The sequence below is a fragment of the Sarcophilus harrisii genome, chromosome 2, assembly GCF_902635505.1.
Source record: "Sarcophilus harrisii chromosome 2, mSarHar1.11, whole genome shotgun sequence".
Taxonomy (NCBI): domain Eukaryota; kingdom Metazoa; phylum Chordata; class Mammalia; order Dasyuromorphia; family Dasyuridae; genus Sarcophilus; species Sarcophilus harrisii.
Genome location: NC_045427.1, coordinates 216649591 through 216858271, shown reverse-complemented (window position 1 = coordinate 216858271; position 208681 = coordinate 216649591). Strand labels below are relative to the sequence as shown.

The 208681-nt window shown below is 36.9% G+C and overlaps 2 protein-coding genes across 5 annotated transcripts; one reads left to right on the top strand and one right to left on the bottom strand.

The window, feature by feature from the left end:
- The first annotated feature begins 64811 nt into the window (after positions 1-64811).
- Positions 64812-186059, top strand: EFR3B (EFR3 homolog B). Of its 3 annotated transcripts, XM_031951443.1 has the most exons (24): positions 64812-65114; positions 127729-127820; positions 130377-130453; positions 132076-132203; positions 137225-137375; positions 147333-147454; positions 153340-153489; positions 159040-159174; positions 159857-159935; positions 160624-160759; positions 161744-161905; positions 162764-162875; positions 163653-163704; positions 164768-164940; positions 166482-166557; positions 167166-167327; positions 169905-170036; positions 171844-171911; positions 172567-172694; positions 173309-173400; positions 175130-175178; positions 176491-176597; positions 178990-179039; positions 179697-186059. In XM_031951443.1, the coding sequence occupies exons 4-24, from the start codon at positions 132097-132099 to the stop codon at positions 179800-179802; spliced, it is 2349 nt and encodes a 782-aa protein (XP_031807303.1). In that variant the 5' UTR covers positions 64812-65114; positions 127729-127820; positions 130377-130453; positions 132076-132096; the 3' UTR covers positions 179803-186059. The 3 variants fall into 3 exon arrangements, with proteins under 3 accessions (XP_031807303.1, XP_023350355.2, XP_031807304.1); XM_023494587.2 differs by lacking the exon at positions 127729-127820; XM_031951444.1 differs by lacking the exons at positions 127729-127820; positions 137225-137375; positions 147333-147454.
- A 5736-nt stretch (positions 186060-191795) lies between these two features.
- Positions 191796-201495, bottom strand: POMC (proopiomelanocortin). 2 transcript variants are annotated; one of them, XM_012539834.3, is made up of 3 exons: positions 201345-201495; positions 195087-195231; positions 191796-193008 (listed from the first exon to the last, which is right to left on the bottom strand). In XM_012539834.3, exons 2-3 carry the CDS (start codon positions 195213-195215, stop codon positions 191995-191997), a joined length of 1143 nt encoding a protein of 380 aa, XP_012395288.1. In that variant the 5' UTR covers positions 195216-195231; positions 201345-201495; the 3' UTR covers positions 191796-191994. The 2 variants fall into 2 exon arrangements, with proteins under 2 accessions (XP_012395288.1, XP_031807302.1); XM_031951442.1 differs by lacking the exon at positions 201345-201495 and having other exon boundaries at positions 195087-195590.
- Positions 201496-208681: the final 7186 nt, after the last annotated feature.

The following is a 208681-nucleotide window of genomic DNA, read 5'->3' as shown; positions in this document are numbered from 1 at the left end:
AGCATTCCCTCCTCTCACACATATGAAAGCCACCCACAAAAGTCCAATTATGCCTCATTTCCCCCCATCTTTATACTGGGAAATAGGAAGTAGAAATATAGGCATGAAGAAAATGGGGTAGCTAAGTGGCACAGTAGCTAGAGCACCAGCCCTGAAATCAGGAGGACCCGAGTTCAAATCTGGCCTCAGACACTTAACACTTCCTAGTTGGGTGACCCTGGGTAAATCACTTAACCCCAATTGCCTCAGCAAAATAAAAAGAAAAAGAAAAAAAATTAATGGAACACAGGGTAGTATATAGTAGGGAGTAGAAATATAGGCATATTTCTCTTGTTTTAAGAAAATAATGGCACTTTATTTTCTCCACCACAACATGTTCCAATTCAATTGATGCCCTTATTAATTTACTAATAGAGTTGGAAGTACAAAAAGGTAGGTCATTTGGCCAATCATCAGATGCCTAAGACTAAGGCACATAGTATGAAAACTATATTGAAGAAACCTCAGGTGACATAACTCTTCAAGGAAAATAATACTCCAGCCTAGGATTTATAGAATGGTCAAATGTCCTTAAAAAGACTTTGTTATCTCAACAGACACTACAACTTTTTCCTATTTTCTCTACCCAAGATTTTTAGATGACAATCTCTCCAACATTTTGATATTGTGCTGCCTTAAAATCATCAGGTTCTATATATTTTATGATTAACTGTGGTCATGTTAATGTATTTTGATTGCTCTTCCAAAATATTCTGTACCAACAGATCAAGAAACAAACCAAATCTTAAATTTTTTCATTAGAACAGAATCACAAAACAAATTTAAAAAGTAAAAACCAGAAGTAGAATTGATTTATGATTTTCTCATTATTTTATATCATACTTAAACTGGACTCTTTGCTATTCCCTGTATGTGACATCCCATCTCTTGCCTTCATGATTTTATACAAATAGTCTCCCATACCCTAAATTCTCTCCTTACTCCGTTTTTCTTAGAACCCCCTTCCAAAAGTGAGCTCAAGACTCACCTCTTAGAACTTTACTGATTCTCCCAGTATTAGTCTATGTGTTCCCTATTCTCTATCACATAATCACAAAATTTGAGATTTGGAAGGGTTCTCAGTGACCCAACATACCTATCAAGTGGTCCTCCAGTATCTAATTGAAGACTTTCAAAGAGGAAATACATAGACTTTGTGAAATGTAGTCCATTTCCACTTCTAGACAGCTCTAATTGTTAAGGGAGTTTTCCCCTTGCCATTAAGCCTAAATTAATTTCTTTGAAACTTCCACCCATTACCTTTGGTTTTGTCCCTCTGAGGTAAAAAAGAACAAATCTAATCCTTCCTTCAAATATTTGAAGACAATTATCATATTCATCCCAAAACTGTTCTTCCCCAGGCTAAACATGCCCAATTTCAATTTATTTCATCTTGGTGGACCACCTCTGAATGTTTTCTAGTTTATCAGTTCTCTCAGACAATGGTACCCAAACTAAATCTAGATAAATTCTAATGAGGACAAAGTGCAGAGGGAAATTCCAGAAACTGGGCTACTTTTAATGTAATACAAAATTATATTACCTTTTTTCCTGCCATATCACACTGTTGATTCATATTGAAATTGCAATCCATTGACATTGCCAGATCTTTTTCAGAACAACTGCTCTCCATGCTTCTCCCATTTTAGATTTGTGAAATCGTTTTTTTATACCTAAGTGCAATACTTACACCTTGTTCCCCAACATATACTTTTCAATTCAGTGACACTGGAATCCTGGCCATCCACAAACAAGACACTCAATCTCTTAGCTCCAGACATTTTTTTCTGGCTATCCACCAATCCTGGAACACTTTCCCTCCTCTGCTCTGACTATTGGCCTCTCTGACTTCCTTACCTCCAGGAAGCCTTCCTTAACGCCTCTTAATTCCAATGCTTTTCCTCTCAAATATTTTCTAATTATCCTGCATATAGCTTGCTTTATATATATTTGTTTGCATATGCCCCCCATTAGATTGTAATCTCCATGAGGTCAGGAACTGTCATTTGCTTTTTTTGTACAGTTCCTGACCTCATGGAGATTACAGTCTAATGGGGGGCATATGCAAACAAATATATATATTATATATATATATATATATTTTTTTTTCCGACACTTCCTAGCTGTGTGACCCTGGGCAAATCACTTAACCCCAATTTAAAAAAAAAGTTTGGTGATTGATTCTTTTGAATTTCATCTTATTTAATTTGTTCCACTGTCTTATAGCCTGTCAATATCTTTATCTAATTCTGTCATATAATGTGTTACTTCTCAGTGTTTTATTATCTGCACATTTGACAGGTGTGCCATCTATATCTTTATTCAAGTCATTGATAAAAATGTTATATCATACAAGATCAAGCACCAAACCTGAGGTCCTCCAATGGAGACAATCTGCCACATGTACATTAAACCACCAGCAAATGTCCTTTGAGCCTAGCCATCTAATCAGTTCTAAATCTATATGATAGTATTGCACAATCCATATTTTCCATCTTATTAGAGAAATATTATGAGATACTTTATGAAAAGCTTTGCTGAAATCCAGACAAATCACTATGTATTTAGTTTGTACATATTTTGTTTTTACTAATAGATATACATGATATTATAGATTTTTACTAATAGATATACATGATATTATAAATATACATGATATTTCCCCTTTTAAGTTACCCAAAGGAATATTTCATTTTTATCTTTAATTTCCACCACTATCACAATGCCTAGCAGACAGAAGAAGCATCAGTGAATTGTCCTGAATCTTTTTTGGCTCCTATCAAACAAAGGAGTAAAGTCTTCCAGCTCCTGGGCTGGAGAGAAAAAAGCCACTGGGACAACACCGGCATGGTGTTTGCAACCCCTTTTACTTCTTCCTTTCTGAGGAGCTTACTGTGTCTCACTGCTGCCCTTGTTACTCCATCCCCAAAGCTATGGTTCTTCTTTGCTTCTGAAATGACTGCAGCCATTATCTGCTGCTATTGTTTCTTTTTCCTTAGAGAGAATGTTCTTGTTATTTTTTGAGACTCTCCAGCCAACATGCAGGGGGATAATCAACATATTTCTAGCTCTTTTGTTAGCTTCATGGTCCTGCCAGGCCTCATACAAAATGATTTCTAAAAAATTGTGTAGACTCACTTTCCCCCCACTAATTAGCTTCCCCACTTCTTCCTATCTAAACATGCCCATCACGGTCTCTATAGGAAGTCCCTCATGTCTCCCTGATAGGTTAAGACAAGTTAAATCGTCTCAACTCTCATAATGTTCCTTGCACTTTGACATCAATAAGCCACAAGGAGGCCACTTGGTAATGCTGAATGGAGTAAGGAACCTTGGCCCTGCATTCCTGCCACTAAAACAAAATCCCAATCCCCTTTACAAGACTTATGCTCTTTTTTGGCTGCTCAGCACATCACATTTTTTTGCTTGCTTCCTGGTTCTCTGCTATGATCTAGATATCTGAATCCAGGGAGGTGAGGCATTAATTATTTTATTAGGTTAACATAGGTATAATCTCTTCATTTGCTATGGATGGATCCTAGATATTAGTTGCTTTGTTAGGACTTTTAATATTCTATAACAAAAGTCAAAAACAAAACTTAGCAGCCCAATATTCATTCATGCCTAGGGTCAGGAAGGTTTAGTTTAGTCTGATTTTTTTTTTAAATTTTTCAGATTTCCTGATGCTATTGCTGTGATAGTTCCTGGTATCCATGGAAACCGCACAGAAAATGTGGGAATGAAGAGCAAGGAAGAAGAAAGCAGACAGCAGCCTAAGGAAAGAGCATCTGTGATTTTGTACAGGATGCCTCCCCCTCTCGGTACCTTTAACCAGTTCCTTGCTGCCTCATCCACTCACCTGCTTTCTACCTGCCACAAATAACAATGATTCTTTATCCTCTCCCTCACCCATGTCCAAGTTATCTTAACTCAGCAGTTGGAAGTTTGGCATAGATACAAAAACAAAAGGGCTTCTGATGAATCTGGAATAGTCCACATTCATGTACCTAGAAGTCACTTCTTTATTGAACAGGAAAAATGGATGTCACAAAATCCATGCTTAAAGTTTATTCACTTTACTCATGGGAACATCCTCTAGACTCTCCCTCAGAGCATAATTATTGTTACTTTAGTTATAATTTTAACAAACTGGTGATGTGAGAGTGAGTATATCAGACACAAAGATAATATATGTGCATTTATATATATATACCCATATATGAATATATGGGTACATGTCTGTGTATACACACATACACATAATACACATGAAAGATGCAAGGTGCATAGTAGTGCAAATGGAGAGAGCTGTCTTTAAAGTCAGGAAGACCTAACCTCAAATCTCACCTCTGAATATACTAAATGTTTGACTCTGAGCCAGTCACTTACCTTCTCATTGCTCCACACACTCTCTAAGACCATAAATTGCAGAGTGCTTGCTATCTTACCTTGTTAAAGGTAACTTTCTCAATAGAAATTTCTTATACTAATAAAATGACAGGTATGGACCAAGAAAATATTGTACTAAAAATATTAGAAGCAACAAATTTGAGAGGATGCATATGTGTGCCTGACTATATTATGTCTGAGAACCATTCTGGGTCTGTCTGTCGGCCTGAATCTGTGTTTGAATAGCCATGTGGAAGTCTGCAAGTACATCAAAGTATGTGATGATAGTAAGTGAGAAAGAGAGCATGTGTAAGTTTTAATTTTGTGTCTCTGTTTGTATGTATATTTATTATGTGTATGGTTATATGAGGGCATCTGTGAATAAGTTTTCCGTCTTTTTACATGCTTTGGTGTGAATGGGTGTGGAATGTGTGAATGTGTCTATGAACTTGTAATCTGTGAGTGTGCATTTCTGTGACTATTGAATGTGTCACAGTGTCCATGATAGAATTTGAATTTCTGGATTAATCTATGCATTTAAAGATATATTTCCTAGTCCTAAAGGTCAACTATGTTTTTGTCTTTGGGTCTTCCTGTATCTCATAATTTCCTTCCTTCTTCCTACTTTGTTGCATCCAATTTTCCCTATCCTAAGTTCCCTATATACAGCTCTGCTCTTAGCTTATTGCTATTTCCTACTAAGATATCAATTAATAGTTGCTAAATGCATCACTCCTATAAGGAATAAGAATTTTAATTCCTTTTAAGGCCAGTTTCTCCCAGAAACAAAGGCCTAGTTTTTTTAATACCAATATTCTATCAATGTAGCATGTTGGCTAGCCGTTCCTCTCTAAAAAGTTATAAATGAGCATTACCCAGAGGATAATGGCAAGATGTGTGATAGAGGTGAACAGCTGCAACATACAACAAATAAAGATCTATAGGGAAGAACCGGAGTAAAGACTGTCATCAAAGACATCTGATCAGAAAAGAAGATAGGTTGGTCATTTAGAAAGAGCAAAAGGTAATTGATGTAATAGCCCTGGTGTTTCATTGACCCCTTCATGATGTCCAGAAAATGTAAAAATGCCTTCAGTATGTTAGCTGGTGTCTCTATGGTGAACGTCTCTGTGATAGGACATGGACAAAAGTAACTCCTGATAGACAGGTAAGGATGGGCTGAGAGGTTTATTGTAGAAAGAAACATTCATGAGGATAGAACCATATATGTATTTGAGAGTAAGGGATCCTGGGAGTCCAGAAACTTTCAAGACTCTAAGAATGAATCCATAACAAGAAATTTCAAAGGGGAGTGGAACGTCAAGAGAGCCTATCTGCTAGTTTCCATATTCTACCATGTAGGTAGTTATCTATTTTGTCAACTTAGAAGGCTTATATGTGTTATCTGCTTATGTGAATACATTCATATAATTGCTTTATCAGCAACTATGGCCTTCTAGTTTATATATATATACACTTACACGCATATACCTATAGATGCACATGTGACTCTTTTTACAAACATCCATTTCTTTTCCATTGTGATTTTTAAAAAAAAGATAGTTTTTATTGCAAATTGTGCACATAGTAGTAAATCAAAAAAAACATGCACATACTATGTTTCTAGCATTGTTATATGCACTGAGGATACAAAGAAAGCCAAAATCAGGGTCTCTGACATCAAAGAACTTGAAGTCTAATGGGGAAACCAACATACAAGTAATTCTGTACATTTAATAGAAAATAATCTCAGAGGGAAGGCTCTGGGAGGAACCCAGAAAGGTTTCCTGTAGAAAGCAGGATTTGAGCTGAGTCATGAGGGAAGTCAGGGAAGTTAGAAGATGGAGGCCAGGAGATAAAACATTACAGACCTGGGGCACTGCCAGTGGAAAGGTAGAGGGCTGGGAAATACAATGTTAGATGTGGAAAATTGCTAGTAGAACAGTGTAGTTGGATTGTAGAGTTCTTAGAGGAGTATAAAGAATAAAACACTGCAAAAGTAGGAAGAGACCAGGTTGTGAAATGTCTTAAATACAAAATAACATTTTGTATTTGGTGGGGAAGGGAGAGAAGCCATTGGAATTTTTTCGACTGGATAATGGACATGGTCTGATGTATCCTTTAGGAAAATCACTTTGTAAGCTAAGTGGAGAAGATAGATTAGTGTGGTAAGAGACTTGAGGTGAAGAGACCAACCAGATTTATTGTAACACTCTAGGTATGAGGAGGCAAGGGTCTGCACCAAGGAAGTGGCTATGTAATAACAACTACATTTCTGCTTCCTCAGGCCTCTAAGGGAAGCTGTCTGGCTCTCTGGTCTTGGGCACAGTGCTTCAAGTTCCAAATCCTAAGGACTGTTACTCTATCATCCTGAGGGCAACAAGGTTAGGAAGAAGCTTAAATTATTTTATGGTCATTGCCTTTGCTGATCCTTATTTAATGGAATTGTGGAGTTTTAAAGCTGAAGTGAACCTGAGAAACTATCTGGCCCAATCTTTTCATTTTATAGCTGAGAACACATAGCTAGCTCTCTATCCACAATACCAAATTGTCTCTTGTGAACATTAAATAAGAAAAAAGGTTTTTTGGTAATTATGAAGTACTACATTGATGTAAGTTTCTATTTTCTATACCATTCCTTTGGCAACTTAATCATATATCTGACATGAACCTGTCTTTATGGTAGATACTCTCATACACAGAACCAGAGAGAAGATTAAAAAAAAATATATATATATATGTGTGTGTGTGTGTGTGTATGTATGTATGTATCAGATCTATCATACACTTGGAAGAGAGAGGGTGATAGGGAAACAAGGGTGGCCAAATGAAAAACTGAAAGCTAATGAGGAGGCGTGTTGTCTTTCTTGAGCATGTATCTGACACATGCCTGCAAAGACTCATCAAACCCACTAAGTTCTGCCCACTTCTGCTGATTCATATAGGAGCAAATAATAGATGAAACCTGAGATGTGTCTGTAATGACTTTTTAAGTCTTAGGTGTTTTAAGGGCACAGGTGGTATCTTCTCCTCTTTTTTCAATTAAAAGTCCTGACTTTGGAGGGGAAAAAAGCTGAATAAATAGTGTTTCCTAATTCAGATAATAAAGCTGGTCCAAGAATTATAGGGGATTTCAACTATCCAGAAATTAAATGGAAACCTAATGTTTCTGAAAGAAGTTGTTATCTTTCAGTCATTTCAATCATGTCTGAGTCTTCATGACCCCATTTGGGGTTTTCTTGGCAGAGATATGGGCGTAGTTTACCATTTCTTATTTTACAGGTGAGGAAACTGAGGGACAAGTGTTTTGTCAGGATATACAGCTAGTAAGTGTTTAAGGCCAAACTTGAATTAAGATCTTCTTGACTCTAGGCCTGGCACTCTATCTATTATACCACTTAGCCGTCCCAGCTCAAAAAAGAATAATAAATTCTTGACATCTTATTAGTAATTTTGTTTTTCAAAAGGGAAAGAAATCAATAGAGACCTACTCTAGATGTGATTATGACTGGCTTTGGATGTGAGACATATCAAAATCATGCCATCTTGGAATTTATAATAGCAAAGGAAATGAATATTGAGCATAGTCAGATATGTATCCTAGAATTTAGGAAATTAGATTTTAAATGTAGCACAGCTCAAAGGCTGAAAACTTTTATATGGAAAAAGGAAAAAAGTTGGTTCAGAAGAGTAGAGAACAATGATCTTTTCTTCTAACCTTAACCTTTCACTTGTCCAGATTAATTTATACTGCAATCATAAGATATTTTGCAAGTGAAATGAACTCTGTGAGACAGCTTCCACCATATCTTCTTTATCATTCATTTATCAGATTCCCATTAAATAAAAATTTTTGGGGGGGTGCACAGGATATAAATAAGGAGTTAAATTATAATTACAACAATTTTCTAAGTCAGATAGAAATTTGAGGCAGGAGCTTTAATTCTACTAGAAGTAGGAAGCAGATCAAAGAAGGATTAAGATGCTTGTGGACTCTACCTACTTGAACAGTCTATCTTCCAAAACAGTTTAGACCCTATCAGTTAAGACACTGAGAACTGTCTGATTTCTTTCCCTATAAAGAATAAGATTCACAAAACTGAAGCCTGTGAAGGCTTTTCTTTCTCACTAAATTTTAAATTTATATAACATGATGTGTCTGTCCCTCTTTCCCCCTATTTCTAGATTATTAAAAAAAATAGCAAAACCAAATCTTCCTCTTTGGGGGATAAGATAGGAGGTTTCCCCTCCTTAGCCTTGTGAGGTGGAAAGAACTCTAGATCTGGAGTCGGAGGACTTGAGTTTAAAACATAGTTCAGAACTTACCATTTTTGTAATCTTATGTAAATCACTGAATCTCTTTTGGTCTTGTTTTCCTCAACTGCAAAATGAGGAATTTGGACCAAATGACTTTGAAAGAGCTTTCCATCCCAAATCTATACTCTTCATAGATAGGTAAACAGGATTGTGTCCAAAGGAAAACAATTAAGATGGTAAAGGCCTTTAGTTCCTGTTGGATTGATTGAATTGAGTATGATTATCATGAAAGACAAGATAACACAAGTGAAAATTGAAAAGAGGTCCATTTAGATTCAATGTCAGAAAAAAAAATTCCTAATAACCATTTCTGCTTAAGAATAGAATGGACTACTTTTCAAGGTGGTAGGCTCTGCCTCCTGGAAGTTGAAATGATCATTTATCATGTATATATATTACTGAATATCGTATAGACATCTTATATATGTCCAAAATTGAACTCTTTATCTTTCCCCAAAAATCTTCCCTTCTTGCTAAGGTCCCCATTATTATGGAGGACTCCACTATCTTCCCATTTACCCATATCCAATCTGTCTTCAAGACCTGTTGATTTTACTTTCATAACATCACTCACATACTTAGTTCTCTCTTCCCTGAAACTACCACTACTAAAGGCAACAGCTTATTAGTGAGTCTGCTTGCTACAAACATCACCCCCAATCTATCCTCTCCTCCAATGCCAAAGTGATCTTCCTAAAGTGCAGATAGAACCAGGTTTCCCCCTCACTCTATAAATTGCTTTGATTGGCATTCAGAAAACTTCATGAAAAGCTCCCTGCCGCCTTTCTAGTTTTCTTATCTACTTTTGCCTTTTATACTCAGGGATCAAATAACTTTAGCCTCTCAAATGACTCTGGCCTCCTTGTTTCTTTTAGTTAGTTCAAATCACTTCATCTTTCACTTTGGACTATTTTCACTGGCTCTTCCCCATGTCTGAATTTCTCTCTTTCTCTCCTTACCTCTATTTCCTGACTTCTCTTACTTTCTTCAAGAACCCATTAAAATCTCACCTTTTACAGGAAGCCTTTACCAATCCCCCTTAATTTTAGTGCCTTCCCTATTAATTGTATATTGTCTGCATTTTAATATGTATTGTCTGTATTTTGTATAATTGTTTGCATCTTTTCTTCCCTATTTGATTGTAAGCTTCTTAAAGGCAATGGCTGTCTTTTGCCTTTCTTTGTATCCCCCATACTTAGCACAGTGCCTGGCACATTGTAGTCATTTTATAAATGCCTATGGACTAATTAATTGACTAAATGAGAGTAGGGTTCCCGTTTGTGTATGGGTTGGGCTACTGACTAACTGACTGACTACATAAGAGTAGGGTTGGACTAACTGGTCACTGATGTCCCTTCCCATTCTCAAATTCTCTAATTAATTTGATTCTATGATTCTGTTATTTACAGGAAAGGCCCAGTAGGTGGCAGTAGTAACAAAAACCCAATAGAGAAAAAGAATATTGGATATTAATAGGTGGCTGCCAGTAGGGAGCAGGTTGAGTTAAATAACATCATCAAAAAGAATTGGTGGCCCTGTAGCATCAGAGACATGAGCATCCCAAATAACTGGACATGTGTGTTCACTGAATACGTGATCTCTATATGTGATCATTCTATGTTTCCACTCTTCCCCTGATGGTATTTAAGAGAAAGTATATCCCAGGTTTATGGAGGGGATGCTCTTTTGCTACTTTTCTTATTATGCTATATCAGTAAATGTCTTTGAACTCATCATGTCTTCAGGCTGATTAGTATCAGTAAACTATCAGTGAGGACTCTTGACTATGATTTTGAATGGAGATAAATAGATTCACAGAATCAGGTTACAGAACCTGAAGCTAGGGTAGTTTTTCTAGTGGTTTATATGTCATAGAGATTTTCCCAGGTGAAACAAAAAATTTGGAGATGGGTTAGATGTGATATCCTCATTAGAAATAAAAAAGTATGTAGCCAAAGGTTAATGGGAAACTATCAAAGGCAACATTTAAACTATGCAACTTCAGGTAATCTTGACAACAAAGAAAAGAAAGCATTTAAGAAACTCATGAATTCATAGAGAGCGCTTTTATGTGTTCAGATTTTTAAAAGACACATTCAAAAGAGGATATATAATACAAAAGAAGAACAGTAGCCTGCAAGAAGAGTACTACAAAGTTGAAGTTGAAAGCCTAGAATGAGAGGAAAATTCTCAAAATATGGACAAGAAAAGGTTTTTAAAGTTAAAATTTGACACAAGGAAAAGACCAAAGAAATGATAGGCCCACTGTTGACAGATGGCATAATAAAGAATAAAATTATTCTCTCCTAATTTTCCTCTCTAATTAAGCAAGAAATTTCATCTTCAAAAAAGGAAGAACAGAAAAATTATACAAAGGAAAATGGAGCCCAAAATAGGTGAAGAGATATATTAAGAAAGTATCTTTTCTGTTTCTTTTAAATGAGTTAACATCTCTGGGAGCAGACAAATTATATCTTAAGATTTTGAAAGAGCTTTCAGATGTGATTAAAAAACAACAACAACCCAGACTGTAATTTAAAAAAAAATGGAGAATGGAAAAAGTGCCAAAGGACAAGATTTGAACAAGTATTGTTCTTATTGTGAAAAGAGATGAAGCAGACACGATAGAGAAATAAGCTTGTAGTCAATATCTGGCAGAACTAAATTTTCAGGGCAAAATATTAACAATGATTGGTGAAATCTTGAAAAAAGGAGTGCAACTATTGTTAGGCATATACCCCGAGAAGATAAAAATGAGAAGGTATTTGTTTTTTTTGTTTTGTTTTGTTTTGTTTTGTTTTTTACAGATTTTATTTCATTTTATCTTACAATAAAACTTTGTAAATTAAGTGTTTTAATAATTTCTATTGTACACATTAAAACCTGAGCAAACATAGATTAAGGTCACACATCTAGTAAATATCTGAGTCAGAATTTTAATTCAAGTTTTCCTGTCTTAAGATAGTCTGTACCATCTAGAGATCTGGATCTTACATACTCATAGTCCTTTGGTTTTGCAAAGAGCAGAGGTTGGTATGAGGTGCAGTATTTCTCTTTTCTTTGAAATGAGACTTGATCATTATAGTTACCCAGGATTTGGTTTCATATTTTTCCTTTTGCTGTTTTCCATTTATTTTAAAAGTTAATATTTTTCTCTCTGTTTGTGTCTCTCTGTCTCTCTCTCTCTTTCTTTTTCTATCTACAACAGATAGATTTTTTTTTGGTTGTCAAGTCATTTCAGTCTTGTCTGATTGTTTGTGATTCCATTTTTTTTTTGCCAAAGACACTGGAGTGTCCAGCTTATTTTACAGGTGAGGAAACTGAAGTAAATAGGGTTTTGGCCAGGGTCACACAGCCTGTCAGTGTCTGAGGCCAGATTTGAACTCAGAAAGATCAGTCTTCTTGACTCCAGGCCTGGTCCTCTATCCACTTCACTACCTAGTTTCCCTATAAGCATAGGGAAACATACATATATATGTATATTTCTTATTTATTTATTTATTTGTGTTTTGACTTTTTTTTTTAATAACTTTTTATTGCCAGAACCCATGCCAGGGTAAGAGAAGGTATTTGTAAAAATATTTATAGCACTTTTTGTAAAAGTAAAGGATTAGAAACAAAGTGAATACTCTGCAAATGAGAAATTGTTAAATATGTGATATATTGCTGTGTATCATAAGAAACTGAAAAAAGAATTTAGAGAAACATGGGAACTTACTGAAACTGATCCAGAATAATGTAAATAGAACCAAGAAAACAATATGCATAATGACTACAACAATATAAATGGAAAGAACCAAAAAAAAGATGGTGAAAGCTCTACAGTTATAAAGAATAACTCTTTCCATCTGCCCACATGAGTGCAAAGGAGCAAGAAATGAATGAAGTGGCAGCAAGGCTGATATCCAAACAGAGTGTGCCCACCAGAAGTGGCCCACAATATACAATAAGAAGTGTGTCTGGTGTGAGAATCCAGTCAAAGAAAAGCCATCAAGATACTAAAAGAACATCAAACTCAGCTACAAAACATCTGAAAAAGCCATCAAAGACACCTAAATTGATAAGAAGTATCCCTTAAAGAGGAAGGACCTTTTTTTGAATAAGGATATTGTCTAACGTGGTAATTAAGATGAAAAAGCAAAGGGTAAGTGTCACCCATTATGAGTACCTGAATTATATCTGTAAATACAATTGATTCAAGTACCACAAGGACATGTCATGTACTTAACGCTCTGTTCCTGACATATCTAAATTAGGAGCAGCAGCATAAAGAGTGGTGATAGCCAGCCCTTGAGCAAGATGGTGAAGTTAATTGTGCTATAGTAGGTCACTAAGGTAGCTAAGACCAAGATGCAGTTTTGAGCCCTTCTCGTGTGTGTGTGTGTGTGTGTGTGTGTGTGTGTGTACTGAGCACCTTAAGTAAAACAAAAATAAGCTAGACATATATCTCCTGCCTTCTATGACTTTATGGCTTATAACACAACATAACTAAGTTCTTATAAGAAAAGCACAAAGTTCTATGGGAACACAGAATAGCAAAATCTGCCCTTTCATTTTAGAGTTGAGGCCCAGGGAGGTTAAGCGATTGGCTGAAATTAAGTGGAGTGGCAGAACTGGGATTTGAATCCACAACTTCTGATTCTGTAGTTATTTTCAGTTTTTGCTTCATTTTATCTCCTAATGATAATTTTCCCCCCTATAAAAGCATAACTGCTTAATTGGCAAGCATATGCAAATTACAATTATGTCACAAATCATGGCAATATCACTTGTGGGAATATTTCTATTCACCTGGGTGCATTCATTTTGTACTTTATCTCTATTAAGATGTCTATTTGAAAATGGATAAGAATGTGAGCAATCACAAACAGCATTGATCAGACAGTTACTTTTCTACTAACCAAGACCAATGAGAAATTGACAGAGGAATTCCATCAATTCTAATTTTTAGCCAGATTAGATGCTATGGTGACAGGTTTAAGAGCATGTTACAGAGACAAGAGGACTTTATTGGAGTCTTGGCTATGACAACCATCTTGATCCTCAGTTTCTTTAACTCTAAAATGAGTTTAGACTAAAGGAATCAAGTCAACAATTTGAAATCTATGAGAATTTATTAAGCATCCATCATAGTAGTCCCAGGCACTATAATAAATGCTGAAGATTCAAAGAAAGGTAAAAAACAATCCCTGTTCTCAAGTACCTAACAGTCAAATGAGGGAAAGAATGTGTAAACAACCATGTGCAATCAAGATCTATACTTTAGATCCATACAAGACCCATAAATTAGAGATAATCAACAGAGGGAAGTCATGAAGATTAAGGAGACTTTGAAAAGGCTTCTTGAAATTTAGCTGAGAACCCAAGAGACTAAGATGAGGAAGGAGAGCATTCCAGATATAAAGGAGAGTGGAAAAAATGCTTTGACTTGGGATATGGGAATAGTTCTATATGTGGAGCAACAATGAGGTCAGTGTTCCTGGATCACAAAATGTGTGGAGGGGAGTAAAATGTAAGAAGATAAAAAGGTAGGAAGAGGTTAAGTTGTGAAGATTTTTGAATGCCAGAGGATTTTATATCTGGTTCTGAAGGTGATAGCTACTGAAGTTTATTGAATAGGGAAGAGACTTCTAAGGGCATTTCCAGATCAAAATCTACTATTTTATATCTTAAATGAAACACAGACTTTGGAAATAACCTGCTCACTCAAATTCACAAACGAATTTATGGTTTATTAATGTATATGTCCCCTCCAATAACACATCCAAGTGCTCCTCTTGTCCACTATACTCCACATCTGCAATTCTGCCTAGTTTCAACTCCAGGACACAAGATGTTCTTCCCAGGTTGAGCTCATCACTTCTAATCTAATGACCATGCAACTAACTCAAGTCTTCACTGAAACCACTTTCCTGAGCTTCTTCTTCCCTCTGACTAGAAAGCTGGAGAGTGGAATACCAAATTTCTCCAAATGCCTTCCTTGGAGGGCAGAAATTGGATTTTTGCTCAATATGTTCTGTATCTGCTTCTTTTCCTGGTTTCAGCTCTAGAGACAAGATAACCTTGCTCTAATCAGATATCCTTTTCACATGTTGTCCTTTTATATGTTGTCTTCCCTTCCCCTATTAAAGTGTAAGCTCTTTGAGGGCAAGAACTATCTTTCTTTTTAATACCTAGCATAGTGCCTGGAGATCTTAAGGCACTTAATAAATGTTTATTAGATTGGATTGAATTGTCCACCTCCTCACAAGGGACCATCCAATATGCCTTCTTTGCTTTATCTTGATATGCTGATGGAGCAGATGAGTAGCCCATCAGTTAACTTTGATCTTGTTACATTACCAAGACATCTTTTTCACTCAAACATTATTATATAATTTACCTTTTTCTTCATAGTTGCCTATTTGTTATAAGTCACAGTCTACTCACATGCACCATTTATTCCCCTCTAAATACTAAGATACCAAAATGAAGTAAAGAAATCTTCTTATAAAGTGTTCTGACTTGTTTAGGAATTAGGAAGGTTATGTTCCTTCATTACATAGAGATCGCCTCTATTATACTTTAAATCATATAATAACTAAAACCAAATCTTAATATTCATAATTTACATTTCCATGTGGCTTTACCATTTCCAGTTCTTCTTCCCTCACAATAATTTGGAGCAGGAGTGAAAATATTCCTACTCTCATTTACAGATGAGGAAACTGGGTGGACTCAAGGAAAGAAGTAGTATAGGTTGTCTGGAACCTAGTTTGTGAAGGAGTGTGAGGATCCAAAGAAAATTGGGGTCAGTGGATAGAAGCCCTTGCATCGCCATAGATTTTATTCTGTAGCTGAAGGGGGAATAGCTGAAGGGGAACCATGGAAAGTTTTTGAAAAAAGAAGTGATAGGAAATGTACTTTAGGTAGATGATTTTTGTAGTGGCTAACTAGAGTAGTGACCATGAAAACAGAAGGGAAATGAATGTGAAGACCCAGACATGAGAGAGATAGAATAAATAGGTCATGAGAACTAATGTGAGAATGAAGGGATAAATATATGTGTATATCTATGTTGATAGTTATAGAATAAAACCAGTTCCTTCTGGCAATTTTTTTTATTAAAAAGACAGCTGGCTAAGCTGAGTAGCATCACTACTTTAAGAAGTAATTCTCACCTCTTAAATCAAAGGACAGCAGCAAACAGAAGACTTTATGTCCATAGAGATTAGGGTATCTATTAGACCTAAATTTTTCCATAGTATCTGAGTCAAAGCATATTATCATAAAACATATCCTGAAAAAAGATATAAACTTATGGATTACCTAATGGTCACTTAAATTAGATTGGTTTTAACAACTAAACATCTTCCTAAGCAAGGGAATATGAAGTTTAAGAAAAAAGAAAGTAAATGTAGTGTTTTATGACAGTTTTAAAATATGTACTTAAACCAAGCTGGTTTTTACTCTATAGGCATTTAAATAAACACATATGTATGTAGAAATATCCCTCTATTTATATAAGAATACATTTCTATATGATCCATGATCAAGAACCCAAAGTTCTTGGCTTATATAAATGAGATTCAATTTGGGGTACTTCTTATACAAATTTCATGCTCCCAACCAGAGCTTTTCCTTAAAATCAGTCAATCAAAATTTATTAAGTACTTACTCGATACCACATTGTGCTAAGCACTAAGATACAAAAAAGACAAATGACAAGAAGCTCACAATCTAATAGATGACAAAAGAAGTGAATAAGAATTTTGCATAATTGCAAACAACTATGGACATACAAGCTATAGTCCGAATAAACTGGAAATCATAAACAAAGATAAGACACTAGAATTAAATGGGGGGAGGGGTTGAGAAAGGCTTCTTATAGAATGACATTTTAGTTGGAATCAGAAGGAAACTAGTCTTTTAGTGTCCCACTTTTTATGAGTCAATGAACCATAGCACATCAGGCCCTTTTGTCCTCCAATGTCACTTGAAGTCTATCCAAACTCATGTTCATTGCTTCCATGACACTATATATCCATCTCATCCACTTGCCTTCTGCTTTTGCCTTCAATCCTTCTCATCATCAGGGTCTTTTCCAATGTTTTCACAATATGTGGTCAAAGTATTTAAGCTTCGATTTTAGTATTTGACGTTCCACTAAGTAGCCTGAGTTATTTTCTTTAAGTATTGACTGATTTGATCTTCTCAGTGTTCAAAGGACTCTAAAAAGTTTCACCACAATTTAAAAAGGACAATTCTGTGGCACTTAGCTTTACTTATAGTTCAACTTTCACTGTCATGCATTATTACTAGAAAAATCATACCTTTGACTATATGGACCTTTGTCAGCAAAGCAACATTTCTGCTTCTTAGTATGCTGTCCAGATTTGCCATAGCTTTCCTTCCAAGGAGAAAGTATCTTTTAATTTCATGTCTGCATTTGCCTTCTGCAGCTATCTTTGAGCCCAAGAATATAAAATCCAACACTTTTTCCATTTCATCTCCCTCTATTTGGCAAGAAGTAATGGAAATAATTGACAAGATCTTAGTTTTTTTTTTTTTTAATATTAAGCTTCAAGTCATCTTTTACACTCTTTTGCCCTCATCAAGAGGCTTCTTAATCCTTCTTCATTTTCTGCTTGTCAGCTTGGTCCCACCTACATAGGTGAGATTGTTGATGTTTCTCCATGCAACCTTAATTCTGGCTTACATGCCAATATCAATACTGATGATTCTCAAATACACAACCTGTCTGCCACAACCTCTCTACTGATTCCAATCTCACATCTCTCACTACCTTTCAGACATTTCAAAATGGATGTCCAGTAACATCTTAAATATAACATATCCAAAACAGACCTCATTAATTTTTTTCCTATAAATTCCCGACTTCCTGCCTTCTCTTTTCTTGTAGAGGGCAACACCATCCTCTGAGTCCCTCAGGCTTGAACTAGTAGTCATCTTTAATTCATTATCTCCCACTCCCCAATATCTAATCTATTGCTAAAGCCATTGATTTCACCTTTGCAACATCTCCCCAGTATGCTCCCTTCTCTCCTATGACACTACCACTGCTTTAATGCTTTTATTACCTCATGCTTAGACTATTGCAATAGCCTACTGGTGGGTCAGCCAGTTTCAAGTCTCTCACCACTCCAATCCATCCTTTATTGATCTACCAGAATGATATTTCTAAATCACAAATCCAATCATATTGTCCACCTCCCTATTCAATAAACTCCAGTGGTTATAACCTCTGTGATCAAATACAAAAAGCTTTCTTTCACATTCAAAATCCTTCATAACTTAGTTCCTCCTTCTACCTTTCCAGTTTTCTTACATCTTATTACCTGCTGTGTACTCTCAGATCTAGTGACATTCATCTTCTGTTTTATGACCAAGATGCTCCATCTGTTTACTCTGGGCACTTTCCTCTGGGTGTCTCCGCGCCTGGAATACTGTCCCTCCTCAACTCTGCCTCCTTACTTTAATCCCCCACTTTAAGCCTCCTGATTTTTACAAGTAGCTTTTCCTACCCCCTCTTAATTCTAGTGCCTTCCCTCTTTTAATTATTTTCTACTTATCCTGTACATAGCTTATTTGTATATACCTACTTGTACATATCTCCTGTTTGCATGTAAATTCCTTGACAGCAGGAACTGTCTTTTGTGTCCTCGATGTTTAGCACAGTGCCTGGCACATAGCAGCAGTTTAATAAATGTTGATTGATTGATTTAAGGACTTTGAAAGCCAAACATGGATTTTATATTTGATGCTGGAGGTGATAGGGAGCAACTGAAGTTTATTGATTAGATGGTGACCTGATTAGACTTGTGTTTTTACAAATGGTTGCTTTGACAGCTAAGTAGAGGATAAACTGAACTAGGAAGGGACTTGTGGCAGGCAGACCCATCATCAGGCTGTTACAATAGTTCAGACATGAAGTGATAACAGTCTACAATAGAGTTGTGGCAGAGGGGAGAAGGGGGAGTATATGAGAGATGTCATAAAGGTAAAATAAACAACTTATGTGATATGGGTGAGGGGAGAGAGTCAAGACATTGCTTCCTGCACAGAATAACCTTTCCATTAAACATTTGACAATGGCTTTTGCCTTTCTTGTCTATAAAAATTGCCAGTTATAATTCAAAATGAACAAGCCTTGAGGCATTTAGTACTTTGCTTATTCAGGAGAAATCATGATCCTAGTCCTTAGGAATTTACAATCCACATAATAGAGAGTTTCTTTTCTGTAATGAGCTGTTCTGTAATGAAGGGTTCGGACTAGCTGACCTCGGATGTCCTTTTCTAGCTCTCGAGCCTGTGATATAGTAATTGCAATGTAGCCTCTCTCTGCAATAGTTATTGACAATTAATTCTGTCCCACAACAATATTAGCAGCCTGGCCCTTGGAGTTCTGGAGTCTTAGTCTCATTCTAAGTCTTGCTCTATAATGAAGTTCATATCATTAGATGAATAAGCAATTGAGAATGTGGGGAAAAGAAGGAAGGAATTTTTTTTATTAAAGCTTTTTATTTTTCAAAACATAAGAATGGACAATTCTTCAACATTAGCTCTTGCAAATCCCTGTGTTCCAATTTTCCTCCCCTTTCCTCCCCCTTTCCTCCCCTTGCCCCAAATGGCAAGTTGTCCAATATATGTTAAACATGGTTAGAAATATATGTTAAATCCAATATATGTATACATATTTATACAATTATCATGCTGCACAAGAAAAAAAGAAGCAAAATAAAATGCAAGAAAACAACAAGAAAAAGAGTGAAAAGACTATGTTGTGAACCACACTCAGGGAGTGGAGCAATTTTTAAGCGTGCCAAACATAGAAATACAAACTGATAGTCATGCTAGACTGTAAATTGGATGATCTCATGCCTCCTTGTCAGAGGCATACAATGGAAAGGAGTAAATCATGACTTATTGTATATAAACCCTTATTGTTCACCCATAACATTCCTCCTTTTTTTTCTTCTATCTTTCTTCCTTTGTCTTTCTCTCATTTCTTCACTCACTCTCACTCTCTCCCTCTTCCTCCTTGTCTCTTATCCTTAGGTATTCTAATTGCATAATACAATGTCTATCTATTGTCTCCCTCTCTGTCTCTCTGCCTTTCTCTTCCCCCTTTCTTCTTCTCTCTCTTCCTCCTTTTTCTTCTATTTCTCTCACCCACACAGTTTGAGTCACAATGTTGGGTGAGGTTTCCATCTCAATGGCAAGATGCTTAGTCAGAGCTCTCTGAGAACTTCTCCTTGCTCATTAAGTTGCTCCCTGACTTTCCCTGCCTGTTAAGAAAAGTGTATAATCAGTCCTTGCTTCCTGTTGACATCTGGACCTTTGAAGAAGGCTGCTGGGGATTTTTTGGCTCATTTTGTTGAAACAGTTTATACCTTTCCTAGGTTAGTGAAAGGTGGGAATTCAAGTAAGGCCAAGAACCAGTAGCACTGACAGACAGCCATAATGAAAGGCAGGGACAGCCAAGGACAGAATAGGGAGTAACTAGCAGTACCAAAACTGTAACTTTAAGAGGTAATACTATTGTAATGGAAGGAGCAATTTAGAGTGTTAAGTAAAGAATCAGCAGCTGCAAAGAAGCTCTGGTACTCAATAACATTTAGCAGTTTAAGGTTAGGAAAGTTCATTTTTCACAACAATAACAAAAGGTAAATAGTTCAGTCTTGTAACTGATGATCATAGATGCAGAGCTGAAAAGGATCTCTTATCTTATCTAATTCCTTCAATTTGTGACCCAGAAGAATGATATATTTACCACAGGAAGCTGATGACAGAACTGAGTTTTGAACCAAAGTCTAAATAACAATTTTAGGTTTCCCACTCTTTCCCATTCTCATGGGTCTTTGCTTTAAATATGAATAAATTATCCCGATATAGACTTGTATTTAAATAAATTATTTCAGTAATTAAATTAGCTGCTAATTTTTCTGAGAGTGTGTCACTGCAGTTTTTATGCAGACACATATTAGATCTGGATTAGCCTGTTTGACCTTTTCTCTTTTTTTTTTCTTTTTTCCTTTTTTTTGAGTTGTTGTTGTATTTTTATATATTTTGATAAATCTTTTTCTGTTTCCAGAGGTCTTTTTTAATGAATATTTTAATTTTTCCCCAGTTACATTTTAAAACAATTTTAACATTTGTTTTTAAAAATCTGAGTTCTAGATTCTTTCCCTTATCTCCATCTCCAACTCCCATTAAGAAAATACATGTGAAGTTATGCAAAACATTTCCATAAGTCATGTTGTAAAAGAAAATATAGCTTTCTCCTCCCTCCAAAAAAAAAAAAACTTCAAGAAAAATAAAGTTAAAAAAGAGAGGAAGACACAGAGAGAAAAAGAATATGCTTCAATCTGTATTCAAACATAATCAGTTCTTTCTCAGCATGTGGATAAGATTTTTCATCACAAGTCCTTCAGTGTAGGATCATTGTATTGCTGAGAATAGCAGTCATTCATAGCTGATCATCTTACAACATTGCTATTACTTTGATACAGTACATTTTTTTTCTGAGAGTATCTTGCTCATCATTTCCCACAAAACAGTAACATTACATCATAATCACATACTATAATTTATCCAGCCATTTCCCTATTTATGGGCATCCCCCAGTTTCCTTTTTTTTCCCCTGAGAAGAGAGTTGTTATAAATGCATATTGTCCTTTTCCTTTTTAAAAATTGCTTTGGAGAGTCATACCTAGTAGTAGTATTGATATATCCAAGGATATGCATGATTTTGAAGCCCTTTAAGCATAGTTTATATATATATATATATATTTTAATCATTTATTAATTGATGTATGGCTCTTATTTTTTATAAATTTGACTCAGGGGATGTGGGAAAACTGGAACACTAATACATTATTGGTGGAGTTGTGAACTGATCCAACCATTCTGAAGAACAATTTGGAACTATGCTCAAAATGATCCAGCAGTGTTTCTGCTGGGCTTATATCCCAAAGAGATCATAAAGGAGGGAAAGAGACCCATATTTGCAAAAATGTTTGTAGCAGCCCTCTTTGTAGTGGCAAGAAATTGGAAACTGAGTAGATGTCCATCAGTTGAAGAATGGTTGAATAATTTATAATACATGAATATTATTGAATATTATTTTTCTGTAAGAAATGATCAGCAAGATGATTTCAGAAAGGCCTGAACTGATGCTGAATAAAATGAGCAGAACCAGGAGATCATTGTACATGGCAACAACAAGATTATAAGATGTTCAATTTTGATGGACAAGGCTCTTTCCAACAATGAGATGATTCAGGCCAGTTCCAATGATCTTGTGATGAAGAGAGCCATCTACACCCAGAGAGAGGACCATGGGAAGTGAGTGTGGAGCATAACATAGCATTTTCACTCTTTTTGTTGTTGTTTGCTTGCATTTTGTTTTCTTTCTCTTTTTTTTCCTTTTTGACCTGATTTTTCCTCTATAGCAAGATAATTGTAAAAACATGCATACATATATTAGATTTAACATATATTTTAACATGTTTAACATGTATTGAATTACCTGCCAACTAAGGGAGGGGATGAAAACAAGGGGGGAGGGAAATTTGGAACACAAGAATTTGGAATTCTGCAAGGGTCAGTGGTTAAAAAGTATCCATGCATATGTTTTGAAAATAAAAAAAACTATAATTAAAAAAAGAAAAGTAAATGTGAAAAAATTAAATTTCATGCAGTCCCTTCTGTGTTTGAGAAATGAGGCCTTAGCAGAGAAATTTGCTTCAAAATTCCTTTTTACAATTATTATTGCTAACTGTATTTTCCCCCATTTATTCTATTCCCTGTCCCTCCTCAAAAGTATTTTGCTACTGACCACTCTTTCTTTCAGTATGTTCTCTTTTCTATCACCCTCCCCTCTTCTCATATCCCATTTCCCTCCTACTTTTCTGAAGGGTAAGATAGATTTCTATACTTGTATTGAGTGTATATGTTATTTCCTCTTTGAGCAAATTTTAATGAGAGTAAGGTACACTCACTACCCTCTCCTCCCTTCTTCCCCTTCACTGTAAAAGTTTCTTATAAAGAAAAAGGTTTTGACACTTTTCTGGCAGATAATTTACAGCATTCCACGTCTCTCTTTCTCTTTCTCCCAGTACACTCCTCTCTCATCCCTTAATTTATTTTTTAAAAGATATTAACCCTTCATATTCAACTCACACCTGTGCCCTTTTTTATATATACTCCTTCCAACTGCCATCAGGAGAAAGTTCTAAAAAGTTACAGATAGCAATGTAAACAGACAAAATTTTATTAAGTCCCTTATGACACCACTTTCCTGATTACCTCCTTATGCTTCTCTTAAGTCCTGTATTTGAAAATCAAATTTTATATTCAGCTCCTGTATTTTTCATCATGAATGCTTGAAAACCCTTTATTTCATTGAATTTCCATCTTTTCCCCTAAAGAATTATGCTCAGTTTTGCTGGATTGTTGATTCTTGGTTGGTGATCCTAGTTTTCTTGTTCTCCAGAATATAATATTTCAAGCCCTCCAGTTCTTTAATGTAGAAATTGTTAAATCTTGTGTTATCCTGACTGTGGCTCCACTAAACTTGAATTGTTTCTTTCTGGATGTTTGCAATGTTTTCTCTTTGACCTAGGAGTTTCAGGATTTGGCTATAATATTCCTGAGCGTTTTCATTTTAGGATTTCTTTCAGGAAGTGATTGGTGAATTCTTTCAACTTCTATTTTACTCACTGATTCTAGAATATCAGGATAGTTTCCCTTGATAATTTCTTGAAAAATGATGTTCAGCTCTTTTTTTGATCATAACTTTCAGGTAAACCAATAATTTTTAAATTATCTCTCCTAGATCTATTTCTAGGTTAATTGTTTTTACAATGAGATATTTCACATTTTTTCTATTTTTTCATTCTTTTGGTTTTGCTTTATTGTATTTTGATTTCTCATAAAGTCATTAGCTTCTATTTGCTCAATTCTAATTTTTAAGGAATTATTTTCCTCAGTGACTTTTGAATCTCCTTTTCCAATCAGCCAATTTCACTTTTTAAGGCGTTTTTCTCATTAGCTTTTTGTATTTCCTTTTGTACTACTCTCAATTTCATTCCTATTTTTTCCTCTATCTTATTTGATTTTCAAAATCCTTTATGTGCTCTTCTATAACCTTAGCCCAATTCTTATTTTTCTTGGAGGCTCTGGAAGAAGCTTTACCTTTGTTATCTTCTTCTTAATATGTGATTTGATCTTCCTTGTCACTCTAGTAACTTTCTATGGTCAGAATCTTTTCTGACATAATTCTGTTTTCTGCTCATTTTCCTAGCCTATTACTTGGCTTTTAATTCTTTGTTAAATTAGGGCTCTGTTTCCAGAGGAGAGGATGAACTGTCTCAAGCTTCAGGGGTTTTGTGCAGCTGTTTTCAGAGATCCTTCAAGAGACCTGACCATAAGCATTTTTTTCTACTCTGAAACTGTTAGAAGTGTCTCTCACTCCATAGTAATTGTAAAATCTAGTGTGCTACTCTTTCTGTTGTTGTTTGCTTACATTTTTGTTTTTATTCCTAGGTTATTTTTACCTTCTTTCTAAATCTGTTTTTTCTTGTGCAACAAGATAACTATATATATATATATATATATATATATATATATATATATATATTGTATTTAACATATACTTTAATATATTTAACATGTATGGGACTGCCTGCCATCTAGGGGAGGGAGTGGAGGGAAGAAGGGGAAAAGTTGGAACAGAAGTTTTTGCAAGAGTCAATGTTGAAAAATTACCCATGCATATGTTTTGTCAATAAAAAGCTATAATGATAAAAAAATTAATTTAATTTTAAAAAAATCTGTTGTGCTAGTAACAGTCCTTTCTCAGTACTAATAAAGAGATCTCTTGTGAGCTAAGGATTTTTGAAGCAGCCACCACCATCATTTCCCAATGCATACTTCTGATGTGCTGATTTTCCAAGACCCTCTCACTTTACTGACACATTCCTAGTGAACTTCCAAATAGTCTTTGATGTCTCTGGGTTGAAAGATCTAGAAATATCCATTGCTGTTGCTGATTCAAAGGTCCCTAAGCCTATTGCTGCTTTCTGGCACTAGGGCTGGGCCTTGATCCAGGATCAGGGGTTGCCGGTGCTTCCTATAACTGGGCTCCCACCCTGCTGCTACAAACCTTTCCTACTGATCTTATGAGTTGTCATTGGCTGAAAAATTGTTCTACTCTGCCTTTTTGTATGTTCTGATACTGATTTTCTTAGAGTCATTATTTAAAGGAATTTGGAGTGTTTGGGGGAAAGCACAGTTCTTGCCTTTATTCCACCATTTTGGTTCCACCTGATCTAATTTCTTTCCAGTTTGATGCCTTATTTATTATTTTTTTTATTTGTCAACTTGAGTATTTTACCAATTACATGTAAAGATAGTTTTCAGCATTCATTTTAATAAGATTTTGAGTTCTAAATTTTTCTCCCTTCCTCCCTTCACCCCTCTCCAAGACAATCAGCAATCTGATATAGATTATACATGTACAATCATGCTAAAATATTTCTATTTTAGGCATTTTGTAAAAGAAGAATCAGAACAAAAGGGAAAATTTACAAGAAAGGAAAAAGAAACAAAGGTGAAATTAGTATGCTTCCATCCCCATTCACACTACATAATTTTTCTCTGGATGTGAATAGCATCTTTTGGAATTGAATCTTTTGGAATGCTTTGGATCATTGTGTTTCTGAGAAGAGCTAAATATATCATAATTGATCATCACATAATGTTGCTATTAGCATATATAATGTTCTACTCACTTCATTCAGGATAATTTCATATAAGTCTTTTCAGGTTTTTCTGAAATCTAACTGCTCATCATTTCTTCTAGCACAATAGTATTCTATTACATTCATATACGATAACTTGTTCAACCATTACGCAATTGATGGACATCCCTGCAATTTCCAATTCTTTGCTTCCACAAAAAGAATTATTATAAATATTTTTGCCCATGTGTGTCCTTTTTGATCTCTCTCTCTCTCTTTTTTTTTTTTGGCACTTAGTAGTGATATTGCTGAATAAAAGGGTGTATACAACATGCTCAGCCCTTTGGGCATAGTTCCAAAATGCTCTCAAAAATGGTTGAAACAGTTCACAACTCCATCAACAATGTATTAGTGTTGGAATCCTTACAAAGTGTTAAGTCATTAGAATTGATAGAGACAATAATTATCTAATTTAGCATGGTTCAATATGATTGATCTGATCTTAGAAGGAGATGTTATGGGCCAGAACTTGAAACTTGACTAAGTGGAATTAAGGAGACAGTGGTTAAATCTAGTTTAGCATTGATTTAATCCTACAACAAATAATGGTTTCTCAGTGATATAATGATTGGTGTGTACTCAGTGTACAGCATACAAGCAAGAAGCTCTCAGGGCCAAAGAGCACTCTGGGAGATTGAGAAGCCACGAGTCAGAGTTGAGCTAGAGACAGAAGCTGGAAGAGCTAAAAGACAAGCTGCAAGAGTTCTTGGAATCAAGGAGTGAGATAGGCTTCTAAGAAAATTAACTGGGCTATATTGAAGGGGACAATAAAAGATTTGAACTTTTAACACCTGGCTGCATTTGGAATGATTATTACTCTAAACCAAAACTAAGGCTGCCTCCAGAAAACCTCCCCAAGAAACCTGCTCCCAGAGAACCATCATATTATAAAAAAAGAGAACATCACATATTAATGATCCAATTTTCCTACATCTCCAAAATATATTTTCCTGTTTGGTCAGTCTGAGAGGTATAAGGTGTAAAGTTGGTAAACCAACCTCAGAGTTGGTTTAATTTGCATTTCTCTAGTCAATAGTGATTTAGAGCATTTTTCCAGTATGACTACAAATAGCTTTAATTTCTTCATTTGAAAATTGCCTCTTCATTTTCTTTGACTATTTATCAATTGAAGAATGACTTTTATTCTTACAAACTTGACTCAGATCTCTATATATTTGAAAAACTGGGTCTTTATCAGAAACATTAGCTATAAAATTATGTCCCAAATTTCTGCTTTCCCTCTACTCTTGGTTACATTGGTTTTGTTTATGAAAAACCTTTTTAATTTAACATAATAAAAATTATCCATTTTTGTATTAATAATGTTCTTTGTTTCTTATGTGGCCATAAGTTCTTTCCTTAACTATAGATTTAACAGATAAACTATTTCTTGATCTCCTAATTTGTTTATAGTATCACCTTTATGTCTAAATCATGAATTCATTTCAATCTTATCTTAGTATGGTGTGAGACGTTGGTCTATACCTAGTTTTCCCAGAAATTTTTGTCAAATAGTGAATCTTTATCCGGGAAGCTGGAGTCTTTGGGTTTATTAAACAATAGATTACAATAGTCATGTATTACTGTGTTTTCTACAGCTAACCTTTTCCACTGCTCTACCACTTAGTTTCTTAGCCTGTACCAAATAGTGTTGATGATTGCTACTTTATAATATAGTTTTAGATCTGATAGGGACTAGGTCATGTTCCTTTTAATTTTTTCCTTATTAATTCCTTTGACATTCTTGATCTTTTGTTCTTTCAGGTAAATTTTGTTATTTTTTTCTAGTTCTATAAAATAATTTTTGGTAGTTTGATTTGTATGGATGATTAATTAATTAATTTTTTAAAGCCTTGAATTTTATTTTTATTTTTTCTATTTTTTGTTTTCTTCAATGAATTTTATTTTAAATAATAGCCTTTTATTTTCAAAATATATGTAAAGAAAGTTTTCAAGATTCATCCTTGCAAAAACTTGTGTTCCAAATTTTTCTCCTTCATCTCCCCCACTATCTCCCCTACACAGCAAATAATCCAATATATGTTAAATATGTACAATTCAAGATGATTAATTTAGAGAGAATTGTAATTTTTATTATATTGACAATCTATCCATGAGCAATTAATAATATTTTTTCAATTGTTTAGCTCTGCATTTTTTTTTTTGTAATTGTGTTTATAGAGTTCCTGGGTTTGCTTTGGCAGATAGACTCCCAATTATTTTATATTGTCTACAATTACTTTTGGTGGAATTTCTTTTTCTAATCTTGCTGGATTTTGTTGGTAACACATAGAAATGGTGATGATTTATGTGGGTTTATTTTATATACATCAATTTGTTAATTGTTTTAAGTAGTAGGATTCTCCAAGGATACCATTATATCATCTGCAAGACTGATAGTTTTATTCCTTTATTGCCTATTCCAATTCATTCTATTTCTCTTTTTCTCATCACTAAAGCTAATATTTCTGATATAATATTGAATAATAGTGGTGACAATGGATATCCTTGTTTCACTCCTGATCTTATTGGAAAAGCTTCTAGCTTATCCTCATTACATAAAATGCTTGCTGATGGTTTTAGATAAAATACCACTTATTAAGGAGTTTTAATGGAAACTCCATTTGTTTTTATGCTCTCTAGTGTTTGTAATGGGAATAGATGCTGTATTTTGTTGAAAGCTTTTTCTGTATCTATTGAGGGAGTAATATGATTTCTATTAGTTTTAGTATTTGTATGGTCCATTATGCTGATAGTTTTCCTAATATTGAACCAGCAATGCATTCCTAGTATAAATATCACCTGGTCATAGTGTATTATCCTCATGATAAATTGCTATGATCTCTTTGCTAATAGGTTATTTTTGCATCATGTTATGATACAGGAGTCACCTGCCAGTAATTGCTGGAGGTCTAACTCAGACCTGTAGAATGGATCTCTTCATGTGAGAGGATGATGATGATAAAATGTAATATCTTTCTGGAGGTCTCTGTTCAGGTGCCAAAATGTAGTGTCCAGATTAGCTCTCGGGAGGATCTTGGGGCCAGCCCAAGTCTTTGGTCTTAATGAAGTGGTGAAGTAGGCAGAAGAGCCACAAGGTTGGTCAAGGATGGAGTGTGTGTGTCTTTTCCAGTCCTCTTAGCCCTTAAATACTTCAGTATGATTACATCATGATGTTCAGACAGGCGTAGCCCCGGGAGGAACCCGGGGCCGCAAGTGCGTTCGAAGTGTCGATGATCAATGTGTCCTGCAATTCACATTAATTCTCGCAGCTGTTGAAGGGCTGCCAATACTCTCATCTGTTCCCATTCAATGGAAAACTGATACACCAGTGTAGGTAGAACAGTGGCCCTTAACAAGTGAAAACATTTAGGCCTTATTAGATATAGTACAGGAGCAACTCGACCAAGGACATTTATAACCTTTTCTAAGTCCTTGGAATTCTGCTGTATTTGCTATAAAAAAATCTGGAAAATGGAGGGTGTTGACTGATTTGAGAAAAGTAAATGGACAGATGGAAACTATAGGAACTCTTCAGCCTGAACTTCCATCTCCTACTCAATTGCCTAGAGAATGGCCTCTTTAGGTTATAGACATTTGGGGGTGGTTATAGACATTAAGCATTATTTCTATTCTATCCTTCTGGATAAGGAGGATATGAAAAGATTTGCCTTTTCAGTGCCCAGCGTTAATTTAACTGAGCCTTATAAAAGATTTGAATGGATAGTTTTGCCACAAGGAATGAAAAATAGCCCTACTATGTGTCAAATGTATGTGACTGCTGCTCTTACTCTTGTAAGAAAAGCATTTCCAAAAGTTATATTATTATATTACATGGATGATATCTTGGGATGTACACCTGAGGAGCTTATGTTAGAAGCATGTCTGCAAAAGACCATAGAAGCACTAAGGAACTACAATTCGCATATAGCTCCAGAAAAAAATTTAAAGGCATGCTCCTTTTCAATATTTAGGATATGAAGTATATCCTAAGGTGCTTACAGTACAAAAGCTTTCTTTAAGAACAGAGCAGTTAAATGACTTTCAGAAATTGAGAGGAGATATCCAATGAATGCGTCCAGTGTTAGGCTTAACTACCTATCAATTACAACCATTATATGACATTTTAAGGGGAGACACTGCTTTAGACTCACTATGCCAGCTTACAAAAGAAGCTCAAGAGGCTTTAAGAGAAGTTGAACTGGTTTTATCCAATGTGGTTGAAAGAGTTACTCAGAAACCCTTGCAAATATCAGTTTTTTTGTTACAAAAGAGGCACTTACATCAGTCCTTTATCAAGGACAGAATGTGATAGACTTAGGAAACATCTGGTGGTTCTATCTCTGACTACATGTGACCCTCCCAGCACAACCAGACCAAAGCCTTACTCCTTACCCAGTGCTTGTGGCCAAAATCTTATTAAAAGCCATTGAGCGAGCAATACAATTATCTGGGATAAGACCTGACAAGATATACACCTTTTATACCAATGCAGAAATTAAGGTATGCTGTGAAACTATCCCAGAGTGGCAAATTTTATTGGCCATAGCTTTCCATTAAAGATAACCCAGCTATTACATAATTGGTGATGGATTCTTGAAGAAAAGATTTCTAAGGTTCCTCTTAAAAGACCAACCATCATTACAGATGCATCCACACATTGTGAAGTCCAGCTTAGCACCCTGAATGCATTAGAATCAATCAGAGTCAGGATAAGCAAAAGTCCTTGGTCTTTATTCTTGGTCTTTAGGGGGAGAAGTGAAGGGAATGGACGCAAGCTCTCCACGACCTCCCTTCTCCTCATCCACAGCCAAAGTGACCCTGGCTTGTCTTACTTCATTCATCCCCAATCCCTCCTACAATTCTCTGTATACACCAAAAAGATTGAGCCAGCACAGAATTAGTGGGAAGGGCCATTTTCCAAGCATATACTAATAGAGTATTGTCCAATAAGTAATTAGCCTTAAGTGCTCAGTTGTTTGATTCCAGTGCACCTACTCAGAGTTTCAGCCCTTTATAACACATAATATTTGTGCTGTATACTCTTGTGACTTAACTATAAAGATAGTAGTAGGATCTCCTTTTCAGTCCACTCCACAGAATGAATTGTATGTAATCATGCTAGCTCTTACTTATTATCCAGGAGATGTAAATTTAATATCTGATTCAGCTTATTCAATAGGTGTGGTACATAGAGTTGCCACAGTCCAAATAAAATTGTAGCTTCTAATATATATCAGTTCTTTGAGAAACTTCAAGAACAAGTGAGAAAGCATCCAGGTAAGATTTATATCTTGCATGTCCACTCTCATACTGGATTTCCAGGTCCTATTTTTAAGGGAAATTCAAAGGCAATAGCCTTCTAAATCATGTTAGACAAAACTCCTTTGTTTCAGGCAGCCCAAGAATCTCATTCTAAATATCATCAGGCTGTTTGAGCTTTATGTTTGCAATTTGGGATAACAATAGAGGAAGCCAGGAGCATAGTAAAAGTCTGTACAGCTTGCCTTCCTTTCTATGTTTCTACGCTCCCTCCAGGAAAGAACCTTGTGGTTTGAGACCCAATGAAATTTGGCAAATAGATGTGACCCATTATAAATCTTTTGGTTGTCTGTCTTTTATCCACATTGTAGTAGACACCTTTTCAGGATTTACTTTTGCAATACCAGCAGCAAAAGAGACTGCCCAAGTGGTCACTGAATTCCTTATACAAACTTTTGCAATTATAGGTGTGCCACAAGCAATAAAAACAGATAATGGATCTGCATATACTTCTAAGCATTTTGCACAGTATCATATTTTACATACCACTGACATACCTTTTAATCCTCAAGAACAGACAATAGTAAGAGAAGAAACAGAAATATCAATATGCTCCTCCAAAAACAAAAGAAAGGGGAAGCCATAGTTAACCCTTGAGAACTTTTAAATTTAGCTTTTTATACTATTAATTTTTTGATTTTTGATGGAGATGCACTGGTTCTGGCAGATGGGTTTCATAACCCATCAAGAGAACAGTGTCCAGTGCGAGCAGCTCCACTATCTTTAGATAATCACCAGGCTACAAAAGACCATAGAAACACTAGGGAACTACCAATAGCATTTAGCTCCAGAAAAAATTCAAAGGCATCTCCAGGTGATGTGGAGAGATCCAGAAAGTGGTGATTGGAAGGAACCAGAGAGGTTAACTGCTTAGGGGAGAGAGTTTGCTTGTATTTCTACAGATGGGTGCCAATGAGCCATATCAACCTTGTCCATCTGGAGAGAGAAGAAAAAAGAAAAAACCTTGAAACAAAGGAGAAGACTTAGATAGCATCTGGTGGTTCCATTTCTGACTACATGTACCATTGAAAGAGCATGGCTGTTAACCCAATGTGTATGGCAATTGACTCATGAACATCGAAAATTGTTAATAAGACTGCTGTGGGACTTCAAAATCTACAGGAATCATTAGATTCCCTGACACACAAAGTGATGGACAATAGATTGGTTTTGGACTACCTCTTAGCTGCTAAAGGAGGTGTGTGATTGTTATTTATATACCTTCCTTCTAGGACTTATGGGCATGTATAATTGCTCATGTTGATTCCTGTTATTTGTTACATCATTACTAAAGTCAAGAAAGAAACAAAATTCAAGCAAACACCAACAGAAAGAGTAAAAATGCTATGTTGTTGTCCATATTCACTTCCCACAATCCTCTCTCTGAGTGTAGATGGCTCTCTTCATCACAATATCATTGGAACTGATCTGAATTATCTCATTGTTGGAAAGAGCCTTGTCCATCAGAATTGATCATCTTATAATATAACAAGATTAGAAGGCAAACAATAAATTGGGGAAATATTTTTTACATTTAAGGGTTCTGATAAAGGCCTCATTTCTAAAATATATAGAGAATTGACTCAAATTTGTAAGAATTCAAGTCATTCTCCAAATGATAAATGGTCAAAGGATATGAACAGACAATTTCAGATGAAGAAATTGAAACCATTTCTAGTCATACAAAAAAGTGCTCTAAATCACTATTGATCAGACAAATGCAAATTAAGACAACTTTGAGGTATCACTATACACCTCTTGGATTGGCTAAGATGACAGGAAAAGATAATAATGATGAATGTTGGAGGGGATGTGGGAAAACTGGGACACTATTACATTGTTGGTGGAGTTGTGAACTCATCCAACCATTCTGGAGATCAGTTTGGAACCATGCCCAAAGGGCTATCAAAATGTGCATACCCTTTGATCCAGCAGTGTTTCTATTGGACTTGTATCCCAAAGAGATTTTAAAGGAGGGAAAGGGGACCCACATGTGCAAAAATGTTTGTGGCAGCCATTTTTGTAGTGGCAAGAAACTGGAAACTGAGTGGATGCACATCAGTTGGAGAATGGCTGAATAAGTTATAGTATGTGAATGGTATTGAATATTATTGTTCTCTAAGAGATAATAAGCAAGATGATTTCAGAGGGGCCTGGAAAGAGTTACATGAACTGATGCTGAGTAAAATGTGCAGAACCAGGAGATCATTATGCATGGCAACAACAAGATATATAAGATGATCAATTGTTATGGACATGGCTTTTTTCAACAATGAGATGATTCAGGCCAGTCCCAATGATCTTGTAATAAAGAGAGCCATCTACACTCAGAGAGAGGCCTGTGAGAACTGGGTATGGATCACAACACAGCATATTCACTCTTTTTGTTGTTGTTTGCTTGCATTTTATTTTCTTTCTTATTTTTTTCCTTTTCGATCTGGTTTTTCTTGTGCAGCAAGATAACTATATAAATATGTATACCTATATTGGATTTAACATATATTTTAACATGTTTAACATATATTGGATTGCTTGCTGTCTAGGGGAAAGGATGAAGAGAAGAGAGGGAAATTTGGAACACAAGGTTTTGCAGGGATCAATGTTGAAAAATTATCCATACTTTATATAGAGAATATATGGGTAGACATGCATAACAAGTTGCACAATATGAGAAGGTATCGCTTGTGAGAGAAGGAGAAAATTCAAATTCTTTTGAATTGAAGATAGAGGTTAATTTGCTTAGGCAGAGGAAGTACCTATCTGATGAACTCATGGATGTACATTAAAAAATACACATTTATTTTCAGTGAATGACATCTAATAAGAGGCAATATGGTGCAATAGAAGAAGGATGGAACCTGAATCCAACATGCCTTTAAGAGCTTCAAACTCAGATCTGACATATCCTTGTGAAGTGAGGAATAATATTTCTTGCACTGTTTCACAGGGTAGTGGTAAGGAATGACAAGAGCTAAGTAACTTGGATTTATTGTGAAACAAGAGGTAAATGTTTTCATTGGTATTTCTCAATTCCTTCCTTCGTGTATAGATGTTTTTTCCTAAACTTACATGACAATTGTTGCCATGCACTGACTTATTGGGAATTACAAGTTCCCTTTTTCTTGATTAATGTCCTAATTCATTTAAGGCTCATAAGTCTCATATCCTATCCCCCATCCCCAAGTATGGCTTTTTCTTGGGCATTATTTATGTGTGTATGTGTAAAATACATGTGTGTGTTCAAGAATTGCACTGCTGATTCTAATTCTGTAATTGGAATAGGAATGGAGGAGTATACAAAGAGACTCTCAATATTGCTCAAAAATATTCCCTCAAAATATAATTGGGATTATAAATGGAATCCCACTAATGTTGAAAATACATTGCCTAAACAATTTGACTATCTCATTGTCCACAACATTGTTAATGCCAGTAGGACAATGGGACCAGCACCAGGAATTAATAGTCTTTCTTCTCAGAGACCAACTTTGTTTCCCAATTCTCAATTATAACATCTTTTCTATATCCATAATAATTATAATAGCACAAAGCTGTTTACACCATCAGCAACAGTGTGGGGTCAATACTGGCTTCAGAGGAGAGTAGACAAGGGATGCTTTGTGAAGGACAAATGCAAATAGTTCCTATAACAGAAAGAATGGAGAAGCAGGATCCATCTCTACTCTTTACCTCAAGTCTCACAATTTAATTATGCCATTTGGCTTCTTTCAAAGGAGTAGAAACAGAGATGATAGAGTTACATATTATAATTATTTTTCTACATGATAGTCCCCATAAAAGTTTACTCTAGGTGACTGACAAGGAATAAGCAAAGTATTGAAAGAAAGAAAGAAGAAAAAGAAAGAAAGAAAAAGAGAAAGAAAAGAAAAAAGAAAAAGAAAGAAAGAAAGAAAGAAAGAAAGAAAGAAAGAAAGAAAGAAAGAAAGAAAGAAAGAAAGAAAGAAAGGAAGGAAGGAAGGAAGGAAGGAAGGAAGGAAGGAAGGAAGGAAAGGAAAGAAAGAAAAAGAAAGAAAGAAAGAAAGAAAAAGAAAGAAAGAAAGAAAGAAAGAAAGAAGGAAGAAAGGAAGGAAGGAAGGAAGGAAGGAAGGAAGGAAGGAGGAAGGAGGGAAGGAAGGAAGGAAAGAAAAGAAAAGAAAGGAAGGAAGGAAAGAAAAGGAAAGAAAAAAGGAAGGAAGGAAGGAAAGAAAAGAAAAGAAAAAAGAAAGGAAGGAAGGAAAAAAGAAAGGAAGGGAGGAAGGAAGGAAGGAAGGAAAAAATGAAGGGAAAAAAGAAAGAAAGGAAGGAAATAGGGAGAGAGGGAAAGGAAGAAAAAAAGACCTTTTATACATTAAAATATTTATAGCAACATTTTTGTGTAGCAACAAAGAAACTAGAATTAAAGGAAATGCTCATGAACTTGGGGACTGACTAAATAAGTTATGGCACCTAAATGTAATGAAATATTACTGTGCTGTGGAAAAAATGACAATTAGAATGACAACAGAGAAGCCTAGGAAGACATAAAGTGATGCAAAGTAAAATAAGATGACCTAAGAAAATAATGTACACAATAACTATAACAGTGTAAATAGAAGGAAGTCAACAAAACAACTGAAACTGAGCACAGTGATGTTTCAGTGACCGATTTTGACTCACAAAGAAAGGGTATGAGAAGGCATCTCTTCCCTTCTAGGTAGAGGTATGTATATGTAGGGACAAAATAACACCTTTTAGATATGTTTCTCAGTTTTTCTGGACTAATTTTTTTCATTTTTTTCTATCTTTTATTATTATGTATGATTCCCTGGGAGAGAGAAGGAAGATATCTACTGAAAAATGTAGGTGTTTGTGATGACCACGTATTTTGAAATCAGCCGGAGTCAGGAATTCAGGTTAAGGGAAAATCTTCAATCTTTATTCTCAGTAGAGGTGAAGAAGGATCGGAGGTGAAGGGGATCAGAGGTGAAGGGGGGTTCACGATCTCAATGTGTGCAGCTGAGTCAAGAAGCCAGCCAGACCAGAAGCCAGACAAACCAGAAGCCAGCCAGCCTTTTCTCCCCGTCTCTCTTCCTGCCCCTCTGCCTCCACCCACCAAAATTGTCATTTCGTATACAACACATCAGGACTTACACAAAGAGTGGGAGGGGGCCATTCTTTCTCTAATCATATATATGAATACAGTATGGTCCAATTACTATTTAGCCTCACGTGCTTGGGACCTCAGTGCATCAACTCAAGCTTCAGCCCATTACAGGTGTTGTAAAAAACAAAAGATGTCAGTAAAATTTTAGTTTTGAAAAATCCTTCTAACCACATTTCAGCTACTGGACCAATTAAAAAAAACACACCTAAATTTCATGAAATGTTTTGTTTGTTAAGTATTTAATTTAAGAAAAGAAAATTTTTCTGAAGAGCTTACATGTATATGTCATCAGTCTTGCCTACATCCCCTAGCCCTTTAAACTTTTAGACTTGCAAGAGAAAAAAAGGCAATAGAAGAAATAATCCTACCTGAAGATTAAAATCAAAGGCTGAAATATTCTGACAATTAGTCCTCTCCAGATTGGGTACTAAATCATCCCTTTGGTTAATGACTTCAATCTGAAGGCATAAATAGCCTGCTGGTTAATCTGCAGAAGACAAAAACCTAGGAGGAACAATAACTATTGTCTGGCTTAAAAAGAGAGTCAAAATTGCATTGTTGGTGGAGTTGTGAACGAATCCAACCATTTTGGAGGGTAGTTTGGAACTATGCTCAAAAAGTTATCAAACTGTGCATACCCTTTGATCCAGCAGTGTTACTACTGGGCTTATATCCCAAAGAGATTATAAAGAAGGGAAAGGGACCTGTATGTGCACGAATGTTTGTGGCAGCCCTTTTGTAGTGGCTAAAAACTGGAAACTGAATGGATGTCCATCAGTTGGAGAATGGCTGAATAAATTGTGGTATATGAATATTATGGAATATTACTGTTCTGTAAGAAATGACCAACAGGATAATTTCAGAAAGGCCTGGAGAGACTTACACGAACTAATGCTGAGTGAAATGAGCAGGACCAGGAGATCATTATATACTTCAACAACAATACTATATGATGACCAGTTCTGATGGACCAGGCCATCCTCAGCAACGAGATCAACCAAATCATTTCCAATGGAGCAGTAATGAACTGAACCAGCTATGCCCAGAAAAAGAACTCTGGGAGATGACTAAAAACCATTACATTGAATTCCCAATCCCTATATTTATGCACACCTGCATTTTTGATTTCCTTCACAAGCTAATTGTACAATATTTCAGAGTCTGATTCTTTTTGTACAGCAAAATAACGTTTTGGTCATGTATACTTATTGTGTATCTAATTTATATTTTAATATATTTAACATCTACTGGTCATCCTGCCATCTAGAGGAGGGGGGGGGGGGGTAAGAGGTGAAAAATTGGAACAAGAGGTTTGGCAATTGTTAATGCTGTAAAGTTACCCATGCATATATCCTGTAAATAAAAGGCTATGAAATTAAAAAAAAAAAAAGAGTCAAATTGAATAAGATAAAATGTAATGGAGATGAATATAAAATCCTAAACTTGTCTTTAAAAGTTGAAATTCAGGGAAGGATTCTGGAAAGATGGCATAGTAGATTGGTAAATTTCAAGCTCCCTAGATTTCCCCCACAAATAGAAAAAATTTATGCTTCAGGGCAAACATAAAATGGTGAAAAATCAAGAAGACTTGAGGCAGAACAGGGGTCTTCCTAGTACAACTCAAGAAGATCTGAAGAAAGACCCTGGGGTTGGGGATTAATCCATGTGAAGTGTAAACACCTTCAGGTTAGCTCCACAGAAACAACAAATGGGGAGCTCTGGGGTGATCTGGTCCTGGGTGAGAAGAAACCAGCATCTGGTGAGTGCAGTAGCAGTGGTACTGGAATGCTACTGGCTGCAGGCACTTGTAGGAGAGGGGAGCTCTTGGTTTGGGGTTCCTAATCAGAGGAGAGAGCCGAGTGAAGCCAGAAGTACTATTCTACCACCCCATAATTATAGGTGCTTACAGTAATACCTCTTATTTTTAGAAAAAAGAATCCAAACACAGAAATTTACTATAGGAACAGAGAAGACTGGAGTACATCTTCAGAGGAGGACACTGATATAAAAAAAGCTTCTACACCAAAGAATAACATGAAATGGCTCCCTGCCCAGAGAGAATTTATAGAAGAACTCAAAAAAGAATTTAAAAATCAACTAGGAGACACTGAGGAAAAACTAATATATATATATATATATATATACATACATACATACACAAAATCTCAAAGATGAAAATAATTCTTTGAAAATTAGAATTGGGCAAGGGGAAGCCCGTGAGGCTATAAGAGAATAAGAAATAAAGAATGAAAAAAAAAAGAACAGAATGTGAAGCATAAACAAAGGATCTGGAGAACAGAACAAGAATAGAAAATATAAGAATAATTGGACTGCCTGAACACTATGACCAAAAAAAGAACCTTAACCAATAAGGCAAGAAATAATCCAAGAAAAATGCCCTGGAGTGATAGAACATAAAGGGAAGTAGAAATAGAAAAAAATCCACTGATTACCATCTCAAGGAGATCCTTTGTAGAAAACACATAGGAATATTATTGTCAAATTTTGAAACCCTCAGATCAAAAAGAAATTTTTGCAAGAAACAAGAAAAAAAATTCAAATTGAAATTGTACAGGACTTATCAAAAACTACAATAAAAGACCATACAATAAAAGTCCTAGAATCAAATTTACCAACAATTAAAAGAACTAAGCCTGTGGCCAAAAATATCATATCCAGCAACATTATTTATAATATTGAGAAAAATGGACATTCAACAAACTTGCAGATTTTCAGGACTTTCTATCAACCAAACCCAAACATAACAGAAAATCAATATATAAAAACCAGTATCAAAGATTAATTTCAAGGAACTTAAGATGAAGACTTTTTTTTTATTATGGCAAATTCATATCATATGTTGAAGATTGACATTAACAATAGGGTAGCTCAAAAGAAAGATTGGGGCAGAGTTAAGGTAAAAATAGTAATTATGTTATACAAATGAGGTACAGAGGAAGAATAGACACAGAGGCATTAGAGGAAAAAGGAGGGCTCATGGTTCTGAAAACCTACTCACATCAGGAATGAATTAAACAGGCAATACTACATATATACCACGAAGGGTATAGCAACCTCCAAAATATATTAAGAAATAAGGGGGAAGGGATAGGCAGACGGAGAGGCTAAGGATTAGGGAAGAAGACAAAAGAGGGATCCATAGGTGGAGGGAGTTAAGTAATAGCAAAGCAAGTTAAGGAGCAGAATCAAAGCAAAGAGTTAGCAGGGATAGGAAAGATGTGAAGGTGAGAGGGGAGGGATGTGTGTGTGTGTGTGTATGTGTGTGTATATTTATATATCTACATGTGTGTACATAAATATATATTTTCTTAACTATAGTTTGCTTGGGGGTGAGGAAGGAATGAAAGGGGGGAAAAGAATAAAGTAAAAAAGTACACAGCAGAAAACAAAAGCACAGTTTACAAGGAAGTAAAGAAAAGATGGACATTTATGAATATAATTTCTTCTACTAATATATATGTGTATATATATGTATATATACACACACACTATCTTGAACTAGTAATTTATTTTTATATATTTTGAATCCTGATGTTCTGCTGGGCACATAACCATGTTCTCTTTTGTTTTGTTTTATTTTACTTTGTATTCCTTTTCTGTTTTTCTTATTTTTTTTAAATAAAATTAAAAAACAACAAAAAGTTGAAATTCAGAAGCATAGGATAGGGAAAGTGGCTAGATAATATTTTAAAATCATATGGAGATTTTATTGTTTAATCATTTTTTAGTTATGGCCTGAGTCTTCATGATCCTTTTTAGGGTATTCTTGGTAAAGCTCTTAGATTGCAATTTTCTTCTCCATTCTTCATTTTACAGATGAGGAAACTGAGGGAAACAAGGTTAAGTGACTTACCCAGGGTCACACAGCTAATAAGTATCTGAGGTCAGATTTGAACTCAGGAAGTTAAGTCTTCCTGAATCCAGAACTGGCACTCTATCCACTATAACCTTTAGTTTCCCTAGTTGTTACAGATTTTAGGGAACTATAGCTTGGAATTTTAGAGGACTTCAATGGTATAACATAGCTAAAACAAAACAAAACTCAGTATGAGCACAAGTTGCACTAAGAGACTTAGGGATTAAGATGGGCAATAGTTGTGCAATACCCTGATCACACCCCCTTTGGAATATATAGCATTGTGTTCACTTTTGAGATTCATGTTCAAGGGATGACAGACAAATTGACTAAAAGTGTGCACCTAGGATAGTGAGAGTATCAGGTTCCTGTTCTTTGAAGATGAGTTAAAGATGGAGATGGTTAGCTTGGTGAAAATCTAGGATCTACATATGGGAATGACAGCTGTGTTAAAGTATTTGAAGAGTTGTGGAGTTGTAGTATTAAACATACTCATTTTGGCCCCCTGTGAAGTGATGGGTAGAACTTAGAAAGTCAGATTTAGATTTGATGTCAGTGGAATCATCAGGCTTAGCAATGGGGAATGGAGGTTGAAGGAGGAGAAGTTTCCCTTTCCCCTTTTTAAATTTGGGAGTTTATGACTACGTCTATTCTCTTTCCAACCAGGTAGCTTCTATGTCTTAATTGTCACCTTTGACTCAACTTTTGAAGAGAGCAGGGGAGAATAGAGGAAAGATTAGATTAAGGACAAATGAAGTGAGCCCCACTCTTGCACCAACCAGGGAAAAAAAGATGCTCTGATATGCTTTCATTTTAGGATTAAAATACTCCCACCTTCACATGGATGGCCTATCACTGTTATTTAGGAGCTTGTAAAAATTTTTTTTAACAAATATCACAATCACCAAATTCTCTGTTTCCGCTCAGAGTCTCTAAGTTAGGAAGGATCCAAATATTCTGGAACAAGTTGAAGCTCTCTGTCTTGGCTAAATTCTGTTTTTTTCCCCAGCCATTCATTAATAACCTTCACTGAGTTCCTTCTGCAAGCAATTATTACACAGACATGCATCACTAAGGATTTAAGGCTGATCACAGTTTTTATATGAAAAAACTAGCAAATAGAAAGAGCTTAAAGAAATAGAGACAAATATATAGGAAGCACCTGCTAGGGACAGGCCCAAGGAGGGAGCAATGGAAGACAAAACCTTCTGCAACTTTCTCTTTATTTTCCTTTTTAAAATCAAAATGTTTTCCAGTCAACAAAAAATCTGCTTTTCTTTCCTCCACTCCCCAACTGAGAAAGAAAGAATTATACAGTTCTTGCAATTAACACATATTCAAGGGGAATCTAGATGGTGTAGTGGATAGAGCACCAGCCCTAGAGTCAAGACGACCTGAGATTAGACATCTAATATTTAAAACTTGGGGTAATGCAAAATAAATTCCTGAATTATCTAAGTCTATCTCTATGCTTTTGAGTCCTTCATCTTGATGACTCTTAGGAAACTCCTATGGAGAATGAAGCAATTTTTGAGAAATCCTGAGGCTACCCATCTTTGGGAGTGCTATAAACAATGCTGGCTCTCAGAGAACAATGTTAGTTGGTAAGCCATAGAATTCAAAGATGGGAGCTGCTCTATCTTGATCCAATACTCTTCTCAAAAGATATATATACTCTTTATCATTTCTCATAGCACAATAGTATCCTATCAAATTTATAATTTAATAACAATGGCTAGCATTTTAAAGTTTACAAAGTGTTTTATATATGGTATCTCATTCAATTCTCATAGCAATTCTGTAAGGTAGATACTGTTATCCAAATTTTACAAATAAAGAAACTGAGACTGAGAGAAGTTAAGTATCTGAGGTAGAATTCAAACTCAGTTCTTCTTTCCTCCAAGTCTAGCATTGTAGCCATTGTGCTGGAATATATAACTTGGCTGCCTGAGTTACATACTACATGTACAGACAGCCATTCATTCCTCAATTCATGCACCCCCTCCATTTCCAATTTTTTTGTGTGTGTGCAGCTTTCTCAAAAGATTTAATCAATCAGCAATCTTTAGTTTCTGGATCCACCACCCAAAATACACGTAGAGACTTCTCTGTCCTTCTCCACCACATCTTTTACATCACTATCACTGTTGCTGCTAACCATTGACCACGCCCTAACATTTGCCCACTCTCTTTTGCTGTGATCTTTTTTCTTCCTTTTCTGTTGCACTTTCTGTTTTGAACCTCCCCTTGAGTCTGAGTTTGCAATAGTTTCTGTCTCTCCCCAGAGTAGAAGAGAATGCTCTCTGTGTGGAATACAATTCCCAGAATATGCATTTGAATTTTAGAGTTATTTTTTCCCCCAGTTATTGTGAGGCCAGGACTGGGAGGAAAAGCAACCTGTCCCTTCAACATATTGTTCCCTATTGTTTTTTTTTCCTGGTGCAAATTAAAGAGGTCATATTTGATCTTCAGGCTTCCTTCCAGGTATGTATTTCTCTTCATCAGAGAAGTAATAATAAAGGTAGTATTTGGGTGACATCAGGAAAGGCTTCCTAAGAATGAGTCATCCAGGAGTAGAATGTGCTGTCACAGGAGGTGCTGAATTACTCTTCATTAGAGTCATAGGATCACAGGATTATAGATTTAGAGTTGGTAGGGTCAAAAGACCCTCTTCTTTTATAGATGAGGAAACTGAGACACAGAGTCGTTGACTCACTTGCAAAAAGATAAAAGAGGAAATGTCATAGAAACCCAATAGTTCCCCTTCCTTAATACTTTTGGGCTGTCATTATGAGATCTAGGAGTATTTTTTGTGGCTTAATCTGTAGCTTTGTCTTTAGGATCACCTTTATGGAGACTGAAGCTACTTATTCCTGGAGCGTATTCCTGAAGTGGGAGTGTTTGGGCAGGAAGAGAGAGAGACTGGGACAGTTTGCTCCCTTGAGTCAGACTTGCTTTATAAATTAACAGAAGTTCCAGACCTCCTCCATGCTGTCATGATTACAGAGCTGTCTCCTTTCCCAATCTGAGCCCAGATCAAACACAGCACATAATCCTTGGTGTGTGGCAAGAGGTATGAGATGCATTTTTGGCTCCAGGGAGAAGGCTATTTTTATTACTCTTTAGAATGGGGAAATTGCTTTCTATGTGTCTGTTGGCTTGTCTGTACACTGTGTTTGTGTGTACTGAATTCTGTATTTGTATGAACCAGTAAGTGGTTTGTGGACAAGTGCTTATGCCCAGGTCTACCACTGGGTTGGAATAATTTGTCCCAGAGGTCGTGGCATAAAAAAGAATTCCAAAGAGTTGGTCATTACACTCCACTGCTCATAAACAACTTGGACAGAGTAGCCTATTGCTGCTAAAATAAGGAATAGAGTGTGAACTCTGCCAGCCTAATTCTGCTGGTATGGACACAATGCTAGCTGGGATGGAAAAGTACTGGAAAGGATGATGAAAATGAATATGATGTGGAGAGGAGAAATATTGTGGCATGGGGAGGAAGGAAAAACAGAAATGAGCAGATGATTAGTAAATGGCATTTTCTGAAAAGAATAAACTTTTTTACAAAAAAGGAAAAAGAAGAAACTAGGTAATATGGGGGACAGAGCACTACCCCTAGAGTCAGGAGGACTTGAGTTCAAATATAACCTCAGATACTTAGAGATGAAGTTCTGAATGATGTTTTGGACCAAGAGAAATTAAAGACTTGATCCTTCAGGCAAGCAGGCAGAAAGCTCTAATAGAGATCAATTTAGGTCCATGGTCCCACACTTTGGGGGAGGTGGTCCAGTCTGAAATCCAAGTTATGTTAAAGGTATGAGATCTACCCTCTGCAGAAATTCCAATCATGTCCCTGAGGTTAAATTTTCCCTATGAAATCTACTTATGGATCATTCCATGGTTGTTACACTCCTTTGAGTCACTCCACCATTCTTTACCTCTCCTTCTCCATGCCACATGGTATCTCCCCTAACTCTACTATACTTACCAACCCCACTTCTTCTTACAGATAATTAACTCTTTTAAGTTGCTAAGTCTCTTTCAGGATTTAGCCTGCCTGCTAAGGGCATGACTCAATCACATGGGGGTACTTCCTTTCTACTGGTACGTATGAGTTCCACTGAGGAATTTGTCTTTCATATACTCTCCGTCTCTATTTCATATTTACCATTCCCCTCATTTTGTTTGTAATCTAGTCCCCTCAATAAATTTACTTTTTGCCAAAGAGAATAGCCATTGTGAATTCTTCCCATGACCAAACCCCAACTTTTTATCATCATCTGATGTCTATATCACCTACATCATCTTGGTCCTTGAACCACATCACTTAATGTCAAACCTCACATCACAAATTACATCACTTAGTAGTTTGTGACCCTGGGCAAAACACTTAATGAGGAGAAGAATGGAGAGATACCATCCTCTAGTCTTTCTCATAGTACTCCCCTCTGCTCTCCTATCAAAAACTGTTTTGGATTAGCAGGCGAGCTAGAAAGTACTATATATTACAAATCATGTACAGCTGTGAATAGTTGGTAACAGTTTAATGCATTTTGGGGGGGATTTTAATAGGAAACTTGCAATGATAGAATTTCATGCAATATCAACAGATATTTCTGGTGGGGCTCCTTCCCAGAGTCCTTTAACTCTCACCACTCTGAAGGAGATGGACCATTAATTTTACCCTCCTTCCAGGGGAATGAGGCTCTAAGTAAGAATAGCTGCAGGATTCTCCCTTGGTTTCTTATTGCAGCAGTATCCAGTGGATTACTAGGAAGCTACTGTTACAGGTCAGTGCCTGAAGGAATTGGTATCCTCAGGCCAAGACTGAGAGAAAATAAAGGCAATCATAAACCCTAGAAGGGGAAAAAGTAGGAGAGAATTTTTTTTTCTACCTCTTCCCTACTGATGCTCTATTCCCTCTGAACACAATATAAAGCAGTGGAAATATTGGGAAATTTTAATTTCTTGACTGACTTGTGTCTCATCATTCATTTGGATTATAAAATAGTCCCAAATAATTGTTTATATATGTGTGTATATGTATATATGTGTGTGTATTTAAATTAACATAGTAGTCCTGATACAGGGATGTTCTAAAGCTGATCAAGTGTGAATAGAATTTTCACTTAGAGCTAAAAGGGACTTTAGAAGCTATCTAATCTAACCCTCTTAATTTAAAGATAAGCAAACTAAGATCCTAAAAGGTGATTTGTCCAATTTCACGCAGGTAGTAAGTGGCAAAGTTAGGATTCAAACCAAGATTCTCCAATTCTGGAGTCAACATGTTTTCCTAAGTTCCATTCAACCTCAAAGAAGGAAGTATCAATAATTGAGATAGACATCATTTTAAGCAAACTTCATAAAGAGATGTAAAATTATAGTTTTGTAAAAGTTATTATAGGCATTAGTTCCTGCTGAGAATGAATGAAAGTGAATTAAAGATTCTTATTTAAATTATATTAATATTAAAATATATCTGTCTTAGATAAAATTCTATTTCTTCTAAGATTCCAAGGTTATCAATAGGTAATTTGATAAACTAATACATTCATAATAGATATTTTTTTTCCCTGAGTGTGAGTATCATTCTCCATCGATGACAATTGCAACCCATTCTAGTCTTCTCATTCTCCATTGCCAATGAACTTCTTTAGATCTTCCCTGGATGATCTACTCAACATGTTATAGGCTTTCCTTTAGGGCTTTAATATTTTGGGGAAACTACTACAACACTGGGATTGTGCAGCCCACCTCCTTTTCTAATTATAAATTGGACAATACTTGTTAATATCTTTTTTTTAGCCAGTTTTTTCTCATAAGTCAAACTCTTTAATATGCTGCATCCTTCTTCCTTCCACCACACTCATTTCCATTGCTCTTTGGGTCTTCTGAAATCTGATCATTCCAAGATTATGTAATTGCATGGTTTACACTCAAGTAGAACCAATAGGAGAACATTCATGTTAAAAAAAAAAAAAGTAGATATTGGTGGAAGGGAGTTGACTGGGATTGGTTTGTTTTTTTCTCTATTTGAAAAAAAATTAATATATTTTATTAAATATTTTCTGATTACCTATAAATTTTTTTAAAAAATATTTTTAGTATTCTTTTCTTTTTAAATTTTCAGTTCCACTATGCCCAAAGGGCTATAAAACTATGCATACCCTTTAATCCAACATTACCACTAATATATCCCAAAGTAATCATAAAATGGGGAAAGGACCAAAAGGAATACAAAAATATTCATAACAGCTCTTTTTGTGGTAGCAAAGAACTGGGAATTGAGGGGATGCTCATCAACTGGGAAATGGTCAGACAAGTTACAATATATAAATGTAATGAAATACTATTGTGCTATAAGAAATGATGAGCACGCAGATTTCAGAAAAACCTGGAAAGATGTATATGAATTGATTCTGAGTGAAGTGAGCAGAACCAGGAAAACATTATACACACTAACAGCTGCATTGTGCAAGAATCAACTATTGTAGACTTAGCTTTTCTCAATAGTGCAATGATCCAAGACATCTTATTTCAAAAGACTCATGATGGAAAAGGCTATCCACATCCAAAGAACTAAGTGGTCTAAATGGGAATTGAATCATACTATTTTCATTTTTGGGGTTTTTTTCTTTCTCATGATTTTCCCTTTTGTTATGATTCTTGCTTGCCAAGATGACTAATGTGGAAATATGATTAATATGATTGTGCATGTATAATCAAATCAGATTGCTTGTTTTCTTGGGGAGGGAGGGAGAAAATTTGGAATTCAAGAATCTCATAAAAGTGGGATTATTTCTTTTTATTAAATCTATTTTTGTTTTTGCTTCATCTGAAAAGGCAACTAGGTGGTGCAGTGGATAAGAGCCCTGGGCCTAGAGTAAGGAAGACCTAAGTTTAAATCCAACCTCTGGCACTTACTAGCTGTGTGGTCCTGGGCAAATCATTTAGCTTCTATCTGCCTTAGTTTCCTCATCTTTAAAATAAGCTGGAGAAGGAAATGTCAAACTACTTCAGTGTCTTTGCCAAGAAAAACCCAAATGGGGTCATAAGAGTAGGACACGATTGAAACAAATGAACAACATTGCTTTGTCAGGTCATGATTGCTGCTCCTGACTTTTAAAATTTAGTTGAAATATATTAGTTCTGCTCCAGTGCTTTAATTTAACTCTGTATGTGTTTTTTTTTTTTGTTTCAAGTATGTTTCTTATAAACAACATATTGTTGGATTCTACTGTTTAAACCATTCTGCTAGTGGCTTCTGCTTTAAGGGTGCATCCCATTTTCCTGTACAATTATAATTATTAATTGTGTTTTTTCCTCTCTAACCCATTTTATTATTGCTCTTCTCTCTCTTTTTATTCTACTCCCATCTATCCTCCTTTTAATTATAACCTCCCACTCCCCTTATTCCTTTCCCTTCCCTACATTTCCCTTCCCTTATATTTCTGAATATTCTGAATACAACTGAATGTATGTATATTTTTCTCTTTGAGCTAATTCTAATGTGAGTGAGGTTCAAGCATTGCCTGCCATCTTACCACCCACATTATCCCCTTCTCTATAAAAACTCTTGCTTGTATATCACTGTCATTGAGAGAAAATTTTCCCTATTCTATCTCTCCCTTCTACCAGTGCAAACCTCTTTTTTCTCCCCTTTATTTTTTGGGGGAAGATCATTTTTATATAATTGACTCATATCCATGCCCTAGGTCTATATAAATTCCTTTTAACTGTCCCTAATAATGATAAAGGTCTTAGAAGTTACATGTATTATCTTCCCAAATAAGAATGTAAACAGATTAACATTTTGAGACCCTTTTAATTATGCTTCCATATTTACTCTTTTTACTCTTTTATGTAAGAGAGCCTTGTGTTTGTCAAATTTTCTATTCAACTCTAGTCTAGTGCTGAATAGCATTCTTAAAGATATCATCAGGGAAAACTGCCCTGAAATGCTAGAAACAGAGGGGGAACTAGTCATTGAAAAAATCCATCAATTACCTTTGGAAAGAGATTCCACAATAAAAACCCTAAGGAACATTGCTGGGAAACTTTAGAACTATACTCTCAAGGACAAATTACTGCCAGCTGCCAGATAAAAGCAATTCAGGTATCAAAGAGCAACAGTCAGAATTACTCCGGCTCTGTCAGTATCTACAATAAAGTATTGGAGGACCTGGAATATATAATCTGGAAGGCAAAGGACCTAGGATTACAACCAAGAATTAACTACCCAGCAAGACTGAGCATCATCTTTCAAAGGAAAAGATGGGTCTTCATATGAAGTAACAGTCTTTCAATCATTTGTATTAAAAAACAGAACTAAACAGAAAATTTAATCTTCAAACATAGGACTCAGAAGAAGTATAGAAAGGTAAACAAGGGGAAAATATATATTATTTAAAGGTTAAATTGTTTATATCTCTAGATGGGAAAAATATCTGTAACTCTTAAGAACTGTATATGTTACTGGGGAAATGATTATAGTGGGAGAAGAGGAAAGGGGAGGTATAATGGGACAAATAGGATCACATGAAGAGGCACAAAACACCTATTATAATTGAGGGAAAGAAGTGAGGGGGAAGATTCAATGGGTAAAATAGAAATTAAAAAAAAATCCACTAAACATCTATTGAAAGAGCTCCCTAAATGAAAACTCTCAGGAATATTATAGACAAAATTCCAGAGGTTGTAGGCCAAAGAGAAAATACTCTAAATAGCCAGAAAGAAACAATTCAAATATTGTGGAGTCAAAGTTAAGTTCATACAATATATTGTGGCTTCTATATTAAAGAAGTCGTGGACTTAGAAATAATATTCCGGAAAGCAACGGATTTATGTTTATAACCAAGAATAACCTATCCAGCAAAACTGAGTATAATCCTTCAAGGGGAAAAAGTGGATATTTAATGAAATAAAGAGCAATTTCCCTTGATAATTTCTTGAAATATTATGTTCATGCTCTTTCTCGGATCATGGTCCATGATCAGGCAGTCCATAATTCTTTTTTTTTAATAGCTTTTTATTTACAAGTTATATGTATGGGTAATTTTACAGCATTGACCATTGCCAAACCTTTTGTTCCAATTTTTCCCCTCCTTCCCCCCAACCCCTCCCTAGATGGTGGGATGACCAATACATGATAAATATATTAAAGTATAAATTAAATACAAAATAAGTATATATCAGTCCATAATTCTTAAATTATCCTTCTTTGATCTATTTTCTAGATCAAGTGTTTTTCTGATGAAATATTTCACATTTGCTATTTTAAAATCATTTTTGACTTTATTTTATTGTTTCTTAATGTTGTATGGAGTCAATAGCTTCCAATTACCCAATTCTCATTTTTAAGAAATTATTTTTTTTCAGTGAGATTTTGTACCTTTTCTTCCATTTGGTCAGTTTTGGTTTTTTAAGTAGTTCTTTTCTCCAATATTAAGTAGTTCTTTTCTTCAATATTGTTGTGCCTCTTTTACCAAGCTGTTAATTCTATTTACATACTTTTCTTGCATCATTATTTTTTCCATTTTTTTCTTATAGCACTCTTCTATCTTTCTTTAACTCTTCCAGGAATTATTATTGGACTTAGATTCAATTAGCATTTTTTGTTGAGTCTTTATTTGTATCTACCATAGTAGCTTTTTTATGCTTAAATTATTTTTTGCTGTTTGATCATTTTCTTAAACTCTATGTCAAAGTTGAACTCTCCTCACTGTGGAACGGGGAGGAACTATGCCAAAATTCAGGCTTTTTGTGTGCTAATGTTTTCAAAGCTAGTTCTGAGAGTGTACAAATTTTTGGTGCTTCCAAGGTGGTGTGATCCTGGGAAAGATGTGGTCACTACTCTCCTGATCTGCACTTTGGTCTTTACCCAGGAAAGGTTCCCTGGTTTACTGCAGTCACAAACTGCATTCTCTTTGTCTTAGAACTACAACAAGGACCTTTACTTTCTTCAACAGCCAATACTTGCCCCTCCCCTACCATCCTCAAACTGCAACCCTGAACTGCATATGGAGAATAAAGTTGCAAATCAGTGCCAGTTGTACCCTGTGACAGCAAAGGGTCCCTTGTATTCTTTTTCTGGACAGTTGTCTGATTCTCTGTTTCTGGGCTGAGAGCTTCTGAAGCTGCTATTGAAGTCACTGTTGCTGTCAATGCAAATGTGAACTCTAGATAAGCCTCTACCTTGGTGTCACACATGTATGCTGATCTCCTAAATTTTCTAGGCTGGAAAAATGTCTCTCTCTGATCTTTTGTTGACTCTGCTCACCAAAATTTGAATCAATGCATGATTTTAATGTTGTTTGAAATGGAATGTTGAGAAAGTTCAGTCAGGTTTCTTCTAATTTACTATCATGGCTCCACATGGGATTGTTAAAAACATTGTTCAGTTTCCCAAATAGGAATCTAGCCTTCTATTTTCCTATTTACTGCTGAGCACAGCTCAATGCCTATCTAAAATATATGTTACAATGAACTGCCTGAATAGGTTTTCCATCTAATTGAATGTTATAATCTAAGTAATATATTTATCAGCAGCTCACAAAAGTTCACATTTATATAAAGTTTCAAGGCTGATAAAGCACTTTCCTTATAACACCCTATGAAGTAAGCAGCACAAATATTGTGTTGTCTCTATTGTAGTGATGTAGAAACTATAGTTCAAAGAAATCAATGATTTGACTGTCATAAAACTAGGTAAGAGTAGGAGTTAGTATCTAAACTTGGTATTCTAAGACAAATAGTAGGCACATTCTAACATGTAGTTCTCCCATACATTTTCCATATATATTTGATTATTTGTTTCTTTCCAGTATAGACTGTTAGACAAATCTTTTTTGAATGGATTACATAAAGGAGATTCTTCTGGGTTTTTTGGTTGTGAAATAAGCAACATGAAGTTATCTGAAAATAGGAACATCTAGGAACCTTTCAATCTCAGGGGAATTTCTCATCTATTTATCTATTTGGAACTGTCCATTCTTTTTTTCCCCCAAAAATAGGTAATAGGTATTAAGTGACTTGCTCAGGGTTATATAGGTAGTAAGTGTCTGAGACTGGATTTGAACTCATTTCCTCTGACTACAGGGTCAGTACTATATACACTGTGTCATGTAACTAGACATTCTTACTGATTTTTGATGAAAACTTTTTGGTGACTGTATATCTCCCTGTTTTGTCCCTCGTTCAATTAATATTTTTAATCAGAGAAGCCAGGAATAAAGTTGTTTTTGTGGTTGTATGTTATCTACTATAAAGAACCACTTGTGAAAATTTACCTGTTTTCTTGTTATCAAGAATACCTTTAATAGGTGTACAGATTATTTTCATAAAGATTTTACAGAGGCAAAAAGTAGAACTATGGTTCAGTAGTTTTTGGCGGTCACTTTTTTGGATAATAATGTCATCTTTTTCCTTTTCTTCCTTAATCATTTTGATCTTTGATGCAGTATTTAAAAAAAAATCTTTCCATCATTGTAAATTGGAGTAGTCATGGAAAGCATTCTCATATAAGAAAGAAATCTTCATTTTTCTTAGAGGTGTTTTCTCTTTGAGGCAACTGCTTATTACCAGAGGAACTTCCTTTTTGAGCAATGAAAAGGAGTGGGAAAAGAAGGAAAGAAAGAGAACATGAAAAAAGAGAAGAGTAAGGAAAAAAGAGATGTTACCAGGGAATATCTAATGTATAATAGATTTCTCTTTTGAAAGTTGCCTCAAAATTATATCTTTACTGAAGACTTTTAAAACTCCATTCTCATATTAACACAATTAAAAATAAATAATCTTCATAATTTAACCTGTGAATATACTCCATGCAAATTGTGTAAGTATTTTTTTAATCAGGCTTCAATAAGATCTTTCTTCCTACTTCAATTCTTAAGCAGTCCTATATAGAATCATAGATTTAGAAATGAAAGAGGCCTTAAAGGGCCATTGTGTTCTATATTACAGATGACAACTGGCAGTATTTTTTTAATCTGATACTTTTGTTTCATTAATCCCAATAATAATTTTTACAAAGTAACTGCAAGAAAATCTTTTTAAGGTATTGAGTAATAACAGATAAAAGAGTTTTTTACTTTGACAAAGCCTATGATAATCCTAACTAATGATAAAATGCACTTCATATCTCTCTGTAGAGAGTGATGCCAGAAGTGATTTTTGCCATTCCATTTTATTTAACTATTTGTGGTATATCAGGAAATGATTTGTGTAAGAACAAAAAGTCATCAATAAAACATCTTTCAAATAAAAAAAAATCTTTCCATCCCTGACCCATTAAAATTTTGTTTCCTTTAGCCCTGCATTTCAAATCCAAACACTCTTCTTCACTTCATTTTTTTGACTGTTATTTCCTCTGCCTCCTATAGTTATTAAAATGATAGAACATAAAAGTGATAAATACAAATTATTACAGAAATGCTGGTGTATCTTTCCATTTCACATTCATTTGTCTTTAGTTTCCTCTATAAATACTTTGGGGATAATCTGGCTTAGTTGTGTCTCTCCCCAAGCTTGTAAACTTATTTCTCCTTCTACTGTTTTTCACTGTTCTGTCACGTAATACTACTTATAATCTTCCATTATTTTCTAGAACATCAAATGAATATAATTTGTATTATAAGCTGATGCTGTCCTTTGCTACCTTGTCTCTGTTTTCTGCATGGCAAAGAGATAAGTGTTAATGGAGAAGGTGGTTTTCTGATTTTTCTGAGCTTTCTTTTGGTGATTATTTCATGGGGTCAGTGAAGATTTCTCAGAGACTATAGGATATAGTAGGTCAGACCTTAGGCCTAAATTTCAGGAAGTCATGTGATCCCTATTCTCAGAGGACAGTAGATGGAAGAGGTCAAATCCTAGATCTAAGCTTCAGGAGGTTAAGTGACCCCCAGGAAGTAGATAGCGTTGTTGACCATTGGGTTAATGGTTACTTCCTTTTCAATCCATCCAGTGAATTTAAAAATCAACAGGAAGGTGGGTATAGCCTGCATATTTTCTGCTATATAATCTATTCTCTGCTTCTGCCATGTGTCACATGCCATGATGGACTGTCCAGGAGCTGCGCTTGGATCTCTTCTTGCAAGGATCGAATAAATGTTGAATCATCAGTTTAGGTGAGAGGGGTCTTAGCACTCTGTTCCACGAAAAAAAAAAGAAGATAATTTCATGTTGTTGCTAGTTTTATCTATTTCCTGCATGTAAGACTCAATAGCTTGTTTGTAAGATTGTGTTGGAACTGTTGTGAATGCATTTGCCCTTTGGGAACGGAACGGGACTGAGTGTATATGCAAAAATGAATGAATTGTGTGGGATGCAAAGATTCCAACTGGAATTGACTACTCAAAGACATGGTACAAAACAGAAAATTTCTCTATTTCAATTCTCAGGAGAAGCGGGGCAGTCCCTTCACCAGAAAGTCTGGAGCAAGGAAAGCCAATTTTACAGAAGTAATGAGGATAGTTATATAGTCAAGGTTTAGAGAAACTCTATTTGTCCACCCATCTCATGTTAATCCTTTTAAAATCATCGGCCAACTTGATCTTTATTCCTTATTTGTCTTTGGAATACAGGTGGGCTTTTTGTGGTATCAGGATCTTGGTTAAGCAATAAATGTTTCAAAAATGTTATTAAGAAAAAATGGTCTGTCTTGCTTCAAAGGTAAATAATTAATCAAGAGGAGTTTAAGGTTTCTAAATTACTAAGCTAGTAACTAAGGGGATTTGGTCTGTTTCAGGCTTTTCTTAGTTAATCAGATAGGGATGGCGAGCTTGGAGACTTCTTGTGTATCTCCAAGTAATTAAACAATTAGTCAGGTTTTTCTCTAAGCAGTTGAGTAAAGGTCAAAGGGTTATCTCTTAAATGTTTTCTGCTGAAAGAGCAAGTCTTTGCTCTTCTCCCAGAACCTAATAATTAAACAGATCCTTGGTGCTGAGTCTTCAATTACCCAAGGTTGTTATTTTGAGAAGTCCTCAGTTTCCCCTTTCACTCAGAATGAAAAGGCATTTATTAAGCAATTCTATACACCAAATACTATGTTAAGTGCTGGGGATACAAACACAAAAATCAAGACAATCCTTGCTTTCAGGAATCTTATATTCTAATAGGGAGAAACAACACATATAGTGACCATGGACTCATATTTTGATTTAGACAGTGTATTCACCTCATTAACAAATTGTTGGTGTTTGTCCTTCAATCTTGTTGAAGACCCTGACAATAGGGAGGTAATGTCAAAACATAGTGAATTGGATTTACATGAGGGAGGGCTCTGAAAAGTCATCCACTTTACTTTCTCCTCCAGAATCATTTGGGTCCAGTGAGAAGATTTAGATCAGGAGGAGTAGAGATGGCCCTGGATGCAATGGGAGACTTTGGCCTTTTTAAGCTAAGATCTTTAACAGGTCTCAGTTTTGACTGAGGCAATGCCCATTCAGTGATTAAGGCTAGGTAAGAATTGAGGCAAAGAATGACCTCTTTTACCTAATCAAAAAAAAAACACAACACAACAAAGATCTGGGAGAGGAAAACCCTAAAGATTTTAGGCCAAAATAGAAAGAATTACTATTTAAGGCCCAAACAATGATCGATTAGGGCCTATTGTTGGCCAATCAATGAGAACAGAGTGATTTGGGTTTCTTTTCCCAAAAAAGAAATTTGAGATTTCTTTGATACTTAAACTTTGGGTTTAAGTAGAAAAAACTACTTCTCAAGATCAAAGATCTTGAGGATCTTTCATGATCCTCAAGAAAGAAATCTAGCTCCTAATCCTGTTTTAGCCCCTGTTTTAGGTATAAAAAAAAATTCACATTCCTTTGGACAGAGCTTCTGCAGATAAGAGTATGATAAGGAAGAAAGATTGGAAGGGAGGAAGGGAAAAAAGAAGGAAGTGAGAGAATGAGGGAAGGAGGAAAAGAGGAGGGGAGGAAGAGCTGTGTTGCCCAATTGATCAGTTCAGTTGGATCCTCAGTGAGGCAGGTCTATTCATAGAGATTGTTATTTGTCCTTCATTTTCAAAGAGGACCATAATACCAGGAAAGTGATGCTATGACATGCAAGTGAGTTGAATTTAATTGTGGGTGAGCTGTGCAAAGTCACCAATCTCACTTTCTCTTCCAGAGCTATCTGGGTCCAGGGGCAAGATCACAAGATCAAGATGACTGGAGATGGCCCTGCATCAACAAAATTAGAGAACAAGGAAGGAAATATTTTCACAACTATGCATAGGAGAACACTTCTTAATCAAAAGGGATAAAGAAGATCATAGGAAAATAAAAAGATCATAGGAATAAATTTTTATATGAAATTGGAAAGGTTTTGCTCAAATAAAAACAACGTATTTAGAAATAGAAGGAAAATATTAACTGTAAAAAACATCTTTACAGCCAGTCCAGAGTTTCATAAGGATATTGTGGAAAAAGAAAGTTTATCAAGAATCTGTAGTACTAGGAGTTGTGAGTTGCCTTTGCTCCATATTCTGAACTTGAGTTTCACTACCACTATACTTTAAGTTTGAGCCTACTTTTCAAATGGATTGTGTATATTTACAGTGTGAATATGTATCCCCAACCTGGGACAGAGGGAGTGTTTTATAAAGAATCTTTTTGCTATGTTACTTGAAAAAATACTTTTGCACAGAGCTAATTGAATTTATTGGCTGATTGCTAATGGAAAGCATACTGGAGGAGGCTTGAGCAACAGTGTAAGGCTATAGTCCCAAAGGGTTACCAGAGAACTTAAGGTAAGAGCCATTTTAGGTGACTTAATTTTCAAGGAAACTTCACCTCTAGTGAGTGTGCAGGATGGTGACCAGTAGATTGACATACTCTTTGAGGAGTAGCACAAGTACTGATTTAATTGTGGTTCCAAAACTAGAAAGGAAGTGGGCAAGGTTTCAAAATAAATTCAGTGGATGCCCATCAATTGGAGAATGGTTGAGTAAATTGTGGTATATGAATGTTATGGAATGTTATTGTTCTGTAAGAAATGACCAACAGGAAGAATACAGAGAGGATTGGCGAGACTTGCATGAACTGATGCTGAGCGAAATGAGCAGAACCAGGAAATCATTATATACCTCAACAGCGATACTGTATGAGGATGTATTCTGATGGAAGTGGATTTCTTCAACAAAGACAAGATCTAACTCAGTTTCAATTGATCAAGGATGGACAGAAGCAGCTACACCCAAAGAAAGAACACTAGGAAATGAATGTAAACTGCTTGCATTTTTGTTCTTCTTCCCAGGTTATTTATACCTTCTAAATCCAATTCTCCTTGAGCAACAAGAAAACTGTTTGGTTCTGCACACATATATTATATCCAAGATCCACTGCAATCTATTTAACATGTATAGGACTGCTTGCCATCTTTGGGGAGAGGGCGGAGGGAGGGAGGGGGAAAATCGGAACAGAAGTGAGTGCAAGGGATAATGTTGTAAAAAACTACCCTGGCATAGGTTCTGTCAATAAAAAGTTATTTAAAAAAAAATAAAAATCCCAAAAAAATAAAAAATAAAAAATAAATTCAGGAGCAAAGTATTTAACAAGAAGACAGTAAGGAGGATAGAGAAAAATGAAGCATGGTTTGGATTTCCTTAGTGGACCTATGGAGTGGGGGAAAAGGGGAGAAAAACAGGGCCAGAATTCTAGAGCCAAATAGGTTAAGATTTCAAAGGCCTGGCTTTAAAGTGACAGTAAAAGATAAAATGAAGGCAGAACTATAATGTCCTGGTTTGCTTTCTGGAGGTCTTGGGACCAGCATTTGTTACAGCAGAGCAATCACCACAAGAATAGTCAGGGATAAAGTCCAAATTCTTTATTATCTCCCTCACAGTCTGTCTCCTTCACCTGGGACCTGGTTAGCTTTCTGGAGGTCTGACAGACGGGCCTAGGTCTCTGTGGAGGAAATGCAGGAAAGCCACCACAAGGCTGATGTAAATGAAATGTCTCTCATCCAGTCCTTGTTGGCTCTTATATACTTTATTATAATTATGTCATCGTAGGTGTCAATCTTGTAGAACTATATTAAGTACTAAGTTAATGTAAAACTAGATAACCATTGTCTTATTAATTCCACTGAGTTAACACCTTAACACTAAATCAATCATACTGAGCCTTAAGTATATTTCTCCAAAGTTCCTGCCCTTTACATAGAACTATTAAATTCTTATATTTCTTCTCTTTTCTCTGCCAAGGAGAATTATCTTTGGACCTGAAAAGACCGAATAAAAATGTCTAATAGGAAATAAAAACCCAAGATTAAGTAGGGAGATAAGAGTTGCCACCTGAATTTAATGAGTTCTAGTAATCTGGTCCAGATAAACTACTTCCCAGAACAGGTGTATGTCCTTGTAAGGGATGCTTTAAGGGATCTTTAAAGGACTGTGGAGAATAGGGAGGGACTACAGGACTAGGGCAAATGTTCTGATTTTTTTAAGTGGAAAAGAGTGTATTCTGTGGATTATATATATTGTTTATATTGTTCTGAGACTGCCAACTAAACTAAGAATACTTATTTAATCTTGACTGTGGAATTTTGCCTATTTTTTGAAAATATTATAAATTGTAACTGCAAAATAGCTTATGGGAAAGTGCTTTTTTTCCTTTTCTTTTTTTCCTAACATTTCCATAAAAGTAATGTTATGAATGAAATCATAGATCTCTTTCCATCCCAAAAAAATCCTCAGAAGAAATAAAGTAAAAAAAAAAAGTATATTGCAATTTATATTCAGATATAATCAGTTCTTTCTCTGGATATTGATAGCATTTTCATCATAAGTCCTTCAGAATAGTTTTGGATCATTGTATTAGTGAGAATAGCAAAGTCATTCACAGCTGATCATCCCAGGACATTGTTATCACTTTGTACACATTCCACTTTCTTGAATTTGTGGAGGACTTTCCAGGCCTTTCTTTTGAAAGAGATTTTCAAAGGAGTGGGGAAATCCTGCCCACTTAATCAGAAGTGCTTGAAATTAGTTTGATGTAATTAATTGTTTCTGACAAAATTATACCTAAAACACAGAATATAGTTGTTGTTGCTGTCATTAATGGTTTGATTTCAATTTGGAAGGAAGTCTCCACTGAAGTGTTGACTTTGTGTTGTTTACAAATGAGCTGAAAAGGTGTCTCCATCAAATTTGCAGAAGGCCTAAGCTAAGAGAGATAGCTGACATGTTAGATGACAGAATCAAGATCCAAAAAGATCTTAACAGGCTTGACATTAGGTATGGAGCTTGAACTTATTTCTTTGATACTAAAAATTCCCAGATGAAGAAGTTCCCACTCCAATGCAGAATCTCTGTTGTTCTTCTTAATATTATTATAGCATTATATGTAGTGATAATAATAATATGCCAATCTATTGCTTAGGCTGACACTAAGCTAAAATTTCAAAGGAATAATACATGTAGAATCTTATTCTTGGGCTCAAAAACAATTGTGTATCTGTATCAAGTCCCCAGACTGGACCTGGTCTATATGAACCTACAATCTTGGGTAGCTCTGGGACATGGGTAATATAAGTAAATACACTGTAACTACAATATCATATCAAGAGGCAAAGAGAGGACTAACAACTGGGAGAATCAGGGAGAGTTTCATGTAGGAGATTGTACCTGAGCTGTGCTTTAGAGGAAGCTAGCAATCTTCTGAGAGTTGATAAAGGAGTACATTCCAAAGAACAGGGACCATGTATGTAAAGCTGTTTGCTCATTGATTTTCAAGTCCACAAAACCTCCCCAGATCTTTTTCAGAAGATTTATTGTCTACCTATACCTCCTCCACTAAAGCATCCTGGTATAAACCACTGATTCTGAAACCTTTTGGTCTCAGGACTACTTTATACTCTTAGAAATTATTGAGGATCCCAAAGGGCTTTTGTTTATGTGGACTATATCAATATTTGTCACATTAAAAATTAAAGTGAATAAAATTTTAAAATATTTATTTATAAATTCATTTCTGAATAATAAACTATTATATTACCCCAAATGACATTTTCATAAAAAATAACTATATTTTCCAAAACAACAGCAGCAAAAAAACAGGGAAAAGAAAGAGGGGCATTGTTTTCCATATTTTTGCAGATTTCTTTAATGTCTGGCTTAATGGAAGACAGTTGGATTCTCATATCTTCTATATTCAATCTGTTGCAATATGCTGTTTTAGTTGAAGGATGTGAAGAAAATCCAGCCTTACCAGATAAGTAATTCGAAAAGGGAAGTATATTTTAAGTAATTTTAGTTTCACATCTTAGATTATTATGAAAATAGTTTTGATCTTGAGGAACCCCTGAAAGGCTCTTGGGGGAATTCTGGGAGTATGTGAACCCCACTTTGAAAACATCTGCTGTACTGGATAGAGTCCTGTGCTTGGAAATACACCAAAACATAGATAACATTTGTTGTTGTTCAGTTATTTTTTAGTCATGTCAACTTTGTGACCCTATTTGGGGTTTTCTGGCAAAGATACTAAAGTGATTTGCCATTTCTTTCTCCAGCTCATTTTACAGATGAATAAACTGAGGCAAACAAGGCCAAGTGACTTATCCAACTATTAAATAGCTGAAGTTGCATTTGAACTCAGCAAGATCAGTCCTCCTGACTCTAGACCCAACATCCTGTGCACATGGAACCACCTAGATGACTAGAAAACATTTTAAAATTAAACCAATATGTAGATAGTAGGGATCTTTATATTACATTAATGGCTGTCCTTTCTATTTGAGCTGGATAACATTGCTCTAGGATAATGAAATTAGAGGTCTGGACCAAAACTAAATGAAAAATTCACAAGCAAAAGCCTTTGATAATTCCATCTGAAATGCATGCATGTACAAGACCATCAAATCCAACCAATCCTTTCATTTTACAGATAAGTGATGTGTCCAAGGTCACGCTAGTGATACCTACAAGTGGAAAAAATCAAGCCCAGATGCTGTAACACAAAGTTTCAGGGTTCATTGTACTACACTGTCTTATCCCACTTTCCCCTCAATTGAAGAGGAAAAAAAGTCAATGGCCTGAGATTGAATTTCACCACAAGAAGAAAGAGCCAGGGGAGAATTATCACAATCCTTTCAATCAATCAGCCTGTGAACTGTTGGGCCAGGGTAGTATTTAGGGGAGGGGAGGGAAGCTAGTTTAGACGCATGTTGACAAGTAAATCAGCCCTTAAGTCAAAGGCAGCCTGTTTTATGCAACTATTCTTGGAAAGATATCAATATAGCCTCTTGTGGCAGTGCCAGGCCAGAGCAAGGAGGTGGGGCAACTGTGGCTCTGAGCCTATGTTCCCTGGTACCTAGGAGAAACTACTCTATAAGCATTACCTTTGAACAAAAAAAAACCACTCCCAACAGGTCCAATCAATATGTTAGCTCCATTGTGGTCACAGTTGGAGATGGAAGGATGGGGAGACATTCCATCTGTCCTAGTACTTGGATACCTGCCTATGTGCTTTAGTATAATTTTATGGGATGTTGCTCCCCGTGGCATCTGAAAAATAGGTCATGGTAGTTCATTTGTTTTAAGGGAGAGTCTTGGGGTTAAAGCCACTGAGTTTATAGTTGGGAATCTTGGCTCTGGTTCCATGAGTAATAGAATATCTGAAAGGGTCTTTTCACTATGCCCAAATATGTTTTATCTGAAGCTATCTCCATTGCCATATTACCCACCTCCATTACCAGGGGTGGAAGTAGGAAGAGAAGGAAGTTAACTCTGAAGTCATTTTGCCAGATTAGTGCCCATAGCACATCAGAGGAGAACAGTGGGTTGAGTTGGGGAACCTAAGAGTATGAATTCTCAGCTGATGGAGCAATATGAAACCAGTGGATCAGAATAAACCAGTGGGTTTTTTAACCATAGGACAAAAACATTTGAGTTAAGTAACAGTTTAACAAGAATTTATTAAAGGCTCACTCTGTGCCAGGTACTAGTATACTAGTAATTTTGTGTGTGTGTGTGTGTGTGTGTGTGTGTGTGTGAGAGAGAGAGAGAGAGAGAGAGAGAGAGAGAGAGAAATTCTTTGGTGTAGTAAACTACCGATGAAGAAGTTTTCTCTACTGATGGTTAGCACTTGTCCTGCAACTCACAATCTCATAGAGTAGGGGGAAGGAAACTGGTTTGGATGGAAAGCTGAAGGGATTTGCTCAGTGTAGCATGATGGCAACAGTCCTAGGTCTCAGAGTCCAGAAAAATCTGGGATTCAAGTTTTACCACCTCTAACATCTTCCTAGCATCTGAAGCCTAAGGCTATCTCCATTATACTACACTGTTCCTCAGCTGGGTTTAGAAATGCAAAAAGGAAAAAGTTCCTGTTTTCAAAGCTTCCATTCTAGTGTGTGTGTACTGTGTAGACACACATCTAAGTGGGAAATTTACACAAAAACAAAATAGCTACTGGGGAAGAAGATACTAATAGCTAGGGGTATCAGAAAAGGCTTGTAGTATAGATGGCTGTTAATTAAGCTGAGCTTTGAAACAATTCCAAGGTTACAGATAAGAAAAGAATCAGCATTCTGAGCATGTTGCCTTGCCTACAAAAGCTCAGAGACTGTGAGAATGTAGACTGAGGATTAAAATGGGAGGCAGGAATTCTGAAGGCTGGGGAACCACAAATGGGTAGTTTCATTTAGACCTGTAAATAAATGTCTTCATAGTTTCCTTGAGTGGCTCCTTTTTTCTGTCACTTACAAGTTTATGTTGTTTAACCTGTTAACATTTTCAGTCTATATCTCATCTTGGGTCAAAGAATTGCTAAAATTTCTTACCTCTATATAAAATGGTCACACAGTTACTACCAGAATGGAATGGAATGAGTTTATAAAGCACCTACAATGTGCAAAGTGTTTTATTATCTCATTTGATCCTGACAACAAATGTAAGAGGTAAGTGCTATTATCTCCATTTTATCATTGAGGAGACTGAGACACAGATTAAATGATTTGTCCCAGGTCACACAGCTCGGAAGTGTCTGAGGCAAAATTTGAATTCAGATCTTCCTGCTTCCAGATGCCACATTACATTTACTGAGCTATCTGAATGTTTTCCATCAAAGCTAATCCCCTCAGCCTAGAAGAATTACACATTCCTATGTGTTGTTCATGGTGACTAAAACAGACCAAAAAAGTTGCAAGACTTAAATTTAAAACAATGTTGTAAAATTAACCAAACAAAATTTGAGTCAGAAAATACCTCATTGATTTCAGTCTGATAGAGTCCGAGTTAGAAATCTAACAAATTTGGGAAAGCAGAAGGTGGAATTGACTTTGCTTTGACTTGGTCCTTGGAGGTAGACATGCTTCTAGTTTATCCCTTCTTAAAAGGTCTTTCTTGAGGCAGTTGATTGGCACAAAACTAATAATTACTTGAGGCAGGAATCGAACCCACATCTACTAATTTCAAGTCCATACCCTTTCTTTATGTTTTACAACATGCCTCGATTAGGTCAAAATAGATATGCAAAAGGTCACACTATAAAAACTTTAAAAGAGAACAGGATTTGATACCTATCACATCTGTACTTAGAGGGAACATGTAAATTAAACAAGGTCAAGGGAAAATCATAATAGATAAAACAGACAATTTGACTGCATAAAATTAAACAACTTTATTTTTGTAAGAATAAAGTAAATGAAAATATAAGTAGAAGATATATGGAAATACATTTGCATAAAATATCGCCAATAAAAATAAGATCCAATATAAAAAAGGAAGTGAAATAAAAACATATCAAAAATGCTTCCCCTGCACATAAGCTGCCAAAATATAAAAATAGTTTTCAAAAGAAAAATTGCAACCTATAAATGACAATATGAAAACCAATCACTAATAGTAAGAAAAAAAACTCAAAATAAAACAACTCTGAGGTTCACCTCACACCATAAAAGTGAGCAAAGATGAATCATAAAGGGACTCTCAATGAAGAATCTCTGAACAGATGGGCACACTAATGTACTGTTCATGAGGCTGTAGAATAGTGTCTAAAGTTATATTTGAACTCCTATCTTTCAGATTCTGAGGCTAGTGCGCTATCTGCTGTACCACATAGCAGCTTCATGCTCCATCTAGCTGTAGTCCTTTGATAACAAAGAGCTGGAAACAAGCTAAGTGCTCATTGATAGGGGAATAGCTAGGAAAAAAAAAGATGGCACAGGAATGTACTGGAAAATTACTTAGCATGAAGAAATGGATTCAGAGAAATGTGGGAAGATTTGCATGAAGTGACATAGAGCAAAGTAAAGTTATATACCAAGAGAAAGCAATATGCATAATGACTACAATCCAAATTTAAAAAAACAAAACACTAAAAGGAAATGGAATTCTGAGAGACTGAAAAACTGACAGTGAAATCAAGAACAGAAAAAGAAGCATCTCTCCCCTCTCATAGTAAGAGAAAGGCAGAAGATTAACAGGACAGAATATGGACTATATTTCACATGCCTTCATTATAATGATGGTTTTTTTTAGTTGTTTTTGGGGAGTGGGTGGGGGAGGGGATGAGAGATACCCTTGAAATTAATGATGGTGGAGCAAAAAGTGGTAAAACTTTTGTTTATTTTTTTAAAGAAGAGGATTGGACAAGATGGTCTCCAAAGTCCCTCCCTACTGATATTACTCTGGCTATGCTTGTTGAAATTCTTCATTTACTATAAAATGGAGCTCTTGTGTCATCTCTTCCATGAATTTTCCCTTGATTCCCCCTGCCAGAAGTAATCTTTCCCTTCTTCAGTCTCTCATAATACTTTGGATCTCTCCTTTGCAATTATTACATCCTCATTTATATTATGGTTCTAAAGAGTTCATCTTCATTAGATGCACTAAAAGTCAGGAATGATGTGATTCCATCTTTGAAAGGTGTTGCTGAGGACTCAGAAATACACGGAAGCGCTGAGCAAATACTTGCTGAATTGGATTTATTGATACTATTAATAATAATAGTTCACCTTTAAATAGTGCCCTACATATATTTTCATATTTGACTTCCAGATTTTCCTCTCCTGATCTGTAAAACAAAGAGGTTGAACTAAATGACCTTTAAAGATCCTTCTATCTCAGAACTTGTAAGAGTAGATTACCAGGAGCAGAAGGAGCTGTTACTTCCTCCACCATGGGGTAGAAGGGCCATCTTCAGAATTTCGAAGGACGATGGCAAAATTTCCAGCAATTGTTGGTGCAGTGAAGGAGGATTTTCTGCAGTATTTGGTGCAGTGAGCATGGAAGATTTTTGGTGGCACCCAGAGCAGCGAAGAGTTTGCAAGAATTAGCACCTGGAGATACAGCTGGGTTTTTGAGTGAGGGAGGGGATTAGTCAGTAGTTTGGATATCCCAATGCAGCAATGCTCAGCTTGATCAGGCAGAAGGGCTGGTGCAATGATTTGGAAGAGAGTCTGGTTGAGAGCAGTCCTTCCTATTCTATTCTCACTGCCCAGCTGGCACAGTCTTCCCTACCCCTGGGGTTGCTTTCTCGTGGGGCAGACTTCATGAACCACACCTCGGTTTCCCCCTTTTCCCCTCCTATTCCTCACTGACACATGGTGGGAGGGAGGACGCGCGAGCGCCCGGGCTTGCATGTGTTGGGGGCTTGGGAGTGCGGGGGAGAGTACATGTTCTGTCTGGGGCTCCTGACCTTGCTAAGAGCCTGAACACCCCAGTGGGGAAGAAGGCAATTCAAGGGCGATGCCCAAAGCTGGCATCAGGGCACCGAGGAAAGAGCCTCTCTTTCTGGCACTTTCCACTTGGCAAACTCACTCTGACGTCTGGAGAAGAACCTGCAGCCTGCCGACCTCAGAGTACCAGCCTTAGATAAAAGGGAAATCTTGGGGGCTTTGGTTTCCAGGCAAGAGCCTGGGGGTGAGCAAGAAGGGGGTGGGGTGGGAATTGGAGACGTCTCCCAGAGGCTGAGCCGGGAGAAGGGGTGGTTCCAGATTAGCATAGCCTCCTCCCTTTCTCCACCTCCTTCTCCTCCAGCCCTTTCCTGAAAGAGGCTGGGGGGGAGTGGTGGGGAGTCTGCTGAATGGCCTCTCGCTTCCCTATTCATTTCTTCTCCCGCTGCTGCCTCCTGCGCTCCTTGGCCGCTGCCGCCGCCATCCCTCCGTTGCTCCGTGAATGAAAGGCTGAGGCTGCGGGAGGCGCTGGCTTGAGAACTGCCCTGCAGACACTGCCGGACCGCCCGGGAGGGAACGAGCCGGAGCCGGGAACTGGAGATGTATGGTAAGAACTGGCCAAGCGGAGCCCGAGAGCGGGGAGTGGGAAGCTCAGCCGCCAGACCCTCAGGGTCGGCACCCCAGACCACCCCCAGCCTCTACCAGCTAGAGTCTTAGCAAACTTCCAGCAGCCGAGGACCGCGTGGGGGGAAGTGAATGAATCACTCTTTCCCCCCACTAGCTAAACCCTGAAGGAAATGGGCGAGGGCTCGCCGGCCAGCTTAGAATCCTGTTTGTGTTTGTCGGTGATGCTGTGTAGGGGCGCCCCTAAGGATCTGGAAACAAAGCTAGCGAAGAGAGGGGGAAGGGGGAAGGTACGGACACTTCGAGGGGCGTCTCTGGGTCCCTCTGTCGTGGGCGCGGTTGCCTATTGTTTGGAGATGCTCTCGGGGGTGGGCCAGCTGAGAAGGACCTCGTTGGCCCTGACCTCTGAAGGTAGCCTCGTCTAGTTGGTTCCATTGTTAAGGGCTGGAATTTCGTGTGTAGCCAGTTTCTATGGGGTAGTGGTTAGACCCTGGTCCTCGACTTGGACCTAGGAAACCTAGGCTTCAAATGGCCCTTTTGACACTTACGATCGATCCAGAACTATGCGATGGAAGGAATACTGCATCTGGGGTTAAAGGATCTGGGTGCGAATTCTGACTCTGTCACTTTTGCCGTCCTAGGTGACCTTGGGCAAATTGACTAACCTCTCTGGGTCTGTTTTCCTCAACTGCCAAATGGGGGCGGAGGCAAACCTAAATGAAACTAGAAGGTCCTATCTCTCTTAAATCTAGTTGAGCCTCAGTTTCCTCTTCCAAAAAATGGGATTCATAGTGAATGTTTGCCTTACGGGATGTAAGAAGTATCAAAGAACATGATATATGTAAAGCACTTTGGATGAGACTGGAGAATGTCTATAAATCACTTCGCAAACCTTAAAACACTCTATAAATGCCAGCTATTATTAGGAAAGCTGAACCGAGAGGAAATGCCTTGTATAGGTAGTAGTGTGACCGAATTTGCAGCGTCTGGGCTGACTGAAGCAAGGCTAGGAATTAGTGGAGGCTATTATTATCCCTCTGGAAAGAGGGTCATGACTATCTGTCCCTTTCCTTACTGCCTTGGTAACCGAAGACCAGGAAGTAGAAGCTGGGCTCTGGCAAGAGTTATGATGCTGAGGTCTGATGAATAGACTAGGACTTGGAACTTATTTTACTGCTGGCTTTATCTGTACATGGGTTCAAGACCTCATGTCTTTTTAGATTTTCCATGATGTTTCCGAAGAATCACTTTAGAGAGAGGACCTGGGTTCAAATATTAGTTTTACTGTTGTGACCTTGAAAAATCCATGTCCTTTTCCCGGCCTCACTTTCTTCATCTGTAAAATGAAGGGGTTAGAGAACTTTTAAGGTTCCTTCCTAAAAATCTATCATTGGCTGGTAAAAGTGGGGGAAGAAGCTAAAGGGAGGATTGGCTCTAGTGATGAGCTCCATCCTATTGCTTATTTGACCCAGCTCTTAGCCTGAGCTTCCCAAACCCTCCCCACCCCCACAACTTATGTTCAACAGCTGAATTCACACCTGCCATTGCTCAGCTTTGTAGCCTACCAGCAGGTCCTCTGGCTTTGCTGGAGATCCCGCTTGTCAAGAAAACAAACCTCTCTGGATGATGAGATGCTCTTCGAAGTAGAGGGCAATAGGGTTTTGGAGAAAGAGTCCTGGATTAGAGATCGGAAGAATGGAGAGATTAGAATCTCACTTTTGACACTGAGGCACCATGTAACCATGGCAAAATCACTGAACCTCAATTACTTTATCTGTAAAACAGGTACAATCACAGCAACTACTTTGTAGGGTTGTTATGAAGACCAAAAATTAGGGAACTATAGGTAAAGCACTTTTGCAAACCTTAAAAGAGATGTATTTATTAATGTTAGTTGCTGTTTTTGTTATGAGTAGCCTTCAGAGATCCAGGACAACCTAAGGACCAGGCTCCTTGCAGAAAATAGGCATTATTAGGTATTAGGAAAATCACCCTTTGGCTAAGAGCTGCCTGAGGAGATTGAGATGACTAGTAGCTTTCAGATATGGGAGGGAGGGGAAATGGTTTTCTCATTCGTTATCTTTCTCTGGAAGTAGAAACTCTGAGCCTAGGGACTGGATCCTTGGAGAAGAGCAGATTTCTCTTTTAATTGATCTCCAAGGTGTCACTGTCGATTCTGCTTTCTTTTCCGCTGGGAACTGGCAGTGAGATATAAATTTAGTTGGGGACCTCAGGCTGTACCAAGATAGTATAGTATATACAATGGAAAGTGTGATCTGAGGCAGGAGATGTGAGTTCAAATCTTGGCTGTTGTGATGTGACCTTGAGCTAGTTACTTTCCAAACTTAGAAAATGGGGAAGGGGTATGGGATAAGATGGCTTCTGAGATTCCCTTTGGGCCTAATTGCATATTTGTAGTAACCCGATAGAATGTCCTGACAGCTTCTGAGGTGTTGTAGCCAAGGTTAAGCGTCCAAACTGTCAGTGTCAAGAGCAGACTCCATTTAGAAGCTAACCTGGGTTTTCCCCCAGCTTTAGCACACTTCTCTTTCTTACCTGCATTTCTGAGCTCGGACCAAATCCTAGAAGGTTCCTCTCCACCATTTCCTCCACCCACCCCCTGCTATTTTGGTCTTGGATGACCTAAGCTGGGTTATTTGACCTCTGACATACTAGATTTTTCTGAGCTGCTAATCAGTGAAGAGATCCTGGAAGGTGAACAACAGCTGTTGTGTGGTCTAACAAGCCGAATGTTTTCTTTCAATGAGTCTCTCTCCCTTCTTTCCCTTCTATCCCCTAGTTGTTCTGCAGAGTAGCTTGAAACCGCAGCTTCTTTGAGGGAGGACATGTGACTGCAGGACACCTGCATTGGGAAGAGCTAGGGCAAGGTCCCATTAGAGCAAGTTTGGGGGACCAGGAGAAAGGAAACCTGAATAAAGTCCCTTTGCTCAGCCCAGAGAAGAGGATTACTGAGCTAGGGGTGATTGGAACCTAGGTCTTATGGGTTTCCTTTTGCATCTTTACAGCTTGAAGCAAGGCAGGAGATGAGAGTAAGAGACCAGAGAAAAAGGGAGAACTCTGGAACTGAGATGTCTGGGTTCTATTTTGGGAGCTGCTACAGTCTCTCATCTCCCTGCTATTTAGCCTGTTTCCCCAGCTGCAAACAGAAATGATATTTGAACCCAAAAAGTATTTGTTAAACGATAAGAATGAAAAAAGGCTTGAGAGGACCATCTTATGGCCATCTTAATGGGGAAGGAGTCAGACTAGCAAAACTCCTACTTGCACATCTTTTTTTTTTTTTTTTTTTTTTTTTTTTTTTTTTTTTTTGAGGGGAATGCTGTGTGCATCTTGTTTGAATTTCAGATTTAGAATAGTTTTATGGAAAAGGTACTGGACCAGGGAACACGACATCCAGGTCTAATAATGACTTTACTTCTAAGGAATTATATGACCTTAAATCACTAAATCTGAGCCTCAGTCTCCTTAACTATAAAAGGAGGGGCTTGGATTAGGTGACTTTTAAGGCCCCTTCTGATTCCAAATCAAGACCCTTTTTGATCTACAAAATGAAAGAGCTAGAGTAAAATGATCTTCAAGATCTCTTCAACTCTAATTCATGAGGAGTTAATCTTATGCCCAAAGTACATTCTTCTAGATTTCTAATATTTTCTTTAAAAGAAAATCATTTGATAATTTAGGCTCTTGGGGATGTCTGTGATTGGCAGAAAGTGGCAGTGGAGGATGGGGAAGGGGTTATACAAGGCATGGTAGAAATAGAATCTTAGAGTTAATGGGAACTCTAGTCTGGTCTATTCTAACTTTCTTATTTTACAGATGGGGAAATTGAGGCCCAGAGAAGTTGTGACTTGCCTCATATCAGGCAGCTCTCAGAGCCAGGTCTCCTAAGTTCCTGTTTGCTGTTCTTTAAAATAGGTTCTGCTGCCTTTTGCAAGAAGAGAGGTTTGTAGATTTCCATCAGGGATGGCCTATTGAGCTGTGGATATACCCTACAGGGTATTCTTAGCACTAGTCAGAGATGATTTAATGAAACACTTAGTAGAGGCAAAAGTTTCAGGGCATTTTTGCCACAAGATGAAGTGACAATGATTATGAAAAAGATGCCAGATCAATGTCCTCAAAAATCTGACCTTGAACCTGGTTTTTTTTACTCTCCTATGGAGTACTTTGGTACTGATTGTCTGAATGCCTAAGATTACAATTCTTCCTCAGCTGAAGAGCTTCATGAAGCTTTTTCTGATTTTTTTCCTTCCCACTCTCCCAGTTACTAGGACCTTCCTCACAAAATTATTTTACATCCATTGTGTGTACATTCTCTATATACTTGTACACATGTACCTTTAGAAGGCGCTAAAGTACTAGACCTGAAGTCAGGAAGACTCATCTTTTTGAGTTCAAATTCAGCATCAGACATTTAAGTAGCTGTGTGACCCTGGATATGTCACCTAACCCTATCAAATGAACAAAGAAGAAAATGGCAAACCACTCTAGTGGTTTCTAGTTTCCAAGAAAACCCCAAATGGGGTCACAAAAAAATTGGACATGACTGAAAATGACTGAATAATTACATGCATACATACATATTGTCTTTGATAAATTTTAAGTCCCTTAAGAGCAGGGACTATTTCAGTTATTTTGCCTTGATGTCCTCAACACCTAGGAAGCACAATTTCCAGCAATATGCTGGGACCTTTAGAAATGCTTGTTGATTGAGATACTTGGCAAATTCATTTTCTCCTAAGGACTCAAATTATTCTCTGTTCATTTAACTCTCATATCTAATAGCATCAGCCCTGACTTCTCTTTTGTTCTCTACTCATATCTCACAGTTGCTTACCAGCATTTCCAATTCAATGTGTTTAAAAATCAAACTCATTATTTTTCTTAAATCTGCTCTTCCAACTTTCACTCTTTTAATTGCCTCACTATTCATCTTTAAAAAACAAAAAAAAAAAAAAATTGGAGTTAGCTTTGATTCTTCCCACTTTCTCACTGCCCATACTATTCAACTTATCTATCATCTATCCACTATATTACTTTATTCCCTCTTCTCTATTCTGAATTTTTCCTTCCTGATACAGATTCTTTTTACTTGCTATCTACCAGGATGATTGCAATAGCCCCAGTTCATCCCCCTCTGTTCTTTCCTTTCCCTAGTGCATTCTTTATTGTGCTGCCAGATTAATCTTCCTTGTGAATAGATCTAAGGATGGCATAGATTCTATGACATAGAGTCATAGATATAGAGCTTGAAGGATCTTGAGAGACCACTGCATCCAAACCCTTTCATTTTATTAAAGAAGCCCATGGCCAAGGTTGTTTTTCACATTTTATAGATGCATGAATTTAGAAAGGACATGAAACCAAGAGAATGTTGTGCACAGTAATAGCAATAGTGTTTGAAGAATGACTGTGAACAAATAAGCTATTCTAAGTATTATAAATATTCAAATCAAGTACAAAGAACCACTGAAGGAAGATACTATCCACTTCCAGAGAAAGAACTGATAATAGAAATACGCAGAGTATGTTTTTATGTATATTTACTATATAGTGTGTATATATGCATATATACATGTATATACACATGTCTAGTGAGAGGTGGGAAGAGAGGGAAACAGTTTAGAACTTAACATAACAAAAAAATAAAATTCTGCAAAGGAAAAAATAAAAGATGCAATGCCCCCAAAAAGAGAGGAAGAAAGCAAGGAGGAAGGGAAAGAAGAAAAAAGAAAGGAGGAAAGAAGGAAGTAAAGAAATTAAAAAGGAAGGAAGAAAGGAAAAATGAAGGACAGAAGAAAGGAAAAAGGAAAGAAAGAAAGAAAAAAGAAGGAAGGAAAGGAACAGGAGAGATGATCTAGTTTAATTTCCTTATTTTATAGTTAAAGAAACTGAGGTCCAGAAAAGTGAAGAAGTGATTTTTTCCAACATCATATAAAGAGAAAGGGGCAGAACCAGGATTTGAATACAGGTTCCTTGACTTTAAATGCAGGATTTTCTCCCACTGCTCCATGATGCCTCCCAAACTTTATTTTCCCATTTTTCTTGAAGGCAGGATTTTCTGTCCATAATGCCCCAAGCCTTCCTCTTTACTGTTATCTCCACCTGACTTCTGTCTTTCCTTTTGTCTTTCATTGTACAGACACCTCTTGATCTCTCTGCTCTCATTCTGCTGCTGTTACTGTGCTTGGGTGCTGCATTTGTTCACCCCTTCTTTTCAATTTTGGGTGTCCAAATTATGGAGACAGTTGAAGTTTCTTTGCATTTGGTGCATAATTTCTGTTTTGGAGAGAGTTGAGAGATTGAGAGGATCAGAGAAACTGATTTATCCTTCATGTCAGATGTGTTGATCACATTTTACAGATAATGATATGGAGGCTTAAGGTCATAGAGTTGGTATGCATTTTTGGTGGGATTTGAACCAACCAGGTAAGAGAATCATGGAATTTGAGAATTGATAGGGCTTTAATGTTCATCTAGTCCAACCCATACATGAAAGGAGCTCTTTCTACACAAATGGTCATCTAACCTCTGCTTGAAAATCTCTAAGGATGGGGAGCCTCCTACTTCCTGAAGCAGCCTGTTTCATTTTTGAACAGCTCTAATTGTTAGGAAGTTGTTTTTTTTTTTCTCCTGATGCTAAGCCTAAACTTGGCCTGCTCTTTGCAGCTTCCACCATTTCCTGGTTCTGCCCTCTAAAGTCAAACAAAGGGAAGTAGAATCCCTTTTCCTCTGACTCTAAAGCTCTTCCCACTCTTCTGCTAAAAAGTCTCCTTATCTTCCAGTTGCTCACTGAATTGCAAAATTCAAAAGTGCTTATATGGCATTCAAGGATCTTAGTAATATAGAACCACCTTCCTTAGTCTTTTCAAATTCATCTTGTTTGTCTGTTCCATTAACTCTGAGGCTCAGATGAACTTGCTTATATCTGCCTCCTGAACTCAGTTGTGCATGACCATGCCCATACTTTAGCTCATAATATTTCCTATGAAATATCCCTTACTTTGTCTTTCCCTGTTGACTTCTTACTCATTCAGTAAAGCCGAACTCAATTGTTACTTCTTCCATGGAGTCCTTATTTTCCACTGTTGGGAGCAGCCTCTCTGTGGAACTTATATAATATTATATCACTTCTTTGATATTCATAATGTTGAATAATCTGTGTTTGTGTCTGATCCCCAAGAAAATGTAACCTTCATGAGGGCTGGTACCTGTGTCTTATTTGAACTCAATCTCTCTTAGAGCCTTACATAGTACTTTGCAGAAAGCTACCTTCACTTGATAATTAATGCCTGTTGAATTTTGGAACATTATATTTTTCAAGGTATATCACTGATATCCTTCCATTATTCTGAACATACAATACTCTCTGTGCTAGCAGGGGTACTGAATGATATGTGAGTGGAGAAAGAGAGACTGGGGAAGAGTAGAAAAAATTGAACTATTTCAGTATCTGAATTGGGGTGGAAGAGGTCAAGGGCGGTAAGAGAATAGGATATATATTACTGTATTGTTTCTGCTTCTCTCCTCCCCCAATCACTTTAAAAATCTTCCAATATGCTTTTGTGTTCTATGTATTTATCATTCTTTATGTGCCTTCATATGGCACAACTGATTTAGCCATTCCCAAGAACTGGGCACATAGGTTGTTTTGAATTTTCTCTTTGCTATTACCAATAATGATTTATGAGTATTCTTGTACAGATGTGTCCTATCTTTTTTGATAACTTCCTTAAGATAGAAACTTTAAAAATGGAAGTCCTGGATCAAAGGATATGAACATTTTTATAACATCACATAATTCCATATTGTTTTCTAAAATAATTGAATCAATTCATAGCTACACTAGTAATGAGTCATCATGCCTCTTTCCCCACATTTCTGCTAGCACTGAATTCTGTCCTCTATTATATTTTGATAAGATACTTAAACCTATTTGAATGCATTTAAATAAAATATTTTTGATATTACCATATTTTGCTATTTTGATTAAGTATAAGGAGGCACCTCAAAGTTGTTTTAATTAATATTTCTGATTAATAAAGATTTTAAGTATTTTTTTCTCATGATTATTGGTGATTTGGGATCCTTTCAAGAACTGTTTATTCATATCCTTTGGCTAATTTAGGAACGGCATTTATTATTATAGATTTGTGTCATGTCAGAGTCTTGTGATCTTTTGTGTTATGTTTAACTTATTTAAGTTTTTACTTGACTGTCTGACCAACTAGATTATAAGCTCTTAGAGGACAGGGAATTGTACTTTTTTGAATATAGCACCTAGCTCAGGATATTGCATATAGTAGATAGATATTCAGTCCCATTTGTTCATGGATTGTTGATTCAGTAATGATTTATTGATTGAGAATTTGTATAATTACTCTTCAAAATTTATTTGAATGGATTTTATTGTAGGGGGAGATGCAAAAGACATTCTGGAACCTCCCTTCCCCATTTCTATCTATTGAAATCCTTCTCTTTCTTAAAAGCCCACCTAGATATTACCTTTTGAAGTTTGTCTTGACCCCTAAGTGAAAGTTACTTCCTCAGACTAAGTGAAAGTTACTTCCTCAGACTTCTAATAGCACTTTTCTTTAGGCTAGAAGCTATGGGATACAGAAGAAGGAAGGTTAAATTAGGAAAGACCTAAGTTCAAATACTAGTTTTGCTATTCACTATATAACTTTGGACATAGATATAAGGATTTTCTCTTCTATGGACTCTGGATTTTCTCATCTTTAAATCTCATCTTCTAAAATAGTTTGAAGTAAATGTCCTTTTTTGTTCCTTCTTGCTCAAAATTTATGATCTCTAACTTATCTCATTCTCCTTTGTTTCATAGTTATTATTTTTAATTGTACACATACACATTACCTAATTTTTAAAAAAAAGCTTCTGGAGAATAAGTTCTATGTTGTAGGTATTTTCATATCTATAGCACCTAACATTAATGTCTTTTTCAAATTATAGATAAAGGCCACTCTTTTGCTCAAATTCTCTCAGTAGCTCCTTATTGCTTGTGGGATAAAACACAAATCCCTCAGCTTGGCAGTTATGGCTCTCTGGAAGGGTGTACTGGATTACAAAGCCTTATTTCATACTATTCCCTTTTGTGAACTCTATGCTGCAGCCAAATTTGACTACTGGCCATTCCTCAAATTTGATACTCTTAGCTCTCATCTCTTCCCATTTGCACAAAGCAGTTTTCATGTCTGCAACATTTTTCCATCTTCTTTGCCTCTAGAGTCCTTTTCTCTTTTAGGCTTAACTCAAGGGCTATTTCTCCATGAAACTTTTTTCAATCTTCTTCTCTTCCTATTACTGCTATGTGTCTCTGCCATTTTTTTTTGTACTTTTTTATGTATACATTGTTTCTTTCCAGTAGAATGTGGGTTCCTTGAGGGAAAGGACTACTTGATTCCTCCTATATAATAGTGTTTAATTGAATTGATTAAATGGAACAAATTAAGAATCAAAGTGTTATCAGATGCTCTGTTCGTGCAAAACATTATCGTGATATAATACCTACTATGTTCCAGGCACTATGCTAAACACTTTACAATTATCTCATCTGATTCTCATGGCAATTTTGGGAATTAGATGCTATTATTATTTCCATTTTACAGATGAGGATTTGACCTGTCCAGTACAAAGTTAGTAAGTCTCTAAGTTCGGATTTGGTAGCAGTCTTAAGTTCTATAAACTGCACCACCTAGCTGTTCAGATAAACTCTTCAAGGATACTCATCATGGAGACTACCTCAGCTTTGCCTCTTATACTACATCAGTACCTTCAATTGCTTCTACTTCTGATTGGAAGTCTGGAGATTAGAGCAAAAAATTGTTCCTATAGCCTCCTTTTTTTAGAAGTCTCAAAATGTCAGCCATCTCTTCATTTGCCACCTTCTGCTCTGCTTGATTTCTACTCAATTATTATCCACCATGCCCCTGGTACAACATCCTTTGGCACCATCACTCCCTTTCAGCTTCCTTTTGTTTATTGTCTTTGCCCTAGATGATAATTCCTTAAGAACAAGGACTGTATTTCCTTTTTCTTATTTGAACCCCCATTACTCATCACAGTTGCTGACACAAAGTAGGGGCACTTAATAAGTGTTTATCATATGCCATGGTATTGTAGTGCTAACTGGAGAAAGAAATAATTAGATTGTTGTCCTGGAAAACAATTTATTTTTTTTTATTTAATAGCCTTTTATTTACAGGATATATGCATGGGTAACTTTACAGCATTAACAATTGCCAAACCTCTTGTTCCAATTTTTCACCTCTTACCCCCCCCCCCCCTCCCCTAGATGGCAGGATGACCAGTAGATGTTAAATATATTAAAATATAAATTAGATACACAATAAGTATACATGACCAAAACGTTATTTTGCTGTACAAAAAGAATCAGACTCTGAAATATTGTACAATTAGCTTGTGAAGGAAATCAAAAATGCAGGTGGGCATAAATATAGGGATTGGGAATTCAATGTAATGGTTTTTAGTCATCTCCCAGAGTTCTTTCTCTGGGCATAGCTGGTTCAGTTCATTACTGCTCCATTGGAAATGATTTGGTTGATCTCGTTGCTGAGGATGGCCAGGTCCATCAGAACTGGTCATCATATAGTATTGTTGTTGAAGTATATAATGATCTCCTGGTCCTACTCATTTCACTCAGCATCAGTTCGTGTAAGTCTCTCCAGGCCTTTCTGAAATCATCCTGTTGGTCATTTCTTACAGAACAGTAATATTCCATAATATTCATATACCACAATTTATTCAGCCATTCTCCAACTGATGGACATCCATTCAGTTCCTGGAAAACAATTTAACAAAGAAAGAGGGGATAACAGTCAATCCCCTGGGACACAATGGAAGATTCATCATACTTTTTTTTTAAGATAGGAGGGATTTACACGTGATTGAAGAAGGGAGGGAAGAATTGAAGATATTGGAGATATTTGGAAAAATTGAAGGAGGATATTATAGAGGAGGCAGGAAGGAGGTGTTAAGCTTGGGGTGAAAAAAGGAGAGACACCTATTTCTTTGAGACAGAAGGAAAAGAAGAGGAAAAAATGGTATCAGAGACATATTTAAGGCCAGAGGGAACTTTAGAGACAATCAGAAAAAATCCTTATATTATAGTGAGGATACTCAAATCCCAGGGAAGTTAAGCCATCCACCCAGAATCACAAAGCTAATAGCAAAGCTGGAATTTGAATCCAGGTTCTCTCTGACTTTCAAATCTAATACATTTCCCATTGAATCATGATATCTCCTACTGTGCTTTAAATAAAAAGATGGACATTAAGGTGATGCAGTAGAGTTCAGGATCTGAAGTTGGGAAGACTTCAAGTCCAGCTTCAGAGCCTTCATAGCTACATGACCCTGGATAGATCACTTCATCTCTATTTACCTCAGTTTCCTCATAAGTAAAATGGGAATAATAATAGCATCCACCATCCCAGAATTGTTATGAGTATGAATTGAATTAATATTTGCAAAGCGCTTAGCATAGTGTCTAGCATGTTGTAGGTACTACATAAATGTTAGCTACTACAATCCTTTTGATGTAAGTAGAGTGAGGGAGCCTTGGGAGAACTGGGATTGGAGGCCAATAAAGAGTTTTTTTTTTGTTTATTTGTTTTGGTTTTGGTTTTTTTGGTTTTTTTTTTTGGAGGCCAATAAAGAGTGAAGAAGATTAATAATTACTACTCTGGGCAGTTTGTAAGGGAATATACAAGAGACAAATGATTTCAGAATAATGGTGAGGAGCTGATTGAAATTATATAGTATGAATTTATGATGTGATAAGTCAGCATGGTTATATAGTTGTTGTACAGTCTGGATGTAGGAACAGAGAAAGAAAATTGGCGGGGGTGGGGGAGAAGGGAAGGGGGAAAGGCAGTTAGATGGCTCAGTGGATAGAGCACCAATCCTGAAGTCAGGAATACCTGCGTTTAAATCCAGCCTCAGACACTTAACATTCACTAGTTATGTGACTAGGCGAGTCACTTACCCAATTATCTCCCCTCCCCCCCAATATATACATACATATATATAAAGGAATTTTAAGCAATTCAGGCTTCTAGGGGATTAGTAGATTTAGTGTACAAAGGACAAACTCTGTGAGTAGGAGTTGGAGCTGTCCCACTGGGCACCCATCTGGAACTGGCCATTGGGCAACTTGGCTCCTTTGCTTTCTTCTTCTTTTCCTTCCCTTCTTTCTGTCCACCCTTACTTGCAGGTGATCTTTCCTAAGGAATGTAAATTTTGATTACTGAAATCTGCAAAATATCTCAAGGTTTATGGGCAAGGTTCATGTCTTAAAAACCAAATCACTCTGGCTGTCATTGATTGACCAACAACAGGTTCAGGTCAAGCCCCATTGGGTCATTGTTTGGGCCCTGATTAGCTCAGGATGAATGTAAATAGCAATTGTTTCTGTTTGGCCAGGAACCCTGAGGATCTTTCCCATACATACACATACATATATGTATGCATGTATATGTATTATGTGTGTATATGTGTGTATGTATCTTTAGATAGGTGGATGGATTTTCTTTTTCACTAGGTAAAAAAGCCCGTTTTCTGCCTCATGTCTTACCTAGCCTGAGTATTTCCTCAGTCAAACTGAGATCTGTTAAAGATCTTAGCTTAAAAAGATCAAGGTCTCCCAGTGTTTCCATAGTCATTTCCAGTTGTCTTAATCTATATTATATTATATTATATATAATCGTGCCACTGGACACAAATGGCTCTGGAGGGAAAGTGAGGCAGGTGAATTTGCATGGCTTTCCCTCACTTAAATACAATTCACTTGTATGTCATGACATCTCCTCCCTGATATCATGGTCCTCTTCAAAAATGAAGGACAAACAGCAGATGTAATGGGCATTTAAATGATTGAGGATATGTTTATGATGCTAATGAGTGTCTTTTGGAAGAAGCTATGATCATGAAACCTTTATTAGTAAAAAATCCAAGTGCAGCCAGAAGGAAATTGAGGGACTGGGAAGCAAAGAATGATTATAAAGCCTAGTGATAGTGAGGTAATTCTGTGGGTGAGGTTTGAGGGTGGAAGAAGGAAGGAAAAGGGGAAACTCTTAAGTTGAAGGTAGAACAAATGTATGATATGAGAATTGTAAAGGAAATTTTCCCCTGGTGCTACAAGGTGCGGATTTGAACTGAAAGTGGGGCTGGAGGTCAAGTCCAAATTTTTCATTTTATAGATGAAGTTACTGAGGCACTGATGTAAAATAACTTAACACAAAGTTACACAGATAATAAGGAACAGAGTTCACATTTGAACCCAGTTTCCTGACTCTTTTTCCTCTGAAGCATGCTACAGCATTTTACAAGGCACAGAGGCAGGATGGACTAAGTGGGAAACAAAGGAGAGTATCCCAAGACAGGGAGAAGATAGGCCCACTAACGGTAAGGCATCCATGCCTAGAGTATCAGGTCTGGTTTGGATAGTAAAATGTAAGAAAGTAAGCTTCTTGGGAGCAGGGACTCTTTTCTTTTTGTCTTCCTAAACCCAATGCCTGCCACATAACAGACAATTAATTATTTCAGTGCATAGCACATAACAGGTGCTGCTTAGTTCTGTATTCTCTAAATTAAATTGGTTTCATTTGAGTGTCTTGGGAAATATGTTTGGGCTAGGCCCAAGAGTAAGTTGGTCTTCACGGAGAATTTCTAGTATCAATGAGACATCTTTAGAAAACCTCAACCTTGGGTTAGATATAATTAAACATAAATATCGGTAACCTTCATAAAACCTTTCTCTGAAGTTCCCCACAGCTCCCTGAAGAATCTACCTGAAAGCTTCCATCTATCTCATTTACCTTTAAATCCATTTTTCCTTAAGCACCAGCATTAAAAATAAACAAAAACCTTCATATTTGATTTTTGTGTTCATTTTCCATAACATAGCAACTAGCATAGCAACAGTGTTGCTTTTTACTCTTTTTGATTGCAAATGCACAGAATTTCAGGTGCTTTGTGGGTTAAATTGACTGTTGTGAGTTAGCTTGGAAGCATAACCACCATTTATAATGTCTTAGCTGCTGGAAGATGCATTCTGTGTTCCACCAACTAATTGAATTGGAGACGCCTGTATAGCTCCATTTCAAGTCCTAGTTGTATTTGTTTAAATGTTTTAAAGTGCTCAGAAAGAAAATAATCTAGCTCTTTTAAATAACAAGAGGAAAATATGGAAATGAGAATAGCAAATGGAGAATGTTTTAATATTAGAGGTAAATTGGAAATATATGTGGGTTTATGACTTCAAAGGACAGGGAATTAAGTAAGGGAAGAAAAGTAAGGTGAGAATAATCTGCTGATGGAAAAAGACCTTAAATTAGTTTTATCAAGTCGTGGGAAGTCATCTGTGGCATATTTTCTCTTGTCTCTTTTTGTCTTTGCTTTGAGTAAGGAAAAATAAAGAAATGAGGAAAGATCTTTATCCAGATGCATGTGTTGGGGGTGGGGTGAGGTAAGGTAGAGTCCAGCAGGTTCAAGTTCAGAGAACAAGATGTATATAGAAAAAACTTACTGAAAGAAGTTTTGTTGAGGGAAGTTAGGTAATAATATAATGCACAAAACACTGGGCTTGGAATCAGGAAAACTCCTCTGAGGTCAAATCTAGCCTCAGACACTTACCAGTTCTGGAACCTACTTGATCCAGATTCAGTCACTTCACCCTGTTTGCCTCCTTTGTTCATCTGTCAAATGAGGTATAGGAAAAAAAAAGGCAAATGACTCCAGTATCTTTGGCAAGAAAACTTCACAGTCAGATAATGACTGAAAAACAACTAAACGGTAACTTTTAATTCAAGAGCTAGTGTTCTCTCCACCATACCAACTATTTGTTGTGTGTGTTGTCGAAGGGACTCCTGAGTCTGAAGTTGCTTCCAACTCTGAGATTCCAACTTTGTGTGAACAAAGTTTTGGGGTTTTTTGTTTTGTTTGTTTTTAATTTTTAAATGGTATATTGGGTAGAAATGCGTGCAATTCTCTCCCCCTTGACTTCTTCTCTTCCCCAGTTACTTGTTCTGCAGTATAGAAAGTCACTACTTTTCACATATAGCAACTATTTCAATTACAGATCATGATGCCTTAAAAGATCAAAACAAGTTTTGAAGGTTTGACCCTATGACCCAAGTCTATAAAATAATAATAGCCAACCTTCTAAGGGAAGCCTTTCCTGATCCCCACATTCCTGGGCTTGCTTCCTCTCAAATTATCTTGAACTTAACCATTTACATAATTTATCTTCCCAGTAGAATATAACCTCTTTGAAGGTCCGGGATTGTCATTCATTTTTTGTCCTTACATTTCCAGCAACTCTATAATGTTTTATATTATTTTGAAAAATGCTTATTTAATTAAACTGATAAATGGGGTGATTGACATTCTCTCCCTTGAACCTCACAAAACACGATGCAATGAAACCTTTTATCATTCTTTTATCATTTATACCCACTTTACAGTTGGGTTTGCAAAGCCTGATTTCAAATCCAACCTCAGACACTTAGATGTATGACTTTAGGCATTTCATTTAATTTCTCTCAGCCTCAGTTTCCTCATAATAAGAAAAGTAACTGCCTCCCAGGGTTTTTGAGAGTACAAAATATGTTTGTAAAATGGTGTGCAAATCTTAAGGCACTGTATATAAATGCTATTATTGTTGTTATTACTACTACTACTACTACTACTATAACCATCACCACCACCATTCTTGTTACTGTTACTACAACTTCCACTCTCACTATCCCTGCTACTACTACCAATACCACTACCCCTGCTACCACCACCGCTACCATTGCTGCTCCCACTGCTATTATTGCTACTGCAACTACAGATTGGGGAACTAATGCTTGTATCATTACTCAGTTTTCCTAGCATAACTAGTATTCCTAGAATAACAAATTCGAAACTGGAAGGAATCTCTCAAGCTTTTTATGCCCATCCCCTCATTTTATAAAGGAAGAAATTAAAGGTCAAAGAAGTTCACGACTTTCCATAGATCCCACTGGTAGTAGTTATTCCTAAGAGTTAGGATTTGAGTCCAGGACTTCTGACTCCAGAACCAGTGTCCTTTCACTCTCTCTAGCTGCTAAAATGCTGACTGTATCATTGCTGTGGATAGTTGCTGCTGGAAGTAATCTAGTAAATTCTTGTTGCTCTGGGGTGATTCAATCCAGCTAACAAATAAATACTACTTTGAATAACACAGTCCATTACACTTGAAGAACTTGCTATACTTTATAGATTTTCTCTTGATAATTCTTTTATCAATCCTGAAGTGAGGGAGAAGATAGCAATGGCAGCACTCATTTGTATACCATGTCAGAGTTTACAGAGTACTTAGCAACCTTGTGGAGGAACAAGTATTATTTTTCCCATTTCTCCTCAAGAAATTGAGATTTAGACAGATTAAGCCTATGGTTGTACAGCTAGTGTCAGAGAGAGGATGAATGAAGAATGGGTGAAAATGCATTTACTAAGTATTTACTTTGGGTCAAATACTGTGCTTATCCCCACTGGAGAATCAAATAGAAAACTGAGCTGGTCCTTATTTTCAAGAAGCTCATGTTTTAATTGGAGGAGATAAGGAAGATTAAGTTGCAGGAAGGAGAAGCCTAGTGGTCTGTAACCATCAGCAGCAGTGCAGATGGTAAGGCCCACTGGTTTAGAGGGTTCAAATGCAGGCAAGGCAGATGGCAAAGCTCAGAAATTTGAGGGCAAAATGGTGGAGCAGATGGTAAAGTATGCTTTATTTTCTACGGCAAGCACATCTCTTAAACAGGGATGGGGATATAGCTGAGGGGCAAACTGGGTGGTATTGTGACTGTTGAGTTCTGAGCTGAAGACAAACCTTCATTTATTTGGTTTTTTCTCCCATACCACATGTTTCCCATCATGGAACAAAACCTAGATTGTGATGTAGAGAGAAGAGAAGTAATAATGTCCCTGAGGCCTCATAGAGAATTGCCAATGAAAGTGGGACCTCATCCAGATTTTGAGTCTACTTCTCAAATTTTGACCTCATTGCCCCTCCTGCCATTTATGTCATTTTCATCCTTCTTTTTCCTTGTATTCTGTCACTATTGCATTAAACTATGATTCTGAATGAGAGGGAATGTGGTATAGTAAACAGACTTCTAATATTGATGTTAGTAAGAATTGAGTTGAAGTCTCACCTTTGACATATACTATCTGTGTGACTACAGGAAAGTCACTTAACTTTTCAGTGTCCCAATCACCTACAACACTGAATTATAGATGGATCAGAGATTTGTATTAGTGAAGGGAGCTCCCTACCTGGTTGTAATCATAAGTCTGAACAACAACCAAAATAAAAATCTGAATTTAGGCCATAATCGCTAAATTTAGACTTCTTTAAAAGGAGAAAGAATATGAATATATCCTGAAAAAAATACTAATTATAGACTATCCTCAGGTTTTCAGTGTAGAGGGGAATAAAGCCTATATTTAGACCAATATGAGAGTATTTTCAGTTCTTCTTTCCTTTGCCAGTCTATTCTGACATTTCTACACTGTTGAGAACTGTTTTTTTGTTGCTTCCTAAAATGAGTCATGAGCAAAGATATACATGCATCTGAATACTTTGGCTCTCTCTCAGACTGAGACAAAGTCATTCTTTACAGCTGACCCAAAGGTGGGATGAGGTGCCACACACAGTGCCTAACTGCCTTCTTCTCTTGGCTCAGCCAATTTATATCCTGTCTTGCGAAGTTCACCTCTTGTCTGAAGCTTTCTTCTACTACATTGGTCCTCTTGAATTTTCTTCAGCTCAGAACTCAATAGCTATAATATCACCCAATTTGGTTCTTACCATGTGCTATCCCTCTCTGAGAAACATGTCTGCTGTTGGGGAATAAAAGCATTAGATTCGTCATCAAGAAATCCAATCTAATATTGCTAGCCAATTATGTGACTGTGATTTCTTCCCTTCTCTGTGTCTCTGTTTTTTCATCTGGAAAAATGTGAAGGAATTGAACTAAATCAAGGATTATTAACCATTTTTTGACGTGGACCACTTTGTCAGCCTCATTGAGAGATTCTAAACTCTCGACTGACTCCTCATGAAAACATTTCAGAAGAATATTTTTAAATGCATAAAATAAAAGATATTTTGATTACAAAGAAAAAGAAATATTGAAATACAATTGTCAAAATATATATTTAAAATAAATTTCATAAATTTCAAGCTAGAAATTTTTGAACTAGCTGATCTCTGGGGGCATTTTCCAGTTCTGAATTCTATGATAGCATAAGCTTTCAATAAAAATTAATTTAAATCTAGTAATAGCTATTAAATGCCTGCTATAATACATGTCATATGATAAATACATTAACAGAATGTAAAAGTGCTACATGAAGTGGAAGTAGTGATTGGGGAGCTAGAGAAGGCTTTCTGGGGATAGATAGCATTAAAGATGAGTCCACATCACCTACACCCACAGCTGCCATAATGATGGTCCTAAAAATAGGTGAAATTTGAAAATAGGTCTTTTGATTTCAAGTCCATGTTGCTTCTCTAAAAGAGAAATTACTTAAATTGTTTTTAATAATAAATTTTATTAATTCCTTTTGTTTTTTATGTCATATGTATTTTTGGTAATACCTCAACCCCCTCCAAATTGAATTCCTGATTATAACCAAGAAAAATATAGTAACTGCTAGAGAACCAAATTTGTCACAATTCTGCCCTAATAGGCTTCTACTATTTTTGCTAGGAGGAGTAAAATAAGTTTCATTAGTTGTTCTTTGGGACAATTCCCAGATCCGTTTATTCAACTTGAGTCTCTTTGCCGAGCTACCTCCTCATTCCCAACTGCATCATAAATGTGGTAAGTTGGATGTCCTGTAAGTATCTCAAATTCATCATGTGCAAAGTGGAACTTATCTTTTCTCCCAAACTTCCCTTCTGAATTTCCTATCATTTTTTGAGGGTACCACCATCCTCATAGTTACTCAGGCTTGTTATCTTAACTCCTTCTCACATACCCCACATGTCCAATCTTTTGTCAAATTTTGTGATTTCTACTTGCCCAAAATTTGGAGTATAAGTTCCCTTCTCTCCGCTCTAACAACCCCAGCTGTAGTTCATAAGCAGCCAGATGGTGCAGTGATTTGGAGTTAGGAAGTTGTGTTGCTTTTGTTCATTCTTTTCAGTCGTGTCCAAAACTCTGCAATTCCATTTGGGGTTTTCATGGCAAAGCAACTGGAATAATTTGCTATTTCCTTCTTCAGCTCATTTTGAAAACGAGTTAATTATAACAGAGTTAAATGACTTGCCCAGGATCACACAGCTCTAAGTGTTTGAGCTCAGACCTAGAACTCTAGCCATTGTACCACTTAGTTACCCCTGCTTTGCTTATGGTGTTTAAGAAAGCCTAATTGATTGACTTTGCTGACTGATTAGGGCTTTTCTATCTTGAGATTTCAATTTCTCCATTTTCTTTTATCTTTTTAGACTACAACCTGGCAGTCATATTGCTTAGTCAAAATTGTATGCACAGTTTTATAGCCCTTTGGGCATAGCTCCTAATTACTCTTTTTTTTTTCTCCTGAGGCAATTGGGATTAAGTGACTTGCCTAGGATCACACAACTAAGTAATGACTTCAGGGCAGATATTCTATCCACTACACCATCTAGCTGCCTCCTAATTATATTTTAGAATGGTTGGATCAGATCACAACTCCACCAATGCATTAATGTCTCCATTTTTCCAAATCCCCTTGAGCACTTGTCATTTTCATTTTTTGTCATATTAGCCAATCCCATAGGTGTGAGATAGTACCTAAACATTGTTTTAATTTTCAATTCTCTAATCAATAATTATTTAGAGCATTTTTATGTGAGAGTTTTGATTTCTTTCTTCTGAAAATTTTTTGTATCCTTTGACCATTTATCAACTGGGAAATGACTCATTTTAAAAAAAAATTAGCTTAGCTCCCTGTGTTCAAGAATTGAGACTTTTATCAAAGAAACTTGCTATTAAAAATTTCCTCCATTTTCCTGCTTTCTTTTTAATTTAGGCTGCATTGCTTTTGTTTGTACAAAGCCCTTTTAATTTCATGTAATCAAAATTATCCATTTTACTTCCCTTGATCTTTTTTGCCTCTTATTTAGACATAAACTCTTCTCTTATCTATATATCTGACAGGCAAAATTGTTCATGCTACCCTAATTTTCTTATGATATCATCTTTTATGTTTAAATCACATACCCATTTTGAGAGAAACTGGTCTATAATTTCTGCTGTACTAATTTTTAGTTTTTCCAGATATTTTTGTCAAATGGTAAGAGTGATGGGATTCTAGTGGCAATCAGAGTTGTGGGAATCCTCTTTTGGTGGGAGGTACAGGTTCTTCATGAAAGAATTCATGAACCCGAAGAGTTTTAGATGGCAAAAATGGAAGTTTATTGTTGGATGAGAAGTCAGTTTTGCTAGAAAAACTGATTTCTTCAGTGGCAAAGTCCTATTAGGGAAATGGAGGCTGGCACTGAGAAGAGAATTTCTTCTCAGTGGACAAGGTCCTTGTAGCTATACCAAAGAGGCAGAGCATGCTACTTTTGACCTTCTGCATAGAAATGAGTAAACAGAAACCTACTTTATAAGCAGATCTTAGGGGGAAGGGGAGGCTAGGGGAGTTTGAGCTTATCAGATCAGGATCTCCCAAATGAAATTGCTTTGAAGGCTTTTTCAGCCTGAATTTGAATGGAGAGCCACCTATCAATGGTGGTGATTTGCTTTAGAAATGACCCAGTTGGATGATGCCACTTAACTTGTCTGGGGAGATATATTTCTCAGGAGGGCCTGAGACTCAAATCTCCCTTCTTTACCAATCAAAGGGTACACTATTCTAGAGTGTTAATTTTACAAATCAAAAAGGAAACACAGTTTCACACCCCCATCAAGAGTACTTGCTTCCAAGGTTTGGAGCTTTCAGTTTACCAAATAATAGATTACCATAGCTACTTACTTACTGCTGTGTATTGTGTACTTGATCTGGTTCTACTGTATTTCTATCACTCTTTTTTAGCCAATACTAGATTATTTTGGTAATTATTGCTCTGTAATATAGCCTAAAATTTAGTAGGCTTCTTTCTTTACTTTTTTTCATTGATTTCTTTGATATTCTTGACATTTTGTGAAATGGCATTTCCTAAGTGCTAAGAATACAGATGGGAAAGTGGAGTCATTCCCTGCTCTCAAGAAATTCATATTCTAATGAGGGAGACAATTTGTATAAGAAGTTTTAGCTATGAGTCAGATGAAAAAGTCCCATAATCCTGGGGGTGAGGTGACAAAGCAAGTGGTAATTCACCTTCTAAACTAGGGTGATAACTATGTGAATAGAGAAGAGTTATTGGATATAAGAAGTTTTATGAAGATAAAATTGACAGGATTTGGCAGATAATTGGAAGTGGGGAACAAGGGAAAAGAGTCAGAAATGGTTCCAGTTTCAAGCCTAGATGACTTGGAATAAAGGGGTATCATTGACAAAAATAGGTGGTGGGAGAGATATGATAGGAAATGTAGATATTGTAAAAAAATAAGCTATCAATAAAATAGTAATAAAAACATATAAATAAAAATTGGGAAGATGAAAGAATGGCAGGGAAAAAATGAATTTAGTCATTTCACTTTGTAATATCAAGTAGAGCGGTGTAGCAGGCCCTTGGAATGTGAAGATGACTTTCAGGGAAGATTCTAGATTGGAGTTATCATTTATCTAGGTTTGAATCTTGGCTTTGCCACTTAATTCTCTCCTTCCCTCCCTTTTTCTTTCCTCCCTGCCTCGTTCCCCCCTCCCCTCAAGTTACTTAATCTCAGTTCTTTACTTGTAAAAATAGGGATTGTCCGATTCTTCTTGTGCAACAAGAGAACTGTATGGTTCTGCACACATATATTGTATCTAGCTTATATTATAATATATTTAACATGTATAAGACTGACTGCCATCTAGGGGAGGGGGCGGAAGGAGGGAAGGGAAAAGTTAGAACAGAAATGAGTGCAAGGAATAATGTTGCAAAAAATGTATCCCAATCCCTCTATTTTTGTCCGCCTGCATTTTTTATTTCCTTCACAGGTTAATTGTACATTTCAAAGTCTGATTCTTTTTGTGCAGCAAAATAACTGTATGGACATGTATACATATATTGTATTTAACATATACTTTAACATATTTAACATGTATTGGTCTACCTGCCATCTGGGGGAAAGGGTGAGGGGAAGGAGGGGAAAAGTTGGAACAGAAGGTTTTGCAATTGTTAATGCTGAAAAATTACCCATGCATATATCTTGTAAATAAAAAGCTATAATTAAAAAAATACCCATGCATATGTTCTGTCAATAAAAAGTTACAATTACTTTTAAAAAATAGGGATTGAACTGGATGATGTCTAAGGCCCCATTCAACTATTCTTAGAGTCTTCTTCACTGAAATGATGGTTGCCATGAAGGTAGAGAAAATTGTCAAGTAAGCAGAAAAGGCTGATAACAGATCCTTGGAGGATACCCACTTTATTTTAAATGTTTTAATATTTTATTTTTTCCATTTAAATGTAAAAACAATTTTAGCCTTCACTTTTGCAATTTTAAGTAAAAAAAATCTTTCCTTCCCCCTCATTGAGAAGGCAAGCAATTTGATAAAAGTTACACATGTACAGTCATGTAAAACATATTTCCATATTAGTCATGTTGTGAAGAAAACAGATTAAAAAAAAAGAAAATTAAAAAAAAACAGTATGCTTAAGTCTGCATTCAGATTCCATCATTTCTTTCTCTAGAATTACATAGCATTTTCATAGGTCCTTTGGAATTGTCTTGAATCTTTATATTATTGAGAATCAGTAAGTCATTCACGATTGATCATCATATGATATACTGTATATAATGTTCTCTCAGTTCTGTTCACTTCACTCAGCATTAGTTCATGTAAGTGTCTCCAGGTTTTTCTGAAAGCATCCTGCTTGTCATTTCTTGTAGCACAGTAGTGTTCTATCACAATCATATACCATGACTTGTTCAAATATTCCCCAATTGATGGGCATCCCCTCCATTTCCAATTCTTTTTCAAGCAAAGAGCTGCTTGAAAAAAGTGTGTGTGTGTGTGTGTGTGTGTGTGTGTGTGTGTGTGTGTGTGTCTGTCTGTCTTCCATTTTAAAAAATCTTGTTGGGATTTAGTAGTGCTATTTCTAGGTTAAAAGGTAGACACAAGTTTTGAAGTCCTTTGGGTATAGTTCCAAATTGTTCTCCAGAGTGTTTGGATCAATTTACAATTCCACCAACAATATATTAGAAGATACCTATCTTTAAGGGGTAAAAGGAAGAAGAGCCAATGAAGGAAACTGAGAAACTGACTGAGACCAGACAGAATAGAGGTTGTACAGAGTGTCAAGGCTTCAGAATAGCCCAAGATGATGAGGACTAAGGAAGGAAAAAGCCTAACAGCAGTTAAGAGGGCAGGAATGTTATATTCAGACATTGGAGTGAAGTGGAGAGACTGTTAGACTTGAATCAATCAGTAAAAATTTATTTAGCATCTGCTATATGCCAAATCTGTACTAAATGCTGGGGCTACAAAAAGAGGCAAAAGTCAGTCCCAGCCCTCAAGGAGATTACAATCCTATGGGGGAGATAACATTCAAAAATATATATACAAATCAAGCTATATCCAGGATTGACAGGAAGTAATTAAGAGAGAGAAGGCACTAGAATTAAGAGGGGTTGAAAAAGGCTGTCAGTGGACTTTTAGTTGGATTTAAAGGAAGTGAGGGAGATCAGTAGGTACAATAGAAAATGTGCCCAGAATTAACATGGAGTTGCAAAGATTTAAGTTCAAATTCTGATTAATCTCCTATTTGACTGTTGGTATGTCACTTAAAATCTTTGGGCCTCAGTTTCTTCAGCAATAAAATAGGATTAATAATGCTTTCAGTACCTACCTCACAGGGTTATTGAGTTCAAAGGAGATTATATTCATAAAATCCTTTGCAAACCTGAAGGTGGTACGCCGTCAATTATTATATATCAGTATTATGATGCCTAAAATATGATTGTGAATTTAATGAAAAAGAAGTAGGAAGATACTGACAGGAGAACTCTGAAACTGTCTCTGACTTTGAGGGGAACATTTGAGAAACTCCTTGAACACTAGGAGAAGCTCTCCCCTGAGAAAGATCTGCCCTAGGGAATCAAGATAAGTAGCTTCATTCTGTTATCCTGGAGAAGACTTGCACATCCCCAGTGAAAATACTCACTACTGATTACACCCTTTATTGAGTTGAAGATTAGTCTGGGGACACTCATTCAATTGAAAATCTTCTATTCGGTGGGAAGAGTTTGGTCTGATTTCAACTCAAACTGCATCCAGCCCCTAACCAAAGTTTCAAATGATGAAAAGGGGCAACTTTGGGGCACTTCCTGGTAGAGACCCAAAGCAGGAATCATGCTTGGCATAGCTACCTGTAAGGATCCTCTGCCCACTGAGAAGGCATTCTCTTCTTAGTGTCATCCCCTCTTTATCTTTCTCACCTGTTTCCCTAACAGGACTACATCCCTCTTTACTTCTGTCAAGATTTCTCTGCTAGGAACTTTACCTTGCCATTGAGGAAGTCAGTCTTCCTAGCAAAGGTTGACTTCTCAGTTCCAACAATAAACTTCTTTTTGTCACTCTAACTTTTTGGGTTCATAAATTCTTTTACAAAGGACCTGCGCTGACCAGAAGGGATTTCCACAACTCTGCCCTATGCCAAACCTCATCAATACTACATACATGTATACTGAGACGTGAAAAAGCACAAACAAGTAGGAAGAATCAATCTTCAGATAGAAGGAATTGAAGGCCATTTATTTCCCTAGGATATTATAGAAGAAATTCAGTTAACCAACATGCATTTATTAAGTGCTCACTATGTGCCAGTCACTGTGCACAAATGAAACTGTCTCTCCCTTTAAGATGCTGACAATCTAACTGGGAGGAGACAAGAGGTACATATAGAGATAGTTAGGTAGCAGAGTGGTTGGAGTGCTGGGCCTGTGGTCAAGAAAACAAGTTCAAATAAGGCATCAGATACCTACTAGCTGTGTGACCTTGGATATACAGTAACATCTGTTTCTCTTTGGACACAAGTAACCTCTATTTGCTACAATTTCCTCATATGTAAATAAAAAATCATAATAGTACCTACCTCTTGGGATTATGATGAACAAATGAAATATTTGTAAAGCATTTAGCACAATACATGATACATAGTAGGTGCATTTATATTATGTATAAATGCACCTACTATATATACTATGTATAGTATAGATACATACACTATGTATACTACACACACACACATATGCTAGCTCTAATTATTAATAGGTATATATGAAAAAAGGTAATTTGGGGAAAGGGAGATACTTAATCTGAGCCTTGAAGGAAATTAGAGATTTTAAATGGCAGATGTGGGTGGAAAGTGTATTCAAAGCATGAGGGACAGCCTGGGCAAAGGTCCAGAGACCGGAAATGGAATTCCATGTATGAGGAACAGAAAGAAGGCCAGTGGAGTACATGAAAGGGATTAGTGTGAAACAAAGTTGGACAGGTGGGTTGGAGCTGGATGGTGAAAGACTTTAAAAGTCAAACACATTTGCTTCATGATACTTATTTGTTACAAAGTAATTTTTGCTTTTTTTTTTTATTTGGGAATATGGTGGGAGAAAATGAGATGAGCAAGCTATAATGATGCTTGAAAAGGAGAAAATAAAGCACTGAAAAGAACAGAAAGACATTGAGAAGTAAATAAACCAGCAAGACAATTTTTTTTTATTTAATAGCCTTTTATTTACAGGATATATGCATGGGTAACTTTACAGCATTAACAATTGCCAAACCTCTTGTTCCAATTTTTCACCTCTTACCCCCCCCAACCCCTCCCCCAGATGTCAGAATGACCAGTAGATGTTAAATATATTAAAATATAAACCAGATACACAATAAGTATACATGACCAAAACGTTATTTTGCTGTACAAAAAGAATCAGACTCTGAAATATTGTACAATTAGCTTGTGAAGGAAATCAAAAATGCAGGTGTGCACAAATATAGGGATTGGGAATTCAATGTAATGGTTTCTAGTAGCAGGACAATTTTGAAAGCAGCATGTGGAATTTCTTATGTGCTCATGTACACTGAGCTATTTTGTAGACTTCATATATCCTCATTTTCTGTCCTGCTTCATATATGTTCCTTTTTAGGAGGGTGTTCATTAAATTCAGAATAAAAAAGAATTTTAAAGGCCAAACAGAAAGTTATATTTCAATCATCGATAATAGGGAGCCACAGTAGTTCATTCTTCATTCTGGAAGAGGACCAATGACTTCAGGAGAGCAATGTCTTGATTTGCAAGTGAATTGGATTTAAGCAGCAAGACTGTACTACCATGATCTGCAAGTGAGTTGGATTTGAGTGAGAAAGGGCTTTGCAAGGGCACCTGACTCACTTTCTCCTCCAGAGCCATCTGGGTCCAGTGGCAGGCTATAGATCAAGAGAACTGAAGATGCTCCTGGAGGCAGTGGGAGACCTTGGCCTTTTTAAGCTAAAATCTTCTAGAGGTCTCAGTTTGATTGAGGCTGCACACATTCATTGATTAAGGTGAGGAAGCAATTGAGACCAAGAATCAAAAAAGAAAGAAAGAAAGAGAAAAGAAGGAAGGAAGCCATCAAGGAATGGGAAGGAGGGAGATGGGCACCAAGAAATGGGGGGCAGGTGGGCATCAAGGAATTGGGGGGGAGACAGGTAGGTAGGCATCAAGGAATTGAGGGGCAGGCAAGAGGGCATCAACAAATGGGGGTCAGGCAGACATCAAGGAATGGGGGAAGGCAGGTAGGCATCAAGGAATGGGGGAAGCAGGTGGGCATCAAGGAATGGGAGGGAGGCAAGCAGGCAGGCATCAAGGAATGGGGGAGACATGCGGGCAGGCATCAAGGAATGGGGGAGACAGGTGGGCAGGCATCAAGGAATGGAGGGGAGGCAGGAGGGCATCAAGGAATGGAGGAGAAGAAAACTCAAGAGTTTTTGGTCCAAGCAGAAATGACTGCTGTTTACTTTCAATCTGAGTCAATCAGGACCCAAACAATGACCAAATGGGGCTTGGTTTAGGACCTATTGATGGCCAATGAGAATCAGATTGATGCACAATAGGAGAATTACATGGTCAGATCTTCACTTAGGAAATGACTAGTATATGGATTGGAGTGAGGAATGACAAAGTTAAAAAAAAACCATTTTATTAAAGGATTAATATGTGCCATAAATTCTGCTTAGCCACCACTGTCTTCCCCAAATATGGAGATTTCATTCTTAAGAACTGGGTTAGACTCAGTGACCTGAGGTCCTTTCCAAATCTGAGAGGCCATTCTCTGCTACCAGTTGCTCTTTCATCTTGATTTAAAGAACACTAGCTTGGCTCTCAGTAACTAATCCTAACTGCACCAAAAATCCAAATAGAGCTCAGAGACCTTTTAAATGTCTATGAAAAGTGAACAGTTGGCAATATGGGTGTGTTGACTTGTTTTATTGTTAGGATTTAACAGTGCTCCATGAAAGATTTAATAAGAGTTGTTTTGCATGTAGTGATTGTTAAAGAGTACTTCTTGCCAAAAAATAAAATTTGATAGATGTGTAGGGACATCCTGGCACAGAGAAATTAATGTTGGATTTGGACTTGGAGGACCTGGCTTCAAATCTCAAGCCTAACAGCACCTCTCTAGGGACCTCATTTGTAAAATAAGAAAGTTAGACCTCCAAGGTCCTGGTGGAAGAGGAGAAATAAGACTCTATTTTTCTTTTGGTGTTCTCAAGAATTTTTTAAAATTAAAATAATTTTTTCAATTAATGAAAATCCATTTTTTCTCCTTCCTACTTCTACCCCAAGCACAACCCATTGAAAAAGAAAAAAAAAATGCCTGAATACTTGTAATAAATATCCATAAATATTCACATTGATCATTTGATCCTAGGAATTTATACCTATCAATTAATGTTTGACTATTTATTTCTCAAACACTGAAGGGGTTAGGTGATGGAAATGCAAAGACATAAGAGATAAAAGCTACAGAGTGAAAATCTTTACCCTCAAGGAGCTTACTTTCTGTTGAAGTGTGTGTGTGTGTGTGTGTGTGTGTGTGTGTGTGTGTAGACAGAGGTGGAGAGATGCACACACAGAGAGAAGTAGAGAGACAGAGGTGGAGAGAGGCACACAAAGGCTGAGAGACACACCGCGGTGGAGGGGGGGGGAGGGGCGGGAGAGAGGGTGGGCAGAGAGAGACAGAATAAATGAGAAAGTGAGAATATATTTTGGACCAGATATATGATTTCATTGAAATAGGGAACAGTTCTGAATGACTCTTCATGACCCCATTTGGCAAAAATACTGGATTGGTTTGCCATTTCTTTCTCCTGCTCATGTTATGGATGAGGAAACTGAGGCAAACAGGATGAAATGACTTGCTCAGAACCACACAGCTAGGAAGTGTTTGAGGCCAAATTTGAACTCCGGTCTTCCTGACTGCATGTCAGACACTCTATCCACTGCACCATATATCTGCTAATGCATATTAGCACTTCCTCTGCAGTTTATAGTCTTGAGAGTTGAATATTAGCATTGAGAGGGTAAGTAACTTGCTCAGGATCACACAGCCAGCATATCAGAAGCATGTTGGAACAGCTCTCTATGCATAATGACAAACTGCCTCTCCTATATATGTTAGTGTAGTCATATCGCCACTATAGCTTGTCTGTAGCTCTACCTTTCAATAAAAACCAGCATGTGTGGTCTTTTCAAAGCCCAGCTGGATGAGTAATAATGACTATTTAAATTTACATAGAATTTTAAGATTTGCACATCACTTTGAACTCAGGCAAATTGGACTCTTGAGTCTCAGCACTGGTTTTGTTATTGTCCAGTCATGGGACACAAAGAACCCCAAGCTCTAGAAACCCATATTTTTGTCTTGACCCTGATCTTTTCCATGAAGTGATTTGTATTCAGCCAATTTTTGCTCTTTTTGTCCCAGGTTTTTTGTCTGCAAAGTAAATACTAATGGAGGAAATGCAATAATATTTACAAAGTGCCTTGGATAATAATGATAGAAATAAGCTAAGATTACCAGGGCTCTGGTCTGAAAAACTCTTTCTCTTATTTTTAATGAGTCCCATGGTAATTGTTGTTGTTGCAGAGACTGATTCTGTAATCAAAAAGATTTTTACTAATTGTGAGTTATTGTGTGGCTGTGGAGAATGAAACATTAGAAATCTAGAAAATATGTTTTTGAATACTAGCTCTGCTACTTACTTGTGTGATTTAGGATGAGTCACAACTTCAATTTTTATGTGTGAAATGAAGGAACTTAGTCTAGTTCTTCTCTAATATCCATTTCAGCTCTGAATCTTACAAGTCTGTGATCTTTTGATGCTTCAGGGTTCTTACCTTGGAATCCATGAACTTGTTTTTTAAATTAAGGGTTCTCTTTGTTTTTTGGGTAGTTGGGATTAAGTGACTTGCCTAGGGTCACATAGCTAGCAAATATTTGAGACTGGATTTGAACTCAGGTTCTCATGACTCCAGGGTCTATCCACTGCATCACCTAGCTGTCTCTTAAATTAAGCTTTATTTTATGTTTAGATCCCATAAACTTGTTGTTAAAACATTTTTGTTAACTGTAATTCAGAATAATTGGTTTCCTTGGGACCTATGTATTTTATTTGTGTGTCTAAAACTATATACTTCTTTACCAGACTGATACCAAAGGGATTAATAACCAAGATAAGGTTATGAATCTCTAATCTAGAAGCTTGTGAATGGAAATTGATGTTGCAGAATCTTGAAGTCCAAAAGAACTCAAAGGTTGCCTGCTGGTCAAGAGTAACTTTCTACAGCATTTCCAATTTGGGGTCACACAGCCTTTACCTGAAGACTTAAATGATGGGGAAATCCATTACTCTTCAAGGTCTATTCTATTTCTGGAGAGTTCTAATTGTTAGGAGATTTTTGTTCTGTTTTGTTTTTTTCCTCCTAACCCCAAGCCTAAAGTTGTTTCTTGGCATTTTCCACCAATATTTCCTAGCTCTTCACTTCAGTTCCAAATAGAGCAAGACAAAACTCTCTTCAACAGGATGCCTCTTCAATGAATCCCCAAAGATAACTGTTATGTCCTCCTTAAGCCTTCCTTTTTCTAGGCTAAGCATCTCCCAGTTTTCTAAACTAATCTGGTTTCCCATCTCTAAATGCTCTTTATTTTTTTAATGTCTTATAATATGGTACTTGCCACAGAACATAATTCTCCAGATGTGAAAGACCAGAGGAAAAGAGTGGGACTATCACCTTCTGGACACAATTCTGGGCACAAATTGAATGCCTCTTTCCTTAACATCTTTTAGTGTCTTACTGTCCTTTAGAATTTCATTGAATTTATTGTTCACTGAGAACCCCTAGCTTTTTCTCCCCTACATGAACTAGACAAATGGTTGACATCTGGTACTTGTGAAGTTGTTTTTTTAAACTCCAGGTTCAGGACTTTATCTTTTTCTGAAAAGTCATTTTATTCCATTTGGTCCAATGTTCTTGTCTGTCACAATCCTTCTGAATTCTGACTCTTCCACCCACCATATTGGCTATCCTTCCCAGCTCTTGTGTTACTTACAAACCTGATAAGTTTGCCTTCATTAAAGTCATTGATAAAAAGTCTTACGTAGCCTGGAATCTAGGATAGATCAGCTCTACAGAAAACTCTGGTCCAGATGATATAACACTAGGGTGACATATAGGAAGATGGTTAGATGTAGTGATACCAGTGCTACCAGTGTTTAGTATAGTGCCTGGCACATAGTAGGTGCTTAATAAATGTTTATTAATTATTAAATGTATGTTAATAACATTAATAAATGTTATTGATTGATTAGTTGGGAGGAATTATGAAGCTAAAAGACCAGGTGGAAAGCCTGCTGGGACCTGTCATCAGAGAGAGAAGATGTTTGCTAGGTCTTTCCTCAATAGAAGAAACCGAGAAGTATAATGGATAGAGTGCTGAACCTGGAGATAGAAGGTTCAAATCTCACCTTTAACATAAGCCCTGAGTCTCAGATAAAGCCCTAAGTTAGAGTTATAAGTGAAGAGTTGGTCACCACCTTGGGAGGAGAGGGTGCCCACAGGATAGGTTCCCACAGGAATGACATCACAGATGTTTGATGAAGTGACAGCTTCTCCAACATGGGGAGTAAAGTGGAGAAGAAAAGAGCATTTGAATTTAGATACCTCATGAAAATTAAACTTTCTATGGCAACTGTGTTGCTGTCTCCTCTGTTCTCAGTTGCTAGCAAAATCCTGGCCTTGATACTCGGGGCTTTGTGGCAGGACAGAGGGCCAGCTTCTAAGCACTCCTTGAATTGAAATGCCACGCCACATTGCAATAGAGCAGATGTGATCTTTGCTGCTTGTCAAATACAAGCAGAGTCCGGGGGAGTAGTCACACCCGCTCTTTATATTGTTTCCATCGATCTCCTGAGTGTTTTGATTCCATTAGGGGACCTGGGCTGTGGCAGCTGGCAAACAAATTTACCTGGAGAAGTTCAACAACTGCCTAAGGCTAAGTCAACATAGTGGGATGACTTGGCACAACATCCTGGCCTTAGCTGGTTGCCTGGAGATTTGGGTTCTAGTCCCAGCACTGTCACTACTTATTAGTCACTTGATCTTTCTTTGTAATTCAGCTCTTTCTGTACCTCTTTTTCAAATTTCTTAATCTAGAAAAACAGAACTTGAAGTATCTGCTTGGTGTAGGGTTATTGTGAAGCTCAAATTTAATGAGTTGTCATTGTGTGGAGTGGAAAGAGCTACTTTGTCAAATGGACGATATTCTGGCACATCTTTGGCTTCATGATCCTCAAGCAAGTCAGTTAACCACCTCTCAGTGCCTGCTCCAGGTAACAGAGCCAAGGCCCATCTCCATTGGGATGCTTCTCATACCACTGAGATCACAGATCTGTATGGAAAAAAATTAGTATTGAAGAGAATTTAGCAGTCACCAAATCCAACCCCTTCTTTGTATAGATAATGAAACCAGGACCCAGAAAGGTAAATGGGTTTCTCAAGATTTTGTGAATATTAAATAGAAGAACCAAGATGTGAAGTCATATTCTCTTGACTCCAGATATTTCTCCTTTATCAAGCTGATTCAGTGTTTCTTTGTTACAAAAGAAGATTCAGTTCTCAGGAGAGGGGGGAGGGTTATATATAACACTGACTGTGTTTCAAAAGCAAAATTTGATAATAAAACTTATTAGAAACAGAAAGACAGGCAAACCTACCTTCCGGTTTACAAATTCTTGCTTCTAGACTTTTGTTCATGCTACATAGCTGCCCAGAATGCTCTCTGGACCTTTTCTACTTTCACAGTCCTACCTTATTTTTTAAGACCCTGCTCAAATACTGCCAAACACTCAATATATATATATATATATATATATATATATATATTGAATAAATGCATTTGTCAGGAGACAGTGAGCTCAGAATGGCATTTCATTTATAAGAGTTAACTAATCTTAATAGAAAATTTCTCTCTCTTAAATAAATGTGAAAACCCAAATCCCAAGAGTATATTAAAATAGACCTTTTCTTATGCATTACTATAAGAGGATATCACAAAATTATAATCCATTTAATACAGATGTACCCACTTAAGGAGATCCAGAATAGCAAAATACAGATTTCTTCACTAATTCTCTCCCATTATGAGGTTGGAAATTTGGGAGTGAGAACCAAAGGACACTTGGTGTTCTTTTAAAAAATGAGCTTCTATGGTGTATTTAAATGGAGATTGATTTATAAAAGGAAAAAAAAAGGGATTTGTACAGTAACTCATCTCATCCATTGCCTAAAGTGACCTGTCAAAATTTGCATATTAAAGGTCCTTCAAAATATAGGCTCACCATCCTACCTAATCAGACTTATGCCATCTGACTCTACCTTACATGCAGCATAGCACTTAGCAAAGTGCCAGAAACTAAACAGATGCTTAATAAAGGTCTGTTGATTGATTAATTGATAGTTGTTGTTGAGTAGTTTATCCTTTTCTTTTTGACCCCATTTGGGGTTTTCTTGAAAATATCAGAGTGCTTTGCTATTTTCTTCTGCAGTTCATTTCACAGATAAAGAAACTGAGGGAAACAGGTTTAAGTTACTTGGTTCATTCAACTAGTAAGTATCTGAGACTAAATTTAAACTCAGGTCCTATGTCCACGGCTCTACCTAACTGACTGATTGATAGTAGGTGCACAATAGATACTCACAGATCATGAATTTTGAGCAAGAAAGGACCTTAGAGGTCTCTCATCTTCATAAATGAGAAAACCAAGGTTTAAAGGTAAGTTAAGTGACTTAAGAACATATTGGTACCTACAATCAAAACTTAGATTTAAACTCAGCACCCCTGATGCCCAGCATCTTTTTTTGTACAGTTATACTGCTTCTTTTAATCAGTCAGTTAGTATTCACGATGTGCTTGCTGTGTGCCAGGCCTTGTGCCAGATACTGAAGATTCAAAGACAGAAAAGAAATAACCTTGTCTTTGAGGAGGTGACATTCACCCAGGAGAGCTCATATATAAGAATATACAAAATAGATAATGAATTAAGTACGAGGTAATTGGGAGGGAGAAGCGCCAGCATCTGGGGGTGGGGGAGCAAAGGTCTCCTGTAGGAGGGGAGCTTGGAATAAAACTAGGAAACACCATGAGGATATGCAGCCAGTGGCAACCACTGAAAGAGCCAGGTTTTTATTTTAGGATTCATGTTTGCAAGGTCCCCTTCCATCCTCTGGGCAGGGTGCACCTTCTAATGAGAAGGGTCAGGGACACAGGGCTGATAACAACATAGTACTAGCTAAGTTGAGTCAGAGCCTTGTTGTGTGTTATGTAAGAGACTTCAGAGCCAAAAAGTAGAGCAGAAATGGAGTGCTCGGCCTCACATCTGATATGCTCTCAGTGAACCTTTTCTTTGTCCTGAGAAGTTGGCAGCTCTGTTTCTTGCCCTAATCCCTGTTTTCACTCCCCCACACAGAGAGCTTGAAACCGGGCTCTCATCCAGCAGGCCTTGTTTGATAGGCTCTGAGAACATAGAGGCACTAATAGCAATTTGAATATGGCAGACACAGAGACCTTTCATTAGCTGAGGCTTCTTGAGTCGAGTTAAATAAATGAAGCATCCAAAAAATAAATAAATAAATTTAGGAATGCTCAGGGCCTTTGTTTCTGTTTGGGTTTCTCCAACGGGGCCTATTATAGCTATAACAATAGATCACATTTTAATCTACAGCTTGATGTTCATTAGTACAAGTATTTTTCCCATTTTACAATTAAGCAAAGAGGCTTAGAAAGGTGAAATGACACAGATAGGAAAGGCAGACCTTTAGATCTCGGATTTCTGCTCTGACTCCAAATTGCTCATTCTTACTACTATATGTCTTGCCTTCTATTTAAGGGAATATTAAAAAAAAACTTTTTTTAAGATTAATTGGCACAAAATATTAATCAGTCAACATTTATTAAGCACTTGCTATGTATCAAACAATGCTGGGAGCCCAATGGTAAAATTTAAACAGTTCCTGCCTTTTAAGGAGCATTCTAAAGGGAGAGATGTATATAAAGTGAGTTAATCTTCAACATTCATGGGATTAACTTCTCCTGGCTTCAAATATTCAAATGATTTTATTAGTAACCATATCTTCAATTTCACTTTGGCAACTTTGAATGTGCAGCTATATACAATAGAGGAAACAGATGAGAAGGGGATATGTGGCAAGTTCATATCCACAAAAAGGAGAAAAGTATTCCTAAGTGTTGATGCATCCACTCCAGAAAATGCTCAAGTAATGTCTCAAATAGATGATGAGGGAATGAAAATCATAGAAAAGCATCAGCTTTGTAGGTAAATGATTGTCACCCCAGCCCTCTTGCCAAGCATACTGCTTCATCTGCTGCCCATGCTCCTGGGCTCCCAAGGTCCCAAGCTCTGCCTAGGAAGTTCCAAATTCTGACAGTGGGCTGAGTACTCATCCTACAGTTTCATTTGGCAATAGTTTGAACAAAGGGAGCTGAGAGATGGCAGGTTGTCCCTTTCCCCTTTTTACCTTGAGTTCCTCTAACATCATTGCTGCTCTCTCTATGCAGAAAAGATTATTTTTGGGAATAGGGAAAAATACAGATTTTGGTGGTCACAGAAATCTAGCCCCCTATTTCCCACAGGTTCAATGTATCAACATTTGTGTTTCTATCTTCATCATTTTCCAGGAAGTGAAAGTTGATGAATGACTGCATAAGAAAATGTAAAATATAGGAATAATGATTAGACCTTGATTTTATTGGCATAGAAGACTGAAAATTTGCTTTATTGTTGCATGTTATTCTTTGCAATTTAGTCTTTTTTTTATTTAATAGCCTTTTATTTACAGGATATATGCATGGGTAACTTTACAGCATTAACATGCAATTTAGTCTTAAAGAGTTACCTAGAACACAGAGATATTAAGTGACATTCTTATAGTCACAGAACCATGTCTCAGAAATCAGGCTTGAACCCAGGCCTTCCTTTTAATGAAGCCAGCTCTGTAGCTCCTGCGCCATGTATACTGCTTCTCTCTCTCTCTCTTTTTTTAAATTAAAGTTTTTTATTTTCAAAACACATATGTTTTGGATATGGATGGATAATTTTCAACATTCACCCTTACAAAACCTTGTATTCTAAATTTTTTACTTCTCTTCTCCCCACCCTCTCCCCTAGATGTCAAGTGATCCAACATATGCTAAATATGTGCAATTCTTCTATACATATTTCCATAGTTATCATGCTGCACAAGAAAAATCAAATCAAAAGGAAAAAAATGAGAAGGAAAATGAAATGCAGGCAAACAACAACAAAAAGAGTGAAAATGCTATGTTGTGATCCACACTCAGTTCCCAGAGTCTTCTCTCTGGATGTAGATGGTTATCATCATCACAAGCTCATTGGAACTGGCCTGAATCATCTCATTGTTGAGACGAGTCACGTCCATCAGAATTGATCATCATATAATTTTGCCTTTGCCATGTATAATGAAATCCAGGTTCTGCTCATTTCACTTAGCATCTGTTCATGTAAGTCTCTCCAGGTCTCTCTAAAACCATCCTGCTGATGTTTTATTATAGAACAATAATATTCCATAACCTTCATATACCATAACTTATTCAACCATTCTCCAACTGATGGGTATCCACTCAGTTTCCAGTTCATTGCCACTACAAAGAGGGCTGCCACAACCATTTTTGCTCATACAGGTCCCTTTCCTTTTTGAGCTCTTTGGAATACACTACTTCTCTTTTTAGTAAATATATGTACATGTCAGTGAATTAAATGAAAAAGTTTTTATTAAGCATTTTCTGTTTTCAAAGTGTTGTGCTAAGTGGGCATTGAATACAAATAGAAAAGCAAGACAAATGGAGGAGGCAATACATGAAAAGGTCCACAAGTCAGGTAAAAGGCCTTGTGGTCTTTAGGGCAGAGTGGCAAACCAGAGAGCAATGCATTTTCTTCAATGTCATTTTATAGATAAAACGATATCTATTTCTGATGATGACCCATTTGATAGAGCCAAAGACTTTGTTGGAATTAATTTTCTTTTTTGGGTCTTCAGTAACTAAGGTAGGGTCTGTAGCACCTGCAGAAACATTTGACAGATTAAACCTTCATAAGAGTTCTTCACTTGGAAGATGATTGCAGAGTTTGGCCTGGTAGCAGGGTTGGTGTTCTAGGGGTACTGCAAGTCTTAGGGTTCTTGGGCTTATTCAGTAGTCAATGCTTAATGACAGGGCAGGAAGAATGGGTTTGGTTGCCTCAATAATGGACACATACACAACAAATATGTAAACACAATATCATTTTTTCTGTATCAATTATTCTGGTTTTATTCATTTTGCTTGACATAAATTTATACATAATTTCTCAGAGTTCTCTGAAATTGTCCCTTTCATAATTTCTTCTTCTTTTTTATTTATTTATTTAATAGCCTTTTATTTACAGGTTATATGCATGGGTAACTTTACAGCATTAACAATTGCCAAACCTCTTGTTCCAATTTTTCACTTCTTACCCCCCACCCCCTCTCCCAGATGGCAGGATGACCAGTAGATGTTAAATATATTAAAATATAAATTAGATACACAATAAGTATACATGACCAAACCGTTATTTTGCTGTACAAAAAGAATCAGACTCTGAAATATTGTATAATTAGCTTGTGAAGGAAATCAAAAATGCAGGTGGGCATAAATACAGGGATTGGGAGTTCAATGTAATGGCTTTTAGTCATCACCCAGAGTTCTTTCTCTGGGCATAGCTGGTTCAGTTCATTACTGCTCCATTGGAAATGATTTGGTTGATCTCGTTGTTGAGGATGGCCAGGTCCATCAGAACTGGTCATCATATAGTATTGTTGTTGAAGTATATAATGATCTCCTGGTCCTGCTCATTTCACTCAGCATCAGTTAGATGTAAGTCTCTCAGGCCTTTCTGAAATCATCCTGTTGGTCATTTCTTACAGAACAATAATATTCCATAATATTCATATACCACAATTTATTCAGCCATTCTCCAACTGATGGGCATCCATTCAGTTTCCAGTTTCTAGCCACTACAAAAAGGGCTGCCACAAACATTCGTGCACATACAGGTCCCTTTCCCTTCTTTATAATCTCTTTGGGATATAATCCAGTAGTAACACTACTGGATCAAAGGGTATGCACAGTTTGATAACTTTTTGAGCATAGTTCAAACTACTCTCAGAATGGATGGATTAGATTCACAACTCCACCAACAATGCATCAATGTCCCAGTTTTCCGCTTCCCTCCAACAATCATCATTATTTTTTCCTGTCATCTTAGCCAATCTGACAGGTGTGTAGTGGTATCTTAGAGTTGTCTTAATTTGCATTTCTCTGATTAATAATGACTTGGAGAATCTTTTCATATGACTAGAAATAGTTTCAATTTCTTCATCTGAGAATTGTCTGTTCATATCCTTTGACCAATTTTCAATTGGAGAATGGTTTGATTTTTTATAAATTAAGAGTTAATTCTCTATATATTTTGGAAATGAGGCCTTTATCAGAACCTTTGACTGTAAAAATATTTTCCCAGTTTATTGCTTCCCTTCTAATCTTGTCTGCATTAGTTTAACACAATATCATTTTGGGAAGGAGTGTATGTCTATTTCCTTCCTTTTTCCTATCAACAACTGTTGGTTGAGGGGTGAAACTGAGAAAGATCTCATGTTAAAGGTAGCATTTTAGTTAAAATTTCCAGGAAACTAGAGAACATTATTAGAATGTCCAATCAACCAAGTATTTATATTATAAACATTTTAAATGTCATTAATATTAACAAATAAGAATTTATAAATGACATTAATAAAACAAATATTTAAATATTATTAATAAATCATTATTGTTTAATGTAGCATTTATTTATCCATAAATTATTTAATACTAGTAAATAATATTAACCATTGTAATATTTTCATGACTGGACTGGAAGAACTACCACCAAGGACACCCTTTCTTCTTTCATCTTTGTCCTACCATGGACTGGCTGAATCTGCTTCTTTTACATCTTTTTCTTTTTTTCTTTTTTCTTTTTTTTTATTTTTTTATTTTTATTTAATAGCCTTTTATTTACAGGATATATACATGGGTAACTTTACAGCATTAACAATTGCCAACCCTCTTGTTCCAATTTTTCACCTCTTACCCCCCACCCTCTAAATGGCAGGATGACCAGTAGATGTTAAATATATTAAAAATATAACTTAGATACACAATAAGTATACATGACCAAAACATTATTTTGCTGTACAAAAAGAATCAGACTCTGAATTATTGTACAATTAAGCTATGAAGGAAATCAAAAATGCAGGTGTGCATAAATATAGGGATTAGAATTCAATGTAATGGTTTTAGTCATCTCATAGTTCTTTTTCTAGGGTATACTTCTAGTTCAGTTCATTACTGCTCCATTAGAAATGATTTGGTTGATCTCGTTGCTGAGGATGGCCTGATCCATCAGAACTGGTCATCATCTGTATTATTGTTGAAGTATATAATGATCTCCTGGTCCTGCTCATTTCACTCAGCATCAGTTCAGTGTAAGTCTCTCCAGGCCTTTCTGAAATCATCCTGTTGGTCATTTCTTACAGAACAGTAATATTCCATAATTTTCATATACCATAATTTATTCAAGCCATTCTCAACTGATGGACATCCATTCAGTTTCCAGTTTCTAGCCACTACAAAAGGGCTGCCACAAACATTCGTGCACATACAGGTCCCTTTCCCTTCTTTATAATCTCTTTGGGATATAATCCCAGTAGTAACACTGCTGGATCAAAGGGTATGCACAGTTTGATAACTTTTTGAGCATAGTTCAAACTACTCTCCAAAATGGTTGGATTCGATTCACAACTCCACCAAGAATGAATCAATGTCCCAGTTTTCCCACATCCCCTCAACAATCATCATTATTTTTCCTGTCATCTTAGCCAATCTGACAGGTGTGTAGTGGTATCTTAGAGTAGTCTTAATTTGCATTTCTCTGATTAATAATGACTTGGAGCATCTTTTCATATGACTAGAAATAGTTTCAATTTCTTCATCTGAGAATTGTCTGTTCATATCCTTTGACCATTTTCAATTGGAGAATGAGCTTGATTTTTATAAATTAGAGTTAATTCTCTATATATTTTGGAAATGAGGCCTTTATCAGAACCTTTGACTGTAAAAATATTTTCCCAGTTTATTGCTTCCCTTCTAATCTTGTCTGCATTAGTTTAACACAATATCATTTTGGGAAGGAGTGTATGTCTATTTCCTTCCTTTTTCCTATCAACAACTGTTGGTTGAGGGGTGAAACTGAGAAAGATCTCATGTTAAAGGTAGCATTTTAGTTAAAATTTCCAGGAAACTAGAGAACATTATTAGAATGTCCAATCAACCAAGTATTTATATTATAAATATTTTAAATGTCATTAATATTAACAAATAAGAATTTATAAATGACATTAATAAAACAAATATTTAAATATTATTAATAAATCATTATTGTTTAATGTAGCATTTATTTATCCATAAATTATTTAATACTAGTAAATAATATTAACCATTGTAATATTTTCATGACTGGACTGGAAGAACTACCACCAAGGACACCCTTTCTTCTTTCATCTTTGTCCTACCATGGACTGGCTGAATCTGCTTCTTTTACATCTTTTTCTTCCCTCCTCTCTCCCCTTTACTTCCCCTTCCCCTCCCTTTCTTTGAAGTTTAATTGGGATGACATTGAATAGATTAATTAGGTAAAATTGTCATTTAAAAATTATATTGGTCTTACCTACACATGAACAATGAATATTATTTCATTTATTTAGATCTGAGTTTATTTGTATAAAAAGTGCATTATGTTTATATTTATATAGTTTCTGTCTCTTTTTTGGCAGGTATATGCCCAATTATTTTATAGTGCATATTTTAAGTGGTTTAAAACAATATTGAATGATATTGCTGATACAGTATAGTTTCTTTATTTTTTACTTTTGATTAAATATATTTTAACTTTAACTTTGAGTTTGTGATTATCATTTGTCCTTTTCTACATATTAAGTTCTACTCCTGCCCTTTATCTTATTTTTGTGTGTTCTCTCTCATTTTTATAACCTTTCCTGAAAGCCACATATTGTTGAATTCACATTTTTAATCTGCTATCCATTTCCATTTTATGAGTAAGTTTATCCCATTTACATTCGAAGCTACAATTACTCTTTATGTATTCCTTCTTCCTACTTTTCTTCACGATTCTTCTTAATCTTATTTACTCTATTCCTCCTCATTCCTCTGCTTTACTTCTACCCACTACTTTATCCTCTTATTCCTTAACCTACCCACCTACCCCCCAAGTCCCTTATCCTCTCCTCCCATCCTAGCACCTAGCTCTCTTATTTCTTTCTGAAGTTGGGAGACTTTTATACACTTCTAGATATATATGTTGTTCCTTCTTTAACCCATTTCTGATAAAAGTTTGCATAATCAAATTAATTCTGAGGTATGGCAAATGTTGCCCCAGTTTCCCCAAATCTTAAGTTCTTATTTTTTGTTATTTTTTGAGGACTTCTTGGGGCCCAACCATGGGCTCTCCGCTCTATTCCTAAGCTCTCCTAAGCTAGGCCCCCAGCCACATTCTCCTGCAAATGACCTTGCTCCCTGTGATCCCTCAGCAGGCTGCAAATTATAAGTGTCCTTTTTGCCTTGCAATTGAAACCAGCAACTCTTCCCTCCTGTAAGTGCACATAGTCAACAGGGTCCTAGACCCTCACTAGTACACTCACCAGGTATGTGCTAGTTCCTCCTCCCTATCCACAGCCTGGGATGTGTCTGGTCAGCACAGCTATATTGTCATCTCTCAACAGCTGAAGATCCTTCAGTCTTCTCCTACTTAGCCAGCAGACTCCTATACTGTCTGCAAAATAAAAATTTTGAGTTTACCTCCTAACCCAGGTACTCCCAGGACTTGTTTGTTGATTCTGCAAAGTTAGACCGGAGATGTTTGCCTTTTACTTTGACTGAAACTTAGTCCCTAGAGGGCAGGTCTTTCCTGGGGTCTTCTCAAATTGTCTTAGGAGGATAACTACTTTACCCTGTATTTATTTCTGCTACTCTGGGGTGAGGTTTTATCTTTTTTTGTGGAAGAAATTTAGAGAGCTGGAAGATTTCTGACCTACTCCATCATCTCCCTAGAATCCTTGAAAATATATTAAACAAAAACAAAAACTAAGGGGATTGACAATTCCAAAGGTCTCAGGATGAAAAATGCTATCTACCTCCAGTGAGAGGTGTGAAGTGAACTCTTGAGTGTGAATTGGAAAGCATGTTATTTTTCACTTTTTAGATTTGTCTCTCATAGCATGACTAATATAGAAATACATTTCACATGATTTTGTGTGTATGTGTATATGCATATATATTATATAATGATTATTGTATTTCTTGTCTTTTCAATGAGTGTGGGAGGAGATGGAGAGGGAGAGAAAATTTGGAGTTGAAAATTTTAAAAAACCAACAACAATTAAGGAGATCCAAGATATCAATAGCCAGATTAAAAATAATCCTCTAAATCAGAGCTTCTTAAACTTTTTCCACTCCCCTTTTCACCCAAGAAATTTTTACATGAACCCAGGTATATAGGTAAATAAAATAGTCATAATAAATAACAATTTCAAGACCTCCCTCACATTTAGTTACATGATTACCATATGAGATCTGGACTCACAGTTCAAGAAGCTTTGCTCTGTGTCCCTAATAATTAGAGAAATACAAAGTAAAACCACTCAGATACCATGTCACATTTATCAAATTGGGTAAGATGATGAAAAAAGAAAATGAAAATGCTGGTGAAAAAAATGGGAAAATAATACACTAATGTACTGTTGGTGGAGCTTCCAGTCCTTCTGGAAAGCAATTTGGAAATATGCCCAAAAGGCTATCAAACATTGCATACAACTTTGACCTAGAAATATAACCTTTAGGGCTCTACTCCCAAGGAGATCAAAAAAGGATTGGTATGTACAAAAATATTTATAGCAGCTCTTTTTGTGGTGGCAAAGAATTGGAAACTGAGGGTTTGTCTATTAATTGGAGAATGATTTAACAAGTTAGATGTGTGTGTGTGTGTGTGTGTGTGTGTGTGTGTGTGTGTATGATAGAATACTACTGTATGGTAAGAAATAAAGAGGTTGATTTCAGAGAAACCTAGGAAGACTTGTATGAACTGATGCAAAGTGAAGTGAGCCCAAAGAAGAGAACAATTACATGGAAACAACAAAAATATAAACAACTTGGAGGAAATGGAGTGTGATGTGGACCAGGAGGGTCAAATTCAAATAGAAATGTAGTTCACTAAACCATGCATGAGCAGCTATAAAGGCTGAATATTGACTTACTTTTAAAATGTATGTTTTATTGTATTTTTATTTATTTTATTAAATATTTCACAATTACATTTTAATCCAATTTGGGGGCATTCTGAACTGTGTAGTTGGGGTTGTGTGTTTGATACCTCTGATATGTATGATTGAGAATAATTGAGAAAAAAAAACCTGGACTTCAACAGAATCTCTGACATACTGTGGCTGAATAACTCTGGGTGAGTCACTTAACCTTTTAATGCCTAGGTAATTCTAAATATAAAATGCATTTAGTCAACAAATATTGAATAAGCACTTACTATGTGCCAGACACTGTACTAAGAGCTGGTGATGCAAAGAAAGGCAAAAGTATGATTCTGCCTTCTAGGACCCCACATCCTAATAAGGAAGACGATAGACAAATAATAATGTCCTTATAAAATATATACAATGTAAATGGAAGGTAATTTCAGAGGGGGAATACATTTGGATTTGGGAGAAGGAAGGGAATAGCTAGGAAAATCTTCAAATGGATAAAGAATGTATATTGTTTATCCTTGAATGGACCCACACATGGCTAGTTCTTGAGGATGTAGATCTGAGACCCTATCAAGGAAAGGGAGAAGAGGGAGAAAATATTCTTACCCCCAAACTCCTTGGTACTGTTAAAGGCTTCAACAGCAAAAGAGAACATTTTCCCCCAGTGGAAATAACATTAAACAAAAGTATTATCATTCATTTGGCTGCTATATCCTAAGGACCATTGGATCATTCCATGTATTTTGTCTCTCTTAGTAGAATGGTGAGCTCCTCGAGAATAGGAAGTGTCTTGCCTTTCAGTTTGTATGCTCAGTGCTCATCACAGTGTTTTATAATCAGCAAGTGCTTTAAAATATATACATATATATTTTTATTTATATATATATATGTATAATATTTCATTCTTGGACAGTGAATCTGGCCTAGAAATACAGCAGCAGATTGGCAGGCTGCATTGCTTTTGAGAAACTGTTCATTGCTTTTAATGACTCCAAGCTTTTCTCTGAAACAATGACCCACTTTTTAAAACAAGTGTTTCCAGAGATGTTGTATATATTCCAGTCTCTGAAGAATTAAACTTAAGGGACACCCAAAGGATAAATGCATGATGGAGATAAGTAGACTGTAACCTATTCCTAATAATGAATCATGCCAGAGGAGGGGGCCTAAAAGAAATAATCCAAGAAGGTGGAGGTTCAAAGAAGATGGTGCCCTGGCCATGTGTTGAGAGTGAGTAATGACTGGTAAACTTATATAATCCGTTGGTATCAAAAGATTTAGAAGATTTATTGGGGAGCACAGATCAGAATTATAGAAAATGAGGTGGGGTATGGATGGGTTGCAAGTTGCAACAATAGAAGGAGTACCAATAGTGATCAATTGTGATCAATAAGTGACTTGATCAGGATTATAAAGCTACTAAATGTCTGAGGCAGGATTTGAACTTGGGTGGATGAATCTTCCTGACTCTACCTGGCTCTTTACGTACTATGCAACCTAGCTTTCCAGGAAACTGATAGTCAAGAATAACATATAATCATCCATAATGCTCTACCTATACCTATTAAATATGAAGAAATAAAGGAAGGAAGGTCCCCAGTACATGGAGTAGTAGAGATAGCCAGATATAGCAAAAAGAACACTGACTCTGGAGTTAGGGGACCTGAATTCACCTCTGATGCTTACCATCAGTGTGACTTTGATCAAGTCACTTCATTCACTACACTTCAGTTTCCTTCTTTGTAAAATGAAGGAATTGGAATTTGAGGTTCCTTCCAGCTTTTGAGATCTACCATCCTTTGACATGGAAAGTCATGTAGGTGAGAAGTCAAGAATAGAGTGGTTGGGCAGGGCTGGGAGGACTACTCCATGGGTTCACTCACAGCTCCACTGAAGTATTCCTTTGCTATATTTACCATCTGACATATGAGGGAATTGAGGGGATTAGGACAGCAAGTGGGTAATTGTGGAAATTAAATGAATCACACTGACTCCATCTTGTGATTCAATTCTAGAACTAACAGCGTCCTTTCTATTCAATTATGGGTCTAGTCCAAATTCTGTCTTGTGACAAAATATTCAAGTGTGGGAATGAGGAGAAGACCTTAATACATTGTTTGAACCTAGCTTTGTGAGGCTGGGAAGCTTTGACAACCCCTTCTTGCTGCTTAGAGAACCTTAGTTGAGAACCTAGATTGTGCTAAACAGAAACCTAGCCAAATCCAAAGATTGATTGAAGGAGTTTTCTCACAATTATACATCTCAAGCAATCCATGTGTCTTATCTGAAAACTGACTTCATACTGGTCAATTATTGTTTCCATGTGCCTGTTATTGTTTACAGACACTTGGGAGGATTTTCTGAATTCAGGGAATTGCACCTGTTCTCTCTTTCCCTTCCAACTTGGAAAGTCCCAAATCTTTCATTCAATTAGAAATCAGATTGTCTAATGTTGTATTGTTACCTTTTAATTAATTGATCTTATTTGATTTACTGTTTTTAATATATAAAAAGTCTTTCTCCCCCTCTATATGGGATCCAGCCTTAAACTGAGTGACCTGGTCCCAGTTTGTAAGGCAATTAGTATGCATTGTTTAATTCATTAAAATGCTCATAAGATTGTACCTTTGTTTTCTCAATCATTTCATTTTTTACCTGCTACACAGCGAGTGTTTAGTAATTGCTGAGCAACTGACATTTGAAGGGCAGGCACTTCGATTCTGTTCAGATTTAGTATTCAGTTTCCAAGTGTTGGAAGGGACCCCAGAGATCACTGCCTAAAGCTCTTCCTACCTCTGTAAAATGAAATGGAAAGATCTCTTTTTCCTCTCTTTTCTCTCTGTCTCTGTTTCTCTCTCTCTTTGCTTCTCTTATTCTCTCTCCCCATCTCCTCTGTCCCTTCTTTATTTCTCTTTCTGTTCTTCCCTCTCTTTCCTTCCCTTTTCTCTTTTGTTTTCGTTCTCTTTTTTCTCATCTTTTTATTCTTTCCATCTCTATCTCCCTGACTTTTCTCCCCCTTTCCTATCTCTCCTCTCTTTCTTTCATCTATTTATCTCTGCCCTTATTTATCTCCCCATCTCTTCTGCCTCTATCTTTTTCCTTCTCTGTACTCTCTTTTTCTCCTCTCTCCCCATTGCTTCTGCTTCCTGTCTCTGTTTCCAACTCTCATTAAATAATTTTGATAAATTCCCAGGACATTCTATCTGGTTTTTCATTTCCTGATATCTGTGGTCTTAGGAGAAAGACTAGGGGAGGATCAGATGTTCTGGTCTGTTATTTGCTAAGAAGAGTAACATTCTGAATGAGCAGAGGCCTGAATTTCACATTTAAAGAAATGAATTGGTGATGTTTGGGTGAATTGGATTTTTCCTTCCCCCACTCCAATCCCCTTGATAAAGGCAGTGAGCAGATTAATGGAGGTTTGTAGGAAAGGAGGCAAAATGTATTGAAAATAAAGGAAACTTGGAAAGGCCAGAGATAGAGGTTAATTGCAGCTAACAGTTTGCTTGTGGATTTAAGCAAAGCTTCCTTCTCCCTAGGGAGGACTGCACTGATGTTTAATCCCTCTCAAGCCTAGAGTCAGCAGGGAGCACACATTCTGCTTTCTTTCCGGTATTCATCTTCCTCTTCAATCTCTGCTTATATTTTCACTATGTCCCTCATCTCTTATGGTGATTTTAAAAATTTCAATAAGGGACTAGAATCTTCAGAAACCGTGCTACCCTCTAAGTACTACCTCTATGCAAATGTAGTTAGATGACTCTCTACAGTAGCCCTGACCTTAAGCAGAATAAAGGAAGTTGGAAATAATCTCAAATGGAAGGCATTAGTATTAAAGGGATGGAGAAAGGCTTCTTGCAGAACGTGAGGTTTGAGCCGAGACCTGAGGAAAGCTATCAAGTGGAGACAAGGAGGCAGAGAATTCTAGATGTAGAAGATATCTGGAGATGGAGTATCTTGTGGAAGGAACAGGAATAGCAGGAGACCAAAGTTACTGAACTGTAAAAGTACATGGAAAAGAATAAGCTATAAGAGATTGAAAAAGTAAAAGGGGACATGGATAGTGTTACCCAGGCTGATTTCAGAAAAGCTTGGAAAGACTTCCATGGATTGATGGGACGTGGATAGTGTTGGTAGATTTGAAGTCAGAAGACCCGAGTCTGAATCCATGTTTGGATTGGTCTCTTTCCTAATCAATCTAACCCATAGTGGTCTCTCCCACCCTTGAAATCCTATTATTTGTTTGTTTCTGCCCCCCACTCCTCATTACCCTCTTCAGACTTTTACTCATATACTGTCTCAAGGCAGGTATTGTAGTCTTCTGTAATAAATTTCTATAACTGCATGTTTGGGGCAGCTAGGTGGTGCCATAGTGCACAGAGTGCTGGTCCTGGAGTCAGGAAGATTCATCATTCTCAATTCAAATCTGACTTCAGACACTTACTACCTGTGTGACCCTCATTTGCCTCAGTTTCCACATCTGCAAAATGAGTTGCAGAAGGAAAGACAGACTACTCCTGTATCTTTTCCAAGAAAACTTTCAAATTGTCATGAAAAGTCAGATGCACCTGTCTTGTGTCTCTGATTAAATAATAAACTCTTTGGGAGCTTTCCCTATATCACGTACAACAGTGCTAATCTAGCTTAGATACTTTAATTCTTTGTGAATCTGTGTTTTTTCCAATATGGGCACTCCCTTTATCCATGCAAATTATAGCTGATACTGTCCATCCTGTGGCCATCCTGGTGGTTTCCAAACTAAATTTGCCAAGGCTGGTTTTCAGACAAGGGACATGGAGTTCTATCATAAAGCCTGTATGTGAAGCCTTTAAAATTTAGTAGTATAGGGTTTTTCTAGGGCTTGTACTCAGCTAGTACAGCCTTAGTTTACTGACTTAGTCAATAAGCATTTATTAAGAACCTACTGTGTGCCAGGCACTGTTAAGTATTGTAGATACAAAGAAATGTAAAAGATATTCCATACACTCAAGGAGCTAACAGCCTCATCAGAGAGAAAGCATGCAAACTACTATGGACAAACATAAAGCATTTATATAGCATAAATTGAAGATCATTTATAAAGGATGGAACTAGCCTTAAGGGAGACTGGAAAGACTTCCTATAGAATTTGGGACTTGAAGGGAGGGTAAGGAAGCCAGGAGGTGGAAAAAGGAGGGAGATCCTTCTAGGTATGGAGTACAGCCATAAAAATGCCTTGAACCTGAGTTACTTCCATACCATGAGGAAGCAACAAAAGGACCTTACTGGAAGATAAGCATATAATCTCAAAATATTTGTTGAATAATGAATGAATATACTGTAGGGTCAGTTTTGAATTCAGTCACATAGTCAAGGAACAAACATTTATAAAGTGCTGTCTATATGCCAGGCACTGTACTAAATGTTGCAGATACAGAGACAAAAATGAAATGAGCTCTGTCATCAAGAAGCTTAAAATTAAGCCAAAGGAGGTGTGTGTATGTATATACATATATAAATATTATATATATATAGAGTATGTGTATTATATTTAAAGTATATGGTATATATTTTCATGGTAATTTAATATATAACTTCTATGAATATATTATAATAGATGTCATTACATATATCTACAATTATGACACATATGTACATATGTGTGTATATATATATATATATATGTATACACATACACAATCATGATAACTTGGGGGTTGGGGGAAGACATCTAGCATCTGAAGGACTTTTTGGTTGATATTTGTTTCCATTCTCTTAAAGGACTATAATAATCTCTAAAAAGATATGTTATTGGAGATTTCTACAATAGGATTATTATAACTAAAATAAAGGCTCTCTTCTCTTTCTTCCTTCCTGACAGTCCTTTGTTTGATTTTTCTCTAGTTCATTTTAATAGGATGCTGGCATGGGTAACAATGATGAAATATTATTGCAGATTTTAAAGAAATTAATTGATTTTGTTGAAGGGGGCTGGTCTAAATCCTATTCCTGATGTTTGAGAGGAAAGCTATTGCAGAGATCAGAAAACAAAGCATTTTGAATTCCTTACAAGAAATGCATTTTTCTTAATGAATGATGGTGATATTTATCACTAATGAGAAAATGAAAGGCTAGAGAGAGGAAATGACTTCTCTATAATCTTCTAGTGATCAAAGGCAAAGATGATGCACTCAGTTATTCAAACTTTAATTCAGTGCCTTCAGGGAATGAAGCAATGTACTGGGCACTGTAGGAATCCAGGAGAAAATAAGACTCAGCTTCCCTCCTTCAAAGAACATATTTATTTGAGGAATGAAAGCATACATAAATTCATTGGTTTGACATTACCAGGCAATAATGTCAGAAAAAAACAAGATAGCTGAATGTTGTCTCACATAGTTCTGCATTAATAAAGTAAAGTGATGGAGCAGAATAGAATGGGAGGCGTTGGGTTACTGACAGGATTCCCCAAACTAATATTGTCTTTTGCATGATAGCCGCCTTTGATCTTCAAGCTTGGTTCTTATCACAACTCTAGAAAGCTAGTCATTAGTCCTTGATACTGAAGAAAGCATATCTTGTCCCTGGGATATTGTATCTTCTTTTGTTTCCCCTATTGCTTGCCAAATTCTGACCTATGATTCTTATTTTGACCTCTGGCTACTGTCTCCTGGCTGGGCTTTGACTTACTTCCCTACCTTAATCTTGAGAGTTTTTTGTTTGTTTTTGTGATTTCTGGTTCCTGCTCTACCTTTTTGCTCTGTGATCTTGCACTTCTATTCCATTATGGGGGTTTGAGAATTCTCTTAAGTCCAGACTGTCTTCTGACTTCTCAATATCTATAATGTTTATCTTGGTTCCCTTGGTCCAGGTGGAGGACAAGAAATTGGCAAAGGAGGCAGACAAGGAGTAGTTAGGAACAAGAGAACTGAGCCTGTGATAAACAAACAAAGAAAAAGTACAAAAAAAAGAAAAAAGTACAGGATACTTTCAAAGTACAAGAGGGTATGGGGTAGTGGTCTAGTTAACTTTCAAAATCTACATGCTGTTGAGAAAGAGGACTTTAAAAGTCCATTGGATTTGGAACTAAAAGGTCATTGGTGACCTTTGAGAAAAGTTTCTATTGTGTAGTAGAAACAGAAAATAAAGTGGGGACATTGGATGTTAACTTTTTTTTCTAAAAAGTTTGGTGATAGAGAAATGAGATAATTGGTGGATCAAAGGGAAAATGTGATTGTTTTAGAATTGGGAAGACATTTGGGGGGAAATATTTGTAGTCAAAAGAGAAGGAACCAGCAGAGAGGGAGAAATTGATGACACGTGAGAGAGGGAGAATAAGTGGTAGGTCAAGGTTCTGAAAGATTCAGAAGGAAATAGGTATAGGTAGAAGGATTAGCTTTAGAAAGGAGTAGTCATTGTTGGTGGAATTGTATACTGACATCCATTCTGGAGAGCAATTTGGAACTATGCCCATAGGGGTATCAAACTGTGCATACTCTTTGATCCAACAGTGTCTCTACTGGACTTGTACCCCAAAGAGATCATAAAAAAGGGAAAGGGACCTGTATGTGCAAAAATGTTTGTAGGAGCCCTTTTTGTAGTGTCAAGAAATTGGAAACTGAGTGGATGCCCATCAGCTAAAGAATGGCTGAATTAAGTTATGGTATACGAATATTATGGAATATTATTGCTTTTATGAGAAATGATCAGCAGGACAATTTCAAAGAGGCTTGGAGAAACTTACATGAACTGATACTAAGTGAAGTGAGCAGAACCAGGAGATCCTTATACACAGCCATAGCAAGGTTATATGATGATCAATTCTGATGGACGTGCCTCTCTTCAACCATGGGATGATTCAGGCCAGTTCCAATTGTTCAGTGATGAAGAGAACCATCTACACCTAGAGAGAGGACTGTGGAACTGAGTGTGGATCACAACATAGTATTTTCATTTTTGTTGTTGTTATTTGCTTGCATTTTGGTTTTTCTCATTTTTTCCTTTTTGATCTAATTTTTGGGGGGCAACATGATATTTGTAAAAATATGTATCGACGAATTGCACATGTTTAACATATAATGAATTACTTGCCTGTAGGGGCGGATAAAGAAGGAAAAAAATTGGAACACAAGGTTTTGCGGGGGTGAATGTTGAAAATTATCCATGTATATGCTTTGAAAATAAAAAACTTTAATAAAAATAAAAAGAGTAGGCATAGACTTCATCTTCTGGATGCTAAGAAGCTATGAGAAATCAAGGAGGGGACCTTAAAGGAATTTACTTCAAATGATCTCAGGGTTATCAGAGAGGCATAAGGCTAGATCATCTATTTATTGCATTGGAGTTTCAGGTGACATTGGGAGAGAAAAGAGAGAAGAAAAATTTTGGAACAGTTTCTATAAGTGTTCTGTGTTAGCCATTTCCCCAATAGTTTATGTTCAATATTCAAACTGAGATTCACAGGTGACTTAACACTTAGCAAAATATTTAACTTCATTGTAACAAGAGAATATGCAACAAGTTTACATAGTATGAGTTAATTTGTCTGAAAGAAACATTCTTGCCTTTCATTGCCCATCATGATCTGCCAAGTAGCAGAGCACACCTGGAGCTCTTTTTGCTTGTTTTTGATGACCAGGAAGTGATGTCAATACCAAAGGTTTTTTAATCTCCATAGTCAATATCAAAGACAGACTAGTTTTCTCCTACAAAGTATTAAAACTAACTTACATGAGGCTTGGACATTAATATGTTGCTCATATCATAGTGGGGAATGAGATAGGGAGTCAACAGGGATAGAATGGAAGTTGGTGAAAAGCAGTGAGAGCCCAGCTAAGGATAGGATTGTTTAAAAAATAATCCATGGATTTGGAATCAAGCCCCAAATTCAGAGACTTACTTTGTCCTTAGTACTTGTTTGAACAAGTCATTTATTTTTCTGGGTCTCAGTTTCCTAAAAAGTAAAATGAATAGCTTAGTTTAGATGATCTTAAATCTTTTAAGTTCCAAATCCTATATTTCTGCTATAAATTTGAAATAGGTAAAATCAATTTATATTTATTTATTTTGCTGAGGCAGTTGGGATTAAGTGACTTGCCCAGGGTCACACAGCAAAGAAGTGTTAAGTGTCTGAGGACAGATTTGAATTCAGGCTCTCCTGACTTCAGGGCTTGTGCCCTATCCACCGCGCCACCTACCTGTCCCAATCAGTTTGGTTTTTATAATTTTCTTCAGCAGTCCTTGGAAAAGGAAGGGAGAAATTGAATTGAGACTGAACTTCAACAGAGGAAGTTCATTAGAGTATATGTCTTAACTAGTGAAGTACCAGTGTCATTAATGGTAATGGGGAAGTGTTTGTTTAGAAGAGTTAATTTTTGTTCCTTTAAATTCCAGATCTAGTCATGGGCAAATAACCAGAGGTGAGAAGGGTAGATGGAAAGCTAAAACAAAGGTAGCATGTAGAAGATAGAGCGGTAGTGAGTTTAAAAGCTAGCAAAGAAACCAAGAGAATATAAAGATTAAGGTATCATTCCTGAAGTCAAGAGGATGAGAGAGAGGCAGACAAGCAGACAGAGACAGACAGGCAGACAGAGAGACAGAGACAGATTAAATTAAGACAAGAGAAAGCAAAGGACTAGGACTCACATGTCAACTTGTCTATGACATATTAGTAAATAATTGACTTTTAAAAGTTACATCATTCCAATTAGAGAAAAACAGAAGAAAGTACCTCTTACAACAAATAATAAAAAACAGGAGTATTTTCTAACTGAACAAACAGCAAAAGGTGAAATAGTTTAGATTACATAAAATTAAAAAAAGCAGTTGCATAAACATAAACAATGCAACTGAAATAATAAAGAGAAACTGTTGGTAGGAAGAACAGATCTCTTCCTATCTTTCCTTCCATCAGATATTAATTTAATCCACAAGCATTTATCAAATTCCTCTTCTGTGCCAGATGACATGTGGGCTGGTGGAGCAGTAGGAGGAAGACAAAGCTATAGATGATTCTCTGAAAAAAGTCAGCTAACCAAGATACAGATGGTAATGACAAAATTATGTATGACCAAGGGTGAATCCCCAATAGCTAATTGGTTAGATACTAGGTATCCAAAAGAAGAGCTGCACATTATCAATGATTCCATGAAAGATTGATTCAATTAATTGAGAGAAATGTGAATTAAAACAACTGTGAGCTTTCATTTCTTAAATTGACAAACATGACAGAAGAAATAGTTAATGATGAAAAGGTTGCAGGAAGATAAGAAAATGGGGGGGGGGAGAATTCATTATGAAGTAGGTCATAATTGCCAAGTCTTTGGGGTTCCAGAACAGGGAAAGAATTGTGTGCATCCTGTAAACTCAGTTGACATTTCAAAAAAGGAAGGTTGGAAATGAGCATTTACTAAATATACAAGGCCCTGTGTTAAGTGCTTTGTAAGTATAAATATAAATACAACAATTATTGCCATTTGATTCTCACAACCACCCTGAGAAGTAGGTGCTGTTATTACCCCAATTTGGAAATGAGGCAAAGATTAAGTGACTTGCCCAGTGTAATACAGCTATTCAGTTGGCTGAGGCTGGATTTGAATTTAAGTTCCTGACTCCAGGCCCAATGCTCTCTATACACTGCACCACGTATCTGGAGAAAAGACTACAATTCACTGGTTAGGAGCTGGTTGTCATTTGCATAGGGGCTATTTGTCAAGGAAGTTATCAGCAGAATTTACCTTATTAGTAAAGAGTGATTTATTGGTAAAAATTAATTCTGAGATTCTTTTCTGCTCTAAGATGCTCTATGATCTTCTAATATCTGAGAATTGTTCCCGATTGTCTGAATTTTACCAACTTTGAATGCAATTTGCTAATTGACTTTTTCAATTGTACATCATAGATTTTTAGAGCTAGTAGAAACTAGGTAACTAGGTGCCATAGGGAATAGAGGGCTGGATGTGGTTTTAGGAATACCTGAGTTTAAATATTATTTCAGAGACTGAACTCTGAACAAATCACTCATCCCTTCACGGCCTGTTTCCTCATTTCCCCTATCTTTCAGAATTATCATGAAAATTAAATGAGATCATATATGAAAAGCACTTTGTTGTTGTTCAGCCATATTCAGTCATGTTTAATTCTTCATGATCCCATTTGGAATTTTCTTAGCAGATACAGGAGTGGTTTTCTATTTCCTTCTCTAACTCCTTTTACAGATGAGAAAACTGAGGCAATCAGGATTAAGTGACTTGACCAGGGTCCCACAGTTAGTAAATGTCTGAGGCCAGATTTGAACTCAGGAAGATGAGTCTTCCTGACTACAGACCTGTATTCTATCTAGCACACTACCTAGATACTCCATGAAAAGCACTTTGCAAATTTTATTTTTTAATAATAGCTTTTTCTTTTCTTTTTTTTTCTTTTCTTTTTTTATTTAATAGCCTTTTATTTACAGGATATATGCATGGGTAATTTTACAGCATTAACAATTGCCAAACCTCTTGTTCCAATTTTTCACCTCTTACCCTCCACCCCCTCCCCCAGATGGCAGGATGACCAGTAGATGTTAAGTACATTAAAATATAAATTAGATACACAATAAGTATACATGACCAAAATGTTATTTTGCTGTACAAAAAGAATCAGACTCTGAAATATTGTATAATTAGCTTGTGAAGGAAATCAAAAATGCATGTGGGCATAAATATAGGGATTGGGAATTCAATGTAATGGTTTTAGTCATCTCCCAGAGTTCTTTTCTGGGTAGCTGGTTCAGTTCATTACTGCTCCATTGGAAATGATTTGTTGATCTCTGTTGAGGATGGCCAGGTCCATCAGAACTGGTCATCATATAGTATTGTTGTTGAAGTATATAATGATCTCTTGGTCCTGCTATTTCACTCAGCATCAGTTCATGTAAGTCTCTCCAGGCCTTCTGAAATCATCCTGTTGGTCATTTCTTACAGAACAGTAATATTCCATAATATTCATATACCACAATTTATTCAGCCATTCTCCAATTGATGGACATCCATTCATTTTCCAGTTTTTATAGCTTTTTATTTTCAAGATATATGCAAAGATAGTTTTTAACATTCACCCTTAGAAAACCTTGTGTTCCAAAATTTTTCTCCCTCTTTTCCCTTATCCTCTCCCTTAGATAACAAGTAATCCAATATATGTTAAAAAGTGTAATTCTTCTATACATATTTCCACATTTATCATGCTATACAAGAAAAAATGAGAAAAAAACACAAGCAAACAACAGTAAAAAAAAAAAAAAGGTGAAAAAAACTATGTTGTGATCCACATTCAGTCCCCATGGTCCTCTTTCTGGATACAGATGGCTCTCTCCATCACAAGTCTGTTGAAATTGGCCTGAATCATTGTTGAACTTTGCAAACTTTTTTTTTATTATCATAACTTTTTATTGACAGAACCCATGCCAGAATAATTTTTTACAACATTATCTCTTGCACTCACTTCTGTTCCGAATTATCATGAAATTATCCCTCCCTTCACCCCCTCCCCTAGATGGCAAGCAGTCCTATACATATTAAATAGGTCACGGCATATCCTAGATACAATATATGTGTGCAGAACCAAACAGTTCTCTTGTTGCACAGGGAGAATTGGATTCAGAAGGTAAAAATAACCCGGGAAGAAAAACAAAAATGCAAACAGTTTACATTCATTTCCCAGTGTTCTTTCTTTGGGTGTAGCTGCTTCATTGATCAACTGAAACTGAAGTAGGTCTCTTTGTCAAAGAAATCTACTTCCATCAGAATACATCTTCATACAGTATCATTGTTGAAGTATATAATGATCTCCTGGTTCTGCTCATTTCACTTAGCATCAGTTCATGTAAGTCTCTCCAAGCCTCTCTGTATTCATCCTGCTGGTCATTTCTTACAGAACAATAATATTCCATAACATTCATACACCACAATTTACCCAACAATTCTCCAATTGATGAGCATCCACTCATTTTCCAGTTTCTAGCCACTACAAACAGGGCTGCCACAAACATTTTGGCACACACAGGTCCCTTTCCCATCTTTAGTATCTCCTTGGGGTATAAGTCCAGTAGTAGCACTCCTGGGTCAAAGGGTATGCACAGTATGATAACTTTTTGGGCATAATTCCAGATTGCTCTCCAGAATGGTTGGATTCGTTTACAACTCCACCAACAATGCATCAGCGTCCCAGTTTTCCCGCATCCCCTCCAAATATCTGATTATTATTTTTCCTGTCATCTTAGCCAATCTGACAGGTGTGTAGAGGTATCTCAGAGTTGTCTTAATTTGCATTTCTCTAATTAATAGTGATTTGGAACACTCTTTCATATGAGTGATAATAGTTTCAATTTCATCATCTGAAGATTGTCTTGAACTTTGCAAACTTAAAAGCTACATATAAATGTTAACTATTGTTTTTAGTACTTTCCCCTCCCAATTTTACAGATAAGAAAACTGAGGTCTAGATGTAGATAGTCCTTAAATTCTAAATCCTAGTTATAACTCTTAGACCCATGGTGTCCTCCCCCTAAAAAAAAAAAAAAAAACAAACCTCACTTAAAATAATAATTGAAAAAAAAAATAATGACAGGCAAGGGACAGCCAAGTGGCACAGTGGAAAGAGCACTAGTCCTGGAATTAGGAGGACCTGACTTCAAATGTGATCTCAGACACTTGACTCTTACTAGTAATGTAATCCTGGGTTAGTCATTTAATCCTGATTGCCTGACCAAAAACAAAGAAAAAAAAATAATGACAGGCAAAGATCTTCCCACTGAGGAAAACTTATTCCCACTAGATTGGCTTTTTCCTCTTTGAGTTAGTATTGGGAAAACTTCAGTTTCATCATATGTTGTCCCTTTAGGTTTATTATAACCTTTAATTAATGTTGATCCTAGTGCTGTTGAGAAACCTCAGTGATGTTTGCCACCAATGAACTTTCTTTGAATTTGTTAGGGATAATCCCCTTGAGAGTATAGTTGTTCCTCTGAACTCACTGGGCTCACAATTTTGTTAGTTGCCACCTGGGCCAAATATGTAATACACATATAATTTTGTTAAAATTGATTAGTTACTTTACATATTAGCTTTAAGAAAATTATTATTTGAAACAAGATTTGAAGATAAATGATACTTAAGTACAGATTACCTTGTTGCTTTTATCAGCTCTGTTCAATCTCTGCTTGAAACTGAACGTGAGATTGAAATAATAGAGTAAACTCTATTATTGAGCAAAATTTCCAGAATCCAATGCTGACAATTCACTTTAATTTTTTTTCTTTTTTGATATTGTCAGAAACCTTCTGAGGCACAAGAAAGTTCATTGGTGTTTTGGACTAAAAAGAAGTTTGGCTTAATGCCAGAATTTTTCTAAATATTTGCTTTGTCACATAGAAGATTTCATATATATATTTGCTTCATGACCTCCTGCTGCTCACTCTGATTACACCTAGCCACGAAATCTGTTTGGCAATAGATGGCTTTATATATCTTGTGTAAGCTTCCAAAGATGTCTCTTTAGCCATTTCTTTTCCTCTACCAAATTAGACCCAAAAAATGGCAAAAAAAAAAAAGTCAGGTTTTCTTCCACCTTGGCTAAGAAAATCTGCAAATCCAGTAATTATTTCCTCACTCAGTATAGTTACCTGGGTGACCCTGCTATCAATTATCCATTGATTTTTCTTTGAAGCTCACCCTAGTATGAAAGCTTTTTGTACAAAATACAAAGAATTAATGCCAATTAGCTCACTTTTGTATTTTCTTTTGAAATCTATATTTATAAAAGGGCTTTGTCCTTTCTCCACATAACCTTTATAATGAATAGAATAGCTATGAAATCAGGAATTTAAGCAGTGATCAGTTAGGATAAAACACCAAGAACTCAAAGCAATGTGTTGGAGGGAAAGAGAAAGAGTACTAGATTTGGAAGCAGAGGACCCTAGTGGAAATTACACACTTAATATTTATTCATTGTTTGATCTTGGGCAAATTACTTCAGTTTTTTTCAGCCACCAGTTCTTCAAAATTGAGCCAAATAACCTGTGAATTGCCTTCAGCTCTTCAAAACAAAATACAACTAAAACTTGAGTGACCTTGGGTGTCATGCTATACTTCCTGGCTCTAGTTTCCTCTTCTATAACATAATTTTGGGAAGATTGGACTAAGTGAGCTGTAATTCCCTTGCAAATCTTAAAACAATAATTTATGATCCATGTGACCTTGGGCAAATAATTTGCCATTTCTGGCATATTGCAGGTGCTTTATTAATGATGAATGAATGCAAGAATTAGAGACTAACTAGTTAATGAATTGCTCAGGAAACGAAGGTGGGCCAGACATAATAGTCCTTGGGCAGTACTGCCCCTTTCCAGATATGCAACCATGTAGAAAGAAGTCTAGAGTCTCCAGATATTATATGATGCCAGGAAAATTGGATCCAAAAACTTTGCAAATCGAGATTTTATAGCCCTCAGACTCTAAATATATCTTTCAATGTTGCTGGAGCTTCAGGGGTCTGACACAACTGGAGTTACTGCTCTATGGGCTCTGTTGCTCTCTGCTGGGAATTGGTAAGGTGGCATGCAACTTTGCCATGATTAGGGTTAGGCTGTTTGGGAGCTAGTCAGACCATACTGTTTTGGTGCCAAACCAAGATAGACATGTACTAGTGATTAAGGAAAATGCCACATGAAGAGGTGATCACTTCTCTTCATTCTCTCTAGGAAGCTGGGCTAAAAAGAAAGCAAAACAAAACCAGTTGTTATAATGGATAAAATGACTGTAGTTGGAGTTATGACCTGGGGGCAAATCCTAACTCAGATACTGATTACACCCAGGGACTATGGGCAAGTTGTCTAACCTGCCAGGTGCTGTTTCTTCATCCAGAAAATAAGAATAATAAAATCTAGAATCTTCTTAGAGAGTTTGTCAAGAGGCTCAAGTAAGTAGACTACTATATAAATCTCAAATTGTCATTAGCAGAATGTAAGCTCCCTAAGGACAGGAACATATAATTTTTGTCTTCCAGTACCTAAAGTCTCATATATAATGTCTTAGTTAATGCTGCTAAATAAAATTGAACCTATAATAATGTTATCTCTTCTCTCATCCACCCACCCACTCTTTTTTAAAAAGTAATTTGGAGCATTTTTTCATTTAATTGTTGATTATTCTCATTCTCATAACTTCCTGTTCATATCCTTTGATCTTTATTAGAAAAGGGCTCTTGTTATATATTTGAATTAATTGCCTATATATCTTGATTACTGAACCTTCATCAGCTAAATTTACTGCAAAGATTTTTTTCCCCAATTAAGTCTTTCTCTTCTGATTTTAACTGCATTCATTTTGCTTGTCTAAAAACATTTAAAATTTCTGTAATCAAATTGTCCATTTTATCTTTTTTTAATTTCTCTCCTTTATTTGGTCAACTTTCCCTCTATTCATACTTGTGAAAGGTTTATTTCCTCTTCTAATTTATTCATAATCTGACCTTTCATATCTCATTCATGTATCTAGAGCTTACTGTGGTATGTTGTGTGTGATATTTTAAACATGATTTTTGTTGGATGACTTTGTCTTCAAGTTTTCCCATCAGTTTTTGTCAGATAGTAAGTTTTTCCTCCAGTAATCAACGCCCTTTGGTTTATCCAAGTTTAAGAAACACAAATATATGGAGTGACTGGGAATAAATTATGTAGAGTTGTGCTGAAAAATTCACCTGTCCCAAGGGTGGAGGGAGGAGATAGACTACACCTGAAGTAAGCTTCCTCTAAGAGGAAAAGGTACACTCTAGCACAGAGTTGTATGTCAAATTCCAAGTGACAACTATTGACAAAATTCTGGAGTACTACCAGAAGCAAATTATAATTGGGAAATGTGTGATGAAATGAAGGGCAGCTAGGTGGCACAGTGGATAAAGCACTGGGCTTGAATTAAGGAAAACTCGTCTTCTGAGTTGAAATGTAGTTTCAGATGCTTTACTAGCTGGGTGATCCTGGGCAAGTGATTTAATCCTGTTTGCCTCAGTTTTCTCATCTGTAAAAATAAGCTGTAGAATGAAATGGTAAATCACTTCTGTATCTTTGTTTAAAAAAAAATCCAAATCAGGTCCCAAACAATCAGACATGACCGAAAAACAACTGAACAAATAAAGAGTATAACAAAATAAATAAAAATATAACATAATATTAATTTGTGATTTTCTAAGTCCATATGTAACTGACAGGAATCCATTTCTATTTGAGTCTTTCACCATTGCATTGGATACATCTGTCAGTTGTCTGGGGAACAGAGCTGAAAAGGGAGTATCTGGAGCAGATGGACAAGGGTGAGGGGGGAAGGTACACTTCCACTTCAGCTGGGGAGGAAGAGCACAGGTGAGTGAGGACAGCTGTTGCCTTTGTCACTAAGGAACATCTATCATGGGCTAGCCAGTTTAGTGGTTAAACTACTGATCTAGCAGTCAAGAAAACTAACTTTCAAGTCCTATCTCTAAAATATAATCTGGGCAGCATAATCTTGGACAGATCACTTAAGAAACCACTTAAACAGCCAACTCAATAAACTATGTCTAGAGATTAAAATTAAATGAAGGGATTAAAACTAGTTCATAGATTTAAAGCTAGAAGGTGCCTCAGAAGTCCTGTAGTCCAATCCCTTCACTTTATAGAAGAGGAAACTGAGCTCTAGATAACTTGCCCAGGGTTGTAACAGGTGAGATATGAACCCACTGTGCCAGCTATGGTCCTTCATTGAACCAAATTGTGCATTTACATCTATTCCCTAGACAGCAAGGCTGGGGGCCTTTGGCTGCAGCAGGATTGGCAAGAATGACTGTGTTTGTAGGATGAATGAATTGCTGCCACGTTAGTTATTTGACAGTGCAAATAAAGGTGAGAGTTAACAAACAACAGATTTAAATTTAAAGGTGTACTGATGCATTTTTCAGGAAGTAAATTTCAGTATAATAGTGCATTGGAAAGAAAGAAGGATTTTGAAATAGGATTTGAGTTCAAATCCTTCTTTATATATAATTATTACATATATGTTTATATTATATATTAAATATATGATGTATAATATATAAGTAATTATATATACCATAAACATATACTAAATGTATTATACATAAGTAATCTCTATTATATGTGTATATATTACTTTATATATATATATATAAATAAATAAAACAAGACCTTTGACTTCATCCATGGAAGGGAATGCCCCGTTAGAAAATTCCTTTACTAATGTGTGTCTGTCCCTTCTCAGAACTTATAATTTTTAAAGCAGAAATCTTTAACATGGAGTCCTCTGACCATGAACTTGTATCAAAAAACAATTTACATCTTTAATTCAACATAATTGGTTTCCCTGTATATTGGCAAACATTTTGAAAAAGTTTCACCAGATGGCCAAAGGAGACCATGACAACCAAAAAGAAAAGAGTTTAAAAACCACCATGAAAGTTGTCTGGAAACACTGAGAGATAAATTAACTTGCCTAAGATCATATAGCCAAGTGGAATTAAATTGAGGTCTTCCTGATTAACTACAAGACTAGTTTTCTATCCATTGACTATGCTACCTGCATGATGCACTGCCTCAAGAATAGAAAAAGAGTTCTTCAGACATCCTTGATGATCTGATTGGCTCTTTTTGATGACAGCCCTTGATAGAGAAGTGAACAAACATGGAGATTAGGAGCTGTCTTGACATGACTAGCTACCACTTTCACTTCCTTTTAGCCCATTGGATTTAATGTTGTCTCTAAGAAATTCCAGTTCTTGACATAGCTTGGCTTCTGACTCATGCTTTCACTTGGATCCCAGTTGGAATGCCACCTTTTCCAGGAAGCGTCAATGCTCAAGCCCACAAAATTTGCCTCAACCACTAGTCTGTGGCAACTTTCAAGAGGGAAAATCTGTCCTAGATCAGTATTTGTTGAATGATTGGTTACTGAGGGAATATTTACTAAGTCATAAATGATCTGAAAAGATGAATGAAGCTCTCATGCTCAGGGCTTGTGCTCAGTGAGATGAAGGATACAAAAGGATAAAACGCAGCCCTGCTGAAGGTCTAATGGGAAGATGAAGCTAAACAGTATAAAGCAATAGAAAGGAGACCCCTGACACTCACAAAGGATTAACAATACAGAATAACTCACTGGGGCTATTGAGCCACATAAAGCAAACTCTTCACATTCATAGGTAAGATCAAACAGTACAAAATAATAGAGTAAACTCTGAGTCCTCAGGAGGATGGCTATATCAGTCTCTGTCCCTGAGAGTAAGGAAATCAGTGACTACTGAAATGACAAAGAATAAAGCAGACAGTGGGAGAAGGGGGCAGAGCAGAGAGCTTGCTCTTATATTTTCTTTTTTTCCTTCCTTTTTCCCTTTAGCTTTTCTTTCTTTTCTCAGCTTATTCCTAGCTTTTCTTTCTTTTTTCCTTCCTTTTTCCCTTTAGGTTTTCTTTCTCCTCCCAGCTTATGAGACAGAGAATGATAGGGTGGGAGAGCCATAGAAGAGGCTAGACTCATCCAGAGAGGAGAAATTGAGGTTTGTAGACTTTCAAATTAGTCCTGATATTTCAACCCTATGGCATGAATAGTGAAAATAATATCATGGAAGGTTTTTAAGGACTCCATAGCTGCTATAGTGAAATTGTCCTATATTGTCTGGGAAATAGTGTCTCCCTTTCTGGAATTGGCACCTGCCTCTTCTTCCATCCATCATAAGTAGCCTCTGCTACTTCCATGCATCTATTCATACTGTCTTCTGATTGTCCAAAATCTCCCATTCTACCTGAGCCTGCCTTCCTTTTCCAATAACTTTGATGCTGGTGACAGAAAAAATTGTTAATATAATGATAGAAAGATGTTACATGAAGTGTAACGTCACCTATTACCCGCTTCTTCCTCTGAGCAATCCTAATAATCTCAGATGTCCTACTCTTGGAAGCATTTATTCTCAATTAAGTTGAACTAAGCCCATACTGTAGGATCTACCTATAAAGAAAGCCAGCTTGAGTCAGAGCAGCTGCCAAATGGCTTTTGATGTCTTAGTGTCCCTCATTGATATTTATGGTATTAGATCCTAAGAAATAAAAAAGCAAAATAAAAACAACAGAATAAAGTGGTTTTCCTAGCCTGGATTACTAAAAATGGCTGGGGTCTTATGACCACACCTCACTACCTAATATGACCCCCTTCCCTTTTTCTCCTAAAAGTATAGAAATCCTCCTGTCAGTCTCCTGATGGGACATCCCCAGACAGGCAGGTTGTGCCCTAGCATCTCAATTAAAGACATCTTATTTCTTCACTGTGACTTTGATTTATTTCAGGACTCCATAATAGGATCATAGATTTAGAACTGAATAATATTCTTCAGAGGTCATATTCTGATAAGAAACTGAACACATCAAGGATGATTTTTCAAAAGTTCCACACATAGTTAAAAATGGAACATGAGCCCAATAAAACCCCATCTTTCAACCCAAACTTCTGGTTCTCAATTATCCTTGATCTTAGCTATTCATTTGATTATTAAGTAACATTATCATAATATGACATTCCTTGTATTATCAGCTATTTTCAATTCAATGGATAGAACTCTGAACCTATAGTTGTGAAAACCTGAGAAATTTGACTTTAAATATTTCTTAGCTATATAATCTTGGGCAAACCACTTAACCTCTGTTTTCCTCATTTTCCTCAACTGCAAAATGTACATAATATCAGCAACTACCTCTTTGGGCTGTTGAAGGATCAAATGAGATAATATTTGTAAAATATTGATATTAGTGCTTGGCATATAATAGGAACTAAATATAGTTCTTACTATTGTAAGCATGATGATTCTCAAACACAAAAGCAATTTATATTAATGTGTGAGTGGAAACTAAGTTTAATCATTGTGTTGAGTTTTAAAAAGGAGCTTTTTAACCTAAATTAATCTTTAATTAGTTGACCAGTATGTAGCTTCAGGCAAGTCTCTTAATCTCTGTGGTCCTCAGTTTCCTTCCTGAAAGGATTGGGCAAGATGACCTCTGAAATAATTTTTAGTGTTTAGTCTATAAATTCTACAAGGTAAGTTTTTTTTAATTATGAAACTTGTTTATTAGAACAGCAATAAATAATACCAAAAATGAGGTCAGGCCAACTTTCATTAGGATTTAGATTTTATTTAGCCTCTTTTTTAAAAATGTTAGTGATACTTGTTAATCAAAAATAGACCTAAGCTTTCCCTTCTAATTTTACTCCCTTGTGAAAAATCATTTTGGTGAATTTAACTCAACACACATTTATAGAGTAATTTTCTTTTTTTTTTTCAAAGTAATTTTCTTAATGAGAATGGTCTAATAAATGTAGTTTGAAAAGGGAGGAAGCTGTTGTGGGAGAGAAGAGAGGAAAAGTTAAGGCAAAAAAGAATATGAAGAAATGGTGAATTAATGTCTTAAAGAAGCAAGTAGTTGGGCAGCCTTCCAACGTAAACCCTTATTGTCTAAGAGAAATAAAAATTTTGTAGGATTTTTTTTTCTTCATCCACTCAGTTTTTTTCTGTGTAGATGGTCAAATGTCAAAAGAAAGTGAAGAAAGCCTGTACCATATGATATGCTGAAACTATGGAAGGATTTAGACAGATTCATAGAGAATGGGCAAAGAATCTAGGTTGCTGTCTTTTTCCTTGAAGGGAACTTCTAAACTCATTGAGACCACAGATTCATTGAGAACTGAGAGGATGGAATAGTTTGTCTTAAAACCCTCTCCCAGAACTGGGGCATGTTTTGGTACGATATTTTCAGGTGGTGTTTGAGAAAGATCTCACTTGTAGGATCCCAGCCACATTAGAACTCTGCTTAGAGGCCTAGGTTGCCTGGAGATTCTGTTCATCTCACCTTGTTGCAGGTATTTTTTCTTGTCTTATAAAAAGGGGAAGTGAATGCCAGAATAAGAAATAGCTTGACATCGTGCAAAATTCAGGAAATACTTGGTCCAGGGTAAATTATATGAAAAGCTATGTGAGAAAGCATCGATTTTAATCATGTACTTCTCTGTTCTCCTACTTGGTGTATCTGGAAAGCATTTCTTAAAGGTTCTTTTGTTCTCATTCCAGGTGTCTGTGGCTGCTGTGGTGCCCTTCGTCCCCGATACAAGAGATTGGTTGACAACATCTTCCCTGAGGACCCAGAGGTAGGTTGTCTTCCCCTCTTATCAGAGAAGCATAGAATCTCAAAGCTAGAAAGGATCTCAGAAGTCATGTTGTCCAGAAGTCATGTGGGCTGCCCAAGGCAGAGGAAGGGGATTCCCTCAAATCAGAGGTCTTGAACCAAAGGATGATGACTCCATGTCAACATATTATAATGAGAATTCCATTTAGGAATGGGTTGGGCTAAATAGCAACTTAAATCCCTTCAAAGACTAAAATTTCTGTGATTTCCGTAATTCATCTAGTCTTGTCTTCCTACATGAATCTACCTCTCCAATATCCCTGAAAAGTTGTAATCTATCTCAGATTATCGGCCTTCCATGATAGGTAGAACATTTGAACTGATGTCATTGCTAGATTTTCCATTTATTAAGGCAAAATCTGCTTCCAAATTCTAATTTCCTAGTTCTGCTTTCTGGGGCCAAGTGAAAAACATCTGTCCCTCTGATCTGTGTTACTAGTTTCTCAATAATGCTCACATCTGGCATTGTTACATACTACTATGATAGCTCCCCTCATCCTTCTGGAATAATAGAACAAGCCTGAGTCTGGGACAACTCCTTGGTGGAGATCTCTATTTTTGCCAGCATGTCTCCTTAGGGCTCCAGACAAATCACTGGCCTGTAAGGAGTAGGGCTGTTTTTGTGAACTTTATCACATTGAGTTATTCTCATTTTTGAGTAGTGGAATCCCCTGTCTCTACTACTTTCCTTGTTTTTCTTTGTTTGGAAGGAGGGAAATAGTTTCTTTGCTAACTACATAGTAATAACATTAGAGAACCAATAACAATAATGAATGATATTTGTAGAATACTTTATATTATCCCATTTGAATCTCACAACAACCATACAAGGTCAATCCTACAGGTATTTTTAATCTCTATTTTACAGATGAGGAAACAGACTCTGAGAGCTTAAGTTAGCCTGATGCCTGATACATAATAAGCATTTAAATACATTGTATGTTATCTTAGGTCCCAGACATAATAAATGTTAGAGATAGGATTTGAACCTGAGTATTTCCCAGTTCCAAATCCAGCACTGTTTTTAAAATCTACCATTCAAGCAAGAGGCTTCCTAACTGAAAGAATTGAAAGAAAGCCAAGAATTGTATGATAGGCAAAGGAACTAAATCCAGCTTTTTGTGGGTAAAGGGGTAGGGATAGGAGATAAATTCTGCCCGCCTTTGCTTTAAAACTGTCTTCTATTAGATATTTAGTACCCTTCATAGTCCATCTTTCATCTGCTTCTAGACCTACAACTTTGATCATGAAATTATGTATAAATGGATAGGTGGATGGATAAGTAATATATGTATATATTCAGAAACAGAAAATAAAAGTTCCTGTTGTAAGAATGGGTAGGGGGTTAGAGCTTCTAGTTTCATTGTTATGCATTTCAGTGTTGACTCCGAGAATTATGACATTCTCTTTATACTCCTTCAGTGCAGACCCAATTTTGTAGGTCATTGCTAGGTGGTAAGATGTTCTGTCATCCAGTGAATGATATGCTCCATGAATCTAGGTCCTTATTATTTCTATTTTGATTTAAAAACCTTTCTAATTGTAGACATGGGAGGTATGATCATGTACTGTCTGAATTTACAGGATGGCCTCGTGAAAACTAACATGGAGAAGCTGACCTTCTATGCTCTCTCAGCTCCAGAGAAGCTGGACAGGATTGGTGCTTACCTCTCTGAAAGGCTGATCCGTGATGTGGGTCGCCATCGATATGGGTAAGCAGTGAGAGGAGGTGGGGCACTGATTTCTTAATAGTTGATGGAGTATAGTTGGAACCACAATTTGAGGATATTATGAAAATCCAGATATTGTAATACAAAGTAATAGCAATGTTCTGGAATGACCAGCTGTAAATGACTTTGCTATTCTCAGTAATATAATCATCCATGACTGCTCTGAAGGACTTATGAAAAATGCTATCCATACCCAGAGAAGGAACTGATTGTGTCTACAGAATGAAGCATTCTCTTCATCTTTCTCTCTTTTTTTAAACTTAATTTTCCTTGGGGGGGGGTTATTTTCATTAGGGTGAGAGATCTATGTTTTCCTTCACAACTTGACTTTTATGGAAATGTACATAACTTCACGTGTGGTTTTTTTAAATATGGGGATAAGGGAGAAAACCTAGAATTCAAAAAAATTTAAAAACAAATGTAAAAAAAATTATTTTGAGTGTTACTAGGGAAAATACTAAAAAAAGGAAGAAAAATTTTAAAATTAACAAATACTTATCAATTATTCATTGATGTGATACCAGAAAGGCCTGAACTGGGATTTAAGTGGCTTGTTAGCTATCTCTTAAGTGAAATATGGGTTTGGGTTTGTTTCCATCACCAGATTTTAAGTGTAAAGATAAATTGGTTATCTGTTGATTGCATCTTTTAGTATTCTTCCTTTCCCATGTATGTAGCTCTCATTGAAAGTACCTGTGGCCCATTCAGACCCACATTTGCTATTGTCTCCTTCAAACCTGTTTCATCTTTAACTAACTGTCTTGGAAGTTCAGTCAATTTGTCTTTATCTTAGCAAGAAGCATGGACAAAGTGATTTTAAATTGAAAAAAAAATAAAATTTAATTTTAAAAACCTGTTGATTGCTGTTACTGCCTTGTTATAACACAAGGGGCTCAAGGTTGCACATAAAGGAGTGACTATATATCCCAATCAACATTGCTGATAGATGGAGGAAATTGAAAAGATAAAAAGAAGTAAGATTGAAGCTGAACTAGCTTGACAAGATTGGTAAAACTGAGAATTGGGGTATAGGAAGAGACGGGTATACTTGAAGTTGCAGTTCTTAGGGGAGATGCCCCTCTTTAAGTGAGTTATCAATGTAATGGTTGTTTCATGAATGGGGAGCAGTTCCTGAAATGAAAATCAGTCTTCTTTTTTTCTATATTCTGCCTATTCTTTCTCTCTGAATTTCTGACCCTACACCTGTTCCCAGATCTTGGTGCCTATCTCGCCTCTCTTTCCCCCACCTTATATTCTGGGGCCTGCACAAGTAATTCCCATCTTGTTCCAATGTGGGTTCCTAGAAAGTAAAATATAAATCAAACCTTATTTCTCCACAGGAACATTATTATAATTGGAGGTTGCATTCATGACTAAGGCTTTTGCATCAAATAAATCATGAATAGAATGAACATAAATGCAAAGATACCGCAACTATAAACCCCAATTATCATTTAAAAGAGTACATTTGTACTCCCAGTCTAATAAAATAGGCATAAATGTAGATATGTATTGATTATATGAGAGACCCTAATGTGTTGTAAAGTGTACTTAGAACACATAAAGAAAAGTGACAGCATGCTAGCTAGTGTACACATTCAACATTTAATTAACAATAATTTTTCTTGCCTTCTTGAAATTTATAAGGACTCTGGGGGATGATTCAGATAGCTCAGATCTCTTAAAAAAGAAAAAAAGAAACTTAGCCAGGGAATTTTGAACCAATGCCATTGCATGCCTTCTTGTTGTTCTTCTTGTTTTTCCTTCTTCTCCTTCTTCTCTTTTTTCCTTCTTCCTTCCTTCCTTCCTTTTTCCTTTTTTACTGCTATTTGTAAGGGGGTGTATGTGTTTTTGTGTGTGTGACAAAAATTTCTTCTAGTACTCTTTACCCTTCTTTCCATGTAACAAATAATATTTTAGAGGGAAAAATTGATTAGTTCATAAGAAAAAATATGAAAATATATACAAAATGTGCCACTCTCATGTACCACCCCATCTCTGCAAAAGAATGGAGTAGAGTTGTCCTTGAAGGCTATTATTATTCTTTATGATCTACATCATTTACTTTTTTAAAATAATAGTTTTCTCTTTTTCAAAATACATTCAAAGATAGTTTTCAACATTCACAAATCTTGTGTTCCATTTTTCTCCTTTCCTCCCCCTCTCTACGTTCTCCTAAACAGCAAGTAATCCAATACAAGTTAAACATATATAATTCTTCTAAACATATTTTCACATTATTATGCTGCACAAGAAAAATCAGATTAAAAAGGAAAAAAAATAAGCAAGGAAACAGCAGCAAAAAAGGTGAAAATATTATGTGATCATGAATCTTTTGGAATTGTCTTAAATCATTATATTGATCAGAGTAGCTAAGGCTTTCACAATTGATTATCATTATAGGATTGCTGTTATTGTGTACAATATTCTGCTCACTTCACTTTGCACCAGCACATTCAGTTCCCATAGTCTTTTTTCTGGATGCAGATTGCTCTCTCCATTGCAAGTTGGAATTGACCTCATTTCCAACATTTACTTTTGATTATTTTATGACTGTGATTCCCACTTATATTATTATAGTTATTATGTATATCATTTGCTTGATTCTGCTTATTTCACTTTATACTAGTTCATGGTTGCATGATTCTCTGTATTCATATTTGTCATTTCTAATAGCATAGTAATATTCCATTATGTTCAAGTACCATAACTTGTTTAACCAAACTCAGTTTTATAGGTATCTCCTTTGCTTTTACTTCTTTGCAGACACAAAGAAGTGTTACTCTGCAGTTCTTGAGGAATACCTATCAAGTGGGGCATGGCTGCATAAATGATAGTATATGATGTATGAAATATTGTTATGCTACAAGAAAAGACGAGCAGGATAATTTCTGAAAAACCCAGAAAGATTTATGAATTGAAGCAAAGTGAAGTGAGCAGAACCAGGAGATCATTGTACACAGTAAGAGTTATATTGTAAGATGATCAGCTGTGAATGACTTAGCTATTCTCAGCAATACAATGATCCAAGACAATTCCAAAGGACTCATGGTGAAAAATGCTTTCCATCTCCCAAGAAATAATTGATAGAATCTATTTACTCTAATAGCATACTATTTTTCACTTTATTTTTTTGAGGGGGGGGTCTGTGTTTTCTTTTGCAATATGACTAATATGGAAATATGTTTTGTATGATTGTACAAGTATAACCTAAGTTAATTTGCTTACGGTCTTAGGGAGGAAGGAGAGAGAAGAAAAGAATTTGGAAGTTTTTTAAAAATAATAAAATTGGTTTCTATAGGTAATTGTGGGAGAAAAGCAAAATATTATTCAAAAAAATTGCTACTATGAATATTTTGTTGCATTATAGGGACTTCTAATCAAGTAGTGCATTACCAGGAGTTCATAAATATATATTTTAAAAGAATATTTTGATAAACATATTACAATATAACTTATTTCCTTTGTGATCTCATGTATTCATATATTTATTTTTCCAGAAAATCTTCCATTTCAGATTTCCTTTCTTCATCCACTCTTCCCCCATCCATTGAGAAGGCAAGAAATACAATATTTGTTTTACAAATGAAGTCATGTAAAACATTTTCATCTTAGTTATGCTATGAAAAAAAACACAAAAAAATAAAGAAGGAAAAATATATGCTTCAGTTTACATTCAGAGTTCATCAGTTTTTTGTCTGGAAGTGGATAGTATTTTTCATCATGAATCTTTTGGAATTGTCTTGAATCATTATATTGATAGAGGAGCTAAGTTTTTCACAGTTGATGATCATTACAGGATTGCTGTTGTTGTGTACAATATTCTGCTCACTTCACTTTACATCAGCTCATGTAAATCTTTCATTGTTTTTCTGAAATCATCCTGTTCATCATTTTTTATAGAGCAGTAGTATTCTGTTATAATCATATATTACAACTGATTTAGCTATTCCCCAATTGATGTGAATCCCCTTCATTTTCAATTCTTTGCCATCACACACAAAAAAATCTACTATAAATATTTTTGTGTATAATGGGTAATTTTCTTTTTAAAAAAAATCTCTTTGATGTACATACCTAGTAGAAATATTGCTGATCCAAGTTATATGCACAATTTTATAGCCCCTCAGGCACAGTTCCAAATTGTTCTCTAAAATAGTTAGACCAGTTCCCCACTCTACCTACAATAGTAACTGTTTTTCCACATCTCCAGCATTTGTCACTTTTCTTTTCTCTCATGTTAACCAATTTAATGGATGTGAGGTAGTATCTCAGAGTTGTTTCAATGAAGTTTCTCTAAGTATTAGCAGTTTAAAGCATTTTTTGATATGGCTATTGATAACATTGATTTCTTCTGAAAAGTGCTTGTTCATATTATTTGACCATTTATCAATTGGAGAATGGTTCTTATTTTTCTACAGCTGGATCAGTTGAATATTAGTAAAGTATTTTGCAAACTTTAAAGTGCTATAGAAATGCTATCATCATCATAATTACTACTTTCCTGTGGGTCAGGGTCTTTATATTTCACATTTCTTGAATCCTAGGCAAGGGAATGGGTTGTAGAAATCCTGATACCATCTTGGCCCTCAAGTTTGTTGTGACAGGAAGAAACTAAGTTGTATGATTCTTCCATTTCTTTAAATTTTAACTTAGAATTTCTTTGTTTGGCATGTAAATGTTAGGAATTACTCAGATGCCTCCATAATCAAAACAATGTAAACATTCTTCAATAATACCATGATTTTAAAATTCTTTGAAATGATCTTGAATGATTTTGGAAGACATTTAGAGTTAATGTTTCTGATTCCTGTAATCCTCTGTATCTCTATCAAGTAGTATGTCTCATCTACTGGAGTTGGAATAGGAAGACATATGTGAACCTACTGTTGCTTAGGAACTACTTCATGCTTCCAAGACCAGGACAAAATCTATTGGGGCAATGAAGGCATTGAAAAGAGCATCTAGAGTGCAGTAATGTCCTTGATACTTCTTTTCTCCAGCTATGTGTGCATCGCAATGGAGGCTCTGGACCAGCTGCTTATGGCCTGCCATTGTCAGAGCATCAACCTTTTTGTAGAAAGCTTCCTCAAGATGGTGGCCAAGCTTTTGGAGTCTGAGAAGCCCAATCTGCAGATCCTAGGCACAAATTCAGTAAGCAAAATCTGAAGGAGGTGGGAATGGGAGAGTGGGGCAAGGCATAAAGCTTGTTTGGGTGTTCCAGCCACCATGGAAGGTAAGGAGCAAGACACTTGCTCGATTTCTTAAAAAAAAATTTTTTTTCTCATCACCAAGTTCAGTTCTCCATTTCCTGACCCTAAATCAATAAATCAGCATTTATCAAGTGTCTGCTATGTGCCAGGTATTGTGCTAAATGCTGGGAATTAAAAAAAAAAGATGAAAATTTCTGCTTACAATTTGATTAGGGAGATAATATAAAGAAGCAAGCTACCTGTGGAATAAAGAGTTAGTGATTAACAAAGGGAAAGCACTGGAATTAAGAAAGGTTAGGAAAGGCTTCCTGTAGAAGGTGGGCTTTTAGTTGAGACTTAAAGGAACTCTTGTTTGCCATATCCATAATAAATTGGATAGTGATGACTGACCCATCCTTTTTGAAGTTAAATAGATGAATGTCCATGGGATATTTGTCCATGAAATATCTGTACTAAGACAATATAGGCGAAAAAAAATCTATTTTAAGGTTATAAGAACTAGAATTTAGTTCAAACTCTGTTGCTAACAAGCTACACAAGTCACTTCACTTCTGTCTACTCATCTTTAATGATGTAGGTAGGGGAGAAAGATTGGGGCTAGATTAGCTTTGTTTTAAGATTCTCTCACTCAGTTTCTATTATTACCATTTCTATGTTTTTGTTTTTGCCTTACAAGGGCATGATGATCAAATTATATATATTCATCTCAACAAAATGGGTATGGGAGAGAAAGGGAACAATCATATAAGTTTCAATTATGTACCAAATAAATCAATTAAGTTCATTCTTTTTTTTTTCAAGTAGAATATATATTGTGTTTATTTAAAATGTATATATACCATCTCTAATATTAAAACAATCAGGAAAAAAATGATTCCAGAGTCATTTTGTAATTTTAACCATAAAAACTGGAGGACTCTGAAAAGAAACAATTAAGTTCATTCTTGAAGAGAACCAAAATGACATCTCTATGTCAGAGTCAAGTAAATGTGGCCAGCTGTGGCTGATCTGAGCAATACAAGCTTAGATTGCTTTGCACAGGTTGGACACAAATAGTTCCTATGAATATTTGAGCAGATTTTCTAACTTTGTGACACCTATTTGTACTTAAAGAGATGCACAGTGGATAGAACACCAGGCCTAGAGTCAGGAAGATTCATCTTCCTGAATTCAAATCTGGTCTCAGACCTTTGCTAGTTAGATGACCCTGGACAAGTCGCTTTACCCTGTTTGCCGAGTTTCCTCATCTGTAAAATGAACTGGAGAAGGAAATGACAACCATTCCAATATCTTTGACAACAAAACCTCCAAATGGGGTCATGAAGAGTTAAACATGACTGAAAAACAACTGAACAGCAACAACAAATATAAAAGGCTTAGATTTCTGGTTAAGTTTTTCTGAGTTAATACATGCTTCATCTGTAAATAGATCATAAAATTTAGACCCAAAAGGGTCCACGGATGTTATCTAATCTAACCCCTACAGATGAAGAAACTGAAAGTCCAAAAAGGTTGAAGTATTTGTCCAAGATCAGAGAGGCAATAAGGAGCAGAGAGAAGATTTGAGTTAAAGTCAAAGTGGACTGCAAATCAAGTACTCTTTCCATCAACCAAACTTTTATTTTGCCTGGGACAAGTAATTAATTTACTTCATTCCATCAATGTTTGGGTTAGTAATAGATTGAATAAATAAGTAAGAATTGAGGGAGCTAATCTTTGAGAAAGGGAATAGGAGAAAGGTTAAGTGATCAATAAATTGACCACCAAATGTTGGTAAGGCTGATCCGCACATGCACACATATTTACAAACCTGTAGGCAAGGTCTTATGACCTTAGTCTATCTAATGACCATTCTCTTACATAAAATAATCACCAATAATAATCATTCAACAAGTATTTTTAATGATAGTTTTTTTATTTTCAAAATACATGCAAAGATAGTTTTCAACATTTCACCCTTGCAAAACCTTGTATTCCAAATTTCTCCAACCCACTCCTCTAGACAGCAAATAATCCAATATAGATTAAACATGTGTTATTTTTCTAAACATATTTCCACGTTTATCATGCTGCACATGAAAAACCAGATCAAAAAGAGAAAGAAAAAAAGCAAACAAAAAAAAGATTAAAATATTATTCAACAAGTATTTATTAAGCACTGACTACATATCAGGCACTGGGCTAGCTACTAAGAATACCAAATCAAAAATGAAGCAATCCCTGCTCCTAATAGAGGTAGGGGGCTAAGCCTCTGTGATTTCTTTGATATAAAGAGCTCCCAGAGTTGAGGGTGAGTGGGTTGGGGGATTTCTTTGATTGTAAATGAACATATCAATAATTAGTATTTAGAAAGGTGTAAAGGACTATAAAAACCATCTAGTTTAGGGATCTCTAATCTGTGGCCCACTGCTCTTAAGTTGTTGCAGCCCTCCAGTCATATTATGTAGCTAGAATTCTGGGCAAGAAGTCAGGAAGTAACTAGGTAGCACAGTAGGTAAATAAAATTCTGGGAATGAAGTCAAATATGACTGTGGACACTCACTAGCTTTGTCACTTAAGCTCTGTTTGCCTGAGTTTCCTTAATTATAAAATGGAAAACACAATAATGCCTTATTCCACAAGGCTGTTTCAAGAATAAAATGAGATAATTTATATCAAATATCAAATAAGATATTTATAAAGTGCTTAGTACTGAGCTTGGTACACGATGTTGTTGTTCAGTTATGTCTGACTCTCTATGACCCCATTTGGGATATTCTTGGCAGAGATACTGGAGTAATTTGCATTTTCTTCTCCAGTTCATTTTATAGATCAAGAACTGAGGGAAACAAGCTTCAATGACTTGCCCAGGGTCACAGAGATAATAAGTGAGTTGAGATTTGAACACAGGAGTTCAAAAAGGAAGGCATCTTACTGACTCTCTCTACTCTACCTACTGTACCACTCTATCTACTGTACCACCTAGCAGCCTCATACTCTTGCTTAAGATTTACTTTAATATAAATCAGCAGATGCCATGTTCATTTTTTTCTTTTTTTTTTCTTAAGGTTTTTCCCTTTCATTTTGATTTTTCTCTCTCAATATGATTCATATGGCAATACATAAAAAATGAATGTACATGTATAACCAAAAAAATTTGCTTCATTTTAAACATTTTAATATGTGATATGCTCTTGATTAAAATATTTATATTTTTTTAAAATCTTAAGCAAATATTTTATTTAATGATTATGTTTAGGGAAGATTTTTAAAAGAAATAAACTCAGAAGACCAAGAGATAAAGGATATGGCATACTTATATTAATTTTTCAGCATTTTTAGTAATTAACTAATTTCTCTTAAAAAAAAAAAAAAAAGGAAGCCTTACTTTCATTCCTTTGGTTAGCTTTGTATTAAAAATCTTCCTAACGATCATTATATACTTCAACAACAATACTATATGATGACCAGTTCTGATGGACCAGGCCATCTTCAGCAACGAGATCAACCAAATCATTTCCAATGGAGCAGTAATGAACTGAACCAGATGCCCCAGAAAAAGAACTCTGGGAGATGACTAAAAACCATTACATTGAATTCCCAATCCCTATATTTATGCACACATGCATTTTTGATTTCCTTCACAAGCTAATTGTACAATATTTCAGAGTCTGATTCTTTTTGTACAGCAAAATAACGTTTTGGTCATGTATACTTATTGTGTATCTAATTTATATTTTAATGTATTTAACATCTACTGGTCATCCTGCCATCTAGGGGAGGGGGTGGGGAGGTAAGAGGTGAAAAACTGGAACAAGAGGTTTGGCAATTGTTAATGCTGTAAAGTTACCCATGCATATATCCTGTAAATAAAAGGCTATTAAATAAAATAAATAAATAAATAAATAAAAATCTTCCTAACAAATGTGTATAGAAGAATGGCACATGTTTAACATATATTGGATTACTTGCTGTCTAGGGGAGGAGATAGGGGGAAGGAAGGGAGAAAAAAAATTTGGAACACAAAGTTTTGCAAGGGTGAATGTTAAAAACTATGCATGTTTTGAAAATAAAAACTTTAAAAATTAAAAAAAAATCTTCCTAACACCCCTTTCCCCCAAGCAATTTGTGCTGACCTTTACTAGCTTTGCAATGGCTTAGCATTAAATTAGCCTTAGCAGTTTTTCTAGCCTCAATCCTGCTCTTTTAGTTTCTCCTTTATTTGATTACCACAAAGAAGGTATTGCCAGGAAAGAAGAAAAGCCCCTACAACATTTCCATATCTCTCTTTCCAACTTCCATCATGATGACCTTTCTAGATTATTTCTATGGAGAAAACACAAAGATTCTACTTGGGAACAGTAGCATTCCATATTTTACTTTCCCTTAACCAGCAGAAGGAATTTTTCTATATTTTTTAAACTGTCAGTGAAACCCTTTTCTCCCTATTTTTTCTTTTCCTTGGAGCTACTTGTGCATAAATATTTTGACATTTATATACAGTAGCTAGGGATACATACAGTTTTAAAGTTAAAGGATTTTGTGTACATTGTCTTATTTGAGCATCACTAATATCAGTGGCTGACATTTATAAAACACTTTGAGATTTACTAAGCATTTTATATACATTGCATCATTTAATCCTTATAAGCAGCCTACAAAGTCGATAGTTATTATAATTCTTTATTTCACATGCAAATGATGCTAGGCAAGATTAGGCTAGTCAGTAGAAGAATAGGGATTTGACTCTAGATCCCAATGAGATCACTGTTATTCTCTTAGAGGTGTTGAAAGACATCACCTATATTATCCTAAGTATTCTTCCTCCTTCATCTACCCAAGAGAAAGCCTTTATAATAAAGGTTTTAAAAATGGGGGAAGGGGATGGTTTTAAAAAACTCACCAATGTAGCATAGTAGTCTGATGTATGAATGAAGTGGACAGAATGTATAGAAGGGGAATATTGACGATTCTAAGATTGTGTTAGGTAATAGCAGGCCATAGCAGTCCAAGAGAGAGGCCAGGAATGAGACTTTTTGCCTAGACTGATGTCAAGAACATCATTTCTTTGGGTATAGAAAAGGACTCATAATATAGCACCTCTGCTTGCTTCAATATAGATATGGGTGTATATATGGTTCTGTATAAATATGAGTGTAGAACATTGCAAATAATATCTGTTTTTTTGATTTATTGGTTAATTTCACTGAATTTTTTTCTCTATTTTTTTAAATAAAAGATTGCTTTTTGAAAGAGGGAAGAATAAATATATTTGGAAACATAGATAATGTTAAAAAAAGATATATAGAATATAGAGAACGTTTAAAAAAGTTAAAATGTTAAAAAAATATAAAAAAAATTAAAATCATATTATACTCTGGCAGAGAATTTAGGAAATCGTCTACTCCAATACCCTCATTTGTTGATGAGGAAATTGAAATTCTTAAGGAATCTGTCTAATGTTGCATGGCTGCTAGTAAGTACCAGAGTCAGAAATGTCTTCCAGGACCTAGTACAATTTTCTCATGAACCATTCTGCTTTACATCTAGATGGAGAGGAGAAAGGAGCAGAAAAGAATTGCAACTAAGCAGAAAGTTTAGGTTTGAAGGTATAAATAAAAAAAAGGCAGGAACAAAGCAGTCAATATAAATAGCCCTATAAAAAAGGGTTGAGATGAATGATCCTAAGCCCAAACTATATGATCTCTGTCTTTTAGGTTTTATGCCTTTCATATATATATATATGTCTTAAAGGGCTAGCATCTATGAAAAATAGATAGAATTCCCAAGAGCTCTGAATTACAGCAGGAGACTGAGGAGTAGATCTTCTGGGAAGCTAAACATAAGCATAAATAATCAATTGCTGTTTTGCAAAACTATACCAACAATTTACCTCACATAACACTTTGAGATTTAAAAATGACCATGACTCTATAAGATTCATGGGAAAAGTGGGTATTATTATCCCCATTTAACAGAAGGGGAAATTGGGAACAAATGGTTAAGCCTTCAATCTTAAGAAATTCTCTTTTCACTTCTGCCTGTTGGATTTAATGAAAAGAATAGTGATTCTATAATCATAAGATAGAGTCTTAGATTCATAGTCTACTCCTGAAGCTTTTGTGCCTCTGTGACCCTGAGCAAATCAATTAACTTAATCATTTAATCTCTAGATTAAATCTGCCTCTAGATCTGCCCTCTATTCACTGTGATATCAGTTGCTTGGCAAAATTACTTTGTATATACTTCACATTTACTTATGAATATCTTGTTTTCTTCTTCCTTCCAGTAAAATGGAAGTTTCTTGAGGACTTGTTTTTTTGTCCCTGATGAATCATAATAGGCCTTAATAAAATTTTGTTGATTAATAAATGGGTTGAAGATTCAAATGTTTATTAAATTGAATAGAATTATCTCTTCCACATCATGACTTTCCCCATCAGGGTTTCAAAATATTGTGGGTTCGCATAAGAAATCAGAAATGCATAAAATCTATATATAATCTTGTATTATGTCAACATATTTTATCTTTTAATACCATCCATAATTCAGACTTTTCTGGTACAAAAAGAGGGCCAAAAAACCTCTATTCAAATTTTCCAGATTATGGGGGCCCTATGCCTCTAAGTCCCACAACGTGGAAGGGATAGTTGTAATTAAATTGAAGAGAATAGGTGCACTCAGGAGAGGGATTATAGCCTTCTTTGACTGGAGTTGAAAAAAATGCATATAAGTGAATAAAGTTGCTGTGAACAGGCAGAACATGGGAATTTCAATTATAAGTTGACTTCTTGCTTAAGGAGAATACCCAGCCTCCGCTTACTTAGTCTCAAACAAGCCAACCAACAAAAAAGGACACACTTTCTCTGCAGAAAACTCAGTTTTTCCCTCAAGATCCCAAATGAGTAACACAATGAATCAGATTTTCAGATAGACTCACAAGCCACCCTGATTCCAGAAAGCTGAAAGATATTTTTTTCTTCTCCTTTGTCCCTCTCAGTTGTGGCTGGGGAAGTCAGATGGTAGCAGTCCTGAACAAGCTTAACACTTAACACTCTCCTCCATTTAGATAGTGTTGAAAGGGTAATTTTGTAAGGGCCGACTCTCAGAGCTTAGATGGCTTTTGGAATGTTCCACTCTTCAGAGTCCTGTGCTCTCAAACTCTGGACATCTTGGCTCACTCTAGAATAGATTTCTGGCATTTTTACTACTTGAATGAAAGCCATGCAGAAAGTAAGAATCAGCAGTGACAGGTATGAGGCGACAAAGAGGTTAATGCTGAAAAGTTGGCTCCAAAAAAATAGCATTAATGATGGAATAAAAGCCTCCTTTTTTCTTTTTTTTTTATTCAAGCTTTTTATTTTCAAAACATCTGCATGGATAATTTTTAACATTCACTCTTGCAAAATCTTATATTCCAAATTTTTTCCCTTCCTTCTCCCTATCCCCTCCCCTAGATGGCAAGTAATCTAATATATGTTAAACATGTGCAGTTCTTTTATACATATTTCTACAGGGTTAATTGTAGAAAAATTGTAAGAAAAATCAGATCAAAAAGGGGAAAATGAGAAAGAAAACAAAATGCAAACAAACGACAACAAAAAGTGAAAATACCATGTGGTCCGCATTCAGTTTCCACACAGATCAACCCCCTCCTTTTACCAACGAGAAAACTAAGGCTATAAATAACCTGCTCTAAGTTGGTTTATTGGTATCAGAAGAAGGTTTTGTTTTGTTTTATATTTGCAGGTTGTTGGTGTTAGAAGAATAATTTGAACAGAGGGAGTCAGAAAGAGTGAATGGCAACTAGGTTGGGCAGTGAATAGAGTGCCAGCCCTGGAGTCAGAAAAATCTGAATTCAAATGTGGCTCAGATACTTATTAGCTGTATGACTGGGCAAGTCACTTAGCCTGTCTCAGTTTGCTCATCTGTAAAATAAGCTAGAGAAGGAAATGACCAACTTCTCTAGTATTTTTGCTAAGAATACGCCCCAAAGTGGGGTCACAAAGAGCTGGCCAGAATGAAATGACTGAACAAGAGCTGCTATCATTAAAAATTCTAGAACTAAGAAGACTTTAGTTGAAATTTGGCCTCAGATACATACAAACATACATACATACATGTATTTATACATGACAAGACATTCAATCTTTTTGTGCCTCGATTTCCTAATTTTATATTTCCTTAAATTCTATCTTTTCCTCAACTACAAGGTGAGGCTAATTAGCATCTATTTCTCAGGGTTGTTGTTAGAATCAAATGAGATCATATTTGTAAAAGGTACTGGTACATAATAAGATGCTTAATAAATACTTGTTCCCTCCCCCATTCCTCTTCTCAAGAATGTGTATGGGTTTCATTCTCCAGACACTTATCATGGTAAGAAGCCCAGCATTAGTTCCTTGGGAGCAGGAGTAGATACAGAAGATAGGGCTCCTGTCCTCAGAGAGCTTATCCCCTGGTTAGAAGGCAGGATCTGTTTGCTTTTTATAGTGGGCACTTGATAAATGCATGTTGATTGATTAAGAGCTAGAAAGAGAATTGAAATACAAAATGGAATATCCCAATTGCATAAGAGAGGTACAAACAAGGTGACTTTCAGCTGGGAAATGTTTCCCTTTTTCTCAACCTGTGCTCAGCTTCTTGGATGTGGGAGTTTTTAAGCTGAGTCAAGAGAGAGAAATGGAATTTTCATGAGTGTATTAGAAGATCACCATTCTAGATCTGGGAATGTTTTCATGGTCATCTAGTGTACCTTTCTTCATGTTGTAGAATAATGGCCTAAGAGATTACCCCAAGGTCACACACACAAGGTCTGAGATGGGGTTTGAACTTGGGTCCTTGATTCCTGTATTCTTTCTCTTACTTTGGAGATAAGGGGAAAGGGAGAAGCAATCCAGACATAGAGAATTTCATGAGCTTCATGTAAGCATGGGATACACACCAAGGAAAAAATGGACCAATTAGGTTGGTAGTGTATAGTAGAGTATGTGAAGAAGAGTAGCGTGGTTTAAGTTGATAAATGTAGGTTAGTGTAGGATGGTAGAAGTCTTGAGTGCCAGGTAAGATAGTTGGGTCCTGAAAACAAAATAATTCTACAAACTCGTTAATAACCGTGGTGCTGAATGTGCACATGGATTATGCAGTGGCTGGGACAGTCTTTATCACTTTGACCCTCCATCAGTACAAGTAATTGAGTATTTCACATCTCTAATTCTTTGACCATTTAGCATTGGCTAAACACATCCACTCTACTTGGAGCAATGTAGGAGCTAGGGAAAAAAAGTACAAGACCTAGTTATGTCCTTAAGGAGTCTCTAATCCAGTAAGAGAGATAGTATATATGTATGTATTCTATGTGTGTGTCTGTGTGTTAGGAAAAACTACAAAGCTGTTCCTAGCAACTTGCCATGGAGTCTTGTAAGAGGATCCTGGGAAGCAAAGTGATTAGTATTGGCTGCAGCAGTCAAGGAAGGCTTCCTGGATCACATGGGACTAGGCTAGACTTTGAAAGCCAAGTAGGATTTGAAGACCTATCTGTTAACATGTCATTTATACTCATTCATCAGTCAATAGGTATGTGCTTTCCTTGTGCCAAGCCCTCTGTTAGGTACTGTAGGCATAAAAGATGCATTTATAGTCACATAAGACATTTATAGTCAGGTGAAGGGATGGAGTAGAGAACTATATCTATGAAGCAATTAATGAACAAGAGAATATATAATAAAAGAGCAAATCTCCTTGAGACTCAATTTCTCCATCTGTAGACAAAACCAGAATAGCTCTTAACTATTTTCTTTTGAAGTCTTCTTGATAGAGATAGAATCAAGAGACTCCTGAAAAGGAAGGGAGAGTTTAGTTCAAATTTCTTAACTTCTCTTCCTCTTTTTCTTTATATTCACCTCCTATCTCTGAGAAGTTTGTGAAGTTTGCCAACATAGAAGAGGACACTCCCTCCTATCATCGGAGCTATGATTTCTTTGTGTCACGATTCAGTGAAATGTGTCATTCCAGCCATGATGACTTGGAGATCAAGACCAAGTGAGTAGGTGGTGGGGAGGAAGGCTGGGAAGTTAGAACACTGCTTTACTCATGACTAGTGACTACAGAGATCTTTAAGGAATTTCTCATTATCCTCCTACCATTTTAAAAAAATATGTAGCACTTGGGGTACCTCCACACATACCTTACAGAATGGTTCCTCTAAGACAAGAGTAGTCCAGGTTCAAAGTATTTTGAGTCTCTCTCCATTCAAAACCAAAGCTTATGAGCCCCTAGCAATGCATTTATCTTTATCAGTTAGACAGCAGATATAACTATTTCACAGTAAAAGCATTTAATGAAGTAGCATAGTAAGAAAAGAAATTCCTCATAAACCTGAGACATATTTGTCTCACAACTATGCAGATCATCTTCTATAGATACTGTAGACTCATATATATACATATATATGTATATATATGAGTCTACATATCTATATCTATATATATGAGTCTCTTTATATCTATATCTATCTCTCTCTATATATGAATCTACAGTGTCCAGAAAATGGTCTGCATATATATATATATATGTATATTATATATATATATATGTATATTATATATATATAATATACACACTTTTTAAATATATATATATATATAAATATATATATGACAGAGAGAGGGAGAGAAGGAAATATGAATCGTGAGCTGAGGTATACATTTGTAAAGAAGAAACAGATTTTGCAGAGCTTTTGACTTCCAGTAATGTCATTACATTGCTTTCTCAGTGCTTGCCCCTTTTCTAGATGACATCTACTCTCTACTTGGATATTACTTTGCTTGTCCTGTAGATGCTGCTAAGCATGGCTCCACTGAGTCTATGGTTCTGGTGCTTCTGTGTATTTTCAGTTTCTAGCTTCAGCTAGCTTCCTTAGCTAGTTCTTTCTCATAATGGTCCCAGGCATACTCTTTCAATTTAAAGCACATAGGTTATTTTTTTCCAGCTCTTTTAGAAAATAGCAATCCTTTACAGTCATCATACTAGCAAAAATCCTTTTTAGGGGAAAATATCCTAAAATGAATTTTTTCCCCAAAAAAATGACTTGATGGTTCCTTTTAGAGTCTTTGCTAGAAAATGTTCAATCTCTAGCTGGAATTTTTGTCCCAGGTGCCAACCTCTTTAGAACATAGAACTAGGCCATTTTCTGATGGTACCCTCAGAATTAATTTATGTATTTATTTTTCTTAGAGCAGCTAATTTCTTTTTGAGAATACTCAGCCAGTATAGAAAACAAACTTACTTTTAAAAAAATACGAAAAAGAAATAATGTGTAGAAAGTAGGCTTGGTGAGACAGTTTCACAAAATAGGAACCTGGGAGATATGTTTTACCACTTATATGTCTCTCTGTTTAATCTCCAATATCAAATCTTAACAAGAATTCCCTAAAGAGGCCACTAAACTACTAAGGCTTCTTAGGGTCCAGAGTCTTCCAGTTTCTGCATTCCAAAACAACTGCCATTGTACCATACAAACAAGTGAGTGTATGTGTGTAAAAGTGTAGGGGGAATAAAATTAAGTCCCAAGAGGCAAGATCATTATCTTTCCCTTAGCTTGCAACATTCCTGCCTTTATTATATATATATTTTTTCTTTATTATATATACATGATCATGTCCCTAGGATTTAGGTCCTTATGAACCCATGTCAATTTTCCTTTTCTTGCTTAAATCAACTTCCTGTGTTTCCTCATCTGAGCCATTATTTTCCCACTTGACATAAAAATACTCTATTCTCCTGGTTTTTAATATCCCACTATAATATAGAACTAATGAATTTTTTCTGTCATTTCCATTAACCTAAATCCCCCAAAGACTGTGCAAACCACAGACCTCTCCCTTTCCTTTGACATCTTCTTAGGAATGATATATATATAAAAAAAAAGGCTTAAGGAAAAAGAAAAAAGGCTAAGCACAAACATTTAAAGCCATTTATAAATATGGGTATAGGCACATTCATGGATTAACACTCATTAAGTTACACATGGTACACCACTCCTACTCCCCATCATAGGCAAATAATTACAGAACTGCACTCAGGTGGTACAATGGAAAGACCATGAGATTTGGAATCAAGATGTCCTGGTTCTGAGGCTTCCTCCTCCCCCTCCACTACCTAGTAGCTAATGACATCCCTTTATGTCATTAGCTTAGTTTCTTCATCTACAAAATAATAATGTCTATGTTACTTATCAAAATTTTTGAAGAAAATACTTTGAAAAACTTCCTGTAAATGTGAGATTTTTTTTAAAAAATCTGTTTTATGGGAGCTATTTATATAGGTACATATAAATTATATATATATATATACATATTCACTTTTAAAAATATATAAGTACTTTCACACAGAGATACTCACCACATAGAAACATCTCTATTATAAACACACAGATAGAAATGCAGACATGTTTATGTCTGCCCACACAAATATATTCAAAGAAATACACGGTCATAAACGTATAAATGCATATATACATACAAAAATCCATTGATACGTTTTAGAGGATCCCAATTTATAATTATTTTGAGCAGAGAAAACATAGATCTTTGCAGAAATTAGAGAATAAGAGAATATACAATAAAAGAATGAACTGTGATGCAGAGAGCCCAGTACAAGAGAAGGGAGAGATTTGTGTATTATTGATGGAGTCTATCCTTTTTATGTTAGTATATCAAAATAAAATGGACATCTTATCTGGATCAGAATATTTGATGGCGATTACATCTGAAGCTATTTTTATAGGTTTGAAGGGTAGAGAAAACTTACCTTTCTACCTTTTTAATTTTACCCTTGTTATTTGCTTTTCTACTACTGACTGTGGGTTGTAAAGTGATTTAGAGAGTAGCAAATGAAAATTTCCCAGGTCCACAAAGTAGTTTCCATCTTGTCTCTGAAAGAATGGGACAAGAATGTAGAGAGGCTCAGGCCAGCTGTATCCATATTCCAGTTTCCTTTTTCTCAGCCAGACCAAGTCACAAAATTCCAGATATCATGATTCTTCAATAACTGTTGCTAAAGCCCACTATAAGTGTGTAAGAGATGATGAGCTTTCTCACTGTCCAGTAGTTAACCCTTTGACAAATCCGTTACTTAACCTTACTCCAAAATAGTTAAGAAATGGCAGTAAATTTAAGGATTACTTTAGGTAACTAAAGGCCTAGAAAATCCTTTTATCACAGATATACTATTTCTATTTTATTTATTAGTATAATTATTATTGAGAGGCAATATGACAAGAGGGAGGAATAAAGAGCTGGTCCAGAAGTCAGGAAAATTTGCATTCAAGTCTTACCCTTGACAAATAGTATATGACTTTGGGCAAATCACTTAATATTTCAGTGCCTTAAACAACTCTCTAAGACTATTAATTGTGGAATAGGTCTCTGGCTACATTAATATAGGGAGCTGCTTCACAGAGCTGCCTTCCTTCCTATTCTCCACCATCTATATACCATTAAATTCTTTTCTCCAAGCTAAACATCCCTATTTCTTTTAGCCTATCTTTATATGACCTGATCTCAAGGCCTTTCCACATTCTGATTTGTCCTTCTAGATACTGTCTGGATCATCAAAATTCTAACAAAAATGGGATGCCCAGAATATTCTAGTTTGTTGTCTGATGAGGGCAGGCTGTAGTCAGTCAGTTCACAAATATTAAATGTCTGCTATGTTCCAGGCACTGTACTAAGTGCTAAGGATATAAAAGCAAAGGTAGTCCGTGCCCTAAAGGTTTGTACATCCTAATGGGGAAAGATAACATGCAAATCACTATATCCAGATGAGACATAGACTGAGTAAATTGGAAATCATCTCAGAGGAAAAGCACTTGTAGAGGGAAAAGGGGAAAGGCCTCTTGTAGAAGGTAGATTTGAGCTGGGTCTTGAATTCAAGAAGGATAAGTGACTGAGAGGCGAGGAAGGCTATGATGTGCAGAAATGAGAGTGTTCTTTACAAGGAACAACAAGAAGGCAAATGTATCTGGATTATAGAGGGCAAAACTGGGAGGCAGCACATGAGCAGATTGGGAAGGGTTTTAAATGTCAAACAGAAGATTTCCCTTTGGATCCTGGTGATCATAGGTAGCCATGGAGTTTATTGAGCAGAGAAGTGAAAAGTCAGACCTCTATTTTAGGAAAAATCATTTTAGAAACTGAAGATAGACTGGAGTGGGGAGAGTCACTCAGTCAACTAGTATTTATTGAGCACCTACTGTGTGCCAAGCACTGTGCTAAGTGCTGGGGATACAAAAAAAAGCAAAAAAAAAATCAGTCCCTGTTTTCACAAAGCTCACAGTCTAATGGAGAAGACAATATACAAACAACTGTGTACAGACAAGCAGCAGATGGGATAAATTGAGGTGGGGATTTCAAAGGAAGGCACTAAGATTAAGGAAGAAAGGAAAGCTTTAGCTGAGACTTGAGGCAGAGATGAGGAAGGAGAGAGTTCCAGGTGTCAAGACAGTGTCATGTACAAGAAACAATAAGAGGGCCAGCTGTCACTGGAAGAGGGTAAAGTGCCATACAAAACAACAACAAAAAACAAAAGGGAGTTTTCCTTCTGGACAGTGAATGCAGCCTAAGTCACACTAAATCTAGGTTTTTTAATCACCATATTATATTGAGCTTACAATTTATTCAAACCCCCAGGTCTTTCCCCCTCAATGAGCTGTTATCTAGTCATGTCTCCTCATCTTTAGTTGCAAAGCTTGGGAGTTTTTTTTGGGGGGGGGATGGTCCCTGTTTATTTTTAAATTTAACAGGGATAGATAAAGGAAATGCTTGTTCAATTTGACAAATTTCCCAATCAACTCAATGAGTTCCTTGGGTTGGGATGTGAGACTTTAGAGGCATTTGAGGACCCCTTTCCTATGGATAGCCCAGCTGCTAAAATCCCTTGGACTGAGAAAATCCGTCCTTAGGAACTTAAGTCTCTCAAATGTTCTCATAAGTTGTGGACAGAGATATATATGTTCCTGCTCCAGGTCAGCCATTCCAGGTTGTTAGAAGGAGACAACAGGTTCCTATACCCTTTTCTTTCCTCACCATCTCCACATAGTAATCTCTTTTCTGATGCCAGCTGAGCAGGAAGCAAATAAATGACCCGTAATTGAAATCTGGATCCTCTGCCTTCAGATCCTTGTGTTCTTTCTGTAATGAAATCCCCCCTCTCTCTTTATGAGTGTAGCCTGAGAGAAATGTCTTACAACCAAGGTCAGGCTTCTTGGCAGTCAGCTTTCCCATGAAAAAGAGGGGGCTGGCATTCTGCAGCCTTATGCTCCACAGGCATTAGTGGCTTGCTGCTGACTGACATCAAACCAGGTGCAATAATGTGAACAGTGTTATCTGGGCTGTATTCTGTTTAACTGAGCCTCTGGAGCCTAAGAGAGCAGAGACCACTTTGTCCAGGCCCCTTATTTTTTTAAATGAGGAAATCAGCACCTAGGAATGTAAGGACTTATCTAAGACCATGCAGGCAGTGAGTGTGTTAGGCAAGATTTGAACCTTGGTCTTGGACTCCGAGTCCAGCAAGCGGGCTGTCCACTGAGCCAAGCTCCCAGTTTGAGCAGAGGCAGGCTCCCAGTCTGGCAGCAGACTCTTGGCCAGGGATGACTCTTGGCCAGGGACTGGAGCCAGCAAGGTGCCACCAGGGCCTTGAAATTGGCAACTAAGACCCTCTGAGACCATCCCACTTCTGGATGGAGCCTCAGCTTAGAACCATCCCATTTTTTTTCAGGACATCTGGTCTCTTGAAGTCGAATTGTGCTGCTGAGGGCCTGGCCCTGTGCCCTTCTCCTCCTCCCCAGGGAGGCGGCCTCTTGCTTGGAAGGCTGATCTAGAGGACTAGAAGCTCCTTGTCATCACTTTGCCGTTTTCCCCCCACAGGATCCGTATGTCAGGCATCAAAGGCCTGCAAGGGGTGGTGAGGAAGACAGTCAATGATGAGTTGCAGGCCAACATCTGGGACCCACAGCACATGGACAAGATTGTTCCTTCTCTGCTGTTCAACCTGCAGCATGTAGAGGAAGCTGAGAGGTGAGAGGGGGTGCCTCTGTGTGGGATGGGTGAGAGAAGCTAGCCCCCGGCTCCAAGCCCACGAGCCACTCCACACAGGAGAACCTGGGCTCCTTGGGTTCCATTGCCCATTTGGCAACTGATTCCCTGGGTGACCTTGACCCTGACCTTCGTTATTCCTTTATTATCCTCGGTCACACTATACCTCATTTCTGCATTTGTAAGGAAAGGACAATAATAGTCTTGAACTCTCTGGAGACTGGTGGTTGGTATGGTATCTCTGAACAGATACAAGGACTCAGAGAATCATATTACTTTAGCACAGCCAAGTCAGAGACAGTTTTGTTTGGGGATTTTTTTTTCCTTTTGGTAAGATGCCTTTCCTGGACTGTGGTTGCTGACTAAGAACTCACCTTCCCTGACCTTCCCTCCTCTCTTCCTGATGTCACTGCAAATTTCTTAAAAAGACTGCCTCTCTTGATCCACCTAGCAACAGCAGCAGAGTTAGAGCTGAGAGGTTCCAGTTCTGGGTTCTGATCCAGGAACTGTCACTGCCAGAGTTTTATTATTGCTGCTTTTTGGTATTTTATACCACTTCATCTCACCAACTAATCCCCTAAGAACTCTTCTTTGTCTCAAAGAAAAGTTAAGCAAACCACATTTAGAGTAGACATTTAGGGAAAGAGTTATCTTTTCTCCCTGTGTGTCAGTGTTCAAATCTGTAAAATAGGAAAGTTAATATTTAAAATTTTAAATGTAGGAAAAAGGAGGTCCCATGTTTTTCTTCCCAATCCCCCCCTTCCAGGCCTGTGATTTTATAATTTGCTCTCCCAGTGCAGTTTGCTAACTTGCAGACTTTGGGAGCTGCTTGGGAAGAGGGGGGCACAGAAAAGTGCCATAATTTGCCTGTGATCACAGTCTATCCATGTCGGAGCAGGAGACTTTCAGGCTCCAAAGTCAGGCTTCTGTCTGATAGCCTCCTTATCTCATCTGTGTATTATGGGAGTGACAGTGGGGACAAAAATGTTGGTTGTCCCATTTCTCTGTTAGTTCAGAATCCAAATTTAGAAAAACAATTGGCAAGGACCCCAAATACCTAGGAAATGTGAATATGTGCCCAAGACACCAAACACAGGTAGTGTCTGAAACAGGATTTGAACCCAAGGATTTCTGACTCCGAGTCCAGCAAGCAATCTGTCCATTGGGCCATGTCCCCAAGTTTGAATAGGGGTAAGTTCCAAGTCTGGCAGAAGTTTCAGACAAATGGTCTCCAAAGGCTGGAGCCAGCAAGATGCCATGGGAGCTGGGCAGGCTTTGCAATGAGCTCTCTCTAGTGGTCAATCCTAGAACAGCAGCACGTGGGTATTTTGTTCTACACGGATGGTCCTATAGTTACCTACTGTGATCCACAATCTTGTAGATAGGATGCTGAAATTGCATTCACTTTCACAGCCTCATCTGGTATTTACCAGCTATGTGATCATAGGCAAGTCACTTAACCTTGGCAAGACTCAGTTTCTTCATCTGTAAAATGGGGATTATAATATCTTTATTATCTACTTCACAGAATTATTGTGAAGCTCTACTGGGGTGATATATGAAAAGTGCTTTATGAACTTTAAAGTAATGTTTAAGTGTAAGTTATTATTATTGTCCAGGGAAAAGAACAATAGCAACAATAGTAATAACAATTCACACTTATACAGCACTTTAAGATTTACAAAATACTTTGCCCAAATCAACTCTTGGTCAAGTCAGATTCCTTGGGTCTCAGCTCCCTCCCTCTCCTGTAAAATAAGGAGAGTGAATCAATGACCTCCTAGGTCTCTTCCAGCTTTGATCCTATGATCCTGTGAAGAAGATCAGGCAGATATTGGTATCTCTGTTACAGATGGGGAAACTGAGGCTCTGAAAGAGGAAAACTTACTCATGATTATACAGCTACTAAGTATTGGAGCCAGGATTCACACCTAGGTCTTCTGGCACCAAGTCCAGACTTCTTTTCTTCATATCAGGTTGTTTTTGACTCTAGTACCATATGAAGTGACAGCTGATGGTGATTCCACCTATTTTCTTTCTTTCCATGATATAATGGAAAGAACACTCAACTCAAAGCCATAATGCCTGAATTAGAATCCTATCTCTACTAATTACCTCCTTAGGCAAGTCACAAAGCCCACACTTAGGCTTTCCCATCTGCAAAATGAGAAGGCTGGACTAGGTGACATATGGGATCTTTTTTAGTTCTAAATTAATCAGCCTATCATTCGTTTCTTTTTCCTGTTCTTTCTCTCCCTCTCCCTCTCTCTCTCCTCTCTCTTTCTTTCCCTTCCTTCTCTCTGTCTCTCTTCCTGTTTCTCTCCCCTTCTCCCTTTTCTCAAAACCTTTCTTACTTCCCCTTTGCTTATACTTTAGCAACATTTAAGGGCATTCTGATACTTGGCTTAGCCCCATTTTTGACCCATTGAGTTTAAAGAAATTACCTATCCTTATAAAATTCTTCCTCAGATCAAGTAGTATCCATCTGCTCTCATAGATGTTCAGGAAGGAAATTTTCTCGACTTCCTTTAGTTACTTAACCTTACATCTAACAACTTTCAGTTCTCAAATCTCACCACTTATATGAACCAACCATTTCTTCTTATATGCTCAGTAGAAAATGACCTTTAGGGTAGTAAGACGTTACCATGGGCTATGGAATCATAGGATCTTAGAGATGATCAAATCCAATTTTCCTATTTTCCTGTTGAGAAAATTAAAATTGGGTAAGAATGTATGCAAAGTCTTATGGTCTAGTTTCAAAAATTGGTTTTATAAGTACAAGATAAGGGAGTTCTGGTTGGATAAGAATTTTAGAAAGATCTGGGATTTTTAGTGGACTTAAGGCTAACATGAGTCAACAGTATGATGTAGTATGCCCAAAAGTAAATGTATTTTTGGACTGCATTAAGAGAAACACAGTTTGCAAAAACAAGAAGATAATATAAGCCATATTTTCTTTTAATGTTTTATTTTCTTCCCCACTTACATGTTAAAAACAATTTTAGCATTCTTTTTCAAATTTTAGATTCCAAATTCTCTCCCTCCCTCTCTTCCCTTTCTCCCCTCATTGAGAAGGCAAGCAATCTGATGTTTTATATATGCAATCATGTGAAATATTTCCATGTAAATCATTGTGTGAAGAAAACATAGGAAAAACTTTCAAGAAAAAAATGAAGTGAAAAACTATGCTTCAATCTCTATTCAGATAGTATCAGTTCTTCCTTTGGGTATGAATAGTATTTTTCATCATGAGACCTTCAGAGTTGTCTTGGATCATTGTATTGCTGAGAATAGCCAAGTCATTCACAACTAATTATCTTACAGTGTTGCTGTTATGTTGTACACAGTACAATTTACTTTGCATCAATTCATCTAAGTCTTTCCAGGTTTTTTTCCAAAACATCCTACTCAGCATTTTTATAGCAAAATAGTATTCCATCATAACCACATACCACAATTTATTTAGACATTTCCCAATTGGTGGGCATTCCCTCAATTTCTAATTCTCTGCCACTAGAAAAGAGCTGCTATAAATATTTTTGTACATAAAGGTCCTTTTCCTTTTGTGTTGTTTTTTTAATCTCTTTTTGGATACAAACCTAATAGTGGTATTGCCATGTCAAAGGGTATGTTTAGTTTAGGCATAGTTCCATATTGCTCGACAGAATGGTTGATTCAATTTACAACTCCAGTACATCAGTTTCATTTTTCCCTTATCCTGTCCACCATTTGTCATTTTCCTTTCTTTCCAATTAACCATTCTAAGAGGTTACGAGGTAGTTTTAATTTGCATTTCTCTAATCAATACTGAGTTATAGTAATTTTTCATAAGGCTATAAATAGCTTTGATTACTTCATTTGAAAACCATTCATATCTTTTTATCATTTATTAATTGGGTAATGATTCTTATTTTTATAAATTTAACTTAGTTTTCTGATATATTTAAGAGATAAGGCCTTCTTTTCAGAGAAACGTGCTTCAAATTTTTTTTAGTTACTATTGTTAACTGTATTTCCCCTCCATTCTACCTCTTCCCACCTGTTTACTCTATTCTCTCTTTTCCATTCACCCTGCTTTTCCTCAAGTGTTTTGCTTCTGACTATTGCCTCCCTCCAAGCCAACCTCCCTTTGATGAATATCCCCATTTCTCTTATCTCCTTCCCTTCCTACTTTCGGGTAGGGTAAAACAGAGTTTTATACCCAATTGAATTTGTATGTTCCTCTTTGAGCCAATTCCAATGAAAGTAAGATTCAGGTGTTTCTCATCACCTCTGCTATATTCCCCCCCCCCCACTATAATAGCTCTTTCTTGTGTCTTTTATGTGAGATAATTTACCCTATTCTACCTTTCTCTTTTCCTTTCTCCCAATGCATTCTTCTTTCTCACCCTTGAATTTTATTTTTAAAGATAACTTCCCTTCTTATTCAACTTGCACCTGTGCCTTCTAATTGCCCCAGTAATGAGAAAGTTTTTATGATTTACAAGTATCATCTTTCCATGTACAAATGAGAACAATTTAGCCTTATTAAGTCCCTTGTGATTTCATTTTCCTGTTTACCTTTTTACATTTCTCTTGAGTCTCTTATCTGAAAGTCAAATTTTCTACTCAGTTCTGTTCTTTTCATCAAGAATGTTTGAAAGTCCTCTATTTCATTGAATTTCTTTTTTTCCCTTGAAGGATTATACTCAGTTTTGCTGGGCAGATGATTCTCAGGAGTAATCCTAGCTCCTTTGTCTTCCAGAATATCATGTTTTAAGTCTTCCAATCCTTCCAATAGAGGCTATTAGATTTTGTGTTATACTGATCATGGATCTACCATACTTGAATTGTTTCTTTCTGGCTGCTTGCAACATTCTCTCCTTGACCTGGGAGCTCTGGAATTTGGTTATTATATTCCTGGGAGTTTTCATTTTGCTATCTCTTTCAGGAGGTGATCAGCAGATTCTTTCAATTTCTATTTATCTTCTGATTCTAGAATATCAGGGCAGTTTTCCTTGATAATTTCTTGAAAGATTATTTCTAAATTCTTTTTTGATCATGATTTCAGGTAGTCCAATAATTTTTAAATTATCTCTTCTAGATCTATTTTCTAGGTCAATTGTTTGGAGGGATTTATGGGGGAGAACTTAGGTGAGTTTCTGACTGTACTCCTTCATTGTGGCTTGGCCTTGAGAATTAATTTTTTGTGTTTTGGTTGAACTAAATGGTTATTTAGGTCCCTTCCAACTCTGATATTCTGTGATAATTTCAGCATCTAGCACAGTGCCTGGGACATAATAGGCCCTTAATGAATATTTATGGAACAAATGAATGAGTGAATAAATGAATTCTGTGAAGTCCAGAGAAGTGCAATCACTTTTGAAGGTTATATAGCTTGTTATTGGTAGAAACAGAGTTTACATGTACAAGAGAAAGAAGTGAGAGAGGTCTTTTTGCATCACTACCTGCTGCATCTCCTTTCCACCTACATCTTTTCTCATGGTTTTCAGATACACCCTGACACTCAGTTTGTCTGTGTTTCCACAGCAGGTCTCCTTCACCCTTACAGGCCACAGAGAAGGAAAAGGAGAGCCCAGCAGAGCTGGCCGAGAGATGCCTCCGAGAGCTGTTGGGCAGGGCTGCCTATGGCAACATCAAAAATGCCATCAAGCCTGTACTCATGTGAGTTTCTACCTGAATTCTATGGTTGTAGGGGAAATTGAGATGCTGAGAGGTTGACATTTAGCCATTTCAAATGCTTGGTCCCCTTAGACCCTCACACCTGAAACTCTTTATTCCCTGCTTCCTGTGTGAAAGGAAAAAGAAGTTATAGCTCTGTTCTCTGTGTGGATAGTCTAGACGGCCCAGAGGCCACTGAAAGGATAGGCTTGTGAGTCATACATCATTCTTGCTCTGTCCTGTTGGTATGTATCCCCCTGCCTGTGTCATTTAACTCCCCACTTCAACGGAGAGAACAAGCATTGTTTGGTTGGAAGAGACAGCGTATTGGCAGGCATTCCATTTGGAAGGTTGGTTCCAAAGGTCACAGAAGCTCAAAACTTTATAGGACAGAATTGTGGTCAGAAAACCAGCTCTTTGCCTTGAATCCACAGCCCTGTGCCCCTCTAGGCCCAATTCGCAACTTCATTCCAGGTTTTGGACAACTCCTACATCCCCCTTAGTTTCCTTCTTTTATTTCTACCCATAAGCCTTTGCTTACATATCCACAGAGTTGGGAATCGGTTGGGAATCAGGACTAGAAGGCCTCTTGGGTAAGGGGGAGGGTATGTCTCTGCCCCAAACTAAGCTGATACCACATAGTGCATCACACTCTTGTTTTTCCCCATGTTTTCTCTCTCCACAGTCACCTAGATAACCATTCTCTCTGGGAACCCAAGGTGTTTGCCATCCGTTGCTTTAAAATCATCATGTATTCAGTTCAGGTATGATGCCTTCTTTGGCCTAGAATAGTGCTGATTATAGCCAGCAGGAAATGGAACTGAGAGGTAGTGGGCACAATGCTATCAGGGTGGTTCTGGCCCTTAGCCTAGTTTTCTAAGCCAAGCTATCTTCCCCTATGACTTGGGCTGGGTACTTTAAGATGTGAGAAGATGATGATAAGATAAGATGTGAAACTGAAGTATCCAGAAGAAAATAGGATGGTCACAATACCTGGTTCTGTCACTGACTTGTTGCACTAACTGGAATGAATGAGAGGCTGGAATTCGAAATGTCTGAGTTCTTTGAAATTGACTTTTGTTCCCCTAGCACCTCAGTTAGATAGTAACCTAAAGGGGCAGGGGCTTTTAACCCCTCTTTGGGGGATCTGTGGATAGACTTCAAGGGGAAGGGTCTATTAATTAGAATGGGGAAAAAATTACATCTTTAACTTCTAATTTAAACTGATCATTTTCCTCAGTTATTTAAAAGCATTGTTCTAAAAAGCTGTCCTTGGACAGTAGCAAGACCTCCAAGAGGGTCAATGATATAAAAAATGATATAAGTAATATAAAAAATAGTAACACTTGGGATGGACAATGAGAACCTAAAATTTATAGAAATAGCTTAGCTCAGTGAAACTGGGAAGCAATTGAGTTCAGGGCCAATGCCATCCCCTCTCCTCATTTCTAGCCCCAGCACTCCCATCTTGTGATCCAGCAGCTCCTGAGTCACCTGGATGCCAACAGCCGAAGTGCAGCTACCGTCCGTGCGGGCATTGTGGAGGTCCTGTCTGAGGCAGCTGTCATTGCTGCTACTGGCTCTGTGGGTAAGGGAATGATGAGGGAAAGAGGACAACAGATGCTTCTGGAGAGGCAGGGAAGAAAACTTCCTTTGCCCAGATACTTTCTTCCAATTCCTGTCATCAAAAGAGTGGTCTCCAAGTCTGACCCCTCACTCTTTCAGCCCCACATTGCCAAATCTTGTCATTTTTTTCTCATCTCTTATATCCATCCCCTTCTTTCCCTTCACAAAACCAATAGACCCTTAATCATTTCTCACCTGAACCATTTCAGTAGCCTCTTAATTTATCTTCTTTAAAGTCACTCTCCATTCTAATCTACCATCAGAATGATTATCCTAAAACATAGATCTAACCATGTCACTTCCCTACTCAATAAACCTCAATAGCTCCCTATTGCCTCTCAGATCACATCTAAGCTCTTCTATTGGATATTTAAAATTCTTCACACACTGGCCCCATCATGCCTTCCCAGTCTTAGTGCATACCGCTACTCTCCATCCATTTAACAGGTCAGTCAAATCGGTCTCCTCACTCTCTCACACTGTACTCCTTTTCCCTCTGGACTTCACTTTCCTAATGTAAAATGAGATTAGATGGTCTTTGAATTGTTTTTTACTTCTTAAGTCAGTGATCTCTGCTCCTAAGAATAATTAGGAAAACATTAATATACAAATAGTCTTTAGCTGGGTTCCATAATGTACAGTGGATAAGGTGCTGAGTCAGGAAGACCTGAGTCCAAATGTGACCTCAGACACTAATTGTGTGATCCTGAGCATGCCATGTAACCCTATTTGTCTCAGTTTTCTCATCTGTAAAATGTGCTGGAGGAGGAAATGGCAAACCACTCCTATATCTTTGCTAAGAAAACCCCAAATAGGGTCACAAAAAATCAGATCCAACTGAAAGATGACTGAACCACAAATAAGTTGGGCTGCATCATAAGCAGGGGAAAGCAGAGGTGAACACCAGGCCTGACTTTCTCCTTTCTTGTCTTATTGCCTTCTTCAGGTCCCACAGTGCTAGAGATGTTCAATACTTTGCTGAGGCAGCTACGGCTCAGCATTGATTATGCCCTGACCGGCAGCTACGATGGAGCCGTCAGTGTTGGTACCAAGATCATCAAGGAGCATGAGGAGAGAATGTTTCAGGAGGCTGTTATCAAGACCACCGGTGTGGGACAGATGGCTGGCCCGTGGGGGTGGGGAGGGAGCCCTTGGAGCAGGAATCAGTATCTCCCTAAAGGATGAGACATCCAAGAAAGATTCTTCACTTCTTTCCTAATTCTTCCTAAACTTTTTGTCAGGGGAGGAGGGGCAAGCCCTTACCACAGCTTGTTTAATGAATTTAGCTAGTTTTTTGTTTTGGAGTAATGGTGACAGACATAGAGATTGATGGAGGGGAGAGAAAAAGGAGGGAAGAAGAGAGATGGAGGAGGGAGAAAGAGAAATGGGGAAGAAGAAGGGAGGGAGGGAGAGGGAAATAGAGAAGAGACACAGAGAGAGCTACATACAAGAGGGAGAATGAAAGAAAGTAAATATATGTAAAGTTATACAAATTAATTTTAAGGGAGAGGGAGAGAGAATAGGGTCAGAGACTTCTGGTTTCAGTAGGAGTGAGAAGTAAGGAGAAAAAAGAAGGCGAGTGGGGAGAAAAAGGGAAAGGAAGAAAAGAAAGGGTGAGGTTAGTACTTGAACACAGAGTTTCCAGCCATTCAGACATATGGTAGTTGAAATAAACGAGAATATTGCTCCCCAGATCTTTAGCCCTGATATTAAACACAATTACAATGGTTATAATTTGAGAATCATGAGAGAGAAAAAGCTCTCCAGAGTCATCTAGTACATTCCTTCATTCTTTAAGGCAGTAAGGTTTCTAACCTCTTCCAAAGAATTATTTCCCTTACTTGTTCTTAAAAGTTTTACAGCTTTGCTGAGCAATATTCTGTGTTGAAGAGCCTCTTCATGTGAGACCTCAACCATCTGTACAGCCCAGCTAGAGTTCACCTCTCTGCCCTCCATCCCTATCTAGGTTCCTTTGCCAGCACACTGCCCACCTATCAACGCTCTGAAGTAATGCTTTTCATCATGAGCAAAGTCCCACTGCCCTCTCTCCATCACCCCATGGAGACTGGAAAGACGGGGTAAGTTCATCAAAACCTATCTTTTCCCTTCATCCCTCAGGTCTATATCCCTCCTAAATTTCCAACTTTCCAAATTCAGCTTGACTAGATGTTCTAGTTTATTTACTTTTAATACACATTGATTTATGAATTATGTTGGGAGAAGAAAAATCAGAGCAAAAGGGAGAAACCATGGTGGGGAGAGAGAGAAAAAAAAACAAAAACAGAAAAAAAGAAGTGAACATAGCATATGTTGATTTACATTCAGTTTCCTTAGTTCTTTTTTTGGATGCGGATGGCATTTTCTGTCCAAATTGACTAGATTTTCTTTTCTTCCTAACCACTCTTCTTCTGATCTTTCCTTCCTTAGTTCCTGTTTGATTTCTTTTTCCCCTTTCTCCCACCCTTCCTTCCCTCCCTTCTTTTTCCTTCTTTCCTTTCCTTCCATCTTTCCTTTCTTCCCCTCTCTATTTACTTCTGCTTCTTTCTTCTTGCTTTTGGAATCACTCAGCTATTTGGGGCCTCCTATTGTTGTCATGGCTTCATTCAACACAGTTTCCATTTTGCTCCCCACCCCATCCCTTCACCTGTTGCTGAGAGGTCTCAAAGAATGTTTTTTCAGGTCTGGGAAGAGCATGGCTACTTCCTGATCTGGGTATCACTGCTCTAGCTCTGCTAGATGCCCTTTGTTGAAAACTAAGGTCTAGTGGGTGGGAATAGAGCTAGTAGAAAAGATTACTCCAAATTCAGTGACTACTCCTATGTCAGTGTTCTGCTGTTTGTGTCTCTGATCTTTAGGGAGAATAGGAACCGGCTGACCCAGATAATGCTGCTGAAATCCCTCCTACAGGTAAATCTGCCTTGTCCCCACCTAGGTCTCTGTCCCAAAGTAAGAAAGATCTTCCTAACAAAAGCTCTCAAAAAACATTTGTGTTTCCATTATTCCTTTTGGTTTTCCCCAGAATCCCTGCACTCTTGGATTCTGCTTCTCTCTCCTTGTCATATCCATCTCTTTCCTTTGACTGATCTCCTACTTAGCCTCCCAACCCTTATCTTCATTTCTCAAATACACCCCTGCCTTTCTATTCTAAGGCAGTCATCTCAACCTAGGTCTCAATCACTTTTTAAGAGAATTATTAAAACACTTGCTATCTTGACCCATTCCAATTCATCCTACATACACTACTACAATGTTTTGGTAAATTCTATTTACATCATATTAATGTCCTGTCCTAGAACTCCTTAAGTTCCTCCTCTGAGACTTTGAAGGCCTCTACTTACTGCTTCCTGATAGAAAGTCAGCTCCTTAAGGATAGGAACTACTGTATTTTTGTATGTCCATTGCCCGGTCATGTTGTTGTTTTTGTTGTTACTATTGTTGTAGGTTTTTTCCCAATCATGTCCAACTCTTCATGACTTCATTTAGGATTTTTTTGGCAAAGTGATTTGCTATTTCCTTCTCCAGCTCATTTTACAGATGAGGAACTGAAACAAATAGGGTTAAGTGACTTGCCCAGGCTTATGCTACTAGTATGTCCCCACCCTAAGCTCCGGGAATGGTTGGGATGGAAAAGAATTTTTAGATCTAATTCCCTGTGTTTGTTCCTCTCCAATGGTTAGAGTGGTGGGTCTAGAATCAAGAAGCTCTGAGTCCTCAGACTAACTGTGTGATGTTAGGTGACAAGTTGGTCTGTCTCTCTCTGCTTCAGTTTCCTCAACTGTAAAATGGGGATAATAATAGCACCTACTTCTCAGGATTGTTGAGAGAATCAAATGAGAAAGTTGTAAAAAGTACTAAGGCACAATTCCCACTACATAGTAGATGCTCTTTAAATGTTTATTCCTTTCCTTTCCATTCCCCCCTTCTAAAAAGAAAGTATCTCTAGATTTTCCATTTTTTGGCCTCCTGACAGGTATCCACCGGCTTCCAGTGCAGCAACATGCTGACTGCCCTGCCCAGTTCCTTCCTGGACCGACTTCTTTCTGCTGCTCTTATGGAGGATGCTGAGATCCGCCTCTTTGTCTTGGAGATCCTCATCAGCTTCATAGATCGTCATGGCAATCGTCACAAATTCTCCACTATCAGGTTAATGGGATCTTCATGTCCTTTGGGGATGAAGAGTGAAGGAGGCTTTAAGGGTGTCATGCTGTGATGGAACCCAGCTATGGAATTTAAAGAGGCTTGTCCACCAAGGAAGCCTGGACACACCTCTGGCAAGACAGATGCATGATATAATGGATAGAGTGCCTGGAGTTAGGAAGCCTTGAATTCAAATTCACCCTCATACACTTAGTAGCTGGGTGACCTGGGGCTCACTTACACCCTAACTGCTGTTTGCCTCAATTTCCTCAACTATAAAATGGGTATAATTATAGCACCTCCTTCCCAAGATGGTGGTGAGGATCAAATGGAATATTTGTAAAATATTTGCAAAGCAGTTAGCACAATGCCTGGTGCATCGTAGGTACTATGTAAATTCTGTCTGTTATTATTATTATTATTATTATTATTACTATTGTTATCATTATCCTCATGATAATTTTTTTTCCATAGGCAAAGGCTGCATGAGGCATGAGAATAATTATTGACCCTAGGATTGGGCTATTTGGGTGGATGGAAAAGGAAAACAAGAGGTATTGCCATGACTATGGGAGGGCCAAGATATTGAAGGAAAGGGGCAGAAGCTAAAGTATTGAAGACCTGGGAGGAAAGAGCAAAATCCAGGTTGGAGAACTTCCCTTGCATAAGGGAATCAGGAGGGACAAAGAGAAAATGGTGAAGGTAGAAAAGCACTGGGATGCAATCAGCAAAGAGAATGGAAGAGAAATCTGGGAGAAAAAGAAATGGAAATTGGATAGTAAAGGGATAAAGGAAAATAATGACAGTTGGGGTACAGTGGTTAAAATACTGGGTTTGGAATTAGTGTACCTTGGTTCAAATCCCAGCTTTGTTTCTTATTGCCAGATCACTTTGGATTTCTTTGGACCTTGGTTTCCTTGTCTGAACAATAATGGAGATCTATTAGATGGCCTCTAAGTTTGCTTTAAACTTCCTATGAGCCTAAGAACTAGGATCATTTTGGACTCATATTATTGTATGACCTTTAATCTTGAAAAGGACCAATAGCATGGTGGTGATATCTTGCCTTGCAAGTGAATTGGATTTAAGTAAGGCAGAGCTGAGCAAAGAATCAGCCTCTCTCCTATAGTTATCAAAGTCCAAAGACAGGGCAAAAGTCAAAATGTCCTGAATGCAATGGTTGACCTTGACCTTTAAATTTAGAGTGGAAGGGGCCTTCGAGGCCATTATGTCTAATCACCTCATTTTACAGGCAAAGAAACTAAGATACAGAGAAATTAAATAAATTATTTAGGGTCACAAAACAAATTAGGGTTTGAACCCAGGTTTTCTTGACTTCTAGTCTAGTGTCCTATTCATTTTACCATGCTGACTTTACCAAGTCCCAGGGACGAAGAATGATTTTTTTTAAGAACCTTAGCAAATTAAGGGGAGTGAGATAGAAATCCCTGAGGCTTTTCTACTCAGAAAATGGAGATGGAAGGACAATTACTTGTGAGCTAGCTAGCATTCAAGCAATATTCCTACCTTATTTCCTCTCCTCACAGCACACTCAGTGACATCTCTATCCTGAAACTGAAGGTGGACAAGTGCTCCAGGCAAGACACTGTATTCATGAAGAAGGTATGCAAATCAGGCCTCCTAGGGCTGTGCAAATCTCCCCATCTCCACTTCCACTTCTGGCTTCCTAATCTAGGTCAGGTCTTAGACAGTGTCTATGAATGCTTCTTCTCCTTCCCCAAACTTCCAGATCCCTGAATTCATTTATAGATTTTTCTCCTTATTCAAGAGGCCTCTTTTTCCCTCTCCTTCACCTCTTATGATTTTTTCCTACTCTTGTCACCTAACTCACATGGCCAGCTATACCCTCTTTGTGTGGACTTTCAAGAGGAACCTAGCAGAAGGTTAACCTTACCACTGAGCTTCAGACTGAAGATCACCCTGGATGGCCCCATCTGAGAGCCAGACTCTCTGGGCCTTTCCTAGAATTTGCTGTAGGGGAAAAGGAGGGAATAACCCAAGTCATGTCTGCTTTATTATGGAGCCTGCCCATACAATCAAGTTCAAAAGCTGCCTTCTCTTGGAGGCACTGACCCCCTGAAATGATAATATATTCTTGCTGCCTTCCCCTGGAAGCACAGATTGCCTTGAAAAATAACATTAAGGCCCCCTCTGGGCTGAAGGCAAAAGTCTCCCTTACTATTCTTTGTGCCTCATTGCCCCACCCACAGCATTCTCAGCAGCTCTACAGACACATCTACATGAGCTGCAAGGAGGAGACTAATGTTCAAAAACATTATGAGGCTCTCTACAGCATGCTGGCACTCATCAGCATCGAGCTGGCCAACGAGGAGGTGGTGGTGGACCTCATTCGCCTGGTGTTGGCTGTCCAGGTGAGGCCATAGTGGTAAGGAGCTGAAGGGAGGGAAAGGGCCCTGAAAAGTCTGGAATCTGGATAGCAAGAAGGACACCTCTTGGGAAAGCACTGGTGAGTTTTCAGGGAAGTCAGGACAAAAATGATATTCAATTCATTTAAGCAAACACTTACTAAGTAACTACTATGCTTGTATTAGAAATATGCTACAAAGATAAAAAGGACTCAGGAGCACAGGAAGTAAGTTAGTTTATTTATGGTTCTTGCAAGAAACAGTGATCCACCTGGGACAGTCCCTCCTTTTTAGTCCCAATTGGCTGGGGAATGACAAAATGAACATTTATCTTGAGCCTCCCATTGCATGTTTCTCCTTGACATATTCCTTCTCTGTCATACAACCAACCCATGTTCAAAAATGGCAGAAAACTCCTCCTTTGGGGATAAGAAGTTAATATTAATTAACTCGTTTAGCATGCACACTCAGCCCTTGCAGTTACCTTTCACCCACTCCTTGTTTGGGAGTGATTTTTATCAGTTTATCAGTTCAAAGGCTCAGTATTTTATTTTGTATAACTAACTTGGTCAGCTGACTTCTCTAAGTCTTTTTCCCTATAAGGAAATATGTTGTGGCCAGCACAACACAAATGAGTTGTGGCGGTTGAAAAATAGGGAGACAGGGTTGCTGATAATTCAACACTTATTAAGAAAACTCATGTTACTTATATATCTTAAAACTGTATGTTAATATGAAAGTCATTGTTCTGTGACCAACCCTGGTTTCTGTTTTCTATGATCTAACTCTGAAGCATGTTGTTAATTCTAGGGATTCAATCTTATTTAAAGCTCACAATGCCCCAGTAAATGTGCCAGGACCTTACGTTTTCTCATGATTTCAAGCTTAAATGCACCCTTGACTAATCTGAGGAGGAGGGGAACATACTAGTCCCCGAAGTTTCTAGCTTCCTGAGAGTTCTCTACAGAAATACAACTCTTTAGGTTGCTCACACTTGGCACTGAAACTACAAAGATAAAAATGAAAACTATCCCTGCACTCAAAGAGCTTACATTCCATTGAGAAGAAACATTTACACAGATAAGTAAATAGATACAAATATATCTATTTATGGCTATAGATATATACAGTAAATACAAAAGGATTAATCTCAGTGTTGAAGGACCACTAAGAGGCTGGACTAACAACTAAGGAAATCAGGAAATGTCTCTTGAAGCAGGTCACACTTGAACTGAATAAAGGGGTTCTTGAAGTGAGGAGAGAGAACATTCCAGGCACTGGAAAGGTCTGGTGATAAGAGATTGTGTTTCTTGTCTTGAGGAAAGCAAGTAGACCAGTTTAACTAAAGCTTAACATGTTTCTCATCATAGGGAAAGAGATAATGAAACGAACCAGGTTGTATAGGACTGTAAGTAACAGAGGAGTTTATATTTGATCCTTGATTTGATTAAGGGAACCACTGAAGCTTCTTTAGGAGGAAAATGGTATAGTTTGACTTATGCTTTAGGAATCCCAGCTGTGAGAGGGATGGGTTAGAGAAGATCCCATAGAGGTTACCCATGAGCTACCTTGTTAAGGATTGTTTAGACCAGCTTGAACCTTGTAATTCAGAAACTCAGATGTGAATAAGAGACTGCCTCACTCATCATTGCTGAGAAGCTCCTATTTAGGACAAGAAAAAAAAAGCAGTGATGTTGCCTTCCAGTGTTCTAAATTTATGCACCTCTCAAAACCAGAATCAGGGAGAAAGATGGGTTGTCTTTCTCTTCCTTAGTCAGTTGTTCTTACTCTAATAAGTGGATCACTAATTTAGTTTAGGGAATGGGTAATCTTTGCCCCACAATGGGACAAACTTAGTCCCCATGAAGGGACTAATGAGCTTTTAAATGAATTAGACAGTATCCAATCTAAAAGGGCTAATGTTATCAATGTAGCATAAAAACATCAAGAGAGATGATGATGAAGAGGGCTTTCAAGGGGCAGAATAGCAGGAAGAAGGTCAAAGGCAGCACCAAGAAGTTGAGAAGTCACAGACCTCAAGATGCTCTAGCCAAATGAGGTTACTCTTGCTGCCAAAAATTGATGAAATCTTCGTTTACCTGCCTTATTTTGGATATTCTACAGAATGACTCAAGTAGATATTTCCCCCTATTCTCTTACAAGTCATAGTCTATAAACTGTACATACAGGAGTTAGAGCTACAACCAGGATGGGTAGTTGTGGCTTTGCCAGAAGGTAACAGATTTTGAGAGTGCTGAAGACATTTACAATTTTTCAGCAAAACAATTTTGAAAATAGAAAAAATAGATTTTAACAGATGTTAATAAATTTCATAATATCTTAATATCCTAAGTGGAAAAATGTCCCAGTGTCTTCCCTTTCCCTTTATTAATAGATCAAGGGTATATTTTGTGCTGTTTGTCCCTGGCATAAAAATTCCTAGTTATGATTCAGGGATGAATCCTGGGGAAAGTAAATTTTCCAGAAAAGGGTAAGTAAAGTTAGAGATTGAATGGTGGGTTGGAGGACTTGGTAGAAGATGTGGCTTAAGTACTTTGTGATGTTGTCTTTATGTTGACATAGGAAGTGGCCCATATCAATGAAGAAAATCTGCCTGTGTACAACCGCTGTGCCCTCTATGCTCTGGGAGCTGCTTACTTGAACCTCATCAGTCAACTTACAGCTGTGCCCGCTTTCTGCCAGCACATCCATGAGGTTGGTAGCCCTGTCAAAGGATTTTCTAGCCTTTTCCTTTTACCCTCATGCTTCTTTTTCTTCTTTTTTTGAGGCAGTGGGGTTAAGTGACTTGCCAAGGATCATACCTCTAGTAAATGTTTGGTGCTAGATTTGAATTCAGGTCTTCCTGACTCTAAGGTCAGTGTACTATTCACAGCCCCACCTAGTTGTGAGTCTCTCAGAATTTCATAAGCATTTATTAAGCATCTACTGTGTACTGGGCACCAAAGACAACACATAAGTAGTCATGGCTTTTATGAGGCTGACATTCTTTGGTAAGAATAGAACATGTACACACCTAAATTATGCACAAAAGCATACAAAGTAATTTATAAAAAGGAAAGAATTTCATAACTGGAGAATTAAAAGAAAGGCCTTGTGTTAAGACATGGTATCTGAATGGAGTCTAGAAAGAGAAGGAAAGAAGAGATCATATGCATCTATAAATAGTGTCTACTATGTGCTGGGCATTGTGCTAAGCACTTTACAACTGTTATCTCATTTGATCCTGAGCAGGTAGGTGCTGCTATTATCCCCTATTTTATATTTGAGGAAACTGAAGCAGACAGAGGGGTCTGGTGATCTGCCCAAGTCACATAGCTAGTAGGTGTCTAAGGAAATATTTGAACTTGGATCTTCTGATTCCAAGCCCATCACTATATCTCCCATGCCAGCAGAAGAAAATTTACTGATGTCAAAAGGTGAATATGGAAGAAGTAAATATTCCAAATTATAGTCACTGTGTCAGCAAAGGTGCAGAGGTGAGAGATGAAATGTCATATAGGGAGAAGAGTTAGCAAGTCAGTTTGATCAAACAGAGAGACCATGAAATGAGGGTAAGATGAAATGACTAGAAAAGCTGATGAGAGCAAAATTGTAAAAGATCCTTCTGTGCTGTTAGATTACTAGATTTTTCCCTGCCTAGATTGGAGAAGGTGGGAAGGAGTATACCTGGGGAAAGCACAATTGTTAAGGAATCAGTGTGCTGGAACTTGACTTCATTTCTACTAGGAAAAAAATTTTATTTCCTAATAATAAAAGAGAAAAACAGTTTGGTAAAATAAAAAGATCCTTGGATGTTGAGTCAGAGAGTGTGAATTGAAATTCTAGTCCTCTTTCTTATACTGTGTGACTCTGGAAAGATAATTTCTTTTAAATCAGCAAAATGAGTAAGTTGAATTAGCTACTCTCTAAGGTCCCTTTCAGCTCAAAATCAGTAGTCCTGTAAATACATCATTGTAGTGTATTCCCCCTGGTAATCATGACTAGTCTGTTAAAGAAAGCATCCATTCACACTCAGACCCACAATACTCAATCTTCTTGCCATTTTGGTAACCTAACCACCTTTCAGCTTCAGGGTCAAAAACTGGCAGAGCTGAATGAGCAAACACAGGATCATATGTCACTGCCCAGTGATAGCAGAGGTGCCTAAACAAGTCACTGTGTCACAATACGACTGGCTGCTAAATGACCTTTATAATTTCTTTTTAAATAGTTAAAGGGGTTAGGGCTAAGAAGATACTGTAGCCCTCTAGGATTTAGGCACTTGAATTATATAGTGCAGCAAGTAAAATGTCTTATTGATGATGCCACAAAATATTTCATAGGCTGTTTGGACCATCAGCATTTCTCTGAATTTCACACTGATGCTTTAGAGTCTACTCTATTTAGGGAATTGTGGTAGGAAATGGCAAAACAAGAAGAGTCTCTGATCTCACCTCTCTCTTCTGAGATCATTTTCTTTACTAGACCCAACTTTGTTTATTATTTCCTTTTCACATTCCAGGTAATAGAGACCAGGCAGAAGGAAGCACCATACTTGCTCCCAGAAGATGTGTTTGTGGAGAGACCCAGGTAATAAAGTGGCTTCTGTTGGATTCAGGAATGATAGAGGTACCTATTAAAATGGGAGAAGAGATCTTGAGGGCAGGAGAGAGCAGCCTGCCCTACAGAGGGCTAGATAATTGACAGAAAGGAGAACAAAGTAGGATAATTCCCTCTTCCTTCATCACCACCACATACATACAATTCAGTGTTGGCATCCTAGGTCGAGCTTCACCAGGCACCAGGTGACTGATCATCATTTTATATGCCAGTGTGGATGACAGTCTTATGAACATTGATCATACTCATTGGGAAGTGAATTCTGAAAGGCTCTCTCTTGACAAGACACTATATACCATATCAGCATTACATAGGGCTTCCTTTGCTGCCAAGTGATATTATTGCCTAAAGCGTGCTATATTGTCCACAGAGTAATATCACTTTCATCTCTTAGAAATGTTTAAGGGAAGTATTGCCTTAGTTTATGCCTTTTTGATCATTTGGGGGCTACACAGTTGGTCCTGGATTATCCTAGACAGGTAGCCTGAGCACACAGGTCAGGAGAGTTGGCTTCCTTCTTTGGAGAGAGAAGACCAGAAGGAAACAATGGAAGTATATAGCCATTTCATCTCTCCATAATTCTGTCTTCTCCCTTCCTCTGTTCTTTCCCATTTTTGTCTTTCAGGTTGTCCCAGAATCTGGATCAAGTGGTGATTGAGCTCCTCTTCCGTCAGAGTAAGATCAGTGAAGTTCTCGGGGGCAGTGGCTACAACTCTGACAGGCTCTGCACACCATACATCCCTCAGCTTACAGGTAGGATTAAAGTACAAGGACATCCATCTTTATCTCCCTCACTTTTCCTAACTAAAGTTTGGCTTCACAGGTTTAGCAATCTTTTATGACACTGAGGGCTAGTAAATACTGAGAAAATGTATAGTAAGAAACCTGTTGACAATGTTGGGGGTTGCTCATCAGCCTAACATCTTTAGGGGTAACCTGTTCCAGGAATAATCTGACCTATGATTAATAAATCTTGTGCTGAGATTTGCTAAACCTTCCCTATTCAGGGGATGGAATCTCCTGTAGATCTCAAATGACTTCAAAATCTTAACTAGAGCTCATGGGTTTCCTGTTTCCATTGAACAGTAGGGAAATATGAGCCCTAGAGAATCAAGGCTCAGACAGACTCAGCAGATCTGCAGCAGACCCCAAGTTACAACTCCCATTTTACTTTGAAATCTGTGCTTCACCCTGAAGAACTCTGACTAGGTTATTGTCTCTATTAGCATTTTTTTTTTTTTTTTTTTTTTTTTTTTGTGAATCAGTGAAGGTTTCAGAGGGCAGGAAGAATAGGGTCTGGGAATCTCAGTACCAAGTTCTCATGGCTTCCTCTAAACACTGAATTTCTGGGAATCCTTCTTTTCCAGATGAAGATCGCTTATCCAAGAGGAAGAGTATTGGTGAAACCATTTCTCTTCAGGTGGAGGTAGAATCAAGGAACAGCCCAGAGAAGGAAGAGGTAAATTCCTTTCTTTCTTATATACCATCCTGATCCAGGAGAGGGAGCTAGTTTCCCTTTTCACATTCAAAAATACTTTGCTCTTGGACTGTATTTCTGTGTCCTCTTAAATCCATATCATTTAGTAGCACAGTGCATGACACAGAGTAACTGCTTAGTAAATGCTTTGTTATTCATTCATGTGTTTAAAACAAATTTCTATTAAGTCTTGAGCCCTGTTTTACTATTGACTTCCATTATAAAATCAGTGATGTGTGCTATTAATTAGACTCAGTTTAATGACCAATTAAGAATCCTTCATGTTCCATGTACTGACCGGGATACTAACCATACAACTATAAAAGTGTGATGCACAAACTTTCAGTCTATTTGAAAGATCATTTGCAGTAGGGTTTCATTTTAAAAACTCACACTTCAGAATTATAAATTTAGAGCTGTAAGACCCCTCCAAGATCAGTTAGTCTAACTCCCCCTTTTTACTGATGAGGACATGTATTCCCAACTTATTTTCTTTTGCCCGATGCCAGATTCTGCAAAGAACAAAGACTCTTATGACATGATAATAACAATAAATGCTATTAGTTAATTGATTAACACTATGAAACCCCCCTTGCTAGACCCAGATTTTCTCCTGTTTTTCTTTTTCTTTCTCTATCAAGGAAGTTAGTAGAACATCAGTATCTCTCAGAGTACCTTCCATAAAGAGATATCTATGAAAAGTCAAAATAAATTTATATTAGACTCATTCCTTGATTTGCCTTAAGCCAGCTGTGTAGTGCTGGGCATATGGGCCATTGCTGCTACTTTTAGTCTCAAAATAAACACATATACTTCACTGCAGATGATCCATTTATCCCTAACTCTAAAACTAACAATTTCTTGACTCATGAGCATCTGGGTCTCGTTTCTCTTGTTCTCCCATTCCCTGATCTTTCTTTTTCCAGGTCAGAAACAGAAGTTAAATATCACATTTTTTCTGTCCAAATATCTTCTACATCCAAGCCCATGATAATTTCTTTTCAATCATAAAAAGTTACTTTAGCAACCAAGTTACTAAGGGATGAGAGAACCATTACATTTTAATAGAAGAAGACAACATAAAGGAGTCAAAAGGAGATCTCTTAAACTTTATCTCTTATCCTTTCCCCCTTTCTACATTCTTTACAAATGCTCAATTAGCCTTGGATCTCTTCTTTGCTAAGCCTGTAATGTAAAGATGCTTCTTAAGGGTACCTAATCTTTCCCCTCCTGTTCTAAATATCTTAAACTCATTCAAAAGACCAATATTTTAAAAACAGATTATATAATAGTCTCCTCACACAAGATTTGATAAATGAATTGGTAATGAGTATAAAAGACAGATTATTTGTGAGGGGAGGTTTGTAGGGGTCTTTCTGAAGTAAAATTTCTGATCTGAGTCAAGGTCTAACCAAACTGGATCCCCCAACCCATTTCTGAATTTATCTATTTTTTTTTTGGCCAGGGAAATGAGGGGGGAAGACAGCTGTCAAACTCTGCATACAATGTAGCTCCCTGGAAGGTATTTTACTAGTCTAGAAGAGTTTCTGACAAATTAAATGGCTTTTAATTTCTTAGCCTGGGACTTTGATAAATAAGGGTACTAGGGAATTATAAAAGCCTGGAAGACTCCAATATCATTTGACATCTTCCTCCTTCTTTCACCTTTCCTAAGAAAACTAATCTTCAAAAACATCTCTTTTCTCTATAGAGAGTGCCTGCTGAGGAGATTACCTATGAGACCCTAAAGAAGGCTATTGGTAAGTTAGGACTAACTGAAACTAATGGAATCTGTGTATATGGTGAATGTCTTCAATTTTCCAGTATAATTCCAATTTCAAGAATTGAAAAGTATTTTTTTTCTTCTTCTTTTTTAAAATATCCATTTCATTGCCAAATATCTCTCTCTCCCCCCTCCCTTATTTATCCAGCTATATTTTGTTACAAAGAATTTTTAAAGTTACAAAAAATTTCTTTTACAAAGAAATTTTTTAATGGTTTGTGAGGAAACAATTCAATAAAACTTACAAATATACCAATTGATTCTAATAACATATGTAATGAGGGGCTATCTAGTGCACACTGTATCAGCACTTATGATGGGTGAGCTTCCATTGTAGTTCCTCAGAAACCTACCCATGTTTATATACTCTGGGCTGGTGTTGGGCAGAACAGGGAAGTAAATGTCATTAATCTCTAGCATCCTGTCATTAAATCATAGGCTAGTAGAACACATGAGGTGGAAGGGACCTATTCCATCTCTTCTTTTTATAGATGAGGAAACTGGGGGCTATAGAGGTCACATGATTTACCTAAGGTCATACAGTGTATTAGTGAAATAACCAGGACTAGAGAGCTCTGACCTTCCCCCCGCCCCCAACCTTTGTTCTCTCCTCTCCCTTTTGCCTCTACCTTTTCCTCCAGATGTCCTCATGTTGTGCCCTGGTTCAGGGCACCATGCTCTGGGTGTTTTTCTACTTTTTTCCACTATCTCTTTCTCTCAGAATTTTCTGGGATATAATAGTAGTATTTTGCCTTTTTGGTAACACTTGAAAATAATAATCTTCATTATTTTATAAATAATAATTATAATTCTATAATTTTATTTCACACATATTTTCCACTTGAAAATTGTAACAATTTGAAGTTGACAGGACAAGTATAATATTCCCATTTTAAAGAGGAAGAAACTGGACTGAAGCCAGTTTTTTTTTTTTTTTTTGGCAATCTTTTTGCCAAAGATGCTTATATTAATGGCAAAGTCAGCATTGGAATTTCCATTCTCTGATTCTGAATCACTGGCCAAGTTCAGTTGTTTTTCAGGCATGTCCAACTCTTTATGACCCCATTTGGGATTTTTTTGCAGAGATACTGGAGCGGGTTTGCTATTTCCTTCTCTAGCTCATTTCAAAGATGGGGAAACTGAGGAAAACAGGGATAAGGGACTTGCCCAGAATCACAGTCAGTTACATGTCTGAGGCCAGATTTGAACTCAGAAAGATGAGTCTTTCTGATTCCAGGCCCAGCACTCTGCCCATTACCACGGTACTAACTTAAGCTTTCTGTTTTTAGTGGATAGTGTGGCAGTGGAGGAACAAGAGCGTGAGCGGCGGCGGCAAGTGGTTGAGAAGTTCCAGAAGGCACCTTTTGAGGAGATTGCTGCACATTGTGGGGCCCGGGTGAGTGTTGAAGCCATGGGGAGACTGGTGTCGATCCTTTAGGGCTAATAAGGATTGACACTGAAATATATCAGTGCTGAAATAATAACACCAAACAGAAACTTTCTGGGCTTCTGTGCCTTTTCCTAAGCCCATTCCACTTGGGAATAAAGGCTGACCCACCAGGGATGGATCATCTCTAGTATTTTTTCTTGTATTCATCACTCATCTTCATCTAGGATTAGTGGAAAATGCCATTATACCTAAAGGGCCAAAAATCATTACTTGTCAAAAGCTGCACATGGATGATCTTAAAGCAGCATGGATGGCTTGAGATCTTCACTGTTAAAAGGAATATTCTCAATGGAATCATGACTCTATTGAAATATTTGGGTTGAGTACCATTCCCCAAAGTACCAAGGGAGCCCTATCATTATTCAATCTTTTGGGCCAGTTAATTTAGATATGGAGTTATAAAGTAGAGAACTTTTTAATTTTTTTGTAAATTTTTTATTTTAAATAAATACAAAATTAAAACAACAACACATTGCTTTGTGGAGACAACTTAAATAGCTCCTTCTCTCAAGAAGTCAGCCATGGTGAAATAATATGGATATCTCCAAGAGACAACTGACGGATAGTACCAAGTTCTATGATATTTGGCAGGGCTGACCATGTCAGAAGTATCTAGAAACTGAGATTAGTTTTCTTAGGAACAACAGGGACTGTGGAAGAAGGATTTGAAGAAGGAAAAAAAGTGACTTAAGTTTTTTTTTTAAGAGAAAGGAGTCAATAGGAAGAAATTTCAGAGGGAAAAGAGAAAAGATATTTTTAACAATAACAAGCTAAATTTTATTATTTCATGCATTCCTGATTTCACTGGTTATGGACAGCCTCTCCCCCAAAGCAGATTTGCAACACTTCATGATGTTATGCATGGCCTTCATGAGTTGATAGGGCCAAAATTTGAGGGGCCATCAATAATAAAAACAATGATAGGCACTAAATGCAAAATATCTTGCATTTCTATCTCCCCCTTTTCTTTCAATGCTCTCACGTTATTCTACTCTTTTATTCTCATCCTTGGGAAGTAGAGAATTACTATTTTTCTGAAACAGAGAAAATGAGGCAGAAAGGTGGGAAGAGGTTTTTCCTTAAATCACTGAAAAAGATCATTTAGGTCTCAAGAAGATAAGCTCTTTGAGAGCAGGAACAACTGTTTCGTTCTTTATATATCCCCAACACCTAGCATAATGCCTGGTATACAGTAAGCACTTAATAAATGTTTATTAAATTAGACTGACTCCATTATTTTTGGGAAATGATTCCATTTTGTTATCCTTCCATGACCTAGTTGGCTCTTATAAAAGCATTTTTTAAAATTGGGTCCTCTATTTTTATTGGTACAGCATCTTCCAGTGAGGAAATCCCCTCTATCACTGCATATAAACAACTTCTCTACAACTTATAGTTGGAGAGTTGCCCACAGGTCCCAAGACTTGCCAAATATGTGTCAGAGGCAGGACTTAAGCTTAAGTTTTCCTGACATGCCATGCCATGCTCTTCTCTCTAATTGGTTCTTTAAAAGGGAGGTACCCAAGACCTCTCTGGGATGTTTCTCATGCAGACCAAAATCCAAGCAGATTTCTGCCTCCATTTAGAGGCTATCAAAGAAATCATTTTTTCTATCATATTAAAACCAGTTATTAAATTTAGGATCCAGACTTTTTCACCTCCATTTCTTCATTGAGGTTCGGCTTCTCTGGATGTCAGCCTCTTGAAGGGATGTGGCTGATTGAGATTAACCCTAACCCTTGAAGGAACTTGCTCTTGGATCTTGAGCTGGACCCCACCCAACTAGGAGACCTTATTTTTGTTTATAGAGTGTAAACAGAATCCAGTCTAGCCAAATTTTTGCCCCAATTTAAAGTGGCCCGTCTCATGAAGGAGAAAACCAGCCAGTGGTCTATATGGAAAAGGATTTCCCTGTCCAGATGGCTGGAGGTGGCTGAGCCTCATGATCAAGCCACATTCTCAGTAGGAAAAGCTAGACTTCTAATTCACCATCTCATTAAATGTCTACCAGTTAGAATTGATTTTCAATTGTCAAGGAAATATCCTCTCAGGAAATATTTAAGACTTTTAGATTCTCCATGTCTTTTGTCTTTGTTTATCAAGAGGAACCACTAATAATTTGCTTTTTAGCTAGATTAGTTAATAACTTGATTATGAATTAATCAGAAATTCTGTTCGGGGGTTTTCATCCATCACAGGTAGCACAACAAGGATCCAGGGACGAAGTTAAAAGTAACATTCTGTCCCTTCCTTGTCCTAAACTGGCCACACAAATCTGTAGTTAGGTGATGTGGTCAGGGACCCACAAATTTACCTTCTTTTCAATTCTGTTTTACAGGCATCACTTCTACAGAGCAAACTCAACCAGATCTTTGAAATCACCATCCGGTAAGTGGCCTTGGACACTGATCTTTCACGGGGCCCTTTTCTCCAGAATCATCACTTGTTGCTTCTGTTCTCTGGAGTCCCCACCAAGGCCTGGGATTTATTCCTTTTTATATTGCAAACTTTAATCTATACTGATTGACATTGGAAAAGGAAAAATGTCAGTGAATTGGGAAATGATTTCAGGAAAAGAATGCTCTATAATTTTGGCCTTCATAGTAAATTTGGCCTTAAATTAAAAGTTCTGGAGCACACCATAAAGACATGATTGCCCATGAGATCATAAGATCATAGAGCTAGAGTTAAAAGAGGGTTTAGGGCCATCTAGTCCAACTCACTAATTTTAAAGATCCAGGAAACTGAGATACAGGGAGAGAAAGTAGTGTCTACTACATGCCCACAGCCACTTAGATAAACATCAGAGGCAGAATTCAAACCCAGATCCTCTGACTTCAGACATAATTTACTTTCTCCTGGATCCCAAGTCCTTTGTCAGTCTAAAGGCTTCAATTGAGTTTGTATTTCAGGAAGGCTTGGCCTTCATGGATTTGGGAATCTGTGTCTTCTCCCACATTTATCCTAGGTAAAGATTGATTCTAGCTTATTCTGTTTGTAACCCTATCATGACTTTTCTCTTCAATCTCTTCTTGCTGTCTTCAGACCTCCCCCAAGCCCATCTGGTACCATCACAGCAGCCTATGGCCAGCCACAGAATCATTCCATCCCCGTCTATGAGATGAAGTTCCCTGATCTGTGCGTATACTGAGTGCCAAGAGTCCAAGGCCCTGTGGAGGATGGGTCTGAGGGAGGTGATCCCCACCCCCATCCCCCACAACATGGAATCCTAACTGAGATCTCGGGGGAGAAATACAACTTCCAAGTGGTGACCACCTTCCTGAGAGAACAAGTTCCCTCAACCCTTCTTTTCCTCCTGCTCTACCATCCCAGCTTTGCCACTCTCTTTCAGGCCCTCTATGCCAGTGGGAGTCTACCTTGCCCACTTTGCCTTGCCTTGTATGTCACCTGGGGCCCTTTATAAGGAGAGATTTGGGGGCTCTTTCCCAATAAGAGAGAGCCTTGGTGAGCCTTTGGTTGATGAGTTGGAAGAGGTTTTTTTGGTTTATTTTTTCCCCCTTGAGACAGAGCCTATGAACGATCCATGGATAGGCTTTCCATGTTTCAAAGGGAAGCCCTATCAAAGATCTCAGTGGCTTATGAGCCTAGTTGAAAATCTAGGGTTGAACAGAAAATGGAAATAAGGAAAGGAGACATCCAACCTCATGGGCAGTATTTCCTAGAAAAAGGAAAGTGTTGGACTCTCTCTCCAGGAATTTCCCATCTACCAAGTGGAAGTTTGAATCCCCACCTAACAGAGATGCTTCAGAAGGGGGTGAGGTACTCAGAGAGCTTCATCCTCACTGATTAATAGACTGAAATCCCTTCTGCCTGATGTGAAAAGTCACTGCACAGTTGGACCTAGGGCTAGGCAGAAGGGAATGGGATGCCTTAGAAATTTGGGGGAAAACGGGACCATGGCAGCTCTAAAACAAAGATCTAAGAGGAAGCATGGAACATCCTTTCCAGGGATGCCAGTGCTCAGCAAGTAGTTGATACCAGCAATTTTTTTCCTGCTCTTGTTCACCCATAATAGTTGGCCTGAGCCGATAATCTCGGCTTAATGAAATTAAGGACAAAGTCTAATCTGATAAAGGGAAAACTAGCAAAATTTTGAGAATGGGTAGAGAAAGCAGTTTCACCTTCAACTTTCACATTGCCAAGGAGGCAAATACACTATAAATTGGGAGTCCTGAATCATGAGAAATTATACCTGAGAATGCTCTCTCATAGGAGACAGAAGTGGTAAGGCTGTATTTGTCTCACTCCCTCTTGGCTATCTTACCATCTCTACCTTATCCGAGACAATAGGTTATGATGTTTCACTGGTCTTTCTTCCTGTGGGGCAAAGGCCTATTGGGATTCTAGGCTAGAGATTCAGAACAAGAGGTAGATTAAGATAATAGAGACTCTCCAAAAAAACAGGATGACAAGAAGCCTCAATGCCCTATTCTGAATCATTCCCTTCCCTCATAGGGAAAGTTATTTGCCCTGTCCTGGGCAGAGGGTCCCTGGGACTACCATTGCTACAACAGGAGTTTACCTGCCAGCACTGAGAATATTGGGTGTATCCATCAAGGAATGAATGGGCCAGTTATATTGTCTTGAGATTGCAGTGTGTGAGCCTGTGTATATGTGTGTGTATGTGTGTGTGTGTGTGTGTGTGTGTGTGTGTGTGTGTGTGTGTGTAGGAGGTAGGGGGAGAGGGGAAAAGAGGGGAAGCATATGTGTGTACTCTTGGATAAAGTCTATATGTATATTTTATCCAAATGAGGTGATATCTCTGAACTCCAGAGGGTGCAACAGAAGCTCCCTCAAATTTTAGATTTTTGGTGCCCCAAGCACCCTGCACTTTGTTAGGTACTCAATAAACTTTTTATAAATGATGGTGACAAGAAGTTGTTGCAAAGCTCAATCGGAACCAATAGATATGAGGCTCTAAGCAATATGGGAAAGTGGGGAGGAAAGTTTGACTTCAATGCCCTTTCTGGTTCCATTCTTTCCTTGCTGATATTCCCAAGGGCCAACCACCCTCAAATGGGCCATGGCTTATCTAGAAATCCAGATGGCAGATTCTGATAGGCACATCTCTCTCTAAATAACCCTTTTAAAATAGCCCTTCTTCTCCCAATCCTCTAACTTTATCCCCAAACTCATTTATTAGTTAAGCTGAGATAATTTACCTGAGGTTGAGTGAATTAGAGATTGGTGAGTGGTTTGCCCCCTCTAGGAGAGCAAACCTCTAGGAGGAAGAGGGGAAAGAGACAGAGAGAGAAAAAGGAAATGATATGAGCCCAACTATCATAAGGTCACTTTCAGGCCTTTGCTTTAATCGTTTCAGTAATTACTGTATTGGCCTGAATATAAAACCTGAAAATATAGGACATGTTTCTAAAACAAGATCCCTTTTTTAAAAATGCATTCTAAAGTTTTATGCAAGCCTATGATATGTTAGGGGAAAAAATGCAGCCCACCTTCAACTCAGTCTCTGTTACTGCACTATGAGTATGCTAGGTGGTATAAATCCCACTTTCAGAGTTGGAAGGGCCTTAAGAAACCACTTTGTGTTATCATTATCAGAAAAGGCTTCTCCCATAGAACATATGTGATATGTAGTCATTAGTCTTCATTTAAAGACTTTCAGAGAACCTATTAGTTCTTAAGGCAGCCCATTTCCTCCAACTCAGAGAATGTTTTTCACTCCATAAAACTCAAATTTATCTCCTTCAACTAACTGTTCCTCTGCCCTCCATGGTCAAGCAAAACATGTCTGGTCCTCCTTTCATGTAGGATACCTTAAAATGCTTTTTAAGAAAATGATCATGTGTCTCCCACTAAGCCAAGCCTCCTTATTGATCCTTCTAAAGCATGATCTCAAGGCCAGTTGTTACCTCGGCCAAGGTACCTTCTTCTAGCTTATCAATGTGCTTGCCAAGATGTCAATCAGAACTAAATAAAGACTCTAACCAGAGGAGTATCATTTGATGAGGGCAGAATTGTTCTTACCGGTTCCATATTCACTTAATGAAATTTTAGGTTGCATGCGGTCCCTGAAATTCAAGATGGAGGAGATCCAGACTTTTAAGCATGAAATTCCTCTCCATTTTATGTGATAAAATATTTCTTGTTAAAATAGGAACCTTTAAGTTAGCATCAAAACACATAGTTTCTTAGAAGAAACTTTGAAGACAAGATAGAAATCCTGAGGGCCAAACTAGGCTTTTCAAACTAATTAGCTCCATAGGATTGTTCTTAGCACTTAACTCTAAATTTAGCCTTAAAAAATCTTCAGTTTCTTTCTTACTTGACTTTTGTCATCCTTCCCCCACCTCTAGTGATGTTTCTTGTGTCTGTGATGCTGAGGAGTGGGGATCATAAAATCTAGAGCCAGAAGGGAGCTTATGGGCCATATGGCCCAACCTCCTCCACCCTCACCCCCATCATGCCCTCCATTTCTATTTTTTTTTTACAGATATGGATTCTGAGGCTCAGATTTATGTAATAATATTTCTATAACACCTTTCTAAGTCTACAGATGAGGGTAATTCCACTAGAAGGTGACTACTGGTTTTGATTATGACTATTTCTTATTCCATTGTGAAGGGGGAAAATTAATTAAAAATAAATATCTAGATACATGATTTAAATCAGTGATGTCAAACTCATATAGAAACCAGGCCACTTACCCATACATAAAGATTCCTGGGGCGGGGGACTGTATATATAACCACATATTAACATTATCTTTGTTCTGCTGGTAATCATATTTATTTGTAGTCAGCAGCATGGAAGCTTTGACTTAGAGCATCAATTCTATGCCCTTTCCACCCCCATCCCCAAATCAGGAGAAACTTTTCTGCACTTTTATTTTCTCCTTGTGAAGAAGCTACTTCTGACTCTTCTGGTACCTGAGTTAAGTAATGTCTATTACCTAATTTAATCAACAGGTTAGACCAAATTATCTTAACAATTAGCAACAAGTTGTAATAGATCATTGGATTCAAAGGGGCTAGATTGAATCCTAGCTTTTCTAAAGTATTTATGTGATTAGGGCAAAATACTTTTCTCTTGGACTTGGTTTCCTCATCTGCAAAATTAAGACAATGGATTAGATTATAGGATCTTATGGTTAAAGAACCTTAAAAAGTAAGCTAGTCCAGTGTCCTTATAAGTGTGGAAACAGATGGTCTATGAGGTTTTTCCAGCTCTTGATCATAGGAACCTGTAAAAATCCTGCTTCAAAGTCAGTGTGCCTTACAGCAAGGTATTGCAGGGAGAAGTAGTGAGTTCTTAACATTCTCATCCCAGCATTGATCCCAGGGAATGAGGAGGAGATTATTTCCTCTTCTTCGCCAATCCCCCTTTGTTATCTGTATTGTGAGGAGGCCTTTTTCTTCTCCTGGGTAAAGGCAGTCAGAAACTATCTTTCAATCCAATGCAGCAGATAGTTATTGAGTACCTGCTATATATGAGCTCCAGTGCTAGGTGCTGGAAATATTAAGACAAAATAAAAAATCTATGCCCTCAATCAGTTTATATTCTATCTGACCATGCTCAGCTGGATACTCCATTACACTGTTAATGGCCAAAAGATGAGCTTCTGTTTTGAGAGAACTCTACTGTGAATGCAACTAGAACTTTCCTGAGAAGACTTAATCAGACATGAATATATTTGAAAACCCCAATTTTTCTTAACTAAGCTGAGTTTTCCTTCAAGTAGGGATCTCAGAGTCCTATGGATACTCCCTCCTTCATCTTCTCATTTGAGAGCATAAAAATACTAACTTCCATTAAAATACCCTCTTAATAGAAAGTAAGATTGGAAAATTAGTAGTGTCAAGATGAGGTTAAATGAAGTCATTCTGCAAAGAGGTGAAAATCTATGCTAGCTGCACTTAACATTTGGGGGAAATGTTCAATAAGGTTGAGAGCTACATTACGATTTCAATGGCCCTGCACCAATCTGACTAGCACCTTCTCTACAATGTGTGGGCAGCTAGGTGGTGGTGTGGATATAGAATAGGATAGCAGGCCTGAAGTCAGAAAGACTCATCATCTTGAGTTCAAATTCATCCTCAGACACTTATTAGCTAAGTGACCCTGAATAATATGTCACTTATTGCCTTAGTTTTCCTATCTGTAAAATTATCTGGAGAAGGAATTGGCAAACCACTCCAGGGTCTTTGCCAAGAAAGCCCCCAGTAGCGTTGACAAAATTAATCAGGCACAACTGAAATATGACTTAACCAACTACCACTATAATTTATTCTTGGTGGCCTGGAACTCAGATATACAGTAGAACTTAATGACTTGGAACCTGCAGAAAATTAAAATAGCTCAAGGATCAGGTTTAGATCTTCTGAGGTCTCTGGGTTATGATCCTGTCTGATTACAATCCCATTGTCCCTGATAGGTAATTCTCTCCACAGTGCTAAATTATGTTTGATTCTATATAACTTGGAAGGCTGAGCCCAGCTCAGAATCCATGTTCTTATTGGATCCCTCGAGGGTAGCATTGGCAGACTGCGCTGAAACAACATGTCTACATTTCCCTGGAAGATACACGCAATTTAGGGTCACTTATGGTCCCCCTCTGCCAGCAATCTTCAAAGTAAAAATGAACTATTTGCTTCAAGTCTAATCCAGGCCCTAAGTGCTTCACGAAGATATTGTGAGTGGGGTTATTTCTATTTATCTTTATGCCCCTGGTACCCAACAGTTTTTGGCATAGTGTCTGAACCTGTGATTTGATTGGTATAGAGAACTCCCAGGGGAGGAACCTCCTACCCGTGTTCAGATCAGCAATTTCTCTGCAATTTGGATTGTCAGAATATACTATTAGAAGAGGAATGGGCTGCTGAATTTGGAGTTGGGCCTAGAGAGTTTAATTCTACCTGAGGACCAAAGAAGCTGAGTTCACCTCTTTTTCTGAGAGATCTGGGAATAGGGAAAATCCTCTCCTTCCATCTCCTCTCGATTTCTGAAAAGCACTTAATTAGCCGAAGGGGACAAGAGGCACTCCTAGCTAGAAAACCTGTAAATGCTTCTGTCCTCAGATTGCAACGTGTCTGTGTGTGTATGTGTGTGTGTCCTATCTAGACCTTTATGTCCTGGGTGGGTGGGGTGGGGGAGAGCATAAGTGCCACATAGTTTCAAACACATGTATATAATAGCTGATAGATTTATTTATATGTGGGGGTAGAATTAGTGACTGATAGCTTCTGTATTTAAAATTTATTGGAACCCATTGGCTTCATTTGTGGGCTGAGGAAAAGGTAGTAGATATGGGGGGAGGAGGAGGGAGCTGTGGAGGGATGATACTAAAGTAATTCTTTAGGGAATGTTTGTCGATATTTTCCAATATGTCTTTATGATGCCCTTTTCAAATAAATGTTAATGTTGTCTCCACGTTGCTACCTGCTTGATTTCTTAAAAGTAAATGATTGTTTGAGATGGGAATTTGGGTCTGAAAATACCAATGGTTTTCCTGTTGACATTTTGACACCCCCAGAAAACTCCTCTCTCTTTGCCTTGGCACCAGGAGGTAGGGTGGAAAGGGATGCTGTCGGGATGGAAATCTGGGGCCCAGAACTGGATTCCAGGAGTAAATGGAAACTGAGACTCTGAAGATGTCTAGCCTCAAGGCTCTTTGTTTGCAGGATTACATATAACCCATCTTAGAAAGGGAAAGGAACAAGCGGTTATTAACTGCTTCCTACATACCAGCACTCTACTAGATTCTCACAACAACCCTGGGACGTATATATTATTATCCACATTTCACAGTTGAAAAAACTGACTTACCAGAATCACATAGCTAATAAATATCAGAGACTGGATTTGAACTCGGGGGTACTACCAGGCTGCCCTCTCCTAAACATGGAAGAAGTTTAATCTTTTTCTTAAAGAACTAGATCACTTGCCAATTCCCCAATGACCAGATTCACGGTGAAGCTTCCTTATTTTATTTAAAGGGTTAAGAACATCCATGAGAGTCAGCAGTAGAATGAAAACTCCTTGAGGGCAAGCAGGCAAAAAGTCCTTCTTTTCTTTGGGATCAACCTGTCTGGCAGAGTGACTAACACAGGCATTCAATAATTTAATATTAAATTTCTACTATGTGCAAATGTAAGGTCTATTTCAAAGGTATCACATGTTTCAGAGAACTCACTCTAAAGCTGAAGGTGTGTTTCTACAAAGTGTCAGTAAGTTATATGTGAATCTGCAAGGATGTCTCACTCCTTGGGCATTCTGCATTTTTTTGCATGTAGGCACATACTCAGGAGGATCTATTGACATTTATTTGCCTTTAACTCTACTCAACTAAAGTCTCCATGGTTTGGGAGGAATCCTGGCACTCTTGAAAACTATGCAACGGAGTATAAATTCAAGATGGAAAGAAAACTCACACTATTTATCCAAATACTATCCAATCTAACTCCAGAAAGGATCCTTGCCAGATTGACTGAAAGCTGATAGGATACATCTTATTTTTGACCAAGGTGTCCACCAGTTGGGATCTGCACAATTGAGGGAGACCCCACCCTGTCAAAATCACAAATCCTTGTTACGTTAATGCCCTGGACTAGTCAACAAATCTCAGTTCTTTGTCCTGTTTATATATTTGTGGGATTAAAAAGACATAGGACTTGATCCTTGACCTCAGGGAGTTTATAGTCCAGACTAGTTTATAGTCTGTAGTGGGCAAGTCTGTTCCTATATTTAGTGCTACTGTGCCACCAAAAATCATTATAGATTGAAGTCAACAGAAGAACTTATATCAAAGAGATGAGGCTTAAACTTGGCTTTGAAAAATACCTGTGCACAAGAAGTGGCAGGTTCTTCATGAGAGAGGGTCCCAATGCCAATGTATATAGGTATCATTTAATAAAGTATATTTAGTTAAGGAGGAGTTTGTTTACAGGAGTAGTGGGAGATGAGATTGGATAGATAGAATGTAGAGTTCCAGAGCCTTTATCTGTTTAAGTAAAGTAACCGTTTTCATTTTTAAGTGATGGGAATATAATAGAATTCTAGAACAGGAAGAGACCACCTTGTCCAACCTCTTTATCTCCCAGGCCTAGAGAAATGAAGTGACTCTTGCCTAATGTTATATGTAATGGGAGCAATATCCTAACCTCTTCCCCTACCCCATGTAAGTAAGGTTAATTTTTCCATAAAAGATATTGAAAGTCTTCCATATTTTGAATTAGAGGACTGAAGGCCCACGCCATTGACATCTCTTCCTGGTAGCCTGGATACCAAACAGCCAAGAAGAGTACTAGGGATCTGGAGTGTGGGCTGGTAGACAACCATGGGCAACTCATAGACAATTTTACTTAAGGAATCAACTCCTAGTGTCCTCCATGGATTATATACTTGTTCAGTGTTCTACTCTGATATCTATCTGTTAACAGTTGAATAACTTGTGAGTTGTCTATTTCTCCCCTCCCTTATATCAAATAAGCTACCAGAGGATTGGCCTAAATCAGACCCAATCCAGAACTTCATTTTCATACCTAGTGGCAGAACTAGGGCCATGTGTCTTCAAAACTAATGTTTTTTTTTTTCCATTTGAAGAAAGAGGGATATTAGGAAGAAGATTCTCTTAAGGTTGTTTAGGATGGGTGAAAGAAGAGAGAAATGGGAGGTGGGGGAGAGATCATTTAGAGAGATCATTTAAGATACTCTAGGAATGAGATAAATGCATCAAGAGAATCTGGTAACTAGCTAAAGGAATAAAGGAAAACGCATTAACTCAGGTCAAAAGACCTGGATTCATTCAAATTTCACCTCTGACATTTATTACTCAAATGACCCTTGGACAAGTGTCAATCTCCATGGGCCTGTTTTTTCATCTGTAGACATGAGGGGATTGCAATAGTGACATAAAAAAGGACATGGAAACGTTTTTAAATGCATGGAAGAGAAGTTTTGAAGGAAGCAGACAACTTTGAAACTTTGAAAGTAATATATTGAATTTATTCTGTACTTCAAAAAAAAAAAAAAGCAAGTTGAATGGAATAGAGATTCATGGTTTCATGTATGTACAGGTGAGTCAAGTCTGCTAAGCCCTTAGCTATCTGTGATTTGAAGTATTTGAGTGAAGCTTTGATTAAGGTCTCTTAAGAAGATTCTGCAGCCTCCATCATGGAGCTGCCACAGATTGCAGTATGGGTCATGGTGTAAAGTCAGATACTTTTTAAACAACTACTGGAATTTGTAAGGAGGTGAAGGAAGTCTCCTACAGTCTCTGATGTAACCATCTCTTTTTCCTATCATGCTTCTTGGATGAAACTAGGGAAATTGATCCAAATTTTTTATCCAATGAAGCTTCCATTAAAAAAAAAAAAGAAAGAAAGAAAAGAAATCACACCAGGCAACAGGGCAAGTTACGTGATTAAACTGGGGTGGGAGGAGGCAGAGTGGTCTTGAGTCTTTAAAGGCCTTGGCCATGGGAGATGGTGGGTTGGGAGATGATATCCTATATCAAAGACTATAGGACTGGAAGGAGATCTTAGAGACTGTCTAGTTATTAGTATTTCGGAGAGTAGCCTGGCAATGGGGAAAAGGCACTGAACTCTGACTTTGCCAAAGGGTCTCACTTTCCTCATTGGTAAAAGCAGGGTATTTAGACTAAAAGGTCAACTTGAATTATGTACCATTTGTGCACTTAAGTCTCTTAGAATTAGGAAGTTAGTAATTGAGGTTCTGGAGCAGGATGAAATCAGGAGAATAATAGTTAATATTGAAAATTTGCAAAGCACCTTGTAGCCAAGTGTCTTCTAGAGCCAACTTGAATTCCCATTGTTAAAATGATCAGTGAACATTTATACTTTAAAAACTGGCAAATGCTGCAAATCAAAATTTAATTTGTTGTTGATTATTTGGACTTAAAAAATAGTGGAGAAAATTTTAATATTGGAGTTTAAATTTAAAAGTATGTCTTGTAAACAGCCTTCCTCAGAAGAGCCCATCATTAAATATTTTCTATCCCACCCCATGAGTATATTCATTATCCTATTTGAATTTCATGCCAACCCCTCGTTTCTTATAGATAAGAAGATAGTCATTTTAGTTATCATTACCTGCATCTTACAGATAAGGAAATAGGACCTGGGAGATTAAGGAACTTGTTTATGGTAAATAATAACTGTCAGAGGCAGGATCTGAATTCAGTTCTCTCCTGATTCCAGGCCAACCTACTCCAAAGTAGCAATGGTATCTTGCACAACTAGTGCCTAAAACAATACCAAGCATGCTTAATAAATGTTGATTGCTTATCAATATGCCTAGATGACCAGTAGTTTTGGTGCATTGGTTTTTTAGACAAAACCTTTTTAATTTTACATAATCAAAACTTATCTATTTTCCATTTTGTATGTTTTCTATCTTTGGTCATTATATTTTTCCCTTATTCATATATCTGATAGATCCATAGATCTGACAGAACTATTTTCTATTCTCCTAATTTGTTTATGATATCACCTTTTTGTGTAATACCCAATTTGATCTTATTTTGGTATATTGTATGATATGTTGGTGGTCACCTATTTTCTGCCATATTATTTTCCAATTTTCCCAGAAATTTTTGAGAAATAAGTTTTTGTTCAAAAACTTGGATCTCTGGATATGCCAGATCACTGTGGTCATTTATATAATGTAATTTGTTATCTCATCTATTTCACTGATCCATCACTCTTATTCTTAGCTAGTTCCAGAATAGTTTGATAATTACCTCTTCATAATGCAGTTTGAGATCTGTTATGGCTAAACTTTTTTACTCCCCATTTTTCCATTGATTCCCTTGATATCCTTGACCTTTTGTTCTTCCAGATGAACTTTGTTATTATTTTTTCTAGTTCTATAAAATATTTTATAGTTTAATTGGTATAACACTGAATATATAGATTAATTTAGGTAGAATTGTCATTTTTATTATATTGGCTTGGCCTACCCATGAGCAATTAATATTTTTTATGGGAAAAGTGTTTTGTAGTTGTATTCATAGAGTTATTAGGTTTGTTTTGGCAGGTAGACTCCCAAATATTTTATATTGTCTACAGTTATTTTAAATGGAATTTCTCTTTACATTTCTTGCTGCTTGATTTTGTTGGTAATATAGAACTGCTGCTGATTTATGGGGATTTATGTGCAACTTTGCTTAAGTTAATAATTTCAAGTCACTTTTAATTGATTTTCTAGGATTCCCTAAGCATGCCAGCATGTCTTATACAAAAATTATGGTTTTGTTTCCCCATTGTGTATTCTAATTCCTTTGATTTGTCTTCTCTTATTGCTAAAGCTATCATTTCTTGTACAGTATTGAATAATAGAGGAAATAACAGACAATCTTGCTTTAACCCCTGATTGTATTATGACCAATACTAGAAGTAAGCTAGGAGTGAACGAGATCCACAGGAGAAATGTAGTATTTAGAATTTTCTTATATTCTGACTTGAATTGTTTGCCTTTTATTTCAAGGAGCAGCCCTGTCTTTTCATGGAGAATGTAAATTCCTTGACAATTGGGGCATGGTCTTATTGTGTCTCCCCACATGGTTAGTAGGTGATTGATTGGAGGACCAACTTGGATAATTGGAATACCTTGTAGTTTATTCCTAGCTCTGACTTCAATTTGCTCTGTCACTTCTTATCCCTATGATTTCTCATCTCATCTAATTTGTCACCATTTCTGTGATTTACCAGAATTAAACATCCATCTCTTTTTAGCACTCCTTTCTATGTGTTGTCTCCTTTCAGAATATAAGGTTCTTAATAGCAGACTGTCTCTTTTTTGTATTTGTAGCCTCAGCCTTAGCATAATAATTGTCATATAGCAAGTACCTACTAAACCATTCATCATTCCTTAATATTATAATTCCTCTCTGGCATGCCAGCTGTTATACCAATTGATATTCTAGTAGTGTACTTAGCTCATAAAATTTTTTCTCCCCTTTTCATTTAAAATACCTTATGTCTCACTATATGTGAACATATTGTTACTTGGCAGTCTGAAAGTAATCCCTCCCCCTCAGTCCATACTTCAACTGCTCTTCCTTTCCTATGTATATACAAAAAGTGCAATAAATTTGTTTTGATGAATATTTGCAATTTTTTTATACACAAAGTCAAGAATCAAATGTGAAGTCAAATGAATTTTATTTCCTAAAGACCAAACAGACAGCTTTAATGACTGAAGGCATGGCTGTTGAGGGTTTAACTATCTAACACATCCCAAGCCTGGGAAATGGAAGATACAGGGGATAGGAAAGGGGCAGAAGGGAACTGGGGCCTACTTCTCTCATAAAAACCTAAGACTATTCCTCCCCCGAGGTTTTCCCTCACTGGCCCTTGTCAGGGGCATTCTTGATTATGGCATTTCTGAACAGTGTCATGAGAGGAGTATGACTCTTCTCAGAAACCATAAAGCCACCATATCGCTTATTCCTGGGAGAGGTACCCCACCAGAAATGCTCCATATTATAGCCCCTTTTATTCTTTTTATTTTTATCTGTATCCTCCACAGTATTCTCCCCTCTATTAACAATTAGCTCAGAAACCTCAGGATAGTTCATATTCGTGGGAAGATCCCTTCTGAAGTTCATGGGATGGGACTCTGCAGATTCTTCTTTTGTTATTCTGTGATAGACCTTCACAGGGCGCCTTTTTTTAGTCAACGGCTTCCCCCACCGGAAATGTTCCATCTTATATCTCTCTTTGTTTTCATCTGCTTCCTTCCCTCTATAAAAAATTAGCTCAGAAACCTCAGGATAGTTCATACTCATGGGGAGAGGGGACTCTGTAGATTCTTCTTCCACCCCATTGCGATAGATCTTCACAGGTTCTTTCTTTTTCTTTTTATCTATGTCCTCCATGGTATCCTCCCTTCTATCAACAATTGACTCAGAATCCTCAAGATAATCTATTTTCATGGGGAGATCTCTTCTGAAGTCCGTGGAATGGGACTCTGTAGATTCTTCTTCCACTCCATTGGGATAGACCTTCACAGGGCGCCTCTTTTTACCCACTGGCTTCCCCCAGCGGAAGTGCTCCATGGAATAGGACCTTTTGTTATCTAATTGTCTGGCTGGTCGGATCAGTGACAGACCCTCTTCTTGCACCTCTTTGTCCTCTCCCCGAACTCCTGGAGAGAAAAGATCCAGGAAGTCCCCCTGTATTAGCTCCTGCCTCTTTTGATTCACATTTCTACCATCACTGCTGATGCTGCCACTGTGGATATCTCTTTGCTTATATTTTTTATGAGAGTAGTTTGTGGTACGTTTTAGCTCATTTTGTGCAATTCCTCTGTATTCAAGTATATTAGATGAGTCCATAGAACAGGATTTTATGCATTCCTGGAGTAAAGAAGAAATGAAGTGAGGACATAGGATGGCTGAAAAGGTAGAATATCCTACTACCATACTCTCACACAGCAGATATTTAGCAATTCAACTGAGTTCAATCCAGTTTTGAATATGAAAAGATCAAAATGTGTTTATTAAGTGCCAACATTGTGCTAGGTAAGCGCTGAAGATACAAAATAAAAACAGGAAGGAGGGAAGAAAAGGAGAAAGAAAGGAAGGAAAGAAAGAAAGAAAAAAAAAAGAAAAAAGAAACAGTCCAAATCTTGAATTGACCAGAATTGAACGTCAGACATGAATTGGTAAAAACATACTGATATTATGGTGAACATTCCTCCAGATTCCAAAAGAGAAGAAAAATTTTTAATTCTAGATTCTTTGGTTCATGCCTCAGCCCTGATCTTACAATATTTAGATCTGACCTTTTTCCCTTGCCCTGTTCCCATATCAACCAGCCCCATAACCACAGTACCTTGTCCTGTGCTACATTGTGCCTTTCCAGCCTTCACCAAACACATCACCCAGCTTGCTCAAGATGTCTGAAACTATTCCTCACTTACTTTGCATTCCCCCATGGGAGATTTTGCATTTCACTCTCCCTGGATCACTGAACTAGTGAGTAAAAGATAGATTTCCTGGTAATCCCACCCCAGTTTGGAATGAGGAGACTAAAACCAGGGCTGCACAAGACACAGAGAATAGGTTCTCCTTTCCAGAACCACTCACTGACATGGGGATGTGATGATGCATCCTTGAATCATCCATTTCATGGAAGAAATAGCCAGAATAGTCATGAATAGAGAGACTCTGGGTACTCATGGAGGGGAAAAAAGAAAGAGCCCAGCCCAACTCAACTGAGTAAAGGAAAATACTGACTAACAGTTAGTATTCTAGAATTTTAGAATTGCAAAGACCAACTATCTCACTCCCCTCACTCAACAAATGAGAAAACGGAGTCCCTGAAATGTTAAATGTCAAGTTTAAGGTTGCATGGCTAAGGAATAACAGTTAAAACTGGAATCTAAGTCTCCAGGATTCTAGTCCAGTGCCCTTCATGGTTAAGTGAATTCCCCCAAAATGAAGGGTGTGTTTGGAGGACAACTATAGCATAACAGTAAAAACACTGGGATTGAAGTTAAGAAAATCTGGGATTAATTCACTTCTGATATTAGTTGTTTTAATATGGACAGGTCACTCAGTCTCTCTGTAAATCATTTCAGAAAAGTGAGCTGTTATTATTGAAAGTCATCAGATCCCAGGATTAATAAATGTACAGATGGAAGGAAGTTTAGGGGAATCTAGTTCTGGCCCCTCATTTACAAAGGAGGAAACTGAGGTCCGGAAAGATTAAATAACTTGGCCAAGTGATAGAGGCAAGATTTGAACCTGGTACTCTAACTACAAATCTATTGTGTTGGACAAGGAAAACTTAAGTTTTAATTCTTCTCTGATTCGGTGATCTTGGGCAAGTCCTTTCAAACTCAGCCTCAGTTTCCTAATATATAAAATGAGGATAATAGTACCTGCCTCACAAGGTTATTAGGAGGGTCCAATGAATCAACATGTAAAATGCTTTAAATAAAAGCTAGCTATTATGCTAGTTATTTTTACTGCCTTGTCTCTTTTCAAAGGAAAGGAAATGACATCTTGGTTTTTCCTTCCTCTAGAGAATTTGCTTTCATTTATTGGGGAGAAAGGGGTGGGGAGGGAGAAAAGGTGACATGAGGCCAGCTGAAGAGGAATAATTATAAAGCTGAGAAATGTGAGATAAGAATCCCTTCCCCCAAGCAACAACTAAGATGACTCTTAATTATTTTAAGATAACTCTTTGACAGCTTAGAAAGTTTCAAATAGTTTCAAGTGGGAGATATTCTATAGGAAGCATGGGAGATCCAGGAGAAGGCAGAACAGAACAAAATAGCAAAAACTGGTTCCCTAATTTATCTGTAACTGAGTTTCGTCCTGAGTCTCTTCACTTACCTCCCTCCTTCCTAATAAATACAAACTTCCCCTTTTCCCAAACCAAGATATCATTCCCTCCCCCCACCCCACCCCCACCTCATCCCACTTACCAGCAGACTTTCAGCTGTCGTGCTGTCTTTACATGGATTGTCCAGGGAGCAACCATGAACTTCCACTGAGGCCTGAAACATTAGAGCCATGAGCAGGGCTCCAAGACAACTCCAAGAAGGCTTCCGCATCTTCCAGGATGGAGCTCTGCAGACACAAACACGATTTGGAGGGTTGTTCACAGGGAGCGGGAGGTGATACTGACAAGTCACCAGGAAGGACCATGTGCCAACACTAATAACTTGGAGGGCTCAAAGCCTTTAACTACATGATCCAGGGATGACAAGGAAGTAAAGGGAAAGGGTTAAAAGATCCAGGAGGGAAGCGATTTGTGCAGCAAGGCACAAGAACTTAGGACAGAGACTAGAAGCAAAGTAAAATAGCACCCTTTAGATAATTCTGGCTACTCCCTTTTGTTTCTCTTTTGCAATAAACAACCAGCAGCACTAAAAGCTAGGAAACCTTGGGAAATGATCGAATCCAGCCCTTCATTTTACTGAGAAGGAAATGACTAGATTAGGTAAACATGCTTAGCTAGGTAGTAGGAAAGCCAGTGTCATCTTTGTAAAAATGAAGGGACTGGATTAGATAGATATGAATGAAGTAAATCAGTTAAAGTTTAATTCTCCCTAGGGGGCAATTGCATTTTAAAAGAGGAACTGGTTAACTCTGAAGAATCCCTATTTAGTGCCAAACATGGAGAAAGATATATTTGCTTTTGTTTTTAAATTTTTCCTGGTTTCCTTTGCCTACTTTCATCAGCAACCACTCTTCTACCCATCTCTCCAAGTCAGAAAAATAGGTCTTAGCATTGTGTTCCCCTTTGAGAAAATTAGTAGCCCCAATCTAGAGTTTTTTTAAGACTGGCTGTGAGATTATGGGCAACAAAATGACAAACTTAAAGTCCATTTGCCACTGGAAAGGCAATGAAATTCATAGAATGTTAAAGCTGAAAGAGGCCCTAGAAATCCTCTACTCCAACTTTTTTTTCTAGATGAGAAAACTGAGACTTTGAGAGGTTAAGGGACTTGTCCAAATCATTGTTAGTTTCTTCCCATCACGCCCAGCATCCTTTTGTCTAGTTCCACAAAGAATTCACTCCCATTGTCCCCATCTTCCTTTAGTCCCACCAATCCTTCAATTTCATTCAAATCCACAAACATTTATCAGTCTACATTGTACAAGGGAGCCTGTAATAATATTAACTAACAAAGATAGCGTTTAAAGATGGCCAAACTTTTCTTAGTGGCAAGGAGCTGGAAATTGAGTGGATGCCCCATCTGTTGCAGAATGACTGAATAAGTTATGGTGTAGGAATGTAATGGAATACTGCTGTTCTATTAGAAATGATCAGTAGGATGATTTCAAAAAGGCCTGGAGAGAGACTTACATGAACTGATGCTGAGTGAAGGGAATACAACTAAGAGAACAGTGTACACAGAAACAGCAAGATCATCTGGGATGAACCTGGGTTTTTTTCAACAATGAGATGATTCAAGGCAATTCCAATAGAATTTAGATGGTGAGTGCCATCCACATCCAGAGAGAAAACTATGAAGACTAAAGGTAGATCAAAGTACAGTATATTCATCTTTGTGGTTGTGTTGTTTGCTTGCTTGCTTTTTTCTTCAGGTTTTTTCCCTTTTGATCTGATTTTTCTTGCACAGCACGATGAATATGGAAATATGTTTAGAAGAATTACACATGTTTAACCTATATCAAATTGTTTGCCATCTTGGGGAGGGGAGAAAGAGGGAGAGAGGGAGAAAAATTTGGAACACAAAGTTGTGCAAAGGTGAATGTTGAAAATTATTTTTTGCATGTATTTGGAAAAAATAAAATAATATTAAAAGAAATAGACAAAAAAATAAAATTGGCAAAGTGCTTTGACAAATGTAGAAATTGAAGCTGAGGGGCTAACGAACTTGGCTAGGGCCACACAGTTGGTAAGCATCTGAGGTCTTCTTGACTCCCAATTCAGCACTCTATCTACCATACCACCTAACTACTCAAGTCTTAAGTCTACTAATGAAAACACCGATCTACTACAATAAAAATGTCTTAACGTGGTGTGCTAAGCCTGGAAGGGAGGGAAATATAAACATAGAAAACTCATACTCCCTTACCTCAAAGAACTTCCAATCTAATAGGGAGGATGCTAACTGTACAAGATGTTCAGTGCAAGATAGGATGTGGTAGAGCGAAGGAGAGATCCAAAATGCTCTATTAACAAATGAAGAGGGGGGAATCACCTGAAGCCTTCAGATGGGAGAATCAAAGAATACTTCAGGAGGATGTGGCATCTTCCCATAAATTTAGACACAGTCCTTCCCCTGTCTTCTTCCAAGATTTATTAACTCCTTGAAAATTCTTGTTCTTTAATGAACTGCCCCTCTTATGAGATTTTTGAGGTGAAAGATTTAGCTTCTGATCTTTTCTCTTTATACATCCTCATAGTATCACAGATGTAGAACAGAAAGGGACCTTAGAGAATATCTTGTCCAACTTCTCTCTCCCCAAAAAACCTCACAATTCCTTCCCATTATTTACTTACAGGATAAAGTCCCAACTCTTTAGTCTGGCATTAAAGACCATTCATAATTGACTTACCCCTTTAACTTTATTTCTGACCATTCTCCCTACACAGACTATCCACTTTAGCCAAACTGGCCTCTTTATTATTCCTTCCCACTCCCAACAGATCATATACATTCCTGTCTCATGTCCATTCTCATTCTGTTTGTTTCTCCCTCCACTTTTTTAAATGCTAGTTTTCCTTCAATCACCAGGTCAAATCCTCCAAACTTTATGAAACCTCTGAACACTCTTTCAGCCCTATAGCCTGAATACTCTACCCTAGCACATACGCAACTCAACACACACACACAAGCTTAGAGCAGTGCCTGGCATATACTAGCAGCTTAATAAATACAAATTGGCTAACACACAAGACCATACACTTCTTCAGAACCACTGCTTGGCACTTAGTATTTACCACCTACTATAGGGTATCCTAAAAGTCTCAATATAGTCTTCAACTTTTAAAACTTAAAGCTGAATGAGGTGAATGCTGAAAATTATCTTTGCATATATTAGAAAAGTCAAATACTATTTTGGAAATAATCTTAAAGCTGCACTATGACTTTTGGAACACCTTGCATTTTGTTTTTTTTTATTATAAATATTTGTAGATTACTTTGTGAGAGGGTTCTCAGAACAAAGTAAAGCAATTAAGTAAAACTAGTAAAGAATTTCTTGAAAAAATAAAGTTTTAAAAATTAAAAAAAAATTAATTTCCTGGGTACACTGAGAGTTTAAGAATTACAACCAGTATCTATCAGAAGCAAAAATTAAACTCAGGTCAAAAACAACATATCATAGTGATCAGAGTACTGAACTTGTACTCAAGAAGATTTGGATTTGAATTCTACTTTGAATCCTGGGTAAGATATAACATCTTTAAATTTCAGGTTCTTCATCTGTGAAATGGGAATAACAATAGAATCTACTTCACAGAATTGTCACAAAGATCAAATATGATAACATGTAAAAAATCTTTGTAAAGTACAAAGTATTATAAAGATTTTAGTTACTTTTATTTTGGACTCTATTGCCTGATCATCTATCCACTATACTGTATTGCCTTTCTGGTATTTTTAGTTAGCTTTTATGTCTATGCTCTGTTTGTTCACAGGGGTCAACTCCATGAGGTTAGAGACTGAGCCTTGTCTTACGTTTCTTGATATTCTGAATACCTAGTTCAGTGTCCTACATAGCCTGGATGCTTATTTCTGCTGCTACTAATGATGATTTATAACACCTAGATGTCAATATCTGCAACATATGAGCTATAAAACCAGGATCTTTAAAGAACTGTGAATTATTGACATCTATCTAAGTATGGAGCAGTCTTTCTGATTATTCTTCATAATATTTAACATTAATCCTGATTCTCCAGAAAGAGCCAGTGTTTCCTGAATTGTTAAGTTGGTGTGAAATTTTTTCCTCACTTTTACAGCAAAATAAAATCTAAAGTGGCAGGGACCTTCATAAGTATCTAATCTAATACCTTTATTTTATAGAGCATGAAACTGTAGTTTATCAGATTATCCCAAGGGAAAGAGTAGTCCTGCAGAGAAAACAGCATAAGTAAAGGTTAAAGGGGGAATCACAAATGATGGCTTAGAAGTCTGGAGCTTACAGTCCCTGATGTTACAATACAAGGCAGAGACTAAGGGGTGAAGAATGAAGGAATAACTCTAAACCAAAATTTTGGAGAGGAATTCTAGTCCTGCATCTGAAATCTTCACAGTGAACTTGGATGATTTGATTCTTCTTTCTGAGCCCCAGTTTCCCCATCTGTAAAGTCAGATTCCTTGTAAGTCTAAGGACAGCATCCAACATTTTGGGAAAACTGAAGGAATATAGACTGACTAAAGAGAAATTTCATCCTCATTACTATTTTGCTGCAAACTAGCCTGAGTTTTAAGAAAAAGTAAGCAACATTACCAAAATAGCAGGTACCAGAACAGAGATAAGTCCTCTAAGACACTTGTCATTATTATCTGGATTTTCTGTTTCTTTTAGAATTCTTTTAATATCAGGTGCTATAGTGAGATAAAGGGGTGGGGGATAAAGAAAGAAAAGGCTAATGATGATATTGGAACCTTGGACAGAGCAATTTCCATAGCATTTGTAAGGAATGTCTTTTTTTTTATTAATAAATTTCAGCTGGAAAATTCGAGTTTGCTAGACTTGTTTGGTTCATTGACTGACTGAAGCTAGAGGCTCAAGTCAGGCCAGGCAATTTAACAAAAATAGCGTCAACAAGTAAAACAGACCAGTGTGGATGAGAGCAAAGTTGACCAAAGAATCACAGAATCACAACACTGGAAAGGAATTCTGAAGCCCTATAGTAGGTGCCCAATTAATTCTCATCAAAATGAATTAAATTAAAGTTGAATAGAATCGAATTAATACATCACATTTATAGTATCTCAAACCAGCAACTTGTCTTGGTTTTTTTTTTTTTTTTTTTTTTTTTTTTTTTTTTTTTTTTTTTTTTTTTTTTTTTTTGTCAAAGTATCTTTTTCTTTCCTAAAAACTTAGGAAGCAGAAAAGACTTTGGGTAAGTGCCTAGCCCTAAACCTTTTCTACTTTTCTGAATTAGAAAATTTTTCAATGTAAACTTCTGTAATTCTCTGGAGAACAGAAGATTTCAAAACCAGGGACGACTTCATTATCATCAAAATCTGTTAAAACCAAAAATCTATGGGAAAGGGGAACCCAATATCTGTAATCTTGTTGAGCTAACTCAGTTGGCTCAGATTTCTATATTATCTATTTATATATTATAGGGTATTCAATCAATGCTAATAGCTTAATTATATTAGGTAATATGAGTGAACAGGAAAATGAAGACTAAGGGGGGAAATGTGTTCTGAAAGAAAAGTTAGTAGTGACTTTAAATGTTTCTCTTCACTAATGTACATAGTATGATTTCCAGAATTAGCTTTGTTCCCAGTTTATATTGAATTTAAGAAGTAAAAGCAAAATACAATGTATCATTAAAGCAAAACAATTTTAAGTAGAGATACAATATTGCTTTTTTGTGTTTAAGAATAAACAATATTGCTTTTTTGTGTTTATTCTTAACTTGGTGAATAGAAGATAAAATGCTTAAGATGAAAAAGAAAGCATGAGAAAGAGAAAGGAAGAAAGAAAAAAGAAAAGAAAGAAGAAAATAGAAAAATCAGAGAAAGAAAAGAACAAAGGAATGAAAATATGAAGGGAGGCAGGAAAACAGGTGGGGACTATCTTTCAATCAACCACTAACAATCCTGAGTGCTGTTCTTCAAGGGAATGTTATGCAGGCAAATGAAGAGACATTGACTACAAAGCAGTTTGAAGTTGGAAGCAAAGACTCAAGAAATGTAAGCTGGTATGATATCTCTGTGTCTAAAAGATGATTAACTTCCTATTTCTAAGAAATGGCTATTCCTCTCAACCTCTCAGTTTGAAACATTTGCCTCTGAATTCCAAAGGGCTTAAAATTTCTTCAAGACCAAGAAATAATATTGCCAGATTTGACATACCAAAACAGGCTCATCTGAACCCTTAGGCTCATGGAGATCCTTAAAGGCTTCATAGATTTTTTTATCTCAGTGAGGAAAAGTGATTGGAAACCCTAGGGATAAGGCTTTTAAATGACAGGGATCAGACTGAAAAGATTAGCCTATAAATTCTTTTTCCCTCCTTACCTGTTGCTCTGAAGCGTGGTCTTGTCTTCTGTCTGTTGCGATCAGGGTGTGCACGAATGTGGGCTGTGTAATTTTGCTCTCTCTTCTCTTTTCAACTCTCTTTCTCCTTGATCTTCCTCTTCTCTCGCTTTTCTCTTCCTCCTTGTCCTTGGACCTTTTATAGCTGTGGGGACAGGGGGGAGTTGTTGGCAGCAATCTCCCTGACAGACCTTTTCAAACCATAACAAAAGAACCATCTATGGGAAGTTAGGGGGAGGAGAGGAGATGAGTTTGATTAAGTTGGGAGGGACAGACGTAGAGGAGGAGGAGTGTTCCAGGTAAAAAGCTGAACAAAAGGACAAACAATGCCTGAAAGAATACTTGATCTCTTCTCCTCTAACTAGAAGATTAACACTCTCCAGTCTAAGTTTAACACCTGCTTGCATCCCTGGCCTGTCCAGTAACTTAATTAAAGACCTGGGTGTCAGGTAGCTGCCTTTTGACTTTCCTGACTGCTGAGAATGCTGAGATGGCTTAACACCTTGGTGTAGATCAGGGTTACTCATCACCTGTCCATGTTTGGGGGATCATGTTGTAGGTCACTCATGAAGACTGAGCAGATTTAATTTCCTTTGTTTTTCCAAAGTGAATGTCACAGAAATGAATGTGCTTCTGTGATTCTTCATATTTTCCAAATCTTTTGAAATACAGGGCTGTGGCATAATCAAAAGAGCACTGAGTTTGAAGTCAGGAGACCCTGCAGTAAATCCTGGCCCTTTTGCCAGTGCCCAGTCTTCCACAAGTTACCCCATTTTTTGTGTGTGTCTCACTTTCCTTGCTTATAAAATAGGAATGAGATGCCACCTGTCATGCCTATATTGCAGGATTGTTGTGAGGATCAAATGAAATAACTATCACAAAGCACTTTGTGAAGTCTAAACTAATACACAACAAATATTGGTATTATACACTTGATGATCTAATCCCAATATCCCAGCTGGAAAAAGTAAGACACAGAAAAGAATAAGGAGAGTCCTAACATCAACGAAAACATCTCTATCAAACTGTGGAAATTGTTAAGAAAAAACTGCAAAGTTGGCATCTCTGCATGATCTTCCTTCCTTTACACAACTCTCAGTGTTTGTGGCACCATTCAATATGACCCTCCCCAAACCCCGTTCTATCCAAAGCTCTATCTCAAGTCATTAGATCAAAGGATCTCCAAAGTCACTTAGTCCATTTTACACATGAGGAAACAGGCTTGGAGAGGCCAAATGATTTTATCCAAGTTCATGTAGCAGATTTTGGTTGTTTTGTTCAGTCATGTCTGACTCTTTTATAATTCCATTTGGAGTTTCCCTAGCAAAGAGAGGGTGATCTGCCATTTCATGCTTAAGTTCATTTTACAGATGAGGAAACTGAGGCAAGCAAGGTGAAGTGATTTGCCCAGGATCACACAGCTACTAAGTATCTGAGGCTGAATTTGAACTCAGGTCCTCCTGACTCCAAACCTGTGTCACCTAGGTGTTTTTACACAAGTAGTAAAATAGCACATGACTCCAAATTCAATTTGCTTCATAAGAATCACTTTGTTACAATACACAAGCCAGTGAGATACCAATGCTTTTCAGAAAACTCTTCAGATACCACATAACTCTTTGTATTGCCTTCCCTGTATCAGAGGTGGTGAAATGGATTAAGGCCCTAAATTCACATCTACTCTCACACATTTACTATTGTGTAACGCTGGGCAATTCTGCTTTAGTTCCCCCATTATTAAAATGGGATTAATGATAACACTTACTTCCCAGTACTGTTGTGAAGATCAATTGAAATAATATATATAAAATACTTAGCACAATGTCTGGCAATTGATAGGCACTATATATATATATATATCCTATCTCATTATTATTATTATAACTATCTGGGCATATGTCACTTCTATCAGATTTTGAGCTACAAAGCAGACACTACATGTTAAAGATTTGGATTTCCCCCAGGCTCTGCAAAGGATGAATCAGCAAAAATTTATTAAGCACCTTCTCTGTACCAGGCACTATGTTGAATCTGGAGATATACAGTGGAAGGAAATCTCTAGTGAGATGCCTCAGGGATGTATATTGACACCGTGGTATTTAACATTTTTGTCAGTGTTGTGTATAGAGACATAAAGGACATTTCTATCAAATATGTGGGTGACACAAAACTAGAAAAAATGATGATTGTGGTGAATGATAGGATCCAAGAATTTTGGCAGGCTAGAATGCTGGGGAAAATCCATTGAGATGTAACTCTAGAGGGGTAAATGTAAAGTTTTATGTATTGGTACCAAAAAAAAGCTATTTCCTAAGTGCAAGATGAAGAAAATATGGCTAGACATCGCTCCATATGAAAAAGATTAAGGAGCCAGTGTGCAGGGCCAAAAAATGACAAGTCTGGATGGACAGATAATAGTCTATAGGATTTGGAAGGCTCCAATTCCTCTGAATTCTTCACTGTTAATATTGCATCTAGAGAATTTTGCTCAATTTTGGCCACCAAAGTTTAGGAAATACTTTGATGCTAGAAGTTAATAAATGTTTGTTAAATTAAATCTCATGGTTCTTTCTATGTATTCATTGTCTTAATTATTTGTGTAATGTCCTCTCTAGGGAAGACAGTGACACAATGGATACAAGTCTGGAGACAGGAGGTACTGAGTTCAAATCCATCCTCAAATATTTACTAGCTATATGATCTTGGGCAGATCACTTCACCTCTATCTGCCTCACTTTACTTGACTATAAAATGAGAATGACAACACCATCTACCAGAGTTGTGTAAGGCTCAAATAAGAGAATATTTGTTTTAAAAATGGTTTGCATAATGTCTGGCCTGTAATAGATGCTTTATAAATCATATGCTCTTTTATAATAGGATTCTGTCTCATTTATCTTACTACTTATAGGTCCTTTATAGAAGCTGATTTATTTTATTGAATTTCCTAATAGAAGGATGCTAAGGTAAATGGGTCCCCAAATATCACCTTATCCAGTCGCCTTATTTTGCAGATGAAAAAACCAAGACCCAGTTGAAGTGACTTGGTTACAAGATGCATAAGCAACAGACTAGAGATTAGAATCCAGGCCACCTAATTTCAAACCCAAAGATTTTTTAAAAGAAAATTGTAGAATCTCTTTCCACAAGGATCTTTAAGATGCACCAATGATCCCCACTCTAACTCAGGGGTGTGGAGAATAACAGTTGTTATATGACAGTTATTATTATAGTTATTTAATGGTAGCTCCATTTAATTTCATAGTGATCAAAGTATATTCATTAACCTCCCTTCATTTGGTGCCTTTTAGTAGAATTACTGAGAAATCTGAACAATTCATTCTCATTCTCAAGCTATCAAAGGTCTCTGAAAATGAATGTTAACATGGAGAAGGTAGACTTTCTGAAGGCCACACAAAGAAAAGGCTTCCTTTGATTCCAAACAGAACTATTAATATTGTTAAAGAGAGAAGGGGAAAAATCAGCTACCAAGGGATACCCAGAATGTAGCTGTCCCTTGGAATGAGTTAGAAGGGATAAATAGTCCTATTGCTGTTGTTCAGTCATGTCTGACTTTTCATGCCCCCATTTGGAGCTTTATTGACAAAGATACTGGAGTGGTTTGCCATTTTCTTCTGCCATTGTACAGATGAGGAAACTGAGGTAAACAGGGTTAAGTCACTTGCCCAGTATCACACAATTAGGGTTGGAAGCCACATTTGAACTCAAGAAGATGAGTCTTCCTCATTCCAAGCTCATTGTTCTATCCACTGTGCCACCTAACTTCACCCAGCACTAGTATACTGGCTTTTTAATGATGAATCCTTTGACCATGGCAATCCACACAACAAATAGAATGATAAAATGGCCCTCATTCCTGTGTCACTCTTTTTTACTTCTACAGTGACAGTGAGTGGTAGAAAAGGGGCAGAAAATGGCAAGAATCAAGAACTGGTTTTTAGACCTATAAATATTATTTATTTGTTGGCGTTTTCAATGTGAGATCCTTATCCAAAGACCAATGAATAGATATAGTACTGAAATAACTAAATCATATTAACCTGGAAATTTTTAGCATTTAAAAAATTCAGTGGAGAGAATGAAGTTATAGTTTAATGTAATAATGGCTCATGGATTCTCCATGAAGAGTCAAATAAAAAAGCTAGAGGAGTTGAGTTTTTTTATATGTCCAAAGGCAACAAGAAACTCATTTCATACCATTTGGTGACCTGATATTTTTGTGCTAATGATAAACACTTGTAAAAAGACCTATGTAAAAACAATTGTACTTCATACATGAACATGTATTATTGTAGAGTTTTTAAAAACATAGTAAGGTGGCCAGAAACTGGAAACTGAGTGGATACCCATCAATTGGAGAATGGCTGAATAAATTGTGGTATATGAATATTTTGGAATATTATTGTTCTATGAGAAATGACCAGCAGGAGGATTTTAGAAAGGTCTGGACAGACTTACATGAACTGATGCTGAGTGAAATGAGTGGGACCAGGAGATCATTATATACTTCAACAACAATATTATATGTTGATCAATTCTGATGGACGTGGCCCTCTTCAACAATGTGATGAACCAAATCAGCTCCAATAGAGCAGTAATGAATTGAGCCAGCTACACCCTGGGAAAGAACTCTGGGAGATGACTATGAACCATTACATAGAATTCCCAATCCCTATATTTTTGTCCACCTGCATTTTTGATTTCTCCGATTCCTTTTGTAAGCAAAATAACTTAGGACATGTATGCTTATGTTGTATTTAATTTATACTTTAACATACTTAACATGTATTGGTCAACCTGCCATGGGGAGGGGGGAGGAAATGGAGGGAAGGAGGGGAAAAATTAGAACAAAAGGTCTGGCAATTGTCAGTGCTGTAAAATTACCCATGCATATAATTTGTAAATAAAAAGCTTTTTAAAAAATGCAGTAAGATCCTGTCTGTGTGTATCTCAGGGGATGTTATCTTTTCCTCCCTCAGGTTCATTTTATATTGATCAAAACATTTACAAGGAAACAAGTCCAGTTTTTATAATAACCAAACATCACTAAGATATGAGAAGGGGTAGGTCTCTAATTAAACTTCCTTAAGAGAAGCTGAAATCCCAGGTCCATTTCTCAGCAGCAGTTGGCTACTCTCAGCTCTCAGCTAATCATTTCTATGCAGGAGCAGACATATGTATAACTCATTGTCTGTAACTGAGACACTAACTATGCTCAATGGCAGTTCTCTCCAACTTCCTCTAACTTTTATCTGCCACTTCTACCATCTTTTCAGTCTTCTGCCTTCTTCTCATTGCCTTCTGCTTTCCCACTGCCCTCTCACCTTGGGCTGTTGACATCTTTTTTTTTTATTAAAATCACACAAAAATGGTGGGTTGCCAATACAGAAAGCATTTAGAGTGCTCACATGGAAAGGAAAGTGGTTAAATAATGTGTACATATAAATCTGCATATACATTGAGATAATCTTGCTAACATAGACACTACAAAGTTTGTTTACAGTACACAAAGTCTCTCTCCCGTTTACCTCAGAGAAGGACCATACCTGGGAAATCAACCTTACTCCAATTGGGGACCTTTATTCTCTTGGACAGTTTTAACTCTTTTACTATTGAGAGAAATTGCATGAGCCTGGATCTTCACCAAATTAAATGACCAAATAAATACTTTGATATTTAATGACCCTAATGCAAAGGTGGGAAAAGACAAGTATAGTAAAAAGTTGGGAAATGTAGATCGACCACGAGGAGTGAGTAAGGATAAAAAGTTTTAAATAATACAGAAGTCTCATACCTATTCAGCTAGAATGTTTTGTTTGAAAAAAGAATTGTGAGATGGTGATCAGGGTGAGCACCATATAAGCATTATAAAAAATGAAATTGATTGTATTTTAACATGCAAGAAACAACTTCTTAAAGATGAATCATTCCTGAATCATCTGTCTGTGTAAATTTTGACCTTCAACCTAATGGAGAAAAGGTCAAAATCAATATAAAACTAGTAGAAAGATTTTTTTTAAATCTTTTTTGTTGAAAATATAATTTTCAACATAATAATATGTTGAATATAAAAATGATTTCTACATGACCTACTGAAGTTGTGGGACATGGATGGAAAATGGATAGAAGAAAATACAGCTACACAAATTATAATAATTCTATATTTTCATATAGAAGTTCATTCCATATAATTCAATTATCATAATAAGGAGAATCAAAGAATTTTAAAACTACCATCATCAGGAAACTTTTGATTTATTTGCTCCACAGAGAGATATAGCAGCCAAACATAATGCTGTTTTAGAACATGCTAATTTTCAAAATCCTATTGGGAAATATTGTAAATTATGAATTTCATCAGTTCATAAAACAGAGAAAAGCAATGGATGGCGAAAACCAGTTAAAAGAAAGTTTAACAAGAAATCCAATTAAGCAAAGTCGTCCTGATGATATTTTAAGGTACAACTGCAAGGAGCACAACAAACTGATAAAAGAGGGAAAATATTTATAGAGGAGGTTTTGTTTTGTTTTGTTTTATTAATAATGAACTTATTTGATTACCAAGAACAGAGAAACTATCCCACTTGGTTTCTAACCACAATTCCACATTGTGGAAGTAGAGTAGAAAGAGAAAATAATGAAGAGGACAATAACGGCAAAGGAAGAAGACAGGAAGGGAATTTTTTTTTTTTTAAATGTCTACTATGTGTCAAACATTGTGCTAAGCTCTTTCTTTACAAATATTTTATTTGTTCCTCTTGATTACCCAAGGATGTAGGTGGTTTTATTTATTTCCTATTTCAAAGCTGATGAAACCAAGATAAAGATTAAGTGATTTGCCTGAGGATTATAAAGCTAGTAAGAGTCTGAAGCTGGATTTGAAGTCAGGTCGTTCTGACTCCAGAATCAATGCTCCATCTTTTGTTGTTCAGTCACGTCTGACTCTTTGTGACCCCATTTTGGATTTTCTTGGCAAAGATACTGAAGTGGATTGCCATTTCTTTCTCCAATTCATTTTACAGACAAGGAACTGAGGCGAATAGGGTTGTGACTTGTCTAAGGTCACACAGTAAATATCTGAAGCTGGATTTGAACTCAGGTCTTCCTTACTCCAAGCTGTTTCTAATGAACTTCTGGCTGACTCTAATGGAAAAATTAAGTAGACTAGATTAGGTTCACAAAAGAGTTCCATTTTGAAGGTGATAAAGTTGTAAGGGAATTAAAAGGATTTATCCTCAATGCACCCACACCAAAGATGTAAGTGGGGGAAAAAAATCTCAAATTTTATTACTACCAAA

Coding starts and splice junctions, on each gene's coding strand:
- EFR3B (XM_023494587.2), top strand. Junction 162,876..163,652: donor ATGGAGACTGGAAAGACGGG/GTAAGTTCATCA, acceptor TCTGATCTTTAG/GGAGAATAGGAACCGGCTGA. Junction 167,328..169,904: donor GCCTGGTGTTGGCTGTCCAG/GTGAGGCCATAG, acceptor ATGTTGACATAG/GAAGTGGCCCATATCAATGA.
- POMC (XM_012539834.3), bottom strand. CDS start 195,215: ATGCGGAAGCCTTCTTGGAGTTGTCTTGGAGCCCTGCTCATGGCTCTA. Junction 193,009..195,086: donor CGACAGCTGAAAGTCTGCTG/GTAAGTGGGATG, acceptor TCTTTACTCCAG/GAATGCATAAAATCCTGTTC.